The sequence below is a fragment of the Mustela nigripes genome, chromosome 1 (genome assembly GCF_022355385.1).
Source record: "Mustela nigripes isolate SB6536 chromosome 1, MUSNIG.SB6536, whole genome shotgun sequence".
NCBI classification, from domain to species: domain Eukaryota; kingdom Metazoa; phylum Chordata; class Mammalia; order Carnivora; family Mustelidae; genus Mustela; species Mustela nigripes.
The window spans coordinates 52,684,680-52,973,037 of record NC_081557.1 but is presented as its reverse complement, the minus strand read 5'-3'; the positions used below and the strand labels follow the sequence as shown (position 1 = coordinate 52,973,037).

The 288,358-nt window shown below is 39.4% G+C and overlaps 2 protein-coding genes across 5 annotated transcripts in view; both read left to right on the top strand.

Annotated features, from left to right (window-relative positions):
* The first annotated feature begins 82,724 nt into the window (after nt 1-82,724).
* PAK1 (p21 (RAC1) activated kinase 1) lies at nt 82,725-231,414 on the top strand. Of its 4 annotated transcripts, none has more exons than XM_059411533.1 (15): nt 82,725-83,381; nt 162,675-162,882; nt 184,562-184,662; nt 185,164-185,311; nt 188,555-188,592; nt 200,105-200,221; nt 201,624-201,798; nt 203,878-203,941; nt 207,435-207,483; nt 212,821-212,933; nt 216,312-216,429; nt 221,813-221,912; nt 223,889-224,085; nt 227,178-227,315; nt 230,069-231,414. In XM_059411533.1, exons 2-15 carry the CDS (start codon nt 162,693-162,695, stop codon nt 230,153-230,155), a joined length of 1,635 nt encoding a protein of 544 aa, XP_059267516.1. In that variant the 5' UTR covers nt 82,725-83,381; nt 162,675-162,692; the 3' UTR covers nt 230,156-231,414. The 4 variants fall into 4 exon arrangements, with proteins under 4 accessions (XP_059267516.1, XP_059267499.1, XP_059267508.1 ...); XM_059411516.1 differs by having other exon boundaries at nt 162,672-162,882; XM_059411525.1 differs by lacking the exon at nt 82,725-83,381 and adding an exon at nt 146,479-146,677.
* Nucleotides 231,415-242,150: 10,736 nt separating this feature from the next.
* The window catches only part of GDPD4 (glycerophosphodiester phosphodiesterase domain containing 4), a 141,590-nt gene continuing 95,382 nt past the window's right edge, over nt 242,151-288,358 (top strand). The window contains exons 1-4 of the mRNA XM_059399641.1: nt 242,151-242,351; nt 242,618-242,640; nt 274,203-274,296; nt 276,695-276,754. Coding sequence (XP_059255624.1) covers nt 242,151-242,351; nt 242,618-242,640; nt 274,203-274,296; nt 276,695-276,754 — 378 coding nt within the window. The remainder of the gene's footprint in view (nt 242,352-242,617; nt 242,641-274,202; nt 274,297-276,694; nt 276,755-288,358) is intronic.

Sequence of the window (288,358 nt, the reverse complement as noted above, 5' to 3'; positions counted from 1 at the left end):
GGAGGCATAATACTCCATTGTATATATGGACCATGTCTTCTTTATCCATTCATCTGTTGAAGAGCATCTTGGCTCTTTCCACAGTTTGGTGATTGTGGCCATTGCTGCTATGAACATTGGGGTACATATGGCCCTTCTTTTCACTACATCTGTGTCTTTGGGGCAAACTCCCAGTAGTGCAATTGCAAGGTCATAGGGTAGCTCTATTTTTAATTTCTTAAGGAATCTCCACACTGTTTTCCAAAGTGGCTGCACCAACTTGCATTCCCACTACTAGTGTAAGAGGATTCCCCTTTCTCCCCATCCTATCCAACACTTGTTTCCTGTCTTGTTAATTTGGGCCATTCTAACTGGTGTAAGGTGGTATCTCAATGTGGCTTTTTTTTTTTTAAGATTTTATTTATTTATTTGACAGATGGAGATCACAAGTAGGCAGAGAGGCAGGCAGAGAGAGAGGAGGAAGCAGGCTCCCTGCCGAGCAGACAGCTCGATGCGGGGCTTGATCCCAGGACCTGAGATCATGACCCGAGCTGAAGGCAGAGGCTTAACCCACTGAGCCACTCAGACATCCCTCAATGTGGTTTTGATTTGAATCTCCCTGATGGCTAATGATGATGAACATTTTTCCATGTGTCTGTTAGCCGTTTGTATGTCTTCTTTGGACAAGTATCTGCTCATGTCTTCTGCCCATTTTTTGACATGATGATCTGTTTTTTGGATATTGAGTTTGAGGAGTTCTTTATAGATCTTGGATATCAACTCTTTGTAGTGTCATTTGCAAATATCTTCTCCCATTCTGTGGGTTACCTCTTTGTTTTGTTGACTGTTATCTTTACTGTGCAGAAGCTTTTTATCTTGATGAAGTCCCAAAAGTTCATTTTTACTTTTGTTTCCTTTGCCTTTGGAGACATGTCTTGAAAGAAGTTGCTGTGGCTGATGTTGAAGAGGTTACTGCCTACGTTCTCCTCTAGGATTTTGATAGATTCCTGCCTCACATTGAGGTCTTTTATCCATTTGGAGTTTATCTTTGTGTATGGTGTAAGAGAATGGTCGAGTTTCATTCTTCTATACATAGCTGTCCAATTTTCCTAGCACCTTTAAGATCTTGGTTTCTAATTACATTCTTTAATAAAAGGAACCAGGGCTCCTTGGAGAAAAGGCTGATTCAAGGATTTAAATATCCTCAAAGCCATACTTCTATACATAGATAATTGAATAAGGAGGCTGAGCACAGCTCTTTGTTAAGTGTGGACTATGCATATTGATCTCTTTCAAAGAAAGAGTGTGGTAGTGGGAAGATGAGAAAGAGAAATTTTGCAGTGGAGAATCCTGACAAACACTACTTTAGCTAGATGATCAAAGTTAATAACAGCCGTGATGTCATGTTGACAGTGTGTATACCCTCAATAGGGTGTAATGTTAATGGCACTTCTGTGGTTTTTCCTTTCCAAAACACATAGCCCCAATATAATCATGAGAAAAACATCAGAGAAATCCCAACTTAAGGACATTCTACAAAATGTTGTTACTGATACTCCTCAAAACTGCCAAAGTCATAAAAGAGAAGTCTGAGACACTTATAGCCAAGAGGAGCCCAAGGAGATATGATGACTAAATGTAATGTAGTGTTTTGTGGTACCTGGCTGGCTCATTTGGAGAAGCATGTGACTCTTGATCTAGGGGTTGTAAATTAAGAGATTACTTAAATAAGTGCACTTAAAAAATAATAAATGTAGTGTCTTGGATGGGATCTTTGGACGGCTAGAGGACCTTAGATAAAAATTAGGGAAATATGAATAAAATAGTAACATACTAATATTGGTACATTAATTATGACATGTTACATAGTAATGTAAGATGTTAATAGGGAAAACTGTGGGTCATGTAGGAACTCTCTGAACTATGTTGGCAACTTTTCAGTAAATCTATAACTTAAAAAAAAAGATTTTATTTGTTTATTTGAGAGAGAGCATGAGAGTAGTGGGAAGGGACAGAGGCAGAGGAAGAAGCAGACTTCCTGCTGAGCAGGAAGCCCAGTACAGGGCTCCGTCCCAGGACCCTGGGATCATGACCTGAGCCAAGGGCAGACGCTTAATTGACTGAGCCTGCCAGGTCCTCTTATATTTGGATATTAATCTATAAGTAAAATAAAAAATTTACTAAAAATAATATCATATACATAGGATAGGTGTTGCTGTTATTTTTAAATTTAATTTAATTTTTTTTTTTTTTTTACTTAAATTGAAACACCAGTAAACACCAGATTTCAATAAAGCCTAAGTTGGCACTGGTGATTCTAGAAATGATAATGATGTAGGAAAGACGTTAGGGTTCAAAGCCAAGGGCTAAGAAAGAATTCTTGAGACGTCTTTGGTGCAAAACGGTGATTTTATTAAAGCATGGGGATAGGACCCATGGGCAGAAAGAGCAGCACCGGGGTCATGAGGAGTAGCCTATTATAAATATACACTTTCAAATTGGGAGGGGGTTAGGGATAGTGTAGGTCTCCAAGGAATTTTGGAAGCAAGGTTTCCAGAACCTTGAGGGGGCTAGCTATTGTTGGGAAAAGGTCATTTATGACTTCTAATAAAACATTAGTCATAAGACCCTTCAGATGTATATCAGTGGGCCATATGCCTGCGGGATGATTACCAACACTTATCTTTGTGGGGGTGAGTTAGACAGAAAGGAAATTTCCAAAGGAATTTTTATATGTTAAAGTAGATTTACAGGATCCTGGGCGGGGGTGGTGGGGAAAGGTTAGGCTAGGATTATCTTTTGCCCTTAACAAAGTATTAACATCGAGGCATTTGAGTCCCTAGAGGAATGTCACTCTGCCTGTTTCAAGGACTTGTCAATGGGCTGTAGGTAGTAAGGAAATTTAATAATTTTTCTTCTGCCTTTGTTTCCCACATCAACAAGAACTGGTGAAAACCATCAGCACAGGACTTCTATAGCAGTGGGGTAGGCACCTGTGGGCACCAGCAACTGCTGAGTGTTTGGGGCAGCTATCAGAAGCCTTTCTATGTGGAATATAAGGCATAGTGCAGAGAACCATAGGGGAAGGGAGAGAAAACTGAATGGGAAGAAATCAGAGAGGGAGACAAACCATGAGAGATTCTGAACTTTGGGGAAACAAACAGGGTTACAGAAGGGGGCGAGGTGGAAGGATGGAGTAACAGGGTGATGGGTACTAAGGAGGGCATGTGTTGTGATGAGCACTGGGTGTTACATGCAACTAATGAATCGTTGAACACTACATCAAAAACTAATGATGTACTGTATGTTGGCTAATGGAACATAATTAAAAAAGAAGATGAAGCCTATCTGCCCTTTAAGCCTCAACAGAACAGAGGGGTTTCTACTGAGAGGTAGAGCTGGAGCAGGCAGGAAGAAAATGGTGGTGAAGACAACTATTTTGCAAGTATACTTGGGGGTTCACAAAACCATTTAGGAAAAAATAAGGAAGTTTGGCTTTCCTGGGAATGAATGGAAGTAGAGCCAAAAAATTACTGTTTTGCATATTATCGCAGTCTTTTAGTATGAAGGATACTGTTGCCTAAAAATCAGGAGGTCTACAGCACAAGAGGATTTATTGCTAAGGTATCTAAGAACCTCTTTAAAATCTGTTAAATATAAAATGTAAAATATAAAAATACATAAAATATGCACACACATACTCACCCTAAGTGTAATTTAATGACCTGAGTCAAAGAATGTATTTTTTTTAAATATAAAGGTTAAAACTAAGTTAGTACACAGGTGCCAGAAATCCCTTTCATTATATCTAATCTGTTAGAAATATAAACCTCAACCAACTGGTTTTTCAGCTTCCTTTTGTCTTTAATGATGGGACTGGTGGTTTGAACATATGCCTAAATTTCTGCTTTTGAATTTAACTGGACAAACCTGATTCTTATCAGGATTATCAACTCTTTGAATTCTAGTTATGTAGTGCCTCTTTCTGAATTTAACTCCACCTAACTTCCTATTTACTCTTTCCCTTTTTGGGGCTCAACTGGCTCTTTCATCTTTACTCAGCTTCTCTTACAGTGTGCATTATGACTGGCTCTTATATGTTTAAAAAAAAAGCAAGATTTGCATTTTTTTAGTAAGATAATTCATCCTTTATCTCTAGATGTGAACAAAATCCAACTGAATCAATCAAGACAGACCTTAACCCCAGAACAAGACTTGTTCAATGAAGATTATAGACAGTATGACTAATAGGCTTTTATCACCATGGAGTCTCTGTACCTCCAACAAGTATTTATTGAGAATTAGTTAAGTGCCGGCTGGTACACTAGGCACTGCAATGCAGCAATGAATACATACTATCCATTTATTCTTGGTGCTTAAGCTATTGGGAAAAACAGAATGATATAAAAAAATGTTTAAACATTACGCATATTAAGATAGGGAGAATGAGCTGCCATCCCCAACACTGTGGTTTTTAATCTTTTAGGTGGGGAAGTCATAGACTCCTTGCATTTGATCCATATCATAGACCCTTGCCCCAGAAAACAAACATAACCCCCAAATCTTGCCAATAATTTCAAGTTGTTCCTGGGCCATTTGAAGACTTTCCATGAACTCTGGGTTTAGAATTCCTATCCTAAATGATAAACACCAAAATTAGATGAAACCTGAAGAAGCAGAAATCCTAAGGTATATGAAGGTGAAGATAGACTAAGTGCTGAGGAGTAAGAGCAGCAAGAATGAAAAATAAGTTTCCACAGCTTTATGTTAATGTGTTATCTCTAGCTAACATACTTAATGTTTCCTGGAACGATCCACTGTGGAGGACCAAGTACCCAAACAAGTGAACCTTGCCCTCCTACACAAGAACACTTTGAGAAACTACCAACTCCTTCACCTTTGCTCTAGTGCAACATGATGGGTGGAAAGAGGCTTTACAAATTAAAACTAAGCAGGGTAGAGGGGATGAACAGTTACTGGGGTTTTGTGTGTTTGTGCTATTTTATATAGTTATAAAGAATGTCAAGGAAGCCTTTTCTAAAAAGTGATACTTGAGAAAATTGTAGAAGTAGGGGAGCAAACCATGTGGTTTCCTGGGAGAGCCTTTCAGACAAAAGTAGCAGCAAAAGGAAGAAGACCAGAGGGCAGGGCAGAGTGAGTAAAGGGGACGGGGGGAATGGGCTCAGAGACAGAGTTGCACTATGTGTGTCAGGTCCCCAGGGTAGGTGTAAAAGGATCAGGCATGAGGGATAAGCAGAATATGAGGGGACCAGTCTCTGACAGGATCATAGAATGAATGCTGTTAGTAATGGGAAAACTGCTCAGTGAAACCCAATAGGAGATGTTTTGCACTGCTATACCCACAACAGCATAAATGCCGAAGTAAAGGAGTGGTTAACCATACAGGATAATGTAGAGAGACTTACCAAGGCTTGCCTTACCAACCTAAGTGTCTAGGTGTGTAAATGCCGACACCCCCTTTCAGTGTGTGTGAGGGGGCGGGGAGAGGGTGAAGTCAGGAAACAGAAAGAACAATGGGGAAGACACGCAGGGAAGTGGGTGGAGAACAGAAGGCTAGGATATCTTTAGTGAGAAGAGGCCAGAAATAGAGGAAAGGAAAAGGATCAGGAAAGAAGGGAAGGGAATAAGGAGCCAATACTTACCAAATGGCCAGAATTTGCCAGGGTCTTTACATGCATATTTTAACTTGGTTTTAGAGCAACAATATGAGATGGATGTCATTGTCCCCATCTTATAGATAAGAAAATTTCAGGCCCAGAAATTTAGTTGACAAGGTGTCATACTGCTAGTAAATAGTAAGAGAGGCAACTTTATTATTTTATCTTCAGTTTTACCTATTCTCTTATGTCACTGTATGGATTAACTCCTAATATTATATTTGGAGAAACAAATTGATGTTACAGGTAGGAAGACAAAAGAAGTGCAAAGTGGGAGGCAGCGTTAGAATTTTGTTTATTGGGTTCTCCTCACTCTTGGATTACAAACCTGGCCTTACAGAAAATGCCACAAGATGGCAGCATCTTACTTGTTGGTTTGGGAACCACTTATGTTTCATAGACCACTGTTTCAGTATAAAAATATTGAATAAAATGTAATAGGTCAGTTATAACCCATATTAAGAAACTGACCCATCTTGCCCAGAAATACTTGTCGAGAAATAGAGTAAAAGCCCCTAAGTTCACAGAAATACATCTGTTCATAAGCATTAGGATCTTACATTTGCCTCCGGGTAAGCCTGGATAAAAGAATGATTTCCAATGCTGTGTGGGAGTTATGGGCAATAGCAGAAATGTAGCGGTCAAGTTTCCATTCGGGACATCAGAGAGATATGTGTTAAAATTCTAGCTTTGACACTTAGCTACATGGTATTGGGCAAATAAAAATCCTTCTGAACTTTTTTTTTTCCTTTCTTTTCTTTTCTTTTCTTTTCTTTTCTTTCTTTTTTTCTTTTTTAAAAAGATTTTATTTATTTGACGAACAGAGATCTCAAGTAGGTGGAGAGGTAGACAGGGAGAGGAGGAAGCAGGCTCCCCACTGAGCAGAGAGCCTGACTTGGGGCTCAATCCCAGGATCCTGGGATCATGACCTGAGCGGAAGGCAGAGGCTTTAACCCACTGAGCCACCCAGGTGCCCCTGAACTTATTTCTTCAACTGTAAAATTTCTACCCTTTAGGTTTATTGTAAATATTAAATAGCTCACAAAAAGCTCTTAGTGAATGCTTGACATTTACCACTTAATACATAGTATCCATTGATGAAATTGATGTGACTTGAAGTTGGGCTCTTGAGCAAATGGCTAAGAAAGAATTCTTGAGACATTTTTGGTGCAAAAAGGTGGTTCTATTATAGCTCAGGGATAGGACCTATGGGCAGCAAGAGCTGTAAGTGTAAGAGTGAGGGGTGACTGATTATATATTTTATTTATTTATTAGACAGAGATCACAAGTAGGCAGAGAGGCAGGCAGAGAGAGAGGAGGAAGCAGGCTCCCCGCTGAGCAGAGAGCCCGATGCAGGGCTTGATCCCAGGGCCCTGAGATCAGGATCTAAGCCGAAGGAAGAGGCTCTAACCCACTGAGCCCATCCAGGTGCGCCTATATTTTAAGTTTTGTGGAGAGAGGAGAGGTGGAGATGATGTAGGTTTCTAAGGAATTTTTGTATGCCGAAAGCAGGGTCTTACAGGACCTTGAAAATGTAGCTATTGTCAAGTTAAGGTTACTTTTAGGCTTTAATGAAATATAAACATTAAGGCATTAAGGCAGCCGTGAACTCCTTGAGAAATGTCACATTCTTCATGTCTCAGGTATCAGTGGGCTGCATGCTGTAAGGAGATTTAACTTAAACTACATTTTTCTTGCTTTTGTTCTCCTCATTTCCCCCTGCTGAAACATTTGATCCTTAAATATTTAAGGTTGTTGAGGATGGAAGCTTTTATCTTCTGTAACTTCTTTCTCCTAAATAGAGCTGTCCCTACCTATGAGTCAACATTGGTCAGTTAGAGATGTAAGAGTTACAAAAGGCAGAGGTAGGCGAATCTAAGGTAGACAACATCTGTGACTCTCCTTGAGTAGAAAGGATCATCTGTCGATGTGCAGTTATTGTAGTGGTGGAGTCTTGGCACCAAACAAAAAAATCATTGAAGAACACAGCATATTGGAATTAAAACGGCTGCAAGAATGAAAGAGACCCTTAATAGTTGACCATAGTCCTCCCCCCAAGCCAGGAACCTAACCAGCCATATCATTATAAAGCCTAATTTGAGTATTCATATCTTTTAGTAGCCCTGTGACATTTTTATGATAATCTGGGAACTTAGGCACTCGTTATTGGGCATCAATTTATGGGTTTATAAAGTCAATTAATATTTTAGTAGTTTGAGGGTGTGAAAAAGTCTGATTATGTCCTGGCAAATCCATGTCATATTGCTCATATGGCCAAGGAGAAACATCCTGGTTAGTGATAGATTTAGCACAAAACAGGATATAATTATATATTATTTCTGAAATATAAGTATATAGAGCGCCAATTAGTACCTTGTAAAGGGGAAGCCCACCAGGGTAACCCAGATGTACTTGATATGGGCAAAATTCTACATATCAAGCAAGCTGTTTGATTTTGAAGATCAGCTTAATGTGCCCATTGTAAGAAGGAATTGTCAGTTAAGATAGGTGAACAGAGAACAAAAAGAAAATATACAGCCTTCATTGTCATTTGAAGAGGAGTTTGAGATCTTCTACAGGTTCATAGGAGTAAGAAGGCACTTTGGTTTGGTCATGGGTTTCCTGTGAAGGAGGTACAGGTTTTATTTTATATATATGAGTCCAGGAAGAATGCCCTTCTAATTTTACTGCAGTGGGAGTACATAATACGACCTGATATGGACCTTTTCATTTTGGATTTAAGTTCCCCACCATATTTGATTTCCATTTTTTAAAAAATAAACCATGTTTCCAGGACTTACATGGGGTAGACTCTCAGTTATAGTTGAGTCAGGTTTGGGGAGCATGTGATCAGTGTATTTATTAAGTTACTTATGAATTAAATCAGCCTCAAGGGAATAATTTAATAGAGCATTATAATCTTTATCTAATAATAGATACAGTGTAAGAAATGGCTTTCCATCTAATAACGGAAAAGGGCTGGATCTTAGAGGTTGTTTTGGAGCAGTTCTCATTCTGAGGAGTCCTTTTGGTGAGAAAGTAACCCAATTACCTGGGTCTCTAGACTAAGTTTAGTAAGGTATCATTTTAAGATATGATTAGCTTTCTATGCCTTTCCAGAGGATTGTGGATGCCAGGCTGAGTGTAGAAAATATTTAATTTTAAACCCATGCTATTTGTTGAATTATTTGTACAGTAAAAGAAGAGCCATTGTCACTTAAAGAGATTGTGGAAGGCCAAACCTAGGAATAATTTCTCATGACAGAACTTCGATTACTTCCATGGCTTTTTCCATTTTACAAGGAAAGGCCTCGATTCATCCAGTGAAAGTATCAACCAACACTAGAAGGAATTTATAGACTTTGCAAGGAGGCATCTGTGTGAAATCAAGCTGCCAGTCCTCTTCTGTATATGTTCCACACCTTAGGACTCGTTTTAGAAGTGGAGGAGGGCAGATTGCACCTTCCGGATTTACTTATGCACGAACTACAGGATCAGCAGATCTATTTTATTGTAGCTGTTGAATTTACTCCATCAAGTGTATTAAATATATATAAGTAAATATTTTAATTAAATGTTCTAAGGCATTTTTGCCCAAATGAGTAGCCTGGCGTAAACCCTATATTACCTTCCATTGGTTAATTTGGAGTATAAAGATTTTCTCTTGTCATTAACAAACTAGTCCTGTTTATTTTTTAAAATATCCTCATTCCTAGGCTATATGAATTTCTTGGTCTGAATAGAGTAGAGTTATGGACTTTATTGGAATTAAGGTAGCTGTAAGGCTTAATATTTGTTTATTCTGTGCTTCCTGCTTGGCTGCACAGTCTGCCAGATTATTTCCTTTAGATTCTCAAATCATGTCCTTTTGATGTCCTCTGAGGAGGATTACAGCCACCTCCTTAGGTAGGTGTACTGCCTCAAGGAGAGTAATTATTTCAGGCCAATATTTCATTAGGGAATTGTGGCTTGATTATAATCCCTTTTCTTTCCAAATTGCCCTGTGGGCATGTAGTACCAGGAAAGCATATTTGGAGTCAGTATAAATATTAATTTTTGAGACTTTTACCAATTGAAGAGCACAGGTCAATGCTATTAATTCAGCCTTTTTTTTTTTTTTTAAGATTTTATTTATTTATTTGACAGACAGAAATCACAAGTAGGCAGAGAGGCAGGCAGAGAGAGAGGAGGAAGCAGGCTCCCTGCTGAGCAGAGAGCCCGATGTGGGGCTTGATCCCTGGACCGTGGGATCATGACCCAAGCTGAAGGCAGAGGCTTAACCCACTGAGCCACCCAGGTGCCCCTTAATTCAGCCTTTTGAGCAGAAGTATTTATTGGAAGGGCTTTTGCCTCATTGGTCTTAATGAAATTAACTATAGTATATCTGGCTTTTCTTTTTCCCTTATCCATGAAGCTGCTGCCATCAGTAAAGCAATTTTCATTTGCATTTTCAATAGGGGAATATTTTATTTTTATTTATTTATTTATTTATTCATTTATTTATTTTAGAGAGGGAGAGAGAGGGTGGAGGGCAAAGGGAGAGGGAAAATCTTAAGGAGGCTACATACCCAGCGTGGAGCCCAACTCTGGACTTGATCTCACAACCCTGAGATCATGACCTGAGCCAAAATCAAGAGTTAGACACTTAAGTGACAGAGCTACCAGGTGCCCTATTAGGGGAATCTTTTAAATCTGGTTTGCTAGAATAAACAAGGTCAATAATTTCTGAACAGTTATGTTTTAACATAGATGTATCATGTTCAAGTCCAGGCATAAGGGTAGCTGGGTTTGAAGTTTGACAGGTTTAAGTATTATTTCAAGTATATCTAAAAGTATAGCCTGGTATCTAGTAAGTCAGCCTCCCATCATCCATTGGTGGTCTTTAGTCTCTAAGGCAGTTTGAATTTAATGTGGAGTCATTACTGTTAAGGATTGCCCCATAGTAAGTTTTGAAGCCTCTTCTACCAGGAAGGCTATGGCAGCCACTGCTTGAAGACAAGCCAGCCATCCTTGAGTTACATTATCAAGTGACTTTGAAAAACAGCCCTCTGGCCTTGTTTCATTTCCTAACTTTTGGGTAAGAATTCCCAAAGCTTATCCCTGTTTTTCTGCTACATAGAAAGTGAAAGTTTTTTTTCTAAATTTGGTAAAGCCAAAGCCACGGCTGATGAAAGTTTAGTTTTTTAATGTTTGAAAACCTGTCTGCTGGGCTTTAGTCCAGAGCAAAGGTTCTTCATAAGGGCTTTCGATTGAGACATATAATGACTTGGCTAAAAGCCCAAACCCAGGAATCCATAGGCGGCAAAAGCCTGCCATACTTAGGGAAGTATGAAGTTGTTTCTTTGTAGCTGGAGGCCCAAGATCTAATATACCTTTTTCCTGTCAGTAGACAGCATATGGTGTCCTGGTGTTAGTTCCTATCCCAAATATTGTAGTTGTTGTCTAGATACTTGTGCTTTTTTGGGAGACATAGGATACCTTCTGTCTGCCAAGAAATTAAGTTACAGAATTACTATCAGACATTTCTTTTGTGGGACTGCAGATTAAAATGTCATCCGCATATCAAATTATAGTCTCTTGAGGCAAGGATATATCACAGAGGTCTTTGCTAAGTTAAGCCCCAAACAAGTAAGAACTGTCTCTAAGTCCCTGCGACAAGACTGTCCAGGTTATTGGAGCAACCTGTGGGCTTGAAGGTGAGACCCATTCAAAAGCACATAGTGGCCGTGTTTCCTCACTTGGAGGGAAGCAGAAGAAGGCATCCTTGAAATCAAGTACTGTAAACCAGGTGGCATCACCAGGGGCCTGAGTGAGAATAGTGTATGGATTTGGCACTATGGGATGAGTAAGCACCACTGCCTCATTTGTAGCTCTTAAATCTTGTACCATCTATATTCTCCATTTGGCTTTTTTAATGGTAAAATTGGAGTATTGTAAGGTTATTGACAAGGCTGTAAAATACCATGTTGGGCGCCTGGGTGGCTCAGTGGGTTAAGCCGCTGCCTTTGGCTCAGGCCATGATCTCAGGGTCCTAGGATCGAGTCCCGCATCAGGCTCTCTGCTCAGCAGGGAGCCTGCTTCCCTCTCTCTCTCTCTGCCTGCCTCTCCGACTACTTGTGATTTCTCTCTGTCAAATAAATAAATAAAAATCTTAAAAAAAACAAACAAACCATGTTGGGGTGTCTGGGTGGCTCAGTTGGTTAAACGTCTGCCTTTAGCTCAGGTCCTGGGATCAAGCCCTGTGTCAGGCTCCTGGGGTCCTGGGATCAAGCCCTGTGTCAGGCTCCCTCTACCGTTCCCTCCTGCTCATGTTCTCTCAAATAAATAAATAAAATCTTTAAAAAACAAATAAAATACCATGTTTGAGAAAGTTGGCAGTAAGTGTTTGTGACCCGGCCTTTGCCTCAGGTTGTTGTTTTTTTTAAAAAATTTTATTTATTTATTTGACAGAGAGCACAAACAGAGGGAGTGGCAGGCAGAGGAAGAGGGAGAAGCAGGCTCCCTGATGAGCAGAGAGCCCGATGCGGGGCTCGATTCCAGGACCCTAGGATCATGACCTGAGCTGAAGGCAGATGCTTAACCCACTGAGCCACCCAGGCACCACTGCCTCAGGTTTTAAGTAATGAGGTATAGTGGCCCTGTTCTTTAAGGTTACTTTAACTGGCTGGGCTTTAAGAACCTGACCTGGGACATCACAATCCTAGACCTGTGAATTTACTTTCTTCCAGATATTAGAAGAGATATGAGGGTAAGGTTTTAATTCCTAAGATGTTAAAGAGAACAAGCTGTCTTCTTAAGTAAGAACAAACCTGCTTCCTAGTTTATACATTAAGTCTCATCCAGGCAATGGAGTAGGACAGGATGGAAGGACTAGAAAACTTGAGTAACCAATTTACTTTTATATTTACAAGTTAAAGGCGTTGTCTGATGGCACATTTTGTTTCTCCTTCTATGCCAACAATTGTATGCTAGAAAGACAAGTAGGACTGGTGTGCTGACTAAGAACAGAGTAAATGTCTCCAGTATCAGTAAGAAAATTAGGGGCACCTGGGTGGCTCAGTCGGTTAAAGCCTCTGCTTTCGGCTCGGGTCATGATCCCAGAGTCCTGGGATCGAGCCCGCATCGGGCTCCCTGCTCAATAGGGAGTCTGCTTCCTCCTCTCTCTCTGCCTGCCTCTCTGCCTACTTGTGATCTCTGTCTGTCAAATAAATAAATAAAATCTTTAAAAAAATAACTTAAAAAAAAGAAAAAGAAAATTAATAAACTTACCTTCCACATCCAGGGTAACCCAGGGCGCAGCCATGGGTTTTGTTTTTTTTTAATCTTTTTTTATCTTTTTTTTTTAAATTTAAATTCAGTTAATTAACGTATAGTATATTATTAGTTTCAGAGGTAGAGTTTAGGGATTCATCAGTCTTATATAATACCCAGTGCTCATTACATCATGTGCCCTCCTTAATGTCCATCCCCCTGCCTACCTCCCCTCTAGCAACCCTCAGTTTATTTCCTATGATTAATAGTCTCTTAAGGGGTACCTGGGTGGCTCAGTTTAAGCCTCTGCCTTTGGCTCAGGTCATGATTTCAGGGTCCAGGGATCGAGTCCCATATCAGGCTTTCTGCTTAGCAGGGAGCCTGCACCCACCTCCACCTGCCTCTCTGCCTACTTGTGATCTCTGTCTGTCAAATAAATAAACAAAATCTTAAAAAAAAAAGAGTCTCTTATGGTTTGTCTCCCTCTCTGATTTCGTCTTGTTTTATTTTTCCCTTCCCTCCCCTATGATCCTGTTTTGTTTTTTATATTCTTAAATTATCATATGAGTGAGATCATATGATAATTGTCTTTTTCTGACTTATTTCACTTAGCATAATACCCTCTAGTTCTATTCACATCATTCTGAATGGCAAGACCTCATTTTTGCTGGCTGAATAGTATTCCATGGTATGTGGAGATATATATATATATATATATATATATACACACAATGGATAAAGATATCAGATAGAAGTCTGTCTATCTATCTATCTATCTCACATCTTTATCCATTCATCTGTCAATAGACATCTGGGTGGGGTGCAGTCATCTTGATGTCAAATGGAGCCAGATCAGCCTCAGGGCTCTGTCATACCAGATCCTCTGGTTTCTACTCTTAGGTGGGGCGGAGGTGGCAGCGGGGGGAGTGAGTTCCTGCCTTCTTCTTTCTTTGGAGATGAGAACAGTCTCTCTATCAATCTCCCCCTCACCTTTTTTTCCTATAGACAGGACGTGGCCCTGGGGGAGAACCTTTATTCAGACATTCTTTGTTCCAGTGTCTGATCTGGCCATACTGTAGCATCAGGACTTACCTGATTCTTTGTCTGATTCCGTTTTATTTTTTTCTTTGACTCCTGGTTAATCTGGTGTTTTGGGGGATCTATAATAGTGGAGGGATCTATAATAGTGGCAGCTAGTATTTAAGCCTATATCCTACCCTGCAGTTTAGCTCTCTGGTCCTTTTCTTGCTCTAAGCCCACATCTCTGTTATTAAAGACTCCAGGAGCTTCTACCTCTAGTAGGCACTGGTTGGGAGCTTGAGGACCTAAGGCCATTTTAGTCAGTTTTTGGCAGATGTCCAGTGCCTACTGGACATTATAAAATGTGTGTTCAGTGAATTGTGTAAGACTGATGAATCACAGACATGTACCTTTGAAACAAATAATACATTTATTGTTGTTTTTTCAAAAAATGAAAAAAAAAAAAGAAAATGCATGTTTGGTATAGTTGTTCCCTTAGGTAAGGTTGGATTCAGATTTGTATATTTACGGATGGTTTCTGTTAAACGACCCTGAAATGGATTCTCAGAATCTGAAGTTGGATTCTCATCAGCTGCTTCTTCTTCTTTTTTTTTTTTTAAAGAATTTTTATTTATTTATTTGACAGAGAGACATCACAAGTAGGCAGAGAGGCAGGCAGAGAGAGAGAGAGGAGGAAGCAGGCTCTCCGCCGAGCAGAGAGCCCGATGCGGGACTCGATCCCAGGACCCTGAGATCATGACCTGAGCCGAAGGCAGCGGCTTAACCCACTGAGCCACCCAGGCGCCCTCTCATCAGCTTCTTGAGTAACTTCCTGAATTTTATCAAAGTTTACAGGTGTAGAGAATCCATTTTTCATTCCATCTATTAAACAAGTTATCATATGGTGTTGTCTTTCCCTTCCCTGTCTCCTGTCTTGGTAATGCCATGTGGCTTGGTGTTTTTGACACCAGTCTTTCTATAAGATAATGTTACAAATCTCTCATTGCCAGTTTGTCAGCAAACTCTTGAGCCCCTGCCCAGGTATGACTCTTTTCCTCAGAGGTATAACAGTGAGTTAATATGATGCATATATCTTGCCAGGCCAAATCAAACATAACAGATAATTTTTGAAAGGCCTCAATAAATTGAGAAAGGTTTTTGGAATATTGTCCTAATTGTCATTTTCTCTGAACCACCAGATCTGCCATGGAGAACAGGACATGGATCCTAATTGTGCCCATTTCTCTATTAGCAGCCTCCCTAAAAGGATGCAGTCCAAATTTAGGTGGAGGTCCTAGGAGATATGGAGTTCCACTCCTGGTAAATCCAGCTGAGCTGACAGCGGAGAGGTCTTTGGGCTTATGAGGGGGAAGGATAGTAACAGAGCCAGTGTCCTTTTTGTTTGTATCAGCCAGTGAGTGACTCTTCTTGTGGTTCAGTTTTATTAGGATGAATGGACCTATTTAGACAATCGTCATTCAGTGTATCCAGAGGGAGTTTATTAGCTTGACTGGTGGCAAGACACCTCTGCAAGAGGTCCTCAGGTCTGGATCCTGAGTTAGGGCCGTGAAAGCCTGGACATAGGGTACCTCAGTCCATTTGCCCTGTTTCTTGCAGAGATCTAACTGTAGATTGTATTAAAGCTTAATTAACCATCCACGGGCCATTTTCCCTCATCTCCTATAGAGTACTGAGGCCAGGAAATTTTACAAAGGTGTATTTTTTCTTTCTTAGATCTGGTGGTCTGAATTAATTTCAGTGGGATAAAAGGCATCACAAGAGAGAGTCCTTGGGGACTGAAAAAGAAGATGCCATGTTCCTAGAAAAGTAGAGAAGGTCCATTACCAAAATTCCTCCCCAACTCCTGGGTGGTGACCCTTGCAGGATATGTCAGAGGTTCCTGGTATCAAAGCAACTCGAGACGTTCCTTGAATGAAATCGCTATGATTACCACCTGCCGTAAAGACCCTGTAGGAGGGATGCTAGTGTCCCCCCACCCACTTCCCCATCGCATTCTAGAGGGGAAAATGGGTGCTGGCATAGGGATCAAGATATCCTGCCTTGCCTTGCCTTTCTTTACTGTCAGCAAGGGTGCTGACAATATACAATGTGGAAAGGACTGTCTAATCTTTTAACAAATCTCACTGGAAAACTGGATATCCACATGAAAAGAATGAAACTAAATCCTTATCTTGTACCATACACAACAACCAACTCAAAATGGATTAAAGACTTAAACTGTAAGACCTGAAACTGTGAAGCTCCTAGAAGAAAACATGGGGGAAAATTTTCTTGACATTGATTTGTTTTTTTTAAAGATTTTATTTATTCATTTGTCAGAGAGAGAGAGCAGGCTCCCTGCTGGACAAGGAGCCCGATGTGGGACTCGAACCTGGGATCATGACCCGAGCTGAAGGCAGAGGCCTAACCGACTGAGCCGCCCAGGCATCCCGACACTGATTTTTTTTTTTTTTTTTAAGATTTCATTTAGGGGTGCCTGGGTGGCTCAGTTGGTTAAGCATTCTACCTTTAGTTCAGGCCATGATCCTAGGGTCCTGGGATCCAGCCCCCTGTTGGGCTCTGTGCTCAGCAGAGAACCTGCTTCTCCCTCTGTACCCTACCCCCTAATCCCCACTGCTTGGGCTCTCTTTCTATAGATATCAAATAAACAAAAAAACAAATAAATAAATAAAATCTTTTAAAAATATATATTTATTTATTTATTTTTAAATAAAAATAAAAGCTCTGTTTGACAGAGCTGAGCAGAGAGCCTGATCCAGGGCTTGATCCCAGGGCCCTGAGATCATGACCTAAGCCGAAGGCAGAGGTTTAACCCACTGAGCCACCCAGGTGCCCCAAGATTTTATTTAGTGTAGAGAGAGAGGCAGAGGGAGAGAGAGCGTGAATGGGAGGGGTCATTGGAGGAGGGTGAGGGAGAAAGAATCTTGAGTAGATTTCTCCCTGAATGCAGAACTGGATGTGCGGCTCAATCTCAGGACCCTGTAAGTGGGTTGTTTGAGTGAGCCACCCAATTACCTTGACATTGACCTTGATAATTATTTCTGGGATATGACACCAAAAACAGAGGCAACAAAAGTGAACATAGATGAGTGAATTCACATCAAATTAAAGGGGGCTTGTGCACAATAAAGGAAGCAATCGAAAGTGAAAGGCACAGAATGGAACAAGAGAAAATATTTGCAAACCATTCATCTCATAAGGGGTTAATGTCTAAAATACATATGAAACTCCTCCAACTTGATACCAAGAAAAACAAATAGCACAATTAAAAAGTGGTCAAAGGACTTGAAAAGACATTTCTTCAAAGAAGACATACATATGAAAAAGTACTTAACATCACTAATCATTGCATTTCAGGAAAATGCAAATCAAAACCATAATGAGTTAAAATCTCAACACCTGTTAAGATGGCTGTTACAAAAACAAAAGGTAAGTATTGATGAAGATGATGAAAAATTGGAAGCCTTGTACACTGTTGGTGGGACTGTAATTGAATGTAATTGGAAAACAGTATGGAGGTTCCTCAAAAAATTAAAAATAGAACTACCATATGATCCAGCAATTCCACCTTTGGTATATATCCAAAGGAATTGAAATCAAGATCTCAAAAAGATATTTGCACTCCCATGCTCATTGCAGAATTATTCACAATAGCCAGATGTCCATTAGCAGATGAATGGATAAAGAAAATGTGGCATATACATACAATGGAATAGTATTCAGCCTTAAAAAAAGAAGGAAATCAGGGCGCCTGGGTGGCTCAGTGGGTTAAAGCCTGTGCCTTGGGCTCAGGTCATGATCCCAGGGCCCCGCCTTCTCTCAGCAAGAAGCCTGCTTCCTCCTCTCTCTCTCTCTGCCTGCCTGTCTGCCTAACTGTGATCTCTGTCAAATAAATACATTTTTTAAAAATCTTAAAAAAAAAAGAGAAGGAAATCCTATTATTTGTGACAACATGGATGAACTTGGAGGGCATTATAAGTGAAATAAGCCAGTCTCAGAAGGACAAATACTCTGATTCCCCTTTTATGAGGTATCTAAACTAGTCAAATGATTGGAAGCAGAGAACAGAATGTCGGTTACCAGGGGCTGGGGGAGAAGGAAATAGGGAATTGTTGTTCAGAGGGTGTCAAATTTCAATTATGCTAGATGAATAAATTCTGGAGATCTTTTGTACAACATAGTGCATATAGTTAATAGCACAGTATTGTGCATTTAAAAATGTAGAGGTTAGATCTCTACATTGTTGTAGAGGTTAGATCTCCACAGAAATGGGACACCAACTTTTAGATGGATATGTTTATTACCTTGATTGTGGTGATAATGTCTTCATTGTATGCATATGTCCAAATTCATCAAATTGTATGCACTAAATATATAAATAATTACATCTCAATAAAAAAATTTTTTTTTCTGCTCTCTCGATCCTCAATCCCAGAAATTCTGATTTTAGGTGGTCTGGAGTGAGGCATGGTCATTAGAAGTTAAAAAAAATTCTCTAGATGATTCCAGTATGCAGCCAGGGTAAAGAAATACTTATCTAGGGGCGCCTGGGTAGCTCAGTGGTTAAGACACTGCCTTCAGCTCAGGTCATGATCTCAGGGTCCTGGGATCGAGTCCCATATCGGGCTCTCTGCTCAGCGGGGAGCCTGCTTCCCTCTCTCTCTCTCTCTGCCTGCCTCTCTACCTACTTGTGATCTCTCTCTGTCAAATAAATAAATAAAATCCTTAAAAAAAAAAAAGAAGAAAAAAGAAATACTTACCTAGACCAACACCCTCACTGTACAGATGGGAAAGAGAGGCCCTGAGGAAGGAAGTGACTTGTCTGGTAAAATGAGATGAAGAACTCCAACCAAGTTCTCCTGACTTCAACTTGGGTTCTCTCCAGCACATAACACCACCTCAGACTCACTTCCTGTGCTTCCTGACGAACACTGCTGCAAATTGTCTCATGTCGTATTCCTTGAACACACCAGGTCCACCCCTGTGGTATATCCACAGCAATACAAGCTGCCATTGGGGTGCTTATGTGCCAAACAAGAGCAAGCCAAAGTATATGTTATCTCAATCCATATAGCAAGCTTTCAAGGAAGGCATGAGTGTCTTCATTAGAGGAGGAGGAGGCTGACGTTCAGAGACTTCAAGGAATTAGTTGAAGTTGTGACTAGTGAAGAGAAGCCAGGATTTGATAAATGTCCACTGGATGCCAACAAATCTCTTTCACTACACTCACTGCCACCTGTTCCCACCCCACCTTAACTTCCTAGGTAATTTCTCCATCAAGAACCAGCTCTAGTTTCACTCATTCTGCAAAAGCTTTTTCACCCCAGACCACAGAGTTATTTTTATTGATTTAACTTTCCCGACACTCTAATCACCTACATTAGCTATTTGGCAGGGTCTACCTCATATGGTAATTTATTGTGTCATGTGTATGACCTGTTTCCTTCTCCATGAGGTTGAGCCGGAGAGGGATCTACCTGTGTTTCTGCACTGGTCCTGTAGCTGTGTCAAGATACAGTGATTACAGGGTGCCTGGCTGGCTCAGTCGGTAGAGCATGCAACTCTGGATTTTGGAGTTGTGAGTTTGAACCCCACATTGGGTGAAGAGATTACTTAAAATCTTAAAAACAAAAAAGACACAGTGATTGTGATGTCATTAATATTTAGTCTTTTGTGAGACTCCACTGGGAGTATCTGCAGAAGGGAAACACCCGTAGGCCCAAGAGGAGTTGAAAATTTGAACTAAGAATGGAGATTTCCTCAGGCTTGAATTTATAGAAACATTTACAAGTAAGTCTCTAGGTGTCAGTAGAAAGCCAAGTTTTAAGACTGTGAGAGTAGAATGAAATCAAAATCTCAGGCTATAAGGAGTTTTTTTTCTCTCTGTAACCATTAAGCTAAAGCTAGAATTCCCTCTCCAACATAACAACACTGTAGGAACATTCCTCTCAGCCCGGGGGTTGGTAATGAAGAAGCCTCTTCCATGTTTGGACAGCTTTATTGGAATGCTGGCTTACTGGTTTTATGTGAAACTGCCTCCTGGTAGCTTCTACCTACTGTCCAAGGAGATTAAATGGCAACAGCCCATGTGTTGCATCTGGGCCTGGGCATGTGGTAGCCAAGGCAGGTGTTCCACAAAGGTCCACCCTCAGAGCATCAGGGAAGGAGGCAAGTGAGCAAGAGAGCACCTCTGGAAGGGTGCTGTCCTCTCGGACCCAGAGACGGAGAGGGTGACTCTTTCTAGCACAGTCCAAAGACCTGGGAAGTCAGAAAATCCCCTTTTCACTCTGTTCTTTGCTAGGTCTCCCCAATAGCCTGGTCTTTGCTTAGTCAAACCCACTCTCCTCAAAAAATAGGTTTTTCATTTATCAGGCAGTCTGTCAACCAGCCATTTATTAAGCATATATTTACTGGGAGCCTACTGTGTGCCAGGTAATGAGCCTCCTATTAGGCAGTTAATAAGTGGCAAATGGTGTTATTAATAACCTGATGATAACTCAGTCACAGGTAAATCCACTTTTATATGGAGGATTTTTGAAAAGAGAATGGAGAGATAAGAGAACTAGCATTTACTGAATATGAACTGCAAGGTATTAGGTGCTTGCTTTACCTGCTTTATATTGTTGAAGATTTACCACTAGCTTTTGAGATGGGTTACCCACATTTCCATTTTAAAAAGGAGGAAGCTAAGGCTTAGATAGCTTAAGTAACTTTACTAAACAACTACAACTAGTAAGTGGTGGACCTGGAGTCCAGGGATACAGAGCCCCCAACAACAAAACGGCCACACTGTGGGCCCACATGGGAATCCCTAGGACAGCTGAAGCAACATCATGGTCCCTTCCTGTTGCGAGTCTGAGATGAACACTTTTATTTTTTTATTTTTTAGGTACTCTCTATGCCCAATATGGGGTTCAAACTCACAGCCCCGAGATCAAGAGTCACATGCTCTAGGAATGGAGCCAGCCAAGTGCCCCTGAATACTGTTTTATGTTTTTATTTGTTAAGATTCGATTTATTTATTTATTTATTTAATGAAAGAGGAGAAGGCATATACAAGCAGGGGGTAGGGACAGAAGGAGAGGGAGAGAGAGAATCTCAAGCAGAATGACTGAGCATACCCAACCCCGGGCTCAATCTCACAACCTTGAGATCATAACCCAAGCTGAAATCAAGAGTTAGACACTTAACTGACTGAGCCACCCAGGTGCCCCCTAAATACTGTTTTAAATTAAGTTTTCTTGGGCGCCTGGGTGGCTCAGTAGGTTAAGCCACTGCCTTCAGCTCAGGTCATGATCTCAGGGTCCTGGGATCGAGTCCAGCATCAGGCTCTCTGCTCAGCAGGGAGCCTGCTTCCCTCTCTCTCTCTCTGCCAGCCTCTCCATCTACTTGTGATTTCTCTCTGTCAAATAAATAAATAAAATCTTAAAAAAAAATCTTAAAATAAAAAATAAATTAAGTTTTCTTTTTAAGCTTTCAAACCTAAACCCCTCATTTTCTCTGTTGTATTTTTTAAAATTTAAGTTTGCAAAGTGACTGTTTTATTGTTTCCTACAGAAGTAAAATTTCCTGTCAATACTTTTCCATTATAAACTTGAATGCATGACAAAGCATATCGGAAATCAATAGCAGTAATTTGGGTATTCATCGGTTTTCCTCTAGAATTAGTTCTTTGATTATACTTAATTGATAAATTGTTGTGATAATATCAAAGAAAATTTTCAAGAAAATAAAGATTACCCCAAATCTCATATCCTAATACAACTACTTCCATTCTAATTCATATTCATGTGTATATGTGTATTTCAGTTGTAAATACTTAATAAATATAGGCTATTATTGTAATTTCAGATGTTTTATATTTTGATTTTTTTTTCACTCAACCTTATTTAAGAATCATGTTTCTATGAAGCTTTCCTAATGGTCCCATTTAATTGCTGTCTAATGGTCTATCAAATTTCATTATATATTAAGGCCTTTAGAAATGAAGTTCAGGGATTACTGACAAGAAATGCTCTTTCTCCCTTTAATTCATTTTTTAAGCAATCCACTGAAGCATGGCTTTAGCTTTTTTTGTTGTATCCATTCAATGTTTTATAACAGGGGACAGGGAAATATTTTTGTAGTCAGTAGGACATTTTCTTCTTGGTTTTAGACGTTTTGGGTCAAAATCAGATTTGCAATATTGGTATCACAGGATAATGGCCATGAGTTTAATTGGTGTTTGTTTCTTCTCAAGTTCTTCATGTCCTGATCCATGCGCCTGCTGACTGGAGCCCTCATTTGAAGGTTCTGAAAGCCTATTTAAGCTTCTGTGAGTCAGTTAACTCTTCAGGACTTTGCTCTGTGGAACAGGTTGTTCTTAGAAACTGCTTCTAGTTCTTTCCGTGCCTGCTATTTCTGGCAGCAAGCCAAACGATGGAGACCACTATTTGTTCATTTGGTTTTGGTTTGTGTGTGAGTGTATGCGTGTATGTGCATGTGCACAAGTGTGATCTTAATTATATCTTCCTGCAATCCCTTTTCTCTTCTTCAGCTTAAAGGTTGTCAGAAGAGGGACACTGGGATATGATCAAAGGTAGAGTTTTTTCCAGCCTATACTGTAGGGCCTTGATTACCACTAAGGTTTCTGTCTGGCCATGTTCCCAGACCCAGGATAGACAGAGGAGCTACCATAGGCCACTCTTCTGATGGTCCCCAGTGGTCTACAAGTCTTGCTGAGGGGTTGGACCACTCTAGTTATGTTTCTTGAGGATCAATTTTCTCCTGATGTTAGATAAGAGTTTAAATAGAAGAGAAGAAGATGAAACACAAGATATGCTCATGAAATGAGCTCCATCAAAATATAAAAAATATTAAGAAATTGCAAACAAATGATAAAATGCAGAACTCTTTTCTGGGTTGATTCGTGCTGAACACTCCAGCCAGATGGAACTTCAGTGGGTTGTTGATATTTATGGATTTAACATTCAAGGTTGATTGTCCCTGGGTAAAAGACACTCATGTGTCATTTTGCCGAGATCCAAATTTGCATCCTGTGCACTTGGATATGGACTTGAAGAAGCAATCATTTAGTTGGTATGCAGGCCTAGCTGATAGTCCATCTTCCACATCACATGTTGGCTTTTTATCTACATATTCAGTATTATGTATGCATTTTGTGGGGGAAGATGTATGATATAGTGGTTTATGACTATTTGGGGATTCTCAAAGTTTTTAGATATATCACTCAAATCTGTCAAGGTCCATCATTCTATAATTATAGTGTTATTTCCTACCTCTGTGTCTGTTTTTTTACTCTTACAGTCTGCCTATCCTTCCCCCGTGGTAACTATTAAAATTAAGTCTAACAAATGCACTGCCTCTCTCAATGAACTGTTTCCTGATTATTTTCCACTAGCATAATCTCTCCCTCCTTAGATCTTCTTAGAATTTTATTTGTACTCTTAAGTGTTATATGACCTTGTATAATAATGATCTGTGTACTTCATTGTACGTACACCTCTGAGGCCATATCATCTTCAGGGCACATATAAGTCCTACTAGTCTGAGAAGTCTTCCCCCAGCAACTGCTCCACTTCCATAAAGCCCAGGACATTGCCCTCCTTATGACAAAGGCCAATAGATAAAGGCTATTTGTTGTAACCTTTCTGTTGTAGCAAAGCAAATTTGTGGATGACAGTTTTTGCTAGATGTTGCTAGTACTTTTGATAGTGACTTAATAAATTAAACCGGATTGCTGTGTTCTTTCAAAAACCTAACCTAGGGTAATATGTGAACTCAATAGCTGCTCTAATATTAATGTTTAATATCCTTTTCATCTTCTAATTTGACAGTTCTCTACCTGGTTCTGCTCTTTCTCAAATCTAATCACTATTCATGCCTTTACAGTGCCCTCCTTTTTATTCCCTTTCTAATTACATCATGTTGAAATCTCAGAAAAATAGAACACATACTCTAAAGATCCAAGTCCAAATGAAGAGTTGATTTAAATAGTCTTTCTTCTATTCAGTTTACCAATTTAGCATCTGTGTCTTAGCGCAAATTCTCTAGATTATAGCACTTGGGGTCAATATTAAAGTGCTGATTCTTTTGTGTGTGTGTGTGTGTGTGAGGGGGGATAGGTACAAGCTCAGGAATGTAACAGTAAAAAAAGCCAAGCAGTGCAGTAGAAGTGTTAACACTCTGGCACTACTCTCAACAAGCCATGATGAGAAATAGCAGGTGACTTAGGTAGATTCCTTAGAGCCACAGAGGTTCTCTGTTATGGCCATAGGGAGGAATTCCAACCTTGAAATAGTCTGTAGAAGGGGAAAATTAGAAAAATGTGTCTGTCTACCTCACTTCCCTCTCTCATTTCCCATTTGTCAAGCCCCACAGGAAGCTAGCTCTCCTGTCCTTCTGTGTGACTTTTCTTTTCTATTTTTTTTAATAAGATTTTTATTTATTCATTTGAAAGAGAGGGAGAAATCACAGAGGGAGAGGGAGAAGAAGATTCCGTGCTGAGTAGGGAGCCTGACACAGGACCTGATTCCAGGACCCTGAGATCATGACCTGAGCCAAAGTCAGACACTCAGCAGACTGAGCCACCCAGGTGCCCCTGTTGTGTGACTTCTGTGGTTCATTACCTGGCCATTGACACCACCTGCAGAAGCTAGATTTCATGTCCTGTGATATGGCATTTAATCTTATCTGAGAGTGAGGAGAAACCAATATAGATGTGACGGTGTGTATGTCATGCAGGCCTGGGGCTTCCTCTCTGACTCCGGGGGATTCAGCAGAGGCAGCAGCCCAGCAGGTGAATGGTGCCTCTGGAAAGAAGGAAGTAGTCAAGGGGAATAATGTTGTGTGCCAGACACAGCCCACTTCTTCTTTCTCCCATCTCTTAAAATGAGTCATTCTTTGTGCTTCCATTTTCAGCCTTCTTGTATTCTCATGCTCTACACTTAACTGTCTTTTATGCACTGATAATCACCAAGTTGATATTTGCAGCCCATGTCTTTCTGTTCCAGATCCATGTAGATGATGACTTACTAGTCTCTGCCTGGGTGTTCCACTCAGGACATCAAACTCAACAGTCCTCCTAAATATTCCCTCTACCTTTGTCCTTGCCTCCTTCCAATCCATTTCCCAAACTAAACCTGCAGTTATAATTTTAACAGGCAAATCACCATGACCAAAAAGGGCTTAGAAAGTTCAATGGTAAAAGAAAAATTCAATGGTAAAAGTACCTATTTACATACTTCATGGCATCAGTGTAGAATATATGTATTGATCAGTGGTGTCAAGGAGAAAAAACATATGATTATCTTAACAGAATGTTAAAAATTTTATAAAAATCAACATATATTTTTGATTAAAGAAAATCTTAACATGTTAATATGCTAAGGAATATTGCTCTCAAACCAACTGCTAATATTATACTTACCAATAAAACATTAGAAGCATTTCCAATAAAGTTAATAATTTGACTATTGGGCGCCTGGGTCGCTCAGTGGGTTGAAGCCTCTGCTTTCAGTTCAGGTCATGATCCCAGGGTCCTGGGATCAAGTCCCACATTGGGCTCTCTGCTCAGCAGGGAGCCTGCTTCCCTCCTCTCTCTCTCTGTCTACTTGTGAGCTTTCTCTGTCAACTAAATAAATAAAATCTTTTAAAAAAATAATTTGACTATCATTAGCATTAATTTGAGTTTGTTCTGGAAATGCCAATCAATGCAATAATGAGAAAAAGAGATGAGGGAGGTATAAATATTTGATAGGAACAGACAAAATTATTATCTGAAGAATCTATGGTTGCTTGAAAAACTGTTAGAACTAACAAGAGCATTTAGAAAGTTTGGCAATTATGACAAAAATATTTAAAAATTAATATATATCAGCAATAATTAGTTAAGAAAGAAAATAGAAATGAAGAACCCATATAGAAAAGTAATAAAAAAAATCAAAGTGCCTAGTAATAAATATAATGATAAATATGCATATATACAAACCTTACCACAGAATCTATTAGGATATTTGGATAAAAGGTGAGACATTCTACATTACTGTGTTGGAAGATTTAATATCATAAGGATATTAATTTTCCTCAGACCAAGGCTCTAAATATAACAAAACCCCAATAAAAATATCTGGAATTTTTTTTTTTAAAGAATGTGACTAATTTAGTTTGCAAAACTTTTGCACCAGTTTTCAGTGACTCAAAATGCTCTGCCTTTTCCTTAAAAAAGGATTGACATACACCCCTGCTGTGCATCCTTTCTCCCTCAGAAAGTCCTGCCTGTGTTTGCATGACTCCCCAACTCACAGAATCATGCTGTTGAGATGGACATACCGGCTGTAGATCCAAGGGGTAACTCTCAAGTCTTGATGCAAACTTCAGGGTGTCTTGTGTAAGATGCAAAGTAAATGTTTTGAACAAAAACAAAAGAAGAGGGGGTGTCTGGGTGGATCAGTGGGTTGGGATTTTGCCTTCAGCTCAGGTAGTGGTCTCGGGGTCCTGGGATGGATCTCCGTCTTGGGTTCTCTGCTCGGCGGGGAGGCTGCTTCCTCCTCTCTCTCTGCCTGTCTCTCTGCCTACTTGTGATCTCTGTCTGTCAAAGAAATAAATAAAATCTTTAAAAAAACAAACCAAAAACAAAAGAAAACAAGAAAAAAGTAAGAAAGTCAAGCACATTTTTAGAAAGAATATTACCCCAAAAGCCTTTTCCCACTAAATATCAAGACAAACCACCAAGACAGAATAATTAAAACATTAGTAGGTAAAAAGCACAGTTCAGGAATATATCTTAAGGACATAGAAAAATTGAATACATAAAAAAGCCTGTGCTTCCTATCAGTGGGAAGTGTTAAGTATATCACCATGAAAAACAAACCCAAACTCACATAGTGCACAAAGATAAATTCCAGAAGGATTAAGAATTGTAAAGTAAGAAGAAGAAAATACAGCTGAATATCAACAAAACTTTGAAGTAAGAAATGACTTTCTAAACATGAAACTAAGAACAGAGCTCATAAAGGATAATAGATGTGTTTGTATAAAAAGGTGAATCTTCTATACTGCAAAATTCATCATAAACTAAGTTAAAAGGCAAATGATATTGTGGGAAATATCCTTAAGCAAAGGCATATATTCTTAACATTCAAAGACCATCCAAATCAATAAGTGAAAAATGAAACTATACAGTTGACCAGAAAAGGTATTTTACACACACACACACACACACACACACACACACTTAAATGGCTAATAAACATAAAAAAGTTTAACTCCACTATGAGTCAAAGAAATGTGAATTAAAATCACAAAGAAAAAATAAGAATAAATATATGTGTTATTTACAAAGGTTAATAGATTCAGGCACTTTCAAACATTACTGGGTATATCAATTCTCAGAGTTCTTCTAGAGGATATATACAAAAGCCACTAGATATGACTTACTCTTTAGTTTAGCAATGCTACTACTGGGAATGTATAGCAAAGAAGTAATTGAGGACATATATCCATATGTATAATAAGGATATATATTCCCTTAATAATCTTTACTATATAACATGGAACTATCTATAATAATAAAGCATTCGAAACAACCTAAGTGTTCAAAAATAGGGCATGTGTGCAGCCAATTCAAAAGATGTAGAACTGAGTGGCTCAGTCAGTTAAGTGTTGGACTCTTGATTTCAGCTCAGGTTGTGATCTCAGGTCATGTTCTCAGAGTCGTGTGACCCCTGATTTTGACTGCAGAGTCTGCTTCTCTCCCTCTCTTTCTCCCTCTGCCCCTCCTCCTGCTTGTGCACACTCTCTCACACAAATAAATAGATAAATCTTTTAAAAAAAAGATGTAGCAGAATGGAAACAAAAAATATTTAAGTAAAGATGTTGAAAATAAGACAGAATGATGGAAATGCAGACAGTAGGGGGCAAGTTATGAGTTGGACAACCTGCCACTACAGTTCTGATAGGTAGGGACAATTTTGATTTAGCAGAATAGCTTAGAATAGTTTTGCAGCTTGGAACAATGCAAAAGGAGCCTTGGATTGCCTTGTGTAAAAGGGAATAGGAATTGGAAATGAATTAGAGGAGATTGAATGGGAGAAGCGAAAAAGATAGGGAGGGAGGGAAGCCTGAAACTAACGCTGTTGTAGCTCCAGGTGAAGAGACAGCCTATGAGGAGAAGAACGAATGGACTCAGAACGCTCTGAAACTCAGTTTCAAGTTGTTCTCTGAGTTGTGTGTCAATGTAAGCCATCCTCTGTTGCCACCAAATCTTCTTTAAAGTATTTGCTAACATACCACCTTGTTTAGGCCATATTTTGGGGATGAGGGGGTTGGGGAAGTGTAGAAGAGACAATGTGCCCAGGAGGTGAAATGAAGGGTAGGGATCTAGGCAGAAAATTAGAGCTAGAGGTGGCTAAAGGGAGGAGGACACCCCTGCCTCTGTCTCTCAAACACCCCAGAACCTTCAGAGACGTTGGTCGGGACTTGAGTTTCATGCCATTCCTAAGATAGGGGTTTGAGCAGAATTCTTTTATATCTCAAGAGTTGGGGCTACTCCAGAAGGTTGGAGGACCCTGTAAAAGACGGGGAGGATAGGAGTGTGGAAACGCAGAAAAAAAAAAAAGTTGCTTAGAAGGGTCACAAAATACAAATGTTAATACAAAACTGCTTAGAAGAATCACAAAATACAAAATACAAAAGCATAATCTTATGCTAAGATTATGAGTGATATTTACTTTCCTCTTTTGCTCATCTACATTCTGATTCTTCTGTAATGAAACCATATTACTTGTGTAATTTTTAGAAATAAATATGTACTGAGGGGATAGGTAAATCCACAGAAGTAGAAAGCTGACTGGTGGTTGCCAGGGCTGAGGAGAGGGGGAAATCAGGAGTGTCCACTTAATGGGTATGGGTTTCCTTTTTGGGGCAATGAAAATGTTTTAGAGCAAGACCAAAGTAATGGTTGTATAACGTGAATGTGCCAAATGCCACCGCATTGTTCATTTTAAAATGATTAATATTATGTGAATTTGACTTCAAATTATCAAAAAAAATTGATATTTTTCTTCTTTTTTTTAAAAAAGATTTTATTTATTTGAGAGACAGAATGAGAGAGGGAGAGAGAGAGCATGAGGGGGGGAGGGTCGGAGGAAGAAGCAAATCCCTGCTAAGCAGGGAGCCCCATGCAGGACTCAATCCTGGGACTCCAGGATCATAACCTAAGCTGAAGGGAGTCACTTAACCAACTGAGCCACTCAGGCGCCCCTGAAAAAAATATTTTGAGGAAAAATATACAACATAAATTAGATCCTGTCACTCTTCTGCTTAAAATCCTTCAGAGACATCCTAACTCTTCTCATAGGGCAGACGAGGCACTTCATGCCCTGCTCTTGCCCCACCACAGCCTCCCCTCCCTATAAACCTCACTCTCCAGCCATACAAAACCCTGTGCAGTGCTCTGGGTCCTATTCTTTCCTGCTTCCATGCCTTTGTGTGGGTTTTCTTTCCCTGGAATGTCCTTCCCCTAGTACTTTCCACTCATCCTCTAAAACTCAACATCTCCTTTAAGAAGCTTTCCCTGATTCCATAGTTGGGGTGCCTTTCCCTGTACCCCAAGAACCTTTGGGACATTTCTCTATTTTATTGGTGTAGGAGATTGTGAACCCTTGGAGGAGAGTACCTGGTCCTTTCCTCTCTTTAGCCTCAGAACCTGGCGCAGGACAGAAGCTACAATAAATGTGAAATGAGTAAGAGTGGACTTGGGATCACTGACAGAAACCACCTTTATCCTCGGCGTGAAATTGAAAATGACTCCAGGTGGTTAGATGGCTTAATGTGATATTTGTCACAGAGGAATGGGAGATCTTTTTCTTTTTACTTTTTATGAATTATCTAGGAATTGAAGCATAGATAAAAATCTTAAATAACAGGTTAATAAAAATGTCAATCTAAGTAACAAAATGGTCCCACATGAGGCTTAGTAGTTTTCGGAAGTCTCAGGAAAACAAAACTCAGTTACTCATAAAATCTCAAATAAAACACAGTAAAAACTCAATTACTTTTGTAGAAACAGAAACAAACAAACAAAAAATCCGTGATGGGTAGTAGATAAAAGAAGACTTTTTAAAAATAACTTGCCCCAAAACTAAGACATAGGATTGCTATCTTAGGATTTTTGTTAAAAAAATACCTAAGTCTCGGGGTGCCTGGGTGGCTCAGTGGGTTAAAGCCTCTGCCTTTGGCGTGGGTCATGGTCCCGGGGTCCTGGGATAGAGCCCCACATCAGGCTCTCTGCTCGGCTTCCTCCTCTCTCTCTCTGCCTCTCTGCCTACTTGTGATTTCTGTCTGTCAAATAGATAAATAAAATCTTAAAAAAAAAAACAACAACAACCTAAGTCTTAGGGGCACCTGGGTGGCACAGTTGGTTAAGCATCTGACTCTTGGTTTCCACTCAGGTCACAATCTTAGGGTCATGAGATCAAATTCCATGTTGGCTCCGCACTGAGTGTGGAGTTGGCTTGAGATTCTTTCTCATCCTCTTCCTCTACCCCTCCTACTCATGCTCTCTCTCTCTAAAATAAAAATAAATAAATAAATCTTATTTATTTATTTTATTTAAAATAAATTTTAGAAAAAAATCCCTAAGTCTTACAGAATTTTAAGTGACCTTAAGCCCCTAATGAAATAACGGATCTAGGAAAAAACCACTGATGGCTGCTAACACTATTAGGTGGAAGGTCAATGAGGAATTTAATAATCTATGTATGAGGCTGGCACCCTGGAACTCAGAGTTTAGCCTTAGCATTATGAAAAATGGGCCAGCCAGACACTATTGCCTCCTGATAAAGTGCAGTAGGAAGTACACATCACCACTTAAGAAAAATTCTTGCCAAAAGAATTGAACCTGAATTTAATATCTCTAATCACCAGTTTGTGAGAAATAGAAAGGATAGAGAAGCATGTTAAATGATACCATAAAAATGTAAGAAGTCACGTCAAGAAGATAGGAAATTCTACAAGACAAATTATTCCATTTCTGCAATATACCAGTTGTATGAAGAAAAAGGAAGGGAGAAATTATAGATTCAAGGAAACAAAGATTTAAGAGACATGAATTTGCATAACCACAAAAAGATACATCTGAGACAATCTGGGAAAATTTACACAGATTAGGTTTTAATAATATTAAGGAATGATTGTTACCCCCCCTTTCTTTTTTAAAGATTTCATTTATTTATTTGACAGAGAGAGATCACAAGTAGGCAGAGAAGCAGGCAGAGAGAGGAGGAAGCAGGCTCCCTGCCAAGCAGAGAGCCCAATGCAGGACTCGATCCCTCGACCCCGAGATCATGACCTGAGCCAAAGGCAGAAGCTTAACCCACTGAGCCACCCAGGCACCCGATTGTTACGTTTTTGTGTGAAAATGATATCACATCACTGTGGCTTTTTTTTTTTTTTAAGTTCTTATTTTTAGAGATTGAAGTATTTATGGGGAGATGATACGATGTCTTGAATTGGCATTAAAAGGCTTCCTAAAAAGTAAAAAGTATATGTTGGGAATAGATGAAACAATGACACACAGTATTAGTAATTTGTGCCTCTGGATGATAATGAGCACATGGATTCTTTATACTATTCCTTCACCTTTCATGTATTAAAGAAAAAATTTAACATTCAGCAGCCATGTGACAGTAGCCATGTGGCAGTTGTTAATAAGCCCATCTTCTGAACCGGGACTATATCACAAAAATGGCATTGTTGGACCAATGGGAATATTTTGGGTCTTGAAGTCAGAAAGCCCTGGGTTTGAATCCCAGCTCTGCTACTTAGTAGCTTTGTTACCTAGAGCGAGTTACTCACTTCTCAGAATCTGTTTTCTGTAAACAAGGCATAATATGACCAACTTTGCAAAGTTGGAGGAATAAGTAAGATGATATATAAAGTGTCCAGCACTTGCCCAGCTCAGAATAAGCACTTTATAAGAATAATACCAAAACTGATGAAGTAAAAAATGAACTCTCCAATTTCACTCTCCAGAGGAAGGAACCACCATTAACAGTTTGTTGTTGGTTATCTTTCTACGCTTTTCCTTTTTATCTGAAAATATGTAAAAGAACATGCATTCATATACCTATGGTGTGGATTATCACATATTACATATTGTTCCACAATGATCTTTTTCCACTTTTCAATATACAGTATGTCTCTTTTTGTCAGTTCATATGGCTCTGTGTATACATGGGATTCAATAAGTAATGCCATTCATATGCTTTTGCTCCCTGTGAGCATTCCTGTGCGTTAGACTCCTATAACAGAACCTTTAGGTCAAGGGTACCGATACTGTACCCATCTTGATCATATACAAAATGGTCCTATTGTCCCTCCACGAGTTATTGACTTATTTTCACATTAGGACCAATTATCTATATATTTCTAAGTTGTATGCTGAGAGATACTGTCCTTTCTGGTACCACTTATTTCTCAACAGGCACAGAAAATGTTTCAGAGAATAAATGTGTTTGATTAGCAAAAACCAGCCTCATGGAAAATAGTTGGGCTCCATTCTGTTATTTGTTTCTGTGAGAGGATAATGCGCTGCATGCTGTTTTCAAGGCTGAATGCAGCGGTGGATTGGATAAAATAAATGGGAGTCCTAGTTTTCTTTGTGAAAAGCCAGTGAAGATTATGTGAGGCAGGAGCCTGAAAGAAAGCAGGGAATAAAAGCTCCTCTCAAAAGAGGTCCCAGTGGATGGCAGCCATGAAAAGGTGGACGGGTAAAGAAAGAGGAAGGAAATCCTGCTCAATTCCCCAGGAAGTTCAAGTTCTCACTTTTCCCTTCTGTTGTTCTAGTGACTTAGGGAGGACAAGTCTAGAGAAAGATGGTTTTAAGAAGAAAAGAAATCCAAATGAAATCCAACTCAGTCTTACTTATGTAAGAGCACCTGTGATGTGTACAATAGTCCCAGGCAGAACTCCTAAGAAAGATCACTTTGTCAACCACCCTGCTGCTCTGGGGAGGTCAACAATTGTCCTTTGTCTGAGCAGCCCTCCCCTCACCCCACTATGGAATTGCTGGTCCAAACCGCTGTAGTAAGGTTTGGGCAAGAAGAAATTATTCCATTGTCTTTTAGAAATTAGATCAATACGGGTGATGTCATTCATGATTTCCTAGGGTTCTGGCTGTTCCTGGTGTAGGAAATCATGTGCTGCCCCATTGCTGCACATGTTTCTCTAGACCCACAGGCAACACTGGCAAACCTGTGTCAGATGGGAATCTACTTCAGTTCCAAAAATCGTAACTTTTTTTTTTAAGTGAAGTCATATCAATATTTAGTATAGTGATTTCTAAAACAGTGCATGTAAAAACAAACAAATAAACAAATAAATAAGCTCTCTTGGGCTTAGAGAGAGTTTGAAGATCCATGTTATTAATTTAAAAAATATGGATTTGTATTTAGCCTCCAAAGTACTTTTTGTATTTAATTTCTTTTTCAGCCCTGAGTCAGAGTGTGCTGCCCATCACAGACAGGCTGACCATGGGAAATAGCCACTTTGTACATGAGTTTTAACATTGACATCACCTTGATTTTTCTTTGACAAACACCTTTAATTATTTCAACAAGTATTTAATGTGCGAGGTACTGTCCTGGTTGCTAAGGATAAAGTAGAACAAAAAAGAACAAAATAACAAAATTTCTTGCCTTTGTGGGTTTACATCTAGTGGGCAAGCTTCAGTCGTTCATTTGCTCATTTATTCAACAAGTGTTGATTGATTTTCTAATACGACTCAAGCCTTAAGCCACATACTATGCTTAAAAAGGATTCCATCTCTGCCCTCAGGGCATAGTGGGAGAAATAAGACCTGTTCCCATGCTTTCCTTGCTGCTTCCTGTATACAAAGAATATAGAAGAGGGGCACCTCTTTCAGTCTGAGTGGTTTGAAGATGATTTCTCAGAGAACACGACAAGTAAGAGGAGGCTAGAAGAATGAGCTCATGAGGGGAAAAGACTGTTCAGGTAGTGATGAGACAGATGAATAGATCAATGAATGCTGTTGAGTGAATGACTGAAACTCACCCAAGAGAACATCAACTCTGAGAAGCATGTTCTGGGAACTGTAAGTCCTTTCTTGTGGCTGGAGTTGAACATGTGTGGGCTTGAGGGGCAGGAGATGAGGCTTGGGGAAGGAGGCAGGGTCTGGATGTGAGGTAGGCTGGCTAAGGAGATTTTTCCTGATGACAATTAAAAAATTCATGGATTGGCAGGGCGCCTGGTGGCTCAGTGTGTTAAAGCCTGTGCCTTCCTCTCAGGTCATGATCCCAGGGTGCTGGGATGAAGCCCCACATCGGGCTCTCTGCTCAGCAGGGAGCCTGCTTCCCCCTCTCTCTCTGCCTGCCTCTCTGCCTACTTGTGATTTCTGTCTGTCAAATAAATAAATAAAATATTTTTAAAAAAATTCATGGATTGGGATGCCTGGGTGACTCAGTTGAGTGTATGCCTTTGGCTCAGGTGGTGATCCTGGGGTCTTGGGATCTAGCACTGCATCGGGCTCCCTGTTCAGTGGGGAGCCTGCTTCTCCCCCTGCCTGCCGCTCCCCCCCACCTTGTGCTTTCTCTCTCTCTGACAAAATCTTAGAAAAAAAAATTTGTGGATCATTTTATTTATTTTTATTTATTTATTTTTAAAAAGATTTATCTATTTATTTATTTATTTTACAGAGAGAGAGAGAGAGAGAGAGAGAGATCACAAGTAGGCCGAGAGGCAGGCAGAGAGAGAGGAAGGGAAGCAGGCTCCCCTTGAGCAGAGAGCCCGATGCGGGACTCGATCCCAGGACCCTGAGATCATGACCTGAGCCGAAGGCAGCGGCTTAACCCACTGAGCCACCCAGGCGCCCCATTATACAGCAATGTGACATGGTCAGATTGTTTCATTCTTTTTTTAATAAAAGAGTGTTCTTTAAAACTACAAAAATGAGAAATGTTTATATTAGATGAATCTTTAGGGACTTTTTCTGTGAGTGATGATTTCATGATACTATTTCTGTAACTGGTACCCTGCACATCTCTTTCTGCATCCCAGCAGAAGAACCTTTCTCTCTCCTTGGGTTTGACACACAGAAGGCTCTGTTAAGATTTGCTGCTGTGAAATCCCAGGCATGTAGGCAGGGTGCAGCCAACTTAGGTGAGGCCATGATCTGTCCCCAGTGTGCCTCCCTGGGAAACTGGAGCTTCACCACCCATCTGGGAATATTTACCAATTCCTACTGTCATGTCATTGTCACTATATATTTTTTTAATCTTCTTTTAAAATTTTTTACCATTGGAAAGTTCAAATATTAATGTATGGAAGAGTAGAAAGGATAGTATAATACACCCTCCTGTACCCATCACCCAATGTCAACAATAACAACTCATAATCGTCTCATTTATACTCGTCTCTCCCACACCATTGCATTGTTTTGAAGTAAATCCCAAACATCATATCATTTCATGTGTCTCTAAAAGTTAAGAACTTGTTTAAAAACATATCCACAGGGCGCTTGGGTGGCTCAGTGGGTTAAAGCCTCCACCTTTGGCTCAGGTCATGATCACAGGGTTCTGGGATCGAGCCCCGCATCGGACTTTCTGCTCCGCAGGAAGCCTGCTTCCCTTCCTCTCTCTCTGCCTGCCTCTCTGCCTACTTGTGATCTCTGTCAAATAAATAAACAAAATCTTAAAAATAAATCCACAATTATTACAACTAACAAAATAATTATTCTTTTTTAAAAAAATATTTATTTGGGGGCATAGAAGGGGCAGAAGGAGAGGAAGAGGGTCTCAGGCAGACTGCATGCTGAGCACAGAGCCCTTGGGGCTCCATCCCACAACTCTGAGATCATTACTTGAGCTGAAATCAAGAGTCAGACACTTAAATGACTAAGGCACCCAGGTGCCCCCCCGATAATTATTATCATCAAATTTACGGTGTTCAAATTCTAATCTCTCTCTTTTAAGTTGGCTTATTGGAATCATCATCTGCATAAGGTCCACATTTGTAATCAGTGGTGTTTCCTAAGTCTCTCTCAATCAACGGGTTCCTCTTTTCCTTTCTTCCTCCTTCCCTCCTTTCCTTTCTCTTCCTTCCTTCCTCTCTCTTTCTCGTTCTTTCCATTTCTCTCTTTCTTTCACCTTGCTTGTTATTTATTTAACTTTAGGCTCTTAACAGAATGGAAAGTTGGAAAACAACACTTTAAAGGTGTCATGCTTCATATTCACCTTCATTGTTTTTTCTTCTAGCCTGACAATTTTTGAGGTAAAGAGTTGTATCCTATTACCACAAAACATTCTTTGAATTTGTGAAATATGTCTAATATTGCTTAGTTGTTTTTAGCCTGCCAGCTTTATCCAAGCATTGAATGTAGGTGATCTTACACCCAACTGAATTTAAGAAAATATAATGTTAAATGTATTTTTGGAAAGGGAAAAAAATGTTATCTATTTTTTTTTAAAGATTTTTTTTATTTGAGAGACAGAATGAGAGAGAGAGAGAGAGAGCATGAGAGGGGGAAGAGCAGAGGGAGAAAACAGACCCCCTGCTGAGCAGGGAGCCCGATGCCAGGGCTCAATCCCTGAACTCCAGGATCATGACCTGAGGAGAAGGCAGTTGCTCAAGCAACTGAACCACCCCCGTGCCCCAGGGAAAATGTTATCTAAACAGAAAAACAGTGGAAGATATCAACAAGAAAAATATCAATAGAATTAAATATATGCTAAGTTAGAATTTTTTGGTCCACAAACACAACATAGAATGATAAGGGGTGGTGATGGAGGGGGGATAGTTGTCATATATGAGAGATAACAAGTTTGTAGCCTTAATACATGTGACCTGGTCTAGCCTGCCCCTGGGTCCAGATGGGTCCACTCACAAGATTACCCGAAGTTCTGATTCTCTAGATCCCATCTTCTAGATTATCTGAAAGTTATGTTTTTCCCTCAGGATCTCCTGCTGCAATTACTCACTTGAGAAGCATTAAGGGTGAGGGTGAGATTTTTACATTCAGACCCTCTGTTCTATCTGTTGGTCTCAACGTCCTTCTGTCCTGTGGACCCCGGAGCTATACTGCATCTCTGCCGAACTCATCCCTACCACCTCTTCTTCTCCATCGATTAGGAAAACCCCCTCTATTTATGAATGATGATTTTCAAAGGGATTCCCGTGGAACAGCTCCTGAGCCCCTACCAACCTAGTTCTTTTGATTATGCCACAGTCCCTTGTCTCCCAGAATTTACAAGCACTCTTAGGATGAAGGCAGAGAAGTAAAAGGGCAGGTGAGAGGATGGTCAGGCCCCTGTGGTACCTATAACTTACACCCTGACTCCCAGCATCTGCTGAATGAATTATTTCCTGGCTACAAGTGGCAGAAGTTGATCTGATAGATCGAGCAGAGAAGGGCTTATTCAAGAATATTGGGTAGCTTGTAGAATTGTGGAGAAGACTGGAGGAAACAATCTTGGGGTTATGCTTCCAAGAAAATCACCCAGAACTCTGCAGCATACCTGACCTGACTAGGAAACTCTAGCTCTGGCCCATCACCAGTCAGCAACTACCAGCAGTGTGACTGCCACCACCGCTGCCAAAGGCATCAAGCCTCTTCTCCATCAGGACCTCAACCTTAAAGACCAGCAGGCCCCCCAAGCACATGACTCTGCTGTCACCCACACCAGCAAGAGGAGTGCACTCTTTTTTTTTTTTTTTTTTAAAGATTTTATTTATTTATTTGACAGAGAGAGAGAGATCACAAGTAGGCAGAGAGTGGCAGAGAGAGGAAGGGAAGCAGGCTCCCTGCCCAGCAGAGAGCCCGATGTGGGGCTCGATCCCAGGACCCCAGGATCATGACCTGAGCTGAAGGCAGAGGCCTTAACCCACTGAGCCACCCAGGTGCCCCGAGGAGTGCACTCTTCAGTCTTGTCCCCGTCCCACCCCTTTTTTCACAGGAGTCCCACACCAGTGCATCTGACTGGAGGAGCACAAGGCACATACCTATGTCCTTGCTGAGGAATGGGAGGAGAATGATGATTCTTCCTTTTGACTTGGCGGAACACAAAGGGGGAAATCCTGCTAACGTCAAGAGGGTATTCCAAAGGTGCTGGATACCAAAGACCAGGACAAATGTCTACCAGAATGAATGATTTAGGCTAGGTATGACAGGGGTGGTCTCTTTGAGATAGGGTAGTCTTACACCTACTGATTAAAATATGAACTGGGTAGGGGGCTCCTGGGTGGGTCAGTCAGTTAAATGTCTGACTCTTGATTTCTACTTAGGTCATGATCTCAGGGTTGTGAGATAGAAACCCAGGTCGAGCTTTGTGCTGTGTGTGGAGCCTGCCTATGGTCCCCCTAAGAAAAGAACACTTGCACCATATTTGGACAAATTTAAAAAATAAAATCTAATTATGAAAAAATATGGACTGAGTTAAAATATTAAATATTAAAAATATTAAAAATACAAAGTTATTCATGGAGCCATTATTTTTAGTAACAAAAGATTATAACTATTCAGGTGTCCAGTAATAGAAGTTTGATTGAAGAAAACTCATGGTATATCCCTACATACATGGAAAATAATGCAACTGAAAATGAAGGTGGAGGAATGATCTCTAGAATATAAGTAAGTGAAAAAAACAAAATGGAGAATAATATATACAGCAGTTAATACATATAGTAGCTATCTTTTCTGTAAGATATATATATATATATATATATATATATCCATTTACATATGACTCTTCATAGAAATTACCATTTTTGCCGGTAAAATGGTTAATTATTGGCAATTTCATACAATTCAACATAATACAGAGTGGAGGAGACAAGATTGGAAAAGAGATTCTGCAAATACAATTGTTATGTATTTTTTATGCTGGAATCATATAAATGTGTTCTACACATTTAAAACATTAAATTTAGGGTGTCTGGGTGGCTCAGTTGGTTAACCAACCACCTTCGGCTCAGGTCATGATCCCAGAGTCCTGGGATTGAGTCCCACATTGGGCTCCCAGCTCCACGGAGAGCCTGCTTCTCCCTCTGACCTTCTCCCCTCTCCTGCTCTCTCTCTCAAATAAATAAATAAAATCTTTCAAACAAAACAAAATGAAACAAAAATATTAAATTAATTTAAAATGACAATTCCTACAATTTTAAAGCAAACTGAAAACAATGAACCTAACTGTATATCAAATTAATGATGTAGCTCCACAGAGAAGACAATTACTTCAAGTGATTTTAAGTGATATTACAATATAATATATTTGTCCCATGTACATTGTGGTTAAGTATTTTAAGGGCAAAGAAATCTAACACTTTATTCACTAGTTACATTGCTAGTAGAAATCTTTGTGTTAGTATTTTGAAACTATTTTTTATATAGTGTTGCATATAGTAATAAGTAATTATGTTAATGTTAGGAGCCAAGATTTTCAGTGTAAGAGAGAAGAAATGTGAAATCAAAGGCATTAATGTAAATATTAACATGAAATTTGAATCATAAATATAATAGTAGAAATAATAATAGAAATATTAGAATTTGATATTAGAAATATGGTTTTTATTTTTTTCAAAAATATCTCCTGTTTCTGGACTTTTCAGAAGGGCCTAGAAGTATTAAAAACCATGGGCAATGAGCAACCACTAGTGCCTCGATTGTGGTCCTTAAATGACATTTCCCATTTGAAGGATCCAGGATTTCTTGGACGGCTGAGTTCAAGTCTGGGACAGTACCTATACAAGATGAGGCTGGAACATCCTGCTGAGCCAAAAACTATGATGTGATCCAAGACAGGTGGGTTGCATCAGTAGGACTCAAGAGCCCAATGATGGGGTTCCAATTGACCAAGCATGGGATATTTATTGATTGAGATACATAGAATATATAAAAGCTTACCAAGGAGAAGGAAGAGGAGGAGGAGGAGGAGGCGTGCCAAAACAAATTAACAAACTCATTGGATGCCATTGGTGGTAACTAGGTCTCAATCTTACTCTGAAAAATGGCAATTTAAATTAAATGAGTAAACATTATGCTGCCCTTCCAATTCAATCAAACAACTCTCCTGGGGTGACCAAACAACTCTTCTGGGGCTATTTCAGGGTGACCAAACAACTCTCCTGGGGCTATTGATGAGGAAGAGTTCTTCACAGAGATTTCCCAGCTAGTAACAGTGGAAGGAATGACAGAATTAGAAAAATCACCATTTTACCATCCTGATGATATAACTGATTAGGCAGAGGCTAGTAACAGATGAAACATTAGATGAAAAAAGCTTACAGTTGCAGTGGAGAGATCTGGCTGACATCACCTGAATCCACAGATCAGTATTCAGTAAGAGTGAGACAGCCGGACAACATGTGCTTCTTGAGGTGCTCCTTTAGGAAAAGAAGAACCTGAAGCCAATAAAGCTTTTAGAACTAACCTACATTTCACATGAAATAAAGGAGGTAGAGGCTCAGGTTTAAGTGAGACCACCAGAACGTAAATGGATAAATCCAGAATATGAGATATTCTCTAGCACCACTGAACTAGCATAATCAACAAGTCTATGGCATGAAGAAGTAAGAGGTTGGGAGAAGTGAGGAGAGGTTGGGAGTGTTTTAAAACACTCGAAAGACATAACCGTCAAATGCAATGCATGGATCTCATCTGGATCCTGATTCTAACAAACCAATGAAAATGAAGAGATTTCTTAGGTATCAGGGAACTATGAAAATGGTCTAAGAATTAGGAGTGCCTGGGTGGCTCAATCGTGAAGTGTCTGCCTTCTGCTCAGATCATGATCCCAGAGTCCTGGGATAGAGCCCCACATCAGGCTGCCTGCTCAGTGGGAGACGTCTCCCTCTCCCACTCCCCCTGCTCATGTTCTCTCTTTTGCTGTGTCTCTCTCTGTCAAATAAATAAAGAAAATCTTTTAAAAATGGTCTGAGAATTAGGTAATATCAAGGAGCATTTACTGTAGCTAAGTATGTTCCTGGCAGCATAGTTATGTAAGAAAATATTTGTATATATTAAGAAATGCAAAATGAAATACCTAGAGACAAAATAACACGAGGTCTGGTATTTGCTTTTCAATACTGCGCAGGAGAAGGAGAGGGATAGATAAAGGCGATGTGGTCAAATCCTAATGCTGCTGAATTTGGATAATGGGTACTTTTTATACTACTCTTTCTAATTTTGTTTTTTGTGTTTTTGGAAATTTTCCAGAGTACAAAGAATCAATGGAGACAGGCAAAATAGAAATCAATTCAGCCCCATTCTTGTAGATGGAAAGACGAGGAAAAAGTTATTGCAAAACAGACTGACTTGCTGTGCTTGTCATTGTGCACTGGGCAGCGCCGGCACATCTGACATCAGCGATCACACCTTGCATGATGTGACCTTGGTGGAAGGAAGGGCTGCTGGTGGTGTGACAGTTCTTTCTCACATCTCCTTTTTGCGAACACCTGAGGTGGCACCTCAGCAAAGCTGAGCAGAGTACGGAGCAGTTTGCAATGTTCTTTTGCATCCAAAAAAAAAAAAAAGTGAATCACACTTGATCTCTTTGCTGATTCACTGAGGAATAATTTTTGGTCCCGTAAGTACATCTCAAGATTGAAGTGAAACTTGGAAGAACTTAACAAGTTGTTGATTCTGTACAGCTTACCCCTCATCCCCCCTCTTCTGACACTTCCTCTGTGTTTGTCCTGTTTGAGTAAAGGTGCTAGGTGCAGAAAGAAGAAATTTCCTTTTTTAAGATGAAGGATTGTAAGAATTAAGGATGCAATAATAGCCAAGTCTGTGACCACTCTCCATTCCAGAACCCGGGGCTGGTAGAAAGTATCAAATGGATCAGTTTTCTTTCCCACTGGACTCGGCTTCTTGCCACACCACTCCAGTAGCACCATATCGATAAAGTCATTCTTACTCCAAATGTCTTCAGACTGAATTGTAGAGTAAAGCATTTGCCTCGCTGCTTTTTAATTTCTACGGTAGAACAAGAAGAAAAACATCTTGAATAAGAAGCTCAAGGAATTTGGATTAGATTAGATTCAAGGAAGAACTTCATGTGAGGAAGTTGAAATCTGGAACAATTATGCTACTTAGAAAGATTATGATAATCCCCCTAAAAGATCTATTAAAACTGGACTGATTCGGGGCGCCTGGGTGGCTCAGTGGGTTAAAGCCTCTGCCTTTGGTTCGGGTCATGATCCCAGGGTCCTGGGATTGAGCCCTACATCGGGCTCTCTGCTCAGCTGGGACCCTGCGTCCCCTTCTCTCTGTCTCTCTACCTGCTTGTGATCTCTCTCTCTCTGTCAAATAAATAAATAAAATATTAAAAAAAAAAAAACCTGGACTGATTCTTATTGTCTGGAATGGTCAAGAACTAGTGATGCTGACAACCATTTTTGGCCCATGTCAGGGCATCTAGCATTTTTGCCTGCCCAGCAACTCTTTCCCCTCCTCCTTGTAATAGAAAATTCTTTCCTTTGGAGAAATCTATGTTTGGGTAGGGCTGCTTTCCCTTCAACATTTGGTTTTAACTGTGCCTGAAGCAAGATTCAGTCTTGGAGAACTTAAATATGAGCAACAGGGGTGCCTGGCTGGCTCAGTCAGTAGAGTATGCAACTCTTGATCTTGGGGTTGTAAGTTCAAGCCCCATGTTGGGTGTAGCTGTTACTTAAAAATAGAATCTTAAGAAGTAAATAAATATGAGCCATAGTAAATAGCCTTCCTCCCACCCCCCATTCCTGCCCCTTGTTTCGGATGGTTTTAATATAATTTCCAGGGAAAGTCTTTATTAGCATGGCATATGAGATGCTTCAGCTCAATACATTAACATGTATTAAGATGTTGCAGTCATTCTGACATCCTGGAGTTACAGAAAGGAAAGACAACCTTTGTTTCAAAGTGTTTGTAGTTAAAGAGACAGTTATGGTACAATAATAATGTAGTAGATGACCTAGCACTGTTTTAAACATGTTGCGTATACCAACTTATTTAATTCTTACAACAGCTCTTTGAGATAGGTCCTGTTACTTTTTTCATTTTTGAGATAGGGAAAATGAGGTACGGAGAAGTTAAGGAAATTGCCCAAGTTTATCCAGTTTAGGAACAAAAGATCTGGGATTTAAACCAGGGTAGCCTAGCTTTTAGCCACTACATTCTAGAGCCTCATTATCCCTAAGGGTCAGTGCCAGAGCTATTTTGAGAATAGTCAGTACTTATGACTACCATTCATTAAATGCTTCCTATGTGCCCAGCCACATGTTAGGTGCATTTTGGCCTTAACATATGAAGTCTTTTGAAGGATTTGATGCAGCAAAGATTATTTATTGTATAGTTGAGGGAACTGAGGCTCAGAGAAGTTAAGTGACTTGCCCAGATCACACAGCTAAGTGGCAAAGTGTGAATTTGGTCCATTCATCTCTACCTCCAAAGACTTTGCTCTTTCTGTCTTATTTCTCTCGAGGACCTTACCTTCCAGCTTTTCCACTAGAGGTGGAGAGTATCTAGGAGGCTTGTGACTGGCTGTCAGTGACTGGGAAAGGAAATCAATGCTGGGAGTCCTCTAACATCAGAGAGCATGCCATTTTGCTCCCAGCAATACTCTTGCAATTTGTGTATACCTTGCAACCTGACACTCCTGAGAATGTATCTGTGGTGGTGGGGGAGAGATTAAAAAGCTCATGGTAAGTGTTCTTTTAGGAGAATAAAAAGGATGTTATTTATTTGTTTTTGTGGCAGCCGTTCAAATGTTGAAGGAGAAGGAACTTGATTTTGCTTGGCTTCCTGCCCTCAGGCCAAACATGTGAATAAGGCTCTTGGATAAGATCTGTGTCAGGTACCCCAGGATCAAGGGCCCCTTTGATTGGAAGACCAGGCAATAGAAAGCTGTATTCAGGGGGGAGATTTACTATGATCCATAGCAGGCGTCTTTGTCTAGTAAACCTCCCCACCCCAGTATAGGAGAAGTTCTCATGTACTTTCATGGAACCAACTCAGAGGATTAACTTCTGAAAAAGTTGTCAACTAAGGCACACATGTGTACTTCCGCACTCAAACATTTGAGTACTTACCAAGCTTTTTAGATAGATCAACACCACTTACAAGCAAGAGAAATATGGTACGAGGAAGCTAACTGCATCAACAGAGTTAGATCTGTTGATCAGGAATCAATGATGTTTGTTAATGAACTCAATTTTTTCTAGGCACGCATGGTATAATTTAATAAAATGAAGTATAAGCCTGTGAAATATGAGTGTAAAAAGTTGAACTACTATTTCTATGGAAACTAAGACTTGAGAACCCTTTCTCCGCGCCCCCCCCACCCCCTCACCAAATTGCTATTGAATTAGGTGTGAGTAAGACCATGCTCTTTACTGTCTCTATGACTGCCTATTACTGCTAATTAGGTCTTTCCCATCTTTCCCTCCCTCCAGTGCATCCTCCTGGATGACCTTCTAAGAAGCCTTCTCTGATAGCCTAATTGGATCAGTGGGCTACTCGTTAGTGGCAAGTTGCTTAACTTCTCTGAGCCTTAAGAGTCTGGATCGGTGAAATGATTACCCAACTTTGCAGGTCTGTCGTGGAGATTAAGTGGGATGAAGCTTGTAACGTTACCTGGCCCTAACAGGTACTCAACAAATGGAAATAATTGTGATGTGCTTGGTCCTGTGCTGGGGCTACAGAAGGTGGGTGAGAGAGCCCCACCACAAGAAACTGCACTGTCTGCCTGCTTTTGGCTTCACTTGCCCTGTAATGAGCTGACGCAGGTTTTCACAAACGCAAATGGAAACTTTTCTCAATGTTTTTAGACCCTGACACCATTACATCATCCAAGTTCTCAGTTTGGATTTGAATAGGTCATCCTGAAGGCCCAGTGGGCATCTGCACTGAACCTTCCCAGATGGAACTTTCTTATACTTTGTCACAAAATGATTCATCCTGATCCCTAAAAGGGCCATTGGAATAGCTTCAGTTCCCAGAAGCCACATGGAGCAGGCTCTGGAATTTTGTTACGATGAGTTCAAGTCATGGCTCTACCATTTGCCAGACCTCAGAACAGTTACGTGATGACTCTGGTGTCAATTTCTTCATCATCAGAAAAGTGGGAGAAACATTTCTTATTTCATAAGAGGGCAATAAGAAGCAAATGAGATGAACTGTCAGGTGTCCTGCAGAGTACTTGGCATAGAGTCAAAACCTAATCCACGTTAGTTTCCTAGTAGGTAAGTGTAATAGGTAGGAACGTAGTGGGCACACATCTAACATGTGGGCTAAGGAAGTGCAAGCAGATCTTCTTCAATACTTTTTTTGTGCCATTGTCACAAAGACTCTAATCTGGACAGCCTATTGGTCTGACCTTCCACGTGGTCTCTTCCTAGTTTACCAATAGACATGACTAATAATCAAATTCTTATTCTATTACTTAGCTTTCAGGGCTGTCTTGAGTGAGGTAATCAGCCTCTGGGAGCCTCAGTTTCTTTTTTTACAGCATGCAGATACAAGTGCCTACCTTGTAGCAGTGATGAAAGGAACAGAACTAAAGACATGCATTTGGGGTAGTGTGGACACTCACAGGTGCCCAAGGAAATAGCAATAGCAGACATAGCAGGAGTCCCTCTTTCTGAGCTAGAAATGGTCCAATTGATCCAAAAAGTTGACTCAGGCAGGAATTCTCAAAGCAAAATCCCTCCCCATGTCCTACAGTACCACTAAGATCGTCAAACCTGTTCATATCATCCATCACGGTAGCTCCCATCCCCGCTCCTGGGCTTTATGGTCAACATGAGTCACCCACCTCCCCATGCTATAAACACTGCTCCAGACAGAAAGTTTGGTCTGCAGCCTTGCAGGTTTTCCTGCTCACAGAGACCACATCCATGGCCACAAGCTGAAGTCGGAGGAGAAGAGGGCGGGGGCGGCACTCACTGTCACCACAGAAGAGGAAGATGTGGGGAAAATGGGGGAAGATGGAGGGAAATGGCTGGGGACAACTGGAAGGAGGAGGAACCGTGAGGCGGGAGCTGAAGCAGGGACCACTGTCCCTCGTGCTGCCGCCTGGAGTACACTAGCCACCACCTGCAGAATCGGGGTGGCCCCCGAGCATCTGGTTTGGAGTGAGTGCCTTACTTTGGAGGCTTTGGCAAGATCTCTTTCTCCATCTGCCCCTTCACATGTTGGCAGCATTGACTGCCGTAAGGCCCAGAAAATGGGGTGAAGGGATGTGGCATCCTGGAGGGAAACCGTTGTCCCCTTGTCAGTGAGACAAGCAGACCCAGTCTGACCTTGCCTCCATGCTGGGATGGTGGCGCAACACGCCACCATGTTATGCAGATTGCAAATCGCAAACTGGGGATTTAGGGCTCTGTGTTTCTAAGTCAAACTGGAGACGACCTCCACTCTGAACTGGAACCATGCAGTTAACACAAAATTCACCTGCTCGTATTGTAATCAAGCACAGACTTCTGATTTACTTGTTCTTGTGGTTTATAATTAGACCGTGTTGTCAGAAAAAAAAATTGAAAGCAGCTGTGTTTCAGCTATTCAGATCTGTGACTGACCCAGTTTTCAAAAATTAAAAATGTGGCATTGGTATTCATCACATCTTTGTGCCTTGCTCACATTCCTCCCCCCCCCCCCCGCCCCCCCCCCCAGCCCCACCCTTGCTCACATTCCTAAGATGAGCATTGAGAAGTGTTTTCTGAGCTGTGAGTTTATGGAAGACAAAGGGCCTTGTGCCTTAGGACATTGACCAGCCCTAAAGCAAAATTCCAGAGATTATAGCTCTTGCTGAGATTTACCTTTCCTTGCTGAAAGGAAGATTTCTTGGCAAAATAGTCCTTTCCGGAGGGTAACCGTGAAAGCCAGAAGAACCAAAATAATCACGGAGTTGTTTACGCTGGTGTTCTCAATGTTTTTGCCACCACTGCCCTCATGATAGCAGTGAGCTGCTGAGCTGAACCCTCACTCAACTCTCCCATCCCATCCCTGCGTGCAAAGGGCCTGGATGCTAGGATCCTCCCCAAAGCCGTGCAAGACTGTTGATGGCTTAGGGATCCCTGGGTGACTTGGTTAAGTGTCTGCCTTTGTCTCAGGTTGTAATCCCAGGGTCCTGAGATTGAGCTTCACGCCTGGCTCCCTGCTCAGCGGGGAGTCTGCTTCTCTCTCTCCCTCTTCTCCTTACCTCGGAGAAATGGAATGAATGAGGACTATTCCTCTGTGTCTGATGTTTAGGATTTCCAAACAGAATGGCTCTTTCTCCCCTGCTTGTCGTAAAGTGCAGTTCTCAGCCTTCCTACACGGGAGTCTCAGGCAGCTCTCCTGTCCTCTCATTCTCAGGCATGTGTGCACCATCGAAGGTGGCCAGAAAGAGGAGGTGGGTGGGGGGATGGGGTAACCGGGTGATGGGCATTACGGAGGGCATGTGATGGAATGAGCACTGGATGATATATGCAGCTGAAGAATCAATAAGTTCTACCCCTGAAACTAATAATACACTATATGTCGACTAAATTGAATTTAAATGAAAAAAAGTAATGGCCAGACATTTAAGTAAAACATAAAGGACAAGATAAACTAACAGAAAAAGGTAATAACATGAGAGGAAGCTGAGATAACTTAGGGGGAAAACAAACCAAAAAACTGAATAAACACATTTAAAAGGACCATCTAATTAGTATGCTCATAAAATATGTTGCATCCATAAAATGAGAACAGGTTGCTATGAAAAAGAAAAACTCAGCGTGCAAAATAGAGGAGCTCCTAAAGTTGACAAAAATCCTAGCAGTTTGTATGACATCACCTAAAATGATCTGTTAAGCAAAAAGGAACTTTTCTAAATTATCAGCTATAAAGAACAAGTTCTGATCAACCATGGGAACTGAATTATCTCTCTTCTCTCTTTTGCAGATGATATTACAAAATCATTATCCTATGAAGAGGCTATCAAAAAATAAGCAACTAAAGTCATAGGAAAAAAGTATATCGAGGTGATTAACTCAGTGAATTAATCAAAGTTTTGCATTTCTCTACCTGTCAGCTTTTATTTTTTAATTTAAATTTCGTTAGTTAACATAGAGTGTGATGTTGGTTTCTGGAGTAGATTTCAGTGATTCCTGATTTACATACAACACCCAGTGTTCATCACAACAGGTGCTCTTCTCAATACCTATCACCATCTAGCCCATCCCCCTCCCACCTCCCTCCAACAACCTTCAGTTTGTTCTCTTATCATTAAGATTCACTTATGGCTTGTTTCTCTCTCTCCTTTTTCCCTTTTCCCTCTTCCCATATGTTATCTGTTTTCTTTCTTAAATTCCACATACGAGTGAAATCATATGGTATTTGTCTTTCCCTGACTTATTTCACTTAGCATAATACCCTCTAGCTCCATCTATGTCTTTGCAAATGGCAAGATTTCATTCATTTTGATGGCTGAGTAATATGCTATTATCTATGTATTGATCTATCTATCTATCTATCTATCTATACTACGTTCTCTTTATCCATTCATCTGCTGATGGACACTTGGGCTCTCTCCATAATTTGGCTATTGTTGGTAACATTGTTATAAACATCAGGGTGCATGTACCCCTTTGAATCTGTATTTTTGTATCCTTTGGGTAAATAGCTAGTAGTGCAATTGCTGGCTTGTAGGATAGTTCTATTTTTAACTTTTTGAGGAACTTCCTGCTTTTTAAAAATTGTAGTTTCTTTTCTCACTCTAAATAAAAATTTACTGTTATGTATAATTTTGCATTCATAACTTAATGTCCTTTTTCTTAGTGTATGTGTTGCCAACATAAGTACCATATTCTCTTTTCAGGCCCCACAAAACCTGCATGTGCCCCTAGTGGTGGACTACATTGCTTATGGATAGAACCCGGAAGGCAGCAAACCGCAGAAGGATATATGCTATAAAAATTCAATTCAGGTAACTTTCAAACACATGAGTCACACTATTTAATGTTTATAGCTGCACATACCAGTAGTAAAAGAGTGAAGACATATGCTGAAAGATACTCATCTGATTTGTGAGGATAGTGGCCTTGGGGTATAGGGTGTTCTATTTCTTACTGATTTTCTTTTTTTTCTTTTAAATTTTTTATTTATTTGTTTATTTGACAGAGAGAGAGAGATCACAAGTAGGCAGAGAAGCAGAGAGAGAGAGAGGGAAGCAGGCTCCCTGCTGAGCGGAGAGGCCGATGTGGGGCTCGATCCCAGGACCCTGAGTTCATGACCCGAGCTGAAAGCAGTAGCTTAACCCACTGAGCCACCCAGGTGCCCCTCTTACTGATTTTCTGAAGGAAAAATGAAAAAATGTTACTGTATCTGAGTGATGGATACATGGATGTGACATTATTCTCAGTGATTTTCTCATTTCTATTCAAATTGTAGAGTTGTAAAGTCAAATTCCCTCTGAATTTGGAGGGAATGTCAAGAATCTTCCGGAATCTAGTGTTTGTCATCACAAATTTTGTTGTTCAGGTGGCATGCAGGTGACCTGCTTTTCCTCTCTTTATCCCTGTGGTCCTCCTACTTCACAACAACCTGTCTGCTTACAGAAACTGACCCTCATCATGTTAGGCTTTTGTGAACTTTCCAAGCTGAGGACTCCCATTCTTTAGCTCCAAGTACTTCAAGTCTATTAGTCCTCCATCAATTTTATTCTTGCCATTTCTGTTCGTTTTCTGGATCTCATGTTAGTCAGATGGTAGACGTCCTATTTTTGTCTCACATGTTACACAGGTTTCCCCCCCTATTTTATGGAAGATTTCTTTTACCGTCTCATAACCCTTCATTGAATTTTTGGCAATTATATTTTTAACTTTAAGATTTTCTTTTTACTCCTTCATAACATCCTGGTCATCTATGAAGATATTAATAAAATGGTTTTAATTATAACAGTTGTTTCATTTTTGTGTTGTTAGTGGTTGGAGTAGTTTAAACTCATATGCCAATGTGGATTTTTCTATTTCTTAAATATTTGAGAGAGAGACTCCCCAAGCAGACCCTGCGCTGAGTGAGGAGCCCCAAGTGGGGCTCAGTCTCACAACCCTGAGATCATGACCTGAACTGAAATCAGGAGTTGGATGCTTAAGAGTCTGAGCCACCTAGGCACCCCCATTGTGGATTTTTCTGTAAAGAGTCAAAATGTAATGAGAGAGTTTACCTATCATAAAGTTGTCCAAATCTTGCAATATAGATACAAAAACATTTCAGGATTCTAAAATTTATTTTCAAAAACTTGGAAGAGAAGCCTGAACACAAACCAAGTAGAAAAAGTCTATTCAAATGTTGATAAAACTCTAATACAGGGGCACCTGGGTGGCTCAGTGGGTTAAAGCTTCTGCCTTTGGTTCAGGTCATGATCCCAGGGTCCTGGGGTGGAGGCCCGCATCAGGCTCTCTGCTCAGTGGGGAGCCTGTTTCCTCCTCTCTCTCTGCCTGCCTCTCTGCCTACTTGTGATCTCTCTCTGTCAAATAAATAAAATCTTAAAAACAAAACCAAAACCAAAAAACTCTAATACATTATTTTCAACTGAAATTTGGGAAGATGTTTCTAAAGGTTTTGGTAAAATAAGTGAGAAATTAGAGTCCTGATTTGGATGTGTATGCAACTTCATACAAACAGTGTTATGACATATGTTTGGTCTTTGTCTAGTTCCCAGTACAGAGCTCCTAAAACTGTTGGAATTTCCTGAGTGAGAGGAATGCCTCTTGTTTTTCTCTCTGAGCCCCTTTCAACCACACTTTGTTTATGCTAATAAGATGATTCAGAATGAGGCTCCTTAATAGCTTGAGAGTGGGGGCATCACCAAAAAGACCAAATGGAAGATTAGAAGTTGGGAACATTCATCTCCACCTTCTGACTTCCAGCAAAATGAGGGGGACTGGAGATTGGATTATAAAAGCCCTTGAACTACAAGAGTCAGAGAACTTCTGAGTTGGTGAACATGCCTGAGTAGCTCAGTTGGTTAAGCATCTGCCTTTGGCTCTGGTCATGGTCTCAGGTCCTGCAATTGATCCCCAAGCCGGGCTCCCTGTTCAGTGGGGCATCTGCTTCTCCCACTGCCTCTTCCTCTGTTTGTGCTCTTGCTCAAATAAATAAATAAAATCTTTCAAAATAAATTCTATTTTATATAACATCCATCAAAAAAGAAAAAGGAAATACATATTGTGTATACTTCTGAGAAGAGAGAACTTCTATTTTGATTAGCTGCCAGTGAGAACCACATCCACCCCCTTATAATCACACACATCTGATAATGGGAAGAATTGTCCACAGACTAAGTGCAGGATCCATTGTTGTTTCTCCTCCACTGCCCACATACATGTGCTGGGCACCACGGGATGCATTCATATTGAATGTGGATCCTGCTGTCTCTGCACTATTGTCATAATGCTGGTATGCTGCTAGAGCAGGCAGTAAGAATACTCCTGGAACCTGTTCCTGCACCACAACGAGTAATGATACCTATATGTGAAAGTGATTGGGAGCCAATTAGTTGGATAAATGTATCCAACTAAACCAAAACTAAAGTTATCCCCAACTCACCTTGCCTTTTCCAGGGTCTGAAAAATGCCTGTGGCCATTCCATCACCACCCACCACCCGCTATGAGGAGTAGTTGCAGTGGAAAGAAAAAGTGGTCTTAACTGCTTGTGGTGAAATGATTTTGCCTTTGCAAAATTTCAAAAACTTATGGTGAAGCAACCACACAGCCACAGCTCTCCTCTTCCTCTAGGAAGGAAGAGGCCCGTGCAAGTGAAGGGCCAGTGAGCTTCAGCTCCGGGAGTGTTACAGGAAAGAAAATGCAGGCGTTAGAGTCAGATTGCTCTGGTTCCAAGCACAGCTCCAGTACTCATTGCCTGGGGGACCTGAGGTAAGTTACTGGAAAATGGGGGTTAAGATAATAACGATGTCATGGGGGCTATTGTAAGGAGGGCAGGAGGTAATATTTGTAAGGCACTCAGAAGAGTGCCTCACAGAGTGAGCACTTCATTCACTCTGTCTTCTTGGTGGGGGTGTGGGGAGTGTGGGAAGTCAGTCTCGTGGTTTTGAATACTGCCTATATGCTAAAACTGAAAATGTGCGTCTCGGCCTGGTCTACCTCTGAAGGATCTTTAAGAAATGGATAATAATGTCTCTTATTTATCCTTTACTACCTTTTTTGTTGTTGTTGGAGTATAATTGACATATACCATTTTATTAGTTTCAGGTGTACAACAATGATTTGATATTTGTAAATGTTGTGAGATGATTGCCACAAACAAGTCTAGTTAACATCTGTCACCATCCATTGTTACAAAAGTCAATTTTTTTCTTGCAATGACTTTTAAGACTACTCTTTTAGCAATTCCTAAATATGCAATTCAGTATTTTTAAAAAATATTTTATTTATTTGAGAGAGAGAGAGAGTACAAGCAGGGGGAAGGACAGAGAGTAAGAGGGAGAGAGAATCTGAAGCAGACTCCACGCTGAGCTTGGAGCCCAATGAAGGGCTTGATCCCACAACTGTGAGATCATGACCAGTAACAAGCTTGAAAAGGAGAGAGAGAAATCCATTGTCTGAACCTGGGATGGTCTCCTGACAGAAGTTGTGGTCTTTGCCAGAGAGATTTAGATAACACCTGCCATGGAGAGAAACAGCAACCAGAATGGGAATCTACTGATGTAATCATGCACTCACCTCTGTAGATGCAGACCAGGGTGGAGAAGTGTGGGGAGGGGATCTGGAGAGGAAGCAAGAAATCTGGTACACCCCTTACCTAGAAGTTATGCTCTTTTTTTTTTCCGAAGTTTTTAAAAAAGATTTGAGATTTGAGATTTATTGGAGAGAGAGAGAGAGAGAGAGAGAGAGAGAGAAAGCATGAGCAGGGGCAGAAGCAGAGGGAGAAGTAGGCTCCCCACTGAGCAAGGAGCTTGATGCCAGCCTCCATTCCAGGACCCCAGGATCATGACCTGAGCCAAAGGCAAATGTTTGACCAACCAAGCCACCCAGCCGCCCCAAGTTATGCTCTTTAATGCAAGAATCTTGTTTATCTTATTCCTCACTGTGACCTAGCACCAAGAACAGACCTAGTAATAACTAGCATTCACTAACTGGGTTCTTATATCCGGGGCATTTCAATGGGTTTTACAGATCTAGACTCCAACCCATGTACTTTGCTCCGTGACCTTCACTCTTTTTTTTTTTTTAAAGTTTCCCTCAGCTTTATTGAGATATAAGGGGCATATCACATTGTGTAAGCTTAAGGTATACATCTATAAATTGTAAAATGATCATCACCATAGTATTAGCTACCACCTTCATCCTTCCAGTCACATAGTTACTCTTTCTTTTATGTGGTGAAAACATTGGAGATCTAATCTCTTAGTAACATTCAAGTATATGATATAGTATGTATACAAAGAGTTTGTACCCTTTGAGCAATACCTTCCCTCTTTCCCCATCCCCCAACTCCTGGGAATCACCACTATACCCCGCATGACCCCCATTCTTAATCCCTCTATTACAGAGCCTTTATGGAGTTCAGCAAAGTTACTCCCTTCTCATTCAATATCATTTCTCAGATCCAATACTACCCACTTTTTTTCTTTCCTGAAGCTATACCTTTCTTTTAAAACATGCTTATTTGGAGAGTTAACCATTTATCAACTATTTCTAGTGTATAGTGTGTCTTCCCACTAAAAAAGAGTAGGAAGGAAGTTTAAGTTTTGGATTTGGGATGAGGGAATAACAAAGTCCACAAGAGTGTCCAGTTATTAAAGTAGAATAAATTCTCCTCAGATTTTCTAGAAAAGGTATATCTTGGTTGCATGACAGATTGTATAGTCAATCTGCCAAACAGTATTTGTGTATCTGGTGAAATATTGGAGAAGCAATAGGAAAGGGAAGTCCTTGAGAGGAGACCACATAGGAAGAAATAACGATACATACTATTTACTTTGTTCCAGGCATAGCATTATCTCATTTAATTAAAAAAAATTTTTTTTTTACCCTTTGATCAATATTTCCCCCATTTCCCTCAGCCTAAGCCCCTGGCAGCCATCATTTTACTCTCTGTTTCTGAGTTCAGCTTTTATTAAATTCCACACATAAGTGAGATCGTGCAGTATTTCTTTCTCTGTCTGATTTTTTTCACTTCGTGTAATACCCTCAAGGTCCATCCATGTTGCAAATGCAGGATTTCTTCCTTTTTATGGCTGAATTATGTGTGTGTGTGTGTATATATAAAATAATATATATATAAATATATATGTATATATATATAAAATAAATCATATACATTATATATGTATCATGTTTTCTTTTCTATTCATCTATTGACAGACACTTAGGTTATTTCTATATCTTGGCTATTGTGATCAGGGGTGAGGATATCTCTTTAAGACAGTGATTTTATTTCCTTCATCAAAAGTAGGCTTGTTGGATCATATGATAGTTCTATTTTTAATTTTATGAGGAACCTTCATTCTGTTTTCTATTGTAGCTCTACAAATTTATATTCCCATCAACAGTGCCCCAAGGGTTCCCTTTTCTCCACATCTTTTTTTTTTTTTAAAGATTTTATTTATTTATTTGACAGAGAGAGATCACAAGCAGGCAGAGAGGCAGGCAGAGAGAGAGAGGAGGAAGCAGGCTCCCCGCTGAGCAGAGAGCCCGATGTGGGACTCGATCCCAGGACCCTGAGATCATGACCTGAGCTGAAGGCAGTGGCTTAACCCACTGAGCCACCCAGGCGCCCCTCCACATCTTTTTTTTAAAATAAAGATTTTATTTATTTATTTAGAAAGAGTGTGAGGAGGGGGAGGGGCAAAGGGAGAGGAAGAGAGAGAATCTCAAGTGGACTCTGCCCTGAATGCAGAGCCCAATGTTAGGGATCAATTTCATCACCCCAAGATCATGACCTGTACCGAAATCAAGAGTTGGATGCTTAACCGAATGAGTCACGTAGGCACCCCTCTCCACATCTTTGATGACACTGGTTACCTCTTGTGTTTTTTTATTTAATCAATCAATTAATTAATTAATTATTAATTTTAAAGAATTTATTTATTTATTTATTTTTTAATTTTTTATTTCTTTTCAGCGTAACAGTATTCATTGTTTTTGCACCACACCCAGTGCTCCATGCAATCCATGCCCTCTCTAATACCCACCGCCTCTTGTGTTTTTGATAAAAGACCAATTTAATAGATGTATGATGAGATCTCATTGTGGTTTTGATTTGCATTTTCCTGATGTTGAGCATCTTTTCATGTACCTGTTGGGCATTTGTACATCTTCTTTAAAAACATGTCTGTCCAGATTCTCTGCCCATTTTTAAATTGGATTTTTAGCCTTTTTTGCTATTGAATGGTTTGAGTTCCTTATATATTTTAGATATTAACCCCTTATCTGACATATGGCTTGCAAATATTTTCTCCTATCCCATAGGTTGCTTTCTCATTTTGTTGATCATTTCTTCTGCGGCAGAAACTTCTTAAATTTGATGTAGCTTCACTTTGTTCTTGCTTGTATTGCTTGTGCTTTTGATATCATATCTGTAAACTGTTGCCAAGACTAGTCCAAGAGGCAGTCTCCACATGTTTTTCTCTGGGAGTTTTATGGTTTCAGGTCTTAACATTTAAGTCTTTAAGTCCATTTCATGTTGATTTTTTGTGAGTGTTGCAAAGATAGGGGTCCAGTCTCCTTGTTTTATAAGTGTATATTCAGTTTTCTCAACTCCATTTATTAAAAAGACTACTCTTTCCCTATTGAGTATTCTGGGCTTTCTTGCCAAATATTAATTTACTGTATAGTCATGAGTTGTTGTTTTTTTTAAATTTTGGGACTCTTGATCTTATTCCATTGGTCGATGTGTCTGTTTTTATATATTTAATATTTAAAATATCTTTTGTAGTAGTTGCCATTTGCTTCATTTAGACACAAGAAAATTGAGATAGAAGTATCTTGCACAATATCACACAGCTAGGGTGTATTTGAATCATTTTGATTCCAAAATCTGTGCCTTCAGCTCTAGCATATTACCTCCTGGTGTGGTGTGTGGAACTTGTTCCAAAGCCTCAATAAACTTCCCCATTTCTTTTGTTCTCACCTGTTGACACATATAAGAACACAGGTGTACGTATAATTGGATTTGCATTTATTATTTCCATATGTCAGAACGTGTATGTTCATATAACTTTGTGTTATAAACAATGCCTTGTAATATTGACAATAATTCAGTGATTTAATTGCATTTATATGAGAGCGTGTTGCAAATTGTTCGAACAGCGCCACTTCGCAGGCAGCCAGCCACCCCACAGAAGCATCAGTGCAAACACAACATTTAGAGAGATGATACTTACAACAGCTTTGGCAATAAGAGTATGGATGAGTCATGATTGAATCATGATGTACACATGTCTTACAGTCTAGTTGTTAGAAAATGTTAGGACAAAAATGCTGCTGGGGCAAATACGTGTTACTACATGTTCTACAACACTTAACCTTGACAAACAAAAAAGGAGAAGGAAATAATAGTAACTTTACAGAGTAAGAATATTGGTCACTCGAAATCACAACAAATTCAAGACAACACTATAAAGATTGGATATTATGATAACAGAAGTCCGTTACCCAAATTAAGAGCATTCCAGCCATCTGGGTGAGGGAATGAGCAGCTGGAGGTAATCAGGGTTGCAAAGATTGGCCTGGCAGCTAGACTTCTTAGTGGAATACTGAATTTAGAGTCTTTTTTTAAAAAATGGTTTTATTCATTTATTTGACACAGAAAGAGAGAGAGAGCACAAGCAGGGAGAGCAGCAGGCAGAGGGAGAGGGAGAAGCAGGCTCCTCACTGAGCAGGGACCCTGATGTGGGCTCGACCCCAAGACCTTGGGTTCATAATCTGAGCTGAAGGCACATACTGAACCAACTGAGTGACCCAGGCACCCTGAATTTAGAGTCTTTAATAAACCCTGGTAACAGCCCAAATTTAGTTTATGAATATCCCATTTTAGTATTGGTTGATTCACTTAGTAGATTACTAATGAAAATCAAAGTTTATAAAATTATGAGTTTGGGGGTCAGTTTGAGGCCCATCGGTTGATGTTAGCTCATTTTAAAAGAATACCTTACACAGGGGGTGGAAAGCATAGACAGAGCCAGAAAAGGCTGGTCTTAAATCCCCATATTCGAGGTATGAGAATTTAAACAGGATTCTGAGCTGGTCTGAGCTTCAGCGTCTGTGAATCATTCATTGGTCATGGCAGTGTTAGCTGAATATGAAATGTCCAGGAATGTTGCCAGCCAGTTGTTAAACCACGGATGGCTTGATATCAGCCGCAGTGGGAGTATTATACCATAAAAATTGGCAAAGGCTACAAATCGGGGATTTCTCCCCCTCCCCAACCTCCCCTGCCAGAAAACTGGTTTACCAGCACACCACTGTTTCCTTACTCCCTTCCAAAATGTGACCAAATTGTGTGAAAAGGAAATAGTGATTCCTCTATGGCGATTAAATAGTTTTGGTGTTGAACAAAAGCCAGGTGATCAGTAGACATTCATTTTGTAGGGTGGCTATCAGGCACAATCATGTTTAATTTCCATAGTAGCCCTTAGAGATAGAAATTATTATCCTCAAGGATAATTACATTTTTGGAAACACATAAGAACAAAATACTGAAACTCAAAATATGGACAAATCTTACAGGTATTACATTGAGTGAAAGAAGCCAGACACAAAATAATGCATATTGTATTATTCATTTATATGAAATTTAAAAACTGAAAGGAGTGCATGAACTGATGGAAGGTTATAGAAACCAGAATGCTTGTCTCCGGTGGGGAGGGGAGTGGTGAGAAGCTGTGTGAAGGAGACATTTGAGTGAGTGTTGGAGCATTTCTCTCTTGTGATTCAGACGGGGTCACACAGATGCCAACATTCATCCTGAAATACACTTAAGACGATCACAACCTTATAGCAAAGTACTTCTGAGCTTAATAAAAATTTAGTAAAAGGTATGTTGGAGTGTAATTAAAAAGGAAAAGAAGAATTTGAGAAAGTCTATTTTATGAACTGGAGAGCAGCGTTCCAATGTTGGTTGCTCTCATTATCCACCAAGCTTAAAAAACACCGAGCTGCAAAGTCTGAGATGGCGGTTGACATCCCCCTCTTTTCCTAGTTTCTCCCCCTATCTGGCCACTCCTTAGTCCCTCTAGGGATCAGTTGCCTTTTCTTTGCCCAACTTTTTTTTTTTTTTTTTTTTTTTTAAGATTTTATGTATTTATTTGACAGACAGAGATCACAAGTAGGCAGAGAGGCAGGCAGAGAGAGAGAGAGAGAGAAGCAGGTTTCCTGCAGAGCAGAGAACCCGATGCGGGGCTCGATCCCAGGACCCTGAGATCATGACCTGAGCCGAAGGCAGCAGCCCAAACCACTGAGCCACCCAGGCGTCCCTCTTTGCCCAACTTTTAAGTGTTAGTGTCCCCAGAGTTTGTCCTTGTAACTCTCCCTGCTCTATAGGCTGCTGACCATCTCTGTAGTTCCAGCTCCCATCAGGATTTCCTGACCTCTCTAGACCACAGTTCTTTCCTCCTCTAGACCCATACCCTTTCACTCAACAACTAGGTACTGCTGTCTTCTTGTGCCAGGTACTTTTCTGGGACACATCAGTGAATGGAACAGACAAAGGTCTGGGCTTCATGCAGCTTACATGGCTAGACATCTCCCCAGATGTACCTGATACTCAGTCTGTCCCAGATTATCTCATTATCTTCACCCCCTGATTATCTCCATCCCCAAACCTGTTCCTTGCATGTTTCCCGCATCTTCATGACTCCACTCTCATCGTCTCAGGAACCTGGCAGGAAATCCCTGACCCCTCACCATAAATTACCCTTGGCTGACTACTCTGTGTCCTGAATATCTCTTGAAATCTCCCATTTGTCTGTAATTCCATTGCCCTGCCTTTATCTCGTCCTTCTTCATCTGGCTTCCTAGTGGTCTCTCTGCCTCCAGTCTTATTCCTGCTTACCATTTTCCAGATAGCAGCTAGAATGATTATAAAATGCATATCAGAACCAGTTGCTTTCTGCCTAAACCTGCCCAGTGGCCCTGACAGGTGAAAGTCTAAATTCCTTACCTTGTCCTCATGTCCTCAACTGTCAGGTGATGAGCAAGCCTGCTAAAACCTGGGTTAAAATTCCAGCTTCCTAGCATGACATTGGACAATATTTTTTTTTTATCTTCTCCATGCCTTACTTTCCTTTCTATAAAATGGGAATGGTAACAGTGCGAGTCTCACCATTGCTGAGGGGATTAAATCTGTTATTGCATACAAAGCAGTGAGAACAGCATCTGACCCTCTATACTCAAGAAGAGCTGGTTTTCTCATAGGGTTGTTGTATGTTTAAATAAATTAAAATAGCTATGAGGCTCTGCACAGCACCCATCTGTCTTAAATGCTTGTAATGTCATTGCTGGGCTCTCTGTAGCCTCGCCTCTTGCCCCTCTTTACACAAACCTGCCTTAGTCCTGCAGGTTATATCTCTCCCACGCCTCTGGGCCTTGGTACAGGAATTCCTCCCTGCCTATCTTTTTGCTGGCCGTCTTCAATCAATCCTTCATACCTTTGCACTGGCACCAGTTTCTGGCCGCCCTACCTGAGCTAGATTGGTTCCTCCTCCTCTGCTTCTCCCTCGTAGGACCTGTGTATACTTCTATCACAGCTCATTGTAATTGTTTATTTAAAATGTACTGAGAAGCATCCATCAACAGACGAATAGATAAGCAAAATGTGGTCTATACATACAATGGAATATTATCCAGCCTTAAAAAGGAATGAAGGACAGGGGCGCCTGGCTGGCTGAGTTGGTTAAATGTCTGCCTTCAGATCAGGTCATGATCCCAGGACCCTGGGATGGAGCCACACATCTGGCTCTCTGCTCAGCAGGAAGTCTGCTTCTCCTTCTCCTTCTGCCTCTCCCCCGGCTCATGCTCTCGCTCTCAAATAAATAGATGAAATCTTAAAAAAAAAAAAAATGTAATGAAGGACAGCTATTGCTGCATCATGGATGAACCTTGAAAACATTATGCTAAGTAAAATAAGCCAGACAAAAAAGGACAAATATTGTGATTCTGAGCCTATGAAGTACCTGGAGTAGACAAATTCATAGTGACAGAAAGTCAAATACAGGTTGCAGGAGCCGAGGACGGGGAGAATGGATTTGGAGTTTCTGTTTGAGATGATGAAAAAGTCCTGGAGATGGAGGACAGTGACGTTTGTACAACATCATGAATGTACTTAATGCCTGAATTGTACACTTAAAAATGTTTAAAATGGTACAGTCTATGTTCTGTATCTTCTACCACGAAAAAATTGTTTGTTTGTTTGTTTGTTTTTTTTAATGGATAGAGAAGTAAGTTAGCCTCGCTGTTCTAATTTTGGCTGTAAATCCTGGCTTCACCAGGCTATATGAGCCGGTGTAAAGTAAGTAACTTCTTTGAGCTTTGGTTTCTACATCTGTAGAAATAAATATTTTCCTTTCATAAAGTTGTTGGAAATAATGTAGTAGACTACTTGAAGCAGAACCTGGATAAGGGTAAGCAGTTTTCTCTTATTATTATTTAACTGTGATCTCTTTGGGTGTAGGGCCTGTGTCTCTGTCACAATTTTAGCCCAGGTGCTTACCATGGCGGTTGCCCAGGACATGTGTGTGACTTGAATGAATGGCAACGGTCTCCTACTTCAAGCCCCTTCTTCAGCAATTCTTAAGTGTGATCTGAGAGCTGTGGTGGTTCCCAAGACCCAGCAGGGTGTCTGTGAAGTCAAAACTAGTTTCATAATGACACTAAGGTTTTATTTACCTCCATCAGTATCATCTTCACATGAGTGTAGGGAGTATGAAAAGTTCATTGATGTGGTTTCAGATTCCACACTGCGACTAACCTTTAAGATATTCCCACCAGTCAAGTTTTGGTGTAGTATCGAAGAAAAATATCCATTTATCTGAAAAAAAGCAATTAAAATACTCCTCCCTTTCTCAACTACATAGAGGAGGACGGGTTTTCTTCATTTATTCTTCAGCCAGAACATACTGCAACAGGTTAAAATATAGAAGCAGATAGGAGTCTGTGTTCTATTACTCTAGAGAGTAAAGAGATAATAAAAATATAAGCAATGCTGTTCTTTTCACTAAATGTTTTTGAGAAAATATTTTTTAATAAAAATATACTCGAGGATACTGAGCAAAGATTATTTTAAAATAAATAAAATTTTTAAAATTTCTCAGTTTTAATTTCTAATATGATAAATACTGATAGATAGAATCTGTATAGACACTGTTCTTTAGGGTTCTCAATAATTTTTAAGAGTGTAAAGGACCAAAAGTTTGAGGACCACTGTCCAGCCTTGCACTTGGCTCTGCACCATCCCACCTAGGACAGCTGGCTTCCAGCGTGTGCTCTAACACTTCATGGGATGGAGAGGTCACCACCTCTTGGACAGCTGGTTTTATCTTGGGACAACTCTGACAGCTAGAGAGTTCTGGCAGTGAGTCAAAAAAGCTTGCACAGACCGGCTTTAGACCCACCCCGTAGTTTCACACGTCACAGTGTAGAACCCTCTTCCAGGTCTGAAGACATTCACCAACTGCCCTTTGTGGTGGCCTCCACAGGAATCAGCTGGTCCTTTGGGTGACTAACTCGCATATGTGTTTTTCTGAGTCAGCCAGGGATTTGTGGGAGGCGTTGCCAAACCAGATAACTACAGCTGCTTTTCCAGGAACCAGAAGATTATCTCCAGCCCCACACCACATTGGAGAAACTCTCTTTGTTGCTGTTTTTCTCAATAAATTAATTCATTTTCCATTATAAATCACACATGCTCATTAAAGAAAACTTGGAAAAGTAGGGAAAAAAATAGCCTTAAGAAATGAAAATTGGGTTAGGGTTGTCTTGTGCTGGTATCTCTCTTTCAGGCTTGCCTTCAAGGCCATTCTTTTTCAAACAGTCCCTGCAAATAATATGTGTATTGCGCCTCCAGAGATCTCTGGGGTTGACAGGCTGCTTGCCGCATGGTGGACGGGGCAGCTGCTGGTCAGTGAGTGGCCTGGAAGGACAGCTGAGGAGGGACACTCAGAGGGAGCATGAAGCAACCCCCCTTCCCCTGAAAGGAGGGTGATTCTTTTGGTATCTGGATGCATTTTAGACCACATCTCTCCAGGCTATGTGGGATCAGGAGGGACAGAGTACTACAGCAGGGACTGGTAAATTCTTTTCTGCTTTTTTTGGGGGGTGGGGGTAGTAAAATATGAAGTTCTTCCGGAAACGTTACTTCTGAGAATCTATCCTAAGGAAATGATGACAGGTTTAGGTGGCATTATGTGTCTACCATCATTCATAAAATTTGGAAACAAGATAAATGTTTTACAATAAAGGCTTAGTTTTAAAACTATCTCTAAGGGGGCTGGGAGTGTATGGGAAACCTCTGTATCTTTCCCTCAATCTTGCTGTGAAGCTGAGACTGCTAAGAAGAAAAAAAAGAAGCCTTTAAAAAAAAAAAAAAATCCCTATCTGTATGACTGTATATTCTGTGCTGGTTAAAAATAAATGACACTTGCAAAGTCTTTTTTTTTTTTTTTTTAAGACTATTTATTTATTTATTTGACAGACAGAGATTACAAGTAGGCAGAGGCAGGCAGAGACAGAGGAAGCAGGCTCCCTGCTAAGCAAAGAGCCCGATGTGGGGCTCGATCCCAGGACCCTGGGATTATGACCTGAGCTGAAGGGAGAGGCTTTAACCCACTGAGCCACCCAGGCGCCCCCACAAAGTCTTTTTATTTTATTTATTTATTTGACACAGAGAGAGAGATCACAAGTAGGCAGAGCAGCAGGCAGACAGAGGGGGGGGAAGCAGGCTCCCTGCTGAGCAGAGAGCCCTATACGATGCCGGGCTCGATCCCAGGACCCTGAGGTCATGACCCAAGCCAAAGGCAGAGGCTTAACCCACTGAGCCACCCCGGTGCCCCAAAGTGTTTTTTTAATAACACAGGAAAAATCTCCAGAATATTAAGTACCTAGTCTATGACTAGCATATACTTTTAAAGTAATTATCTATTCATTGAAAATTTTAAAAAGCATAATAAAACACTGCACATACAGTACAGTTGTGATTACGTAAATATTTTTATAACAAAGTGAAAGAAATGTTTATCTTCATGGTTAGCACCGATATAGCTCATATGGAGGAAGCTGTCTTTGTGGAAACACCTGGAGAGGCCCAGCAGACACAGATATCAGCAGATGCCGGGCTCCAAGAGGGGAAACTGCTTTACATGAAGCAAAGAGAGGGATTTATTTTATTGTTTGTGAAAAGGGTGAGGAAGAAACAAGGTATTGCTCAGCACCCTTGCAATTGCAAATTGACTCAGCTGAGAAATTTAACTCTGTATGGCTTAAGAGAAAACCCAGGTATCTTTTTAGACATGGTTGGATTCAGGGGCTCAAACTTTGTCATCTATATTTCAATTCTTTCTCCATCTCTTAATTTTGTTTTCTTCTGTTGTGATTCATTCTCAAGCAGGCTCATGTGGTGGCAAAGGTGGGCACCATCATTGCTAGGCTGACCTCTCTTTCTACTGGCTCAGTGATCCCAAAGGGCAAGAGTCCTTCGCTCACCAAGAATTCCCATAAGTCTGTTGCTGAATGGCTGTCTGGCCAGGGAGATGGAATGTGCGGATTATTTGGGCTTGGTCACTTGATGAATCACTGGAATAGGGTGGGGTCCCCCCCTGCTCGTGTCATTTGGAAGTTCTGAAAAGTAATTTCCAGGTTCCTGGCATGAAGCTTCTAAAACCCTTGGAATTTCCTGAGTGATAAAAGTGTCTTTATTATTCATAAGTCCCTTGGATCACTCCTGAGTTTATGCTAGAGAAGCGACTTAAGGTGGGATGCTGGATGGAGGATGAAGACTGGTCACCAGCCAGACCATCCTCTGATTAGAAGGTTGGGACTGTGAGCCAGCCCAGCCTCCAGGGAAGGGAGCGGGGTTGGAGACTGAGTTCAGTCACATGGTTCTGATTTAACCAGTCATGCCTAAACAATGAAACTCCAATACAATTTTGGACACCAAAGCTCAGCAGAGGTTCCTCGTTGGTGAACACATTTGTTTGGGAAGATGAGGTGCTTTCATTCCATGGGGAGAAGGTACAGAAGCTGTGTGTTCAGGTTCCCAGACCTCACCTTGTGTATCTCTTTATTTGGCTGGTCTGATTTGTTGCCCTATAATAAAACTATAATTATAAAACAAAACAAAACTATAATTTTTTTTTTTAAAGATTTTATTTATTTGACAGAGAGAAATCACAAGCAGGCAGAGAGGCAGGCAGAGAGAGAGAGGAGGAAGCAGGCTCCCTGCTGAGCAGAGAGCCCGATGCGGGACTCGATCCCAGGACCCTGAGATCATGACCTGAGCCGAAGGCAGCGGCTTAACCCACTGAGCCACCCAGGCGCCCGAAACAAAACTATAATTTTAAGAATAGTGCTACCCTCAGTTCTGTGAGTCATTCTCATGAATTATAGAACCTGAAAGGGTTTGTGAAAACCCTATAGATTTGTAGCTGGGGTTGGTCAAAAGTATAGGTGGCCTGGGACCACACTTGGTACAGTGTTGGTGGGGATTGGGTCCTTAATCCTGTGGGGTCCACCAATGATCTGGGTGCTTCTGGTTAGAACTGAGTTGCAGTATACCAGATGATGCCAGACAGTTGGGGTTGAAATGGAAGAGGTTTGCAACCTAATCCATACACTACCGAACAGAGGAAGGAGTATAAAGCCAGCCGTCTGGAGGCCAGGTGGCTATGAAAACAGAACATCTTTGGAAAATAACTGACATCTTGAGGAGGGCTTTGGATTTCTATAAGATACGGAATTGGAGACAAGAGGAGTCCAAGTCAATTTTATCTCAGTCCTTTGGAGGAGAAGGGTCCCGAGATGAATCTGAGTTACATTTATTATAGCTGAATCTGAGTCACCTTTATTATAGGAACCTGTGTTCAAAGGTTTTCAATTTCATTAAGTGGTTACAACTAGTTTTTCCAAGGGAGCAGATTTCTTACCCACATTCAGGGCAGAGCTTGCTCTCTTTCACATACTTGTCCTCCAGAGTCCTTCCAGACACCTTCCAGACACTGCCAGATGTAGAAGCAGAGGCTGGATATGTTGGCTGATGTGGGATGGTGGGTTTGCCAGGTGAGTGCAAGAGAAAGTCAAGACGGCAAGACAAACTAGAATGCGACCATTCTTTCTGTAGAATCCAAAAATGCCAGAAGGTCCAGTGCCGTGTGTGTGTGTGTGTGTGTGTGTGTGTGTGTGTGTGTGTAAAACTCAATGTTTGAGCAAGGAGTATGGACCCAGGACCAGTTGCCCTGTAGAGTGGCCCCCTCCACAAAAATATATAAAATAAACTATTGTGTTTTCCTCACTGATTAGCACTGAAAATGGTTGAGTTTTTATTTCCTTTGTCTTTTTTGTTTTAAAATCAAAGTTAATAATAAACTCAGTTTACTTTAAACTTAGTATTTATTATGTGTATCCTGTTTTATTTATATATTTATTGATCTTGATATTTCTGCAGTATAAATATATAATAATAAATAAAATATATGTATATTATATTAACAATTATATTTAATAGTTTATAATTTTATTTATAGTTTATTACTTGAAGTGAACTTATTTATTTATTTCCCTCCCCAAGCTTTTATTTAAAGTCTAGCTAGTTAGCATACAGTGCAATGTTAGTTTCAGGAGTAGAAATCAGTGATTTAACACTTATATACACCACTCAGTGCTTATCATAACAACTGCCCTTCTTAACTCACATCACCCATCTAGCCCATCCCCCTGCCCACCTTCCCTCCAGGAACCCTCAGTTTGTTCTCTATAGTTAAGAGTCTGTTTCCTGGTTTACCTTTCTTCCCATCTCCCACCCCCACGTCATTCATTGTTTTGCTTCTTAAATTCCACATATGAGTGAAATCATATGGTATTTGCCTTTCTTTGACTGACTTATTTCAGTTAGCATAATACCCTCGAGTTCCATCCATGTCCTTGGATATGGCAAGATTTCACCTTTTTTGATGACTGAGTAATATTCCTTTATATTGCTATCTCTGTATATCTATATATCACCCCTTCTTTATCCATATCTATATATCACCTCTTCTTTATCCATTTATCAGCCAATGAACTTTTAGGCTGTTTCCATAATTTGGCTATTATAGATAATGTTGCTATAAATGTGGGGTGTGGGGCGCCTGGGTGGCTCAGTGGGTTAAGTAAGCCTCTGCCTTCGGCTCGGGCCCTGATCTCAGGTTCCTGGGATCGAGCCCCCGCATCGGGCTCTATGCTCAGTGGGGAGCCTGCTTCCTCCTCTCTCTCTCTCTGCCTACTTGTGATTTCTCTCTGTCAAATAAATGAATAAAATATTAAAAAAAAATAAATATGGGGTACATATATCCTTTCAAATCTGTAGTTTTGTATGCTTTGGGTGAATACCTAGTAATGCAGTTGGTAGATCCATAGGGCAGCTCTACTTTTAACTTTTTGAGGAACCTCCATACTGTTTCCTAGAGTGACTGCACCAGTTTGCATTCCCACCAACAGTGTAAGAGGGTTCCTCTTTCTCCATATCCTTGCCAACATCTGTTGTTTCCTATGTTGTTAATTTTTCCCATTCTGACTGATGAGAGGTGATATCTCATTGTAGTTTTGATTTGTATTTCCCTGATGATCAATGATACTGGGTATCTTTTCATCTGTCTTTTGTCCATCTGTATGTCTTCTTTGGAAAAATGTCTATTCATGTCTTCTGCCCATCGTTTTCTTGGATTATTCATTTAGGGGGTGTTCAGTTTTTTAAACTCTTTATTTATTTTGGATATTAATCCTTTATCAGATATGTCATTTGCAAATACTTCTCCTATTCTGTAAGTTTTTAGTTTTGTTGATTGTTTCCTTCACTGTGAAGACGTTTTTTATTTTGATGAGGTCCAATAGTATATTTTTGTTTTTGTTTCCCTTGCTTCAGGAGACATGTCTGGTAAGTTTTCTGTGGCTGACGTCAAATAGGTTACTGCCTCTGTTCTCCTCTAAAGTTTTTATGATTTCAGGTCCAACATTTTAAAATTAATTCTTCCTTCCTTCCTTTCATTTTTTTTAACAAAATATTTATTTATTTGAGAGAGAGAGAGGAGGTGGGGACAGAAAGAGAGGGAGAGAGTGTGGAGCTCAATGTGGTCTCGATCCCAGGCCCCTGAGATTATGACTTAAGCCAAAATCTAACTGAGCCACCCAAGTGCCCCACATTTTTCAATTCTTTAATTCATTTTGAATTTGTTTTTGTGTTTGGTGTAAGGAAGAGGTCCAGTTTCATTCTTCTGCATGTTTTTGTCCAGTTTTCCCAACATTTGTTGAAGAGATTGTCTTTTTTCCATTGGATATCCTTTCCTGCTTTGTCAAAGATTAGTTAACTTGGGGCACCTGTGTGGTTCAGTCAGTTAAGTAGCTGGCTTTTGATTTTGGCTCAGGTCATGATCTCAGAGTCTTGGGATTGAGCCCTGAGTCGGGCTCTATGCTCTGTGGAGAGTCTGCTTGAGATTCTCTCTCTCCTCCTCTTTTTGCCCTGCCCCCCCACTCATGCTCTCTCTCTCTCTCTTTCTAAAATAAGTAAATAAATCTTAAAAATCTTTAAAAAAGATTAGTTTACCATATAGTTGTGGGTCCATTTTGGGGTATTCTATTCTGTTCCATTGATCTGTATGTCTGTTTTTGTGCCAGTATTACACTGTCTTGGTCAATACTGCTTGTAATACAACTTGAAGTCTAGAGCTGTGGTGCCTCCAGGTTTGGTTTTCTTTTTCAGGATTGCTTTGGCTTTTCAGGGACTTTAGTGGTTCCATACAAATTTTAAGATTGTTTGTTCTAGCTCTGTGAAAAATGCTGGTAGTAGTTTAATAAGGATTGCATTAAATATGTAGATTGCTTTAGGTAATATAGACATTTTAAAAGCATTTGTTCTTCCAATCTATGAGTATGGAATGTTTTTCCATTTCTTTGTGTCTTCTTCAATTTCTTTCAGAAGTGTTCTATAGTTTTCAAAGCACAGACAGTTTACCTCTTTGTTTAGATTATTCTTAGGTATCTTATGAATTTTGGTGCAGTTGTAAATGGGATTGATTCCTCGATTTCTCCTTCTGCTGTTTCATTATTGGTGTATAGAAATGCAATAGAAATGTACATTAATTTTGTACCCTGAAACTTTACTGAAATGTGTTTCAGTTTTAGCTATGTTTTGGTCAAGTCTTTTGGGTTTTCTATCATGTCATCTGCAAATAACGAAAGTTTGACTTCTTCCTTGCCAATTTAGATGACTTTTCTTTCTTTTTGTTGTCTGATTGCTGAAGCTAGGACTTCCAAAACTATGTTAAATAACAGTGTTGAGAATGGACATCCCAGTCCTATTCTTGACTTTAGAGGAAAAGCTCTCAGTTTGTCCACATTGAGGATAGTATTAGCTATAGGTTTTTTGTATGTATCTTTTATTATGTTGAGATATGTTCCCTCTAACCCTACTTTGTTGAGGATTTTTGTCATGAATGGATGTTGTACTTTGTTTATAGCCCAGGAATAAATCCCACTTGATTGTGGTGAGTGATTCTTTTCATGTGGTATTGGATTCGTTTGCTAGTATTTTACTGAGATTTTTTGCATCCAAGTTCATCAGAGATATTGGTTTGTCATTCTCTCTCTTTTTTATTTTTATTTTTTATTTTATTTATTTTGTGCTTTATTTATATACTTTATTTAAATTCAATTAGCCAAGATATAGTACCTTATTGGCTTTTGATATAATGTTCAATGATTCATCAGTTCAGTACAACACTTAGTGCTCATCACATCACATGCCCTCCTTAATACCCATCACTTAGTTACCCCATCTCCCTACCACCTCTGTTTCCACAACCCTCAGTTTGCTTCCTGGAGTTAAGAGTCTCATATGGTTTGTCTCCCTCCCTGATTTCTTCCCATTCAGTTCTTCCCCACCCCCCTCCCCACTGCTGACCCCTATTGTCCTCTGCACTATTCCTTATGTTCCACTATGAGTAAAAGCAATCTATACATTCAATGCAATCTTTATCAAAATACCATCAACATTTTTCACAGAGCTGGAACAAACAATTTTAAAATTTGTATGGAGCCAGAAAAGACTCTGAATCACCAGGGGAATGTTGAGAAAGAAAACCAAAGCTGGGGGCATCACAATGCCTGGCTTCAAGCTTTATTATAAAGCTGTGATCAACTCTCTCGTTTAAAAAGATTTTATTTATTTGAGAGTGAGAGCAAGCAAGAGAAAGAGAGAGAGAGCGAGAGAGCAGGAGTAGGGGAGGGGCACAGGGAGAGGGAGAGGCAGACTCCCTGCTGAGCCTGATCCTGGACTCAGGATCCCAAGACCCTGAGATCATGACCAACTAAGCCACCCAGGCACCATTGTTCTTTTTTAGTGGAGTCTTCTTCTAGTTTTGATATCGGGGTAATGTTGGCCTCTCAGAATTAATTTGGAAGTTTTCCTTTCATTTCTATTATTTGGAATAGTTTAAGAAGAATAGGAGAGGAGGTGAATGGGGGGGATGGGATAAATGGGGGATGGGCATTAGGGAGGGCACTTGTGAAGAGTACTGGGTGTTGTATACAAGTGATGAATCACTGAATTCTACTCCTGAAACCAATACTACAGTATATGTTACCTAACTTGAATTTAAATACAATCTTGGAAGACAAAAAAAGAATAGGTATTAACTCTTCTTTAAATGTTTGGGAAAATTCTCCTGGGAAGCCATATGGCCCTAGACTTTTGTTTGTTGGGAGATTTTTGATTACTGATTCCATTTCTTTGCTGGTTATCAGTCTGCTCAAGTTTTCTATTTCTTTCTGTTTTGGTTTTGGTAGTTTATATGTTTCTAGGATTTTATTCATTTCTTCCAGTTTGTCTAATTTTTTGGCATATAATTTTTCATAATATATCCTCATAACTGTATTTCTGTGGTGTTGGTGGTTATTTCTCCTCTCACATTTGTGATTTTATTTATTTGGGTGCTTTCTCTCTTTTTTTCTTTTGATAAGTCTGGCTAGGGGTTTATTGATTTTATCAATTTTTTTCAAAGAACCAACTCCTAGATTCATTGATCTGTTCTATTGGGTTTTTTGTTTTTTGTTTTTAGTTTCTGTATTATTTATTTCTGCCCTAATCTTTATTATTTCCCTTTTTCTGCAGGTTTTAGACTTCATGTATGTATATATACACCACATAACGGCTATATATAGCCATTGTCACAATCAGAATCATAAACATATCCATCACCCCCTAAATTTTCCATGCCCTTTGTAATTGCTCCTTCCCATTCTTTTTCCCATCTTAGGCAACCACCTCTCTGTCATTATAGATTAGTTCTCATTTTCTAGAATTTTCTATCAATGGAATCATATATTGTGTATTTTTTTTTGTCTGACTTCTTTCAGTCAGCGTAATTATGCTGATAATCATTAATTGTTCATTCATTTTTTATTGCTGAGTAGTATTCCATTGGCTGGATACACCTCAGTTTGTCTATCCATTCACTTGTTGATGAACAATTTGATAAGTTTTGACATATGTATATAACTGTGGAGTAATTTCCCTAAACAAGATACCCTTCAGTCCCCAAAATTTGTCTCCAGTTTTGACTATTTCAAGTAAAGCTGCTATGAATATTTATGTAGAAGACTTTCTATGGATATATGCTCTCATATTTCATATATGCTCTCTAGTAAGTGTCTAGGTTAGATGATAAGCTCATTTGGAGGTAGGTTTATATATTTAACTTTTTTTTCAAAGATTATTTATGCGAGAGAGAGAGAGAGAACGCACACGAGTTGGGGGGAGGGGCAGAGAGAGCAGCAGACTGCTCCCTGATGCAGGGTTTGATCTCAGCACCCTGAGTTCATGATCTGAGCTGAAGGCAGATGCTTAACTGACTGAGCCACCAAGATACCTTGTATATATTTAACTTTTAAAGACTCTTACAAACTGTTTTATAAGAAACTGTTTTCCAGTTTAGCATACATTTTACATTACCATTCATTAGTGTATGAGTCCCATCTCTTCAAAATTCTTGTCAACACTTGGTATGTTCAGTCTTTTTAGTATTTTACATTCTAAAAAGTATATAGTATATTTCATCATGGTTTTAACTTGCATTTCTATATTGCTAAAGATAGTTAACATATTTTCATGTACTTTGAACATCTTAGTGTGTTTCATTCTTGCCTCTTTCCTGAGAGAGACATGTATATATAGATACAGATATAGATATATTTCCCCTTTGCTATATGAGAAAAAATGCTTTCCCAAATTTTTGCTCTTTACTGAAATTTCCTATCAGTGGCTAATAATATCCATTACACTTAGGGTAATAACTATGGTTTTTCTAACAGAAAAAAAGCTTCAAACTTGGTGTTAGAGTAATATTGACAGTGAGTTACAGCCTTTAGAGAACTCTAAATTGTGTCATTTTGTGAATAAAAGGTGAAAAGCTCTCAAGCGTCTGAGAATTTAGAATTGCAACATTGATGTTTGCCATTTCCTTATTTTTTGGCAGCTCTGTAAATCAGTGTGATGTGGTGGTAAACTTTGCAGTGAGTTTGGGAACGGCTATGCCTCAAATCAGAGTGATTTGGGTAAAAGCTGAAACATCTATCTCAGTGTTAAGATGGTGGTCTCTGAGAACACAGAGCACATCAGCTAATGCAATCTTATTATATTCTCAGATATTCCAAATACTCATCTTTAAGCAAAATACTCTGTTTGGATTAGACGGCCTCCAAGGGGTGCATTGTGGACATAAATTCGCAGCGTGTAAGAGGTGGCCAATCTTCACTCTCCAGACGAGGACGCTGAGGTCCTGGGAAGTAAACAGATTAGTCCAAGGGCACTTGGTGAGTTAATAGCAGTGAGCACAGTTCAGGAAAGGTGGGCAGTGTTCACTGCCACTATCCTGCCTCTTCTCTGAGTGAGATGAAGAGTAAGTACATCATGAGGCCACCAAGGGTGAGTGCTGAAAGGAGAATTAGAAACCATCTAATGGAATCCCTATGTTGCACAATGAGAAAACGGAGACCTGCGGCAGGGGAATAGCTTGTCCCAGGCCATGCATAGCAAGTGTGTCACAGGACTGAGATTGAAATCTGGGTCTCCTGATGCAGAACTGAGACTATGACCTGGGTTTTCAAGATGCCTGAGTAGATCTGCTGCCTCTCCAGTGAACAAGGGGCCAGAATCCAGGACTATGCACAAATATCCATGGGATTTAGGGTGTTTCCCCATGGAGATAACAGGCATTTGAGTTCTTTTTGTAGCCCCAGTGATGGGTGCCTGACATCATCCATATGCTCTCTACCAGTGACTCTTCCGTGGCAACATAGTTGAGGCTGAAGCTGCAGGGCCAAAAGGCTAAGGATGCTCTCTAAGTCAGGAGACTGTCTCTTTCCCTGCATCAGTCATTTTGCGGTCCATTCCTCCATCCCTCCATCCCTCCTTACAGCCATTCGGCAAAACTTGCTTTGGGAATGTTCCCTGACATCAAGGAGCTCCCTGATTGTTAGGACAGACAGACATGTAAAAAGCTCATTCAGATACAAACTGTAGTAAAGAGATAACTAAAACCTAATCCATCTAGGGTGGAGGAAGGCCGAGAGGGCAGAAAATGCTTTCCAGGGGTGGGATTATGTGTTGAATCTAGGCAGATGAGCAGGAAATATTGAGGGGGGGAACAAAAAAGAGAAAATGCGTGCCAGTATGAGGGAACAGCCCGTGGAAAGATAGCTCTAAAATGCTATGAATAATATGACCATTTATTTAAAAAACATTATGTGTACTTACATGTGTATAGCTATAAAAGGGGTTATGTATTACAATGTACAGTGGTTACTTATGGTGGGTTTAGAAGTGATCTTTTGGAATTTCACTTTTTATTTTCCTCCATTTTTATTATCTTTTTTTTTTTTTAAAGATTTTATTTATTTATTTGGCAGACAGAGATCACAAGTAGCCAGAGAGGCAGGTGGGGTGGGGGGAAGCAGGCTCCCTGCTGAGCAGAGAGCCCGATGCGGGGCTCGATCCCAAGACCTTGAGATCATGACCTGAGCCAAAGGCAGAAGCTTAACCCACTGAGCCACCCAGGTGCCCCATTTTTTTTTTTTTTCTAAAGTAGTGAATGAGTATAAAAATTTTAAACCTTTTTCATAGAAACTGTTCTTCCTTTGTGACTTGGAATTCTCCAAGCTAGTAATGAAGGTTTTTGTTAAGAAAGACTTTCTGAAACTTTATTTCACAAAAGGCTTTCAGAAAAGACTTTCTATTAGATTTCTATACATAAATAAATATCTCCTATAATTTGAACAGGCAGAAAAGTTCAGGAGCAAGTGTTCTGAAACACAGCTATTCCTTGAGACATCCATTTAACAAATAATGTACCATGTATCTCTTTGAAGGTCCACAGATGATTCAGGTAAGGAGATCCCTTTAAACACAGGCAATACAGACAACGGAGATTAAGACAAGGCAGAGAAGGCCAAGGGCAGGGAGAGAGGTTAGCTGCAGCCCTTCTGGGGAGGTGGGAGTCAGAGAGGGAGGGATAAGGGGCTTTCATGGATTCCCACAGCCACTCTTATCCTCATTATTCAAAAGACAGCAAACACTACAACACTCAAAATACGAATTGCAGCCCACTAGCAGGTCATGAAATCAGTTTCAGTGGTTAAGACTAGAAGATTTGGGGCCTTTCCCCTCCGTGTTTATGAAGTTTTAGTTATTTGTTTTTCACTGAGGTATAGTTGATGTATATAACATTGTATTAGTTTCAGGTGTACAACATAATGATTCAATATTTGTGTATATTGTGCAATGATCACCACAATAAGTCTAGTTAACACCCATCACCATACATAGTTACAAAAATTTCTTTTTTTCATGTGATGAGGACTTTTAAGATTTACTGTCTTAGCAACTTTCAAATATATAATATAGTATTATTAATTATATAATATAGTTATTAAATAGTATAACAGTATAATCCTTATATGCATATTACATCCCTCTGACTTCTTTATTTTATAACTGGAAGTTTCTACCTTTGACCCCCTTCACCCATTTTGCCACCTTATTTCCCCTGCATGTGGGTTTTTTTTAGTAAACATTTTCCTTTGAATAATTTCAGATTTACAGATAAACTGCAAAAATACTTTGGGGATTTCCTGCATATTTTTCATTCAAGCTTCCGTGATGTTCACCTTACACATAGCCATTGTACATGAGTCAAAACTTAGAGATTAACATCGGTACAATATTAACTAAACTACAGCTTTTACTTAGATTGTACCTGTTTTCTACTCATGTGCTTTTTCTAATCCAGGATCCAATCCAGGATACTATATTGCATTTAAGAGACTAGTAAAAAGTGAAATTACATAGAATATAATGGAAAATATCGGGTACATTGCACAGGCTAAAGATATATACTGCTGCATGAAACCTGTTTCTATTAATATGTTAGTTGTATTCCTCATTAAAGGTAGCAGTTAAAAAATAGTAGAGACATACTCTTAGAAGATATCTAAGAATTATGCATTCTTGCCATTATGGAAATTAATATTCTAGTGAAAAAAAATCATTTGCATACAAGATTGTGAACTCTAGAGCAAAATCAGATGATGCAAAATAACACAGGACAGTAGATCTAAGAATCAGAGGACAGAGCAAGGTAGAGATCCTTTTGTTCTCCCCATACTGATATACTGAACAACCTCATCCTTTGGAACAGAACAGTACTGGCCCCGACATGTTGCTGAGTTGGATGGAATTCTTGAATCAAGCAGCTGAATGGAATGTATCACAGGATAAAATGCAGCACACACAGGACCTGAGCCTACCACTGCTCTCCTCCAGCCCCTCCCCTAGGCCCAGCTGTGCCCCCAGTGAATGAATTAATGGTCGTGAAAATAATTGGTAAAATGCAATTGGCATATGCACTTGGACTGAGTCACTTTCCCTCTGAACCTCGGTTTCCTCTTTTGTAAAATGGGGACATGACTTGTGCCCTGGCTCCCTCATGGAGCTGTTGAGAGAATCAAGTGGGAAGAGAAGTGTTTCAATTTTTCAGGGCTCCCTAGAACTACAAAAAAGTTATGACTGAAGATATGAATTTTCATTGATGTTATTGTTCATTGGACAATAAACATTTTGAGAACAATGATTATATAATTTATTTTCATAATTTTAGTGCCTAACACTATGCCTGGTCCACAGTAGGCCCTCAAGGCAGACTCACTATATGAAGAGATAAGAGTCTGGGCATACCTTCCCCTCCCTGGACTTGCAGATATTCACACAGTTCCCACCCCATGGCTTGCTCTTCTACCCCCAGGACAGAGTCAAACAGGGTCAAGCTTGACTCTGTCCTGGAGGTGGAAGAGCAAGGTCTGAGCTGGGTCTGAGCATGAACATTTCTACCCTGCCTATTGGAGAGCCTGCTCAGCGGCCACTGAGACTCATTCTGGGTTTAAACGGGGCTCGATCCCAGGACCCCAGGACCATGACCTGAGCTGAAGGCAAAGGTTTTAACCCACTGAGCCACCCAGGTGCCCCTCTTAGTAGTATTCTTAAAAGTAGTATTGCTGGCTCTGAGTGGATACATGCTTTTAATATTATTAGATGCTGCCAAAGTACCTTACTCTTCCACTAGTAGTGTATGAGAGTGTCCACTTCCACACATGATAGGCTTAATCCATCATTTTAGTGTTTGTTGAGTGAATATTCGTAAGCCCATCAAACTGAATGTGGCAGAAATTGTGAATTGGCTCACTCAGTAGCCAGTCCAGCTGTGTTCTCGTATGTCTCCCCAGACTGGAGGTGGGAAAAACAAATCCCTTGTTCCAGACTTGTTTCCAGCTAGTGTCCACAAATCAGATGTACCCTTGCAGGACCTGAGTTTGGGACCGAGTCAAGCGAGGAGAGGAACAAGATACCCGTTTATGCTGGTGTGAACTGCCGCGGAGAGGGCAGCGTTCTGGAGCTAGCAGCCTCAAGAGAGGCTTTCCTAGTGTGCTTGGGTCACAGCTACCCTGCTGTTCCCACCAGTAGGACTTGGGGAGTCACTCCTGAAAGCCCAGCCTGGAGTCTTCACTTCGAGCACTCCCAATGATTCCTCAAGCATTTTCACACTCTAAGATAAGTGTTTTTATGCTTATACCATCTAGGATGGATCCTATGAGCCTGTTTCCTTTACATCTGATTGTTGGACATGGTCAAATTATTAACCTCACTGAGCCCAGCTTCCTGATTTGAAAAAAGGACATAACAATACCTAGCTCTGGCGATGTCCTGAGGGTTAGACGGAACGATGCCTTTCAGTGACTGACTCACTCTGCGTCCAACAAGACTTGTGGGTAATGGATCCTTTTCTCTTCCTTCTTTTTAAGCTAAATCATCCTTGAAGACCCACCTCAAATGTAATCTCCTAATACCCCTGGGGAGGCAGAATTATTGCTGTCTTCTCTGGGTCCCATTATATTTAATTAAATCCTTTTATGGGTCATAAAGTGTTGTATTGTGATTTGCTCATAAATATATTTGTCTTCCCAACTAGCTTTGGAGCTCTTTGAGGGCAAGGGTGTTCATGACCTATCTCTATTTCTAGGGCCTGACCCAGGGCAGAGGATGAGAAGAATATATTGGTTGAATTAATTGTCCCTCATTCTGCCTCACTGAACTCCTCAGTTTCCCACCCTTTGTGGTAACGGTCAACCCTTCACGTCTCCATTGTTATCTTAGACCAGAATCACTGTGCCACAAGAAAGAGGAAGCCTTTTAAGCTAGCTCAAGCAAAGGCGGGTATATCTGTTAAGCTTTAGGTGAAGGAAACAAATGAACTCTAGCTCTTCTAAGTAGAAGAAGATTTAAAGAGACATGAGGTTGTTGCAAAGTTAGGAGAATTGAGTTGTAGGCTGGAATCACTACCAGAACAACACTGCCAAACGGACTTGTGGGTGGAGCTGGCACCTCTCACGCACTGACTGAAAATGACTTAGATAGTTCCTTTGCTCAGGGTCTCACATTGTGTTGGTGGGTTCCCTTATTATCAGAGGCTTCCAAGTCCCCTCAAGGTGTTGGCAGAATTCCTTTCCTTTTACTGTAGAACACATGTGGTATGCTTTTTAAAGGCCAGAAGGAGAGTGAGAGTGAGTCTCCTTGGAGTCTTTTTGTAAAAAACATTTTATTTTTAAGTAATTACTACACCTAACATGGGGCTTGAACTCAAAACCCCAGGATCAAGAGTCGCATGCTCTGCTGGTGGAGCCAACCAGACACTCCTGCTTGGTGTCTTATATACACTCAGAGCATCAAGGAACAGTGCTGGGTAATGACCATAGTAATGACCTCATCTAGTGCTTAGATCCTGGTTTCTAAATACAATTTTTCAATGAAAGGAATCAGAACTCTTTGGAGAAAAGCCTGATTTGAAGGTTTGGGGGTCAAAGACAGTACAAGAAGAACCTAGAACATCTTGGACCAAAAAGCAAAGAAGTGCTCAGAGAATGATGGGGACATGTCAAATGGACACTGAATGATACAACTGTTTTGGAGAACAGTCAAGCAATTCTTCATTTATTTACATCTAAGTAATCTCTACACCCAACTTCAGGCTTAAACTCATGACCCCAAGATTAAGAGTTGAATGTTCTTCCGACTGAGCCAGCCAAGCATGCAACAGTTTAACAAGTCTTATAGAGTTAAATATATGCTTACCTTGCAACCCATCCATTTCACACCCGAGAGATATGAAAACACATATCCACACAAAAATTTGTATATGAATGATCCTAGTAGCTTTATTTATGATAGCCCCAGACTTGAAATGTCCATCAACAGCTGAATGGATAAACAGATCATAGTATATCCATACTCAGCAATAAAAAGAAAATACTGGTTGATACATGAAACAGTATGGATGATCTCAAAAACATTATGCTGAATTAAAAACCAGCACAAAAAAGTACATACTTGTACTTTTGTACAAGCATGTACAGAAGTACTTGATTCCGTTTATATGAAATTCTAGAATAAGCAAAAATTAATTTATAGTAATAGTAAGCAGAACATTGATTGTCATGAGTATAAGGATTGACTAAAATGGGGCACAAGGAAATTTCCTGGGTCAGAAAGGGTGTGGTGGTGGTAATAAGGGATATACATTTGTCATAACTCATCAAGGTAAACACTGAAAATAAGTGTATTTTTATTACATGTAACTTATACCTTGATAAAGTTGATTTTAAAATTGAGCAAAAGGTGGGGTGTCTGGGTGACTCAGTCAGTTAAGTATCTGACTTACATATCAGCTCAGGTCATGATCTTGGGGCTGTGAGATTGAATCCTATGGTCCTATGTCAGGCTCTGCTCTCAGCAGGGAGTCGGCTTGGGATTCTCTTGCTCTCCATCTACCTCTCTCTCCACTTGTGTGCTCTTTGTCTCTCTCTCTCTCTCTCTCAAAACAAATAAAATCTTTATTTTCCAAGATTCTATTTATTTATTTTCCAAGAATTTATTTATTTATTTGACAGAGAGGGAGAGCACAAGCAGGGGGAGTGGCAGGCAAAGGGAGAGGGAGAAGCAAGCACCCACCCCTCTACCCAGGGAGCCCAATGTGGGGCTTGATCCCAGGACTCCAGGATCATGATCAGGAGCCAAAAGATAAATAAAAATTTTTTTTTTAAAGATTTTATTTATTTATTTGAGAGAGAAACAGTGAGAGAGAGCATGAGCTAGGAGAAGGTCAGAGAGTGAAGCAGACTTCCCATGGAGCTGGGAGCCTGATGCGGGACTCGATCCCGGGACTCCGGGATCATGACCTGAGCCGAAGGCAGTCGTCCAACCAACTGAGCCACCCAGGCGTCCCAATTTTTTTTTTTTTTTTTTAAATTGAGCAAAACGGGGTGCCTGGCTGACTCAGTGGGAAGAACGTGTCACTCTTGATCTTGGAGTGGTGAGTTTGAGCCCCACAGTGGTTTAGATTACTAAAAAATAAATAAGTAACCTTAAAAAAATAAGCAAAAGATCTGAACTGTTACTTCACAAAAAAAGATATCCAAATGATCAACAAACTTATCAACAGGTTTCAGCCTCATTAGTAATCAAAAGAATACAAATTAAAATAACACTGCAACATCACTACACACCCATTCGAATGACTAAAATAACAAAGATTGATAGCATCAAGTATTGGTGGGGATGCAGGATAATTGGAACATTCATGCACTGCTGGTGGGAATGGAAATTGATTCAATCATTTTGGAAAATAGATTTGGCATTGTCTTCTAAAGTTGATTTGATAATGTGAACCTATAGATGAAACCTGCTTAGCTTGTCAATAGACATCTCTGGGACTTGACACATTTCCTTAGCCCACCTCTGATTCCAGCCACAACTGTGGTAGATGGTTCCAACTCTCCTCTTGCTGCTCATATGACACCGCAAGTGTATACCTCACATCTTTCCTTATTCTGCCTCAGAATCTTCTCCAGTATCTGTACTTGCTAGACTTGCAAGCACAGCCACAGAGTCCAGGGCAGTCAGCAGCCCTGGGGACAACTATCAACCAAAAGAGATGGAACTGTCTTTCAGGTGGTTTATTCTGGGAGGCATTCTGAATGCTTCTGTGAGGTTCTGGCAGAAGTGAGACCCTCAGTAACACACTCTACATTGGCTTTTGCTTTCCCTTATTTCATTCCTATTTCCTATTCCTATTTCCTATTTCCTAGGGGCACCAGAGTTGCTCAGTTGGGAGAGCATGCAACTCTTAATCTCAGGGTTGTTGAGTTCAAGCACCATGTTGGGCATAGTTTACTTAAAAAAAAAAGTTCATTTAAAAAAAAGCTTTGGAGTACCTGGGTGGCTCAGTTGGTTAAGTGCCTAACTCTTGATTTTGGCTCAGGTCATGGTGTCAGGGTTGTGAGATCAAGCCCCCCACTGGGCTCTGTGCTGGGTGTGTGGCCAGCTTAAGATTCTCTCTCCCTCTTTCTCTGTCCCTCCCCTACTTAAATAAATAAATAAGTAAATAAATACATACATACATAAAACCAAGGAGGAAAAAAGCCTTGAAGAGGGAATTTCAGGGTCAGGTCATCCACCTATCAATTCATGACATGGTATGAACTCCAGAAGACCTCCATGGAAGATTTTTATATTATTTATTTTTTAAATTTTATTTATTTACTTGAGAGAGATAATAAGTCAGATGCTTAACTGACTGAGCCAGCCACCCAGGCACACCCAGTCACCCTTGATTTGACACTGTGTTTTCCTATTGCTGCTATAACAAACTATCACAAATGTTGTGCTTTAAAACAATACACACTCATTATTTTACAGTTCTGTGGTTCAGAAGTCTGAAATAGATGTCACTGGTCTAAAATCAAGGTGTCAGCAGGGCTCTGTTCCTTTCTGGAGGCTCTGAGGAACAATCTATTTTCTTGCCTTGTCCCACTTGTGGAGTTTTATTCTTTAGCTGATAGCTCTCTTCCTTTGTATTCAAGGGGCGAGTAGAGTGCTTCTCACATTGAATTACATCTCATATCTGACCTCTTCTGTAGTTGAATCTACCTCTTCCTCTGTCTTCTGTCTCCTTTTCCCACATCCCTTCCCCCTTTCACTTTTAAGTATCCTTGTGATTACACTGAATTTCCCCCAGATAGTCCAGAATAGCCTCATCTCAAGACCCTTAACCACAAAAATCCCTTTTGTCATGGAAGGTAATATATTTATAAATTCTTGGGATTCGAGTATGAACATCCTTAGGGAGCCATTATTTCACCCACCAGAGACTAAGAAAAACAGTTTAAATTAGAATTAATTTGCAGGATTATGACCTTGGGTTAAATTAACCACCTCAGTTTCCTCATCAATAAAATAGGGGCGATACCAGTAGTCTATCTCACAAAGTTATTGGAGGTTTAAAGGAGGCAGTGCTTAGAACAGTGTCTGGCACACAGTAAGCACATGTAAGCATTTATTAAATACATCTTCATAATATTTATTCTTACTATGTATCAGGCACTGTTCTAGATACTGGGAATAAGGATAGTATTGATAGGAATGTGACTTGCTCTCAAGGAGCTCAGGAAGTTAGATAAACAAATAAAATTACTAGAATGTTCTACATGCCACAAAAGGCATGAAAGCATTGTAGGATTACAACACTGTGAAAGCTCAAGGAAATTTAAGAAATACTAGTTGAATGAATAAACGAACATGACATCTGAGCTGGGCTTTGCAGAATGCAGAAGGTGTTGGCCAATGAGATAAAGATATAAGGGCTCAGAGACATGAAGAAATGTGCTTTCAAAGAACATTAAGTAGCATTTCAGTGTAGCTGGAAGAAAAGATATTCTGCGTGAGAGGAAGCTAGAAAGGCCGATGTAAGCACCAAGGTTGTACGGTGCCAAGTTAACGAGTTTGGACTTCATCCTGAAAGCAACAAAAGCCTTTCAGAGTGTTTAAACAGGGGAAAGCATCATCAGATTTGTGGTTTTAAAAGGCTTCTCTGGTTACCAGCAAGAATGGATTGAATTTGGAGACTAAAAGCTGCCCCAATCATCCAGGTGACGGTTAGTGAACAGTAGGGCAAGGGCTTGAGAAATAATTAGGAAACTCTATACAATTCCCTAAAGTTGGTGACCGACTTGATAAGGGTGTTGGGGGAGCAAGAATGGGGGCTATGTTCCGGTTTCCGGCATAGCGGATTGGGTGATGGGGGGCCATTCACTGAGACCAGGAAGTAACATGAGTAGTAAATTTGGGGGAAATGGTTAATAGGTTGTAGTTTATATTATGGTAAAATAGGCATAGAGAGATGGAGTTAAGAATACACAGATACTACTGATTATGAAGAAATTGTGGCTTAGAAATGTTAAGGTGCTCTCACTAAAGTTAGCGCGCCTGGGGACTGAAGCAAAGCAATCTGATAACAGACCCTTTGTCACTAATGTTGTTTCAGTTCTGGACATATGGAATTTGAGATACAGAGTGGGGTATGCAAGTGATGCTGTCCAGGAGGTATTAGGAAATAGTCTGAGCTCAGGGGAAAGGTTTGGGTTGAACGTAGTCTCGGTAGTCTTCGTGGTAGGAGAAAAATGAGAAAGGAAACCGATTCTATCAGTTCACAATAGTTCAAACATCCATTATCATTTCTGGGTCTCCCGCCTTGTGCCTCTCTCCACAAAGAAATCAGAGTATAACTGTCTGGCTTTGAGGTCACAGGAAATGGGGTAGTTTTCAAATTCAGCTCTTGGCAATGAAAGCTAGTAGATGCAGTGGTGCTTTTCAATCTGAAGAGGACCCCAAGTCCAATGGGTTAGAGGTCTTTTAGGACCCTAGACTACACACACGACTAACACCTCCCAGAAATTGTCCCAAAACCTTCCCCAGAGAAATGCCGCGCAAAGGTGTCTGCAGCCGAAGAGGGTGCAGGGGGAGAAGAGACGCGGGCTCAGTGACCTCATGAGGCAGCCGGGTGATTCCCCAGCCTTTGGCGTCATGCGCCGATGACGTCATCCGAGGCACTCGCCCTCCCCCACGCCTGGGTAGGCCTCCTCACGTGGGTCAGGCAGCCTTCCCCACCCCCTCCCACCTGCGGAGGCGGGGCGGGCCGGGCTCTGCCGGCGCCGCTGCCTCGCGGGGGAGGGGGCGGGAGCCGGTGGGAGAGGCGGTCGGGCCTGGTCCGGCAGCGTACAATAGCTCGGGGGAGGGCGGGTGGAGTAGGCGGCCTGGCCGCGGCTGCAGCTGGAGCCCTAGGTGCCGGCGGCACAGTAGACACCCCCTCTCGGCTTCCTCCACAACGCTCCCTCCCGCGGTGCTCGTCCCTCGCGCCTTCCCGCTGTCTCCCTCACCGGCTTTGCGGTCGGACTTCCCAAACGCTTTCCCCTCAGACGCCTACCCCTCTTTCAAGGGGCCTCGCGCTCTCAAGATCTCCTCAAAGCATTCTGTCTCCCCTCCTCGTTCCCCAGAGGCCCTTTCACATTCTTGCCCCTCACAGCACCCCTTTCTCCCGCGTCGCGTAATTGCCTCCGGCCCCCTTGCCGTGGCTGACCCCCGTCCCCCACCCCGTCCTAAGGGGACTCCCCGGCACTAGCAGGGTGGGGGAGGCGCCGAGTACGCGGCGGCGGCGGCGGCGGGAGGGAGAAAGTGAAGCGGCCCCTCGCGCACACTCGAGCGCTCACTCCCCGGCTCGACCGCCGCCACCGGGGTGGAGGAGGAGGAGGAGCGGAGTCTAGCCGAGCGAGCGCGGAAGGTGAGAGGCGGCCTCCCGCGCGGCCCCCCTGGCGTCGCAGACTGCGGGGCTGGGGCGCGGGGGTGAGGGCGGCGCGGGTGGGGGGGCCTGGGCCCATTCATTCCCAGCTGCTGGGCAGGGTGGGAGGGAGGGGGCACCAGGTAAGGTGAGGCGGGGCGCCGCCGGGCGCGGCTGGCCGCTCTTGGCGGACCAACAAAGGCTCCCTGTGCACTGCCCAGAGAGGCCGGCGGTCTCAGAAGCTGGGGACCCGGGGGGAACCCGGGGGAGGACCGGAGCGGGGGAGGGGCCGGGAGACCCGACAGGTCTGGGGCTGGGAGCCGCCTCCCTTGCGAACTTTGCGGTCTTTCGGCGCTAACCCTGGCGGGCCATCAGGAAACCTAGCAAAGCGGAGTCCGATTCATCCAGCCTGGGGGAAAAAAAAAAAAAAAGAAAAAAACAAAAAACAAAGAAACCCTCCTGTCCAGGCCGGGGGGAATCACCTTTAGGGTTCACCTCCTGGAAAAATACGAGGGGAGGGAGCTTGACTTATGCAGCCCCTCCCCCACCCCGGGAATACCCTAACTTGTGGAGTTAGCAACAGACTAGGAAAGGAGAATGACAGTTACTTTATGTTTAATACTCCGTTTCGAAAGACAGATTATTATGGCCTTTACTGTCTTGACTGTTTCAGCAGCAGACATTGCTGAGGGTATTTTGGAAGAATGCTTTACAAGTTTTGGTATTTGTGTGTGTTGGGAGCAAAGTGCTTCTTGTTAAACTGCTTGGGTAACTGTCTTACAATTTTCCCCCAAAACTGAAAGGTGAAGAAAAGGGTTTGTACTATGGTTACCAATAAAAATTCAAATTCATTAGTCTAGCCCATATTTTAAAACTTGTCCCTGAGAATAACCTTTCATTTTGTCTACTGTGTCTTTGTCAGGAGAAAACAGGAATCAACAGCATATAGATGCCTCATTGGTCTTACCTTGTGACTTCACTTACTTACTTTGTGACCTTGAGCAGGACATTTCCAGCCTTAAAATTCCAGCACTTTTTAAGTCCTAGAAATCAGCAGGTATCTAGCACGTACTCCGCTTTTAAAGAGTCCATTGAGTAATCCTGCCACACGCCTCATCTCCTCCCCCGCTCTCGCAACAAGGTCTTTGCTGGCATCTACCTTCAGACTCCTTTCAGGCAAAACTTACTTCTCAATGGATTTCCCAGAAATCTAGCAGGATTTTTATGGCACTTGTAACATTTTTGTTCCTATTTGGGAAATCCTTTATCAGGTGCATATGAAATCCACCTCACCTCAGCTGGAGACTCTACTTCTCAAAAGGGTTTTGGGAACATGAACCCTGAAGCTTATCTGTATCCTTACCTATATGAGATCATGCGTTTATTGGTAAATTTGCTTACTCAGTCATTCATTTACCCAGTATTACCAGAGTGTGGAGAGCTACTGTTCTGAGTCTCCTGCTAGCGCTATAGGGATTCAGAGTCTATTAAGACATTCTCTGTTTTCAAAGAGCTCAAAGTCTAGTGGGTGAGGTAGACATGTAAACAATGAAGGCCTCCCCTAATCTCTGGGGGGGACTCCAGTTGTACAAGGAGTAGTGTGCAGTAATTGAGGCTGCTGGACCTGTTCTACAAGTCTTGTCCAGGCCAAAGTGAGTCTTGTGGGGAAGGTGGTGACCTACCTCTCATCCATAAGATAGCACTTGACAGAAAGCTTGTTCAGTTCAATTAAATATACATTTATTAAGCACACTTTATGAGGCCCCGGAGGCTTGGAGAAACCAGCGCTTTGTGAAAGAAGGGCCCTATGTATCCTGAGAGATATTTGTAAAATTATACCCAATCACTTCATTTCTCTTTACTTCCCAACTAGTCATTGGCTAAAGATAAATTTTTAAACTTTTTGGAGCACTGGGTGGCTCAGTCGTTAAGTGTCTGCCTTCGGTTTGGGTCATGATCTCAGGGGCCTGGGATTGAACCCTGCATCGGGCTCCCTGCTCAGCTGGAAGCCTGCTTTTCTCTTTCCCACTTTGCCTGCTTGTATTCCCTCTCTCACTGTTGCTATCTGTCAAATCAGTAAATAAAATCTTAAAAAAAAATAAACATTTTAACGTGAATAAGAAGCTCTCGGAGATCAGATTACTGCTTACCTTTGCATCCTCACTTTATATAACTCCTCTGCCATACACTTTCTCATCTCTGCTTTTGTCTGGTGCGGTTCTTCCCTGTTGAAATGCTGCCCCCCCCCCCCCCCCATCTGCCTGTGGAGAAGTGCTTGTTGGACCTCTGGGAAGCTGTCCCTAAGTCACTCCTATTACTTCCATAGAATTGGTTGCTCTTCTGTCCTCTGGCTCAGGTACATACAGTCTCAAAGCTCTCTATAGTACTCTATTGCAATTATTCAATTATTTGCCCCCCCCCCCCATTAACCTGTGAATTTCTTGAGGGCAGGTTCTGTTGGGTTAGAATAGTTAGCTCCAAGTGCAGTCCCGACACCAACAGCATGAACATAATCTGGGAATTTGATAGAATTGCAAATTACTTTTCCCATCCCGGACCTATAGATGAAAAACTGTGGGGTTGGGGCCCCCAAACCTCTGCTTTAACAAGCCCTCCAGGTGATTCTGACACTTGCTAAGGTTTGAAAAACCACAGGGTTAAAAGATCTGTTTTTGATAAGACCAGCTCCTTGCCAGCTCCCTCCCACTCTTTCCTTCTGTGTTTTCTTTCTCTCTCTCTCCCTTCTTTTCCTGCCTGTCAGTCCATCCCATCTATCTGTCATGTATCTTTTGCCAGTAGATTGAAAGCTGCCTGAGAGCATTGTGTCTATTTTGTTTGTTACCATATTCCCAGTGCCTAGAGCAGTAGCATATAGCAGGATCTCAAATATTTGTTGAATGAAAAGTGTAAAAGGATTTAGTCCTATTTGCAGCTAGCTGTTTATAGTGGGGTTTTATTTAAGAATAGTTCTTAGAATGAAGAGGACCCACACTCCAATATGCAAATCCCAGTGGATTCTAACATTTTTGGGGATTTGTTTTAGACTGAGTTTTCTCCTGTTTTACATCTGTCCTGCTCCACCAAAGCCTGCAGTATTTTTCAGCTAGAGTTCTTTGAGTCAAAACCTGAAAACTGCTGTTGAAATATCTTAGACTAGGATTGTTTCTTGGGAATTTGCAAACTGGTTTTGCAAATCTAAATAAGTGCCCTAATGTTTGAGTCTTTTGACTTGAAACTGTCTCTTCCGGATCTTCTGTGGTTTTTGTCTTTCTCTAGTGATACTTAAAGCCATACAAGGGCCTGTTTGACTCCACACAAAGGTTTCTCTTCCTTATGAAGCTCTTAAAATATTTTGTTTCTTTCACTTTCCTATTAGCCCTAAGATTTCATATCCAGTTTTTTCCTTTCCTAACTACCCTTGGAGAGTTTGGCTTCATTTGTTCATTTATTTATAAATACTTCTTGAGTCTTTCTCTACCATGTGCAAGGCCCTATGCTGGGACAGGATGTTCAGGTGTGCATTGGATGCAGTTCAAGTCCTCACGGTGTTAAAGGTATTACAGCATGGTATGGTAAGTGCGGAGATGAAAGGATGAAAGAGAGGGGTACAAAAGTGACCTATACTCATCAAGCTGGAAGAAATTTGTCTTTCTAATTTTTTTCTCAGTTTAGGAATAGTTTATCAAATAAGTATCATTTTGATAAGCAGACCTTTAAAAAATTTTAGTTAAGAGATCAGTAGCTTTGATGGGGAAAATTAAAAGAAAAATCAAGGTGGAATCAATAATTGTTAATTTGAGACAATTCTCAGTTATGTTTTTGCTGATTTTAATGAATTTCTCTTTCCACCTTTTTTATCTTTCTAAACGGTAATTAGAAAGTAGCGAAAAAAACTTTTTTTTTGGAAAGAGAGAATCTTAAAGTTTTCAAAAGCATATATATCATTTCATAGATGTCATTTTAATTTTTTTTTTTTTTTAAGATTTTATTTATTTATTTGTCAGAGAGAGTGAGAGAGCGAGCACAGGCAGAGTGGCAGGCAGAGGCAGAGGGAGAAACAGGCTCCCTGCCGGGCAAGGAGCCCGATGTGGGACTCTATCCCAGGACACTGGATCATAACCTGAGCTGAAGGCAGCCGCTTAACCAACTGAGCCACCCAGGCGTCCCTGTCATTTTAATTCTTAAGGACTAATATAATTTGGGGTGGGAGGAATGGTCAGGGAAACTTAATTTAGTCTCTTTTTACTGTATGATCTTATGGAAATAATTTTATCTCTGTGCCTTTTGTCCAACTATAAGATGGGGTGAGTGACGGTTGCTATGATTGGCTTACAAGTTTATGAAGCAACTAAATAAAATATTGAATATAAAGGAAACTTTGGAAAGTATAATTTGATTTCAGTTGTTAGGTGGTGGTAAACTCTATTGAATATCTGTTATGTACCAGACATTATATGAGTTGTTTTCTCCAGTCTTCAAAATAAGCATGTAAGATGATTACTAGTATCTCTGTTTAATGGATAAGGAGGTTGAAGCTCACACTGACAATGGGAACTTGTTCAAGGTTTTGCTGAAAGTAAGTGGTAGACCCCCATTCCAGTTCATATTCACCTGATACCAGCAATAATGAGTTATGTTCATTAACCAGGCTGCTTTAATTTTTCCGTACCGAGGGTATAGGAATGTTTTGTAAGTATATTGCTATGAGAGTTAAAATAAATTTTTTCTTCGTTTAGTCTACTCTCTTTCTTTGTGCACAGAAAGATTGGTGAGGACAGTTTTACGTGCCTGTACATTTATCCTTCACACAGGAAAAGAATAACATCTCCCTGGTGTTTTTTGTTTAGTCTTCACAACAGCCCTGTGAGATAGGTATTTCCATTTTAGTAATTAGGAGACTGGATTATAGAAGTCTTGGTTTGCTCAAAGGCACATCACTAGCTAATGACTAAATATTGGTTTAAAACTACATTTTTTGAATCTCAATGTAGTACTTCACTTTTGCCACTGTATCATATTGCCTTTTAAACCTTCAAACTAAACTTTGGAGCCCTAGAAGTATCCTTTTAGATTGCTTTCTAATCCCTTTGGCCTTTTCCCCCTAAGAAGATCTTGACAGAAGTCCAGAGTGCGAACTACAAAAAGATAATTGCTGGTAAAACACCAACAGATGGTCATATTATAGACTCACAAGATAACACTTTACCACTGAAGCTGAAAGATCAGACTTTATTTATCCAGTGTTCTGAGTCACTGCTGCCTGAATATTTATTTCCCTTTGCCATCATAAATTTATTATCATTATGTCATGTTTTTCTACTATTGTGTTAAGCTTTATCTTTCATAAGTAATTTCCTCCACCATTCTATCCTTCCAGTCTTTGAGATGGGGAAAATGATCTATGTGCTAGGATCCTCCAGATTATCCCCTCTCTAAGAATTGTGTAATAATAAGTCTAGAAAGAACCAGAAGTTTATTGATCCCTCATTAATATGATTTTGCTTGGTATTAATTCTCTAAAGTTGATCTAAGTCTTAGTTCTAACAAGTCCATTATGTCTGGCTCTTATTCATGGAGTCAGGGTGAGGTAATTTGCATGCAGTATTGGGAAGTTCACTCTTGTGTATAGGACTTTCTTACTTCACTTTTCCACTTCCAGTGATCTCCTCATATTTTGATGATGACACAATATGTGTGGCTTCCACCCTCCTCTGCCAGCCTGTATCTTCAAGGCCTCACTTTCCTTATTCTCTCCTTGATTCTCACAAAGCTGGGATTCATGTCTTTCTCATTTGAACCCTTGTCCCCACGTACTTTCTATGTTGCGGCAATATTGCCTGTCGCTTTCTAGGGAAGGAGACAGATGTAGAAGGGAGACCATTAAGTTTGAAGTTAGGCAAAGACCTATTTGGACACTTATTTAAATACCTATTTCTTAGTTTGAAAATAGAAATAACACCTAACTTACAGAGTTGTGAAGATTCAATTAATAATACGTGTGAAAATGAATATTGTATACCTGAAACCAATATAATGCTGAGTGTTGACAGTACTGGATTTAAAAAATAATATACATGAAAAAGAATTGTAGGATGTTAAGTTATATAGATGTTAGGTAGAATTGTTATAACTTAATGACTTCAATTGTTTTTAGCAGTGATCCATTTGAACTACTTGTGAAGATATTAAAAAAAAAATACTGTTGCCTGGGCTCTAAAGTCTACTTAATCAAAATCTCTTGGAATTTCTATTTTTGAAGGTTTATAGGTGATTCTGGTATACAGCCAAGATTGAGCAGTATTGCTTTACATTATAATATTTTGCATAGAAGTCTTAGGTACCTAGCATATGAAATCTTTTAACAGTCTTTTTTTTTTTTTTTAAAGATTTTATTTATTTATTTGACAGACAGAGATCACAAGTAGGCAGAGAGGCGAGCAGAGAGAGAGAAGGAAGCAGATTCCCCACTGAGAAGAGAGCCCAATGCGGGGCTCAATTCCAGGACCCTGAGATCATGATCTGAGCAGAAGGCAGAAGCCTTAACCCACTGAGCCACCCAGGTGTCCCGCATATGAAATGTTTTAATTGTCATTTAAGTTTCATTTGCTAAACACATATTAAACATGGGGCATTGTCAGGGGCTCTGAAGAAATAGATGAATCATACCTGGTCCCTGCTCTTAGGCTTATAGTTGAGAAACAGACATGTCCATAGACAATTATACTGAGACAAAAATGACACGTGGAGTTACAGGCTCATGCTGTGTAAAGAGAGGAAAGGCATCTACTTCACCTGAAATGGGGGTTGTCTGGCAAGCTTTCTTAAGACAAGTGACAGCTAAGCTGTGTTCTGAAAGGGGAGCACGGTTTAACCAAGCACAGTTGAGGAGGGGTGGGAAGAGAGGAGAGTGGAAGAACCTTCCTGAAAGAGAGCAGGGTGAGGACTGTATGGCTTGAGAGCATGTTTGGGGAACTCTGGGTATTTTGGTACACTTAGAGGATAGGACACAAAGTGGGGAGGGGTAAGAGCAGAGAGGAAGACGAGGCCTAGATGGTGAAGGGCCTCTAGTGTACAAAATATTTTCACTAATATTATCTCACTTTATTCTTTCAACAATTCTGTGGCTTAGTTAGGGCAGATATTGTTTTATCTCCATATTATAGAATAGGAAACAGGTTAATTGAGTTGCCTGAGGCTATATAGCAGCACAGCTATGATTTGTAGGAGGTTCTTTAGACTTTTGACAATACAGAAGAATAAAGGAAAAAAAAACCCAAACCTGCTAATTTTATTGTGGAAATGTAGCCAATAATATCATTTCATGTATTTTTTAATGTTCTTAAAAAATGAATTTGGGTTGGTGATCTCCCTGTTTCCTAGCCACCTGCTTTCCCCAACATCATTGTTCATTGGGGATAAATGAGATCAGGAACAAATCAGCATCATCAGCCTCATCACAACTGACCTTTCACCAAGGACTTTCATGGCACCAAGTACTTTACTTTGATTTTTCCCTCCTCAAAATAATCCTATAAGAGATATTCTGTTTTATACTCATTTTATAGATGAGGAAATTCCTTTTTTAAGATTTATTTATTTATTTGACAGAGAGAGAGAGAGAAATCACAAGTAGGCAGAGAGGCATGCAGAGAGGGGGAAGCAGGCTCCCTGCCGAGCAGAGAGCTGGATGCAGGGCTCATTGCAGGGCTCATTGCAGGGCTTATTGCAGGGCTTATGGCAGGGCTTGATCCCAGGACCCTGAGATCATGATCTGAGCTGAAGGCAGAGAGGCCCAACCCACTGATCCACCCAGGCACCCCTATAGATGAGGAATTTTAGGAGCAGGAAGATCAAGCTGGGATTTGAAGACATTTTTATGATTATTACTGTGTGACCATGGCAAATCACTGAACCACTCTGAGCCTCAGTTTTCCTTAGCTGTTTTATAGATGCATTACATCTAATGCTAACTTCCCCAGCTCAAATATTTTATGATAGTGATTTTTTTACCTTCATACTCCTCCTCTCTGCCTTCACCCTTGTTCTGTAATACACTAGGACATAGTCCATCAGTAACTGTTTTAGTGTGGAAACAGCTCTCAGTGGGCAAGAGGTTGGGGAATGAGTACAGTGGGACCTGATAACAGTGGAGGGACTCTTAGTCCCCTATCACCTGTTGGAGAATTACTATATTTATAACATTTCTTCCATTTAAGATTATTTTTCTATCTGGACTTATCTGATCAGTCTTGTGTCCGAGATTTTTATTTAATATCAGGGTAGATTTTTCTTGATTAATTTAAGGAGTTATCTATATATAATCTGCAAAGTAACTTAAAACAAGAAACCAGGTGAGCAAAGGGAAAAAATTCATGATGATACTATTTGGAAAGTCCAATTTCCTGAGCAGCTTAGAGACAGTTAATATATATTTAGGCTTTACTATTTTCTTTCTTTCTTTTTAAAAGATTTTATTTATTTATTAGACAGATCACAAGTAGGCAGAGAGGCAGGCAGAGAGAGAGAGAGGAGGAAGCAGGCTCTCTGAGGAGCAGACAGCCCGATGCAGGTCTTGATCCCAGGACACTGGGATCATGACCTGAACCGAAGGCAGAGGCTTTAACCTACTGAGCCACCCAGGCACCCCATAGGCTTTACTATTTTCAAAACACTTTCATATATAATCTCATTTAATATAATTCTATCCTTAAGGCAGCATATTTTTATAGATGGAAACATGTTAAGAGCTTGTCTGTAATAACAAGGCCACGAGTTTGGAAATGCATCTTTAATCCATATCCTCTGTCTCCAAATCTAGTTGGCTTCTGATCATTTGGATGTTGCTTTGACCAGGAGCACTTCCTTCATTTTCCTTGACTTCTAAAAAATTCCTTGTTCCTTGGGGCATGGCAAAAGCTATTTACAGCTTGTTCTCTTTCCAAAAATCATGGCTTTTTTTGCTTTGCTTTGTTTTTGTTTTTGTTCTTTATAGAGAGAGAAAATGCATGCCTGTGCATGGGCAAAGGGGTTGGGGGACATGGTGGGGATGGGGGTAGGGAAAGAGAAAATCTTTTTTTTTTTTTTTTTAAAGATTTTATTTATTTACTTGATAGAGAGCACAAGTAGGCAGAGAGGCAGGCAGAGTGGGAGGGAGAAGCAGGCTCCCCGCTGAGCAGAGAGCCCAATGTAGGGATCCATAAAGCAGAAGCTTAACTCACTGAACCACCCAGGTGACCTGGGAGAGAGAGAATCTTAAGCACACTCAGTGTGCTCACTCAGTGCTGCACACTCAGGCTGCACATTCAGTGCCCAGATCTACTTGGGAATCAGGGATCCATATCATGACCCTGAGATCATGACCTGAGCCAAAATCAAGAGTCGGATGCTTCACTGACTGAGTCATGCAGGCGCCCCCAAAATCATGTTTCTAACTATTGCTGCTTGCCAGAGCATTCTCTGAAGTTGACTGTTTTGTAAAGGTCCCAGGCTAGATGGGAATGGCAAAATACACATACTTTCATTTGCATACAAACTCAGTACATCTCTACAGTGCATGTTTATCAATTTCTTGGTTAGTCTATAAATATTTATTGGTTGCTTCCTATGTGCCAAGCATTGTGATTAATAATCAGGGTACAATCATAAACAATATAGAAATGATCCTTTTTCTTGCTTGTCTATAGCTTACATTCCAGAGGGGAATACCAAAAAAAGCATTGAATGTACAAATAAGTAGTTGCAGGTTTTAAGTCCTACAAGGGAGATAAAGGACTAATATAGAGAATTTTGGAATGATGAAAGGGAAGGCCTCGTTGAGGAGATGATGTTTTTAAACTAATAAATGCAAGATGAATAGGTATTGGTCATTCAGAGAATAGGGTGTAGAGCCTGTCATGCAGAGGGAACATTTTAAATGCACAAAGACCCTGAAAGTAGATAAAAGTTTAGAGCTATCATACTCAAGATAGTAACTCCTAGACAATACTAGACATACTACTGAACACTTGAAATGTGGCTGGTTCAAATATAGATGAGCTGTAAGTATAAAATACATACTAGATTTTGAAGGTTTAGTACTGAAAAAAGAATATAATACAACTAATTTTTATGTTTAGTATATATTGAAATATTAACATTTTAGATAAATTGAGTTAAAACAGATTTTCAATTTAATTTCACCTGCTTTTTTTTTTTTTAGCTTTTAAAAATATAGCTACTAGAAAATTTAAGATTACATAAATGGCTCATGTTAATGGCTCATATTATATTTCTGTTAAATAGCTCTGGTTTAGCTCAACATAGGAACTAAAAAAAAAAAAAGTGATTATGGCTGGTGTACATGGAACAAGAGTGAATGATACTTGATAAAGTTGGGGTGGTAGGAAGAAACTTTTCAAAATGTTACCCTATGCAATATCCTGTTTAATTCTGAGAGACTGAGAAGGGATTATTAAATCGATTTTATAGACAGAGACAATTATTGCCTGAGGGCCCTCCCCACCTGTATAGTGCCACACTTTTAGCTTAGTATCTTGAGTGTAGAATGTTCTCTATCACTGTCAGCTGACACAGACAAGTAAACCAATATGGATGGGCAAACTGATTATATCTATAATATCAATGGTATCTTGGTATCTATAATATCTAAGTAGAAATTTTGGTAAAAGATTGAAATTTTCATCACACACACACAAAATCCTTCCTGTAGGTTCACTCCTCTTGAAAATGTTTCATGGTACACTTATTTCAACTTTTTCGTATGTTTAAAAATTATAATAAAGTATTAGGAGGGAAGTATGTACAGAGAGCACTCATATACTCACTCTTTAGATTCTGTAATGTTTTGCTGTATTTGAATATCTATGCATCCCTTAATCCATTCATTAATCTATCTTGTTTTGAAGCCATTCCAAATAAGTTGCAGGCACCAGTGCGCTTCACTCTAAAACACTTAAGCATTTGTATCATTATTTATCTACATAGAATCATACTCTTACCCATTACACTATGGGATTATTTGATTAATGTCTATCTACCCTACCAGAACCTAAGCTCTAGAAAATTATTTCCCTTTAAGACATGGATCCTAAAGAGGATGAGTTTTAATATAGTACCCTTTTCCTTAAAATAAAAATTACCATTTTCTGCTCATAATTGTATTCACAGTTCCTAGCATATAATAGTCACTCAAGAAATATTTTTTGTTTGCAAAAATGAATGTGGAGCCAGCATCAAACTGAGGTCCATATGACTTTACTGAGAGCATTTGTTTGGTTTTTCTCAAGTTCAATAAACATACAAGAATCCTTCCATTGGCTGATGTTGGGAGAGGGAAGGAGAGAAGAAACCTTAATGTTCTCATATTCAGCTACCCAGTACAATTAGCTGATCTGGGTCAAAGTTAGATGCATGCCCTGATGCTACTAGCTAAGGATGTGGGAAATTCTTGAGCTGAACTAGTTGGTTACTGGCTACTTTGCCATTCTGGGTCTTTCTTCATTTCATTTAAGTTGAAGAATTCTATGTTACGAAAAATGGCATTAGATTGGGGTCTTTGTAGGCATATTTATCTTCCAGAGGATCCATTCTTTTTAGTACTATTCAAGGCAACATTTCAAAATTCATAGTTTCCTTTTAGATTATTTGGAGTTTCTTTAAAGTGCTACCTAATTTCAATAAGGCTTAACAATGTTACTAACTTCTGTTAAAAACAACAGGGCTCTGTTTCACAAACTATTTTGTAACACTATTCATAAATTTTAAAGTCAGCCAGATTCTATTACTCTAATGAATAAACACTTTATTGTTTCTTTTTTCTTATGTATAAACATACGTGTTTACATAGTTGTAATCACAATGTAGATCTAAATTGGTTGTTTGCCTTTTTTTCTTGATGTATAAACATTTCTTAGTGCTCCTTTTAAAATTTTAGATGATATTTCATAATTTGCCTAAAACCATTGCATCAATCAGTCAGTTTTCTAGCAGAGAAACAGAAATAGAATTCTTTCTTTGTGGGGAAACCTCAGTTTTGCTCTTGAGGCCATTCAACTGATTGGATGAAACCTACTATTAGATAAGGAGGAATAATCCCCTTTATTTAATGTCAGCTGACTTGTAGATGTTAAATACATCTGTAAGATACCTTCCCAGCAAAACCTAGATTAGTACCTAGATTTAATTAGGTAACTGGGTGCTGTAACCTAGCCAAACTGACACACAACCATCACAGTCATTTGGCTTTCTTTTCCTGTTATAAATCAGACTGTAATTTTATCTGTAACACTACTTTCTCCCTTAAAATTTTTTTTTTTTTTAAGAATAAATTCCATAGGTATGATTACTCTGTCAAGGAATATAAAGACCAAATGTGCTCTTGACAGGATTTGATATTTGCAAACTGAAAATATGACTACAGTCTTTCTTGCAGTGATTTCTTTAGGAGTTAATCTATTCAATTGACTAATTTTCTATTTCCGAGAGCCTGTTGCCCCCACCCCACCCCCCACCCCCCGCCACCATGTTTTTTGGCTCTGGAAATAGCTGTTTAAAAAAAAAAAATTCAGGGTTATCGTCAATTCTCCCTTCCATCTCTGTCATGCTTTCCCCTGGATTTCTTCCTCTCCCGACCCCTAATTGCCCTACTATACTCTGCTTTCCATATCACAGTAAAATAGAAACTTCATATTCCTACTAATGAATCTAAGAATCTACTTGATTTGCACCTGTGTTTGTCTTTGCCTGTTTCTCTTTCAAAGGAAGGCCCACTCCTTCACATGCTTTTAGATTCCTTCCCATGGTCCCATTTCAGAAACCTCATTTCACTGCATCTTTTAGATTTTACTTTCTACTGAGTTATCATAAGCAGCATTCAAATGTTCTATTTAAATAAAAAAATTTTTCACTTCCCTACCAAATAAAAGCTCTCCTGAGATCCCATGTCAGCCTCCAGCTAAATCCTTTCTTTGCTCTTTTGCTCTTCTTCGAAGCCAGTCTTCTTTAAATAATGTTTACAACTTCTGGTTCCAGTTTCTTACCTCCTGTTTACCTGAAAGCTTACTCCAGTCTACTTCTGTCCTCACCACCTCATCACAACCACTCTTACTAAGGCCCATAATGACCTCCATGGTGCCAAATCTATATAAAACAAACAAAGAAAACCCCAAAGCAACCAAAAACCATAGGGGCACATACATACTCAGTAATCCCTTAAGGTCACAAAAATATTCAGTTGCGATTCAAATGTCATACTTTTTCTCGTCTTTAACAGTCTGAAGCAGAATCCAGATAAGGACTACACAGAAAGATTGGTTGATAGGTCTTTTTTGTTTCTTTTAATCTCGAAAATTCCTCTCAATCTTTTTCTCCCCCCTTTCTTTTTTCTTTTTCTTTTTTTTTTTTTTTTTAAGATTTTTTTTTTTTTTTTGACAGAGAGAAATTACAAGTACACTGAGAGGCAGGCAGAGAGAGAGAGAGAAGGAAGCAGGCTCCCTGCTGAGCCGAGAGCCCGATGCGGGACTCAATCCCAGGACCCTGAGATCATGACCTGAGCCGAAGGCAGCGGCTTAACCCACTGAGCCACCCAGGCGCCCCTCTTTTTTTTTTGGTTGAAGAAACCACATTGTTCTGTAGAATTTTCCACTGCCTGGATTTTTGCATTTTCCATTTTTGTTTGACAAGTTCCTTGGTACACGTAAGTTAGTATCTAAAGGCTAATTCAGATTCAGGTTTTTCTTTCTTTTTTTTTTTTTTTGTTTGTTTGTTTGTTTTGCATGACCACTTTCTAGGTATCAGTATGTTCTTTCATCAAGGGACTCTTAATGCTTGGATGTCTTTCTTTTTGTGATGTTAGCAGCCATGGGATTTCTTTTCATTCTCATCTTACTGGACCTCTCTATTTGCCTTTATGGTTACTTCCTTTAAAATATTCTTTTGCCTTCTGGATAACATTTTCTTCATTTGCCTCCTCTGCCTGATCATTCCTCAGTTTATTTTGTTGCCTTTTTCTTTTTAAAAAAGATTTTATTTATTTACTTGGCAGAGAGAGAGTACAAGTAGGCAGAGTGGCAGAAAGAGGAAGAGGGAGAAGCAGGCTCTCCACTGAGCAGGGAGCTCGATGTGGGGCTTGATCCCAGGACTCTGGGATCATGACCTGGGCCGAAGGCAGCTGCTCAACTGACTGAGCCACCCCGGAGCCCTGCTTTTTTCTATCTTGATTTTATTTAGTTTATTTTTAATGTTGGGATTCCTCAAGGGTGAGATCCTCTCCTCTTCTTATACCAGACTCTTTCTACTTCATCTCATTCCTTGTTCTGCCTCTGAATATCATGTATATGGTGGCAACGCCCACATTTTCCCATATGTCTCTAGCCAAATCTCTCTCCTTAGGTCTAGAGCCATATATCCACTTACCCAATTGATATTTCTACTTTGGGGTCTTACATTTCCTACTTAATATGCTCTATAACTTTATTCTTGATCTTTCCCCACAAACTCAGTCCTCCCTGTCTTAGTGGCATCTTTGTTTCCCTGGTTGCTCAGATCACAAAGTTAAAATTCACTCCTGACACCTCCTTATCTCCTATCCTTCATTTGTACTCCACCCCCAATTTATCAATTTTATTTCCTATTTATTTCTTGAATCCATCTACCTCTCTCCATGTCTATTGTCACCTCTCTAATCCATACTCCCACTATCTCTACCCCGGACTACTACAGTAATCTTGTAACTGAACTCTGCTTAAAACCTGTAAATGCTCTTTGTTTTATTTAGGAAAAAATATAAAATCTTTAATGTGATTTGTAAGTTTCTGAGAGGGTCCTTGTTTTTGTTTGTCTAACTTCATCTGGTGCCACTGTCTACTGCACTGGCTGTTGCTTCAGTGTGATTGCCATTTTCCCCCCCTGTTCTGCAAAGTTTGAGAAAATCTTTCTTGCCTCAGGGCCTTCATACCTGTTCTCCCCTAGTATGTTTTTCCCCAATTCTGGCTTCTTAACAAGTCTGGTTTCTCTTTCCCCACTTTTTCTTCTTTTAGAAAACAAGTGTGAGCCCGGCCCACCCCCTGCTGCCATTATTAACCTCTCCTGGTACTTTGTTATTTTCTGTAATGGCATTCATAATGATCTGTAATTCTGTACTTACCCGTTTATTGTATGTCTAGACTTCCAACTTCATGGAATCGAAGATTAAATCTCTTTTGTCTACCACCATACCTCAACACCTAGTACAGTGTGTGGAACATAGTAAGTGTTGTCAATATTTGCTGAATGAATGAGTTCACACTATCAAGGATTAGTAAGTCTTGGCAGTTTTATCCCTGCAATTTTTTCAAATGTGTTTTTATTTTTCTATCTCCTCTGCTTGGTTTTGACCATAATCATCTTTTCTCTAGGCTTTTAACTACTTCATTACTAGTATCCTGGCCACCAGTTTCTGCCCTCTTATTCATTCATTCATTATTCTGCCTAGAATAATTCTGATCCTGTTACTGTTCTGCCCCAAAACAATCGCTATGTTTCCATTACTTGTAAGATAATGTGTAACCTGAGTTGTTTTTCAGGAAACTTTATAATTTGACCTGACCTGCTTTTTTAGCCTTATTTCTCCTGACCCTACTCCAGCTCTCTAAAAAGACTTTCCGTTTCATTCACTTTCATATATCCTATCATTCTGTTCCTTCAGAATATCTAGTATCTAGAATATCTTTTCCCTCTCTGCTATTAAAACTCTTCATTCATGGGGCACCTGGGTGTCTCAGTGGGTTAATGCCTCTGCCTTTGACTCAGGTCATGATCCCAGCATCCTGGGATCCAGCCCCCATATTGGGCTGTCTGCTTGGCAGGGAGCCTGCTCCCCCCCAATCCCCATCTCTCTGCCTGCCTCTCTGCCTACTTGTGATATCTGTCTGTCAAATAAATAAATAAAATCTTTAAAAAACAACAACAATGGGACGTCTGGGTGGCTCAGTTGGTTAAGCCACTGCCTTTGGCTCAGGTCATGATCCCAGGGTCTTGGGATCGAGTCCTGCATTGGGCTCCTTGCTCAGCGGGGAGCCTGCTTCTTTCTCCCCCTCTGCTTGCCACTCTGTTTGCTTGTGTGCATGCTTTCTCTCTCTCTTTCTGACAAATAAATTAAATCTTTTTTTTTTTTAAAGATTTTATTTATTTGACAGAGAGAGAGAAATCATAAGTAGGCAGAGAGGCAGGCAGAGAGAGAGGAGGAAGCAGGCTCCCCGCGGAGCAGAGAGCTGGACATGGGGCTTGATCCCAGGACTCTGGGATCACGACCTGAGCCAAAGGCAGAGGCTTTAACCCACTGAGCCACCCAGGCACCCCAAATAAATTAAATCTTAAACAACAACAACAACAAAAACCCCAAAAAACAACTCTTCATTCATAAATCCAACTTGGATGCCATGTCTTCCATGTTGTCTTCCAGGCCTCATCTACCTATGCATGATTACAAATTCTTGAGGGTGTGCTACACACTGAATGTTTATGTCTTTCCCAAATTTATATGTTAAATCTCAATGCCCAATATGATGACTTGGGGAGGTGGTGTCTCTAGGAGATTAAGTCATGAGGATGGAATCCTTATGAATGGGTTAGTGTTCTCATAAAAGAGACCCTAGAGAGTTCCCTTGCCCCTTTTGCTATACAAGGACACAGTGAGAAGACCGCATCTGTGAGCTAGGAAGAGAGTTCTCACCAGTCATTGAATCTTCTGGTGCTTTGATCTTGAACTGCCTAGCCTCCAGAACTGTAAGAAACAAATTTCTTTTTTTGTGTGTGTGCCACCCAGTCTATGGTATTCTGTTACAGCACCCTTAATGAACTAAAACATTCCTTACTATATACTTAGCATCTTGAGCAGTATGTGGCATGTAGTAGGCTGTCAACAAATCCTTATTAGATGACTGAATAGCAGTTTACTTATCTACTCAATTGTTTATTAAGTTTTTTGGAATGTCCACAGCATTCTTTCCATCCTTTGCACTGTAATTAGAAGTTCATTTGTTATCCATAGGAGCTGATCACTTATAAAGTTAATCCCCATTCAAGCATCCCTCCCTGCTCTCCAATGGACTCTGTCCTCTTCACCCTCTTTCTTAGTAAGTGCCTTTCTAATGGTAGGATAATTAACACCGAACAGTACCGTGCAAATAGATTCAAAAATCGACACTGACCACAAAAAAAAAAAAAAAAAAAGAAAGAAAGAAAGAAAGAAAAAGAAAACACAATTCTGTAAAACATGAAGACTTTTATAAACCTGAAATAAAGCAGTATTAGAGAATGGCTTGAATCACACATGCAAAAATCACTGACAAATGAAGATTAGGCACAGCTAGACCAGTTTAAAATTGAAGGGGAAATAAGCGTGAGTAATGACATAATATGAGATTCAGAGGACAATGATTTGAGTAACAAAGGATTAAAATAGACCCTTGGGAAAGATTGGTGAAGCTCTTGAATATTTTTACAAAATTGATCCACTTATCAACGTATTTTGAAAGCCAAATGTGAAGTGACAGATGTTCTTTGGTTTAAGAATTACCTTATAGGCAATTACAATTTAAAATTTTGTTAAATATTAAGAATTAGAAAATTTTGTTTTACATTTATCTTGATAAATGAAGCTTCAATCAATAATGTTTTGAAAAAACTTACTAGGAAATTTTGTTCTCTTATCAGTTAACTTTTTTTTTGGGTATTAGTTATACTCAGTAAGAATCCTGCTGTATGTACTTGTTTCTCCATTAGATTTAGTTTCCCAAGGTTGGGATTGTGCTTTACTCATTATATTACTATGTGCCTAGCTCAGACTCTGGTACTTAAGAGATATCTAATAAATGCATAGGGGATAGGAAGAAGTAAATAATAATTGAAGGGTTTGGAAAAGCTCCTTGGAAAGGTACTGTTTGGTGCAGAGTGTGTATGGCAGGTGAGTGAATAGGATTTGACTCTTACACTTTGTTAGATCCAAAATGAAAACCTCTTATTCTTTCTTTTGCCGGCTCCTGCCTAGTGTGTACTTCAATATTCACAGCCTGTTCTCTGCCTCAATAGCTCTTGTTCTCATTGTAATTCTTCCTGGAGATTGAGATGGAAATGAGGAAGGCTTTGAGTTGCTGCCTCGGCATCCACATTCATGAGAACTTAGAAATGCAGAGGGACCAAATGCCATGCCTGACCTAGACGGATCCAGGTCAGCCAATCATTGCTTTACTGTCTCTCCCTTTGTTCTCTGTGTCTCCAGTCTCCTATCTGCTGGAGGTGCTACAGCTGTTTATACTGATTAATATAATGCTAATGTGACCCTTAATGAAAGCATTGGAAGCACATGGTCCCAGCTGGTGAATAAAAACCACATCGGGTCAACCTTCAAAGTACCTTTTCTAACAACAATTGGACTAGGCACCTGAATACATTTTTGCATTGTTTTTGAAACTATGGAAACAAGCTGTAAGTGTTTAGGGAATGTAATCCCTTATTTTATGGGATAAGGGGGAAAAAACCCCCCTCAGATATGATAAAGCTCATGCCAAATTAATAATTCCTTACCTCCCATTTTAACAAAGATGTATCTCCTGTAAATGTAATTTCGTCCCTTCTGCATTTTATGCAGCATTTAAAACCTCTACCACGGACCTGACTTTGAATCTTGTGGCCTGCCCCTTCCTGACTGTGATCTGGGGAGAGTTGCTTAACCTCCGTAGTTTCAGTTTCCTTATTTTTAAAATGGTACTAATAATAGTACCTGCTTCACAGGTTTGTTACTGGGATTACACAAGGCAATAATCGTAAAGCACCTAGCAGATTCCGGCATATAACAAGTGTTTAGCAACTTTTGGCTATTATTATTATTACAGCATAAGGAAGCTAAAATGAGCCTAATGACCAGTGCTTTAATTTACAGCCCTGTTCTCGAAAGCTTTGTTCGTATTTCTCCTTGAAGGATCTGGACTTTGTGAAAGCAAAGATTTTGTCTGCTTGCTTCCACATATTCTCAGTACCTAGAGTAATTTTTAGCACATAGTAGTTGCTTAGTAAATATTTAGTGAATTAATAAATTCTCTTAGAGAAAATCTTTGAAAAACACCTACTTTATTTATTTTTTTTTTAATTTAAAGATTTTATTTATTTGGCACAGAGAGAATGAGAGAGAGATTGAATGTGAACAAACGGGGTTGGGGGGAATGAGGAAGGGAGAAGCAGACTCCGCACTGAGAAGGGGGCCAATGCCATGTGGGGCTCAATCCCAGAACTCTAGGATCATGACCTGAGCTGAAGGCAGATGCTTAACTGACTGAGCCACCTAGGCCCCCAAAACACCTACTTTTGGATACTCCAAAGACTTGTATGTTTTTTTCTTTATAATTGTTTGTATGAATTTGCATTTGTCTTTATAGTGTTTGTATTGTGTTCTTGATCTTTTCAGTTATCTGTTTCTCTCTACATTATAAATCTTCGTGGGTAGGAAACTATGATCTCACTATGGGTATTTCCTTGTGGCTCCAAGTACAGCTTTTTTTTTTAAATAGTTATTAAGGATTAGAATTCCTGACAACTGACTCTAAAAATCACTCATATTTAGTACAAATTTATTGAGTAAACACCAGTATATGCTGTGGCACCAATTCCAACTCTAGGAAGTTGTGAATTTATAGGGTCAGTCCTTGGTGGCAAGAGGTGCTTAAATGTCCTTGTGACTGTTGTTCTTTTCTTTCCTTTTTTTTTTTTTTTTAGATTTTATTATTTATTTATTTATTTATTTGACAGACAGAGATCACAAGTAGGCAGAGAGACAGGTGGGGTGGGAGGGGAAGCGGGCTCCCTGCTGAGCAGAGAGCCCAATGCGGGGGGCTCGATCCCAGGACCCTGAGATCAGGGCCCGAGCTGAAGGCAGAGGCTTAACCCACTGAGCCACCCAGGCACCCAACTTATGTCCCTTTCTTAAAACCTATTTACTGGAGTAAATCTTTTACCTTAGCATTCAAGGCCTTCTACGATCTTGCCATATCTAAACTGTAAATCTATTTCCCCCCACTACCAATGAAGATAGCCTAGTTTAAAGATTTTATTTATTTGACAGGGAGAGATCACAAGTAGGCAGAGAAGCAGACAGAGAGAGGAGGGAAGCAGGATCCCCACTGAGCAGAGAGCCGGATGGATAAGGGGCTCCATCCCAGGAGCCTGGGATCATAACCTGAGCCAAAGGCAGAGGCTTTAACCCACTAAGCCACCTAGGCGCCCCGTGAATGTTGTTCTTTACACATGAAATACCCCTCTCCTTCCTTGCCCTGTCTCTGCCAGATGCCATACTGCTCTTTCTTTAAGGCTTAGTCTCCTCTGTCACGTCTATTTACTTCTTTTCTTTTGTGATTAACTCCTTTGTATGTAAATCTCTTTATGGAAGAAGTGGATAGCTTTTGCAAATGGAATGATTTTGAGGAAGGGCATTGCAGACTGCAGAAAGAGTTGCTGCAAAGACAAGGAAGGAAAGGGTCAGCTGTTTTGAGAACATGATAGTAAATAATAAATGTTATCTTTAGTGTAGGGCAGTTTATTGGTCAGGTTTCTTATTAACAGGGGCAAGTAACAGAATCCACTCTAGCAGGTTCAAGGAAAAATGCTTTATTAGAGGGTGCCAGAGAGATTAAAGAGCCTTTGGGAGAATAGAAGAAAAGGACCCAGGCTGTATTTCCAGGAACAAAATCCTCAAAGCGCACTGCAGAACCGAGCTGTCAGAGAAGCCACTTTCTTTTCCATAGTCTTAAAGCTGCAGATGGGAAGCTGTTGCCACAGCCGCTAGATCTAGAATCGTGCTGTCTCTGCGCAGTTTGCTCCAACAAGAGGGATGTTCTGTGTCCAGTCTCTTCACTCATCTAATTTCATTCCAAGTCAGTATCTAGTGTGAGAACATCTGATTAGCAAAACCTAAATCACAATTAGAAGGGAGTCTGGGAAATGTGTATGTGTATATATATTCCCCAAGCTGGCTTTCATCATGATCATAAATTGGCTGATAGGAATAGTTGAGGAGGTAAGTTTTTTTGTTAACTAATGGATAAGAGAGGTATATAGATAGAGACAGAGAAGGGGAAGGGGAAGGAGGGAGAGAGATAGGAAGAGAGGCAGATAGGAAGAGAAAAAGATAGGGATAGGAAAAAGAAGACAAAAAGATAGAGATAGGAAGAGAAAAAGAGATGGACACTGACTTCATTTCCTAAAATGGGAGGAAAAATTCTTTAGACCTGTTGGATCAACTTAGGTCACTTGCCCATCCCTGAACTATGAGAGTTTCAGAGACTACCAGAAACTAATTGGTTAAGCCTGAGTCTTGAACTAATGACTGTCAAAGAGAATGGTTTGAATACTATGGTTTAAATGTAGAATCAAGGGGCGCCTGGGTGGCTCAGGCGCTGTGGCTCAGGTCATGATCCTAGGATCCTGGGATTGGGCTCCTTTGGGCTCCCTGCTTGGTGGGAGGCATGCTTCTCCCTCTACCACTCCCCCTGTTTGTGTTCCCTCTCTTCCTGTGTCTCTGTCAAATAAAATCTTTAAAAAAAAAAAAAAATGTAGAATCAAGACCTACCTCTGGCTGGGATGCCTGGGTGGCTCAGTCAGTTAAGTGTCTGCCTTTGGCCCAGGTCATGATCCCCGGGTTCTGGGAAGGAGCCCCACATCAGGCTCCTTGCTCAGTGGGGAGCCTCCTTCTCCCTCTGCGTGCTGGTCCCCCTTCTTGTGCTCTTTCTCTTCCTCTGACAAATGAATACATAAAATCTTAAGAAAAAGAAAAAGAAAAAAAAAGACCTACCTCTGGAGCTAGGTTTGGCGTCAGCATTATCTTAGGACAGTGGTTTCCAAAGTGTGGTCACTAGGGAACTTGTTGAAAATGCAGATTCCCTGGGCACATACCAGACCCACTGAATAAAAACTCTAGACATGGGGCCCAGGAATCTGTTTTTATACAAGCACTCCAGGTAATCATGACTCTGACAACATGCTAAAATTTGAGAAATGCCTTAGAAACATAAGCTGCTGAGGGATGAATACTGGATAAAAATCAGGGCTCTATTAGGAAGGAGGAAGAAGAGAATGAATGCTGGATAGGCAGCCAGTAGCGTCCATTTCAAAATTGTAAAGGTGGATAGGGGTCTGTAAATGAGGAATCTTGAATGTCTACCTCAAAAGGTTCAGATATCAAACTAGATCATATAGGTATGAAGGACCTGTGCAAGTGAAGGAGATAGATTATAATAGGGATGAGTTAGAAAGCACATTGAACTTGGAGTCAGAGATTGGGTACTTACTTTGGTCTCTGTACTTCTTTGAGCAGCAAACTCCTCTTCTGTAAAACAGGTTGGAAGAATTAAATGAAGGGATATATGTGGAGGTTCATTATTTAGCATATGAATAAATAAATATTTACTGAAAATGCTTGGTCAAAGTAATATGAACTTTATTCTGAGGACAAGGGGAAGTGTGCTCCCTTGGGACTGTCTTTCTTCCTAGGACAGTTCCCTGGTTCTTAGTAATTATTTCAGGTCTCAGGTCCTTGATCATATTTAGATAAGCTCTTATTTATTTATTTATTTATTTATTATTATTATTTTTTAAAGTTTTAAAGTTTTATTTATTTGACATAGAGATAGAGAGTACAAGTAGGCAGAGCAGCAGGCAGAGGAAGAGGGAGAAGCAGGCTTCCTGCTGAGCAGGGAGCCCAATGTGGGGCTCGATCCCAGGACCCCGAGATCATGACCCGAGCCTAAGGCAGCCACTTAACCGACTGAGCCACCCAGGTGCCCTGTTAAGCTCTGATTTAATTTCATGAGCAATGGTTTCTGCCTCTGCACTCTGTTCTTGGGGAATTATGTGAATTATTTACTTCAGCTGTCACAGGCATATAGAGATTTCTTTTTTGCTCTTATAACTAATATGTACTCAGGGTGATGTGACCATATATATTTTATGTTCTGCTTTGGCAGAATAACTGATTCCTTTTTATTTTCTTTTGTGAGGTTAATTTGTAACACTATGGCCTCGTCCTCCCACTTTTTTTTTTATACATTTCACATTTATTAAATATAGGATTTTTATAAATTTCTATTAGGTTACAGTGGAAAATGTGTTCAGAATTGGTTTGGACTCTTTCCTTTACTTTATATAAGAAACTAAGGGAAGTAATTTGTCCAGTCCTGTGCCTGCTTTTTGCCCTCTTCTTACTTTTTGGCATGTTAGAATTTATATATGGGGTTAAATTTCATTTTTCCCCCTACATATTAGTCAAAAATATCTTGTCAATTGTTTATATCGAATGGGATTTAGTTAAAGTCATAAGCCTGGTCTGTTGAAAGCGGAACAGAGCTGATGTCCCAACCTAGGAAGAAGGATTACCTTCTGTGAGTAGAAGTGTTGTGGATCCAGCAGTGGAAAGAAGGGCCAACCATGGACATTACTATTCCCTTCTAGACATAATTGGTATTCTATTTGATGTGCTAGTTATTGGGTGTACCAGTGTTGCATTGTTAGGTGGCTTGTAGTCTTTTCTGTGTTTACATCTAGGATGTTTGAGGAAGGAAGGAAGGAATGAAATTGAATGAACAATTTTTACTCTTATGCTGAGCACTTCTCATCTTATCTATTCTACAAATAATAGCTAATGTTTGTTTCTTTTTTTTTTTAAGATTTTATTTATTTATTTGAGAGGGAAAGCATGAGAGTGAGAGAGTGAGAGAGAGTGGGAGAAGGGCAGAGGGAGAAGCAGACTCCACATAGAGCTGAGAGCTTGATGTGGAACTCGATCCTGGGACTGCAGGATCATGACCTGAGCCAAAGGCAGTCACCCAACCAACTGAGCCACCCAGGCGCCCTAATGTTTGTTTCTTTTAGAAAGTTACTGCTGGGTGGCAAGGCAATCAAAGAAACTTCTCATACACTTGTTGGTACTAATTAAAACCTAGATTAGCAGCTGAAGAGCAACTTAGGTAAGGGTTATCCAACTCGACACCTTCGACACCTTTATTTTATGGATGAGAAAATGGAGCCAACAGAAGAAAAATAACTTAGTCAATATTTTTAAAAACTTTTTTTTTTTCTGACTACAGATTTATTCAACACAAAACAGTCTCCTCCAGCTTTACTGAGGTGGCTGACCATGTCCAGGACCAAATTCACCTCTAAACTGGAATTCAGTTGCTGCCCCTGCCCTAGCCTCAGCTTTCTTGCCAGCACCAAGAGACACAGCACTTTGTCTGTAGGTGTCTCTGTTAGCTTCCCCTGTGTGGGTCTTGCAGGTGGCTCTCCCCTCAGACCTTTAGACTGTGGCCTTTCAGTCTCAAGACTGCTGTGGTGCAGAGTGGCAGGCACAATTTCAGCGGGCAGGTGGAGGTAATCCCAGAGATACTGGATAACCTTGTTGGTAAGTTTCCAGTAGAAATGTCTCTAGGCAATGTATTCCTTTATGTAGCCTCATGATCTGAGAGACAGCATGGCCTTGACAGCATGAAGACCGGGTACATTCTTGTCTGCCAGCTCAGGGTGTTAGGCATGTGGACATCCTTTTTGGCCACTATCACTCCCTCCTTGAAAAGGAGTTCATAAATGACAGAGGGTTCTTCTTGATCATGAACATCTCAGCAGCTGCTATGTATGGGGCTGGGACTGGAAAGGAAAACAACTCACCCAGTGTTATACAATAAGCTAGTTACAGAGTTAGGAATATATCTCGGCACTTCGGACTCTCTGTTAAGTACATTTCCACCACACCCCTCTGCTGGATACAGTGTAGGAGGAAGTGTTGAGTAAAAAGATCTGGGTATGAACCATGGCTCTGCCACTTACTGACTTGTTCCTGAGAAAGTAGTACCACCTCCTCAAGTATGAGTTTCCTCATTTACAAAATGGGATAATACTGATCTTTCTTTTACCTGCATTACAGGGTTATCATTAGGATAAACTGTGAGATGCAGTGGAAAAAAGATTAAAGTGAACATGGCCAATTTGTCTATGGATTTCAGCTTTATCACCTATTGACTGTGTGATTTTTGGGCAGGTCACTCAGTTGCTGTGAATACAGCGTTTCCTTTGCAAAATTGGGACAATATTAACTCCCTTGCAAAGAGCTTTTTTGAGGACAGTAGTGTATGTAAAGCATTCATAATGGTGCCTCATGAGGCTGTGGGTGGGATGGGTAAGGTATGAGCTTTGCGGTTAAGTCAGGTTTCTGTTCTAAACTCTAGTGGCCCATGGTTAGGCTCTTTCTTCTGTCCAGGGAAGGCCCTGTAGAGACGGTAGACATTGAATGTGGTGAATTGATTGAAGAAGAGGTAGAGGAAATTTGGTGGCTGGGAAACTCAGAAAGGAGAATGGAAATGGGAAAAGTAATGCTATTTTTCACCACCGCTGCCTGCAGGCCACCGAGTATCTGTATGTCAGAACGTTTGTGATGAAATCTTTTCTCATAGTGATCTCAGTCTCTGACATAAATGTCGCAAAGTGTTGGGAGTATGTCTAAGTCCTCTGTTGACCCAAATACCTGACCTATAGTAGATATGTGATGTATTTTTATTGAAAGAATGATGACCTCAAATGGAGAAGTACTGTGGCATGTAGGGGTCCTTAAATATGGGGTGGTCCCTAATTTCTTATCCAAGCTCTAATTTGCTGAGATATTTATCATAAATCAGGCTTTTATAGTCTTTAACCTGATAGATTTGTGAGATTTCAGGTCTTGGGTTTTTGAAGCTTTGCTCTACCACCAACTTCCCTTTACTACCTTGGTTAAGCCAGAAAACGATTTCCTTCATTCCTAGTCATTGTGTGGCACCTGCTGGGTTTCTCTTTTTGGTCTTTAATCCTGGGATAGGGTTGTGGTTCTAATGCACAAGAGCTAGAGAACATAAAATCTGCATGATCAGGCAAACAGCATTTCCTCAGAAGTTCCAGAATTATGGGAAAGCTATGGGAAATGCTAATAGGTTCCCTCCTTCTTCCTCCCCCCAAAGAATACTCTCATGTAAGCCATTAACTAATCATGTATATTATAGATCAGACAGTCTCCTGGATGCTTTGAATACATTATTTCACCAAATGCTTAGTAGCCCTTTGAGTTAGGACATCACTTGGTGCCCACCACAGCAGGTGCACCCCTCCATTAACGAAGTAACACATAATTGATGCCTGTGTTGTTCTGCAGCCTTATAATCCCTCTCATTTTAAGCCCCCTCCCTAGTTTCCTCTAAAGTCAGTTGCTTGCTTTAGTTTAATTTTTCTTTATTAGGCTGTTTTTGTGTGGGCAAGCGTTCCCTTTTGAGGTTGATTGAATTGTGTAAAGCCTCAGGAAGTGCGAACTACCTTCCTCAAACCTGGTTGCATCAAAGCCCCATAAAGTCAAGTCCTGCCCCGAAAGAGGAAGAGAGAACCTGGGTTCCTTCACCAGTAGATATGAGTTGTCTTCTTGGAGTTCTCTGGGCTAATTTCACCACTTAATGAAGGGGTATTTCCTTTTAAATTCCAACACTCCACTCTGTATGTGATTAATATCTGTGGGCCATTTTTATGGAGGTGTTTCCATCTACCTTCATACCATGTATGACCCTTGGGTCAGACAAAGTAAATTCAAGCTCTTCTCCATTTTATCATCCTTTATAATGTCAGTGGTGATTTTATTTCTTTTCTTTTTTAGTAAATATTTTCTTCATGAGTTTCTAAGACAACTACCTCTCCTTTGCCTCTCATAGCACTTTCTCTCCACAAAAAATTCCTATGGGTAGGCTCTTTATGCTAATTTTCTTGTTTTGTGTAACTCATTCACTTCTCTCATGTTTTTTCACTGTTGCTCAGATAAGCCATATATACCTCTTTCATGTATCCCTGACTTGTTTCTCAGAGTTTTTTTCTTTTTCGTAATATGTTTATCTTTGCTTGTTGTACTTCTGCTCAACAACCTTGGAGGCCCAGTTAAAATATCTGTCTCTGATACCTTCCCTGACATGTTCCTTCTGTTCTAGACAGAACACCCTTTTTTCCAGTGTTTATGTGATACTTTAGCTATGGTAACATTTATTGTATTGCACTTATTTGTACTGTATTGCACTTGTTTATACTGTATTGTATTGTAATTTTACTTGTTCATCTATCCTTCCTCTCCCTAAACAGTTCCTCAAACAGTCAGCCCTTCCAGTGTTGAAAGTACCCGTCATATAGATGGTCAACAAAAGTTTGCTCAGTGCCCTACTGCTGTGCAAGTTGCCATATATTCTCACTTACTCCTCACAACAGGACTCTTGTATAGTATTAAGCCTATTTTACAGGTGAGGTAATTGAGGCCTGGAGATTAGTGATCTATTTATGATCTCAGATTTGGTAACTCAAAGGACTGTGTTTCAAATCTGTTTGCTGACTTCAAAGCTTGAGCTGTGTTTAGAACTATTCTTCTGACTCCTCATTCAGTATTCTTTCTGTGCATATCAGAAAAACACGAAGTGAGTGTGTGTTTAATGCAGTGATGGATAAGAGTTCAAATGAGAGTAAGGTGCAAATAGTGGTGGCACTCACGTAATTGCTGCGTATTAAGAAATGGTCTGGAGTTGTTAATGCCTTAATCGGTACTGTAGGCAGCCCTATAATTTGACACTTACAAATGGATCTGTTTTAACTGGTTAGCAGATGTAACAACACCTACCTTAGGGCATGTTCTGTTCTAAAAAGGGATAAAAAGCTGCTGCTCTCGCACTATCATGGGTAATGTGGATGAGCTCAGCTTTGACCTGAAACAGTGCTTCTGAAATCTTTGGCTTCCAAGCTTTGTCATATTTTGTCAGGTGCTGTTAACCTACTTTTTCAGAACTGCAGAATCAGACAATTGGAATATGAATTGGAATATGGGGTTCTTACTCCAACTGTTTGAATAGCCTAAGTTCTCACCAGGGAGAGCCTAAACACAAAGAACTTTTATGGAGTTGATAAAGGAGGTCAAATGGTAGACCTTGGGAAACATTTCTGTCTCCTTGTTCTGTGACTATGGGCTATTGAGTTATTCTGTATTTTCTTAAGTTGTCTAATAAAAAATCCATTACAGAAAGGTAACAAAAATGAGAAGACCTGGATTTAAGCTCTTGTTAACCTTATGTGATTTGGGGCAAATGATTTATACTTCCTACACCTATTCTTTTAGATGTTTTATTCCAGTGATTCTTTCTAGGAGATGTGATCATGCAGTCCAAGCACCACACATCTCTGCTGTCCAGGGACCTTGCTATGCTGTAAATTACAGCTTCTTTTGCCTTTCTTTTTTTTAGGTCACAAATCCTCCATTCACTATGTATACTCTAAAAATTTGTTGAGATCTGTCATCTTTTGATGTCTACTATACATTCTCTTCCTTGTTGAGGTTTTTATCTTTATTATCATTTCAGTGTGATTTTAGGTAGGAACATGGGTAAATGTGTTTTTAATCTGCCAAATTTAACTAGAAGCAAACTTCAAAGAAGTTGGAGATAAGGAAAATGAAGTTGCATTTATATCTGGAGTTCCAAAACTTCATGATGGAAGTAAGTGGAAGTTAGAGGCTAGGCCTTCTCAGGAGATGTCTTAGGTTTAGGTTTTTAAAATTTTATTTCATTTTTTTTATTTATTTGATAGAGAGATCACAAGTAGGCAGAGGCAGGCAGAAAGAGGGGGAAACAGGCTCCCACTGAGCAGAGAGCCCGACGAGGGTCTCGATCCCAGGACCCTGAGATTGTCACCCAAGCCAAAGGCAAAGGCTTAACTCACTGAGCCACCCAAGCACCCCTAGATTTAGGTTTTGACTTCATCATCTACTAGGTATAGGACCTTAGACAAATTACCTCCCTAAATCCTCATTTTTGAGATTGGAATTTTAAAAAAACATATATTTATTTTTTTAGGGAAAGAGAAAGATTGCACAAGAGGGAAGGGAGAGGGAGAAAGATGCTCAAGCAGACCTCTGCTGAGTGTGGAGCCTGATGGGGGCTGGATCTCAAGATCATGATCTGAGCTGAAACCAAGAGTTTGACACTTAACCGACTGTACCATCCAGGTGCCCCTGGAATGAATGAATGGATTGGTTAATTAATTAATTAATTAAAAAGATTTTATTTATTTATTTGATAGAGAGAGTGCAGTGAGAGAGGGAACATAAGCAAGGGGAGTGGGAAAGGGAGAATCAGGCTTCTCACTGAGCAGGGAGCCTGATGCAGGACTCCATCCCAGGACTCTGGGATTATGACCTGAGCCAAAGGCAGAGGTTTAGTGACTGAGCCACCCAGGTACCCCTGGAATTTTTTTTTTTTTTTTTTTAAGAGAGGAGATACATCAGAAATTGCACTGAACTAGTAATCAAAACAAGAGTTTGCTTCTGGAAGACTATGGGATCTTGACTAAATCCTTTCCCCTTTTTGAGCCTCAGTTTCCCTCTATAAAATGAGGAACTTGGCCATGGTGATTTCTAAGTTCCTTACTATTCTAAGGAGTATGAAATTTTCCTGATTTCTGAAGAGGGCCTAGGATTCAAACAAACAGGGCTGGGTGTTCTGAAGTCTGTGTGTATCTGTCTACCATACTGACCAGATCATGATACTTTAAAAAAGAATACTTACCATTTACATTGACATGGATGGAACTGGAGGGTGTTATGTTGAGCAAAGTCAGAGAAAGACAATTATATGGTTTCACAGTGCAGAGGATCATGGGGAAAGGGAGGGAAGACTGAAGGGGAAGACATCAGAGAGGGAGAAAATCCATGAGAGACTCTTAACTATAGGAACTAACTGAGGGTTGCTGGAGGGGAGGTTAGTGGAAGAACGGGGTAAATGGGTAAAGAGCACTGGGTGTTACAAGCAACTGACAAATTATAGAACACTATATCTGAAACTAATGAGTACTATATGTTGGAAAATTGAGTTTAAATTTAAAAAAAAAGAGGAATCACAGTATACAAATCCATGGCTCTTAGATAGTACATGGTAAACAGGCAGCCATTTAAAAACATTTCACCCTTTTTCCTTTTTTTCCTGGGATTAAGACTAGCCAGGGTACCTGAGGTCTTAGCATGGGAAAGAACAGCTCTTTGCTTTTTTGGAGCTGTAATTATTGTGTGTCTGCTCTAGTGGGAGAGAAGAATATTAAAGTTATTATAACATTCAGTGATGAATGTATACTAGAGGGATGTACCTAGTATTATCTAAGCAAGGAGCGAGAAGGGAGAAGAGGCAGTGAAGTTTCCGGAGAGGAGGTGACATTCACATTGCAAGAATGAGCTTCTGTTGAGCTTCCACTGAGCTTCACCAATTTGAAAAGGTGTTGAGGTCTTTTTGGAGTTTCTTTCCCCTTTCTCTGGGCTTCAGCACAAACTAGAGAATTCCTTTAGGAAGTCACTAGAGCCTATTTTTGAACTGAAAAGTTTTTTGGAAGTCTGAATGAGTGTTTTTCTGATGCTGGCTTGGACCTCTCTTCACACCAGTGGAGACAAGGTGCTTGGCCAGGCTGTTGTTCTTAGTCTGTTTGAGGTTTGGGTACTGTTATTGGACTTACGTCAGTTAAGCAGAAAATTATGTCTGCTTTTCTGAGAGTTACCTGAGTGGATTTCTGAGATATAACTGTTTGCAATCTCTACTTTCTGTCTTCCCAGGCAACTGTGGGGTCTTTGGGACCTCTTAAAATATCTCAGCATTTAACCTCTTAAAATATCTTGCCAATATATTTTTCCTTTTGGATTAAAAGTTGGCTCTATTTTGACTTGCTACTTTTTGCTTGTTGATTGTTGGGCATCTAAGCTTCTTAGTAAATTCATAGGCTAGAACCGCCTAGCACAGAAAGAGTGAGTGAAACATTTTTATTACATGAGCAACAAATATTATTGTATTTATTTTATGCTACTTGCTGTGCTAAATTCTAGATATATAAAGATAAGTAAGATCCAGTTCCTCTCTTGGAAAGCATAGACTAGTGGCAAAGAAAGAGAAAACAATACTTTAGGAAATATTGATTGAGCATGTAATGTACTCCGAACCATGCATGATAAGCAATAGGAATGAATGATAGACTCTCAGCCCCTGATGTGTGTATACCTAATGAGAGGTGGCATGGAGAGAAGGAGCCCTGTAAGCCCGTAACTAATACAATGGACAAGGGAGAATGTGGCATTTATCATAAAAGAGAGAGTGGGGCGCCTGGCTGTCTCAGTTGGTGGAGCATGTGACTCTTGATCTCAGGGTTGTGTGTTTGAGCCCCACATTGGCTGGAGAGATTATTTAAAAATAAAATCTTAAAAAAAATTAAAAACAACAACAACAACAACAAAGGAGAAATAGTATGTATGCATTTGAGGAAAATACCATGTTATGATTGCATTAAATGTTCTATAAACTTTCTCCCAGTCCCAAACAGTTTAAGATTCTATGATACTGTGAGTTTTTCACTTACAGGTACCAGAAAGTAAATGGTATTATATATACCAAAAACTCATGGAGAAGAATGTTGATTTAAAAATATCCAATTCCAGGGGCACCTGGGTGGCTTTAGTTGGTTAAGTCTGTGACTTCAGCTCAGGTCATGATCCCAGGCTCCTGGGATCAAGCTCCGTGTTGGGCTCCTTGTTTAGTAAGAAATCTGACTCTCCCTCTCCCTCTCCCCCTTTCCCCTGCTTGTGCTTTCACTCTCACTATCAAATAAATAAATAAAATCTTCAAAAAAAAATAGCTACATCCAGTGTAACAGAATTATGGAAGTTGGATAAGTGATTGATTTTCTGGGTGTTAAATTCTAAAACAAGAGTAGTGGTTGTTGAGCATTTTCCAGGAAGTGATCAAGTGAGCAACTTTCCTGAATGCTTTTTCTGAGGTCAGTCTCTCCCTAAGAGTAGTAGATTACAAAGAAAAAGTATAAAATGGTGTTCCTGCCCTCGAGACGCTTTGATTTCATTAGGACAGTAGGTTGTATATGCTAAAAAATTGAGTAGTTCTACCAAATAAATTGGGTGCAAACTTTAAGGTTTAGAGAAAGGCAGATGATTAGTTTCCCTAGACCTCCTGTAACAAAGTACCACAAACTAGTTGATTTAGAACAACAGAAAATTATATTCTTACAGTTCTGGAGGCCACAAGTCCAAAATCAAGGTATTAGCAGGGTCATGCTCCCTTTGAGGTTGTGAGGGAAGGATCTGTTCCACGCCCTTCTCCTAGCTTCCAGTAGCCTCCGCTGTTCCTTGACTTACAGATGAACATCTTCTCCCTGTGTCTTTTCACAGTCGTGTGTGTGTGTGTGTGTGTGTGTGTGTGTGTGTGTGTGTGTCTGAACTTCTTAGTAAGCACAGGCTGAAATAGCCTAGCTGGAATTTGGAAATTTGTTTCCAAATTTTTCTTTCTTATAAGGAGCCAGGTCATATTGCATTAAGGCCCACCCTAATAACTTTATTTTAACTTGATTACCTTTCTAAAGACTTTTTTTTTTTTTTTCAAATAAAATTGCATTCCAGGATACTAAGGTTTAGGACTTTGACATATCTTATTTTGGGAGACACAGTGCAAATCCATAACCATAGGCTTGAGGGTTAAGGAAAGAACTTGGTCAGATAAGAGTTGAATTAGAGAGAAGTGGAGATATTATGAGACAAGTCTATATAATATCCAAACCCTCTTAAGAGGACACTCCAGGTAAATTCATCTTGGTAGAGCCAAGGAGTTCTGAGATCGACAAGCAGGAATATTTAGAGAAATAAGATTATTTCAATTTTCTTCTTAGTCATTTTTGTTCACAGTATACTATTATGGGCAACTTTTTTTTTTTCTATAAGCAATTTTATTAATGCCACATATCCAGTCTTGACCAGTAAGATGTTGATTGCATATTGCATAAAAATTTATTCTTAGGTAACAAAAATAAAATTATTTTAACTTACACAGTCATTTGTAATAATAGAAGATCTTTCTCTTTGTAAATGTGATGAATTTGAAAAAAAAAAAAAAAAAAAAAAAAAGATGGCTTCCCTCAAGGAATTTGACATTAGAAAATGAGGGTGAATCATAACATTTCTTAATCTGTGACTCTTGGTATTAGGGCAGTAATTCTCAAGTATGACCATTCCTAGAAAGCTTAAAATTGTGTTGATATTTAGATTCCACCCAGGCAGGACCAAATAAATTAAATTTGGGGGGTAAAGGTAGGTATGGGGTGTGGGCATCAGTGTTTTTAAAAAGCACTCCAGGTTTGTATACCTGGTTGTGGCACTGGGTTAGAGGAATAAGAAGGAACCTGGATTCTGGTCCTTGCTGTGACCTTTGGACATTCAATAAAACTACTGTGTCTCAGGTACCTCTGATAATAAATCTAGGTGTATTATTTCTGGCATGTACCAGCTGTTTAATAACTCAAAATATATATATATATATATTTTTTTTTTTTTTTTAAAGATTTTTATTTATTTATTTGACAGACAGGGATCACAAGTAGGCAGAGAGGCAGGCAGAGAGAGAGAGGGGGGAAGCAGGCTCCCCGCCGAGCCGAGAGCCCGACGTGGGGCTCGATCCCAGGACCCTGAGATCATGACCTGAGCCGAAGGCAGCGGCTTAACCCACTGAGCCACCCAGGCGCCCCTCAAAATATATTTTTGAGTTTCAACTTTCTCATTTGTAGAATGGAGAGAATTAAAACTACCTTCAAGGTTTGCTGTGACAATCAAATATTTGCAGATACTTAAGAATGCTTTGTAGATTCCAAAGTACTATGCAAATATGAGGGTTTTTAAATTTTTCACTGATAGATAACTTGCCCAAGGTGTTACAACTGCTTGGTGCCATAGACAAGACCAAAATCCACATCTCCTGAATCTTTTTATTTCCCCATTAACTTGAAAGGTGATCTTTCTTTCTTTGTCTTTCATTTTTCAGTTCTTTTAAGTTGTAGCTGAATGTCTTTTGTATTGGATACTTTCAGGCTCCTAGATATAATAAGCAGCATATTGGTTTAGTGGAAAGAACATGATCTTTGGAGCTGCATGGATGTGCATTTCAGTTCTGTCTTCATTACCAACCAAATCACTTTAACCTCTCTCAGTTTCTGTTTCCTTGCATGTTAAATGGAGTATTAAATGAGAAAATAATGTGAAAGCGCTTAGCACTATATTTCGTATGTAATAACAAGCATTGTAATTGTTGCTTTTTGTTATTATGAGGGGCAGTGATAGAGAGAAATACCTTTAATACATTTGGATAAATGTAAAAAAGAAACCATTCCATTTGACTTCACCGAACAGAGTCATCTTTTTGATGGCTGTTGGGAATGTGCTTGGTGGGATACCTTCCAAAGTCTTTATTATAACAACTTTAATTTGTATAGTTTTATACTGTTTTAAAGGTGCTTTTATAAGCTGTTCTCATTTAATCCTCACCATAATCTGCAAGGGAACTATCCCTTTATATTCACTAAGGAAACCACAGCTAAGAGAGATGAAGTGACTTTCAGCTGGTTACCTTATGAGTAAACAGTGGAGACAGTTACTGTTTAAGGGGAAGCCCCAACCCTAGATGCCTTAGGTTTTGTTTCAGCTGGAGTTTTGGTTTCATAATGGGCTTTCGGATGTAAACCCAGAAGCCTTAGTTTCATGGTTGTATTAGTTACATACTTTTGCTTAAATAAATTGCCTGCAAAATTTAGCAGCTTAAAAAATGAACATTTATTATCTTACACAGCTTCTGAGGGTGAGGAATTTTAGAGTGGCCAAGCTGGGTGGTTCTGGCCGAGTGTCTCAGCTGAGATTACAGGGGAGCTGTTGCCCAGGGCTAAAATCATATGGAGGCTCAACTGGGTCTAGTTGGATCCCCTTCCACACCCGCTCATCTGGTTACTGGCCAGCTTCAGTTTTTTGCTGGCTGTTGGCAGGCTGATGACTTCAGTTCTTTGCCACATGGCCTCTCTACTGGCTTCCCCACAATAAGTGATCTGAGAGAGAAAAGAGCAACCCAAACAGAAGCTGTAGTGTCTTTTATAATCTAATTACAGAAATGACATACCAGCACTTCTGTGTTCTTTAGAACCCTTCTACTAGGTGGGAAAGGATGCCCAAAGGTGCAAATATCAGGAGGCAGGGACCATTGGATATTGTCTTGGAGGCTGGCTACTACAGTTTTTGAGAAACTTTGAGGTCCAGGCTGTTCACATCATTTATTAAGGAGTTAACTGTATTCAAAAATTTTAAATTAATTAATTAATTTTTGAGAGAGAGAAAGCACGAGTTGGGGGGGACAGAGGGAAAGAACCCCAAGCAGTCTCTGTGCTGAACACAAAGCCTGACACAGGGCTGGATCTCAGGACTCTGAAATCACGACCTGAGCTGAAACCAAGAGTCAGATGCTCAACCAGCTGTGCCATCCAGGCGCCCCTAAGAAGTTAACTTCATGTAATACACAGGTTTAGATTCTATTCCATGTTCCAGGCATGGTGGATATCAGGAAAATTCCTATATGTCTTTAAGAGATGGTTTCTCAGTACACAGGGAGCAGGGAGTCCTACAGAAGCTTCCTGAGTCTTATCTATTTGCTATCAGTCTTTCTACGTTGGTAGCATAATTCATGCCTGTTCTTATAAATAGACACTTTATTAAGAAGTTGGAGAATATGAGAGGATTTCTTTGCTCTTGAGTGCTACCTGGTGAAATTAACCTTGGAAATCTGAGCATTTTGATTCTTTTACCTATAGAGAAAATTAACTAAAGGAACTATACAAGCCTCTGGCACTTGGAGCTTTTAAAACCCCTTTCACATTCATTTTCATGTGATCATCTCAAAGGAATAGTGTGATAAGATGGGAAATTGACTGCCATTTAAGTCAGTACATCTGAATTTGCATTCCAGCTTTGGCATGAACTGCGTGATCTTGACAAAGTCATGTTCTCCCTCTGGACACCAGTGTCCTTAAGTAAAATAAGGAGTTGTTAAATAGAGTCTCAGGGTTTTGAAGTGCAACTTCACAGTCTGTTGTGGTGAGACTGGGAAGTGGGAAGAGGCTGAGGAAGTGGAGCTTCCCCACCTCCTTTTCAGCCAGAGCAGCACTACATTTATCTGTTTAAATATTGGTGTTTCTGTAAGATTTGATGGGACAAAAAGAGTTTGAGAGATTTTTTAAAAAGCTTGGAAATCAGTGGATTGAGTGATTTCAAAGGACTTCTCCATGTAAAGAAAGGGGTTGGTTTTTCTAATATCTTTGAGCAAGCCATAGCTTGTGTACTATCCTTTCTACATTTCTACAGATAGAACAGCAGAGCAGGGGATCGAGATGTCTCCTAAGCCTAGGTGTTTTTCTCACGCTTTCCTCCTTAGATTTTTCCTTTAAGCCAGCAGAGGGAAAGGTAGGCATTCATAGCTGATGGCTATGTCTCCCATCCTTAAGGTGGCATAGCTTCTTCTGGAATTAGGATCCAGATCTGGAGGAATGAATGAAGGCCTTTCTTGGAGAGGCCGAGGTCATGCAACAGGCTTCCTGGGAGAGGAGGCAACTTCATAAATCAGTAGCAGTTGAGAAGGACTGGTCATATAAGTTGGCCTCTGTCTCATTTGGATTGCTTAGATGGAAACATACTTTCTTGGATTATTATTGGTCCCCAGGCCCATCTATCTTTTGGAGACTAATGGAGAAGGTAGAGGTGGGAGGAATTTCAAATGAATCTTGCTTCTAGCAACTTAGGAGGGTTCTTGGCTTTTGGTGGCATATTTCTCTATTGGCTGTAGACAGCAGATCATTGCCACCTCGTTGAAGTTAATCTTTAGCCCTCTTTACTCTCTGTTCTCTTACTTTTCTAGGTAATATGCTTTTTGGAGTAGAAGCCTGGACATGAATTTAGTGGAAAGAGGACTGGACTTAGAATCTGTAGGTCTAGGTGAAGCTCTGGCTCTCCTACTCACCTTTGTGAACTTGGGCAAGTTTGTTTGTTTGTTTCTTTCTTTCTTTTTAAAAAAGATTTTATTTATTTATTTGACAGAGATCACAAGTAGGCAGAGAGGGGCAGACGGAGAGAGAGAGAAAGAGAGGGGGAAGCAGGCTTCCTGCTGAGCAGAGAGCCTGATGCGGAGCTCTCGATGCCAGGACCCTGAGATCATTACCTGAGCCCAAGGCAGAGTCATTAACCCACTGGCCACCCAGGCACCCCTTGGGCAAGTTTCTTTATCTTTCTCAGTTTATTTCTTCATATATAAAATAGGATTGCTGTGATGATGAAAGGAAGTAAGCATTTCAAGTACTGAATCTGCCATAATACGCGCTCATTATGTATTAAGTATTTACTATTATTTTTGTACTTATGTTTTTGAGAATTTAAGGTAGATGCTAATTAAATGATAAGAATTCAGTTTTATATTAGAGTAACAATATCAGTACCAGAAAAGTCTTATGGATCATCTTATTTATTAATTTTACAATTGGTACATTTTATAATTGGAATTATTCAGGCTCAAAGTGAACCAATGAATGCTCAAGATCAGCCAGTAGAGGCAGCAGGGACTCAGTTTATAATACCTCATTCTCCAGTTACAGGAGTGTCTTCAACTCGTCTGGGTGGCTGGGGCTGGCATAGGTATCCACAGTAGGTTCCTCCTTTTATGCTTTGAGGGCCATTAATCTGTGTGCCCCGAGAAACCAGTGGCCACTTGAGTTTGGATACTGCTGGGTAGAAACAGTCTCATAACATCCTGTTCTGAAAGGTATTTGCTGGTGTGGACCAGGGCCCTCAAAATATACTTAGTGGTTCTTTCCTTGACGATTAAACCCATTCTTTCCTCCTCATAAATTAAAAACAAATCCTGAAAAGAGCAACCAAGTATAGCCATGATGTCTCTGGCTGTGAATGACTTAGTGTACTGGATTCAAAATACAGAAAGTAGGAGGGAAGGAGAATGGAAAAGTGCAGGAAACTTCTTGTGTGTTTTTCCCCTCCAATGTGTGCTAAAGGCTATTCTTTTTGTTGTTGTGTGAAGAGAGAATTGTAGAATTTTAGGACTGGAAGTTCCTTGTAAGGACATCTAACACAGCTTTTACCCCTTGTTTGAATTTCTTCTACAAAGTTCCTACCAAATATTTTTCAATATCCATGGCGTACTTCCATGATGGAGAGCTCTCTATTCCTAGAGACAGTCATTTTCATGGTTTGACCTTTTGGCCCTTCAAACTAAAATCTACTCCTAAGCATCTTCTAGTCACCAGCCTCTCACATGAAGAAACTTAGGTTCTGGTGGATGAGATAGCGCATGTCAAGTCTTTTGGTGTGAATCTTTCATTCCACATCCAGCTAAGGGGATCAGACAAGACAGAGACCCAGGAGCTCAGTTCTAGAGTTTCACATTCATCCTCAGGTCTTTGTGGGTAAGTGGATTTTATTAAAATTATTTATTTTTTTTCGTGGACTTGCTGGATTTATTAGTACTAGAATCACTAGAATTTGTTATTAGAGTTTATTAGAACTAGAAAGAACCTTAGTGATCATATGGCCTATTTCTATCATCTTTTAGATTAATAACTGAGTCCTGGAGAGGTAAAGTCACACATAAATTTAAGACCCTGGTCTCCTGGTAGCCAGTACTGGATGTCATTCCAAAGATAGTTCTTCTAGAGAAACTGTTACCAAACAAAACTTTTTTTTTTTTTTTTTTTTAAGTGCCATGTGGCAGGTGTACCATGAGATTTCTATTAGGAGAGACAGCTTCAGTTAAAAATTTCATAGTTTTCTGTCTAAAAATAACATACTATTTTTCAGTATCACAGGAGAAGGTAAAAGGTTCTATCCACAGATATTTATAAAGCACCTATAGGAGTTCTTGTGCCAAATTCTTTAAAATTTATACTCTAAGACACACTCAGAAATCTTCACTTTTGTGAAGTTTCCTGACTGTTCCCTTCCCCTACCCCCATTTCCTCATGGAAATGTTCTTCATTATGGTTCTCATGCTGCATAGGCACTGTGATGTAGTCAAAAGAATATGGACATTGGACAGGCAGAACTGAGTTGAATTTTGGAGCCAAATAATTCACATAAAGTACTTATTATAGTGCTAGACACACAATAAATGAAATGTTGGCTACTGTTACTGTAATTATTTTTATTGTCAGTAATGTCTTATTTCCCTCTTTAATCCAGGAGCTCTCAAGGGCAGTGTTATTTTCCCAGCTATGTAAATCATAACCCACGGATTGCTGATTTAACATAGTTCATTGGACCAGCATTTTAAAAAAGTCAGAGTATTCCAGAAAAAAGAAATCAGAATACATGTGTACAGAAAAAACAAGGACTATTTTGTGAACACTTGTTTTAATTTTATATTTATAGATTGTGTGTGTGAGCATGTATACTGTGTGTCCATATAAACCATATTCTTACTGTAGGTTGGAGTCAAAACAGTTTGAGAAGTCTTGCCAGCTATTTATATCTTTTATTCACAGGAGCTAGCACAAGGTCTGGAACAAATCTAATGCTCATGTAGTTAAGACAAGACAGCCTGAAATTAATTACTTAATATGTGATATAGACAGTAAATTCAATGTAGTTTCAAAGAAGGGGGAAATTGTCTTGATAAATAGTTTGGTAAATTAGTTGAGAGCTTAGTTTTGATGTCTGAAATGTCTGGGGATAAATTGCTGCTCTGCTACTTATTGGCTAAGGCAATAGGGCAAGTTATTTAACCTCTCTTATCATTGTCTTTGTCTCCAAAATGGGGATAATATGACCTAAGGTTGTAAAGATTAAATGAGATAAAGTTACCATAGTGGCTGACACAAAATGAGTACTTGCTTAATATTTTCTTGGGCTGAAGTGGTCATGGAAGGCTATTTTTGAGGAGACAGGCATTTGTCCTTGAAGTACTGGCAGGAATTAGATGTGGGAATGTTTGAAACATGTCCTGTATGCGGCTGAATACTCTTTTAAAGCCATTGATAGTTCTTTTCCCTCTCATTCTTTTTCCATGTTTTCTTTCACCAAGATACCCATAGTCTTTTTTCTCTTCAAAACCAGTTCCTGGGAAGAAAGTCCAACATAAGCTGTTACAAGTTGCCTGTGGCCCCTCCCTAAGGCTAGTTCATTCCCATAGCCAGGGAAACGGAAATTACTCCAGGTTGTCTGACCCAAGTTATGCTTTCAGGCAGGATGCCTGCCTAACCTTGGGAGAGTGCAGAAAGAGGTGGCTAGAGCAGCTCAGCTTGCCCCTGAAAAAAAAGACTAATAAGAAGAGTTCTTGGCTTCTGGGCCAAAGCCCATACTGCAGCTCAAGGGCAAGTCCTTCTGAAGGTAGGGAACTGGGAGGGTGGGGAGAAAGGTTGTCCCTATCTCTCACTTCTGGTACTAGAAAAGAAACAGATCTAAGCCTGGGAAGGAGGGATGGGGGAGGAAGAGGAAGAACTATAGAAGGATTAGGGAAGGGAAAGAGAAAGTGCTCGCAGGGTTATCTAAGTTCGCCCCATGGAAGGAGCACTAGTCTGCGAGTCAGGATACCTGGGTTCCAGTTCAGGATTTCCTACTGAAATTGTTTTTTGTAAAATACTTGCTCATTTTTGACCTTGGTAAAGAAAGGGGCTCTCTAAAACCTGTTTCAGTCTAAAATGTTTGTAACTGTTTAATAAATTCTAGAAGAGAGATCCGAGTAAAGTACTCTAGCATTTCAGAGGAGGAGGAAGAGAGAGCTGTGTGATTCATTTAGTCTATGTCAGAGTTTCTCTACCTTGACACTTGATATTTTGGAGCAAAGAAATCTATGTTTGGGATTGGGGAATTGTTCTGTGCATTGTAAGGTATTTAGCAGTATTCTTGGCCTTTACCCACTGGATGCCAGTAGCATCTACACCTCCCTCCAGTTGTGACAAACAACAGTGTCTCTAGACATTGCCAAATGTCCCTGGGAGACAAAATCAATCCTGATTGAGAACCAGTGGTTTATATACATGCAAATTGTAGAGAAAGATCAAAGATAAAATTAATAATAATAATAAAATCTTTTTAAAAAAAGATTTATTTATTTATTTTAGAGGGGACAGAGGGCAAGAGGGAGAAAGAAACTTAAGCAGATTCCCCACTGAGTGCAGAGCCCAACACAGGGCTTTTAATCTCACAACTCTGAGATAACAACATGCACAGAAACCAAGAGTTGGATGCTCAACCGCCTGAGCCACCCAGGTGCTTCTCATATTCTTATATAGCACTTACTTTATGCCAGGCATTATTATAAGTCTTCAAATATATTAGCTCATTTAATTTCCATAGTCAAACCTAAAAATTAGGTACTACTGTTATTCCTGTTTTACAAATAAGGAAACTGAGGGGAAAATGTTAAGGGCACTAATAGCAGCTAATGTTTTTATGAGTTGCTATATGTCAGGAACTCTAAGTACCTTATGTATATGTTATCTCATTTAATTCTCCCAATCATTCTGTGAGGTGGGTTCAGATGTTACCACAATTTTACAGATGTGGAAGCTATAGTGAGTGTGCCTAACTCTGTGCTGAGCACTGTGGGCACACTGGAGTAGATTAGCTTCCAGAGAACTTTTTCCTATTTTATCTCCTGACCAATACTGTGAAGTAGATAATACTATCTCCATATTTTAAAGCTGAAGATACTGAGACTCAGGAACAGAAAGGTACAGAAACTGGTGGATCTGGCTGGCCTTTGTTATATGTATGCTTTATGTTTTTGTGGTTGACCCTGATGCTTCCAGCCACAGAAAGTAGCAGGCTGTCAGGTGACATGTGGAAATAATAGTGAGCCCCTGTTTGTGATGGAGAGAGCTGAAATGAGCTCCTTCTGATTTGTAATCTAAAGTTGGTGAGGTGTTCTTTGGCATGTGTGCTCTTCTACCCACTTCTTACTTCTGATTGACATTAGCTGTATATCACAAGTTAGTAATTAGGTTATGATTGACTTGTTTATTTTTTTTGTATCTGACTTCTGTGGAGTTCTGTTCTGTAAGTTCCAGAAATGTTGACTTATGTGTAAACAGACTGCTTTGTTCACCATAATATCTCAGCACAATGCCTTTCATGCAGTAGTTACTTTTATTTGTGCAATTTCTGAATCCGTAGGTATGTAGGAAGGGAACTGAGAGATTTATTCAGACAATTCAGCAATTTGTTAGCAGTTTTGGGACTAGATTCAATTTTTCCTAGCCTCAGGCCTAGAATGCTTTGTAAAACATGTTTCTTGCGATATACCTACCGTATGACTGGGAGGATATGATCTTGCTGTGTGGCCATAGGCAAGTCCTTCAGTTTTCCCTTCTATAAACAAAGGTATTAAATAACGGTTCTTTTCTTCTTTCAATCTTTGTTGCCACCATTGATGTCCTGGTGTGGCCTCCAACGATAGGGTGTAAGTATCTATTAAAAATCTGGGAAGCCTCATTGTCCTTGCCAACCCAGAACTAGGAATCATTATTTCTCCTGAACAGCTACTTTCTATTTCAGTGGTGATATCGTAGTAGGAGTATACTGAGTAAAACAGAAAGTAGGTTTGAATTGCAGGGGAAGAAGGCAGTTGGGGTATGTACTTAGACCCATTCTTTATTCAGGACTTGCTTTTTTACTCCCCATTGTAAATTTTGGGGTCTGTTCATTTTTCCTTTTAGCTTGTGGGGAAAAGCTACAGAGCTACTTAAATTAAATGAGAAAAATGTCCTTCTCTCCTTGTTTCAAATATTTTGATCAGTAAGATTATTTTGGGTAGGGACAAGAGATGTTTACCAAGAGAAAATATGTATCTTAGGAAATCAGCTGTATGCAAAAGTCCTTTTGTGTCTGTTTTCTTACTTCATTTCCCAGCCATGTTGCAAAGGTAGTAATTATTATTATTATTATCTTAATCTTACAAATAAAAAAATGGATGCAGTGAGAAGTCAGGGTCATTCAGGTAATGAGTAGTAGAACCAGGATTTGAACTTAGGTCTGACTCTTAAGACCAGTGGGTGCTCTTGCCATTTTATCAAGTGTGTGTGTGTGTGTGTGTGTGTGTGTGTGTGTGTATGTGCACGTGCGTGTGTGTAACAACTTTATTGATACATAATTAATATACCATAAATTCACCTACTTAAAGTATATATTTCAGTGTATTTTAGTATATAAACGTGGTTGTGTAGTTATCACCCCAGTGCAGTTTTAGAACATTTTGTCTTCCTAAAAGAAACCCTGTGGCCATTAGCAGTTACGTATCATTCATCTCTAGCCTCATCACTCTCGGCCTAGGAAACTGCTAATCTATTTTTCTGTCTCTAGAGATTTGATTTGCCTATTTTGGACATTTCATGTAAATGGGAATCATACAATATGTGGTCTTTTGTATCTTGTTTCTTTCACTCAGTTTGTTTTTAGGTTTATCCATGTCATATTGCTTTTTTTTTGGTATCATTGATCTTTATTGCTAAACTATATTTGGTGATTTTTTTCATCAAATAATATTCCATTGTATGGGTATACCACATTTTATAGATTCTGTCACTTTTGATGGACATTTAGGTTGTTTCTACCTTTTTGCTGCTACTGAGTAATGTTGCTATGAACATTTTTTTTTTGTACAATTTCTATATGGATGTATATTTTCATTTATTTTAAATATATATCTAGGAGTAGAGTTGTTGGATCATATGGTAACTTTGAGGAAATGCCCGATATTTTTCCAAAAGAACATCACCATTTTACATTCCTACAGCATTGTATGATCCTTCCAATTTCTCCACATCCTCAACAAAACTTCATTATCTGTCTTTTTTTTACAGGCATCCTAATGGGTGTGAAATGGTATCTGTGATTTTGATTTGAATTTCCCTAATGACTAATGATGTAGAGCAACTTTTCATGTACTTATTGGCCATTTGTGTATCTTTGGACAAATGTTTATTCAGATACTTTGTCCATTTTTAAATTGGGTTGTCTTTTTTACTATTGTAGATATATCTTGGAAGGCAGCTATGTTTCCTACTGTATGACCGACACTATTATAGGTATACCTTGAAGATACTGTAGGTTTGGTCCCAGACCACTATAATAAAGAAAATTTTCAGTAAAGTGAGTCAAATAAATCTTTTGGTTTTCCAGTGCATATAAAAGTTATGTTTATACTATACTGTATTCTATTAAGTGTGTAGTAGCATTAAGTCTAAAAAAGCAATGTACATAACTTAATTAAAAAATACTTTATTGCAGAGGCATCTGGCTGGCTCAGTCAGAAGAGTACGTGACTCTTAATCTTGAGGTTGTGAGTTTGAGCATCACATTGGGTATAGAGATTACTTAAAAAAATTTAAAAAGGTGAAAAAAAATTATAGGGCACCTGGATGGCTCAGTTGGTTGTGTGTCTGACTCTTGATCTCAACTCAGGTCTTGATCTTTTTTATTTTTTAAACTGGAGATAGAGAGAGAAAGCAGGAGAAGGGGAGGGGCAAAGGGAGAGAGAGAAGCAGACTCCCTGCTGAGCAGGGAACCTCACGTGGGGCTTGATCCCAGGACTCTTGGATCATAATCTGAGTCAAAAGCACATGCTTAACCAACTGAGCCACCCAGGTTCTGCTCAGGTCTTGTTCTTATGGTCACGAGTTCAAGTATCACATGGCGCTCTGTCCTGGGCATGGAGCCTACTTAAAATAAACATTACTAAAAATGCTAACTATCATCTGAGCTTTTAGTGAGTTGTAATCTTTGTGCTGGCGGAGGGTCTTGCCTCAGTGTTGATGGCTGCTGACTCATCAGGGTGGTGATTGCTGAAGGCTGGGGTAGCTGTGGCAATTTCTCAAAATAAGACAATGAATTTTGCTGTATTGATTGACTCTTTTTTCACAAATAATTTCTCTGTAGGATTCAATACTGTTTGACAACATTTTACCCTCAGCAGAACTGCTTTCAAAATTGGTATCAATCCTCTCAAACCCTGCTTCTACTTTATCAACTAAGTTTATGTAGTATTCTAAATCCTTTGCATTATTTCAACAGTCTTCACAGCATCTTCCCCAGGAGTAGATTCTATCTCAAGAAACACCTTCTTTGCTCATCCATTCTAGTTTTATCATGAGGTTGCAGCAATTCAGTCATGTCTTCAGGCTCCACTTCTCATTCAGGTTATCTTGCTATTTCCCCATCTGCAGTTACTCCCTCCACTCAAGTCTTGAACCCCTCACAGTCTATTAGGATTAGAATCAGCTTCTTCCAAACTCCTGTTAATGTTGATATTTTGACATCTTCCCATGAATCATGAATGTTCTTAATGGCATTTAGAATGGTGAATCCTTTCCAGCAGCTTTTCAGGTTTCTTTGTCCAAATTTATCAGAAGAATCACTATCTATGGCAGCCTTATCAGATGTATTTCTTAAATAATAAGACTTGAAAGTCAAAATGACTCCTTGATTTACGTGCTACAGAATGGATATTGTATTGGTGAGCATGAAACATTCATCTCATTGTACATTTTCATCAGAGTTTGTGGGTGACGATGTGCATTGTCAATGAGCAGTTATTTTAAAGATTATATTTATTTGAGAGAGAGAACAAGCATGATTGAGAGCAGGGGCAGGGGGAAAGGCACAGGCAGATTTCTTTGCTGAGCAGAGCCCAACGCAGGGTTACATCCCAGGACTCTGGGATCATGACCCGAGCCAAAGGCAGACACTTCACTGACTGAGCCATCCAAGTGCCCCTGGATGTCTATATTGGACATCTTTTGCTGAGTGTAGCCACCATCATGAATGATCTTAGCTAGATCTCCTGGATAACTTGCTGCAGCTTCTACTTCAGCACTTGCTGTTTCGCCTTGTACTTTTACGTTATGGAGGCAGCTTTTCTCCTTAAATCTCATTAACCAACATCTCCTAGCTTCACACTTTCCTTCTGCAGCTTCCTTACTCTTTCTCAGTCTTCACAGAATTGAAGAGAGTTAGTTCTCTGGGTTAAACTTTTGCTTAAAGCATAGCTATGGCTGGTTTGATCTTCTATCCAGACTACTCAGATTTTCTCCATTATCAGCAATAAGGCTGTTTCACTTTCTTACCATTTGCATGTTCTGGAGCAGCACTTTTGATTTCCTTCAAGGACTTTTCTTTTGCATTCACACCTTGGCTAGCTCTTTGGCACAAGAGGCTTAGCTTTCAGCCCATCTTGGCTTTCAACATGCCTTCCTCACTAAGCTTAGTCATGTGTAGCTTTTGATTAAGAGTGAGAGACATGGAACTTTTTCTTCCATTTGAGCACTTACAGGCCATTGTAGGGTTATTAGTTGAATTAATTTCAATATTGTTGTGTCTTTAGGAATAGGGAGGCCCAAGGAGAGGAAGTCAAATGGGAAAACAGCTAGTTGGTGGAACAGTCATAGCACATACAGCACTTATTGATTAAGTTCACCATCTTGTATGGGTATGGTTTGTGGTACCTCAAAACAATGACAATAGTAACATCAAAGATCACTGATCATAGATCATCAGAATAAATATAATATAATGAAAAAATTTGAGATATTGTGAGAATTATCAAAATGTGACACAGAGACACAAAGTGTGAGCAAATGCTGTTGGAAAAAGACTTGTTCATTGCAGCATTGCCACAGATCTTCAATTTGTAAAAAACACAAGGTCTGTGAGCTGCAGTGAAATGAGGTATGCTTGTATTGGAAGAGTTGTTTATATATTCTTACAGTTCCTTATCAGATATATCATTTAAAGTATTTTCTCCTGTTCTGTGGATTTTCTTTTCACTTTCTTGATGCTATTCCTTGTAGCGGAAATGTTTTTAATTTTGATGTAGTCCAATTTATTTGGTTTTTCTTTTGGTGTTTGGGGTTTTGGTGTCATATCTGACAAACAATTGCCTAGTCCCAGGTCATGAATATCTACACTTACATTTTCTTGTAAGTATTTTGTAGTTCAGCTCTTATATTTAGATGTAGGTACCATTTGGAATTACTTTTTACATATGATATAAGGTAGTAGTCCAACTTCGTACTTTCTCAGATGGTTCAGTTTAGTCTAGCTGTTTCAGTGCCACTTATGAATAGACTGTTCTTTTCCCATTGAATTGTCTTGGCACTCTGTCAGAATCATTTGGCCATAGATATAAGAGTTATATCTCTATTGTGGACTTTCGGTTCTGCTTCATTGATCTATATCTCTGTTTTTATGCTAGTACCACACTGTGTTCATTACTGTAGCTTGGTAGTAATTTTTGAAATTGGGAAGTCTGAGTCTTTCAACTTTGTTCTTCTTTTTCAAGGTTGCAAAATCTTGTACTTCTTTTATTCTTTTTGATGCTATTTTAAGTGTAATTTAAAACAAAATTTCAGCTTTTGGATTGTACATTGCTCATGTACAGAAATATAATTGATTTTTGTATTACTTGTATCCTGCAATCTGGTTGAACTCATTTATTAATTCTAATAGTTATGTGTGCTTGTGTCTGTGTATGTATGGATTCCTCAGGATTTGTCTATACAAGATCATGTCATCTCAAATAGAAATAGTCGTACTTCTTTTCTAATTAGGTTGCTTTTATTTATTTATTTTTCCCTGCTTAATTGTTCTGGCTAGAACCTTCAGTACAATGTTAAATCAAGGTGGCAAAAGCAGATATTCTTGTCATGTTCCTGATTTTGGGGGGAAAGCATTCAATACTTACCACTTTAAGTATGATATTAGATGGGGTTTTGGGTTTTTTTTTTTGTAGATGCCCTTTATCACATTGAGGAAGTGTCCTTCTATTATTGGTTTCTTGACTGTCTTATGAAAATGTGTTGTTAGTGTTTGTAAAATGTTTTTTGTGTGTCAGTAGAGATGACCTTATGACTTTTGTTTTTTTTTTTTTACATTAAACCAACCTTCTGCACCATGGATCATATTGTGTTTCATAAGAAGTACTTTTTGGGCACCAATTGCTTACCAAGCCTGTGGGAGTACATGCATGACTAAGATATTGGGACCATTCACTGTAATTGAGAGACACAAAACACACAGGTTTAAAGTTGAAAACACAGGAATATGATAAAGACAGCATCTTGTGTTGATGTGTGAGAAATAGTTACCAAATGAACTGTACAATGACCTTATTTTCAGGCCACTCAGTGATTATATGGTTGACATATTAGTACTTTTTTTGTCTTCAGAGATGTCCTTTCCCTTCTCCTTGTCTCAGAGTCACCATATGTATATGGGAAAGTTGAACTTAGTGGTATATAAGAGTCCCTCTAGTTATAGTGTGTTGTAAAATTACTTACCTTTTGTGGGGCTTCCTTCATTTAGGTCCTTCTGAAGAGTTTTCTGTTTTGATAAGTTCTGAGTGGTTAGGTATTAGGTGACTTTTTCTGTTTTGGTTCTGAGTGGAAGAAAGATGCTTTGCTTCTTCTTCTTTTTTTTTTTTTTAGTTGGCCTTAATCATATTCCCATTTCAGAGAGATTATTTCTTTTCATATTATTCCACATTCTGGTGAAAGGGAATAATCTGTGAGAAGGGCCATTTCCTTTAGCAGCACAAACTCCACGAGGAGGAAAGGCCACTGGAGAGGGAGTTGGGACCATGTGTTTCAGGCTCAGCTGTACATTTAACTCACTGTTAAAATTGGGCACATGAACTCATTCTATTCTTGTTTTAGTTGCCTCATCTGTCAAATTGAAAAAAGAATACCACTATTATTACATAATCTCTGAGGCTCTTATGGGACTAAATTATATTGTAGATGCATATAAAATTGTGTATACAAATTAGTTATTTGCAAAAGATAGACTTGCAAATAATATAGCAAAAATAATATAAATAAAAAAGGAATGTAAATAATGTAGCAAATAATGCAGATATAAGTAATAATGCAAATATAAATAATAATGCAAATAATAGTAAAATGTTACAAATAATATAGAAAATGTAGCTAAAAGATGGGTACATTTTAAATACCTTTTTTTTTTTTTTAAAGATTTTATTTATTTATTTGACAGAGAGAAATCACAAGTAGATGGAGAGGCAGGCAGAGAGAGAGAGAGAGGGAAGCAGGCTCTCCTCTGAGCAGAGAGCCCGATGCGGGACTCGATCCCAGGACTCTGAGATCATGACCTGAGCCGAAGGCAGCGGCCCAACCCACTGAGTCACCCAGGTGCCCCAAATACCTGCTTTTGATGGCACTTTCGATAGGTGCTTTAACCTTATTTCTCCAACAATTTATAATAAAAACTTTATCCCTATTTGTTAGCTGAGGAAATTCCAGTTCAAAAAGGTTAAATAACCAGGTCAAAGTGGCAGAGTCAGGAATCAAAACTAGATCTAATTCCAGAGTCCATATTCTATTATATTTTGCTGCTGTTGTCTCATTACTATTGGTGTTCAGTTTGGTGAGTTCATAAGATGGTATCTTTAAGACGTCTCCATTGAGAAGTTACTCTTTTCTCCTTAAATAAGCATTTTGTAAAGAGGTACCATGAAACTGTAAATGCCCTTTTCTGTACCAGACTTTCAATATATTTAATTATTTGTGTCTGCATGGACTCATGCCTTCCTATTTTATTCAGTTAGGTAATATGCTATTGCTATTATTATTTATTTTGATTCTCCAGTTCTCCCTGATTTGGCCAGTAGGAGCCCCAATCAAGTTGGCTTCCGTCTACTTTTTACATGTCCTGGCCATTCTTTGACCACTCCTTTGCTTTCTAGTCCAGAAAGATATTCTAGGCTCATCTTGTGCTCTCTCTGCCCCAGCCCTGGAAGAAGCCATTTCACCAATGCATGGATGATCTTCTCGCCTTGCTTGGGCTCTGATTCTCCTTACCAGCCTGCTTCTCGTCCACCCCCTCCCCACTGTAGACCCTCCTCACCCTGCTTGGCCTCTGATCACTATGTTGTGCTACCCTTATCATCGTTTAACTGGGCTATTATAACATATTAGCTTCCTAACAGTCTTACTGCTTCTAATTTTTCCTACCTTTCACACTTCTGCTGGAGTGATCTTTCTAAAATATAGGTCAGGGGCGCCAGGATGGTTCAGTCATTAAGCATCTGCCTTCAGCTTGGGCCATGATTCCAGGGTCCTGGGATCGAGCCCTGCATCTGTCTCCCTGCCTGGTGGGAAATAAAATATAGGTCAAATCATGCCACTGTTCTGCTTAAAAAATTATAATAGTTTCCCTTGCTTGTAGAATACATTTCAGGTTCCTTAGACTGGCATTCGAGATCCTCTAGAATCTACCCAAATGTGCCTTTCCTGCCTTGTTTCTTATTAATTCCTCTCTGTACCCTGCACCCAAACCATGGTCAATGGCCATTTCTTAGATGTGCCCCCATGCATGTACTCTTCCAAGCCTTTGCCTTCTCCTCTACCTGGCTTAGCCAGCTTGTTTCTTTGTTCTGTGATAAAATTCATTGGTGTGTTTTTATGTCTGGTGTAGGTTATCAGAGTCTGATTACAGTACAGTGAAGAGGACATCCATAAAGGGAGGAGGTCACCTGGTGAAGCCCCACTGACTTCCATAATCAAAATCAATCCTTTTTTTCTATTTCTGATCAAGTCTTACTTCATTCTTCCTGTTTTCATGATTAACTCTTATCTGTTGGCCCTCATTCTTTGGCTGTTCCTTGAATGCCCCAACACATGGCATTGCATCTTGTAGGTTCTCAGGAAAGGCTGATAGAACTTGTTGAGGGGATGTTGTTTTCATCCGAAGTCTTTTTACAGGCCCTGCTGAGGTTGAAGAGGCTCTGATTGATGAAAGCATTTAGGCTGTGGTACTGCTGGTCAGATGCCTGCTCTACAGCAGAGTTCTTTCTGAGAAAACTAAATATTCACACTACTCTCCTTTTTTGGTGAATTCCAAATATATCCTTTACAAAAATTTCTCTACACTCTAATCCCAGATAAAAGAATTACTGGCTACATGTATGTAAGTATTTGAGACTGCAAGTAATGGCAGCTACATGACTCTACCAAAATAAAAAACCTTCCCCAGGCTGTATGAAGGACAGTGTAATGACAACATGTGTCTCCTGACAGCCTGTCTACCACTCAGTCTGTCTTTGGAAAGGCATTTAGTCTGAAGTGTCAGAAAAGAAAGGTTTTAAACTTTCTCAGTGATTTACTAATCTGTATTGTTCAGGTGGTGGAAGGGAGAAAAGAAGTATCACAAGTTAGGTTCCTTGCGGGATAGTGGCGAGGCAGGAAGAAAAGGATAGGGGACTGTATTTTCATAGGTTTCACAGTCAAGCCCACTTACTTCAGCTTTCATCACATATTGGTCCTTTCTTGTTCTTTTTTCCCCCCCAAGATTTTATTTATTTGCGAGTGAGAGACAGAGAATGAAAAGGAGCAGGGGGAGGGGCAGAGGGAGAGACAGACTCCCACTGAGCAGGGAGCGGGACTCAGGACTCAATCCGTAGGACTCTTGGATCCTGACCTAAACTGAAGGCAGCCCTAGTCCTCTCTTGTTCTACTTATTCCCTCCTCTAGGCCTTTGTCCAGGCTTTTCTTTCTAAGTTTGAACTGATTTCAAAGCCTAGACTCTTTGCCATGTTTTACAATCATAACAATGAATGGTGGAAAAAAAAAAAAAGGATTGTTCACTTTTGCCTTTCCTATCAGGTTTTTAGGCTAGTTAAAAAAATTTCAAAATTGGGTTTGAAACATTTTCTAACGTACGTGTTCAATTTTTAGCTCATCCTACTAAGGCAGGACACAGGGATTGCAGCCAAGCTTACCTACAAGTCTAATTCTTAGTTTGATTTGGCCAGAGACACAATGGAATGCTCTTAACTCTAGATTATCACTGTTCCATCTGCCTAGTGGTAACCAAAATTAAAGGAGAATAAGAGTTTAGTTTTATAATGTTGGAGAAGCATCATGGGAAGTTCTTTAGGATGTGACAGAACTGACTTCTAATTCCAGCTGTAAAATTTACTAGATTTGCAGTCTTTGGCAATTTAAGTTCTCTGGGCCTCATTTTTCTCATATGTAAAAGGATAATAAAGCCTCTTTTTTTTTTTAAGAGCTATTAAGATAAATATTATTCTTATAGGGCAGATTCTGACTTTGAATTTGTAACTAACAGTGGGAGTCATCACCCTAAATGTTGTCTCTAGCTCAGTATATCTATATTTCACACATCTCAAGCCACTTTGATATCATCTTACGTAATCTTCACAGTATGTTCAGAGAGGGAAAGACAGTAGATTGTTCTCCCTTGAAAAATGAAGGTATTGTTGCTTAGAGAAGTGGCTTGTTCAAGGATCAGGACTTAAGTCTTAATTCAGGACTCTCTTTGTACACTGACCAGTCCTAGGAGAGGACAATATGGTAAAAATTGTCCTGAACTGAAGTCAGGAATATCCTGATTATAGTCTTTGCTAAGAGAATTTGGGAAAATCCTCTCAGTTTCTGTTTTAAAACAAGTATGCTAACTATTCTGCCTAACTCACTTTGATTCATTTATTCAGTAGTTCCTAAGCATTTACTAATGCTGTACACTGCTGGGCCAGGTGCCTTCCCTCAAGCTGCTCCCACTTCACTATGGCGAATAGATCATCTGTATAAGTGAGAAGAGCCATAGCAAGTGTGTGTGTGTGTGTGTGTGTGTGTGTGTGTGTGTGTGATAGAGAGAGAGAAAGAGATGTGTGGTGGGTGGCTCTGATGGTGTAGTGGTCCAGGAGAGATGGCTTGGGACTGGGCTTTGCTTGTGAGGGAGGAGAAGTCTCATAGGATTTTATGTAAGAATTAATTGGACAATGGGTATGATGGTGCTTTGTTGATTATAATGAACTGTATAAATGTTAGAGACTCATATTTTATAGGAGGTGCTTCTTTTCTAATACCTTACTGACCTAGTGCAACACCACAGCTTAATTAATGTGAGAAGGAAGATTTTAGTGGCAAGAAAGGGTGAGAGCTCATAAAAAAATAAGCTGTGTCTAAAGTGTTTTGAGTCTATGAGTTCTTAAAATGGGGATATGCTTATTAAAATGTCTTCTGCTTTGTTAACACAATGAACCTTCAAACTGCTTTTGGGTTTATAAAGAATTTATTTATAATAATCTTTTTTAAAAAGCCACTTGTGTGGCTGTAGTTTTAAATATTTAAGAGTTATATTTAACAAGCACGTATCCTGGGGTATAAATGGGATCAGAGTAAGACAGAGAGCACTTGTGTGGCTGGACCAAAAGATATATATGCTTTTATTTTTTAGATTTGTTTTGATTCAGTAGATATAATTGTTAAGACCTGTCTTCATGGGAGGCTTTGACTGGGTACTGAGGAAACAGAAATGAATGAAACATTCTCTAACCAAAGGGACTTCTGGCTGGAGATAAAAGGTTCCTGCAGTAAATTTTCATGAGGTGCTCTAAGATCCTAAAGGAGGAGAACCTACTCAAGCCTTTGGGCAGGACCACAGCAGAGATGGCAAGTTAGAGATAATACTTGAAGATTAAAAGTTTACCAGGAAACAAAGGGGGATCATGAGAGATAAGACTGTTCCAATCAGGGGTAGCAGCATGAACAAAGGCAGGGAGGCTTAGAGTAGTACGTGCTACCTACAGCAATCAACAAATGAGACAAATTCCTTAGAATTCAAAGTTGGTTTGTTAGAACTGATGACTTGTGTTGTCCTTCACTGGGAGAGATGGTAAGAGTATTTTAGTTGTTAGGATTAGTGACAATATGTAAGGCTGGAGTATTTTTTTAATTTATATTTTTACTCTATCATTTTTTTAAAAAATTAGGGTATAATGACATAGAACTTTAAATTAGTTTCAGGTGTACAACATAATGAGTCTATATTTATATACGTTGTAAAATGTTCACCACTGTAAGTCTAGTTTAACATCTGTCACCATACGTACTTAAAACATTTTTTTTTCCTGGGGTGACTGGGTGGCTCAGTGGGTGAAAGCCTCTGCCTTCAGCTCAGGTCATGATCTCAGGGTCCTGGGATCGAGCCCCACATCAGGCTCTCTGCTCAGCGGGGAGCCTGCTTCCTCCTCTCTCTCTGCCTGCCTCTCTGCCTACATGTGATCTCTGTCTGTCATATAAATAAATCTTTAAAAAAACAAAAACAAAAACACCACTTTTCTTTTCTTTTTTTTCTTGCCGTGAGGACTTTTAAGATTTACTCTCTTGGCAACTTTCAGATATGCAATACACTATTATTAACTATAACCAGCACATTTTACATTATATCCCCAGGACTGATTTATTTTATAGATGGAAGTTTGTGCCTTTTGACTCCCTTTATCTGTATCACCAATTACCCCCAATCCCCAACCTGGCAACCACCAATCTGTTCTATGTATCTATGAGCTGCTTCTTTTTCTTCTTCTCTCTCTCTTTTTTAAAAGATTCCACATATAAATGAGATCATATGTATTTGTCTTTCTCTGTCTGACATTCCACTTAGCATAGTGACCTTGACGTTCATCTGTGTTGTTGCAAAAGGCAAAGTTTCATACTTTTTTAATGGCTAAATAGTATTCTGTTGTGTGTATACATCACATTTTCTTTACCCATTCATTTATCAGTGGACCCTTAGATTGTTTCCATATCTTAGACTATTGTAAATAATGCTTCATTGAATATGGGGGAGGGCACATATTTTTTCAAATAAATGTTTTTACTTTCTTCAAATAAATACCAGAAGTGGAATTGCTCGATTATATAGTAGTTCCATATTCAGTTTTTTGAAGAATGGTCATTTTCCATAGTGGCTATACCAACTTACATGCCTATCAGCAGTACACAAGTGTTCCCTCTTTTCTATATCCCCAGCAACACTTATTTTTTTTTTTTTTGTCTTTCTGATAACAGTCATTCTAACAGTTGTGAGGTGATATCTCATTATAATTTTGATTTGCATTTCCTTCATGATTGGTGATGATAGGCTATATTTTTAAAAAATAATTTATATATGGGAAAAAAGTACAAGCAACAGATAGCTGAAATAAATAGGTTTCATTTGTTTTTACTATAAAGCATTTTGTGTTCTCCAATTTATGAGTCTTTTGGGGGGCAAAGATGCTATCCCCTAAAGGAGACAAAAATGTATCTTAGATAGTTGTTTCTCATACTGCCCTGATTCTGGAACACAGGCAGTGATGTAGTGTTCACCAACACCACTTGGATTTAGGACTTAGTGACATGAAAGAGAAAGTAATGGGGAGCTACCTTTCTGCTTTTGGTGGCAGAGGCAGTAGCAGAGGCAGCCTGCATGTTTGAGTCTCTGGCCCTAAAGTGGTACTGATGCTCGTGGCTCTCAACTGAGGTTGAATTCTTGCCCTGTCAGAAGTGGCGGTGATACCCGTTCTAGCGTCTAATGATCAGAAGTAATGGCAATCATTTCCTCATTGAACTGGGTCATCTGTGTGTTGTGCTTTGTGTTGGACTAAATGTAGAGGTGAGGGGCGCCTGGGTGGCTCAGTGGGTTAAGCCGCTGCCTTCGGCTCAGGTCATGATCTCAGGGTCCTGGGATCGAGTGCCGCATCGGGCTCTCTGCTCAGCAGGGAGCCTGCTTCCTTCTCTCTCTCTCTGCCTGCCTCTCTGCCTACTTGTAATCTCTCTCTGTCAAATAAATAAATAAAATCTTTAAAAAAAAATAAATGTAGAGGTGATAGAAAACGTAGAGTCAAAGATGATTCAAATTTTTGGCTAAGTAACTGAAAGAGTTGAATTGCCATTTACTGAGAGGGGGGCAACTGAAGAAGGAACAAATTTTGGACCTATGAAGTCTGTCAGTGTCTGTAAAGTGTTTTCTGTTGGATTTAAAAATGTGTTGCTGCTGCTGCTGCTGCTTCCTCTTCTTTTTTAAAAAATGCTTTGCTTCTTGAAAGTAAGAAGTAAGTTTCTGCATGTTTGCATCCTTCTTGACTAGCACTGTGTCTGGCATGTAGAACATATTCAGTAAATAGTGAATGAATGATGAGATTATTTGCTGTTTCCTTGAATGACTAGACTGTTTACTCTTTGCTACACAGAGTGCATCCTTTTTCCTCCTTTGTGATTTTTGTGATCTTTTGTTTTTGTGAGTCTCTTAAGGGAATTCCCTACCCCCCTTATCTTCAGTCTCAATACCTCTGTGTATAAAAATTCTACTTCTTCAATACCCAGCCCAAATACTGCCTTCTCTACAAAACTTCCCCCATCTCTGCAGATGTGATTAATGTCTCCCTTCTCTTTACTTTTTTTTTTTTTTTTGGCCTTGTTTGAAACTTCAAATACATTTTGATTTATTTGCTTTGCAACTGCTGCTGAATAGGTTTTGCCCCCTTCTCCATTTCCATCCCTCCATTGCTTTTGTCGTTTCTTGCAGTACTTTTGTAAGCTATTGTTATTTATTTCTTTTATACTTCACCTCATTTCATAGTCATTAATAGGCAACTGGCCCTGCCATTTGATTACAAGAAAGAATGGTGTGTTAGATGACCACTTTATATGCAAAGTCATCATTATTGATTGACTTCCTCTTACATTTAACTGGCAATAGGGGAAAATTGTAATTCTCACAAAATGTATTATTCTTAAGAATTATTTGCAGTTGCAAAATAATAAAATAAAAACAATCTTTTTCAAATCCTATGGGCACTGTAATTACTATATTTAAGCCATTAAGTTGAAAGCTAGAATGTCTTAGCCTTTGTATTCTTAGTCTTTGTATAGTGTTACCAGGGGTTGCAAACTCTTATGCCTGTATAAACCAGGTAAGTAATCTAAAAGGGCCTGGTCAGGTCTAAGGTGACTATACAGACAAAACATCACTGGTCAGGGCCCATGGCTTAGAAGGATAATTTGTGAATTATTATTTTGTAATATACTATATAAATGCAAGGAGTAATTGTACTTAAAACAAGTTAACTGCTAACTTGTGTAAAGTTGGGCAAGTTACTTTATATCTCTAAGATTTAATTTCTTTCTTTGGATAGACAAGTTTTTTAAAGAAGATTTTATTTATTTATTTGAGAAAGAGAGAGAGAGAGCACAAGTAGGCAGAGCAGCAGGCAGAGGGAGAAGCAGGCTCCCCACTGAGCAGGGAGCTTGATGTGGGGCTTGATCCCAGGACCTGGAATCATGACCTGAGCCGAAGGCAGACACTTAACTGACTGAGCCACCCAGGCACCCCTGAATATACGTTTTTTTTTTTCTCTGAAGTCCCTTCTCCCTCATTTGCTTTTGCTTTTTCATTTCTTTAGCTAATAGTTTCTTCTTTGACTATAAATTGGATTGGTTATTAGCCCTCAGTAATAAATCTTCCTTGATTTTTAGCCCTTAGTAATAAATAGAATGCTGGCTTCTCACCTGTATGCCTCATTTTCATGAGTCTTGTGTTTTATCAGAGGGAGCCGAGGTTAGCCAGGCTTCCTGTAGTAGCACCCACCATTGAAAGGGGCTCTCTAGGACTGAGACAGCTAGTCAACTTTCTATAACCAAATCAGCATCTGGTTTTGAGAAAACTGAAATCGAGAATAGACGATGCCCAAACTTGATCTTTCCTGTTGAAGACAACAGTGGTCCTGCCTTATATTGTATGTTAATGTTTTATTGTTTCTTCTACCTTCTTTATTTTGTTTATTCAATTCTCTAGTGTGGGACTTTTAGTTTTATACATGTTAGCTTCCATTGTTAGTGGTGATTTTAGTGGAGACAGACCATTTCTAGGTTGTCTTTAATCCCTGAAGCCTAATGTGGGCAAGTGTACATGGTAGATGTTTGATAATTTTTTAAAGAGATAGCATACTTATTGGATTTGTAGGCGATACAGACTGGAAGGGAAAACTATACTAGATGGCAGAGAGAGAGTGAGCAGAAGAGCTTGCAAAAATGGGTTGAAGCCAGCAAGATGAAATTTAAGGAGGATGACAGAGAAGTTCTACATTTTAAGTTTCAAAGAAATGGCAACATATGAGCAGGCTGGAGGAGACCTCACATGATGCTATTCTTACAAAAATGGTCATTTGGGCTGCCTAAGCTCAATGCCAGCCAAAGACACTGCAGTGGCTAGAAACTAATGCAACTTCAGACTGAATTACTGGAAGTAAGCAGAGTTAGAGAAGGCAATAGTCCAACTATGTTCTGAGGGGGACAGACTGCACTTAGATTGTCATGTTCCTCATAGGGTACCAGGTAGTAAGAGGGTCATGGCAAACATGACCAGGTTTAGTAAAAGGTGCCCCAAGTCACCACTATGCAAAGTAGAGTCTGAATTGTTCTCAATCTACAATGAGGTAAACATAAAAATTGAGAGTGTATAGAAACTTTTATAGCAATTTGACGGAGTAATTGTGTGTCTAATGAATCTAGTAAAAAAGAAAATGAACCTTATCTTGTATGTCCTTTATTTTGCTTGATACTTTTATTTTTTATTTTAATACATTTTATTTTTAGAGCAGTTTTAGGCTTAGAGAAAAATTGACCAGAGAGTACTGAGCTCCCACTCTATTTCATCCTCCCCTTGCATTTTGCCAATTAACAACATCTTGCATTAGTGCGGTACAATTGATGAACCAGTATTGAGACAATATTACTAACTGAAGTCCATAGTTTATATTAGGGTTCACTCCTTGTGTTGTACAGTTCTGCGGGTTTTAACAAATACACAATGATATATATCCACCATTATAGTATTACATGGAATAATTTCATTGCCTTTAAATGCCTTAAAAATGCCCTCTGTTCCACCTCTTCATTACCCCACCCTACTTCTGAACCTGTTGCAACCACAGATATTTTTGCTGCTTCTATAGTTTTGCATTTTCCAGAATATCATACTTTTCAAACTAGCTTTTTACTTGGTATTTTTTCACTTAGGGTTTTTCTGTGTCTTTTTGTGGTTTGGTGGTTCTTTTCTTTTTACTGCTGAATAACTGGCCATTGTATGGATATTTGTTTACTCATTTATCATTGAAGGATATTTTGGTTGTTTATATATTTTGGCAATTATAAATAAGGCTGTAATAAATATTTATGGGTAGGATTTTGTGTGGACATAAATTTTCAGTGCACTTGGATAAATACCTAGGAATGCAATTGCTGGATTATTTGGTAAGCATATATTTGACTTTATAAGAAATTGCTAAACTGTCTCCCAAAGCGGCTGTACTGTTTTGTATTCCCATCAACAGTGAATGAGAATTCTTGTTGCTGTATATACTCACTCACATTTGGTGTTATCAGTGTTTTGTATTTTAGCCATGTTATAGGTATGTAGTTGTACTTCATTATTGTCCCTAACAACATATGGTATTGATTATCTCTTCATATTCTCTATATTTTATTTGGTGAGGTGTCGTTCAGATCTCTTACCTATTTTTTGATTGGGTTGTTTGTTTTCTTGCTGTTGAGATTTAAGAGTTCTTTGTACATTTTAGATACAAGTTCTTTTTTTGTTTGTTTGCTTCAAATTCTTATTTAAATTCTAGTTAGTTAACACATAGTGTAATAGTGGTTTCAGGAGTAGAATTTAGTGATTCATCTCTTACAGATAACAGCCAGTGCTCATCATAACAAGTGCCCTCTTTAAAACCCGTCACCCATTTAGCCCCTCCTCTACCCATCTCCCTCTATCAACCCTCAGGTTGTTCTCTATAGTTAGGAGTCTTTGGGGTCTCCCCCCCCCCCCCGCTTTTTTTTCCTTCCATAAGTTCATTTGTTTTGTTTCTTAAATTCCACATATGAATGGAATCATATGGTATATGTCTTTCTCTAACTTAATTTGCTAAGCATAACATACTCTAGCTCCATCCACATCATTGCAAAGGGCAAGATTTCATTCTTTTTGATGGTTGAGGAACAGTCCATCATGCACACACACGTACACACAGAGTTATACAAACCACATCTTCTTAATCCATTCATTAGTTGATAGACATTTGGGCTCTTACCATAGTTTGGCTATTGTTGATAATGCTGCTATTATCGGCGTGAATCTGTCCCTTCAAATCTGTATTTTTGAATCCTTTGGGTTAAAAATCTAGTAGTACAATTGCTGGGACAGAGGGTAATACTATTTTTAACTTTTTGAGGAACCTCCCTACCATTTTCCAGACTGGCTTCACCAGTTTGCATTCCCACCAGCAGTGTAAGAGGGTTCTCCTTTTTCTGCATCCTTGCCAACATCTGTTATTTGGGTACAAGTTCTTTATCAGATATGTGTTTTGCCAATATTTTCTCAAGTCTATGACTTGTCTTTTCATTCTTTTAATGGTATCTTTTGCAGAACAGAAGTTGTACATTTTAATAAAGTTCAGTTTACCAACTTGTTTTTTTATGGGTCATGATTTTGCTGTTGTATCTGAAAAGTCATAATCAAACTTTAGCTTCTATACATTTTATAGTTTTTTAGTTTACATTTATGTCTGTGATACATCTTGAGTTAATTTTTGTGTAAAGTGAAAAGTCTGTGTCCAGACCAATTTTTTTTTTGCAGTTATTCTGGCACCATTTATTTATTTATTTTTTTAAATATTATTTATTGATTGATTTATTTGACAGACAGAGATCACAAGTAGGCAGAGAGGCAGGCAGAGAGAGAGAGGAGGAAGCAGGTTCCCCGCTAAGCAGAGAGCCCGATGTGGGGCTCGATCCCAGGACCCTGGGATCATGACCTGAGCCAAAGGCAGAGGCTTTAACACACTGAGCCACCCAGGTGCCCCGACTGGCACCATTTATTGAAAAGACTCTTATTTCTTCATTGAATTTACTTTGCTCTTTGTCAAAGATCAGTTGACTATATTTGTGTAGGTCTATTTCAGACTCTCTATTCTGTTTCAATGACCTATTTGTCTTTTCTTTTGCCAATACCATACTGCCTTGCTAACTGTAGCTTTATAATAGGTCTTGAAGTCAGGTAATGTTAGTCCTTTATATAGATGGATATCTATGTAGCTTTAGTTACATCCATAAAGATATTTTCCTATGACATATTTCAGACCAACTGGATCAAAATCTGTGCTAGAACTTCAGTATATATTTTTAAAGTTTCCCAGGTAATTTTGATACAAAGGGAGAGTTGAAAATCATCATACTGAAACTGTAAACTCCTTGAAGGTATGGTCTTGTTCACTGATGTGTCTGTCCCTGGTAGCTTATACAAGATGCTTCAGTAGTTAGTGAATGACCAGGTGACTAATAGAACTGGGAGTATCTATCCTGGAGAAGAGGAAAAAGTTCAGGTGCTTGATAGATTACCATAACATATATCTTAAAGCCTTTAATATTTGTCTTGAAGGACGTTTTCTGATCGCTCCAGAAGGCAGATGGAAGTTTACAGAGAGGCTGGCTGAATGTTAGGAAGCATTGCCCAACAGTGTTATTTCCAAGTGAGCTCTCTGTCTTTATGTGTATTTCAGCAGAATGTGGAAAACCATCTCTAAGGGGTGGGGGATGCTGCATGGGGTGGAAAGTTGGTTAAGATCAGACACTATGATTATTGATGATTACTTTGAAAAACAATGTCCAAGGCAGAGGACTGCTTCTGCCTTTCATCCATGCTGTATAAGTTGAGAGAAGGGTGTGGGGTCAAAAGAAGATCCTAAAACTACTTTGAAGCTGAGTTCTCATAGTGCAGCTGGTCCCAACTCTGTGTTATTGACCGTGTCTCTCTAGAATATGGATGTCTTTGAGAAACTCCCTCCTTCCTCCACTAAATTTGGGACTTCTTATAATTGGACTAGCATGGGTACTCAGGGCCTGGAAAAGGCAAAACATACTTAACAGAAGAGTTCTTTCCATCCTCATTGGAGTTCTTCCCCTACACCCTTCTGCAGTTAAATGATTTGGGCACATAGAATGGAGGTGTGTGGATATCTGGCAGGGGAAATGGATAAAAGCCAAAAAATTTCTCTCTAGCAGCTGGGACAGGGTATGACAATTTTATATAAAGATGACTAACATGGCAGAGAGAAATAAAAGCATAGATTTAGGAGTCAGATCAAAGTTGGGACAACTTGGCCATTTTCCAGTTGTGTGGTCTTGGGAAAGTCACTGTTCTCCTTCACAGATTACATTCTGTCTTTCACTGAGTTCCTGCTGCTGCTGCTTCTGAGCTGTATCTTTAGAATATGCTTGTTTTGTTTTAGCTTATCTTCTAATAATTAGTCTAAATCATTATCTTGTGCCTGGAGTTCCGTAAGAATCTACTAATTTGTTTTCTCGTTTTCCACCATTCTCCCCTTTATTCTCCATTCAGCAGTCAGCGATCCTGTTAAAGATGTAAATTAGGCCTTGTCATTATGCTTAAAATCTTCCAAAGCCTTCTGATTATTAAAACCTAAAACAAAACCCCAACTCCTGGCTCTGACCTGGAAGTTACCTTGCATAATCTGACTCCTGTCATATGTCTCAATAACAGGGTGTAGAGGGGAAGTTGATGGGGGCAGTATTATTTTTTAGGGAGCATTTGGATATGTATGAAGGTGGTTTTTTTGGTTAAATTGTTGAGGGGGCACTAGTGGGATTTAGGGGGTTTGGGCCTGGGTTAGTGAATGTCCTGTAATGTGTTGTTCAGCTCTGGACTCATTACAATGCCTAATTCACAGTATGTGCTTAAGAAATACTTATCGTATGAAACCACATTCTTCCTGGACCTCAGTTTTAACATGTGATTTGGTAGAGAGCCTACTTCATAAGGTTGTGGTGAGAAAGACATAACATTTCGTAAAGCACCTGGTACACAATAGCACTTAGTAAATGGTAGCTGCTGCTGAGCTTTCTTTGCCTAGAAGCAATGTAACTGCCCACCCTGAGTCTTCCCTAGGACATCAGACACCTTCGTTGGTGGGGTAGAGGGGTGCGTACATCTCTTTACCAGAAGGCTAATCTGATCAAATCCTGGGTTTGACCAGAATTGCCCCGGAGTCCAGACACAGCTGCAGAAACTAAGGCATAGAGGGGGTCTGGTTCTCTTCCTTGACTCTGGGGCTCACCCAGGACTCTGACAGGCCCTGGAAAGTCTGGCCCCGTGAGAAATTACCTTCTGCTGGAACCTAGGTGTGGAGGATAGCTGAGAGGGTGGGAAGGTAGTAGTCTCCCCGCCCGCAGAGCTTCTGGGAAAGGAGAAGCGCGGTTTCCTCCCACCTCCTTCCCTCCCTTCTTCCTCCGCCCCTTCAGCTTCGCCAACCCCAAGCTGCGCCTTTGCTGCGTCCTGCGAGGGCGGGAGCGTGCTGCACCGGGAGCGGGAGCTGGGGCGGCTGAGCTGCTGGGAGCCCGGCCCCAGACGAGTAGAGCGGCGCGGGTGGAGCCAGCGCGTTGTGCGGCTAGCTGGGCAGGAGAGGTGCGGCTCTGCGACAAAAACAGTCGCCAGAGATGCCGGGGCCAGCTCCCCCCACCAGGTAATACTGGCCCACCCTGGGGCGCGCCTAGCTGGGCGCTGCTGGGGAGGGGGAGGGGTCTCCGTTGGCTTCCGGGGAGTGGTGCCTCGCATTCTGGCGGATTTAGGGTCTTGCCTTAAAGAGACCCTAAGCAAGAGAAGGGGCTGAGGGCTGAACCCTCAGATGAGCTGGCCTCCTAGGCCAGCACCTGGAAGCAGAGCTCTGGCTAGCGAAGGTTGTGAAGGAGAAGCTGGTTTTGGGGTGAACTGCTGTGTCTCAGGAACCGTTCTCCTTTGCTAACACCGTTGTGCTTGGTGGTTACTGTGATGCTTTCCACTCTGTTTGGCTTAGCTGCAGGCCTGCTGGGACCATGGGGTGTTTTCTCTTGGGTTTTGGGGAGGGGCGTTATATTATAAGTGACCTGTTAAGAGGTGGAGTAAACCAGGACATTGGAGACCTAAGGAAGGGTAGGTATGGTTCAGGCAGCGTCTGTGCACCTCAGTTTCCTTATCTGTGTAGTGAAGAGCTTGACCTTCTGTAAACTGCGTTTTGGAAAGGTGAGCTGGTTAAAGCCCTAGAATGAGCTGCAGAGATGTCCCCCTCAACAATGTGAGAGGCAGGGGAATCTGAGAAGAAGACCTTTGTATCCTCTCCAGCCAGCCTTTTGGATGCCATCTTGCTGGTCTGCTGAGGACCCAGATGCTTAATGGACAAGGCAGAGGTTGAAAATGCTGATTCTTTTGGTGTTGAGTATAGATAGGTTGGGTCTAGGGAGGTGGGGTTGGAAAGAAACAGGTCAAGGCATGTTAATGGTTTTCCTCTGAGCTGGCCAGTTATTTGATACCTGGGTGCAAAACTGTTTTAAACTAGGCTATCTTGGGGTGCCTGGGTGGCTCAGTGGGTTAAAGCCTCTGCCTTTGGCTCAAGTCATGATCCCAGGGTCCTGGGATCGAGCCCCACATCAGGCTCTCTGCTCAGTGGGAAGCCTGCTTCCCTTCTTCTCTCTCTGCCTGCCTCTCTGCCTACTTGTGATCTCTCTCTGTCAAATAAATAAATAAAATCTTTAAACTAGACTATCTTCATTGGCGCCCCCTCCTTACTCAGCCTAGTTAATGACAGACCTTGGGGGCTGTGTAATGTCTTATTACAATTCTTTCCTTGATCATCTGGGACCAAGAAACATGTTAGGCCTGATACTAACCTACCTTGATTATTTTGATCTCCTTCCTCCCCTGAGTTTTTCTGTGATTCTGTCTCTGCCCCCCCCCCCCATTTTTCTTTCTACTTCCTACTCCTGCTCATTTTTCCTTCTTCCCTTACCCATCTTTTCTCCCACCCTCCACTTTCTTCCTTTTTCCTACTCTTTTCATACTTCCCTTTCTTATCCTTTCCCCCCATAGCTAGTTTTTCCTTCCCTCTCTTGGGTCCTTCTCTTCTTGGTTAGGCTTTCTTCTCTCTCTTTTTTTTTTTTTTTTTTTAAAGATTTTATTTATTTATTTGACAGATAGAGATCACAAGTAGGCTGAGAGGCAGGCAGAGAGAGAGAGGAGGAAGCAGGCTCCCTGCCGAGCAGACAGTCCGATGCGGGGGCTCCATCCCAGGACCTTGGGATCATGACCGGAGCCGAAGGCAGAGGCTTTAACCCACTGAGCCACCCCGGTGCCCCTCTTCTCTTTTCCTTATAGAATTGTTGGTTAAGGGTTGCCTGGCTGGCTCAGTCGGTGGAACTTGGGACTCGTGATCTTGGTGTTGCAAGTTTGAGCCCTGTGTTAGGTGTAGAGATTACTTACAAATAAAATCTTAAAAAAGAAATATAGGAAATAGAATTGTTGGTCAAGCTTTCTCATTATTAATAGGTTCGAGGGACCTTTGTTGTGGTGTTTGTGAGGTTCAAACACTGTGTTTCCTCCCTAACTTCCTTACGTTTAGCTTTCATCTACAAATTCTGTCTTCCCCAAGTGCCGGTCTCTTTCCTTACTTCCTCTGTGTCTTGCTTTGGGCCTGCTAATAAGCAATCTTTCTTCCAGGATTTGACCCCCTCTTCCTTTGCAGAGGGGAGGAGGCAGCGGTAGGCAGTAGGGAGTAAGCAAGATGAGAAGTGGAGAGCTTGAAGACTAGAGTGGGAGAAGAGCAAGGTGTCCAGTGGGGCTGGGCAGAGGCCCAGACTGTCTTTTGTGACAAGTGACAGAACAAAAGCTCTATGGCAGCTTTGAGGCATTGCTTACCTGGAGGAAAAGAGGTGACTTGTGAGCCTATGAAAGAAGAGGGGATAGTAGAGATGGGGTAGAGGGAGAGAAGGTGGGGTCCTGGGGGAGAAGAACAGTGATTTTTTGAAGAAGAGGGTGGACTGGGCAAGATAGGTATTATTTGGGTAGAGGTAGGTGTGGTGGGAAAGACTACAGTCTGGAAAAGAGGACCACATAGGTTAATTTCTTTACCTCTGAAGGCTGGCTTTTTGGACTGTTTTGTTTCTATTCAACTAACTTTTCTTGAGTAGCATTCTCAAAGTGGGAGAATGAGAGGGGAGACAGAGATAAGACAAGGTTGCTATTTTCCTGGCACTCACTGTATACATTGTAATGTGGAATGCACATGTATACAAAGAGCTTTGAATATGACATCTGTCATCATCACACATTCTCTGGATCACCTGTTCTGTGTTAGTTATGGTGCCAGGTGCTGGGGATACAAAGATGGAAACTGGACTCAGTTGCTACCCTCTGTTGTGAATCAAGGAGTATAGACATCTGTAAGCTCATGTGTTAATGTATGTGTGATAGAAGCACAAGGGGCTATGATAACACAAGGGGAAACTTTAATCAGCAAGTCAGTGGCTGAGCTGGTGCCTAAATTCAAGTCTTCTCTAAAGGTGGTATCTGTTCTCTTATGCCATGGTCTCTTCTGACCCTGTGAATGCATATAGTATACAGAGAGTTTTCTTACATTTTTCGTCCACATGTGGGTCCGGACTCAAGGTATTACTGAGATGAAAAAAAAGCAGTTCCATGTGGTGGGTCACTGTGCCATGGCCAAACACTCATTACCTTGAAAGGGAAACTGATTTGGTCCCCGTTAATTTCTCCTGGCTCTAGGTCACTTGGGTGAGTTTCCTCTATAAGTCATCGACTCTCTTCCTCCTTTTCCACACCCCTCTATTTTCTTAAATTCAATGTTTAAAATCCAGATGGAGCTAGGCTAGACATTTCACTTTCACTGGCCTCTGTAAAACAGGGATTTAACACCTCATAGGGTTGATGAAGATCAAATGAAATAATGAATGTGTGAAACTAATTTGTAAACTGTGAAGTGCTCTACAGATTTACTGTGGTTGTTCCCGAATGCATTTTCAGCCGTGAAAAATGCTCAGAAGAAATGCCTAGGGGGTGCCTGGGTGGTTCAGTTGGTTAAGTGTTTGCCTTCTCAGGTCATGATCTCAGGATCCTGGGATCAAGCCCTGCACTGGACTCCCAGCTCAGTGGGAAGTCTGCCTCTCCACCTTGCTCTTGCTCACTCGCTCTGTCTCAAATAAATAAAATAAAATAAAAAAGTCTTAAAAAAAAAAAGGAAATGCCTGGGGTTGCTCACTGACTTTTTAAAAACTGAGCCTCAATCCTTAATAATGAAGGAAAAGGAGGGAGTTAGAACAAGGATGATTTAGAGACTGGTAATTGAACGCCATGTTAAAAACCAAGTTCAAAAGATATAGGGATTTCTTTTAGGTCAAACAAATAGTAGGTGGCAAGTATAAAAGATATTATTTTTGGTGGCACCTTGTGATACAGGGTGGGAAAAAAGGAATAAGAAAAGGAAGGAGGGGGAGGGATTTAAAAGCATACTGACCTCAGTTCAGATTTTGTTTCCATAACCTACTAGGTCCTTCGTTTTTTATCTTTTTAAAGTTCATATATAAAATAGAATATATTTACACCTACTTTGAAGAGTTATTTTAAAGCTTAAAAATAATTATATAAAAATTTATCTAGTAGGCACTTAATAGCTATTTTTGCAAAAATAAGCTCTTAAATTATCTTCTAAAGGAAGTCTTCCTTGGCTCCTAGGCTATTAAGGCCCCTCTTTGGGATTCATGAAACACTCATGTTCTTCCTCTCACCACTCACAGTTGTACTTCTTGTGTCATACTGTCATTGTGGTTTATGGATCATCAGTCCCATTAGTATGTGACTTTTTGAGGCTAGAGACAGGGTCTAGTAAATCTTGATGTGTCCTTTTGCTGAGCCCCCTTCGTTGCTAGGTATAGACTGGTAAACACAAAGAACTTAGTTGCTTCTTTGTGAAGCTTACTGTTTATTGCTGGAGACGTATAATAAATAAGCAAAAATATATCATGATAGATGCTGTGAAAACCAAGAGTTTCATTTGTTCATTGTAGGTCTAGGTACTTAGAAGAAATGCAGGCAGAATTGTCTAACAGATGATTATTAGTCTGAAAGAACTTTTGGGCTAAAGGTAAAAACTTGGGTACTGTCAACATATAGATAATAAGTAAAGCTATAGGAATGGATGAAATTATCTAGACAAGAGTATAGCGTATGAGGAAAGGAGGTTCTTAGCCTTGGACATGTCAAGGATAGCTAGGAAGAGTCTGCAAAGGAGATAGGAATACACAGAAAGGTAAAAGGAAAGCCAGGTGAATGCTGCAGAGAGATTAGGTAAGGTGGGGACAGAATAGTAACCATTTGATTTGGCAACATGGAGATGGTTGGTTGTCTTGACAAGACTACTTTTGGTGAAATAGAGGGTGTTACTTAGTGAACCAAAGGGGAGGAAGTGGAGGTAGTGTAAATAGACAATTCTTCTGAAAAGCTTTGCTATGAAGGGAAACAAAGAAATGTGTTTTGAGGAATATGTTGGTGTCAAGGAAGGGGTATATGTGTATGTGTGTCTTTGAATAGGAGACACTATAGCATGTTTATATTCACTCAGTATTTACAGATCAGGCCAAAAATCTAGAGATCATATTCATTTTTTTCCTTTACGCTGTACATCCAGTCTCTAAATAAGCCATTTGGTTCCACCTTCAAAATATCTACCTTTGCTGTACTACAGTATACCTACTGCAGTCCTGTCAAGCTACCACCAGTTCCCACCTCAATTAATGTAATAGTTTTTTAATGGTCTCTTCATTTTTCCTTTGCTCCCCTGCAGTCTGTTTTCTGTAGCCAGAGTGGTCCATTTAAAACATAAATAAGATCACTACTCAGAATTCTTCAGTGTCTTCCCATGCTTGATAAAAGATCCAAATTACTGTGGCCTGTAGAGTCCTATATAGTCTGACCTCTGGCTGCACCTCTAATTTAATTTTTCTGCCATGTTTCTCCTTGTTCACTAAACTTTGGTCTTGTCCTTTTTGCTGCTCTACATGCCCCAAAATATTCTCATCTTGGACATTTGTACTTACTGCTCCCTCTGCTTAAAATGCTTCCACATGTTACGTTGATTAGTTGTCTCATTTCATTCAGTCTTAAGTGTCTTTTCCTTAAAGAAGCCTGTCCTGATCATCTTGTCTTATATATCACCCATCCCTGGCCTCCCCCAAACCAGTCACATGCACTACTCTTTATTTTCATTATGGTCTTGACATTATATATTTGCTTACTTCTTTGTCTGCTTTTCTTACTAGTCCATAAAATCCACGAACACAGGGACATTGTCTTATCCAGCTAGATTAGTACTGGTACATTGTAGGTGCTCAATAAATACATATTGAATGACTGAATAGAATTAAGAAAGAGAGATGGAGAGGGAGTGGGAGAGATTGATTGATAGTTTGGTTGATTAGTATAGCTAAAAGAGATCATTCCAGGTGAGAGGGAGTGCAAGTTGAGGGAGAAGAAGGAATGGCTTTTGATGGGAGTAGGAATACCTCCTTCATTGTAAATGGGTGGTACAGGGGCAGGGAGGCATATGGATCTGTGAGTGGGAAGATGGAGTTCTCCTGCAAGGATTTCTGTTTTCTTACAGAAGGTGAGTTCATCAGCGAAGGTGAAGGGGTGAGTGGGAAGCCTAATTAAATCCCCATTTGAGGCAAGATAATCTTTTGCAGAAAGGTATTCATAATTTTCAAGTGAAAGCAGTCAATTAGGTAACATTCTTTAGGATATTCAGCTGCTTCAGTACAGAGACAGTTGGGGGAGAGTGGGAGTTCAATCCCAAAGCTGGGATTTTGCCAGTTGCATTTTGTAAAGGGAGAGAAGACAAGGTGGTTGATTGTTTTGTTTGTGTGTGTGTGTGTGTTATTGTCATTGTTTTTATTTATCAGATTTGTTTAGATTGATCAAATTTGTTTAAAGTATACATGTACAGTGACAGCCTGTTACAAACTTATTGTCTTACACATTTTACTGAGAATCAGTTAACCATTACTTGTAATTAATATCTTAAGTCTTAGTTCATTGGTCTCTACCCCAGCATTAACAGGCTCCTGTGGTAATACGACTGTGATAGCATAGGGAACTTTCAGCATATTTTTTTTTTTATTGTGGTAAAATATGCATAACATAAAACTTACCATCTTAACTATTTAAGTGTGTGGGTTAGTGGCATTAAATACATTATTAACATTAGTATGCAACCATTAGCACCATTCATCTTATAAGTGTTCATCTTGTAAAACTGAAATTCTGTGCCTACTAAACAATAGCTCCCTATTCTCCTTTCCTACTAGTCCCTGGCAGCCATCATTTTACTTTTTGTCTTTATGATTTTGACTACTCTAAGTACCTCATATCCTCATATTAGTGGAATCATATGGTATTTGTCTTTTTGTGATTGGTTTATTTCACTTAGAATAATGTTCTCAGGGTTCATTCATGTTGTAGCATATTACAAAATTTCTGTCTTTTTCTGAATAATATTTGATTGTATGTGTATATTATATTTTGCTGATCTATTCATCTGTTAAAGAATACTTCTATCGCTTCCACATTTTAGCTGTTGTGAATAATGCTATTATGGGTATCAGTGTGCAAATATATATTTGAGACCCTGTTTTGAATATTTTTGTGTATATGTATCCAGAAGTGGAATTGCTTCATTTAATGGTAATTCTATTTTTAACTTTTTGACAAACTGCTATAATGTTTCCCACAGTGGCTGTACCAACTTACATTCCCACCAGCAATGTGCAGGGTTCCAATTTCTCCACATCCTCACCAACACTTTTTGGTTTCTCTTTTTTAGATAGTTGCCATTCTAATGGTGCAGGGTGTTATCTCATTGTAGTTTTGACTTGAATTTCCCTAATGATTAGTGATTATAAGCATATGTGATTAGTAATTATAAGCACATTAGAACTTCTTTTTATGTGCTTATTGGCCATTCATACTTCTCTGAAGAAGTATCTCTTCAAGTCCTTTGCCCATTTTTGAATTGAGTCGTTTGGTTTTTTGTTGTTGGGTTTTAGAGGATTGATGGCTCGTGATGTTTGAATGATTTTGACGGGCTATAGTTAAGGAAAAAGAGAGGTGAAGATAGGAGGTACTAATGGATAGTGGGTTTGAGCTCAAAATAAAGTATAGGAATTATAGTAGAAGTTCTTGAGCAAGTGAGCGGCATGGATAGAAGGTTGTATTGGAGTATATAGGATTCATTCCAGGTACTGGAGTTAATACACATTTTGGTGATAAGGTTCAGGGTGTGATTATGGGAGTATTGGCCAATTTGGACTAAAGGGCAACAGTTGAAATGGCCAGTGTGTTGGAACAGTCATCATTGTTGGCAGGGTGTAGAGGCCATCTAGAATGATAACTGGGGAGGTACAGAAGAAGACTAATCTAGGAACTAAAGTCTTTGAGTGAGGTGACTAGGAATGGGGTACCGGGCAGCAAGGATAAGGCGTGTGGGAAATCACAGGAAATGTTTGGGCAGAGATTGACTAGAAGGTCAATCCATTCAGGAGACAACTGAGTAGATTCCAGTGTTTCTTGGGTGGTTGAACCAGATGGCCTTATAAGTTCCTTCCAGCTCTCGGATTGTATGGGCCCCACATTTTAGTGATGATTTTCTCACTCCAGGGCATCTATTGGGAAGTCTAATGGTTTGGTAAAATAGATTTAAATTTTCCCCTTAACTGTTAGGAATAGCTTAATTGGGGCTGCAGGTCAGGAATTTCCCAGTACCTTGGTACTGGTACTGGTTCTGCAAGTAACTCTAGTGGCTTTCTGCAAGGGTGGTAGAAGTAAGGAAGATGTGTAGGTATTATTGGGGCAGGGGAGAGGGGGGTGAAGGTACAGGGATAGCTTAAGTCTTGGACCCCAAATCTCTCTGCCTTTTCCATTTCACTTCTCTGGCTCCCACGCTTTCTAATTCCAGATACAGACCTTTGTTCATTTTGTCTCAAATTATAATTAGTGTAGAAAGAGTGTTTTTAAGAGAATCAGAATAATCGGTGTCTCTTCATGGCCTCACTATTTCACTGAGTGATCTTAGGTAAATTTCATACCCCTGTGGGTTTCAGGTTACCAGCTATAAAATAAAGATTTGAGATTGGCTGGTTTTTCAGGATCCTTCTAGCTTCTGGGTTTTTTTTTGTTGTTGTTGTTGTTGTTGTTTTGTTTTGTTTTGTTTTTCTGTAAACCAGGCTGCCTTAGTCAGTGAGCCTTTGCAAGGTACCTAGTGTGTGCCAGGTCTGTGCTGGGTGGGACTTGATGACAGACTCCGTTTTGTCCCTTGTCTTGTTTGTGGTCTGGTGGGTCTGACCAGAAATATAGAAACTGCTGCATAGAAGTATGTATAATTAAATTAAAATGTTGGGGAAAAGACAGAATTAGAGGGGGTTCTGTGAAGATTGCATAGAGAAAGTGAATCAAAGTGGGTCTTGAAGAATGAGGAGGAGTTTGCTTGGCAGACAAGTTGGGACATCTTAGGTGGGGAGAACTGTGTGGGCAAAGGCAGGGGTATGAAAGCATATTGAGCTGGAATGACTAAGTTTAAGGAATAGTAGAGATAAAACTGGAAAGATGAGTGGGGGATAAGAACAGATATTTATTGGACATCTATTTTGTGCCAGGCAACATGCTAGGTGCATATATATGTTCCATGTATATCTATATATATCTCTCTATATATCTATATATTTATATATCTATGCTTTTAAATTCTAGTAATCAGGGTGCCTCGGTGACTCAGTTGATTAAGCATCTGCCTTCAGCTCAGAGCATGATCCGGGGGTCCTTAGATCCACCCCCATGCTCAGCAGGGAGTCTGCCTCTCCTTCTCCCTCCTCCCACTCATGCGCGCTCTCTCTCTTTTCTTTTTCTCTCTCTCAAATAAAATATTAAAAAATAAATTCTTGTAACTCTATAAAGTACAGTCTTATTTGTATTTTACCTGTGGAAGCAGTGTCAGAAATTAAAGTAGCTTTTCCAGCAACCCAGAAACCGCCTCCAGTTTTCCTCCCTGCTACCTCAGCAGTTGCTTTCTTGTTGCTAAACCAGAGCAAGTGGCTGGAGGCTGCATAGCGGGAGTGCCCTGGACGTGTCAGAAGGACATCCCTCAGCGAATTCAAGACTGCAGCATTCCGAGCTCCTGCCAAAGAAAACCTCTTGGCACAATTTAATTAAAGATCAGATTCTCATAACCAGGTGTCAAGGGCATGCAGTACTCCCCAGTTCTGGGTGGAGTGTTGGTCGTGCCAGTGTCAGCTGCTTTGAGTTGTTGACTGACAAATGTGATTAATATGTGGACTAGGTTTTATTTTTTCTTCTTCCTTTCCCTACTTCACCTTAGATAATGGCGTGAGGAGTTATTAGAGGTTATCTAGTCCCTTTGCCGTTAGCGTGAACAGTGACACGTGGTGTAGTAGAAAAAGAGTTGGTCCTGGAGTCACACAGACTTTATTTCACATCCATGCCTCTGCTGGCTCTGGGTGACTGGCAGTGTCTCTGATACTTTGCTTCTTCTGACTTGCTCACTATTTTATCCCCAGCACCTAGCACAGCCTGGCATACAGTAGGTGATGAATAAATATTTGCATGCATGAATGAGAAAACTGACACCAACCAAGCAGATTTCCAAGTTTTCTGTAAATTCCAAAGTGTTTTCTAATGTTAGTGGTTATTAAGCTATCAGTGCCAAATGACGGCTGAAATCCTATTTGTAAAGATAGTTCAGGAGGTCTGTGGGGAAACTTTTTTAGAATTTGAGCAACTCTGTTAAGCAGTTTATAGGACTCTCCAAAACTCCAAGTCCCATTGTGTGAGATGAAGGCATCATAGAGCCCTCAGTGCAGACGGATGGCAGCTGGTCCCCTCCTCCAGGCAACAGCTCTTTTCTCATTGTCATCTCTCCACAGCCTTTTTAAATCAAGTGTCATCTTTTATTTTTAACATGGGACATTCATTGCGTGGATCTAGAACTGCTTAGAAGGGACCATTTTTCTGACTAGTGCTGTAGGTGTTATAGAGCATAAAAGGCTCTCTGATCGTTGTGTCCTACTTTTTTATTTTTGTGTTGCATTCTACCTCACTGTACTTTCACACTTACACTATTCCTGTGGTCTAGGATGCATTTGCCATTATCATTCTCCATCAAAATAGTCTGCTTATTTATTGTTTGTTTTCTTTGGTTCAGGTACTTTACCAATGCCTGTACCTATCTCAGACTAGTTAAATCAGAGCTCAGTACTGGTATTTGCCCTCTACCCCTTTTATTAGGAGAAATTTCAAAAGTACATCAAAGTTTAAAGAATTTTATAGTGAATACCTGTATGTCTACTACCTAGATTGTTCTACCATTAACATTTTCATATATTTGCTTTATTGTATCCACTATAAATTATATATGGACAAGAATATTATACCCATGTTCATCCAATAATCCATCTTACTTTTTAAAAACACATTTCAAAGTAAGTTGTATATATTAGTATACTGCCCCCTAAGTACTTGAGCTGGTGTTTTAAAAAGCTCCTAGGGACTCTAATAGTTCAGGGTCAAAGACCACTAGTCTGACTTATTTATTCTTTAAGCCCCTGCTTTTAACACCACCTCTTCTGTGAAGCCTCACTGATCACCTAAATTCAATACTGTCTTTCCTTTTCATGTCTTCTGACATTTTACCACTTGTACTGCTCTGTAGCACTGTTCACAATGGGCCTGGCACTGTGGTTTTCTAGTCCTATGTATCTTGCTTACTAAACTATGAGAATGTCTAGCATTAGAGCATATTCATTTATTTATCTCTTTGCCCTGGTTTCTACCATGGCACTTTATGAGTAAGTACTCAGTAAAAATTTATTGATTTGAATTGTACTTAAGTGAAGAACCTGCAATGATATTAAAAGGTGTACATAACTTTCACATGGCTGATTTGAAGACCAAGAATTTATTTATGCCTCATGAAAGACATTTAGTAAATATCAACCAAGTCTAGCCAAACATGTTTATATTGTGCTTTTTTTTGGCCACTGGCTGGATTTGACTTACCTAAATCAAGAGTAGCAGAGTTCAGGTCAGAAAAGGTACATACGGGATAGAATTACTTCAGGTATATTTGGAAAATTCTTTGGCAGAGAGTATGAAGACATGGGTTCTAATCCCACCTTTAAACTGCTGTGTTTAAGCAATTTCATTCTGTGTTTACAGAATGAATACCTCAGTATTCCTACCTGTTATATGAGAGGGTCAGATTAGGCGACCTTTAAAAGTTGCTTCTGGCTTTGATGTTATGTATATCTTAAATTCTTTATCTTGGCCCTTTTTATATTAGTGGCTGTGGCATCCGGATGTCATAGAGTGGAAAGGAGTAGCTGCTGCTGTACACAGTCCTTCCCACAGTTCGTGTCTTGTTTCATTCAGTATGTAAAGTACCTTACACATAATGGCTACTTGAAAAACGTTTTCTTTCCCTTCTTTCTGCGCTAGCACTATATTTTTATTCTTTCTCTAGAAAAGGAGACATAAATCACTTCCATTCCTTGGTTGCCTCTTGACCAGTATCTGTCTAGTGACTGTAGAGTGGGAAACACCAAATTGTAGCTCATAGGTTGGGGGACTTTTATTAGAGTCATAACTAGTAAATAGCAGAGCCGGGACCTAAATCCAGATCTCTTGATTTTAGATCCAGTCATCTTTTTATTATATCGCCTTACGGATGGCCTTTCTGAAACCTCACAACGATCCTGCGTTTATTACAGAGCCATTCAGTTGATTCATAATTAATACTTTAGTATAATTAGTTGCGCAAAATTATTAGGCTCCCTGAGCCTCTGGAGCATTGGTAAAATGTAATCAGCGTGTCTTTCCCTCTATTATAGCAGTTTGTTGTCTAGGATGGATAGAGGGGTGTCATCTGAACTATCATTCTAAACGTTGGCTTTGAGCCTCGCTTTATACTGCAGCCCGTCAGAAGGCATTGGCTTGTCATTGTCCCAAATATTTGACCGGCACAGACTGTGAGAAGATTTAAGATGTGTTTGGTCTCCTTATTTAAGAATTGAGTATATTTTTTCCTTTCTCTTCTCAGGATTGATCCTTTGGACTTGTTTTCCTATAAACAAAGTTTAAAATGGCATAGTTTTAAAAATGTGCCAATTATTTTGCTGAATGTAGATTGCAAAATGACCAGTGAGGGGATCTATGAAGTACAAAGATAGTAAAGACTTGTGGAGAAACCACAGGAAGGGACTGTTTGGAGGGCTGCAGGGAAACTGGAAATTAGTATAGAAACATCAAGTCCAAGTAAGTTCAGAGGGAAGGATCGGGTAGGTACAAAATTGTACGGTGTATAGTTGAAGATACAGACAATGTTTAACATTGAGAAAACTTGATTTGAGAAACATTGAGAAAACTCAGTGTTTAACACTGAGAGAACAAGAAGACTTGGGGGATTTTGAAAGATGATTTCAAGTACCTAAAGTTCAGTCTGGGGAAGAAGCAATAGACTTTTCTGAATAGACGTGAGATAGGATTTAGGACTAATAGAAGTAGTGTTTGTTTGCTTATTCATTTATTTGTTTACTTGTTCTTTATTCATTTGTTCAACAAATCTTTATTGATTATTCTGTGCCAGACCTGGTGTTGGGGATTGAGAAATAAGTAAGAGTGAACTTTGTTCTTGAGGAGTTCATAGTCTAAAGCTGGCAGAGAAGAGGGTGTGGGGGGCGAGGCAAATGTATAAACAAATAATTGCTGTGCAGTGTGAAATACATAGAAATTAATGTAAGTGAGAACTTTCTAAATGAAGTGACCAAAGATAGAATAGGCTGACTTTTGAGATCATAGATTTCCTAAAAATGGAAGTTTTCAAGCATAGGCCAGATGACCTTGGGTAGAATATGGTACAGAGGATTCAAGCATTGTATTCCAATAACAGATTCTAGGTTTCAATAATTTGGAATAATTTGAGTATTCTCCAGGCATGGTTGAAGATCTGAGAAATGAAGAAAAGCCTATATCGGAAAGGGTGGTGAACCTCTCTTGGTATAATCTTGGGCTGTAGCCTTGAAGGGGAGCTATATTCAGTGTAGCTTTGGGCTGAAGGACCTAAGAGGCAAGGAAGGGCCTGCTTAATCTGTCAGGTGGCTGTAGGGAGTATAATTTTGGAACCTGCAGTGCAGGGTAGGAAGGTGCACTTGAGGACTCAGTCCATGGAATCCCCTTTGTGGGAGCTGAGGGACTTGAGTTGGGGCTGGGAGAAAAAGCAAAGGCAGACCTGCAAAGTGAAGCCAGAAGAAATGGATAAAAGCACACCACCCAGAGAGTTAATATAGATTAATGATTCTTCTTGCTTACTTAATTTCTTTTGATCAAAAAGAGAAGTAAAGAGCAGATAGAGGTAGAGGTTGGTTTGGTAGGGGTAGGTTAGGATGAATTACAGAAAGGGTGAAGTTTGAATCTGGCCTGAAAGATGAGTAAGATTTTTATTAGTCAGAGGAGGGAGAAATCTTTGACAAGAATCACTGGGGGATCGGAAGAAGGGTAAGAGATTTGGCAAAACAAGAGAACAGAGATTTCCAAGGTATAGTTTGAGTGTAGGCTGTGTCCAGGTATGGTGGCTTAGTTAGTAAGGAACTTTAGTTTTTGTTCTGGGATGTCAGTGATGGATTTTAAAGTAGAGGAGTGCTAATGTAGTGAAAAGAAGGGGCACATGCATCCCGGTGTTCATGGCAGCAACATCCACAGTAGTTAAACTGTGGAAGGAGCCGAAATGTCCTTCAGCAGATGAATAGATAAAGAAGATATGTTTTTTATTTCGTATATTCCATCAGAAAGGATGAATACTTGCCATTTGCATCAACATGGATGGAACTGGAGGGGATGATGCTAAGTGAAACAAGTTAAGCAGAGAAAGACAATTATCGTATGGTTTTGCTCATAGGTGGAACATGAAGAGTAGTGCAGAGGATCATAGGGAAAGGGAGGGAAGACTGAATGGGAAGAAATCAGAGAGGGAGACAAACCATGAGAGACTCTGGACTCTGGGAAACTGAGGGTTACAGAAGGGAGGGGTTTATGGGGATGGGGTAGCTGGGTGATGGGTATTAAGGAGGGCACGTGTTAGGATGAGCACTGGATATTATACACAACTAATGAATCAGTGAACACTACATCAAAAACCAATATGTTGACTAGCTGAACATAATAAAAAATGTAAAAAAAAATAGAGAAGTGCTGTGTTTTAGATCGCTTATGGCATGTAGAGAAAGAATTCAAGGGAGAAATAGATGCAGGGGATCATTTAGTCCTACATTTATTAAAAAATGTAAAAAAGGTTAATAAATTTTGTTCATAGCATTTAAATAATGGACATCTAAAGCAGTGGTATTCGAATCTGGCTGGCACTGGGATCAGTAATTTTTAACATTACAGAATTTTGTCCATAACCTAGTTACACTAAATAAAAATTTAGGGGAATCAGAACAGAACATCTTATTTCTAAAAAGCTCTTGGTGATTATTACATTGGTTTATTTATTTATTTATTTATTAATCAGAAACTTTAGCCTCTAAAGCACCATTGTGTTTACTTGACGGAGCTTATATTCTAAGTAGTCATGGCCAAAGATATAGTTTCCACTGTAACCTGGAAGGATAATGAGAGACTTTATTAATTCTGTAATGTATATGTCTGCCCAACGTCAAGGACACTTACTGATTTAAAGTAATAACATCCGTCTTCATTAAAACTCTTGTTACCATGTGATATCAATTTTTTCCCTTTTTTAAAGATTTTATTCCTTCCCTTTGCCAGAAGTATTGGAGATTGCCAGTAAATGCAACACCATATATGACAGGATGGTTACTGCATTGACTATCATATATTTAGATCAAGGTTAAATTTTAGAGGAAAAAAATACTGGAGAGATGATATAGGCCAAGGGTCAGCAAACTTTTCTTGTAAAGCACTAAATAAATATTTTAGGTTTGTGGGCATATAGTCTCTGTTGCAACTACTCAGCTCTGCCATTGGAATGTGAAAGATGGCATAGACAATATGTAAATGAACGGTTGTGTTCCAGTAAAACTATTAACAAAACCAGCAGCTTTAGGGACTCTTGATATAGTGATACAGTCCATTCTAGAGAGGGAACATGATTTTCCTAAAGTTACAAAATTAGAGGTTGGCAAAGGGTCACTGTGTAGAATGATGTTAGTTTTATTTAATGAATGAATAAATGGAACCCAGGTGGTTAAGGAATTTCTTTAAGGCTAGTGTACTAGTGCTAGTGCTAGTGGCACTGGGATTACTAATTAATTTAGCTGGGCCAAGTTCTGCCTTTCAAACTACATCAAGCTGGTTTTCTGTGCTCTCCAATGTCTTAGGTAGAGAAAAAGAAGAATCTTGTGAATGTTCAGCAGTGCTTGGCACAGAGTAGGTATTACATCTTTGAGTATTGTTGAGTGAGTAAGACGGTAGTAGTTACAATGTGTGGTGGAAAGGTTTGAGCTGCGCCCTCGAGGATGGGTTATATCGTTTGGATTCTTTGAAATTTTTCAATATGTATTTCCTTTTGCATGAAAATAATAAAAGAATTATGTTGTTCTTTCTGATTTCAGTAGCTGCTGGTGGTGGTGACAATGTCAAATAACGGCCTAGACATTCAAGACAAACCCCCAGCCCCTCCAATGAGAAACACCAGCACTATGATTGGAGCTGGAAGCAAAGATGCGGGAACCCTAAACCATGGTTCCAAACCTCTGCCTCCAAACCCAGAGGAGAAGAAAAAGAAGGACCGATTTTACCGATCCATCTTACCTGGAGATAAAAGTACAGTATTTCATTTCTTTCTAACCATTTGTATGCTTAAGACAGTTTTTTTTTCTTTTGGTAGCTTAAAGAGCTGTCCTTTCCTTGACTTAATTTTTCTTTAATACCTTTTTTGCCCTTAAATCCTTCCCTTGTCTTTCTTTCCCAAGGTGACTGAAGTCAGAGAGGAAATAAACTTATTTTTATACTTTATCAACTATTTCTAGCAAAATTCTAAGAAAATAATTGTGCTCTTGCCAGACTTTGTATAATCTGAAGCCATCTATTTACTTTATAAGTTATAAAACTTTTATGAACTCACAGAATATAAGAAATACTGGAGTGTCTTCATTTGGAAATGTTTTTTTCCAAGCTAGTGTCATTTTTGGAATGTCTCCTTTCTGGATTCTTGATTGCCTCTTCTTTATTCATATGTCCTCCTCTCACATCTAGATTTGGAGATTAAGTATCAGTAAGAAAGGCAAGTAGTTGCTGGGAAAAAGAAGCAGGACTCAGCATGAGGTACTAAGAAGAGGTCATACTAGGTGGGCTCATTTTCTTTTTATTGATAAAACTTCTAGAAGAATAAACAGGATTTTAAAGATTTTATTCATTTATTTGAGAGAGAGAGAGAGCATGAGCTGGGGAGAGGGGCAGAAGGAGAGGGAGAAACAGACTCCCATTTAGCAGGGAGCTGGATGCGGGTCTCAATCCCAAGATCTGGAGATCATGACCTGAGCCAAAGGCAGACACTTAATTGATTGAGCCACCCAGATGCCCTGAATAATTAGTCTTTTAACAGTGTATCTGATAAAGTCACTGAAATTGTCTGGACAAGATAGTGAAATAGAGGTTTGGGTGTCTACATTGATAAGTGATTTTTGTTTGACTCCCCAAATTGTTTATTTAAGTGGCTCTTGATGTAAGGTAAATTTCTCCATCATGCTTGCAGGGCTTTTTCTTGTGGTGTGTTGACGAAATTGGCTTTCTTTTTATAAATAGTTATCATGAGCTTCTGATTTAGGTGGACCTGATTCAAATCCTGGATTACTCACTTACCAGCTCTCAGACCTTAGATATGTCAGTTAGCTCCTTTGGCTTTAGTTTCCTATCTGTAGGAAAGATTGGGATTTTCCTATCTCTAAAATTAGAATAATATTCACAGGGTTGTTGTGTGAAGATTATATGCAAATTTCCTAATTAAGTACCTTCCACACAGAAGGCACTTCATATAAGGATGTGTTCTCTTTACTCCTTTACTGAAGCTGGTAGACATAGCTAGTAGACTATATGATAAAATCAGAATTGGGATTCTGAAATAGTAGGCCAAATATAAGAAGCACAATGGCGAATTGCAGAAAGTACCCTATGTTGTAGAAAAATATAACTGCATAGTTATAGATCACTGTAAGATGGTAGATGATAGTATCATTAACCAAATAAGGAACACAGGAAGAGGAACAAGTCAGGAGGATTGGTAGTTGGAGAAAACAGGAAAGCCTTTAAACACATTGCATTTGAGGTGAAAAGGTAATTTTAGACACTTTGCATTTGAGATGCCTTGACATAGAGATGTCTAATAGGCAGTGATATTATAGATAGGAAATAATTGTTGAATAACTGAAATGAGAACTATTGAGAATTTTTACTATTTTGGGCTTGTATCTTTGTGTGTACTTACCCTATCCCCTATTCCACCTTCATAGTGAGCTCTTTCGGGGTCTAGTTAGAAGAGAGATGGGTAAATTGCTTAGTTTTCATTTTTTGGCTAATTCATTTATATAGGAGCTGCCAACTTCCTAGATACAGGGCTATGATCTAGGTGGTGTTACCATGCCTTAGAATTTTCTTCCATATATATAGCAACTTTGTTTCTCTCTCAGTTTAGGTGTGTAAGCTTTTTTTTTTTTTTTTTAAAGATTCCACATATTTATTTGATATATTCCACATATTTATTTGAGAGAGGGAGAGAGATCCCAAGTAGGCAGAGAGGTAGGGGGAGGGGGAAGCAGGGGTCCCCTGCTGAGCAGAATGCCCAGTCCTGGGCTCTATTTTAGGACCATGGGATCATGACCTGAGCTGAAGGCAGAGGCTTAACCCACTGAGCCACCCAGGTGCCCCAGGTGTGTGCTTATTTTTAACACTGTGCTTTATCAACCATAATTCTTGATCTCTGTTAAGTAAGTAGGTGTTTAGCCCAAGTTTCTATATGTAGTAAAGAGGACTCTTGAAAAGTTGAAATTGTTCTTGCTGACTAGGAAGATAAGATTTCCTGCTTTGTAGATACCATCAAAATTAAAAACATTTGTGCTTCGAATTTTACCACCAGGAAAGTAAAAAGATAATCCATAGAATGGGAGAAAATTTTCTTTTTTTAAAATTTCTTTTCAGCATAACAGAATTCATTGTTTTTGCACCGCACCACACCCGGTGTTCCATGCAATATATGCCCTCCTTAATACCTACCACCTGGCTCCCCCAACCTCCCACCCCCCCTCCACTTCAAAACCCTCAGATTATTTTTCAGAGTCCATAGTCTCTCATGGTTCACCTCCCCTTCCAGTTTCCCTCAACTCCCTTCTACTCTCCATCTCCCTATGTCCTCCATGTTATTTGTTATGCTCCACAAATAAGTGAAACCATATGATACTTGACTATCTCTGCTTGACTTATTTCACTCAGCATTATCTCTTCCAGTCCTGTCCATGTTGCTAAAAAAGTTAGGTATTCATCCTTTCTGATGGAGGCATAATATTCCATAGTGTATATGGACCACATCTTCCTTATCCATTTGTCCGTTGAAGGGCATCTTGGTTCTTTCCACAGTTTGGCGACCGTGGCCATTGCTGCTATAAACATTGGGCTACAGATGGCCCTTCTTTTCATTACATTTGTATCTTTGAGGTAAATACCCAGTAGTACAATTGCAGGGTCATAGGGAAGCTCTATTTTTAATTTCTTGAGAAATCTCCACACTGTTCTCCAAAGTGGCTGCACCAACTTGCATTCCCACCAACAGTGTAAGAGGGTTCCCCTTGGGAGAAAATTTTCTTAAATCATATATCTGATAAGGGACTTGTATCATAAATATATAAGGAGCTAATACAACAGAACAATAAAAAAAAAACTCAATTGAAAAATGGCTAAAAGATCTGAATAGACATTTCTCCAAAGAAGACAGACAAATGGCCAATAAGCACATGGGAGAGAGGCTCAAAATCATTAACTGTGAGGGAACTGCAAATCAAAAGCACAGTAAGATATCACTTTATACCCACTAGGATGACTGTAATAAAAAGATAATAACAAATGTTGACAAGGATTTGGAGAAATTGGAACCCTTATACACTGCTGGTGGGAAAGTAAATGTTAAAAACACTTAGAGAAGTCTGGCAGTCTCTTAAAAGATTGAGCATAGAGTTACTATATGACCTAGAAATAGAAACACGTGTCCGTATAATACTTGCACATGTTTATAGCAGCATTATTCATAATAGCCAAAAAGTAGAAATTACCCAGATAGCCATCAACTGATGAATGGGTAAGTAAAATGTGGCACATCCATACAAATAAATATTTTATTTGATAATAAAAGGAAGTGAAGTTCTGATCCATGCCACAGCATGGTTGAACTTTGCAAACATTGTGTTAGTAAAAGAAGTCAGTCACAAAGGACCACATATTATATGATTCCATTTATATGAAATATCTAGGCAAATCCATAGGCAAAAGCAGATGAATCATTGCCCAGGGCTATGGGAAGAGGCAGATGGGATTAGGGGGTATGGAGTTTCTTTTTGGGGTGATAAAATGTAATGACCACAGGGGAAGGGAGGGAAAACTGGATGGGAAGAAATCAGAGAGGGAGACAAATCATGAGAGACTCTGGACTCTGGAAACCAAACTGAGGGTTACAGAAGGAAGGGGGGTTAGGAGGATAGGGTAGCAGGGTGATGGGTATTAACATGGACGTGTATTGGGATGAGCACTAGGTGTTATAGACAACTAATGAATCGTTGAACACTACATCAAAAACTAATGATGTACTATATGCTGGCCAACTGAACATAATTAAAAAAGAGAAGAAAGAAAACTTAAAAAAAAAGAAAAGAAAATGTTCTAAAATTGATTATGGGGATGGTTGCCCAGCTCTGTGAATATATAAAAAGTCACTAAATTGTGCACTATATGGATGAATTGTATCTCAGTGAATTATATCTCAGTAAAACTTGTGTGTGTGTGTTTTGTTTTTTTATTTAAAAGATGATTCCTGTCTAAAATAGCAGGTGGAAGCATAACACTTAGACATCATTGAGAACTAAAAGGATGATCTTACATACTGAATGGAAGGTGGGGGTCTGAATATCTGGGTTGTAGTCTTAGTTCTGTCATAAATTGACTGACAGCTTGGGTCAGTTATTTCTCTGTAGACTTCAGTGTCTTCATCCAAAAAACTAGAGTCAAACCAGTAAACATAGAAGATCTCTCATAGTTTTGAAATCCTAAAATTAAATAAATGAGATTATAAAGATGAAGTTGGATTGGGTTGCATGTGTAGGTAAAAAGAAGCTGGGCCATTGTAAAGTACTTTAATTAATAATAAATCTGTGTGTAGACCCAGAGATTCTATCTGGACACCCTTCACTGAGTGATCCTAGGCCAAATCTGTTCTGAAACTAAATCTCATAGCTCAAGATCTCAAACCAGTTTCTTTGTGAATTCAAAGTATAGATACAGAAAGCAAAGAGTTTTAAAAAGTTCTTGTGAAATAATCTAGTTGTCTCTTTCATCCCTTAGTTATAGATTTTCTGTGCATGCCCTGAGCACAGAGGTTTCATCGGTTTGCTTTAAAGATGGCTATAATTAATGCATGCATCACAATGAGATAAGTGAAGTCCCCCCCCCTTTTGTTAGGAGCCTTTGTTCAGCTTAATTTTATGCTTGTTGATATTATCTTTCAACCAATAAACATTTGTTGACCTTTGCTTTGTGCCTCACTTAGTCCTACAGGATTCAAAGCAGAGTTGGCAGTCTTTGAAGTGGTATGGCCTTACTAAAGTATTTGGCCTAGAAATAGTCTAGAACTGGACTTAGAGAACCAAGATTGAGTCCTATCTCTGACTTTTATTCTGTGATTTCTTTTCCTCTTACCAATTTATTTTAATCTTAGTATTCTCATCTGTGAGGTAGGAATAATTGTAATTCCCGTCACCCTTACCATTAGTAGGCTTTTGCCATTTCACATAGTGAATACAAAACCATTTTCTAAACTGTAAAACACTACAAGTATGAGGTTTTTTTTTAAAAAATGGGAAACTCACTTCTTGTTTAATCTGATGCCCACAAGTCATTTTCAGTTGAGGAGGCTGAGGTTTAAAGAAAATTAAATTGCTTGAGATCACAGCTGGAAAGTGGCAGGGATGAGTGTGGAACTCAGTCTTCCTGCAGTATTTGTTACAGCATACCCAACTATCTCTGTTCATTGTTCTCAACTCAGATTACATATCTGATTCACTCATGGTGCTTTTAAAGAATAACAGATGCTTAGGTCATACCCAGACTTTTGGAGCCAAAATTACCAAAGGGGTAGTTTTAGGTCTCTAAGGAGATTTGGGAAAAGAGAAAGAAGGGTCTTTGTGGCCTGCGGTAGTGGCTGAGATTTGAGCTGGCAATGGTTAGAATGTCTGTGGGCATTACCTAATGCTGACCTTCAGCAGGGCTTCAGTGTGTGCCTGGGGGAATGCGTAAATAAATCAAAGAAGCTGTAGCTGAAGTCCAGGAGTATGTGGTGCTGGGTTGCAGAATTCTATGTGGGAAAGCCTGGTACCTGTGGTTAGGATATGGAGACTTTGGTTTATTCTATTAAGTCATGCAGTATTTAGTTTGGAATCTTCTTCTGGCTTAATTTTCGCAACCAAAGTGGAATTCTCCAGGCTTGGGAAGAGTTTAGCAAAGTTAATTTTAAAACTGGACTACGTCAGTGTTTATCTCTCCCAAGTTTGGAGCATTTTACTGCCTTGAGCTCAGATTAGCTCAGCTGAACCAATGAGAGGTGCTTCTTAAAAATAAATCTTTAAAAAAAATAAGTAAGGCCAATGATTTGTGCTGAACCCCGGATAACTGTACTGCACCATAGGATTTGGCAGTGTCAGCCTGAATTCCCATGCTATCAGAAAGCCAAATGGAGTAGGCCAACATGGGGTTAAAATTAGGATGGGTGAGGTTTTGACCTTCTTTTTCCACTTTATTTCTTCTTGTGGTCTCTAGTTACATGACATCAGAATGATTTTTTCTTCTTTCTTCTTAGCCACAGTTTCTCTGTCTTAGTGAGTGGGTCCAGAAATCTTACTCTGAAACTTTCTTATATTAATGATAACTCATGTTTGTAAAGCTTTTAGCTTATAAAACACGTACATTTTCTTTACCTTAGTTGGTCTTCAAATTAAAAACAATAATAAAAAATAGAAATTATAACAAATAGTAACTACACAATAGTAATAAATAACCATAAAATAGTAATAGCAATAACCAGCTACTATTTGTTGAATGCCTATTAATTACCACACAATATATTAAGGGATTTGATGTTTGTGAAATATACCAGCCCTTGCAGGTACATAAATATTTCACTTAGTAGACAGCAAACTGAGTTTCATAGAGATTAACTAACTTTCCCAAGGTCATCTAGTTAGGGAGTACTGAGTGGGGGACTGACACTCTGAAACCACTGAACAACACTGATACTTAATAGGTCAACAGCTTCCCCAGGGTCACATCTGCATAGTTGTAGAGCATGGAGTCTGAATTTGAATAATTGTCTCTTGCTTCTGGACTGTACTCTCTCATTCTTCTAAGTCCTCAGACACCATATAGTGTTTGAGGGCTTCCATCCGAGAGATGTTAGACTGATGGCTTTAGTGGAATTGATTTGGTTGTTTCTTTTAACATTCAAACTAATTTGCATTTAATAACATCTGTTCTATCACTCACTGGCATGTTCATGTAGTCTGCAATATGGGGAAGGCACGGTACATTCAAAAGAAGCCATGTTGGAGTTCAGGCCCTTAAAATTATCACCATTGCCCCTCCCTAACTTTGTGACCTTTGGTTAAATTGTTTTACCTTTCTTGGCTTTAGTTCTCTTATCTGTAGTATGGGTACACAGTAATACTTACCTCCTAGAATTGCCGGAAGACTAAAGATGTGAAAAATGCTATGCAAACTGCAGCATTTTTTAGAGTTGGTAGAAATTTTGGTGGCTATTGTAACTTGCAGTCATGGTTGAGTTGTTATGACATTTATAAAATAGCAACCCTTAACAGGGTTCTTCCAAAGTAGAATTAAAGAATGATTCTGGCATAGGCTACCTTTCTCTTCCTATGTCTGGGCTTGTATTTCCTGTTGGTTTAGATGGGGATAATGGGAAGAGCAGATTAAGTTATTCTGTGCACTGAGACTAAGCAGGTTTCCCAAGAAGTCTCCAAGAGTTCTCTGTAATATCTGTCAGAAGCAGGGTTCTAAGCTCGGGATATGGGCCTGGATTTCTGGAACAAATAATATATTTGAAACGGAGGCCAAAAAGGTAAGTCTCTTAAAACTCCAGATCTCTTAGATACTCTTCACTTCTTTCTTACTCTAATCCTCTCCCTTTTCCCTTTTTCTCTTCCCCTGTGTTATCTAATTCACTTACATAATGAAGCATTGATACACATATGATATTAGGAGTTGGGCTTGGCAACCAACTATGTGTTCAAGATTTTCTAAGGAAGTAACATTGTAAAATATTCTGTTTGGGGTTTAGTTCCTATTGCAGTGTTCTCAGATATTTGTTAATGTGGCCTTGAGAAACTCTCTGAACTTCTCTGGGTTTTCTCATCTTTAAAATGAAAAAATTGGACTAAATACTCTGTAAAATCATATGTGGCTCATGAGCCAGGTTTCTGTGTGTGTATGTGTGTGTGTGAGAGAGAGAGAGAGAGATTAAATTCTAAATTCTTAATTTAAAACACAAATTTTTCATTTCACAGAAAAAATTATTAAGTGGATTCCACACCCAACATGGGGCTTAAACTCACAGCCTTGAGACCAAGACCTGAGATCAAGGCTCTAATGACTGAGCAACCCAGCTGCCTCCAAATAACAGAAAATTTTTAACCTGAAAGTTAAATGTTTCAACAGAAGTTTAAAAAATTACAAGTTTTAAACTTGTAATTACAAGTTTTAAAATTTATTGGCTATTGACAACTAAAACCCAGTAGAGAACTAACCACTATAACCTTCCCTGAACCTAAAATGAATGTGAACATATTATACCTTCTTAAAAAGGGTTTAATCCTAGTGAAATAAGTCAAGTCAGAGAAAGACAACTATATGATTTCCCTGATATGAGGAAGTAGAGATGCAACATGGGGGGTTAAGGGGGTAGGAGAAGAATAAATGAAACAAGATGGAATTGGGAGGGAGACAAACCATCAGTGACTCTTAATCTCACAAAACAAACTGAGGGTTGCTGAGGGGAGGGGGGTTAGGGGAGGGGGGTGGGGTTATGGACATTGGGGAGGGTATGTGCTATGGTGAGTGCTGTGAAGTGTGTAAACCTGATGATTCACAGACCTGTACCCCTGGGGATAAAAATACATTATATGTTTATAAAAAACAAAACAAAACAAAAACCAAAAAAACCCACAAAGAATAAAAATATATATATATTTAAAAAAAGGGTTTAGTCCTTAAAATAAAAGTATTAAATTGATGACCTGTCTATAAAATATACAATTATTTGATATGGATTACCCACAACTAAAATAATTAGGGTTTAATAAATGAAGGCATGCAATAAACACATATATTTATTTTATTTATGTAAAGGTCTCTGAGAAACAAACTGAGGGTTTTAGAGGGGAGGGGTTGGGAGGATGGGTGAGCCTGGTGGTGGGTATTTAGGAGAGCACATATTGCATGGAGCACTGGGTGTGGTGCATAAACAATGAATCTTGGAATACTACCTCAAAAACTAATGATGTGCTAACATAATAATACAAAAAAGTTTTTTTTTTTTTAAATTTTAAGAAATGGGTAGGCACAATTGTAAATTCATTAAAAGTTAACTGTTAATTGTGAAAAGGGGATGATTCTTTTAATTAGTCCAAAAGTGGTTTTCATAATAAGTCCTAAAATGTAGAATTGATGAAAGATCACTCCTGTATATTTGTATTATCAAGACAAAAAGTAACTTTGCAACAAAGAGCTATGGAATTGATTGCTAGGCATTTACTGGTGCTACTGCAAGAACATTTGGGGACTTGTTTAAAGTTTTTTTCAAATGTTCTAAAGAATTATTTGACTATAACTTAGTATTTAGTGTTTGTTGAAGTCTTACCTTTTGATGAGCCATGGTTCTTGTAGATTCCACCATTGCACTTTTACATCTTTATATAGAAAAATGCACATTTCAGAAGTGTACAATTCAGTGATACATTGACTGCATCTATGTGGCCACTAACATGACCAAAAAAAAAAAAAAAGATCTTGCTAGCCACCTAGAAGCTCAGGCACTAACGTATCTCTCCTTCCCAAAGATTAACTCATAAATGAGTCTATTTTTTAACTTGCTGTATATAGAATCATACAGCATATATTTGCCTTTGTTTAACATTTTAAAACAAGATTTATCTATATTTTTATATGTGGGTTAGCTCATTTTCATTGCTATATAATATTCTCTTAAAGGAATATTTTCCATTGTACTGTTAATGAACATAAACTGTTTCAGCAATAGACTGTTAGGAATGTTTTCTGACCATTCTAGTGCACGTCTTTATACATGTGTTCACACATTTCTGTTGGGTGCATGTACATAGTAAAATTGCTGAATCATGCAGATACTTGTGTTAAACTTTGGTTGATAAATACCAAAAATTCAGAGTTCAAACACATAGTTTTTCAATGTATCTTCCCACCAGTGGTGCATAAGAGTTGCACTTACTTTACTTGTTTTTGTCACCACTTTTATTATCAGTCTTTAATGAGGTTAAGCAGCTTTTCTATTAATTGGCCATTTGGGTATACTTTTTTTTTTAATTTTTAAAAATAGTTTTTATTTTTCTAATTTTTATTTATTTTTTATTTTATTTTTAATTTATTTTCAGCGTAACAGTATTCATTGTTTTTGTACCACACCCAGTGCTCCATGCAATCCGTGCCCTCTCTAATACCCACCACCTGGTTCCCCCAACCTCCCACCCCCTACCACTTCAAACCCCTCAGATTGTTTTTCAGAGTCCATAGTCTCTCATGGTTCACCTCCCCTTACAATTTCCCCCAGCTCCCTTCTCCTAACTCCCCATGTCCTCCATGCTATTTGTTATGCTCCACAAATAAATGAAACCATATGATAATTGACTCTCTCTGCTTGACTTATTTCACTCAGGATAATCTCTTCCAGTCCCATCCATGTTGCTACAGAAGTTGGGTATTCATCCTTTCTGATGGAGACATAATACTCCATAGTGTATATGGACCACATCTTTCTTATCCATTCGTCCGTTGAAGGGCATCTTGGTTCTTTCCACAGTTTGGCAACCGTGGCCTTTGCTGCTATAAACATTGGGCTACAGATGGCCCATCTTTTCACTACATCTGTATCTTTGGGGTATCTTTGGCCCTTCTTTTCACTACATCTGTGTCTTTTTTGTGAAGTGCCTGGTCAAGCCTTTTGCCCATTTAAGAAAAAAAAAATTTTATTGGTTTGCAGGAGTTCTTATTTAGATACAAGCCTTTTGCCAGTTATATATATTGCAGGTATCTTCATTTATGCACTTAATGGTATTTTTGATAGAATTTAATATAGTCAGATTTATTATTTCCTTTCTAATGCTTTCTATTTTATTTTTGGACTCTTTACCTGTTCTAAGTTATGAAGATTTTTCTCCTATTAGAATTTTTCTGTGTTTGTATACACAATCATATTATCTGTAAATTGTGGTAGTTATGTTTCTTCCTTTCTAATCCTTCTCCCTGTGCTTCTTTTTCTTTCCTAGTTTCACTGGCTAATACCTTCAGGATTATGGTAAATAGAAGTGACATCTTTATCTTATTTGTAATCTCAGAGGAAAACCTCTCAGCATTTCACCATTAAGTATGATGTTGGCTCTAGTGTTTTTTGGTTATTAGCTTTTATTGGATTAAGGAAATTCCCGTGTAATCCTAGTTTGCTAAGAGGTTTTAATCACAATGGGATATAAAATTTTAGCAAATGCCTTTTCTGCATTAATTTAATTCTATACATTTTCTCCTTTATTTTAATACAGTAAATTACATTTACTTGGTTAAAAAATTGAGATATGATTCACATACAGTTCACCATCTCAAAGTGTACAGTTCAGTGGTCTTTACTATAGTCACAAGATTGTACAATTATCACACTGCTCTAATTCTAGTACATTTTCATAGCTCTAAAAAGAAACCCTGTACTTTACCACATTTCCTTCTTCTCCGAGCCCCCTGGCAACCACTGATCTACTTTCTGTTTATGGATTTGACTTCTCTGGACATTTTATATAAATGGAGTCACATAATACGTGACCTTTTGGGACTGGCTTCTTTCTTTTTTTAAAGATTTATATATTTATTTATTTGACAGAGAGAGAGAGAGAAAGAACTAGATAGAGATCACAAATAGGCAGAGAGGCAGGCATAGAGAGAGGGAAGCAGGCTCCCTGCTGAGCAAAGAGCCTGATGTGGGGCTTGATCCCAGGACCCTGGATCATGACCTGAGCCACCCAGGCACCCCATGGGACTGGCTTCTTTCATTCAGCATAATGTTTTTAAAGTTCATCCATATGTAGCATGGATCAGGACTTCATTTCTTTTTATAGCTGAATAAACATTTTATTGTATGGATGTACCATATTTTTATTTCGTTTATTCATCTGTTCTTCAGTTGAGGGACGTTTGCTTTTTGACTGTTTTGAATAATGTTGCTATAAACATTCACTTACAAGTTCTTGTGCAGACATAGGTCTTTATCAGATTCTTCTAGACTCATATTTGCTAGCCACCATAAAAAAATATGCTAGGAACAGCAGTCGTCCCAGACAGCCTGATGTTTGTGGCCTTGAGATATGGGCCTACCAGAATCCCGAGTTTGCTTTATTTTCTCCATGGTCTCTCCCCTCAGTCCCAACTTGTTGTACATCTCTAATAAGGGTTATTAAATTTGGTTGACTTGCTGGGCAGGTGGAAAGCTGGGACAAAGATCACTGTTTTCTGAGACTTTGTTTATTCTGTTTCCCTCTGGAATGTCCTTCCCCATTTCTGCCTGACCAACTCCTGTTTATCCTTCATGAGTTTTTTCAGGTATTAACCTTCTCCAGAAAGGTGATTTTCTTTACCCACCTTTATCTGTGTACCTGAACATGGATCAGTGACCTATTTACAGATTGAAGATTTGACCTCAGAAGAAGAAAGAGACTTTTCCAGGGCCATAAAGTTATTTAATGGCAAAGAGAATACTGGATCCATCTTCCTTTGACTCATAGTCCAGAACAGATTTTTTAAAATTCCCTGACTTCAGTCTTCTCAGCAACGAAATGGGGATAAGCCATGCTGTCTGGTTCTTGGAGTTGTTGTAAGGAGCTAGTGAGGCAGTGAATGTGAAGGGCTATACACATGTGAGGGAGGTGATTGTTACTTCCAGGAAGGGGTTTGCCAAGTGCCAGGTGGCTCTGTGACTATATGACTTCTCTGTTCCATCCTGCTTTCCTGCCTCAGGTACCCTGTTTTCTGCTGGTGGTCCCCAGCCAGTGAATACTCAGCCTAAATTGCACAGCACTCGGGACAAATCCTGCCAGCTAGAGTTTTTTTTTTTTTTTTTTTTAAATTTTTATTTATTTATTTGACAGAGATCACAAGTAGGCAGGCAGAGAGAGAGAGAGAGGAGGAAGCAGGCTCCCCGCAGAGCAGAGAGCCCGATGTGGGGCTCGATTCTAGGACCCTGGGATCATGACCCGAGCCGAAGGCAGAGGCTTTAACCCACTGAGCCACCCAGGCGCCCCCAGCTAGAGTTTTTTGGTTTGTTTTGTTTTTCACCCCTGTACTTCCCTTCTCTCTCACTTCAGCCAAGCCCTTCCTCTTCTTATAGTTCAGTTCTGCTCTATGTTAACCTGTTACTTCATTCATTAGTTGCTTCCAGTCAAATCAGTCAGTAGGGATCAGGGGGTATCACAAAGGTAGAAGATTTGATCAGGTGAACTGAGTCTTACCTCCATTTGTTGCTCTCTAATGCAGCTCTGCAAATCGAGTCAGTTTACTTCTCAGGGCTCTTTTTTCAGGGAGTAGAATAACGGTCTCTAAGGTTACTTCCTAATACTTTTGGTGTGTTCTGGAATAACTTATTCTGTGTTGGGTCCTCAGTGGAAGATTTGGAAGTTGAACAATCATAATTACAAGCCATGATTATGCTTCTTAAGAAGCTTACATTTTAAGGAAAGGGGTCTTTAAAATAGCAAGGAACCATACAAGATAGGAAAATGCATGATCGTGTGGCAGATTTATTGTCTTGGGAATTAACAGAGGGAGGAAAGTTCAGGAAGAGAAGTAGGACTTAAACCAGTCTTTAAAAGATGACTGAGAATTTGACAGGGAGATTGGGAGGAAGAGCATTCTAAAGCAAGGAGAACAAAAAGTGAGCAAAAACTTGGAGGTAGGAATATGGCAGGTATATGCAAAGGTTATGGGGCAAAAAGTATCCTATGGGAGCCAGCTTCAGCATTACCCTGTTTTTTCATGTGTTAATTGATTTCATTTCCTTGGGGCTCTTTTCTATAGACTACTCATCCTCTGAGCCATTCTTTTTCTGTGTCTCCATTACTGGAGTTTCTTTTGTATTGACGTCCCATGCCTACAATGGTATATTATATAGTATATTAATAATATAAATTAGAAATAATATATAAAAATAGAAGATATGTAAGTGTAAAATAAAAATCTAAGTAAAACATAAAAATAACATAATTGTTCTTCCATACAATTTTTTTCATTTTATTTTTTTTCAGTGTTCCAAAATTCATTGTTTATGCAGCACACTCAGTGCTCCATGCAATACGTGCCCTCCTTAATAACCCCTACCAGGCTCACCCCCCCGCCAAACCCTCTGTTTGTTTCTCAGAGTCCACAGTCTCTTATGGTTTGTCTACCACTCCGGTTTCCCCCAACTCACTTCTCCTCTCCATCACACAATCTTTTAAGGGACTAGATTAGAGGAAATTTAGGAACAGTAAGCAATCCAAAGTCATGTACCATGTCCCATGCATTCTAGCTATGAATAAGACAGATGGACTTATGTCATTAATGACTGCTTAATTTGGGCCCTGGTAAACTCTTGGCCTTCCCTTTCTAAATGCAGCTGCTTCTGGAAGGGAAATTGCCAAGTGCATAAATAGCTTAAACCCTAGCAGTTGGCACTTTGGCAAATAGTTCTTAGTAAGACGCTGAGAAGAGAAACTTTGTATCAGACTGGGGTTCAAATCTCAGTTCTTACTAGCAATGTGAGCTTGAACAAATTATTATTATTATTATTACTTAGTTTCCTTATCTGTAAAATGACAGTAGTAATAATCTATCTCATAGGATTTTAAGAATTAAGGAAAATAATGTGTGTTATGGTATCTTATATATGGTAAGTTCTTACTCAGTATTATTTCCTTTCCTTATTTTACCAAAGTATGTTTCCTTGACTCAATTTGAAATTCTTTATGGGAGATAACAGTAGAATGTAAAGGGCCTTGGCTTTGAAGCCACACCTTTTGAATTTCAGTCACTTCAATAACTGTAGGCAAGTCTGTGCTTTAATTTCCTAATCTACAAATAAAACTTGCCTCTCGGGATTGTGGTGTTTATATGAGATGATGTGATTGGAGTACCTACTAAAAACTGTGAGGTGCAATGTCAGGAAGAATCTAGCTACAGAGCTTTGAGAGTATTCATCTTTCTGTTTTCATAGACTTATGGATTGTAGAAGCTAGAAGGGTCCTTATAATCATCTAGTCCATTCTCTCCATTTTCAGATGAGAAAGCTGAGAACCTGGACTATGTGGTGTGTAGGGGCAAAACTGGCCTGGATTCTGGACCTTCTCATTCCTCCCCTCATCCTTCCCATCTCCCACCCCCCATTTTGCTGCCTTTCATCAAGATTATCCTGGGTCTTTGGAGGCATTGGGACTTCAGAATTTCTTTTGGCCAGTGTGCTGAGCTCCTACAGAGCAGGGTTTTCAGACAGGACTGAGGTAGCTGGGTAATAAGGATTGTGAAAAGTCAGGTCAGACCTTGTAAAAATGAGACATTTATTCCTGTCCTGGAGGGAATTTCCTGCCTTCAACAGGATTCTTTAGACTCTTGCCAGGTCAAGTTACGTATTTGGTCATTTGTTCCTTTCTTCATTTGCTGTTTTGTGCCAGATGTGTGCTAGCTTTTGGGGATCCATGGTGAATTGGACATGACCACTGCACTTGGGACTCAGTCTGGTTGGAAAGTAAACCTAAAAAATAGGCAGTTACTGTAATGGTGCTGTGGAAACAGAAGAGAGGGTGAAGGAATGCCCAACCATGAGATCAGGGAGGACTTCAGAGAAGAGATGATCTTTAAGCTGACACCCGAAAAGGGTGAATTAAAGGCTGAGGTAACAAGCGAAGGAAAAGGCAAGGCAGAATTTATAAGCAAAGGGTGTAGTTTGAGAAAATGGGAAGAGGTGTGAAAGAGCTCATCATGTTTGGTGACATAACTGGTTCAGTGTAGCTGGTATAGAACATATGGAACATAAATAGCGGGAAGTAAGAAGAGGTACAGAGCATCAGGAACTTAAAAAAATAGAGCAGTTTTAGGTTCACAGCAAAATTGAGGGGATGGTACCCAGTATATCTTGTATAACTGTATACCTCCTGCCCCCACATATGTACAACCTTCCCCACTATTAACATCATATACCATGGTGGTGCATTTTATTAATCAGATTGTTTATCTCTAATTGTTGAGTTTTGAGAGTTCTTCATATATCTTGGATAATAATCCTTTATCAGATATATCTCTTGCAAATATTTTCTTTTTACTTGTGGTTTGTCTTCTCATTCTCTTGATTCTCAAACTTTTGTATGCACGTGAATCATTTGGGATCTCATTAAAATTCAGATTCTAATTCAGTACGTCTGGGCTGGAGCTTGAGATCCTACATTTCTAATGGTCCCCCAAGTTTTGCTGATACTGGTTTGAATAGCAAGGTTGTAGATCACCCTGGCTGCTGTCTGATTGAAGGGGACTGGAATGCAGGTGACTGGTTATTGTTAGAAAGATCCAAGGCCATAGATAACAATGCCTGAAATAGGGTAGTGGCAGTGAAAATGGAGAAGTGGATAAATTTGATCACTATATAGAACAAGAAATTAGTAACCTGGGGACTGAATGGAAGAGCAGTGGGGGAGAGAGAGAAGAGAGCGCATAATCATGAGCAGCAGTAGTCCATTAAGAGGCAGCGCCGTAGAATAGGAAGGCTTTGGGACTGGGAGCCTGAAGACTTTAGTTCTGATTGCAGATCTGCTTCCAACTTGCTTGTGACCTCGTGCAGGTTACTTAACTTCTTGGAACCCCTATTTCTTCTTCTCTCAAACGGGCACCATAACCACTGCCCTGCTCAACACACGGTTGTTTGGAGGCTCCAGTGAAGTAATATATGTGAGAGTGTTTTGTAAGCATTAAAGCATGACTCAGATGAAGGTGATTATTATGAAATGTAATTCTGTTTTAAAGTGCTGTAAGCTGTATTGATACTTTCTTTGCCCTATAGGGATATGTAGTCTGGTAGTGAGGCTCAGACAAGTCGACTGGGAAAGGCAATACAAGTGGATCATATATTTGCAGTCTAGCTCTTCTTGAACACTGGGGCCTTAGCTATGGATTTGGGGGTCTATTTTAGTCCACAGCTGTATTTGAAAGAAATTTTATTTTTTTATTTGAGCATAGTTGACACAAATTACTTTCGTTTTAGGTGCACAACACAGCAATTCAACAAGTCTGTACGTTATGCTGTGTTCACCACAAGTATAGCTATCATCTGACACCATATGGTGCTATTACGATACCATTGACTATATTCCTTATGCTGTGACTTATTCATTCCATAACCAGAAGCCTGTGTCTCCCACTCCCCTTCACCCACCATGTTGCCTGTTCCCCAGCCCCCCGCCAGGCAACCATCAGTTTATTCTTTGTAATTATAGGTTTCATTCTGCTTTTTGTTTGTTTGTGTATTCATTTTTTTAGATTTCACATATTAGTGGAATCATATGGTATCTGTCTTTCCCAGACTGGCTTATTTTACTTAGCATAATATCCTCCAGTCCATAGTGTTGCCACAAATGGTACTGTCTCATCCCATTTTTATGGCGGCAAAGTATTCCTTGTGTGTGTTTGTGTGTGTGTGTTTCCATCTTTCTAATCTATTTGTCTATCAGTGGACACTTAGATTCCTTCCATATCTTGGCTATTGTAATAATGCTAATAAATATAGGGGTGCATGTATCTATGCAGATTAGTGTTTTTGTTTTCTTTGGGTAAATACCCAGTAGTGGGATTACTAGGTCATATGATAATTCTATTTTTAACTTTTTAGGGAACCTCTCTACTGTTTTCCACATTGCTGTTTGTACAATCCACAGTTGTAAATTGTACCAATTTACATTCCTACCAACTGTGTATAATATTCCTTCTCTTCGGGGCGCCTGGGTGGCTCAGTGGGTTAAAGCCTCTGCCTTCGGCTCAGGTCATGATCCCAGTGTCCTGGGAGGAGGAAGCCTGCTTCCTCCTCTCTCTCTCTCTGCCTGCCTCTCTGCCTACTTGTGATCTCTGTCTGTCAAATAAATAAATAAAAATCTTAAAAAAAAAATATTCCTTCTCTTCCAGATCTCCAGCAACACTGGTTATTTCTTGTGTTTTTGATTTTAGCCATTCTGATAGGCGTGAGGTAATATCCCATTGTGGTTTTGACTTGCATTTCCCTGATGATTAGTGATGTTGAGCATTTTTTCATGTCTTTTAGCCATCTGGATGTCTTCTTTGGAAAAATGCCTATTTGCATCCTCTGCCCATTTTTTAAATCAGATTGGTATTTTTTGCAGTTGAGTTGTGTAAGTTCTTGTATGTTTTAGATGTAAACCCCTTATTGGATATATCATTTGCAAATATCTTCTCCTATTCAGTAGGTTACCTTTTTGTTGATGGTTTTCTTTGCACAATAAAGCTTTTTATTCTGATGTAATCCTAATAGTTTATTTTTGCTTTTGTTTTTCTTGCCTTAGGAGACAAGGGAAAATGTTAGAAAAATGTTGCTATGGCCAGTGTCAGAGAAATTGCTGCCTGTGCTTTCTTCTAGGATTTTTGTGTATAGTGTTAGAAGTGGTCTAGTTTCATTCTTTTATGAAAAAATATATCTGTCTGGTCTTCTCAGCACTATTTATTAAAGAGACTGTCTTTTCCCTATTCTTTTTTCTTGCTGCCTTTGTCATCAATTAATTGACTATATACGTATGCATTTATTTCCAGGCTCTCTATTCTGTTCTGTTAATCTATGTGTCTGTTTTTGTGCCAGTACCTTACTGTTTTGATTAATATAATTCAGCCTATACTTTTAATCTGATCTCTAAGGATAGGCTCAGAGATACCTGGCATTCAGCCTTGTCTTACCCCCAGCCAAGTTCTTAGGTACTACAGTGAATTCTTTAATTGTAATATTTTTTTTTTTTAGAGATTTTACTTATTTATTCATTTAAGAGGGAGAGCAAGAGAGCGTGCTAGCGAGCACATGAGCAGGGTGAGGGTCAGAGAAAGAGAGGGAGAGAAGCAGACTGTGCTGAGCACAGGGTCCAACACAGGGCTTTATCTCAGGATCCCAAGATCATGACCTGAGCCAAAGCCAAGAGCTGGACACTTAACTGACTGAGCCACCCAGGTTCCCCTGTGGTGATTTCTCTTAGATGTGAATTATGGGTTTTTTCGGAGCCTTGCTGGTATATGATCCTGAGCATTTCTGGGAGGGAAAATGTCTTGTCATGGAGCCAAGGATTTGGGGCCTTGACTTGACAGTGTGGAACATGACTTCCATAAGGAGAAAACTGGTAGTTTCATCGAGAGATTGGTAGTGGGGAAGACCAGAGACTTAGGGCTCCTGGGCTTTCATTGCTGATTTGCCTTACAGAGGGGTTATTCTGCAACATGGATCAGACTGGAGGAGATTATGCTGAGTGAAATACATCAAGCAGAGAGAGTAAATTATCATATGGTTTCACTTGTGGAGCATAAGGAATAACATGGAGGACATTAGGAGAAGGAAAAGAAAAATGAATTGGGGCAAATTGGAGGGGGAGAAACAATCTGAGGGTTTTGGAAGGGAGGGGGTGGGGGGTTGGGTGAGCTTGGTGATGGGTATTAAGGAGGGCACGTATTGCATGCAGCACTGGGTGTGGTGCATAAACAATGAATCTTGGAACACTGCATCAAAAACTAATGATGTATTGTATGGTGACTAACATAACACATATATATAAATAAATAAATAAAGAGGGGATATTCTGGTTTTGCCTCTTAGGCCCTTGAGCTTAAATGGCCAGTGTCTAATATTTTTAGGATAGACTTGTCGCTGAAACTCAGCAATGATCAAGCAAATTATATTTCCTTACCTATAAAATGCAGATGTTAATATCTATTTTATAGGGCTGTAAGAGTATTTGGTGACATGATGCATGTAAAATTCTTAGCACATGCTTGGCACATGGTAAGAGCTCAATAAATAGTAGGTTTGCAGTTAGCCTCTGAACCCAGTTCCCCCAGGTATGTGTAGGAGTTCCTGGGAGTTCAGACCAGATGGCCTCCTCCCTAGAACATTGAAGGAGGAGGAGCCTTGGCTGGAGAAATAAGGAGGGTTTCTACAGATATTTAAAATCTGGGCTCTGTAGGTCCCCATTTAGGAAGAAAGATTATCTGGCTGAGACTTGGAAGTATTTAAGCCTGTTTCAGTGGGATTGCATTTGCAGATTTCAGCTGAGGTCTAGCTTGATACCAAGACCTTGAAACTCATTTTAGCTGGAAGAGGGTTATGTTTATAGAGCTTCTATAACTAAGTACCATAAACTAGGCGGCTTAAACAACAGAAATTTATTGTTTCAGTTCTGGAGGCTAGGATTCCAAGATCAAGTTGTCTGCAGGGTTGTTTCCTTTTTTTTTTTTTTTTTTTAAGATTTTATTTATTTATTTGAGAGAGAGAGCATTGAGAAGGGGAGGGTCAGAGGGAGAAGCAGACTCCCTGCTGAGCAGAGAGCTTGATGTGGGACTCAATCCCAGGACTCCAGGATCATGACCCGAAGGCAGCTGCTTAACCAACTGAGCCACCCAGGCACCCGGGTTGTTTCCTTTCGAAGGCTATGAAGAAAAATCTGTTCCATGCCTCTTCCTTAGCTTCTGGTGGTTTTTGTGTTTCTAGACTTGAAGAAGCATCACTCTGACATCTTTCTTCATCTTCATATGGTATTCTTACATGCCTCTGTCTCCAAATTTCTTATTTTTATAAGAACACCAGTCTTAACTGGATTAGGGGTCCATCCTGCTCCAGTATGACCTAAACATAACTAATTACATTTGGATCTATTTCCAAATAAGGTCACATTCTGAGCTAGTTGGAGTTAGAACATATGAATTTGGGGGGACATAATTGAACCCCCGACAAGGGTACTTTACTTCAGCACTAAAATTCCTTAAATGTTGAAGTCTTTTTTACCAGGTCAGCAGGACCTTAGTGAACATCTATTTTACTCATGACCCTTGATGGGAGAGGGATGACTACAAATATTTGGTCTGTATAATCCTTTAAGGTCCTAGCTTGGGGAGACAGTGTAGCATAGTGGTTTTGAGCTTAGGCTCTGCGCCAGACTGCCTGGGTTTGTATCTGGATGCTGCCAATTACTAACCATGTGATCTTAAGCAAGTAACTTAATCTCTGTGCTTCCATTTCCTTACCTGCGAAATAAGGAAGATAGTATCTACCCAGACAGGGCTGCCATGAGGCTAAAGTGAATTCATACATGTGAAGAACTAGAACCATTGTCTGGTTAGCATCTGATAAAATATTAATGATTTATATTATTAAAATAACATTTAGATTTAAATTCTCTAAATTGAGAGAACCTAAAAGCAGTCCATAATCAAATACCAAACCAGTAGGATGCAGGTCATAGGAGCTCATATAATGTAGGATGTCAGAGCTTGAAGGATCTTTAGAGACCATTTGCCTGGGCCTTCTCTTTTTTACAGATGGAGAAACCAGGGTTCAGAAAAAGGAAGTGACTCGCCCCAGATCAAATGGCTCATTACTAATCTCTTCTCGGCTTTTACGCTAAGATCAAGTGCAAATGGCTCATTAGTGGTAGAGCTAGGACTTTAAACTCTTTCTTTCCCTCCCTTACTTTAGTTCCACAAAAAATTAAGTTCTTTAATCATGCTTTGAACACCTATTCTAATCCAAATCTGGCATCTGGCTCTGTCAGTACTTATGTGAAGTAGACAGCCCTTAGTCTTCAAAGGAGCCCACAGCTCAACAAAGAGTTAAATAAGCCAAAAAATGTAATGTCCTTGTTTTTTATTTCCTTTCCCATTTGTCTAACAGCAAATAAAAAGAAGGAGAAGGAACGGCCGGAGATTTCTCTTCCTTCAGATTTTGAGCACACGATTCACGTTGGTTTTGATGCTGTCACAGGGGAGTTTACAGTAAGTCCTGGGTCACAGAAAGGCCTTTGATCTTTGAGAGTTCTGACTATGCACTGTTAGATTCATTTCTTTTTCCCCTTAGTATTTCTGATGCCTCTGTCTTTGCCTGAGACCCTCATTACTATCTTCTTACATTCATAAGAGGGACATTTTCTTTGCCTCCAAAACTGTACCTGAGAAGGCATATCTCCATTCCTTAACTAGCCCTCTGTTAAGTGTCTTCTTGGCAGCAGGCTTTGTTTTTGCATGGGGAACTGATCATATAAAGACAAATCATACATGGTTCCTGTTCTGAAGGTGGAATAGCCTAGTGAAAGAGCAAACACCTCAAGAAATGACTAATACAATGAGATAGGTACTATAAAAAAGGCTTGTCTAGTGCTCTGAGGGTATAGAAAAAATGGCTAAACCTGTCTTTAACTGCCAGCAGGTATCAGAGTTTCTCCTTCAGGATCTCCTTTGACTATGCCTTCCTGATAGTGTTGTATGTTTCTCTTATAGGGGATGCCAGAGCAATGGGCTCGCCTCCTTCAGACATCAAATATCACTAAGTCAGAGCAGAAGAAAAACCCGCAGGCTGTTCTGGATGTATTGGAATTTTATAACTCAAAGAAGACTTCCAACAGCCAGAAGTACATGAGCTTTACAGGTATGGGGCTTGAATCCAGAGCAGTCTAGGAAAAAAAAGGGTTTTCATCTGGGTGGAAAAGTTCCACATGCCTTTCGGTGTGGGGTAAGGAAAGAAAGTATTGGAAAGAGTGGGGATGGTACTGTAAGGTGGAATTTTGGAATTTGAGAGCCAAAGTGATGGGTCTTTGCTCTTAGACTACACATTTTTAAAAAGTAACATGACACATATATATTTAGCTTCAAAATGGGAATAATAATTCTTGTCTCAAGAGATTGTAGTGAAGAATAAATGAGCTCATTGATATGAAATTTCTTTTTAGGTTGTAAAACAGCACCATGGAAGTGTAGCTGTCATTAACATTATTAAATTTAATATCATTAAGTTATTTAATAACACATGTGATGTGTATCTTTTAAGTAGATAAGCCCAATTTCTTCCTCAAGGAATTAATTATTATCAGTCAAATGTAAAACAGGCCACTAATAATAAATGTACTTTAGATATACCCTCTCTGTAATAGACTATGTTTTTCAGAGTGCTTTTAATGACAGAATTTGGATTGGAATCCAGGTCTTCTAATTCCCAGATTAGCATCTTTTGAGTTTAATACTTGCCTCTAGTAATTCTGTTTGGACCACCTCTTTCCATAGCAGGGGGATTTTTCTTTTCCAGGATAAGTAACCAGAAGGCCTACGTTTCTAGAAACTTGCCTTTTATAATGTCATCTTAGAATGTTAGAGCAAGATATATCCTCAGTATATACTGCTCCCAGTTCCCCCTTGTTTTGCAGACATTAAAGCCAAAAAAGTCCTTTCTAATGTGGCTAAATTGGTGGCAGAACTGACCTCTTAACTCCAAGTCTGGTGTTATTTTCAGTGTTCATGCTGTCTCTTTCAAAGAGCAGTATTGTTGGAGAAGGTGAGAACCAGGATGAACGAGCTAATTTTGAAGGATGCTTTCCCCAGCAAGTATCTGGCCTGTATCAAAGGGCACAGATGGTGAGGAGGACAAACTGCAGCTTAACTCATGCTGCTGTGGATGGTACCCAGGAGAGGGTCATGCATGTTCCCAGCAGTATTTCCTTCCTCACGTCTGGCCCCGCTGGCTCTGTCTCTTTTCCCATTGAGGAACTGAGTCATTCCAAGGAGGAATTGGGGTTGAGCGGTGCTGGGTGGGAGAGTTTTCTAGTCAGGATGTTAGAGCTTGTGTTTTAAGGCATTTGTCATGAACGTCGGATGAGAAGCTGGCTTCGAAGGCCTCAGCAGCGAAGTCTTTGGAAGAATCTCTGTTTATGTGTACATGTGTGTAGATGTGTACAAGGACCAGATATGTGTATGGAAGCATAGCTCTGTGGGTTTTCATATCTTTGGAATTAAAGTCCATTTAAGTATTTGTGAATTAACCTGTGTATAGATACACACATTAAGATAAATGTGTATATATGATCACCTGTGCAGGCACATATGAATAACACTGTATATGTCTAGAATGTGCAGATATGTGTTCATACAACTCCTTCCATGTGCATAAATTTGTTCACACGTGTGTGTGTGTGTGTGTGTGTGTGTGTACACGCAAGTACAGAATTTTTAGTTTTTTAGAGGTTGAAGTCCAGGGCCAATTCTAAGCAAAATTGTATATTTAGCAACATTTTACTTTTTAAAATTTATTTTGTAAAAAGATGTTATTGGACAGAGAGAAAGTGTGTCACAAGCAGGAGGAGCTGCAGGCAGAGGGAGAGAGAGGCAGAGGGATAGCAAGAAGCAGACTATCCCCATCCCCAGCAGGGAGTCATCTGATGTGGGGCTCTTGCCCAGGACCCTGGTATCTGAACTGAAGGCAGATGCTTAACCAACTGAGCCACCAAGCACCACTGGCACAGTTTTTTTTAATGCCATCTCTCTCCTTTTCCTATTTCCCTTCTTCTCATACTGTTGATTCTGAGACTACCTCAGTTTGTATGCTTGCACATAAATTAATTTCATTGATCCTCATGACGGCCTTGAGGGGTTGGTATGGCAAGGACTATTATCCCCATTTCACAGACTTGGAGAAATTAATTAGGCTTAGAGAAACTGAGTTACTTACTCAGGGTGAATTAACTGATATGTTAGGGAATTATGTTTAAAGTATATCCTGAATTAGTTTCTCCAGGGTACACCTGGCTATTCCCAGGGTTTTTTTTGAAGAATATATTGTCACAGCTTGTGGGTTCATGATTTGTCGTAGGATCAAAGAAGCTGTACCTGACACTTTCTTATATGATGGAATTGGGATCTTGGACATTCTCTGGACTTGGTTCTTGGTGAGGAATATGTTGGATTTGGTAGAATATTTCTCCTCCTTAATTCCACTGGTGTTGAACTGGCTAAGTCAGTTTCTTCTTAGGTCTGTAGGAATTTAAGTATAAAACCAAACATGATATTTGGCTTTTAAACTTAATTTCTTGCTAAGATCTCCATTGAGTCTGTTTCATGTTTTATTAAATATAAAATACCATCAATTATAAGTTGCACCATTATTTTATATACCACTAAAGAAGAAAAAGTTGCCAATTAAACTGTGAAATGCCTTTGATTGTAGGGCACATCTCTCTTCCAGAAATGTTAGTGTAAAAAATTTACATTTCAAAATCAATGAAATGTGATAATTGCCTCATTGAGGAAGCTTGAATCTATTCTTAGAAGTAAGACCCTGCCTTAAGTTAGACTTGACATGATTAATGCTTCTCTTTTTCTAAACCTTAATTTTTCTTTCCCTGTAGGAAATAGACATGGATATAGAAAGATCCTTTTTAAAAGCTGAAGCCACAAGCTGGTCATGATTTGTCATGGATAGCTCAGGACATGAATTCTTTCTCTTTCTAGAGTGCAGGAAATTTCCTTGACCTTTGAGACCTGATGATGTTAGAGTTGGTGATGTGGATACAGTTCTATCATAGTATTTAGAATTAGACCAGGATACAAATGTTGACTCCTGTTTAACCTGTGTACCCTGGGCAAATTACTTAACTTCTCTGAATCTCAGTTTCCAAATCTATAAAAGTAGACATAATAATTGTACTCAGAGCTGTAGTGAGGATTAAAGGAAGTAATGTGTATAATGTGCTTTAGTATGGTGTCAGGCCCATAATACCGTAATAATATTATTTTTATTCTCTGAGTCTGGCAAGGGCTTGATTGGATAGGCTTCCTTAGCTCTCAAGAATGGATTAATTGTGATTATTTACTGACTGGGTCCCTTGTCTTTTTACTTCTGCAGATAAATCAGCTGAGGATTATAATTCTTCTAATACATTGGTAAGTTTTTATTTTCTTCATTCTGATATGGGCAGGTCTGGTGGTTAGGGATCAAGACAGTGTGGTAGATGCATAGCCTGGACTGGGAGACACTCATCTTGGTCACTCCCTGTCCCCCACTTGCCAGCCCTCATAGTTCTTATCTATACAATAAAGGAATTGGACTGAAGAAACAGTAGGTATCTCTTCTAGATTTGATTTTTTTTTAAAGATTTTATTTATTTATTTGACAGAGAGAGATCACAAGTAGGCAGAGAGGCAGGCAGAGAGAGAGAGAGAGAGAGGAGGAAGCAGGCTCCCTGCTGAGCAGAGAGCCCGATGCGGGACTCGATCCCAAGACCCTGAGATCATGACCTGAGCCGAAGGCAGCGGCTTAACCCACTGAGCCACCCAGGCGCCCCTAGATTTGATTTTTTAGTGTTCCAGAAATCCTAACCTTGGAACCAGAACTGACATCTAGACTCAGTTTTTTATTTGTAGCTTTGAAACCTTGGGAAAGCCAATTTGCCTTTCTGAACTTCACTTTTTTCATCAATAAAATGAAGATGATACACTTTCCTTTACCTGGACATGTCTTCAAATACCTGAATTGAGAAGAGAATTCCCTCTTTTTTGTTGGTAGGGTCTACAAAACTGGATTAGGACTAGTTTTTGGAGGGAGCAGATTCGGTTCATTTAAGGTCATCCATTCTGTTCTCTGACACTGTATAGTGAAGCCCTGTCCCTTAAAGGTATATTATAGGAATCACTGATGAATTGGCTGGAAAGTAAAGCTAGGTGACCTCATCCTCAAAACTTTAAAAATAGAACTACCCTGTGATTTTGTAATTCTACTACTGGGTATTTAAAAGAATACCGGAATAGGAATTCAGGATATATGCACCCCTGTGTTTATAGCAGCATTATTTACAATAGCTAAATTATTGGAAGCTGCCCAAGTGCCCATTAATAGGTGAATGGCTAAAGGAGAAATGGTGTGTGTTTGTGTGTGGGAGTGTGTGTATTTGTGTATCTATCTGTATATATATGTTTATATATTTTTATATATAATGGAACATTATGCAGCCAAAAAAAGAATAAAATCTTGCCACTTGCCACAACATGGTGGTGCTAGAGAGTATCATACTAAGTGAAATAAGTCCTACAAAGACGAATACCATATGATTTCACTTGCATGTGGAATTTAAGAAAAAAAGCAAACGAACAAAGGAAAAAAAAAGAGAGAAACTAAGACTTTTAACTATAGAGAACAAATAGATGTTTACCAGAGGGGAGGTGACTCAGGGATGGATGAAGTAGGTGATGGGGATTAAGAAGGGCACTTGTTATGATAGCACTGTGTGATGCATGGAGTTGCTTCATCACTATATTGTACACCTAGAGCTAATAGAATACTGCATGTTACCTAAACTGGAATTAAAAAAGAAAAGAAAAGAAAAAAAAAGCCTAGATGACCACAAAGGTTTCTGCCTCTCTCAACTTACAAATTCCATTTTTCAGAGCAGATAAAGTGGGCTGTTGTTTGAAAGTAAGCTCTGATATGTATAAGAGAATACTATAATTCCTCACACCTGATGCTTTCTCTTGTGCAAAGGTGGTTTTGTCATATTGATTTATTAAATATTTATAGAACCCCCACTCTATGCCAGGTCCTGTATGGAGAAATGACAATATGGAAATGAATCAGACATTGTCCTAACACCTAAGAATCTTCCTGTCTTATAAGCAGCATGAAGGCACAAGCAGTTACAGTACAGCATGCTAAAACTTCATGAAGCCAGGAGCTGTCTGGCTTTTTATTGCTGTATCCAGGGCATCTGGCAAGTAACCACTTACTGAATAAAAGGTTGAATGTATAAGAGAAAACTTCTTGATGGTAGAGTCTGAGTTGAGGAGTTCATTATCTAGGGCAAGAATTGAGACAGGAGGATATTCCAGACAAAGGGAAAATAAATAGCATGTGCAAAGACAAGGAGGTTCACAAGGTATGCTTTTATAGGGAACTGCAAGTGACCTGTTATGATTGGAATGTGAAGTGTGAATGGATGAGAGGCTGGTGATGAGGAGGAATGGTGGCAGGTCAGATCATGTAGAAGTTTTATCTTTATCTTAAAGGTAATGAGAAGCTATTAAAGAATTTTAAACAGGGGAATGGTAAGTTCTAACACAATACTGAGTCACCATCAAAATACTTTAATCCATGCTTCTAGCATTAGGGACTGGTTTACTTTGAGTCATTTACATTCCTATCAATCATAAAAATGTTCACCTGTCCAGGACCTTTGTAACATACTGGTTCCTTTCTTACTCACTATGGCTTTTAATCTTCCCTGGAGTTTAATTAGGTGGGTATTATCCTTGTTTTATTGAAGATAACACTGAAATTGGGAGGGCTTAATGGCAATAGGTATCTGATGTCAGTCTGCATTGCTTTCCCCTGGTTCATTCTTTCATCAAATGGAAGAGATGTAATTAAAGAAAGGGAAAGAATTTTTAAGTGTTAAGATATTTGGGAGTTTCTCCCTATTATTGAACAGTAAATTTTTTTTTTTAAAGATTCTGTATAAACAAAATTTGACAGAGAGATCACAAGTAGGCAGAGAGAGGGGGAAGCAGGCTTCCCACTGAGCCCGATGCAGGACTCGATCCCAGGACCCTGAGATCGTGACCCGAGCTGAAGGCAGCAGCTCAACCCACTGAGCCACCCAGGCGCCCCTGTACAGTAAATTATTGAAGAAGAGGTCTAAACAAAGCTGAGCTGTGCTTTGTGGTTCAGATGTGTTTATGCTTTTACAAGAGTGACAACTATCATTTATTGAGGGACCAATGTGTGCCAGGCACCATGCTAATAACTGTTTGTGGTTGGTATGGTTAGTCCTCACACTTAACTTGTGAAGAAGGTATTACCCATCCCCATTTCACAGGTAGAAAACAGACTTGAAGACTCATAATTAGTGGTGGTGCAGAACCAGATTAAAACTAAGGTGAGTCCCAGTCCAGGATACTTTTCACTGTGGCAGAGGACTGAGAAAGATGTCAGAGAGGTCTTATAAAGGAGACTACAGTAAAGCCATAGCTATGTTGTCCTTTCATGAGGAGGAGGAGCCCTGGGGCTCATGCCATATGGCAGAGAGAATAACACCTGCTTGGTAAAAACCTGGCTTAGTATCTACAATTAAAACCACTGAGTTTGTCAAGGACATTTTATCCCCCAATTCTTAACATTTTTCCCTGTGGTTCAGTATTCTATATTTCCTTACTAGTTTTACCTGAGGGATTATGATTTGCATTGTGATAGCGTATCATTATTTTCCATATTGGTTTCATACAGATCATCCCACTTGATTTGTGAAATAATTGGATGGAATTGTTATTCCTATAACACAGGTTAAGAAATTGAGATTCAGAGATTAAGTGACTTGCTCTCTACCCTTGAATAAATTAGTAGGAGAAACCAGTACAAAATTCTGTTTTCCTGAGCATTCATTTATTCATTCATGCTATAAATATTTACTTAGCACCTTCTTTGTGTCCAGGTGTTGGTGACACAAAAATGAGTATGCACTATCTTAGTCCTTGAGGGAAAATTTAACAACACATGAGAGGGATGTGGGCTGCAAGATAGGTATGAGTAATGTGTGATGGGGGTCATATTTGATAAACTGATTTATTCTGCCTGGTAGTGCAGGGAAGTTTTCAGAGTTGTTGGTCCTAATGATTTGTTCATTTAAAAACCACGATCTTTAAGATTCTTTCTAGCACAAAAATTCTGTTACTTGTGGCTTATTGGTATGAGGTCTGGCTCTCAGATTCTATAGCATTTTAATTCCTGAATTTTCATTTATAAAACAAACAGCTGTTATGTGATAGGTTCTTTTGGTGTTGGAGAGTCAAGGACTGGTAAGGTCTTTGCACTTGATTTCACAATTTAGTGAGGAATCAGAACATGTAAACAGGGATTCATGTTCAATTCATAATTCAGGTAAGCACAGGTAATGATCCAGGCAGATAAAAGGGAAATTCTTTCTGGTCTGAGGTAGCATGAACAAAAGCCAAGTTAAGCATCTATCCTTTCAATCCAAAGACCTAGAACTGTGTGCTGGAGCTAAGGAGATCTATATAGGAGAAGAGCTTCTCCTAAGCTGTAGCTTAGGAGAAGGAGAGGGGACAGTGGAGAAACAGATTCACACATTTTAGTCTAAACTCACATTTTAGAAGATTCCTCTGGAAATTGGGTCAGGGTATTAGAATGAATTCATATATCTGTCTCTCTTGCTATGCCAAATTTCTTAATTTCAGAAAAGATCTATTAAAAAAATACAAAGCAGTGCTCTAAAACAAAAATAGAACATAAATAAGCCATTGTCAGAAATTCACAGGATAGAAAGCAAAGATCAGATTGATGAAAATAGAAGAAGCCATAGCTTAAAGTATGTGAAAGAGAAAACTCCTGTGAAGACAAGAGTAGCTGATAGTCTATATAGTACAAGAAGAAGCAGGAAGGAGTCTTGGATCATCTTCAAGGGTAAATTATTTAAAATTCTGCATTTGAAACAGCAAGGGCAGTCTTCATCTTACAGAGAGCAAAAGGTAGCAGAATTTTGACTCTAAGCTTAAGCTAGGTAATTTCTTTTTTTTTTTTTTTTTTTAAGATTTTATTTATTTATTTGACAGAGAGAGACACAGTGAGAAAGAGAACACAAGCAAGGGGAGTGAGAGGGGGAGAATCAGCCTTCCCGCCAAGCAGGGAGCCTGATGCTGGATCCCAGGACTCTGGGGTCATGACCTGAGCTGAAGGCAGATGTTTAACAACTGAGCCACCAAGGCGCCTTAAGCCAGATAATTTTCTAAAGAAAAGAAACTGCCTACTTGAAGAGAACTTGTGCTGTAGGTATAGGTGCTTGAGAGAGAAGCAGAGCAGAACCTGAGTTAAATACAGATCTCTGCAACAGGTATGAAGAAGGGGAAAAGGAAGAGTAGGTCTGCAGTGGAAGAAAATACATTAAATTCTCTATCCCAAGAGTAAATTTTTCATACTTTGGATAATTGGAAGGAGAAGAATCTCAACCCTACATGTTCTTCTATGCCAACATACTCTAAAGTGATGCCTGCCAACAATCACATGCAGACTCTCTAACTCACATGTAGATTACATCAGACCTCCCATTCAGGAGACAGTGGAGAAACAGATACAACTGCAGAAGAAATCCGTGCTGCTTACATGCACTGATCAACCTAGTTCTTCACTTAGAAGTATGAATGGATAGCCCAGGATCTCTAGATACTGGAAGGAAGGAAAGCATTAAAGAGAAGGATCAGATAAAGAAAGTAAAATTGGACCCAGAGGAAATCGATAATTCAAAGAATTTAAATATATATATATATATATATATATATATAATATGAACATGTGTTATATATATATATATAATTACATATATTATATAACATATTATACAGAGGCTTTATAGATGTTGCAGCCACAAAAACATACTGCTATTAGACCAGAGGATGAAAAAGAGTTCTTAGAAATGAAAAATGTGATTAAGGAAATAAATTCAGAAGGATTAAAAAATGCATGTAAGAATGAATAATATGACACAAAATATAAAAACTGGAAAATTGGGGGAATCAGGGACACAGGGATTTACTTACGGGGAGATTCAAGAAGAATTAGAGAACTGGGGCACTAACATGGAAAAAATAATCAAAGGAAAAATAGAAGAAAATCCCTCAGTTAAAGAAAAGCACAACCCTTCAGATGAAAGGGCAAACCAGTTATCAGATCAGGTAACTGCAGAGACCCAAGGATAAAGAGAAAGAGCTTCAGACATTTCAAAGAAAATATACACTTGATGCTCCTCATTAGCATTAGGGGGCTGAGGAACAGTATCTTCAGAGGTATGAGAAGAATTACTTAGAACCAAGAATTCTGTACCTAATCAAACTAGCATTTAAGAATGCATGAGGTCAGGGCTGCCTTGGGTGGCTCAGTGGGCTAAGCCTCTGCCTTTGGTTCAGGTCATGGTCTCAGGGTCTTGGGATCGAGCCCCACACTGGGCTTTCTGCTCAGCAGAGATAATATATAAATAAACAAACAAACAAACAAATAAATAAAATCTTAAAAAAAAAAGAATGCATGAGGTTAAAATAAAGACATGAAGATACAGTTTAACCACCCATAGATAATCTGACAGGCTAACAGATAATAGCAGTAATTATCTGTTAGCTGAGTTGATGATGATTAAGAATATTCCCTTAAAAATTATTTTTACCAAAAAAAATTACTTTTACCCCAGTATTAGATGAAAACATCAAATAGGATTAGAATCTTTGTAGTTAGTAGTTGTTTTTCTGGGATCTCTTGTAACCACTGTCCTGGCAATTCCTTTGTTGTTTTCTTTGTGTTGTTCCTTCCTCATTTTTGGTTTACTTTTGCAGTTTGGTAGAGCTTATCTTCCAGTCGCTTTGAGAAAGTAAATGGGAAGTCAATATTTTAGTGCCTTCCAAGTCTTGAAATGGAGCATGTCTATTCTGCCCCCAGATTTGATTGATACATTGGCTAAGTCTGGAGTTCTAGATTGAGAATAATTTTCCATCAGTATTTGGAAAATACTGTACTTTGTCATGTAGCATTCAGCATTGGCTATTGAAGTCTGAAGTCATTTTATTCCTGCTTCTTTGTGTCTCGCCTATTTTTTTTCCCTTGAAAAGCTTGTGGCATCTTCTTTGTCAACATTGGTTTGAAATTTCATATTTATATCCTTATATTCATCTATTTATTTTGCAAGGGGCTTTGTGGACTCTTTAAACCTTGGAAATTCAAGCCTTCAGGTCTAGGAAATTTGTTTGACTTAATTCTTTGATGATCTCTTCTGGTTTCTTTGTTTCTTCTTTCTGGAACTCTGCTGTTTAGATTTTGGAGCTCCTGGACAGATTTCCCCATTTTTATTATATTTTCTCTATTTCTCTTGCCTTGATTTTTGTCCTGATTTTTTAAGTTAACATTTAATGTATTATTTGTCCCAGGGGTACAGGTATGTGAATCATGAGGCTTAGACATTTCACAGCACTCACCATAGCACATACCCTCCCCAATGTCCATACCCCAGCCACCCTATACCTACCCTCCACCCGCCAGCAACCCTCAGTTTGTTTTGTGAGATTAAGAGTCTCATGGTTTGTCTCCCTCCCGATCCCATCTTGTTTCACTTTTCCCTTCCCTACCCCCCACAACCTCCCTGCCTTGCCTCTCAATATGACAGTTGTCTTTCTCTGATTGAGTTATTTCACTCAGCATGATACTCTCTAGTTCCATCCGCCTCGTTGCAAATGGAAAGATTTCATTTCTTTTGATGGCTGCATAGTATTCCATTATATATATACACCACATCTTCTTTATCCATTCATCTGTTGATGGATATCTAGGTTCTTTCCATAGTTTGGCTATTGTGGACATTGCTGCTATAAACACTTGGTAGCATATGCCCCTTCTGTCCTGATTTTTTGTTCATGCAACAATGTGTCTAGTTTTTTGCTTAGCATAAGGTTTGCAGGGTTCATCTATGTTGTAACATGTATCAGTACTTCATTCCTTTTTATGTCCTAATAATATTCCGTTGTATTGAGATGCTACATTTTTAGAAAAGAGTTTTAATTTATTCATTTGAGAGAGAGAGAGAGAGAGAGAGAGTAAGAACATGAGTGGGGTGGGTGTAGTTAGAGGGAGAGGGAGAAGCAGACTCCCTGCTAAGGGTCATGACCTGGCCGAAGTCAGATGCTTAACCATCTGAGCCACCCAGGCACCCCTGATATACTACGTTTTTAATCCGTTCAAAAGTTGATGAGCATTGGGTTGTTTCTACTTTTTGACTATCAATAATGCTCATTCATATATGAATTTCGTGTGGCTGTATATTTTCACTTCTCTTGGGTATATACCCAGGAGTGGGATTGCTAGGTCATATGATAACTCTGCATTTAACCTTTTGAGGAACTGCTGGGCTGTTTTCCACAGTGGCTGCACCATTTTACACTTCTACAAGCAGTTTGGAGGGTTCCAATTTCTCTGTTTCTTCCCCCACATCTGTTATTCTGGTTTTTTATTATAGCCATTTTAATGGGCATGAAATGGTATCTCACTGTGGTTTTGATTTACATTTCTCAGTGGGTAATGATGTTGAGCATCTTTTCATGTGTTTATTGGCCATTTGTTTATCTCTTTGGAGAAATGTCTTTCCTGTTGTTGATCTCTAACTTAATTCCATGGTGTCAAAGAATACATATTATGTGTTTTTAATCCTTTTAAATTTATTATGATGTGTTTTGTGACCTTGCATATGGTCTATCCCAAAGAATGATCTATATGTGGTTAAAAAGAATGTGTCTTTTGCAGATTTTGGGTAGAATGTCCTGTATATGTCAGTTAGATTGAATTGATTGATAGTATTGTTCAAGTTTTCTGTAACTTGGCTAATTTTTAATCTTTTTAAGAAGATTTTATTTATTATTTGACAGGAAGAGATCACCAGTAGGCAGAAAGGTGGGCAGAGAGAGAGAGGTAGAGCAGAGAGCCTGATGCGGGGCTTGATCCCAGGACCCTGGGATCATGACCTGAGCTGAAGGCAGAGGCTTTACGCCACTGAGCCACCCAGGGGCCCCAATAATTTGGCTAATTTTTATTCTCATTCTCTTAATTATTGAGATCTCTTTGAGGTCTGTTTCAGCTTTTACTTTCTGCTTAGCTCTTTTGAATCTTAATTATATGCACACAGCTAAGCTTGTAAGACTAGTGTGAGGCCTCTCTTGTGTCTGCTGTGCCTTTAATCAGCCCCAGCCAGAAATTTGTTTGCTCTATCCAGGACTACAGTCTCAGGCTAGCAGATCTGAACAGTTGGCCTCTTTTGCTAACCCCCCTGGGAAGTCACATCCATTGACAGCACCACTATACCTGGGCATTGTCCATTGCTCCAGGTGAAAGTGATTCTGCTTGGGTGATGTCATTAGAGCCTGCCTCATCCTGGAAAAACCCCCACTCTAACAGAGCTGGGTTGGGATGGATGGAAGCAGCTCTGAGCCAGAACATCAGAGGTTCCTACTGCTTTTATCTAGAGTTCAGCAGTTTTTATATCGTGAGTGTTTCTTAGCAACATTAATAGGCCTCGCAGAAGTATTGGGACATACCACACTTGTTTGCATCTCTGGATCTTTGTACTTCTTCCACCTGCTGTGAATATTCTTCTCCCAGAGAGTCCATGGCTTGCTCTCTCAATTCATTCAGGCCACTGCTTATTTGACTTCTCATTAGAGAGCCCTTTTCCATGACTACTCTATTTAAAGTAAAACTTCCCCACTCCTAACCAATTACTACTCTCATATGTAAATCTTATTACTACCTGGCACTTTGGTAATTTATTTCAACTGCATTTTCTTCTAAAATTCAAGCACAGGACCAGGGACTATATCTATTTTGTCCTTTCATAGCCTCAGAACCTAGAGTAGAGCCTGGTACACAGTGAATGAATACATGAGTTGAAGTCACTGGTGTTTTAAAAAGAGATTTGTGGTTATTAGACATAATGATAACTTAATTGATTCCTTTCATCTTTCTAGCTCCTTAGCACTTATTTACAAAGTGTTTTTATGCCCACATCACTTCATTTCATCCTCCAGTGGCCCTTTGAAGTGTCATTATCCCTATCTTATAGATAAGAAACTTGTGACTTAGGGTGGCACAGCTTTGCCCAAGGACACAGGGATAAGAAGTGAAAATCTGGGATAAAATCCTATATCTCTTGATTTTAGTATTGTTAACATTACCACTCAAAGCCATTACCTGTGGAAATAAAAGGTGTTGCAAGGGAAAGTGATGAGATCCCCTTTTCTGCAGAGTTTTAGGAAGTAAACACACCTATTAAACTGTGTTTATAGTATACATTGGGGCCACCTGATGATGAAGAAGCTGCTGAGTAAGTTTGTTCCCATTTTGGGTTTCTAGTTAAATTTTGTTGGGTGGAATAGTGGGGAGAAAAGAAAATAGAGCAGAAAAATAACAAAATACATACTTTGACAGGGAAAGACCTCTATTGGATTTTAGAACTGGAAGTGACTTAAGGTCACCCCTCAAATTATACCACTCTTTTCCTTCCACATTCCTCAAATGATGAAACTCGAGACCAAGGGGATAAATTCTTTCACTGTGGTCACCAAAACTAGCCACTTACATATAGCTGGGCTGTCAGTTTTTAAGTTATGCCCTGCACCAGTGGTCCTATTAGGATCGATGAGATTGCTAGTTTTTTCTTAGTGTGTCAAATGTGGTAAATACCAGTCTTAGTGTGTCAAATGTGGTAAATACCAGTCTCCCACACAGGAGTTCTTGTCTAGTATTCCACTAGGTAAGTTCCTTCATTTAGCTCCTGTCATTCCAACCCCTGATATTCTTCTTTCCAGAGGCCCCAAATGGCAGGCAGGAGGGGAGTTCACCCTCTCCCTGTCTCCCATACCAGACTATGAGCTGCTGTAGGACATGGACCATCTTTTTCATTTTTGTACCTCTGTGTCAACAGTATCATTACACTATTTTACTGAATACAGAATGGGTGCTCTGAAAATATCTAAAGCAGTTGAGTTAGGCCGATATATATTAAAAGATCCCTATTGCCTCTCTGGTCCTGTGCTGTCATCATTTAATCTCTATCAGAAAACTCATGTTTTGGAACTACTCTGTCTCTTGAATAAACAGAAATGGTATGATATTTTTTGCCTGGACCTGCCCTAAAGTCTGCTGCTCTTGGCCCAGGTTTGTTATAGTTTGCATGGAAAAATTAAGTTGCTGAGATTATAGCAGATTCAATTAGCAGTGCTGATAAGGTTCATTCTTGGATAGGGCAAAAGATTAGTGAAATGGATAGCATCCAGGCTGAGGAGAAACTCACAGTGCTGTTGAGGCAAGGAGCTCCTGATCCTCTGTATCTTCAGGTTGAGGCAAGGGTAGCTGATGCCATAATGTGTCTAGTAGGTTTTAGTAAGGAAAGGAAAAGGAGAGGCAAAAGTCTGTCTGGACTCCCATATACCCTATCAGAAAGAAATAAGGAATTATAATGATAAACTTCATAAAAATTCAAGCTTTTGATCCATTTCCCACATTTTGTATTTTATTACCTGTTCAGCGTGGAGAGTGAAATTCATGGAAAAAAACTGTGAGCTTGTCTTTACAATTTGGACTAGGGAAGGCAAATAGAGAATCTGTAAGCTGGCTTCCCAATCTACAACTAGGCTTTGGGTAGGAGAAGGAACTCCCAAGGGACTGAGAGGAAAGTAGTGGCTAAAAGAAGAGAGGGAAGCTGACTGAGTTCCTGGGACTGACTACACAAAGGTGGAGAGTGTGGAGGCTACTGTGGGTTTGAGAAGGGGTGTCAGAATGAGATTTCTTCTGGGGATTGGTGATCCTGGTAGCTTAAGTGTCATGTCAAACTGGACCTGATAAAACTGGCTTTTTTCTGCTGTCCAGAATGTGAAGACAGTGTCTGAGACCCCTGCAGTGCCACCGGTTTCAGAAGATGAAGATGATGATGATGATGCTACCCCACCTCCAGTGATTGCTCCACGCCCAGAGCACACAAAATCTGTGAGTTTGTGGGGATGTGAACAGCTTCGGGATTTATTAGAGCTTGCAGGGGTGGGATGGGTTGGTGCTGAGGTCTAGAGGTTTAATACTCTGGTAGGGGTTCTTGGATTTTGGAGCTGGTGAAATCACGGAACCACCTTGACTGAAAAGTACTTTCTGTATGATTAAAGACAAGAAATGGTATATTTATTTGTTACTGGTTTGCAGATAGTCCTGAAGTGTCCTAGATAATTGGTGTTTATGCTAACTCAGCCCTAGTTTACTTAGCCTGTCCTCCCCAAAACAGGAAGATACACAGAATTAATGTTACTTAGTGCAGGACTAACATAAATTATTCTAGTCTCCTGGGAAGCAACAAATTAGCCTGCTGCAGATCTTTTCTTCCCTGCTAAATGTGTAACATTCTACCTCTTAGAACATCATTGATGATACTGAAAGACCCAAAGGAATTTATAAATACATTAGTGCTATTAATATGCTGGACATCAGGAGTGCATTTTGATGCTGGATATTGGCAGTGATTTTTATTTAACTTCCTCTGAGGTTTTTGCATCTCAGAATAGCCACAGTCCCTCTACCCTTGCTTTGCACAATCTGGTTCCCATGCCTTTTACTTGATTTAGCATCACTGAGCACTGACCTGTCATCAGATGATACTCTATTAATGTTTCTTTGTTTGGACTTTTTATATGATGAGAGCTTTGTAATGAAAGAATGATCTGGGGCTTAAACTCTTTGATAGTACAAAAAAAGGCTGCCTTTGGAGTAGAACATTGAGGGAGGTTTTCAAGCAGACGTTGGTTGACTGGCTATGGGAGATGGTGTGGGCGAATTCAAGGGGCTTAGATAACCTTTTAGGATGAGAATTTACAAACAGTAATCTATGGAATCACCCTTTCTATAGGTCACAAGTCACCTGAACAAAAATGAGCTTCAAAATTGGAGAGTTGTCAAGATACTTCATATTGATATGGCCTTTTTCAGTTTGCAAGCTTGTTCATTTAAAAAATGTTCCCACTAAATCATGAACTTCTCAAAAATAGAGGAAACATAAATGAATTGGTAGTGTTTAACATAGTTCTTGGCAGGTATTAGAAAGGTGGTAAATACTGAGTGACAAATGAATTAATAAATTTGATCTTCCTAAGCATTCCTTTCTAAAAAGACATTGTTATTTCCTAATTTCTGTTGTGTATAGTGAGAACAAGGAAGGCCATTCCACCCACATAGGATGGGCCTGAACACAGTGGAAGAAGAACAGATTTTGTCCTAGGAAAAGGGATGAGTTTATTGAGATTTGTTCTTCTGTGGATCTTCTAACACATACATGTAAAACTGGTTCCCAAGTGTCCCTTATGCTAACAAAAACTGGCCTTGGCAAATTCTTGTACCAACAACACAGGTATATACACGGTCTGTGATAGAACCAATTCCTGTTACTCCAACTCGGGATGCGGCTACATCTCCCATTTCACCTACTGAGAATAATACCACTCCACCAGATGCTCTGACCCGAAATACTGAGAAGCAGAAGAAGAAACCTAAAATGTCTGATGAGGAGATCTTGGAGAAATTACGTAAGCACTTTTCTAAACTTTCCTTCTGTATGTGACTGAATGAGCACAAAGATGGAAAAATATTGCTAAAAGGATCCTGATGCTAGGCTTGGTCTGTGTGACTGCCTGGCTATGCTTGATATCTTGGCCACATAAAGTATACTTCTCACCTTACTCCTGCACCCACCTCCTCTGTCTCAGCAGCCGCAACTGGATATCACGTAGGATGGGAATCGAGGAGAGAGTGGATAGCTCACTTCGAGGGCTAGGCACCCCTCAACCTTAAAAATAAAATAAAATTTTATTTTGATATAAAAATATATATTTTATCTTTTTTATAAAAAATAGCTTTTATGTAGTAAATAGTCTGGAATGTTGTGTTGAGAAAGACTGAGGCCTTGCCCATACCTGGTAGGAAAGATTGCTGTGATTATTGGTGCTTACCATTGGCTTAGGAAAAGACTGGTCTGCCATCTTGGTTGTGAGAAAAGACGGAAGGGAAACTAACATTTTGCAAGCCTGTACTGTGTACCAAATGGCAAGCAAGGTATTTTCTTCACTTTTTCGGTCCCTTTATTGCTCAGATTAACACTGGGAGGACAGACATTATAATCTTCATTTTTTACAGTTAAGGTATTTGATGCTCAGGGATGCTAAATACTCTGTCCAAGGTCACACAGCCAGAAGGTAACAGAGCCTGGGTCAGAGCCCAACTTGTGCTCCTGTAATTGGAGCATGCTGCCTCTTGCTCTCAGGTGGAAACTTCCATTTTGCTTTCTTTAGTAACCAGAAATGGGGTATATTATAGTAGCTTGTTTCTATGTCTCAGTAAACTACAAGACAATTTATATTAGAAAGAGGGACAAGGTTGACCTTTGGGCTTGGAAAAATCATTTATGAGACCTTTCATTTATCCTTTGTACCTACTTACTTCTAAAGGGGATTTGATGTGACTGTTTTGGCCAACTGCACCAACTAGCACTGTTCTCTAAAGCCTAGGTTTCTGGTTCTTTAGCTTAGCAGCTCTCAATTTCTTCCTGATGATTCTTGTTTGATTTTTTAAAAATTTTCACTCTTTTAAAGTTGCACTTGCCCAGAGCCCTTATGAAATGATAAAGTAAGAAAAGCCACTTACCTAACCATCTGTTTACTCCTATATATAGTGTTTTTCTCTGAACCAGATTTGGCATACTTAGAACTTCAAATTGTGAAAAGCAGACTGGCCTGAGAGTTAAGGGCACTTGGGTTGAAGCCCCAGCCCTGCCACTGACTTGGGTCTTAGGCAATTTCCTATTGTTTTCTGGGCCTCCTTTAGCTCATCTTTTAAATAGGGATGTTAATACCTCTCTTATTTATAAATCAAATGAGATAATATATGTGAAAATATCAAATCTTAGTAATTGGTGTTAGGGAGAGCACACTTTACTGGGAGACCAAAAACCAAACTCCTGATCTTAGTTCTGACACCAGTTTGCTGTGTGACCTTGGGGGAAAATATCTTCACTTCTGTGGGCCTCAGTTTCACCATCTCTGGAATACAAGTTTTAAAACCCAACCTCTCTCATACTTCTCTATCTTTGCACTTGAATTACTATGTGCTGTAACCTTTCCAACTTTCTCTCCCTGGCTAACTCCTGCTTATCCTATAAAAATCAGTCCAGATATCACTTACTTTCTGAAGCCTTTCCAGTCTGTATTTTATGCCTCTTTCTGGATTGCAACAATTGTATTTTCATGGAACTTTATGCTTACATGAGACTGAGCTTCTTGAGAGGAGGGACTGTTTTAACTGTGCCTTATCTATCCCTTTATTCTTAGTATTCAACATAGGGCTTGGTACATAGTAAGTGAGCATATTAAATGAGTAAGTGTTTATTGAATGAATGAATTTAAAAATGAATGAATACTGTGAATAAAAACAGTAAGGAGATGAAACTTTTGGTTGGAACTTACAGGTAAAATCTAAGGGCCTGTTAGTATGGCTTTGGGCATTGGAGGTAGTTCTTTAATCCTTCCAGGTACAGGGTTTGGGGGACTATGGGCCTGTTTTGTATCTTGATTTGGGAAAAAAATGATTCATGGTCTCTGTTTCTTTCAAAGGGAGCATAGTGAGTGTGGGCGATCCTAAGAAGAAATATACACGGTTTGAGAAGATTGGACAAGGGTTAGTAGGGGCATTTTCTTTCCCTAGAGAAATGACTTAAAAATTGTGTATGCTGGTATATATCATTTTGCTTTTGTTTTGCCTCTCATAAACCTTGTTCTTTCTCTACCTTGTCCCTGACCCATCTGGAGGTGTTATGTTAGGCTGACTTCAGGTTTGGCAGAATTATGCTTAGTTTGAGAGATGTGCCAGTAGCTGACCATGTTGCTAAAAATAATCATTCAGTGAGAAAACAAAAACCATTTACTTTGATAGCAAAAACCTGCTTCCCAGATTACAGCTCTGCTTTTTCAGATTAACCTGGTTTACCTGGCACTGAGACTTACCAGCACTAATATGAAATGGAAGGCTGAGAACTGCAGACCCCTCTGCTTGTGTAAAGGGACCTGTTTTTCTAGGTGGATACCAGGATTCATGGCTGCTCTCTGATTTCTTCTCTGCATCTTGCATGCTGCCCGCAGTGTATTGAACTTAGCAGATCTTACCTGAGTTCCTGTTTATGTGCTAGACAGTATGAATACAGCTATGAATCGGACACAGACTCTGTCTTCAAAGACCATATTTATGGAAAGAGACTGTCAAACACAAAATTAATATACTATGATAAGTCTTAAAATTGTTTTACCATTGTTTTGAGCAAAAGAAGCCAGATATAAAAGACCAGAAACTGTTTGATTTTGTTTACATGAAGTTCAAGAACAGGCAGAATTAACTTATGCTAATAGAAGTCAGAATAACAGTTGTGTCTGGGAAGGGGATGTGCATTGGGAAGGAGCATAGGAGCTTTTGGGGATGATCTTTGTGGTGAACACATGGGTTTTTAGATATTGAAAAATCATCAAGTTGTACACTTAAGATTTGTGCAGATTACTTTATACCTCTGTATAAAAAAGCAAAATAATGAGATTTCAACAGGCCTACCCAAATAGCTAAAATTAAAAATAGATTAGGGAAAAAAGCATCTCATTTGCAAGAGTGTTAATTTCATGAAAGCATCATTGCTAATGAAGTCTTTGAAGTTTTGTTTCAGTTTTCTTTCTTGTGTGTCTAAGAACATTTGAAAATAAGATTAAATATTGTATTATATAATGACGTATCTGTACAGCATTCTACAGCTTACATCTGTTATTTGCATCTGTTGTTTAATTTAATCCTTGAAATTACCCTGGATCTTATCTTTTCCTGGTCCAACCCTTTTCCTATTAGACATGCTTTTGTGAGTCTGAACTGGTATAAGGTAGTTAACCTTGAAGAGAAATTATTTTCCTTGCCTAAAAATAATCTGGGATGGCATTTCCTTTAGTTATTACATTGAGATATTAAGAATGTAGCAGAAAGATACAGAGGCAACTGTGGGCAAGTTAGATCCCATTTATGGACTTCAGTTTCTTTGTCCATAAATTTAAGAGAGAGGTTGTGGACTCAAGAGTCTTTTCACCTCCAGAACTTCTGACCTTTTTTTCATTCAGATGTGTGGGACCCATAAATAGGCAACATCTGCAAAATGTTTTTTCCGTTGCTTACTTGACAGTTCTTTTAGTGCTAGGGGAGGAATGAAATATTTATTAAGCACCTATTCCATGTTTTTAAAATATAAATGCCAGGATGCCTGGCTGTCTCAGTCAGGAGAGCATGTGAGTCTTAATCTCAGGACAATGAGTTCAAGCCCATGTTGGGCATGGAGCCTACTTAAAAAAAGTTAAATACATGCTACATAAATATGATGGATTGGTACTATCATATTTTTTGCTTGTTTTTTCCCTTTAAGACCTGAAGAGGTTTTTTTTTTTTGTTTTTGTTTTTTTTTTTTGGACCTAGAATTCATATGTCTTTTCAAGGTAGAAATAACCAGTGGGCCTGACTTCTAGACCTCTATAATCATGGAGACATAGTCCCAAAATGTCCAGTCCCCTGGGCCTGGACATATTTGCCCTTTAAGAATGATGCTTCTGGTAGGATGGGGAGGATGGGTGTAGGATGATAGATACCAGCTTTATGACAGAAAATAGCTAAAGATAGAATGATAAGGCAATGGGAAGGTAACTGCCAATATGAATAATCCAATTCTTATAGCCCATATCTTAGGATCACAATTTTCTGGCATGTAGGTAGGCTTACAAATAAAGAATGGTGGTGTGGAAGCTGGTGACCATAATTCCTAGCTTCAAGGCGTACTTAGAGGTGACTTTTCTCCCTAAATTGACCTGACTTCCCTGGATAGGGCTTGCTTGGAATGCATTTTATTAATACATAAAAAAATAAATCTGATGTATAGATTGTATAGTTACAATATTGATATATATCACTCATCTATGAATATACAGCGCTCATGATTATAGGCACAAAGTGAAGTTTTCAGATATGTAGAATGGACATGATTGCTTTCCTAGCATTATTCATAGTATTTCTCTGCCTCCCTTCCTCCTACTCTCTTTCTGTTTGTATGTGTGAGTTTGTATATGTTTGTGTATGTATGTACATTATATGCATGTGTATGTATAGTGAGATTATTTTTACCTTGGAGATGGGGTAAGAATTAGATCAGATTTTCTAGGAGCATATGCGTTTGAAAAAACATTTAATATTTCATGTTTGAAAAAGTAAAAACCTATTTTACAATATAAACTGCAAAATAAAACTCACATAAATGATTGAAAACACTGTTCTAAAGGTTCATAATGTAAAAGCTGGAAAGGCACCATGAGATTATTTTTCTAGTCTTTTAGTTGTTATAATTTTTTAATATGAATTATAAGTGAATATAACACACGTAAGTGTACAACTCAATGAATTTTTAAAAAAATAAACACACCCATGTAACCAGTATCTACATTAAGAAATAGATCATTAGTGTTACCCCAGAAGTCTATATCCCTTCTTAAAATATAAGCTATCCCCCAACTTCATTCTGAAATTTTCCCTTGGACCACTTTCTTCTCACTCCTCACCCCTGGTTGAAAATTATAGGTCTCATCTTACCGAGATTTACAGATGAAGAGTTTGAGGTCATAGGGGGTTAAAGGAGGGGATGATGAGAGAAAAGGACCAATCATCCATCAAGGATGATGGAGTAGAGGAGAGGAACTAAGAGCAGGAAGCTAGCCTATATTGAAGACCTGTTTTATATTCTAGGCACTTGGCTATGTGCTTTATGAACTAATTGATTCAAATTCTCTTATCTCTTATCTTTACAAATGAGGAAAGTAAAGCTCAGAGAAATTAACTTGTTCATATAGCTAGCAGTTACTAGATAGATGCTTCAGTCTGAAACTTAGGTTTTTTGGCCACTAGAGCCTGTATTCTCTTTCTACCTCATACTGTCTCTCACATATGAGAATAGAGTAGGGGGAGGGGTGTTGGGGAGGATTATTTTTGCTGCTATTATTACTAACACTTGCATTGCCAGATTGTATATAGAGCTGCATTTGACAGATGTCACTTCATTTAAGCGCTATGTTTTTTTTTCTCTCTCTCTCTCTCACCTGTCGTTCAGTGCTTCAGGCACTGTGTACACTGCAATGGATGTGGCCACAGGACAGGAGGTGAGTATAAACCACCAACTATTTCTCCTTCACTTCTACTGGGTTGTTAACCTTATTCTTAGCTCAATAGGGATACTTCTGTTTTCTTACTATAGCAGACTAGAACTAAACAGAGTAGTAACATGATGAAACATAGATTTTGGAAAAAGTCTCTGTGGCTACAGTGTGGGGAACAGATTGAAGGAGATAAGCTTGGAGCAGGTGAGTCAGGCGGTTATTGTGTAATTCTAGGTGAGAGATGATGGTTTGAACTAAGGTGGTAGCATAGTATGAATGGAGGGAAGTGGCTGGATTTGAGAGGTACTTAGGTGGATTTGACAGAATTTGGTGAGTGACTGAGTGTGAGGATGACTCACACCTGAGTGATCCTGGTCAAGGAGAAAATAAAAAGGTGGAGTATATGGTTAAAGAATTTGGATACTGCTGAGAGACCCTCTTGTGGAATTGCCTAGTGGACTGTTGTGTATATAAGTTTGGTGTTTGGTAGAGGAATGTGATGTGAAAGAAATTTAACTTTTTTTTTCTTTAAAGATTTATTTATGTATTTATTTATTTAGAGTGAGCAAGTGAGCAGTGGGGAGGGGTGGACGGAGAGGAAGAGAGAGAATCCCAAGCAGACTCCATGCCAAGCATGGAGCCCTGTGCAGGGCTCAATCCCACAACCCTGAGATCATGACCTGAGCTGAAATCAAGAGTTGGACGTTCAATCGACTGAGCCAAACAGGTGCTCCTAGTGTGGAAGAGATTTAAACATGTCTCTTGACTCATAATCCTTCCTTTACTCAGTGCCTAGGATTCCCATTGACATTAAAATCTTCATTTGGAGGCACCTCTTTGTCTCCTTCATTTCATTACTCTGGGAGAGCTCTGACTCTATTGCTAAGACCTGGTGACCCAAGATCTGTAGCAGAAGAAAACCATGAAGGGAATATAGGGTACTGGAGGTTTTCTTGCACTCTACTCTTTGGTTGCAGAGCAGGAGTGTTGGCAGATGTGCTGTGTGTGGATGGGAGCGGCCCAAGGAAGTCCTTAGATCAAAGAATGCCAGGACTCAGAGGTTGTGAGAGAGACCTCCTGTTCCGGTCACAGAGTTGGGCTCGTTGGAGCGAGGCTACTAGGATCTGCTTGTATATGTTTGGTAATTGAAACCCCCTGGTATACTGTAAAAAGCAAGTTTAATAGGATTAGCACATATTTCACCTTGCTCTTATGAGTCATTTATAAGCATCTAGACCAAATATTGAGGCTCTCTGTTGAGGGTAATTATTATGATTAAGGATTTATTCATTGTTTGTTGAGATGAAAATTCAACAACCTAGATGTTTACTGTTACTTATGTAATTTTAGGCAGCTTGTTTGACTTCCCTAAGCCTGAATTTTATTTATTTACAAAATGTGCATATAACATATACCTACCAAAAGTGTTGAAAGAATTCATTAAAGCAGTGCATGTGAAAATACATCATAAACTTTGTGTTAAAGTTACATATTTATCACATACAGAAAATTGCATATTTATTAGTTTTTATATGTTCCACAAAGCAATTGCTGAAGATGAGCCTTATGCCACACTTTGTGCTAAGAACCATATGAAATATTGAGTCCTATGCAGGCACACAGACATTAAAATCATATGTAAGTGTTAGAGGCCGCACTTCCCATTGGATATGTGTGGAAGTCTTATAGTATGGAGAACAGATTGGAGGATGGGAGCCTGCATTAAAGTAATGGTGAGTAAGGAAGGATGGTATCATTGTGCCAGTTTTAAACATGGTGAATTGGAGGCAGAGATAGAAAAGAGGTGGTTATACTGATCCTAAGAAGAACCCTGTGATTAGATTAGATTTCCTTCTTATTGATTAGAAATTTGAGGCTGAGGGAGTTTAGATAACTTTTTCAGGTTTATGCTACAAGCAGTCAGCAAGGACGGGGTTAGAATCTTGATTTTAAAGCCTAAATCTTGCTTTCTGGACTGCAAAGCCACAGCAGAACTAAGAGTAGGTTCTAGGTCCCTTTGTCGTGTTTCTGGCCTGGCCTCAGGGACCCTACAGCTCTTGGTGGAAGACAGTGATGGGCAGTTGCTGGAGGGGCCTGGAGCCTGCATGTATGAGAAGTTGGTCGCAGGAAACAGAAGCTTGACTTCACCATATGCCTGCCTGTGGTTACAAAACTATGAATGGAAGCAAGTCCATTAGTGTGGCTAATGCAGTGCGGTCCAGAAGGCCTCATTTCCTGCCCCAGGGAGTATAAATCTTTAGGGGAGTTGGCGAGATGCTCTCAAGTCTTTGTGAGTGAGTGCTCATTGGAGGTTATCCACCGGGGAAGAGCAGTAGTATTGTCCGTCACATCTAGGAAGCTTAGCATGTTAGTGCCAGGAAGTCTCCCAGTTACACAATTATTCTGCAAGCCCATTTTTAGAGGGAGTGTGCTTAATAGAAAGAATAGACTGGAAGAGACTTTGGAGTCAAATGGACCTGAGGGCGTTGCTTATGATGCTGGGCAATTTTCTTGTATGCCTCAGTTTCCATTCCCTTTCCTGAAAATACAGATAATGATTTTTACTTGGAGGGTTGTTGTTAGCTATTACTGAAGTAACGTTACTGGAGTACCAGACATAGCCCCTGGCACATAAGTAAGCATTGCAAAAACAGTATTGGCGGGAAGGTGGCTGGTTTTTGTTATTGTTCCTGTTGATGTTGTCATTCTTGCTGCTCAGTACCAGATACTCCCCAAATGCAGTTGTTACTACAGTTTGCATTTGCATTTTTGTCTTCCTTTATTATTTGAAATTTTTACTTATATTTGAGTAACACATTGGCCACTATCTCCTATTTAGTTCTCAAAACAATCCTGCAAAGAGGGGAACCAGGATTGGGGTTATTATCCTCAGTGTATTGATGGAGAGACTGAGGCACAGAGAGCTTGTGATTGGTCAAGGTCAGTAAATGATAGACCCAGAGCTTAGGTCCTCAGCACTCAAACCCAGTTCTTTTTCTGTTATAAGAATGCTCTGTGCTAGCCTAAAAGGGACTGAATGGGTGAAGGACATTTAGCCCAGCCCATAGTTAGTGAATATTGAAAAGGACCCCTGGTATCTTGCCACCACTTCTATGTTATCCTCTGCCTGCCAGTCATCTCTCTTGCTGCTTCCAACATTGACCTCTTTGAGATTCATAAGCCCTTTCCTATCCTCTAGGATGGCCAGATGAACTCCAAAGGCACTCCTTTGCCTCCAGATCTTAATATATGTTTTAAGGGTTCAGTTTAGTTCATGTAATAGATCTTTACATCAATGTGTTACTCTTAAGACATTAGAAAAAGCTAATAAACATTATAGAAAGCTAGAGCCAGACCAGAAGCCTTGCCTGATAGGAGACTCCACTCCAAAGCAAATTCTTCTCACTTGGGGTAAGTGATGGAAGTAGTCACAGTGTTTAAAAGAATCATTTCTGTTCTTCCCAATGAACTGGATCTCTGCAGAAGACAGCTTATGCTTAAGAAATAAGAGGCAGGGTTTTTTTTTTCCCCCCATAAAAATAAGTATTCTTCTTCTTCTTCTTCTTTTTTTTTTTACACTTGCTGCTTCTGGAAAGACTGATTTACTTGTTCTTTTAGGTGTTCATGTTCTTTTCTGTTAAGCAGGAAAAAGAAAATATCTCTAGGGAATAAACATTTAGCAAATAGTGTAAGTTCTCCTATGGAATTGAGTAGCCTGTTGCTGGAACTATTTATGGTTTAAAAACAAAGTACTTATCAACCCGCTGAATTCTCTCTTCCTGTCTTCATTTCCACAAACATTTCCACAAATAGTCACTGTGTGTCAGGTCCTGTGCTTGGTACCAGGGATTTTGAGTTTTCAGATGAGCTCTCTAGCTTACAGCTTCTAGAGATACACACTCCAGCTAATCATCCTGAAGGTAGTTTATGTGGTAAGTTCCCTAAGAGAGGTATAAATATGATCTTATGAGGCTTTAAAGAAGAGAAAAAGCCTATCTGGTTTAGAGAATAAGGTTTCTTTTGGCCTGACACAAAGGATAAGTAGCTTTTGAACATGGGAAAAGCATGCAAGGTACTCCAAGTGGAGAGGAGATCAGATCACAGAGTATGTCAAGGAATGCAGTGGGAGGAAAGATCTTGAGAACTTTGAATGTTGGGCTGAGGAGCATTTCTAGGCAAACAGAAGCCATTCATGATTTTTGAGCAGGGGAGAGTGTTATCAAATGTGTACTGTGGGGAAGATTAATCTGGCCATGTGTACACAATAAATTGGCATCAATCTCAAGGGCTCTAATCATGACTTTGCTACTAAATAGCTGTGTATGCAAGCTATTTGCATATCACATTGCATTGTCACATATCCTCTCGGAATCATGATCTCCTTATCTGTCCAAAGGAATCCATAGTAATAGTTATTCCATAGAGTATCTCTGAGGATTAAATAAAGTAAACCTGAGAATACCTTACCTAGTACTTGACACATAGAAGAGATGGATGCAAAAGTGCTCTGGGAATTCATTTATATCTATAGATAAAAAGCCTATGAAGTTCTTTTTGATACATAAATATTAGGGATCTCATCCCCCTTTTCTCTCTCAATGTCAATTCTGACTCATCTTTCCACAGCAAGCTCAGAAATTACTCTCCCCCTTTATGAAGCCTCTCTATCATTGCCAGATAGAAAGAGTTCTTGCTCCGTTTTGTGTTTCTATAGTACTTTGTATGGACTTTTGTTATAGCATACTGCTTTCTTCTTCTTTTTTTCCTCTTTCTCCCTCAATCCCTCTCTCTCTCTTTCTCTTTTCCTTTCTTTCTTACTCAGAGAGAGAGAGAGAGAGAGAACACTTGCAGGGGAGCAGAGGGGCAGAGGGAGAGAAGGAGAGAATCTTAAGCAGGCTCCAAACTCAGTGCGAAACCTGATGCAGGGCTTGATCTCACAACCCTGAGATCATGACCTGAGCCAAAATCCAGAGTCAGACACTTAACAGACTGAGCCACCCAGGTGCCCCCCAGCATACCTGTTTTATATTGTGATTTTTTTAAAGTATTTTTCTCATACAAATATTTTATTAGTAGAGAGTTTGATTGTCAAACTTTGTTGAATATCAGAATCACCTGAAGTGTTTATTAAAACGGGACCTAAAATTTTTTATTTCCAGCAAGTTTCTAAATGATGTTGATGCTGCTGGTCTGGAAACCTCATATTGACTATATTGGCTTATGCAAATTCTGCAAGGGCTAAGACTGTATTTTATTCATCTCTCTCTCCTTCATGTTTAAGATCTTGTACTAAGTTGTTTCTCAGTAAATGTAGAGTGACTGGTTGTACTCTGATTTCAGGTGGCCATTAAGCAGATGAACCTTCAGCAGCAGCCGAAGAAAGAGCTGATTATTAATGAGATCCTGGTCATGAGGGAAAACAAGAACCCAAATATTGTGAACTACTTGGACAGGTATGGACTGATAGGTCCTGTCACAGAGATTGGCCTTTGGAACTGATGGATGGTGGAGCTAGAGGAGGAGGCACCACCAGCACTCTGAAACTGCCTCCATTTGAGAATCTTCTACGATGCTTGGCTCTCTGCCTCCAGCCTTGTATCCTGCTGGACACTTCTGATTGCTGTGTAGTCCTTCTGGGTTAGATGAACCCTGCCACCCTGTAGCTTCTAACACCTGATCCTAGAACTGTCTGTTCTGCCTCAGAGAGGCCCTTAAGCACATCTGCCAGAGTCAGACATGTAGGTCTTTAAATCATTTTAATCCTAGTTCTTTCCTTATCCTGCTCGCCCTCCTGAAAAACTTCCGGTTTGTCTTAGCTCTTAAAATTTGACAGTCAGTAGTTTCATTTGAGATTTGACCAGTATGGAAAAAGTAAGACTTATCTTTTGTTCTAAACTCTACATCACCTAATGATTTCATTCATTGTTTTATTTTTAGGAAGCTTGTTTCATTGTTGACCCATTGTGAGTTTACAGTCAGTTAAAATCTCTGATCCTCCGCCCTTTTTTTTTTTTTTTTTTGCATTAAACTGGTAATGTAGAACTTTTTAGTAACCATCATTAAATCCCATTTTGATTATTTCCATCCATTATTCCAGCTCATGAGTTCTGGTCTTCAACATAATAATAGTGGTTACAGCTAACATTTGTGTTATGCTTTACTTTGCACCAAACACTTTTTGTTGAACACATTGTGAGGTAGAGTTTATTATCTGTATTTTACTGGTGAAGAAACTGAGGTTCATAGAAGTTTATAACTTGTCCAAGGTGAGTAAGCCAATAAGTAGCAAATGAGGGTTTGGGATTTGAATATTCCTAGCACCAACATCCATGCCCTTTCCATCATGTCATGTTCTTTTCTCCTGTACATGAAGAAGAAAGTGAGCTTCTTGCCTATTTCAGAGACATCACAAGTGGAGGTGATACTGGACTAAGTCTTGGAGTCTAATTCCTTTATTATCTATGTTGCATTGCCATCTATATTTCATTCCTGCCAGATTCTACCAGATTTCTTGTTTTGCATCTAAAGCATTGGTAAGCCTCAGTTTCTTTAAAGAGGAAAGGAGTTGGACTTTGACTTTCCCAACACATAATGTTGATAAGTATAGTGAATAAAGCCTTCTTCCTTTCTGGGGGATGATTGTCTCTCCATGATGGGGATCATGACTGACTCTGAAAAATTCTCTGGAAGTTATTATTCACTCTCCCATCTCTTTGAAGAACATATTACATAAAGAATATTGCTTGGATAAACTACTGAAGGCTCTAAGGCTACCAGATTTGGGCTCAGGATAAGGAAAAATGAAAGCTCCTAATAAGGATATGGGCATTAAAAAAAAATGAGTCTCATTAAAAAAAATGAGTCTTCTATCTCTGGAGGTATCTAAACAATAAAATACATGACCATGTTGTTGGAGGAATTTGTGTTCTGGGAATAAGATTAGAAGATTTATAAATTTATCAGTTGAGCCTTTGTTGGTGTTTCCAGAGGCTTGTACTGTGAAAATAAAAGTAAATTGATGCCCTCAAATAACTCCTAGTCTGGCGCGAGGAAAAAGAAAATACCTAGGAGCTCCTGTGATGCTCTGAGGCTTTACCTTGAGAGACTATTTTTGAAGGTACCTTGACACAGTGTAGAGCCATAGAGTTTTTGGGACAATCTGAATCTGGTTGTACATTGTCTTAGCTTTAACAGTGACATGTTAGATCCAGGTAAAGAGGCTCTTCTTTGGGGGCACCTGGGTGGCTCAGTGGGTTAAAGCCTCTGCCTTCTGCTCAGGTCATGATCCCAGGGTGCTGGGATTGAGCCCCTCATCAGGATCTCCATTCTGCAGAGAGCCTGCTTCCTTCTCTCTCTCTGCCTGCCTCTCTGCCTACTTGTGATCTCTATCTGTCAAATAAATAAATAAAATCTTAAAAAAAAAAAAAAAAAGAGGCTCTTCTTTGTCAGTGTCCAGAGGTCTCTTGGACCCTCATATTTCTTCCTCCAATCAGTCCACGCTGACAGATGTCTCCTTAACGGCTTTAAAGAAATTGGGTAAAGAGGACATAATGGGCATTTTTTGTCAGGGAAGAAATAGGCTCATGCCAGTGGAGGGCCTTTTACCCAGTCCTAAATTATCTTTTGGTCCAAGTCCTTATAATCTCTCTCAAAAGAGATATTAACGAACACTCTAATCTGTCATATATATTCTTCCTGGAAATTAAAAAAAACAAGACTTTTAGTTACAAAGAATATAGAATCTACAGAAAGAGTACTAGGTTCAGAATCAAGAGAATAGGATTCAAATCTTACCCTTTGCTGGAGGCCATTTTTTTTTTTTTTAATAGTCTCTCCATCTGCCCAGCAGTAGTCCCAATATCAGGATGACAATAAGATGCCATACCGCACAGTTTAAGCCATTATAGCTCCTTTGTCTGAAGCTAGCAGAAGAGTCTGTAGGGCTCTGGGCTATTCTTCTCTTCGTTTGTCTTACCCTGCAGCTAAAGAAACTGACCAGAGGGCCTAAGTGATTTTTTTTTTCCACACAGTAGTGCTGAGTGATCTAGTCCCTGAGTGATACTAGTGGTTCTAACTCATGTCTCCATAAACTCTGCAGGGGACAGTACTAAATGGCAGCCCTTGGCTTACCAGAAGGGGCTTTGGCTTTGCAGCTTGAATTCATTTCATTCCTAGAATCAGAGATGCTCAAAATGGAGATCATTGCCAGCATAATGACTTTGTGTATAATACTTTATAGCTTTTAAATGGCTTTTATAGCCATTGTTTCATTTAATATTTACAATGAATTATCTTTTATTTTGCTCATTGCTTTACTCAGTAAATATTGGCATCTGTAGTGTTGGACTCTGGGGATAGTCTTGAACAAGACCCAGTATTTGCTCTCATGGAGCTCGGATTTAGTAGAACTCTCAAGGACATTTAGGGACTTTCCCTAATGTTGGAAACATGGATTCCCATCTTTGTCAGATGTTTGGGTGCTCTCTGCCTTGGTGCTTCTAGAGGTGTGAGAATTGTGCCTAATTTTGAGAAACATTACTTTGTGTTGTGATGAAATATAATTGTATTATATCTTCAACCTAGTGAACTTAGTTCTGCCATTCGGGGCTTCACAGAACAGTCTGCTTTGTTTTCTCCAGGAGAATCCTTAAGAGATAATCAAGTTAGTATTTCTGTTCCCCAGATTGCTTCTCCCCAGGATAAAGAACCCTAGACCTTTCCAAAGCTGTTGGAGATGCAGGTTCACTCTGTGTATATGCGTAGCCTTTGAAACCCAGGGCTATGGCTCAATGTACTCTGTTCGTTCTTACACTTTATCTGTACTCCTACAGTTACCTCGTGGGAGATGAGCTGTGGGTTGTCATGGAATACTTGGCTGGAGGTTCTTTGACAGATGTGGTGACAGAAACTTGCATGGATGAAGGCCAGATTGCAGCTGTCTGCCGTGAGGTAAGGCCAGTGGCCAACCAGCCTTGAGCATGAAGTGGCCTTTATATCAATGTCTGTCAAAGTTCTGCTCCTGATGGGATCTCAGCCTGGGCACTGGAGGTGGTAGAAATTATTCTTCTGTTTATCTGTTTTGAAATTTCTATCACTCTGGCCTGTTCTTTAAAGATAACTTTATTCTAGCACTGGGTGTGTTGCATAAACAATGAATTTCGGAACACTGAAAAAAAAAATAAAATTAAAAACAAGATAACTTTATTCTGATGATAAAAGTATATACCCATTGTAGAAAAGTCAGATATTACATGTATATGTAAAGTCACTCAATTTCAGTCTTAAAGGTGACTGCTGTAAATGCTTTGTATTATTTTCCTCTTTATATGGATATATATTTTAATTATAATTTTATTGTACTTTACTATTTTCTTGATGTGCTCTGAAGGAAGTAAAAACAGAGTAAGAAAGTAGTGACAAAGGAGGTACTATTTTAGAGTAGTCAGGGACGGTTTTGCCATAGATTTGAATAAAGATCTGAATATACAAAAAAGTAAGCCATGGAAAAATCTAGGGTAAAATACTTTCAAGCAAAAGAAATAAAAAATGAAACACAAGTAGGTATTTTCTTTTTCTTTTCATTGCTGTTGAATGTCTAAGGTCTGTAATATGCTGGTGTAATGGGGGAAAAAAAAACCCTCTTTACAAAGCCTCTTTGAGAGGCACTGTCCCCAGGGGATAGCCACATTTTTAAAAAGTATTCAATTAAATTCCAGTCAGTTAACATACAGTGTAATATTAGTTTCAGGTGTTCAGTATAGTGATTCAGTATTTCCATACGTCATTCAGTGCTCATCTCAGCAAGTGCATTCCTTAATCCACATCCCCTGTTTAACCCATTATCCCACTCACCTCCCCTCTGGGAGCCATCAGTTCATTCTCTATAGTTAAGAGTCTATTTCATGGTTTGCCTCTCTTATTTTTTCCTCTTAATTGTTTTGTTTCTTAAATTCTACATATGAGTGAAATCATGTGGTATTTGTCTTTCTCTAATTTATTTCGCTTAGCATAATACTGTCTAGTTCAATCCACATCATTGCAAATGGCAAAGTTTCATTATTTTTTATAGCTGAGTAATATTCCATCACACACACACACACACACACACACACACACACACACACTCCACCTCTTCTCTACCCATTCATTAGGTTGTAGACACTTGGGCTCTTTCCATAATTTGGCTGTCATGGATAATGCTGCTAAAAACATCAGGGTGCATGTATCCCTTTGAATTAGTATTTTTGTATTCTTTGGGTAAATATCAAGTAGTGCAATTGCTAGATCGTAGGAACCTTCATACTGTTTTCCAGAGTAGACAGACCAGTTTGCATTCTCACCAACAGTGCAAGAGGGTTTCCCTTTCTCTACATCCTCGCCAATACCTGTTGTTTCTTGCATTGTTGATATTAGCCATTCTGAGAGGGGCGAGTGATATCTCATTGCAGTTTTTATGTGTATTTCCTTTATGATTAGTGATGTTGAACATCTTTTCATGTGTCTGTTGGCCACCTGTATATCTTCTTGGGTAAAATGTGTATTCATGTCTTCTGTCCATGTTTTAATTGGATTGTTTTTTGGCTGTTGTGTTTTATAAGTTCTTTATATATTTTGGATACTATCAGATATGTCATTTGCAAATATCTTCTCCCATTTCATAGGTTCTCTTTTAGTTTTGTTGATTGTTTCCTTCGCTGTGCAGAGCTTCTGATTTTGATGAAGTCCCAGTAGTTTATTTTTGTTTTTGTTTCCCTTGCCTCAGGAGACATGTCTAGTAAGAAGTTGCTATAGCCAATACCAAAGAGGTTACTGCCTGTGTTCTCCTCTAGGATTTTTATGGCTTCATATGTCACGTTTAGGTCTTTCATCCATTTTGAATTTATTATGTATGGTGTAAGAAAGTTGTCCAGTTTCATTCATCTGCATGTTGTCCAGTTTTCTCAACACCATTTTTTGAAGAGACTGTCTTTTTTTCCATTTAATATTATTTCCTGCTTTATTGATGATTAATTGACCATATAGTTGTGGGTTCGTTTCTGGATTTTCTATTCTGTTCCATGATCTGTGTGTCTGGTTTTTGTGCCAGTACCATACCATTTTGATTACTGTGGGCTTGTAATATAACTTGAAACCCAGTATTGTGATGCCTTCAGCTTTGCTTTTCTTTTTCAAGGTTGCTTTGGTTATTTGGACTCTTTTTTGGTTCCATATAAATTTTAGGGTTGTCTATTCTAGCCCTGTGAAAAATGTTGATGTTTTGATAGGGATTGCATTGAATGTGTAGATTGCTTTGGGTAGTACAGACGTTTTATCAGTATTTGTGATTCCAATCCATGAGCATGGAATATCTTTCCACTTCCTTGAGTCATCTTCACTTTCTTTCATCAGTGTATTACAGTTTTCAGAGTACAGATCTTTCATCTCTTGGTTAAGTTTATTCCTAGGTATCTTAGGGATTTTGGTGCATCTATAAATGGGATTCCTTATTTTCTCTTTCTGCTTCTTCATTATTGATATATAGAAATGCAACAGATTTTTGTATGTTGATTTTGTATCCAACAGCTTTACTGAATCCCAGCAACTTTTGATGGGGTCTTTTGGGTTTTCTGTATAGAGTATCATGTCATCTGCAAATAGTGACAATTTGAATTCTTCCTTGCTGATTTATATGCCTTTTATTTCTTTTTGTTATCTGACTGCTGTGTATAGCCATTTTTTTTTTTTTTTTTTTTTTTTAAGTAGGTTCCACTCCCAGCAGGATTCTGAGATCAAAACCTGAGCGGAGATCCAGAGTTAGATGCTCAACCAACTGAGCCACCCAGGCACCCCAGCCATATTTTTATGGCTTTTCTTTAGACCAAGAAGATGAAGGGAATATTCACAGAAGTTGAGGATATTGGGTGTTTTGCTGATAAGAAACTGGAACTTTCCAATAGCCCAATAATAGAAAAGTTTGGGAGTTAGGGAAGGAGTAGAAGATTTGGTTCAGAGTATTATGGGGTTAAGTTTGATAGTATGGTTGGGGTTTGATGATGTAAAATCTGGAGACATTCAGATGAAATAGTATAGTTGTATATTTAATCAATTTAGAAAAAATAAAATCATATGAACTTAATTTCATCCTAGAAAATATGATCACCTTTACATGAAAAATCCTGGGATCTAGAACATACCCACATAGGTTAATGGAATTAACACAGGCCTGGGACTCTTAGGAGCTATGGCTGCTTTCCTTTGCTGTAGTGCTAATACAGTGATTCTCAACTTTTTAAAAAAATTATCTCTCCCCTAAGCAGCCCTTTAACACATTTTTCACTGATCACATTCCCTCTGTGAAGTATTAATACTATAGATATACTGCATATCTCTTTTCTTTATGTACTGTAACCCTTTGGAAAGCCACAAACCACAGTACTATCTAAAATATTTTTCACTCACTCCCTGATCTGATTTTCACTGATTGAGGTTGCTTGCATATGTGTACTTAGGAAAAACAATTTGCCCCAACTTATTTATCTTTAAAATAGGAATTCATGCTATATTCTAAAAGAGATCACCCCCTTAAGAAAATCATTTTATTGAGATACAATTTATATACCATATAATACTATCACCATAATCACCATAATCCAGTTTAGAACACCATAATCATCACCATAATCCAGTTTAGAACATTTTCATCACCCCCAAAAGAACTCCTTACCCATTAGCAGGCACTGCCCCACACACCTCACTTATCAGCCTTCTCAGTCCTGTGCAACCACTCATCTTTTTTCTGTCTCTATAGATTTACTTGCTCTGGACATTTCCAATAAATGGAATCTACAATATATGCATGTTTGTGACTGGCTTCTTTTCCTTAATATAATGTTTTGAAAGTTCATCCATGTTATAGTATATATCAGTACTTCATTCTTTTTATTAACAAATAAGATTGCATTTATTTATCATTCATCAGTTGATGGGCATTTGGGTCATTTCTACTTTTTGGTTATTATGAACAATGCTGTGTACTTGTACAAATTTTTAGTTGGATATCTGTTTTCATTTCTCTTGAGTATATACCTAGGAGTGGAACTTCTGGTCATATAGCAACTCTGTGCTTGTTTGAGAAATAGCCAAACTATTTTACAAAGTGGCTGTACCATTTTATATTCCCACAAACAATGTATGAGGGTTCTAATTTCTCAAAATCTTTTCTTTTTAAATCATATTTTGTGACATCCAGAGGCCAGGATCTCTCCAGCTTCCTAAGGAAAGCAACTCTTATTTTTTCAGGGAAAAGCTGCTTCTGAATATTAGTTTGTTCATAATTTAGCCATTGGAATGTTCTTAAAAAGTGAAGTAATGATTTGAGAACATTTAAATACTGTTTTGCAGTTGGTCTGCATCTTTTGTATTTTTCAGTTGTTATTTTAACTTTGGGTTATGGACTTAAACTAGGAGATTTAGTAGCAAATCTGAGATTATCTTTTCTAATCCCCACATTTTACAAATGGGAAAACCATAGCCTAGAAAGCATAAGTGATTTGTTTAGAATGATGTTGTTAGGTAGTGGAAGAACCAAACATCTTCATTGTTCTATTCAGTCTCTGTTACTCATTCTGCCTGCTAATTATAGATGTTTTCCAAGGTTCTTTTCTTTCTCCTTTTCTATAATATTTGCCAGTTCCAACCATTCTTATAACTTAAAGAAAATCACTTGGTCAAAAATGACTCAAATACTTATCTCAAGTCCAAATCTCTATAGAACTTAAGACTCATATGTTCCATTGTCTACTGAACATTTGTCTGTCAGTGCTTTATAGGTATATAAAATTGAACATACCCAAAACAGTACAAATTATCTCCTCACCAAAAATATTTCTCCTAACTTTACTCTTTCTAATATCACTTCCATGTGTCTCAGATAAGACTCTTTTTTTGTCCCTTTCCTCCAGTTTTATCTTCATAAAATCATTCCATTTTTCCTCTGTAGTTTTGCTTGGGCCTCAGTTTCTTTGTTAAGGATCTAATGTTTGGTAAAACAAAACAAAACAAAGCAAAAAACTCCAAAATACAGTGGAGGAACTCCTGTAAGAAAACTACGGTAAGATGTATTATAATAAGGTATTTTATAAGAAAGGCATAAAGCAGCACCAAGTTAGAAGAATGCTTAGCCAGGAGATAGAAGACTAGGCAGTAGACCTGCCTCCGCCACAGATTTGGAACCAGTTCTTTCATTCACTGGGATCTCACTTTCTTTGTCACAAAATAAAGAGGTTGGATTAGTTGATTTTCTGTAAGTCTTCATAAGTTCTTTCTCTCTCTCTTTGCCCAACCACTTAAATAGTGCCTACAGGCTTTGGAGTTTCTGCATTCCAACCAGGTCATTCACAGAGACATCAAGAGCGACAACATCCTGTTGGGAATGGATGGCTCTGTCAAGCTAAGTGAGTAGGAGTGTTGATACTTTTCTTCCTGATGGGACCCAGTATCCTGGGGGAGGGTAATCATATGATAGTAGCTGCAAGACTCAGCACAGGATCTTACAGTCACACCTTGGCAGGTCCCATTCCAGGCCACTGCAGTAAAACAAACATGGTGATAAAGCAAATCAAATTAATTTGTCCCAGTGCATATAAAAGTTATGTTTATGCTGTACTATAGTCGATTAAGTGTGTAATAGCATTGTGGCTAAAAAAATGTACATATCTTAATTAAAAAATACTTTATCACTAAAAAATGCTAACCATTATCTGAGCTTGCAGTGAGTCATAATCTTTGTGCTTGTGGAGGGTCTTGCCTTAGTGTTGATAGCTGCTGACTCATCAGGTGGTGGTTGCTGGAGACTGGGGCAGCTGCAGTAATTTCTTAAAACAGTAATGAGGTTTGCTACATCAACTGTTTTCCATTTCACAAATGATTTCTCTGTAGCATGCAATGCTATTGGATTGCATTTTACCTACTAGAGAACTGTTTTCAAAATGGGAGTCAGTCCTCTCAAACCCTTCTACTACTTTATCAACTAAGTTTATGTAATATTTTAAATCCTTTGTGTCATTTCAACAGTCTTGACAGCATCTTCACCAGTAGATTCCTTCTCAAGAAACCACTTTCTGTGCTCATTCATGAGAAGCCATTCCTCATCTGTTCAAGTTTTATCATGAGATTACAGCAGTTCAGTCCCATCTTCAGGCTCCACTTGTAATTCTAGTTCTTGTACTATTTTCACCAGGTCTGGAATTAGAACGTACACATTTACCAATTTAAGTTTGCCATCCACTATATGTACAGTTCATGGTGTCCCAAAACAATTACATTAGTAACATCAAAGATCAGTAGTCACAGACCACCATTACAAATATATTAATAATAATGAAAAAGTTAGAAATATTATGAGAATGACCAAAATGTAACACAGAGACATGAAGTGAGTAAATGCTATTGGAAAAATGGCACGGACAGACTTGCTCATCACAGAGTTGCCACAAACCTTCAATTTGTAAAAATCGTAGTATCTGTGATATGTAATAAAGCAGAGTGTAATAAAAGTAGGTATCTCTGTATTTCTTGGGATATTCAGGCTCTTTATATTACTCAGCGCTAGACAGGGTGTCATTTCTTTTTTGTCCATTCAGATATATATGTTTAACCACAAACAATTTACTGAATGCCTCCTATGTGCTACAATGGGCACAAAGATACTTTTGCTAGTCCTCAAGTAGCTCTCAGTCTAGTACTGGAGTCATAAAATACATAACTAGGAAATAGAGTTTAGTGTAATTTCCTAGGTTCATTCATTCAGCAAACTTTTATCAAACTTTTATACTTGGGCCTTCTGGGATTAAAAAAAATGAGTAAGAAGACATAGTCCTTCCTGTCAAAGGTCTCATAATTTAAATAAACTTATAATTGCAATTTAATGTGAATGAACTATAAGCAGAACATTTTGTTCAAAAGTGTAAGGACCAACAGGTATGTTGTAGTCCAGACCAACAGGTATGTTGCATGTGGACAGGCAGCTTTGGGAAGATTGGTGATTAGAGTTTAAGTCAGGGACTCATGCCCAGGAAATAAAGCAAGGACCTAGACTGCCAGATTCTGAGGCATGGGAATGGTTTTTAAGAAGAAAGCAGAAGTAGAGCAAATAATCAAGGCCCAAATGGGAAGCTTTGGACTTTAATGCCTAGTTCTTCTGGTTTGAGGAGTGGTAAGGGGCCAGAGATTTTTGTTCCTCTTGCTACTTTTCAAGGTTAAATAGAGGACAGGGTAAGAGCCAGTCTTGAAGGTAGCAGTCATGTAATTCCAGCTCTAGAGAGACAAGGTATTGCAGTGCCTGAGACCCAGGCGGAGCTTGGGATAGGCATATAGTCAGTACTTGTCAGGTCCATTCCTTCTCTTCTTTTTTTTTTTTTTTTTTTCCTAGCCGATTTCGGGTTCTGTGCACAGATCACCCCAGAGCAGAGCAAACGGAGCACCATGGTGGGAACTCCATACTGGATGGCACCAGAGGTTGTGACGCGGAAGGCCTATGGACCCAAGGTTGACATCTGGTCCCTGGGCATCATGGCCATCGAAATGATTGAAGGGGAGCCCCCATACCTCAATGAAAATCCTCTGAGAGTGAGTGTTACTAATCCCATTTGAAGATGTTTGGGCTGTTGGTCTTTAATCCCAGGAAATGGGACTCGGGCTATTCCCTACAGTTTTCAACCTGGATCTATCTTTTCTGAATGAAACTTGGCACTATTGGGTTTAAAGTATAAATGCTCAAAGGAAAGAGATATTAATAGTCACTCATTCATTCAACATTTTTTTTAGTTCCGATAATATAAAAGAAGCTGTTCTAATGGTGATGAAAAAAATAATATATAGTAACAGAAGGTAAGTGATGTGAGGAAAAGCTGAGTAAGGAGCTTAAGAGAGTAACGGGAGGGAAAAGTGTGCTATTTTATTGATAGTAGAGAAGGAAGTCCTGTCTTTTAAGTTATTTGAGCAGAAATCTGAAGAAAGGAGTAAGCCATGAGATTAATCCGATGCAAGAGTTTCCCAGGCATCAAAGGACTTAATTTGAGAACATACTCCTATCCTGGAGAAAACCAAAGAGGCCAGTGTCCTGAGTGAGTAAGCAGTTTGCAGATGAGCTGATAAGGTCAGAGAACTAACAGGGAGCTGAATCAGGTAAGACCTAGTGACCTTTGTGAGAACCTGGCTTTTATTCTGTAAGAGATTTGAAGCCATTGGAGGATTTTGAGCTGAGGAGTAGTTTGACTTAATTTGCGGTATAAATTGACCATTTTGACTGTTTTTCTGGAAGAAATAAAACAGACTGAAATACTGTTATAATCGTTCGGGTAAGAGTGGTGGTGTGGGGGCGCCTGGGTGGCTCAGTGGGTTAAAGCTTAGGTCATGATCTCAGGGTCCTGGGATCGAGCCCCGCATCAGGCTCTCTGCTCAGCAGAGAACATATAGCTGACATGATGAAATGGATATCAGAGAAAGAGGAATCAACAATGCCTATAAGATTTTGGGCCCTAATTGCTGAAAGATTTCGTTTGCCATTTACTGAGAAGGTTGAAGAGCAGGTAAAATGGGGTAATAGAGCTGGTTTTGAATGTGGCGATTTGAAATGTTCATTAGACATCCAAGTAGAGATACTGAGTAGAGTTGGGCATTTGAGTCTGGATTTCAAGGGTGAGCAGTCAGGACTATAAATGTAAATTTATGAGGAGGTAGTATATAGTTGGCTTATTTAAAGCATTGGAACTAGATGATTGATGCAGTAACTCACCTGGAGAGTAAGGTTTGGGTACTGAGCCCTAGGGTTCTCTCATGCTTACAGGAACTAGCAAAGTAGACCAAGGAGTGACCTTCCTAGTTGGAGGAGAACTGAGAGAAGTGTGTCCTGGAGGCCAAGACAACAAAATGTTTGGAGGAGGATGGACCACTGTGTCAAATGTCACTGATAGATCATATAAGACAAGACTGAGAAGTAAACATTAGATTTGCCAATATGGAAGTTAGTGATGAGCTTGATGATCAATATCAGTGGAGTGATGGTAATGAAATGAATAAGAGTAAATCTACCAGAATGGGAGAAGAAGTTGAAATGGCATGTGAAAGCAATTGTTGTTCTTTAACAAGTTTTGCTCTTAAGGGAACAGAAAAATGGAGCAGGAACCTGAAGTGGAATTGAGGGAGGGTTTTGAGGTTTTTTGTTTTTTTTTTTTAAAGATGATATTATTTTAGCATGTTTGTGTGCTGATAGGAATGATATAGTAGAAAGAAAGAATGTGATCATGAGCAAGAGAGAAGTGACATCTGTAGGAGTGATGTCCTGAAGTAGATGCGAAGAGTTGGATCAAGTATTGAAGGAAAAGTATTAGATTAGGACAATTTGTCCATTTTTTTTTTTAAGATTTTTATTTATTTATTTGACAGAGAGAAATCACAAGCAGGCAGAGAGGCAGGCAGAGAGAGAGAGAGGAGGAAGCAGGCTCCCTGCTGAGCAGAGAGCCCGATGCGGGACTCAATCCCAGGACCCTGAGATCATGACCTGAGCCAAAGGCAGCGGCTTAACCCACTGAGCCACCCCAGGGGCCCCAATTTGTCCATTGTAATGAGAGAGGGAAAGCAGAGTATATGAATACAAGTGCAAGTAGGTTGGTAATTTTGGTCATAGGCAAATAAGAGAATTATTCTGATTGCTTTTATTTCCTCATTTCTCATCCTCCCTTCCAGTGCGGGAATTATGTATGTGTTGTTGTTGATAGGTGGTCATCTCATCTTACCTGGTTACCTCTTGGATAGCCAATTACTGGAAAGTGATTCGGTGTACCAATCTGAAACTGCCCGGACATCCCAGCTTTGCTCTCATTCCACATTCCACACATCTTACCCCGTCTTGCAGTAGCCTTGAAGATGATGATCAGTAGGGTGTGGATGGAGTTAAGACTGGGATTAAAATCAGAGAACATAAACTCATATGAATAGCTTGATCCCAGACATATGTTTCTGGACTTTATCTATGAAATGGGAATGATGATTCTTGCCTAGTCTATTATCCAGATTTATTGTGGTCATTAAATGAGATAGTGTTTGTGTAAATACTTTGTGAATTAAAGTGCTGAGTGCTTGAAAGGACCTTTTTTTTAAACCTGTCCCATAAGATGGTCCATGTTAGGGTACTAGGGGAGGCAACAAGGAAACAAATTGTTGCTTTACAGAACACTTGCTTTTTATATTCCTTTCCTGCTAGAAGAAATCAGTTCTTAGGTAACTAAGGTGAAAGCATCTGGGGTAATTTCCTCCAGCAAATGGGGAGATAGATATTTAACTCATCATCAGGCTAAGTGAATAATAAACCCTTTAGATTTACAATCAAGAATAATAATAAATCCATGGGTCTGGAGCATACTTCATAAGTTATAAAGTGCTTCCCAATATATGGTCTTATTTTTACAGACATGTGTGATAGACACTGTTGTCATCCCTATTTTCTAGATGTGGAATTTAGGAGTTCACTGGCTTGCATGTGATCACATGGCCTTCAAATATTAAATCTGATCCTTAGGTCATATTCTTTCCAGTATACCAAAGCTGCCTCTTTGTGTCCTAGAGGCATAACGCAACTGACCATACTTCAGAGAGCAGATCTGGGCACTAAGCGAGAACTGTAGCTAGAGCCTAAGGTGATTCTTCATTTGTATTGCCAGGCCTTGTACCTCATTGCCACCAATGGGACCCCAGAGCTTCAGAACCCAGAGAAGCTGTCAGCTTTCTTCCGGGACTTTCTGAACCGCTGTCTCGAGATGGATGTGGAGAAGAGAGGTTCAGCTAAAGAGCTGCTGCAGGTAATTTTCCCTATGCAGGGAAGCTCCAAATTCAAGGTATCACTAAACCAGCCTTTTTTGCTTCATTTTTATCTGTGAGGCACTACTGGCTCCTCACCTACAACTTCCCACACTCCATTTATATTCCTAGTTCCTTAACCTCCTTCATCTCTGGACCTTTGTGTTATTCCCTGAAGCTCTTCCTCAGTCTATTAAAACTCTGTACACATTTATAGGCTCAGCTTAAAAATCTTCTTTCTGAGCTCCTGCTGAACTTTGCCTGTACCTTTCATCAGCACCTTTTGTTTTGCTTGAATTAGAGTGAGATTCTGCCAGGTTGTGGGGAAGCCTGGAGTCGGGGGTTTGCCAAGCTTTTTAGACTTCCATCTGCTTAATCCTGAAATTACATAATTATTTCATATGGTTGCAAAAACTGCTTTTAGCAAGCTACCACCTAAGTATCACATTAAACTTGATGGTGGTGAATAATCTGTAGGCATGCACAGTTAGTTACTTCTATATGATGAGGACCGAGAGCAACCGAGCAAGGCAGGGCAGACCTACTGCATTGAAGGTAGTTATGAGCAACCCTGTCTTTCCCACTAGATTATTTATAACATCTATCTTCTTAATTTCTGGGTCTCCTCTTATACCTAGGACCTGACTTAGAAAGGGTATTCAGAAACTTTATTGAATTGAATGAAACTGCCTAAAGTATTTACCTTAATTGAAATGCTATCCTCTAGAACATATTTAGTATCTCTTTGTAACCAGGGTTATGGATTTACATAACCTGGTCTGTTAGATATGAGATTTGGGCTCTGCCAAATATAACCCATTAGTCTGTCAGATCCTTTGGGACTGAAAACCCCTTATAATAGGCAGTACCGTATAGAATCTCTTTGCCTTTCATATGAAATTTGCTCTGGAAACCCTAGACATGGAAAAATGTTCAAATTCTACTTTAAGGCTGTGATTGGCGAAGATATTGTTCATTAGGTACCAAATTATAATTATTGAAAGATTAGTGCCCTCTAGAGTTTTCTTCCTGATACTATAAGTAATAATAAATGCATTACATTGAATCTTTACCATACTGTAGTTACCTAAGTGACTTATATGTTCTTTTCATCAATTCTTTATAATGACCCTGTGATTTATAGGTTCTAGTATTACCATTTTTGTAGGTGAGTGAGTAAGTTTCAAGTGTGTAATGTTTCCATGATTATATAGCTAGTATGTGGTGGACCCAGAGTTTTATCCTATGTCTGTTTGGTATCTTAAATCACAAATCTTCACATGTGTTTCTCCTGTGAGAACACATATATGGATGAAATTACATATGTTGGAATTTGTATCTTCATGATTTAACCAATATCTTTTATTTCTTTCATAGTAACTACTTGTTTTCAGTGCCTTTTTATATCCTATATCTGTCCAAAAAGAAGATGAGGCAACTTCCAGCAACAAATATGTGTATATATGCCTATATGGATGTGCCTGTATCATATACAATATGATTGATAAAAAAGACTTATAAGGATGGCAGAAGGATCAACTATGCTGATCATCTGAGTTAGTTTTGTTTCAACATCAGATCTGGTTCTCAGTTTTCTGGTGGCCAGGACAGAAAAGGAAATGTGATAGTTTCTATATTTCTTATCAAATGGAAAAATGTCACATCCTTGTGGCAGAACCTTTTTACTATTAAATGTAAGAAAAATCATTTTTAGTGAAAAGGCTCTGAGTTATATAAAGAATTGTTTTCTGTAACAGTTTTGGTGAAAATATAGATGCAGTTTTTCTACAGAATGGTCTTCTTCTTTTTTTTTTTTAAAGATTTTATTTATTTATTTGACAGACAGAGATCACAAGTAGGCAGAGAGGCAGGCAGAGGAAGAGAGAAAGGGAAGCAGGCTCCCTGTGGAGCAGAGAGCCCGATGCGGGGCTCGATCCCAGGACGCTGAGATCATGACCTGAGCCGAAGGCAGCAGCTTAACCCACCGAGCCACCCAGGCGCCCCCAGAATGGTCTTCTTTAATAGTGGTGGGTGTGGCCCAAAGTACAGCCCAATGAAAGTGATTTAGGAAAGGACCAAGCTATTGAAAGCTTTACTGGATTCAAAGATAGAAAAATAAATTCCTAGATCAGTGCTCCTGAAATGCAGTATTGCCATATACCATTGGGTCATGATCAGTCAGTACTTTACCCCAGAGATAATTATTATCCTGATTATCTCCATAGTTTAGACTTACCTAATATAAAATGGAATCATACAACATGAAATCTCTTGTGTCTGGCTTTTGTGAGTCAACATAATGTCTGTGGGATTCTTTCTGTTGTCACCGTATCAGTCATTCATTCTTTTAATTGCTGTGTATTTTTCTGTATAGTATTATAAAATATAACATTATTCATTCTTCCATTCTCTTTTTTGGGGTTCTTTTTAGTCATGACTGTTGTAAGTAAAGCTGCTATGAACATTCCTGTGTGTGTCTTTTGGTGGATACACAAACTTAGTTCTCTTGGAAATATACCTATGACTGGAAATGCTGGGATGTAGCATAGAGGTGTGTTTAAGTTGTAGGTAGATACTGCCAAACAGCTTTCCAAAAATGGTTTGTTATCTTTTAAAGATGTTTTTCAACTTGGGGATGATCTGAAGCTTTCCAGGCAGCACCTTGTGCAAATATGGATGCTCTCAATGTCTTATGATGATTACTGAGGAAGAATGGTAAATAGTCATGTGTCTTTTCTCTTTTCTTCCCTTCTAGCATCAGTTCCTGAAAATTGCCAAGCCCCTCTCCAGCCTCACTCCACTGATTGCTGCAGCAAAGGAGGCAACCAAGAACAATCACTAAAACCACGCTTACCCCAGCCTCATTGTGCCAAGACTTCTGTGAAATAAATGCTCATTTTAGAAATTCCAACCCCTGATGCCCTCTCTTCCTTGCCTTGCTCCTCCCATTTCCTGGTCTAGCGCTCTCATGACTTTGATCGTTAAAAACCATGTGTCCAGCATTGATGAGAACTGCAACTGACTAATCAGATGATGGCCATTTCTAAATAAGGAATTTCCTCCCAATTTGTGGTTGTGAGGGTGGTTTATGACCAAGGGCTTATATGAATAAACCCTTGGACTTCTATTTCTATACAGCAAAATCTTCTCCCCATACCCCAATCTCGCACCTGCCAGTCAGTTCTTAACTCTATAAATTTTTGGCTTTATAACATTATTGATTGGTAATCAGTTGAAATTTCTTTAGTGCTTGCTTTTCTGAGGCTGAATTGCCCAAACTCAATTGTACTTGAAAATTGGAACAGTGTGAGGGGTGCTGTGAGGGTGGATAACTTACCAGAGACATGAAATGGCTCATCTTCCTGGACCATGGCTTTGGCGCAGCTGATCTCGATATGGGAGAGAAAGCTAAAATGTTTTTTCTTCTTGTGTGCTTCTAGCTGCTACCTGAGGGGATCTTCACTCAGTAGTGTTCCCCATGCTATTTCTTGTGAAATGGTCTTGGCTATGTAGCAGCTTTTGACTCCCTACATCCCCTAGGCTGCTGCCCCAATTCTGTCTTTGTTTAGAACTTTGAGAGGTTTCCTAGGGCACATGCTGGGTGAGAGCAGTGTAAGAAGTCAGGGAAAAAATTTAGCTGCTTTTAGAACAAAGTTGGGTATCAGCATCTGTCCAGCTGTACCTGTGTGTTGTTTCAAGAATTCCGCCTCTTTCTCCATCTGGAGTAAAGAGCTGAAAGATCTGATGGCCTGAGACTTCGGATCAGAGGGAAGGATCTCCCAACTCTGAAACTACGTGTTAGCTTTGAATGGATTTGGCGACCTGATAAGATACTCTGCCAGCTGTGAGGGGACCCTGTTTTTACAATGCATGGCCGAGCTCTCTGCAAATGGAAATGCTTGCACTGGGTGTTGGGGATGTTTGCTACCTCCTGCTATCTTTGTGGTTTTGGTCCTCCCACTATGATAGGACCCCTGGCCAGCATTGTGGCTTGTCACGTCAGTCCCATTGGCTACCTTGTCATGCTCTGAGGTACCACTGCCTCTTGCAGCACAAGTTTTATTTCCTTCAATAAAAGGAGATGAAAATATTCTACTTGGAGTATGCCTTTCTTCTTTTCCTTTTCACCTTTCTTTTCTAATTTTTCATTTTGAAATGATTTCAGACTTAAGAAAACTTTAAGTTGTAGGTAAATACTGCCAGAAAATATATTTTCTTCCCAAAAGATTTTAGATTAAGCTGCAGTAAGATGCCCTTTTACCACTGTGTACTTCAATGCATATTCTTTTTCTTAACACTCTTAATTATAAACAAAGAGAAAAAGACCTAAAATATTTATATTTATATTTATTTTATAATATATGTTACATATATATTATATTTATATTATAAGGTATTGGCTCAGGCAAGTATGGGAACTGAGAAGCTCCATGATCTACACCAGCAGGTTGGAGGCTGGTGAGGCCAGGGGTGCAGTTCAAAGGCCTGAGAGCCAGAGAGTCATTGGTTGTATAGATGCCAGTCATAGTCTGGTGTGTGAGAACCAGAACACCCTGGGGCAGGAGAAAATTGATGTCCCAGCAACGCACTCCACAGTTTTGTTCTATTCAGGCCTCCAATTAATTTGGTAATGCCCTCCCAAGCAAGGTCACCTGCTTTACTCTCTCCACCAATTCATATGCTAATCTCCTCTGGAAACATTCCACACAAAAACACACCCAGAAATAATGTTTAACCAGATACTGGGCATCATGTCTGAGAATGGCATGGGTGGATATTCTGCTCAGAGTCTCATGAGGCTGAAATCAAGGTATTGGTCAGGGTCTTGAAGTCCTCTTTCAGTCTTACTGGTTGTTGGCAGAATTCATTTCCTTGTGGTTGTAGGACTGAGGTCCTCATTTTCTTTCCAGCTATCAGCCAAGGACTACTCTCAGCAACTAGAAGCTGCCAACAGTTTTCTGCCCACCCCCACCCCTGGCCCTTATGGGCAATTCACAAAACAAAATCTTTGCTTTAAGCCAGATTAAGCCAGAGCACATCTCTCTTTCACTTTGGCAACCAGGTAGAGAAAACTGCTTTTGAAGGGCTCCCGTGATTAGGTCAGGGTTATTTAGATAATCAACTTATCTTAAGGTCAGCTAATTTGGGAACTCTTATCTTAAGGTCCGCTAATTTGGGAATTTAATTACATCTGCAAAACCCCTTCACCACAGTACTTAGATTACTGTTTGCTTGGAAAATGATGAAGTTATATGCACCAAAGTCTGGGCATCTTGGAGGGCTCAACCCATTTGGGCTCCTATAACAAAACACCATAGACTAGGTGGCTTATAAACAAAGAAATTTATTTCCCATGGTTCTAGAGGCTGCGGTGTCCAAAAGCATGGTGTCAGTATGGTCAGGTCCTGGTGAAGGCCCTGTTCCAGGTGGCAGATGGTTAGCCCCTTGCTGTATCCTCATATGGCAGTCAGGATTACGGAGCTCTATGGGCTCTGTTTTCTGAGAGCACTAATCCCATTCATGAAGGCTCCACCCTACAAAGCACCACTGCCCCCATTTGTACCATCACTTTGAGCATTAGGATTTCAATATAAGAATTTGAAGTGGGGGGATACATTCAGGTCATAGCAGAGATCATCTTAGAGTTCTGCCCAGCATATCCTGGAAGGGGCTATCTGCTCTCAGCCATCTGTTCAGGATACTTGAATTAGGGGATGGGAAATAACTTGAGTCGTTTAACTGTAGTGCAGACCTGAACCCAGGTATTCCTTTCCATACCTCCATACTTTTCCTCCTGTCCTGATTCTCTTTGGCAGTTGGGAAGTCTGAACAATACACCGTGTCAAGAGCAGGCAGATACCAACCTGAAGGCACTGCTAGAGTCATGAGGCTGGTTAGTGGTGACCAATTCAACTGAAGTCACACTGATACCTTTATCCTGCATTTGACTGTGTAACTGCCTTGTGGGTACTGTGCAAAGTGTCCTCACCCTTGGGTATAAGCAAATGGCGAACCACGGAGGAAGGAGTTTGGGGACGGAGCTACTCCTGGGTTCCTGTTAAGTTAATTGTGCTGGTTCAGATGTTATAGACATTTTCAAAAGAAGCCTCTTGTAAGAAATAAGGGAATATCCAAAACCATGGGAGATATTTGGAGGAAGTACATCCTATCCTACACTTGGATCCCTTCAAAAGAACCGTCACCCAGCCTATCCCATTCTTCTGGGCATCTCTTAATGACAGTGGGTCCTTTGCTAATCTGTCACAGTGGTGGATCAGTCGTCAGTTGCCAAATTCAGCAAGGGAAGGCTAGAAGCACTTGAGTGCTTTCTAACATGTACCTCCTATGAGTTTCCTATCCTACTCCACTGAATCACATTCCCCCTACCTACCTATAAAACTATCCATAACAGACTCTTGGGTCCAATGACTAGCTCTTTCTCTACTTCCTGGGATGACACAGAATTCTTGGTCATTGGAAAAGTCTTGGGAGTCATCCTATAGATCCTGGTTAGGCCTTATTCAAGCCCTGTAACTATGAATATTGGCCTTAACTCCTGTGTGCACGCATAGTGTGTGTGTGCGCGCACACACACACACACAGCTCTGGACTGGATAATATGTTCTGCCTAGGCTGTTTTCCTGTGGGGTCAAACGGCCTTTGCCCATTTGCGTTCAGTAACCACCTCCTATAACCCTATAACCTAGCTATCCATGTTTCCTGGGCTTCTTAAGCCAGACATTTAAAGGAGAGTTAATACTTACTCTTCTCAAACAGTTCCAAAAGAACAGAAATGGGAGGAAAACTTCCAAACTCATTCTATGAAGCTAGCATTATCTTGATTCCAAAACCAAAGACCCTACTAAAAAGGAAAATTACAGTCCAACATTCTTGATGAACATGGATGTAAAAATTCTCAATAAGATACTAACAAACCGAATCCAATAGTACATTAAAACAATTATTCACCACAACCAAGTGGGATTTATTTCTGGGCTGTAGGGGTGGTTTAATATCCACAAATCAATCAATGTGATATACCCCATTAGTAAAAGATAAGAACCATAAGATCCTATCAGTAGATGCAGAAAAACATTTAACAAAATACAGCATCCATTCTTGATAAAAACCCTCAACAAAGTAGGGATAGATGGAAAATACTTCCACATCATAAATGCCATATATGAAAAACCCACAGCCAATATCATCCTCAGTGGGGGAAAACTGAGCTTTTCTTCTCTAGTCAGGAACCAGAGGTGTCCACTCTCACCACTGTTATTTAACATAGTATTTGAAGTCCAAGACTCAGTGATCAGAAAAACAAAAAGAAATAAAAGGCATCCAAATTGGCAAGGAAGAAGTGACTCTTTCACTATTTGCAGAAAATATGATACTCTATGTAGAAAACATAAAAGGCTCCACCAAAAAACCGTTAGAACCAATACATGAATTCAGCAAAGTTGCAGGATATAAAATAAACATAGATAAATATGTTGTGTTTCTATATACCAATAACAAAGCAGCAGAAAAAAATCAAGGTTTCAGTCCCATTTACAATTGCACCAAAACCCGTAAGATACCTAGGAATAAACCTAACTAAGGAGGTGAAAACTGAAAACTATAGAACACTTATAAAAGACACTGAAGAGAACACAATGAAATGGAAAAACATGCCATGCTCATGGACTGGAAGAACAAACATTGTTCAAATTTCTATACTACCCAAAGCAATCCTCACCTTCAATGCAGTCCCTGCCAAAATATCAACAGCATTTTTCATAGAGCTAGAACAAACAATCCTAAAATTTGTATGGAACCAGAAAATCCCAATTCCAGACTTTAAGCTCTATAACAAAGCTGTAGTGATCAAGACAGTATCGTACTGGCACAAAAATAGACGCATAAACCAATGGAACAGAATAGAAAATCCAGAAATGAACCCACAACTATATAATCAACAAATCTTCAATGAAGCAGGAAAGACTATCCAATGAAAAAAGACAGTCTCTTCAACAAATGGTGGGAAAACTGGATAGCAACATGCAGAAGAATGAAACTGAACCATTTTTTCATACCATACACAAAAATAAATTCAAAATGGATGAAAGACCTAAATGTGACGCAGGAAACCATCAAGATCCTAGAGCACAACATAGGCAGCAACCTCAATAACCTCAGCCACAGCAACTTCTTACTAGACATATCTCCAGAGACAGGGAAATAAAAGCAAAAATGAACTATTGGGACTTTATCAAGATAAAAATCTTCTGCACAGCAAAGGAAACAATCAACAAAACTAAAAGATAATATTCAGAATGGGAGAAGGTATTTGCAAATGATATATCTTATATAGGGTTAGTATTCAAAATCTATAAAGAACTTATCAAACTCAACACCCCCAAAATAAATAATCCAGTTAAGAATGGGCAGAAGACATGAATAGACATTTTCCCAAAGAAGAATGGTAAAAGACACATGAAAAGATGTTCATCATCACTTATCATCAAGGAAATACACAGTGAGATACTACCTCAAACATGTCAGATGATGAAAATTAACACAGGAAACAATGGATGTTGTTACAGAGAAAGGGGAACCGTCTTACACTGTTGGTGGGAATGCAAACTGGTGCAGCCACCTTGGAAAACAGTATGGAGTTTCCTCAAATAGTTAAAAATAGAATTACCCTATGATGCAGCAATTGCCTTACTAGGTATTTACCCAAAGGATACAAAAATACGGATTTGATTCAAAGGAGCACATGCACCCCAATGTTTATAGAAGCATCATCTACAATAGCCAAAATATGGAAAGAGCCCAGATGTCCACGGACTGATGAAGGGATATAGAAGATGTGGTATATATACACAATGGAATATTTTTTAGCCATGAAAAAGAATGAAATCTTGCCATTTGCACTGATATGGACAGAGCTAGAGGGTATTATGCTAAGCTCTTTGTCAGAAAAAGACAAATGCTATATGATTTCACTCATATGTGGAATTCAAGAAACAAAACAGATGGACATATGGGAAGGGGGGAAAAGGAGACAGAAGCAAACCATAAGAGACTCTTAACTATAGAGAACAAACAGAGGGTCGATGGAGGGAGGTGGGCAGGGAATGGGCTAAATGGGTGATGGGTATAAGGAGGGCACTTGTTATGAGGAGCACTGGGTGCTATATGTATGTGACGAATCACTAAATTCTACTCCTGAAATCAATGTTATGATATATGTTAACCAACTAGAATTTAAATAAAAACTGAAATAAAAAAATAATATCTACCTTAAGATTCCAAGCAAACAAAATGATGTATGTAGAGCATTTAATACAATCCCTGACACCCAGCACATTCAGTCCCAGTTTTACACTGTTTGAAATCACCTGGTTTGTCAGGAGACTCTTTTATTGGCACCAAAATGAAGGTTTTATAAAAGAATCCATAACTAGGAATCTGGGTTTGCTTAACCCAATAACTGGTTTCTGGCTATAGAACCAATAGGTCAATCAAACATTGATAAAAACTTGTATCTATTTGAAGCTGCTTCAGGATACCCTGTTTAAAAGTCCAGGGTCCCCCATTTCCCCCCCACCAAATTGCTAAATGGTTAAGTTTAATCCTTAAATTTAATATCTCTTTCAGATTTGTGGTTCAATATTTTTTCATTATAGGTGCATTAAAATAAAAAAATACTAATTTTATGATCTTTTACTAAAGAGGAGATTCATTACTTTAAATAAAAAGGACACTTGTTGGGGCGCCTGGGTGGCTCAGTGGATTAAGCCGCTGCCTTCGGCTCAGGTCATGATCTCAGGGTCCTGGGATAGAGCTCTCTGCTCAGCAGGGAACCTGCTTCCTCCTCTCTCTCTGCCTGCCTCTCTGCCTACATGTGATCTGTCTGTCAAATAAATAAACAAAATCATAAAAAAAAAAAGGACACTTGTTAAAACAGGAGTACCATATGCATTTAGCAAAGATAATGTCCAAGCTTTGGACTTGATACACTGCTGTGCAGTTGACTACAGTCTGGCATCAAGCCCTGGCATGCTGCCAGGAAAGAAATCAGAGGCTGCATTAGACCACCTAGGTGATGTGTAGCCACAGGTTTCACGCTTATCTTTTTCTTTGTGTCAGTTTCATCATTTTGCTGATTTATACAATGAGTATGTAAAAGTACCTTTGTTTACTCATTCTTTAGTCCAAAAAATGAGTGATAAAATTGCTCTAACAAAAATAGGAAAGCTACAAAAAGGCTGGAATAGCGATTGTCCAGACTTTAGCTGTGGGGAAAGTTAAATAACTAGTTTTTTCTATTTTGCTGAGAAACCTAGGTGATCATGTGCCATCCAAGATGTTTAAATGTGTGTGTGCGTGTGTGTGTGTGTGTCTGTGTGTGTTTGAGTGCATGTTTGCAAAATATATGAAGTTGGCTTTATGGACTACAGCAATCTGCAAACTCTCTTACATTGGTTTTAGCAGCAGTGTCTACAAGCCCACAGTGTGACAATAATCACTAGGAAAAAACTATATCTCAGGTCAGCTTATTCCTTATGGAAACTATTGGACCAAGAGCCAATGCTACAGAAGAAAGGTAGAGTTTTGAAAAAATGACAAGCAAACCTTCAGTTTGCAGTTTTGAAAATCTTAATAAACAAAACTGAGGGGCGCCCGGGTGGCTCAGGTCATGATCCCAGGGTCCAGAAATTGAGCCCCGCATCGGGCTTTCTGCTCAGTGGGGAGCCTGCTTCCTCCTCTCTCTATGCCTGCCTCTCTGCCTACTTGTGCTCTTTCTCTCTGTTAAATACACAAGTAAAATCTTAAAAAACAACCCCCCCCCCAAATAAACAAACAAAAAAACCAAAATTGAGAGGCACCTTGGTGGCTCAGTTGGTTATCTGTTTTCAGCTCGGGTCATGATCCTGGGGTCCTGGAATGGAGCCCTGTGTGTAGGACTCGTTGCTCAGTAGGGAGTCTGATTCTCCCTCTCAGTCACTCCTGCTTATGGACTCTCTCTCTTTCTGTGTCAAATAAATAAATAAAATCTTTGGGAAAAAAAAAAAAAAACAAACCAGAATTGAGTTCCTCCAACACAATTTCTTTTGAGTTCATACTTTTTATCTAAGATCCGACAGGGCCATCAGACTTTGAACAATTTTCATTGCAAAAGAACAATTTAACTAGATGAATAATGAGTCTACAAAATTAAATCAGTTCTGTTGGGACAATAAAGCCAGGAAACAATCTCCTCCAGATATGGGCATCTGTGGTTTCTTAAACCATATTGTATCCCTCAGTTTACGTTCATTACTCATCTTTAACTGGTAAATCTGAAGCCCCCACAGAGATTAACTGAATTCTTTTGTTCTTTGAAATAAGAATGTTATAACTTATTTGATAAGTTCATTGGTACTCTTTTTTATACTCTGTTTTGCATGCTTTAGTTTGGTCTCACTTCTGCTTTAAAACCAGTGACAGAATCAGGCCTGTATTTGCTCAAACAACCTTCACAGTTTTGCTCATTCTCTGTTGATAAAAGGAAAAGTTCTCAAGGGGACTGGGTGGCTCAGTCGCTAAGCCTCCACCTTCAGCTCAGGTCATGATCAAGGAGTCCCAGGATCGAGCGCCGCCTCGGGCTCCCTGCTCTGTGGGAAGCCTGCTTCTCCCTCCCCCACTCTTCCTGCTTGTGTTCCCTCTCTCGCTGTGTCTCTCTCTGTCAAATAAATAAATAAAATCTTTAAAAAAGGGGTGCCTGGGTGGCTAAGTGGGTTAAAGCCTCTGCCTTTGGCTCAGGTCATGATCCCAGGGTCCTGGAATCGAGCCCCGCATAGGGTTCTCTGCTCAGCAGGGAGACTGCTTCCTCCTCTCTGCCTACTTGTGATCTCTGTAAAATAAATAAATAAATAAAATCTTTAAAAAAAATCTTTAAGAAAAAGGACTCTAAAGAGGAACTCAGAATGGAGTTTTGGAAAATCTTCATATCACATAAAAAATTGCCTAATCCCTTGACACCTAATCTCAGTGGGTGCCAACCACTTTAGTTGTGCTAGGTCAAGGGTTGAGCTAGGATCCCAGAATGAAACTTAGGAGGAAGAGGGTAAACATTAAAGGATCAAACTACTTTTCCTACTCTACACTAAACCATCCTGATCCAAGCTACCATTCTTTTTTTTGGACAAGCCCTCCCAACTGGTTATTGGAGGTATACTCCGGGGAACTCAGGGAAGTCAGAAAAAAAAAATGAAGCCTGTCTTACTCAGCTTAAAGGTTGTTGGATTTGTAGCTTCTATTTATATAACCAATTGTACCAAGCTTTATAGTAAGCACAGGGAATAAGTGATGAGTTACATATGGCCTCATCTTCAAAACTGGAGGCAGAAATTAAAGCAGAAATTAAAACCTCAGCAAAACAAAACAGGTAATTATAATCAATGCAGCTAATATAGTACTAAGAAGTTAACTTGGACAGACATATAGGACAAGAGAAGGAAGTACTTAACTGAGCCTGGTGGTTGTGATGGTGAAAGGCTTCCTGAGCTGAATCTTACACCAACAGAAAGAGTTAGCCAGTTAAAAGTTTGGGGGGGAGGGGAATGGGAAAGACTGACCATAGGGACAACATGAATAAAGATACATAATGGTGTAGGGCAGTAGCATAAGAGGATTGGGATGTATTTTATGGTGACTAACATAACACCATTAAAAAAATAACAAAAGTTTTGGGTTTGCTGGAGTTTCAATATGAGTAGGGGTGAAGGAGAGTGCAGGGTGGTGGTGGTAAGAAGTTGGAGAGAAAGACAGGATCCAATTTAAGGGGCTTGAGCTTTACCTTAGGAGTGAATTTTAAACATGGTCAGATTTGCATTTTTTAAAAGATCACTAGCTGCTCTTTGAAAGGTAAATTTGGGGCGCGGCTCAGTGGGTTGAGCTTCTGTCTTCAGCTCAGTTCCATGATCCCAGGATCCTGGGATGGAGTTCCACATGGGGCTCCAAGCGCAGTGAGGAGCCTGCTTCTCCCTCTGCCTGCTGCTCCCTCTGCTTTGTGCCTGCGCACTCTCTGTCTGACAAATAAATAAATATATCTTAAAAAAAAATAAAAAAGAAAAAAGTAAATTTTAGGAATGGTAAACTGGAAGTAGTGAGATTCTTTGGGAGCCTACTGCAGTAATTATCTTGATTAACCCTTACCACAGTAGTGCCAAGCAGCTGGTACTTACTGAGATGATTAGGGGCCTAGTGGGCATTGACATAGAGCAAGGGAAAGACTAGCAGAAATGGACAGGAAGTGTGAGGGCACCAGCGGGGAGGGACGCTGCAAAGGAAAGAGAGGAGTCAAGAATGGAGCTTTGGTTTCAGGTCTCGCCATTTAACAATTTGGAGCCACACATGATGTAGCCCGTTTGAAGGAAAGAAGCGTAGGGTATACTGAGTTCAAGGTGTCCAAATAGCGGGACGATTCAGATCACGATGACCAGCAGACAACTGGGTATAATGGTCTAAGAGCTCAAAAGTGAGGTCCGAGTTACAGAAATAACCAGAGGAACCAAAAACTAAACAACTAAGGGCGCCTGGGTGGCTCAGTGGGTTAGGCCTCTACCTTCAGCTCGGGTCATGATCTTGGGGTCATGGAATCGAGCCTTGCGTAGGGCTCTCTGCTCAGCAGGGAGCCTGCTTTCCCGCCCCCCTGCCTGCCTCTCTGCCTACTTGTGATCTCTATCTGTCAAGTAAATAAATAAAATCTTTTAAAAAATTTAACAAATAAAACTAAAATAGACCCATTGCTTGAAGTAGGTTGGGGAGAAAAAGACAAGAAAAAATAATGAGATAATGCATAAATAATTTGGCTACAAAAACGTTAATGCCTGAACTAAATGATTAGCTAGAGCTAAGCTTATGCTGAAATTATTTTTAATCTTTTTTTTTTTTTAAGATTTTATTTATTTGACAAAGATCACAAGTAGGCAGAGAGGCAGGCACAGAGAGAGGGGGAGGCAGGCTCCCTGCCAAGCAGAGAGCCTGATGTGGGGCTTGATCCCAGGACCCTGGAATCATGACCTTAGCCGAAGGCAGAGGCTTTAACCCACTGAGCCACCCAGGCGCCCCTGAAATTATTTTTATAAGTAGCAAAATAAGACAAAAGAGTAGGCCTCTGAGCAATGCTTGGGGGTTGCACCTGACTTCCGCCTCACGGCTGTAGAGAGCACGCCCCTGGCCACGCCCCCTCCACGCGGCCTCCACCGCCTTGTTGAACCAGGCGTCCATTTTGAGAGACGCTAGTCTTCTCCAGTGGGGAGGTCGTGTTTGGGTTTGAGGCTTTGAAGTCGCTGTAAGTAACATGTCCAGCTCTGCGCTTCCCCCTGTAAGCCTCTCCAGGAATAGGAAGCTACATAAATATTATCAAGCTGGCAGCCAGTGAGGCCCTTGGACCCAAGGAGCTCACCAGGTGTGGTCAGCTGGGAGCTGCCTTTAGCCCTGTGCTCTGGGGAGGCAACTGAGGCCAAAGGGCTTCCACTTGGCCCTGTCCCTGTCCCTGTCGGTGGGTGACAGGGGCACAAGCCGGGCAGGCCCAGTGGCTTGGCTGGCGTCCAGGGCTGGCCTGCTGTCGGCTTGTCCGTGAGTCCCTCCTGGTGGGAAGTTCGGCTCTGCTCATTTGTTTCTCCCCTCTCTGCGGTCATGCCCGATGCTGCCTGTGTTCAACGTGTGAAAATGTTGTTTCTTGCCCATTTTCCAAGTTACTCATGGACGGAGCGTAAGTCTTGCTCTACTTTCTTCATCCTGGCAAGCACATCCTAGTGTTTGACTCCAGCACCGGGTGAACGGTGGTGCGCATTGCTGAGATGCGACAGATTTCAGAAGGAATCGGTTTGGGAGGGAAAATCGGGGGTTCAGTGTGGGATATATTAATTTTGAGATGTCTGCGAGAAATCCAAGTGGAGATGTCAGCTGGGTGCTGGACGTTTGGAAGGGAAACAGTGTTTATTGATCTTTCCCTAATTATGATTGAACTCCAAGGATCTGTAGATGTGTGGGAAATTGTGGTAATGATTCTGGTTAAAATACTGCCTTTAGTTCAGTATTCCAGCAGTATACCACCCTTCCTGTCACAAAGTTTTTGTTCTTGGACATACCACTATTTGCAGCTGCTCACACCAAATTCATGTAGTTTCATCACAGTTTCAACAACAGACAATTCGGACTTTTTCTCATTTCCACTGTGATTATTTTCCTTAGACCATGGGTTTTTTATAGTGTGAAATTCCCAAATGTGAATTTTTGTAATTATCGTTTTCTTACTGATTCCTAGCTGAATTGCACCATAATCAGAAAGTACGCTCTTAAGATTTCAATTCTTAGAAGTGTATTAAAACCAGTTGTCTAGTTCAATATATGACTTTTGATAAATGTTCAGTTTGGGAAAGAACATACATTCTACAGTCATTGAGTATAGTGTCCCATAAATGTTAATTAAGATTAGTTTGTTAATCGAGTTGATAAAATCTTCTATATCCTTTTAGACTTTTTTGTCTGCTTATTAGATCATTTATTGAGAGAAGTATGCTAAATCTCCCACCATGTCTGTGAATTTGTCTACTTCTCCTGTAGAAGCCATGTGATTGGGTGCCTGTGAACTGGAAATTATTTATTAGTCATTTTGCATCTTTATGAAATGTCCTTTTTTGTCTTTACTGATTCTTTTTGCCTCAAGCAAAAAGCAAGCGAGGTATTGATCTGCTGGTAACTAGTGAGGTAGATTGTATTATTTGGCTCCAATTCTTACCCTTCCTTTAGTTATGCCTTTTGTGTTCACATTCCTTTTGCCTTATAACTTATAATGCCCTCCTACTGTGAGTTCACTTACTCTGCTTCTGATTTTGACTTGAAGACATCCTTTGCAGCAGAGCCTTGAGATGGATTTGCATATTACAGCTTACCCTCCTGGACAACTGCCACCATCAGGAAAATATACTCTGGCCAACTCAGTTGAGCCATACATGGAACAGAGCCAGGTCACTCCGGTCATACTAGCCAAGGCCAGTCTAGATCAACAGAGTATGAGCAGTAAATGCTTATTGTCACATGTGACTCAGATTTCATCTTTGATTGGTATGTGGTGTTGTCTTGGTAATGGGACACTAATCTTTCCATTATTTTACCTTCTGTAACAACAAACCAAATTCTTGTAAAGAACATATTGTTGGGCTTTGTTATTTTAATCCACTTAGACAATTTTTAATTCTTTTTATTTTTTTAAAACAGACAGAGATCACAAGTAGATAGAGAGGCAGGCAGAGAGAGAGGAGGAAGCAGGCTCCCTGCTGAGCAGAGAGCACAATGCGGGGCTCGATCCCAGCACCCTGGGATCATGCTCTGAGTCAAAGGCAGAGGCTTAACCCACTGAGCCACCCAGGCGCCACATTCAATTCTTTTTAAACATGGAGCATTTAGACTATATTTAAAGGAATTACTGGTATATTTAAGTTTAAATTTGATTTACTACTTGCTTTCTATTCTTCTGTGTTCCTTTTTCACTTTTTTCTTGCTTTTTGATTGAATAATATTTATGATTTCATTTTATTTTCTTTGTTGGCTTATTAGATGCACACCCCTTTTCTCAGAGGTTACTTCGTGGTGTACAGTATATGTCTTTAACTTATCAGAGTCTACTTTTAAGTTATATTATACCACCTCATCATATATCATATGAGAACTGAATTAACAGTACACTTTCATTTTCCTGCTCCTGGCCTTTAAACTCTTGTCAAACCTTTTACTGCTGCAATTGTTACAAGTGGAAATATTCATTGTTATTGCTTTTGCTTCAGTCAATTATCTTCTGAAGTAATTTTATAAATAAGAAAAACATTATTTTATATCCACCCATATATTGAATATTTCTGGTGCCTCATTTCTTTATGTAAATGTGTATTTCCACCTGGTAGCTTTTGCTTTCATATTGGGTGATCTTAACATTTCTTGTAGTGCAAGTCAGCTGGTGATTAATTCTTTTCTAGTTTTGAATATCCAAAAGGTCTTTATTTCACTTTAATTAAAAAAATTTTTTAAAGATTTTATTTATTGGGGGCACCTGGGTGGCTCAGTTGATTAAGCATCTGCTTAATTTCCCCTGTTTGTATGCTCTCTCTCTCTCAGATAAATAAATCAATTTTTTATTAGAGAGTGAATGAGAGAGAGAGAAAACACGAGTGCGGGGAGGGGCGGAGAGGGAGAAGCAGACTCCACGCTGAGCAGGGAAACTGACTCGAGACTCAGTCCCCAGACTCTGGGACCATGACCTGAGCTGAAGGCAGACACTTAACCAACTAAGCCAACCAGGTGCCCTTTCACTTTCATATTTTAACGCTGTTCATTATGAGTGCTGAATTCTAGCTAAATGTGTTTTATTCAGTTCCTTAAAGATGTTGCTCCACTGTCTTTTGGCTTGTATTGTTTTCAACAAATTATTTTTGTTGAAAAAAATGTCAAGAAGTCCTCTTTATTCCACATGTAATACACTTTTCCTCTCTGGCTGGTGGTGAGATTTTCTCTTTACTAGTGTTTTTAAGCATCTTGATTATGATGTGTCTTATAGTTTGCTGTGTGTACTTTTCCTTAGGGTTTGGCGTGCTTCTTGGCTCTGTAGGCTTATAGTTTTCATCATATTTGGAAACATTTTGGTTATTAATTTTTTAGATATTGTGTTTATCCCTTTCTCACCTCCCCCCCCCCCCGCCTTTTAGGGAATCCAGGCATGATTATATTAGACTGCTTATAGTTATTGTGTAGCTCACAGTTGATCTCTTCATTTAAAAAAAAATTCTCAAATTCTCTAATCCTTTCTTTTGTAGTATCTAATCTGCTATTAATCCTTGCAGTGTACTTTTCATCTCAGACACTATGTCTTTCATCTCTAAAAGTTCAGTTTACATATTTTTAAAAAAGATTTTATTCATTTATTTGACAGAGAGAGATTACAAGTAGGCAGAGAGGCAGGCAGAGAGAGAGGAGGAAGCAGGCTCCCTGCAGAGCAGAGAGCCGATGCAGGGCTTGATCCCAGGACCCTGAGACCATGACCTGAGCTGAAGGCAGAGGCCAACCTACTGAGCCACCCAGGTGCCCCCAGTTTACATATTTTAAAAATACCTTCCCTGTCTCTCCTTAACATGTTTATTTTCTTCTACTGTCCTCAACATATTGAATACAGTTGTAAAAATGTTTGGTGTCCTTCCCTGCTAATTATATCACCTGAGACATTTCTGAGTTGTTGATAGTTTTTTCCCTCCATATGGGTGCATTCTCTTTTTTATGTTCCTGGTGATTTTTTTTTTTTTTAAAAAGAACAATCGCATTTATTGATCTAACTTGATAAGTCTAATTTGGCTATACATCAACTAAAGAAGTATGTCTTTTAAAATTAAAATCAGCTTCACTTTCTAATCATGTCTTATAATATCTAAAAAGCAAAGTAACTAACATAAAGCAAGAACTATCAAACCTTCTTGGAGTAAGGAAACACAGGCAGACAGGTGAGCAGATATTTGAATGGTTGGATGGTGGAAACAGAACAATCAACAAAGGAGGAAACAAACTACGCTGGACAGGGAATCATTTTAAATAATGTTGAGGCAAAAAGAAAGAAATAACTAGAAATTTAGTTTAGGAAACAGATATTTTAGGCATTTCTGAAACAATGATCTTTATCTTAACTGGCATTTAAGGTGACAAAGGAATAGTTTATATCTACAAGAAGATAAGAAAAAAACAGCTAGAGAAAGTAAAACTAAATAAATGCATAAAGTAACTCACATTTAATGGATATGGGGGGAAAATAAATTTTAGTGTCAACAGAATAAACAAAACAAAAGTTTACATTATAAAATGTGTTGCAAATTTCTCTTTCTTCTTGGTATATTCATATTATTCATCTATGCTGTCACCATTACCAGCAAATAAGTTAGGTAAGTATCAATTTTGCTCTCATAGCAACTTGTGTATACCTCTGTCATACCTTATTTCACACTAGAACAATTAACTTATTTCTTATCTCTGTAAATCACTGGACTGGAAAATCTTTTTGGATTAAGAGTGGTTTTTTTGGGGGGGGACACCTGGGTAGCTCAGTGGGTTAAAGCCTCTGCCTTCAGCTCAGGTCATGATGGTTCCTCAAAATGTTCCTGGTGATTTTTGATTGGATACTAGGCATTGAGAATTTTGTTTTGTTGGCTACTTCTCTTGTTTTATTGTTTGTTTGGTTTGTTTTTATTCTGATCTTTGTTTCAGAACAGAGCCAGGTTATTTGGAAACATTTTTACTATCTTGCAGATCATTTTTTAAACTTATTTATTTATTTGAGAGAGAGTGAGAGAACAAGCCAGGGGAGGGACAGAGAACCAGTGGGTTCAATGTGGGACTCAATCCCAGGACTCTGGGATCATGACCTGAGCTGAAGGCAGATGCTTAACCGACTGAGCCACCCAGGCACCCTTGAGTCTCATTTTTAAACTTTGTTTGGCTAGGCCATTGTCCCTAGTAGTAGCCTTTAATGTAGGCCTAATTTTTTTCCCCCACTATTGAGGCAATACCCTTCTGAGTATGCTTCTAAGTGCCTATGTATTATAAGGTTTTTCTGCTCTGAAGGAAACACCAACTATTCCCAGCCTTTTGTGAGCTCTAAATGTCTAACCACCTCATTTTGTGTGATTCTTTTTCTAACGTCAATAATTTCTTACTAAGCATGTACTGATTAGTATTCAGCTGGAGATTCGGAAAGACATGGAGGGAGGTACTTTTCCTTCCCTTTTGTCTGCTCAGTTTCTGTCTGCTCAGTTCAGGGATACTGCCAGGATCCACCTACAATCTCACTCCCAGGGCTTCATCCTGGAAACTGTATCCAAATTGCATTTACAATACTCACTTCCTTTGTTTCTTCTCTCTCAAAGGTTGCTGTCCTTCACTGCCTATTGTCCACTGTGTGAAAACCTTTCTTTCATATTTTCCCCAGGTTTTTTAGTTACTTAAGCTGGGAAGGTTACTCCAGTCCCTGTTACTCACATTTTTTGCCAGAATTCTATGTTGACACTATGCACTCTGAACTACAGCACTACCTTTCACAGAAAAACAGAATGGAGCACAACAGAAAGTTTTCAGGGGTAGAGACCACGCCTGGGATCAGGCCCTTTAAGACTTCTTGTTTGTTTATTCTTAAATACTTAGGGGTTTTTGTTTTTGTTTTGTTTTGTTTTTCCCCCTAATTCCACACGAATTTTATCTGAAAGTGTCCTATTAAAGTAGGGTGAGAAAATTCAGTAGTAACAGCTAGATATAGCTCAATATCTCCTTCCCTCCCTCCCTCTTTCATTCTTCCTTCCTTCCTTTCTTTCCTTTTCCTAGTAAGAAAAACCCCTGTCTGCAAATTGGACCATTTCCTTACACCACACACAAAAATAGACTCAAAATGGATGAAGGACCTCAATGTACGAAAGGAATCCATCAAAATCCTTGAGGAGAACACGGGCAGCAACCTCTTCGACCTCTGCTGCAGCAACATCTTCCTAGGAACAATGCAAAAGGCAAGGGAAGCAAGGGAAAAAATGAACTACTGGGATTTCATCAAGATCAAAAGCTTTTGCACAGCAAAGGAAACAGTTAACAAAATCAAAAGACAACTGACAGAATGGGAGAAGATATTTGCAAACGACATATCAGATAAAGGACTAGTGTCCAGAATCTATAAAGAACTTAGCAAACTCAACACCCAAAGAACAAATAATCCAATCAAGAAATGGGCAGAAGACATGAACAGACATTTCTGCAAAGAAGACATCCAGATGGCCAACAGACACATGAAAAAGTGCTCCATATCACTCGGCATCAGGGAAATACAAATCAAAACCACAATGAGATATCACCTCACACCAGTCAGAATGGCTAAAATCAACAAGTCAGGAAATGACAGATGCTGGCGAGGATGCGGAGAAAGGGGAACCCTCCTACACTGTTGGTGGGAATGCAAGCTGGTGCAGCCACTCTGGAAAACAGCATGGAGGTTCCTCAAAATGTTGAAAATAGAACTGCCCTATGACCCAGCAATTGCACTATTGGGTATTTACCCTAAAGATACAAATGTAGTGATCCAAAGGGACACATGCACCCGAATGTTTATAGCAGCAATGTCCACAATAGCCAAACTATGGAAAGAACCTAGATGTCCATCAACAGATGAATGGATCAAGAAGATGTGGTATATATACACAATGGAATACTATGCAGCCACCAAAAGAAATGAAATCTTGCCATTTGCAACAACATGGATGGAACTAGAGCGTATCATGCTTAGCGAAATAAGTCAAGCAGAGAAAGACAACTATCATATGATCTCCCTGATATGAGGAAGTGGTGATGCAACATGGAGGCTTAAGTGGGTAGAAGAATAAATGAAACAAGATGGGATTGGGAGGGAGACAAACCATAAGTGACTCTTAATCTCACAACAAACTGAGGGTTGCCGGGGGGAGGGGGTTTGGGAGAAGGGGGTGGGATTATGGACATTGGGGAGGGTATGTGATTTGGTGAGTGCTGTGAAGTGTGTAAACCTGGTGATTCACAGACCTGTACCCCTGGGGATAAAAATATATGTTTATAAAAAATAAAAAATTAAAAAAAAATAATAAAAAATTTAAAAAAAAAAAAAAATGTAATGTTCAACTTCTTTAAGTGTCCTTAAAGTAAGGGGGAATATCCTTCTTTGTTCTTCTTCCTTTATCCTTGTTGGAATTTAGAATGATAGATACAGCTCAAGCAGCAGCCATTTTGGACCCTGAGAAGGGAGCCCTGTGCTGCTGTGGAACAAAAAGATGGAAGATGTCTGGGTTCTTAATGACATTGTGAAGCCACGTACCACATAATTTTTAAAATATTTTTGTTGGCAAAAGAAAAAACAAACTTGTCTTATTTCAGCCATTGCTATTTTGAAAATTCCATCATTTAAATTGAGGCTAACCCTAACTAATTCCAATGAGAGAGGATCATAAGTGATGGGGCAGGCAGCTATATATCTGAGTCACTTATTAGTCAATGATTATATTTTTCTCATACCTCACCCACGCCTCTTAAGCTCTCAAGTTATTTCAAGAGCACATTGTAGTTGAAAAAACACATTTGTATATATTATCTAATTATAATTTGTATATATTATCTAATACTTTCAGCATTTATTAGTTGCCTAGGGCAGACAGTATGATCCCATTTTAGGGGTAAGAAAACTAAACCTTGAAGGGTGCATGACTGCAGTAAATACTAAACAAGTTAGTGGTAAAGGGGGATGAAGCTCTACTCATCCACTGAATCCAGTGCATTATCCTAGATTAAAAACTTTAAAATCTATCTTTTTTTTATTGAATTTTCTATAGAGCAGTGAGGTAGGAAACTTTTGAAGGAGCTTTTAGATCCTAATAATTTTATTTGTCATTTCAGCAAGAAGGTGCACCATGCTTAAGGGCAACAGGATTGAGCCTGGGAGCCAGAGAAGAGTGAAAAGGCATTATCCATGGATCCTATGTGGCTGCAACCGACAATGCTATATCACCTTGATTACTGGTTGCTACACCTGCGAGTGGCAGGTCAAGCAGGAGAAAGAGTCTTTACCTGGACCCTGCTGCTGCTCTTGGGTATAGAGACATGGGAAAGAGTTGTACCATACTTTCTCAGATGTGGGGAACGTGGGCTGGTCCCTCCCATGAGAGCTCATTAGAGTCTCCAGGACAAGGGCATGGTAGGGCTCTAGTTCTTTGATGAAAAGCCTCCTGAAAAGTTCTGGAGCCAGAGTTAACCTTATAGAAACACATGCTTGTTTTCCTTATCTTCTTTCACTTTCATTTGCTTCTCTCTCTTTTTTTTTAAAAACTACCTCTTTTATGTTATTCATTTACTCATTGATTTACTTTTGTTCTCATTCATTTATTTAGCTTTGAAAAAGTGAAGTTTAGTATAATTAGATGTTTTTGACTAGGAATTACAAGAATGCCTGAATCTTTAATTCTCTCTTCATTGTAAGTTTCCCAAAGAGCTATGTTTATGAGGAAAATAACAGCAAGTGGGAAACAAGGTATTCCTTTATTATTGGTCAGACTAATGCTTGAGTTTCCTTAATGAAAAACTTTAGTAAGACTGAGTGGTAGCATGTGGCCTAGCCTTATTGAGGGCCTCTTACTTTAAACTCTCGGTTATATGTTGGGATTCTCTGGTGGCTGTTTGATATAAAAGACCAAATGATGAGCACACTGAAGGGATAAGAGGAGGGCCATATCCTAAAACTTCATGTACTTATAAACACAGTCCAACCAGGCTCTGAAATTCTGACCAGTTAGATTACTAGTTTCTTATGCCTATGATGGGAAACACAGGAAAGGGAGTAGGTAGAAATGGGAGGTTTTCCTAGATTAGTAGAAGTGTTCTTCTGTCTCCTATATCTTACCTTCCTAGTTGTTCTATCCACCTATAGCTGATAAGGACTAGTATATATACTAGTGACTGGGAATAACAAATGGCTTTGATATGATTCCTGCTCTCAAGCAGTTCATAGTCCCTTGGTGGAAGAGACAAGCACAATACAGTCTTAAAATACTGAGAGTATTTATGTGTGTATGTGTATATGCATACATGCCTCCATGTGCCAAAGGAAGGGTTGAAAATACTTCATATAGAAGGTGAAAGGTGATTAAGAATTGGGTAGGTAAGGATTAGGGGATGGCAGAAGAAATCATTTTGGAGGAGTCAGGTATAAGGTTTACCTTAAGTTGAACAGAGGATACAAATGGCAAAGTGATGGGAAACAAAGCTAGAGAGGGAGATGGGACCAGTGTTATTTGGTTTTAAGAATTTGATCTCTGCCATGTAGGACATAAAGAGTCCCTAAAGATGGTAAGCAGATGTTGCCTGATCTGTGTTTTGGAATGATTATTTGATCGTGTGGAGAATGCATTGGAAGGTATGAAACAGGGAGGGAGACATCTTTGCCTTCAAAGAGAAAGTGATAGTATATAAGGTAAGAGATGTTGGTGGTCTGGATTAGAGTAGTGATGGTAAAGATGGAGAAGAGTGAATTGATTCAACAGAACCTTACTAGAGATGAGGCAGTAAGTTACATGAGAGTTACCATGTACTAAGAGAAGGAAAAGGGAGGCTTTGTGCGCAGGGTGGTATTTGAGTCAGTGTGGTATTATGGAAAAATTCCTGGACTAGAGCCTGTTTGGATACTATATCCCACTCTGCCCTTGGACTGGTTATGTGAGATCTCCCAGCCTCTCTACAGTTAGGGAATTTAACTAGATAATTCCTAAGGTTCCTAGATAATTCTCAAGGCCCCATTTCTGCTGAGGGAAAGGAGTATAGCATATAGGATAAGAATTATCCTTGTGTTTTGGGAAAAGACTGCCTGGATTCAATTTATGGCTTTACCCTTGACTATCTCCAAATTAGAGCTTTACCACTGTGTTACCTTGGGCAAGTAACTTAACATCTGGTGCTTTACATGCCTTATTAGAATAATGGAGGTGGAATAGTAGTACCCATGAATAGGATTTGTTGTGGGGATGGGAGAGGGAGAGGTAATATGTTGAAGACACTTAGAATTGTGCTTGTCACACAATTAACCTCCAATAAATGTTAGCTATTTTATTACTTTTCTTGGAGTGACTGACTTGTGGAAGAGATTTTTCACATACAGAAATATGGGTACAAGGGACTGTGGGTAGAGGGAATGAGGTAGTTAGAAGTCAAGGGACAGAGAAGCACAGTAGTGTGCTTAGGAAAAACAAATTTCCAGTGTTGAAGTAGGGACATGTGAAATGATGGTAAGTAGTAGGGTAGAAAGGAATATTTTGATCAAATTATGAAACATCTTTGTGTCAAGTTAAAGTATTTGAATTTTCTCTTATAAACAGTGAGGAGCCTTTGAAAATGCTTGAGCAAGAATGGTAACAATGAGAATCAAAATAAGGAAATGGATTTATTCATCCATTGGAACACTTACTATTTGCCACAGTGAATTAAGACAATTAAGGCCTCAGCCCTCTTGCAGATTATAATCTAGTGGGACGAATTAGTTAGTAGACAGTAAATGAAGAAAGATTATTTCAGATTGTGATAAGAGCTTTGAAGATAATAAACAGGAAACTGTGTTAGAACCTGGGATGGGAGAGTGGTGGGAGAAGACCTCTTTGAAAAAGTGTCATGGGAACGGTCTCCTAAATGGAGAGGTAGAGTCAGCCATATGTACATCTGGGGCAAAAGTATTCCAGGCAGAGGCACCAGACAGTACAAAGGTTTTGAGGTGGAAGCAAATTCTAGAAACAAAAAGCAGGCCAGTGTGGCTGGCATTTAGAAATGGAGTGTGTAGGATGGGATGAGGTCAGGGATGGACAGGGGTTGACCATGGAGGGCCTTGTTGCCATGGTAGGCAGTTTGATGGTACCTTAGTACAATAGGAAGCTCTGGCAGTGTTTTGAGCAGGGTAATGACATTATTTGATACCTTTTTTTTAAAAGATTTTATTTATTTATTTATTTGATAGAGATCACAAGCAGGCAGAGAGGCAGGCAGAGAAAGAGAGAGGTGGAAGCAGGCTCCCCACTAAACAGAGAGCCCGACATGGGGCTTGATCCCAGCACCCTGGGATCACGACCTGAGTTAAAGGCAGAGGCTTTAACCCATCGAGCCACCCAGGTGCCTCTATCTGATAGATTTTTAAAAGTCCATGTAAGATTTAGTAGAGTGTAAGTTCTGAGTCAAAGATCCTGTGTTCTTCACCCTCCTACACTCAGAAAGTGCATCTTGATAGCTGTAATGTCTCTCATCTTTTTAGAACACAGTTTCTACATTTTTCATTTTATTTCTTTGTTTTTGCTTTTCCCAGTAATGCCATAATTTAGTCAGGGCAGGGATTATTCTGTCCAGTGTCAACTGATTAAATGTAGTGTCCCAAAGAGGCAGAATTCTTTTTCAGGTGATAAGGAAGTGTTAAGATTATAACTCAGATAGCAACCCAAACCTAACATTCCCAGGAAGGATTTGGCAACGTCTGATATGACTGGTTTATGATGTGACTTTCAGTGAAGGGGGTTGTCTTCAGGGCTGTTTGAACACCTCCTCTAGGAAGATATCCTCCACCTTGGTTTTAGGTTCAGAGATCTGGGCAGTGTCCCTGCCACTTCTTGGTTGTGTGACCGTGAGCCAATTACTTTACCTCTCTGAGCTTTGGTTCTTCTGCAAAATAAGGTTAAGAATACCTAATTTATATGGCCATATTGAGAAAGAAATCAAATGAAGATAGTTTATGAAATTTCTAGCATTATATTGGCACAAGGTAGCTACTCAAAAAAAAAAACCAAAAAAAACACAAAAAGCTTTATTCCCTAACCTGTCCCTTGTCCCCCAAATTTGGGTAGGTCAGTGACTAAATGAACCAGTGAGTGATGATTGAATGAATTACTCAATGAATGAGTCAGCAAACGAATGTTTGGTAGATGGAGGGGAGGATGAAAGCAGCAGATGATTGTTAAGAGCCAGCTGCATTTAAGAAACTGTGCTAGAGGGCGCCTGGGTGGCTCAGTGGATTAAGCTGCTGCCTTCTGCTCAGGTCATGATCTCAGGATCCTGGGATTGAGTCCCGCATCGGGATTTCTGCTCAGCAGGGAGTCTGCTTCCCCCTCTCTCTCTCTGTCTACTGTGAACTCTCTCTGTCAAATAAATAAATAAAATCTTTAATAAAAAAAAAAAAAAAGAAAGAAACTGTGCTAGAAAAGAAAAGAAAAAAAAAACTGTGCTAGAGTCATAGGGTAGCTCTATTTTTAATTTCTTAAGGAATCTCCACAGTGTTTTCCAAAGTGGCTCCACCAACTTATATTTCTACCAACACTGTAAGAGGGTTCCCCTTTCTCCACATTCTCTCCAGCACACGTCGTTTACTGTCTTGTTGATTTTGGCCATTCTAACTGAGGTGGTATCTCAATGCTGAGTGAAGTAAGTCAAGCAGAGAAAGTCAATTATCATATGGTTTCACTTACTTGTGGAGCATAAGGAATAACACTGAGGACATTAGGAGAAGGAAAGGAAAAATGAATTGGGGGAAATTGGAGGGGGAGACAAACCGTGAGAGACTGTGGACTCTGAGAAACAAACTGAAGGTTTTAGAGAGAAGGGGGTAGGGGGTTGGCTGAGCCTGGTGGTGGGTATTAAGGAGGGCACATATTGCATGGAGCACTGGGTGTGTTGCATAAATAATGAATCTTGGAACACTGAAAAAATAAAATCAATACAAATAAGTTTTTAAGTAGTAAAAAAAAGAAACTGGAAACTGCTAGATATTGGCAGGATGGAGGTGTGTAACTGAAGTTCCTATTCCTCAGAGAAGAAACTGTCTCACTGAATACAAACAGATAAACATGTAATTGCAGTTAAGTGTAATACATGTTCTAAATAGGCTTATACAAAATTCCATAGGGGTAAAGAGACTACAGTGGTCACTCCAGCCTCCTGAGGATAATGCATGGCATTGCAACTCTGCAGAACTTTGACAAGTGTATATAGACACTGCTGAGGTAACATGGATACATGGAACTAATTTATACTTTTTTCTTTCTCTTCCCAGAGAGAGAAGTTATTTTACCCATTTCTGATTACTTCATTTTTGCTGTCTTTGGTTTTGCTGTTTGTGTGGATAGAAACTTCGAATGAGTACTTTGGCTTTGACTGGTGAGTTTCATGTTTTGTATTTTCATTTCTATAGGGGCTCTTTGGTTTGTGGACCACCTGAATTGTACCTCAGGCTGAAAAGATTGGGTGGCATAAGAGGGAGGATCACAAAATTGGTCTTTCGACAGTGGCTGGGTGAGAGGCCTGACTCTGGCTTGGAGGAAGGATGCTCAGCACCACCACTTGTGATGCTAACCGTCCACATTGAGACTGAATCTCGTGCAGTGGGAAGCTATTCCAATGACTCTCTGAAACCTTGTTCCTCAGTCTTTTTGTCTGGGCTACTGATGCCTACACTTGGTCTTCATGATCTCTGTCCATGAACCCTCATGTCTCTGCCTCACCTCTGGCCTCTGCCTCTTCTGTCCCCAGGGAGCTTCCTAGGACTCTGAACACAGAAATGGGTGTCCTTCTGGGCATCCTTTCCTGGCCAAACTCTTCATCCTGGACTGCTCCCAGCAATTCCAGTTTCTCTGGCCTGATGATTGCAAACTTACCCACTATTTGGTATTTGGCTGAGAAAGGGGTATGTTTGGATATGAGGCTTTTTAAATTTTTTTAATGGAATACAATTAAGCTTTATTATAATAGAAGTAAAATGTGTTTTGTTTTGTTTTGTTTGAAGAGGGGGTGGAGAGAGAGAGAAAATCATAAGCAGGCTCCACACACACACACACACACACACACACACACACAGCCTGGGACTTGATCTCATAACCCTGAAATCATGTCCTGAGCCAAAATCAAGAGTTGAACAGTTAACCGACTGAGCCACCCAGGCACCCCTGGTTTGTTATTTTAAATATAAAAATTTGAAAAATATAAAAATCTGCTTTGTCTTATTCTTGAGTGACAATCACTCGTTGGTATATTTCCCAGCATTTTTTTCTTCACTTGTTTTTATATTATTGCATTTATATCATACAGAACATGTAATTTTGTTTTTCCTTTTCATTTAAGATAGTAAGAAAGATTTTGACAAATTACTAATAACTGAGTATCATTTAAAATGGTTGCAAAATATTTCATGACATGAAGATGCTATAATACACTTAAACACTTATTATTATGCATTATGTTTCCAATTTTTTTGTTTTTATGAAATAGGAGTGCAGAGAAAGCTTTGTATTCTGACATAGGTCTTAGACTAGATTTCCACAAGTAGTGTTATTGAGTCAAGAAGAATAAATATTTGTAGTATTCATTATGCCTGTTGCTGAAGTACTTACTCAAAAGAAGGTAGTGATTTTCATTCATGACAGATATATGAGAGTTTCTGGGTTTTGTTTGTTTGTTTGTTTTAGTGAGAGAGAGAGAGAGAGCGAGCGCACACATGTGTGTGTTTGCCTGAGTGGAGGTGGGGGAGGGGCAAAGGGAGAGGAAAGGGGAGAGAATCTTAAACAGGCTCCACACCCATTGGAGCCAAGTTGGGACTCAGTCTCACGACCCTGAGGTCATGACCTGAGCCTAGATCAAAAGTTGGATGCTCAATCAAGGAGCCCTGAGAGTTTCTATTATAACCTGTGGTTGATAACATTAACCGTTCTTATTTTGAATAATTTTTGTTAATTTTCTAGATAGGATTTGTTTTGTTTTAATTTAATCATTAAGTGCTAAAACTTGCTTAATTCATTTTCTTTTTAGAAATACACACACACACCCCACATATCTTTTATCAATTCATCTACCAGTAGACTCTTAGGTTGTTTCCGTGTCCTGGCTGTTGTAAATAATGCTACAAAGAGTATGGGGGTTACATATCTTTTTGAGTTAATGTTTTCATTTCCTTTGGATAAAAACCCAGACGTGGAATTGCTGAATTGTATGGTAGTTCTATTCTTAATTTTTTTGAGGAAGCTTCATACTGTTACCACAGTGGCTGTGCCAGTTTATATTCCCACCAGCAGTGCACAAGTGTTATCCTTTCTCTATATCCTCACCAACACTTTTTTTAAAAGAGATTTTTATTTGAGAGAGCGAAAGAGAGTGAGCTTGAGCAGGGGGAGGGGCAGAGGGAGAAGCAGTTTCTGAACAAGAAGCCAGATGCAGGGCTTGATACCAGGACCCTGAGGTCATGACCTGAGCCAAAGCAAACGTTTAACTTACTTGAGCCACCCAGGTGCCGCAACACTTTGTATTTAAATTGAGGTTTAATTGACACACAACATTATATTAATTTTAGGTATACAACACATTTGTTTCATGTTTGTTTTCATATATTGCAAAATAATCATCACATAAGCCTAGTTAACATCTGTCACCATACATAGTTGCAAACTTTTTTTCTTATGAGGAGATCTTTTAAAATTTACTCTCTTAGCAACTTTCAGATATACAATACAGTATTATTAATTATAGTTACCATGCTGTGAATTATATCCCCATGACTTATTTATTTTATAACTGGAAATTTGTACCTTTTGACTCCCTGCACATATTTTGCCTTCCTACTGCCCCCTGCCTCTGGCAACCACCAGTCTGTTCTTTGTATATGTGAGCTTGATTTTTGTTTTTTGTTTTGTTTTATTTTTTTAAGATTTCACATATAAATGAGATTATATGCTATCTGTCTTTCTCTGACTTGTTTCACTTAGCATAATACTCTCAGGGCTCATCCATGTTGCACATAGCAAGATTTTATTCTTTTTTATGGCTGAATAATATTCCATTATGTATATATACCACATTTTTCTTTATTAATCCATTGATGGACACTTAGTTTCCATATATTGGCCATTAGGAATAATGCACTGAAGATAGGGATGCATATGTCTTCTTGAATTAGTGTTTTTATTTTCTTTGGATAAATACCTTAAAGTGGAATTGGTAGGTCACATGTTATTTCCATTTTTAATTTTTTGAGGAACTTCCATATTGTTTTCCAGAGTGGGTGCACCAGTTTGGATTCCCACCAACAGTGCACAAAGGTTTCCTTTTTCTCCACATCCTCACGCATTTGTTACCTTGGCTTTTGGTGATAGCCATTCTAACAGGTCTCATTGTGGTTTTGATTTGTGTTTGCTTGATGATTAATGATATTGAACCCCTTTTCATGCATCTGTTGGCCTGAATGTCTTTTGGAAAAATGTCTGCTCAGATCCTCTACCCCTTTTTTAAAATGCATTTTTAATTTATTAATTATTTTTATTAACATACAATGTATTATTTGCCCCAGGGGTACAGGTCTCTGAGTCATCAGGCTTACACACTTCACAGCACTTACATATCTCTGCCTTTTTTTTTTTTTTAAAGATTTTAAAAATTTATTTATTTGAAAGACAGAGATCACAAGCAGGCAGAAAGGCAGGCAGAGAGAGAGGAAGGGAAGCAGGCTCCCGCAGAGCAGAGAGCCCGATGCAGGGCTCGATTCCAGGACCCTGGGATCATGACCTAAGCCGAAGGCAGAGGCTTTACCCGCTGAGCCACCCAGGCGCCCCTCTCTGCCCTTTTTTAACTGGATTGCTTATTTGCTCTTGAATCATAGGAGTTTTTATGTATTTTGAGTATTAGAATATGATTTGCTAATATTTTCTTTCTTTTGGTAGTTTGCCTTTTTTTTTTTAAGATTTTATTTATTTATTTGACATAGAGTGCAATCACAAGTAGGCAAAGAGAGAGGGGAAAGCAAGTCTCCCTGTGGAGCAGAGAGCCCGATGTGGGGCTTGATCCCAGGACCCTGAGATCATGACCTGAGCCAAAGGCATAGGCTTAACCCAGTGAACCACCCAGGTGCCCCAAGAAGTTTGCCTTTTCATTTTGTTGATGGTTTGCTTTGCAGAAGCTTTTTATTTTGATGTAGTCCCACTTGTTTGTTTATAAAATCTTTTAGGCCTGTTTTCATTATGAATTATTTTTATTTTTCTAATTTATTTTTTCAATGTGACTTATTTTTAAAGTTCTTGTGCTTTTATTTATTAAATTTTTATTTATTTTATTTATTAAAAATTATTTTTTTCACTGACTTATTTTTAAAGTTCTTGTGCTTTTTATTTCCCATCTTCTGCCTTCCTCTACCCTACTTGTCCTCTCTCCCATGAATGCCAGTGGGATGTCATGTTTTAGTTTGATTTTCTTGGGCTCTCTCTATTTAAAAAAAAAATTATTTGGAAATGACTGTAGGTTCACAGGAAGTGGAAAAGAAATGTACAGGGAGGTCCTGTGCACTCTTTACCCAGCATCACGCAATATTAGCATCTTGTAAAACTATTGCATGATATTAAAACCAGAAAATTGACATTGGCAAAACCTGTGGATCTTATTCATATTTCACTGGATTGACTTTTAAAAATAGCAAATAACTACATTGATAAGCAACAGTTATGATCACAGTAAAAGTTGAAATTCACCTTGGCTGTGTATTTTGGCATGGGTCTGTGTATGCATTTTTGTGTATTCATGTCTGAACACATACACACATTTGCATATATGTGCGTGTATGAGAGAAAGAAAAAACTCTGGCTCTATCCATATCATGAGACTGTTTTGAGGAACAAATGGCAGAGTCTCATTTAAATACCACTGTTCACAAACTGTAAAATAATAAATAAAAAGTATTTTATTGTAGTAGATGACTATCCTTTTCTCCAGGAAAAATGTTTCAGTAGTGTACACAGTAAGTGAAGCATACTTAACTGTGTAAGAGGGGAGTATGTGTGTGTGTGGGGGGGGGTTAGTATATAGGAGTCTTAGCAAAATCCCATTCAAAGATGTAGAATTACAGAGTCAGGAGGGATCTTGGAGCCAACTGTCCCAATTCTCTACATTGTACACATATTTGAAAATATTCTTTCCAGGTGGTCTTCTAATCTCTGATTAAAACTTCAAGTGGTTTTAACATACTGTTTTGTGTTTCAGTCTTTCCCTACTTAGAGAGCTCTAAGTGTTTACGAACTCTTTATTATAATAAGCTGAAGTCTGCTTTCCCTCCGACTTTTTTTTTAAACTTAATTTCTTTTCAGTGTAACAGAATTCATTGCTTATGCACCACACCCAGTGTTCCATGTAATATGTGCCCTCCATAATAGCACCACCAGGCCCCCCCAACCTCCCACCCCCTGCCCCTTCAATACCCTCAGATTGTTTTTCAGAATCCATAGTCTCTCGTGGTTCATCTCCCCCTCCAATTTCCCTCAACTCCCTTCTCAATTATCATATGGTTTCCCCCTGACTTTTACTCACTGGTCTTGGGTTGGCCATCTGGCACCTCACCCAGTGTAGGACAACTGGAGACAGCCATCTTTCCCCTAAATATTCTCTATCGTAAACAACTCAAGCATTTCACATGTTCATTGTATACAAGAATGTTCATCTCTGGGTGAGCTTATTGTTCTTCACAAGAATGGAATCAGGATTGGAGCACAATGGGGTGTGAACTGGACCAATCTCCTTCTATATGTGTGTACTTGTATTAATAGCCCCTACACTCATATTAACACAGTTCCCCCCATCTTAGCTCATATTCTTCTTTTTTTTCCCTATCCATTGAGGGGTTTTTTTTTTTTTTTTGGTTTGTTGGTTTTATTGATGTGTAGTTGACACACATTAGTTTCATATGATTCGACAGCTCTGTATGCAGTGTTCACCACAAGTATAGCTATCATCGACCACCATACAGTGCTATTGCGATACCATTGACTATATTCCATATGCTGTAACTTTTATGTACCTTATCATGTGCCTGTTGTTCGATATGTCTTTTTTTGGAAAAATGTCTGTTTAGATCCTCTGCCCATTTCTAATTGGATTATTTATTTGCTATTGAATTGTATGAGTTCTTTATGTATATTGGATACTAACCACTTACTCAGGTATATGTTTTGCAAATATTTTGTCCCTTTTGGTAGGTTTCCTTTTCATTTTGTTGATGGTTTCCTTTGCTGGGCAGAAGCTTTTTAGTTTGATGTAGTCCCACTTGTCTGTTTTGTTGCCTTTTTGCTTTTGGTGTCAAATCCAAAAAAACTGTCACTGAGATGGATGTCAAGGAAGTTAAGCTTATGTTTTCTTCAGGAGTTTAATGATTTCAAGTTTTACATTCAAATCTTTAATAATCCATTTTGAGTTGATTTTTATGTATGGTATAGTAGAGTGCTACTGATTCATTCTTTTGCATGTGGCTACCCAGTTTATGGAAGAGACCGCCCTTTCCTCATTGTATATTCTTGGTTTTTGTTTTCTTTGCCATAAATTAATTGACCATGTATATACATGGGCTATTTATTCTGTTCCATTGATCTATGTGTCTGTTTTCAATGCTAGTACCATACTGATTTGATTGCTATGGATTTGTAAACAGTCTGAATTCAGGGAGTGTGATGCTTCCAGCTTTGTACTTTTTCCATATTGCTTTGGCTGTCCAAGGTCTTTTGTAGTTCTATAAAAAAATTAGGATTATTTGTTCCATTTCTGTGAAAAATGCCTTTGGAATTTTGATAGGGATTGAACTGAATCTACAGATGGCTTTGGGGGTGATATGGGAATTTTAATAATATTCTTTAATATTCTTCACGAATGCGACATATCTTTCCATTTATTTGTGTCTTCAGTTTCTTTAATGTATTACCTTTTTCAGTACATAGATCTTTCACCTCCTTGGTTAAATTTATTCCTAGGTATTTTATTGTTATTGATGCTAATGTAAGTGGATTTTTTTTCTTTATTTCTTTTTTAAAAATTTTTTAATTTTTTATTTTTTATAAACATATAATATATTTTTATCCCCAGGGGTACAGGTCTGTGAATCGCCTGGTTTACACACTTCACAGCACTCACCAAAGCACATACCCTCCCCAATGTCCATAACCCCACCCCCCTTCTCCCAACCCCCCGCCCCCCAGAAACCCTCTTTTTTGTGAGATTAAGAGTCACTTATGGTTTGTCTCCCTCTCAATCCCATCTTGTTTCATTTATTCTTCTCCTACCCCCTTAAGCCCCCATGTTGCATCACCACTTCCTCATATCAGGGAGATCATATGATAGTTGTCTTTCTCCGCTTGACTTATTTCGCTAAGCATGATACGCTCTGGTTCCATCCACGTCATCACAAATGGCAAGATTTCATTTATTTTGATGGCTGCATAGTATTCCATTGTGTATATATACCACATCTTCTTAATCCATTCATCTGTTGATGGACATCTAGGTTCTTTCCATAGTTTGGCTATTGTGGACATTGCTGCTATAAACATTCAGGTGCACATGCCCCTTCAGATCACTACATTTGTATCTTTGGGGTAAATACCCAGTAGTGCATTGCTGGGTCATAGGGTAGTTCTATTTTCAACATTTTGAGGAACCTCCAAGTTGTTTTCCAGAGAGGTTGCACCAGCTTGCATTCCCACCAATAGTGTAGGAGGGTTCCCCTTTCTCCGCATCCTCGCCAGCATCTGTCATTTCCTGACTTGTTAATTTTAGCCATTCTGACTGGTGTGAGGTGATATCTCATTGTGGTTTTGATTTGTATTTCCCTGATGCTGAGTGATATGGAGCACTTTTTCATGTGTCTGTTGGCCACCTGGATGTCTTCGCAGACATGTCTGTTCATGTCCTCTGCCCATTTCTTGACTGGATTATTTGTTCTTTGGGTGTTGAGTTTGCTAAGTTCGTTATAGATTTTGGACACTAGCCCTTTATCTGATATGTCATTTGCAAATATCTTCTCCCATTCTGTCAGTTGTATTTAGGTTTTTCCTTTCCTGTGCAAAAGCTTTTGATCTTGATGAAATCCCAGTAGTTCATTTTTGCCCTTGCTTCCCTTGCCTTTGGCGATGTTCCTAGGAAGATGTTGCTGCGGTTGAGGTTGAAGAGGTTGTTGCCTGTGTTCTCCTCAAGGATTTTGATGGAGTCCTTTCTCACATTGAGGTCCTTCATCCATTTTGAGTCTATTTTCATGTGTGGTGTAAGGAAATGGTCCAATTCCATTTTTCTGCATGTGGCTGTCCAATTTTCCCAACACCATTTATTGAAGAGGCTGTCTTTTTTCCATTGGACATTCTTTCCTGCTTTGTCGAAGATTAGTTGACCATAGAGTTGAGGGTCTATTTCTGGGCTCTCTATTCTGTTCCATTGATCTATGTGACTGTTTTTGTGCCAGTACCATGCTGTCTTGTTGATGACAGCTTTGTAATAGAGCTTGAAGTCCGGAATTGTGATGCCACCAACTTTCGCTTTCTTTTTCTATATTCCTTTGGCTATTCGAGGTCTTTTCTGGTTCCGTATAAATTTTAGGATTATTTGTTCCATTTCTTTGAAAAAGATGGATGGTACTTTGATAGGAATTGCATTAAATGTGTAGATTACTTTAGGTAGCATAGACATTTTCACAATATTTATTCTTCCAATCCAGGAGCATGGAACATTTTTCCATTTCTTTGTGTCTTCCTCAATTTCTTTCATGAGTACTTTATAGTTTTCTGAGTATAGATTCTGTGCCTCTTTGGTTAGGTTTATTCCTAGGTATCTTATGGTTTTGGGTGCAATTGTAAATGGGATTGACTCCTTAATTTCTCTTTCTTCTGTCTTGTTGGTGTAGAGAAATGCAACTGATTTCTGTGCATTGATTTTATATCCTGCCACTTTACTGAATTCCTGTACAAGTTCTAGCAGTTTTGGAGTGGAGTCTTTTGGGTTTTCCACATATAGTATCATATCATCTGCGAAGAGTGATAGTTTGACTTCTTCTTTGCTGATTTGGATGCCTTTAATTTCCTTTTGTTGTCTGATTGCTGAGGCTAGGACCTCTAGTACTATGTTGAATAGCATTGGTGATAATGGACATCCCTGCCATGTTCCTGACCTTAGCGGAAAAGCTTTCAGTGTTTCTCCATTGAGAATGATATTTGCGGTGGGTTTTTCATAAATGGCTTTGATAATATTGAGGTATGTGCCCTCTATCCCTACACTTTGAAGAGTTTTGATCAGGAAGGGATGCTGTACTTTGTCAAATGCATTTTCATCATCTATTGAGAGTATCATGTGGTTCTTGTTCTTTCTTTTATTAATGTGTTGTGTCACATTGATTGATTTGCGGATGTTGAACCAACCTTGTAGCCCTGGAATAAATCCCACTTGGTCATGGTGAATAATCCTTTTAATGTATTGTTGAATCCTATTGGCAAGTATTTTGGTGAGAATTTTCGCATCTGTGTTCATCAAGGATATTGGTCTGTAGGTCTCTTTTTTGATGGGATCCTTGTCTGGTTTTGGGATCAAGGTGATGTTGGCCTCATAAAATGAGTTTGGAAGTTTTCCTTCCATTTCTACTTTTTGGAACAGTTTCAGGAGAATAGGAATTAGTTCTTCTTTAAATGTTTGGTAGAATTCCCCAGGAAGCCATCTGGCCCTGGACTTTTTTTGGAGATTTTTAATGACTGTTTCAATCTCCTTACTGGTTATGGGTCTGTTCAGGCTTTCTATTTCTTCCTGGTTCTTGTGATAATTTATATGTTTCTAGGAATATATCCATTTCTTCCAGATTGTCAAATTTGTTGGTGTAGAGTTGCTCATAGTATGTTCTTATAATTGTTTGTATTTCTTTGGTATTAGTTGTGATCTCTCCTCTTCCATTCATGATTTTATTTATTTGGGTCCTTTCTCTTTTCTTTTTGATAAGTTGGGCCAGGGGGTTTATCAATTTTATTAATTCTTTCAAAGAACCAACTCCTAGTTTCGTTGATTTGTTCTATTGTTTTTTTGGTTTCTATTTCATTGATTTCTGCTCTGATCTTTAAGATTTCTCTCCTCCTGCTGGGTTTAGGGTTTCTTTCTTGTTCTTTCTCCAGTTCCTTTAGGTGTAGGGTTAGGTTGTGTACCTGAGACCTTTCTTGTTTCTTGAGAAAGGCTTGTACCGCTATATATTTTCCTCTCAGGACTGCCTTTGTTGTGTCCCACAATTTTGAATCGTTGTGTTTTCATTATCATTTGTTGCCATGATTTTTTTCAATTCTTCTTTAATTTCCTGGTTGACCCATTCATTCTTTAGAAGAATGCTGTTTAGTCTCCATGTATTTGGGTTCTTTCCAAACTTCCTCTTGTGATTGAGTTCTAGCTTCAGAGCACTGTGGTCTGAAAATATGCAGGGAATGATCCCAATCTTTTGATACCGGTTGAGTCCTGATTTAGGACTAGGATGTGATCTATTCTGGAGAATGTTCCATGTGCACTAGAGAAGAATGTGTATTCTGTTGCTTTGGGATGAAATGTTCTGAACATATCTATGATGTCCATCGGGTCCAGTGTGTCATTTAAGGCCTTTATTTCCTTGTTGATCTTTTGCTTGGGTGATCTGTCCATTTCAGTGAGGGGAGTGTTAAAGTACCCTAGTATTATTGTATTATTGTTGATGTGTTTCTTTGATTTTGTTATTAATTGGTTTATATAGTTGGCTGCTCCCATGTTGGGGGCATAGACATTTAAAATTGTTAGATCTTCTGTTGGACAGACCCTTTGAGTATGATATAGTGTCCTTCCTCATCTCTTATTATAGTCTTTGGCTTAAAATCTAATTGATCTGCTATAAGGATGGCCACTCCTGCTTTCTTCTGATGTCCATTAGCATGGTAAATTCTTTTCCATCCCCTCACTTTAAATCTGGAGGTGTCTTCGGGCTTAAAATGTGTTTCTTGTAGGCAACATATAGATGGGTTTTGTTTTTTTATCCATTCTGATACCCTGTGTCTTTTGATTGGGGTATTTAGTCCATTAACATTAGGGGTAACTATTGAGAGATATGAATTTAGTGCCATTGTATTGCCTGTAAGGTGACTGTTACTATATATTGTCTCTGTTCCTTTCTGATCTACCACTTGTAGGCTCTCTCTTTGCTTAGAGGACCCCTTTCTATATTTCTTGTAGAGCTGGTTTGGTGTTTGCAAATTCTTTCAGTTTTTGTTTGTCCTGGAAGCTTTTAATCTCTCCTTCTATTTTCAATGATAGCCTAGCTGGATATAGTATTCTTGGCTGCATGTTTTTCTCATTTAGTGCTCTAAATATATCATGCCAGCTCTTTCTGGCCTGCCAGGTCTCTGTGGATAAGTCAGCTGCCAATCTAATATTTTTACCATTGTATGTTACAGACTTCTTTTCCAGGGCTGCTTTCAGGATTTTCTCTTTCTCACTAAGGCTTGTAAATTTTACTATTAGGTGACAGGGTGTGGGCCTATTCTTATTGATTTTGAGGAGCGTTCTCTGAACCTCCTGAATTTTGATGCTTGTTCCCTTTGCCATATTGGGGAAATTCTCCCCAATAATTCTCTCCAGTATACCTTCTGCTCCCCTCTCTCTTTCTTCTTCTTCTGGAATCCCAATTATTCTAATGTTGTTTCGTCTTATGGTGTCACTTATCTCTCGAATTCTCCCCTCATGGTCCAATAGCTGTTTGTCCCTCTTTTGCTCAGCTTCTTGATTCTCTGTCATTTGGTCTTCTATATTGCTAATTCTTTCTTCTGCCTCATTTATCCTAGCAGCGAGAGCCTCCATTTTTGATTGCACCTCATTAATAGCTTTTTTTTATTTCAACTTGGTTAGATTTTAGTTCTTTTATTTCTCCAGAAAGGGCTTTTATATCTCCTGAGAGGGTTTCTCTAATATCTTCCATGCCTTTGTCGAGCCCAGCTAGAACCTTGAGAATTATCATTCTGAACTCCCAATTTGACATATTACCAATATCTGTATTGATTAGGTCCCTAGCCTTCGGTACTGCCTCTTGTTCTTTTTTTTGTGGTGAGTTTTTCGGCCTTGTCATTTTGTCCAGATAAGAGTATATGCAGGAGCAAGTAAAATATTAAAAGGGTGGCAACAACCCCAGGGAAATATGCTTTAACCAAATCAGAAGAGATCCCAAATCGTGAGGGGGGAGAAAGGGGATATAAAGAGGTCAGAAAGAAAGAAAGAAAAAAAAATGTAAAGAAAGAAAAGAATTTAAAAAAGAAAATGAATAAAGAAAACTGTAAAAAAGAAAATATATATATATATATTAGATAAACTAGTTAAAAAACATTAAAAAAGAAAAGGGTAAAAGTTAAAAAAATTTTTAGCAAAAGAAGAGAAAAAAAATGAAAAAGAAAAAAAATTAAATTAACTGCAAGACTAAAGAATCGTAGGGAGAAAGCCATGAGTTCCGTGCTTTGCTTTCTCCTCCTCTGGAATTCTGCTGCTCTCCTTGGTATTGAAACTGCACTCCTTGGTAGGTGAACTTGGTCTTGGCTGGATTTCTTGTTGATCTTCTGGGGGCAGGGCCTGTTGTAGTGATTCTCAAGTGTCTTTGCCCCAGGTGGAATTGTACCGCCCTTACCAGGGGCCGGGCTGAGTAATCCGCATGGGTTTGCTTTCAGGAGCTTTTGTTCCCTGAGTGCTTTCCGTAGAGTTCCAGAGGACAGGAATACAAATGGCGCCCTCCTGGTCTCCGGCCTGGAGGAGCTGAGAGCCCGGGGCCCCACTCCTCAGTGCGCCCTCAGAGAACAGCGCCCAGCAACTCCCGTCTGCCTGACCTCTGGCCGCTCTCTGAGCTCACCAAGGCTGCGACTGGTTCAAGGTAACCCCGAGCTTTGAGCTCACTGTCGGCTCTGTCTCTGTAGCCGGCTTCCCTGTTCTAATACCTGTAAGCTCTGCGACACTCAGACACCCCCGATCCTTCTGTGACCCTGCGGGACCTGAGGCCATGCTGACCCTGCGTGGGCTTCACCCCGGTTTAGCCTCTGGAGCGATGTCCCTCAGCGGAACAGACTTTTAAAAGTCCTAATTTTGTGCTCCGTTGCTCCGCCACTTGCTGGGAGCCAGCCCCTCCTCCCGGGGTCTATCTTCCTGTCGCTTTGGATTCACTTCACCGCCAGTCCTACCTTTCAGAAAGTGGTTTTTCTGTTTCTAGAATTGCTGTTCTTCTTCTCTTCGATCTGCCGATGGATTTGTAGGTGTTTGCAATCTTTAGGCAAGCTATCGAGCTGATCTGCTAGCTGAAGTAGTCTCAGCCTGCTACTTCTCCGCCATCTTGACTCCTCCCCTCTTCTTTATTTCTTTTTCAAATAATTCATTATTAGTGTACAGTAATGCTATTGATTTTTGAGTGTTGATTTTTGTCTCCTGCAACTTAACTGAATTTCCTAATCAGATATAACTGTTTTTTAGTGGCATCTTTAGGATTTTCTCTATATAAAAATCATGAAACCTGCAAATGGAGACAATCATTTACATTCCAATTCTGATGCCTTTTATTTATTTATTTTTTCTTTCCTGATTGCTCTGGCTAGGACTTTCAATACTACGTTAAATAGGAGTGGTGAGAGTGTGCACCCTGGTCTTATTTTTGATTTTAGAGGAAAAGCATTCAACCTTTCACAGCCTTTCACAGTTGAGTAAGATATTCACTGTAGACTTATCATATGTGTCCTTTATTATGTTGAGGTATAACACCTCTATATTTTATTTGTTGAGAGTTTTTTCTTTCCAAGTTTTTATTTAAATTCCAGTTAACAGTGTGAATTTAGTTTCAGATGTAGAATGTAGTGATTAAACACTTACATACAATATTGATGCTCATCGTAGCAAGTACCCTCCTTAATCCCCATCACCCATTTAACGTTGTCTTCACACCTTCCCTCTGGTAACCATCAATTTGTCCTCGATAGTCAAGAGTCTGTTTCTTGCTTTTTCTCTTGAGAGTTTTTAATCATGAAAAGGTATTTAATTTTGTTAAATGTTCTTTTTTCATCTATAGAGATTATCAAATGATTTTTGTTTTTCATCCTATTAATGTAGTGTATCACATTTATTAGTTTATGTATCTTGAACCATCCTTGCATCATGGGGATGAATCCCACTTGATAGTGGTTTATGATCTTTTTAATGTGGTATTGAATTTGGCTTGCTAATGTTTTGTTGTGAATTTCTGCATTTATATTCATCAGGGATATTGGCCTGTAGTTTTCTTTTCTTTCAATTCTTTTTTTAAAAGATTTTATTTTATTTTATTTAACAGAGAGAGAGATCACAAGTAGGCAGAGAGTCAGGCAGAGAGAGAAGGGGAAGCAGGCTCCCTGCCGAGCAGAGAGCCCGATGCGGGGCTCGATCCCAGGACACTGAGATCATGACCTGAGCCGAAGGCAGCGGCTTAATCCATTGAGCCACCCAGGCGCTTCTAATTCTTTATTTAAATTCTATTTAGTTAACATATACTGTATTATTAGTTTCAAGGGTAGAAATTAGCAATTCACCAATTGCATGTAACAACCAGGGCCTGTAGTTTTCTTGTAGTATCCTTATTTGGCTTTGGTGTCAGGTTAATTTTTTTTTTGTAAAATGAGTTTGGGAGTGTTCTTTCCTCCTCAGTTTCTGGAAGACTTTGAGAAGGATTAGTAATTTTCTAAATATTTGGTAAAATTCACCAGCAAAACAATCTGGCCCCAGGATTTTCTTTGTTGGAAAGTTTTTGATTACTGATTTAGTCTCCTCACTCAGTATCAGTCTGTTTAGATTTTCTATTTCTTCATGATTCATTTTTGGTAGATTGTATGTTTCTAGGAATTTACCTATTTCTTCTAGGTTGTCTAGTTTGTTGGCATATAGTTGGTCATAGAAGTTGCTTATGATCCTTTTTATTTCTGTGGTAATCAGTTGGAGTGTCCACATTTTCATTTGTAATTTTATTTATTTGGGTCCTCTCTTTCTTCCTTGGTCAATCTTGCTACAAGTTTGTTGGATTTGTTTACTTTTTCAAAAGTCAACTTTTAATTTTGTTAATCTTTTCTGATTTTTGCCTGTTCTTTGTTTTACTCATTTACAAAATAAATTGGCCCTTGAATGAAGGGAAGGCCTTGCAGGACCTTGCTACACAACCAAAAGAATATACTGTCAGTCTTCCTCATCGTTTTACCCCCAAAGAATCTCTGTTCATTTACCAAGGTGGTTGTGCATGGGGTTGTACTTTTGGGGGTATTAATGGACATTGGTGCTGAATTGATATGAATTTCTGGAGATTTTAAAAACACCACTGACTTACTAGTCAGAGTAAGGCTTTCAGATGACAGGTAATGGATGGCACTTTGGCTCATGTCCATCTGAACAGTGGGTCTAGTGTGTCCCCAGACCTACTTTGTGGTTATTTCACTAGTTCTGGAATGTATAGTTGGAATAAACATACTCAGCAGCAAGCAGAATTCTCACTAAAACTCCATCATCAAATGGAAGTTGTATATATGAGTGCATTCCCACAGGTTCTAATGCCATAAATAAGTTTCATGGGCAATTTTCCCTTGCTACTATAGCAGATTACTACCAATTGGGTGGCATAAAACAATATGCATTCATTATCTCATAGTTCTGTAGGTCAGAAGTCAGACATACTCAGCTGGGTACTCTGCTTAGGATCTTATAATGCTGAAATCAAGGTGCCAGCTGGCCTGATATTTTATCTGTAGTTCTGAGTGAGAATACACTTAGAGATTTTTTCAAGTTATTGGCACAATCCGTGTATTTCTGGAGTTGTAGGAATGAAGTCCCCTTTCTTTGGCGGTTGTCAGATGGAAGTGTTCTCACCTGCTAGAGGCCAGTGCATTCTTTAGGCCAGTGGCCTTCTCTATCTTCAAAGCTAACAACTGGGTGTCAAGTCCTTCTCACACTGCAAATTTCTCTGAGTTCTTTTTCATCTCCCTTTCTCTTATGTCCTCATCTTCTGATTTTAAGAGTTCATGGAATTACACTGGATTTACCCAGATAAACCAGGTTAATCTCCCTATTTTATTTTATTTTATTTTTTAATTAACATATAATATATTATTGTTTCAGGGCTACTGGTCTGTAAATCACCAGTCTTACACAATTCACAGCACTCACCATAGCACATAGTCTTCCCAGTGTCCATCACCGAGCCACCCCATCCTTCCCTCCCTCCTCCCCTCCAGCAACACTCAGTTTGTTTCCTGAATTAAGAGTCTCTTATGATTTGTCTCCTTCTCTGGTTTCATCTTGTTTCATTTTTCACCTCTCTTCCCCTATGATTCTCTGTCTTGTTTCTCAAATTCTTCATATCAGTGAGATCATATAATTGTCTTTCTCTGATTTACTTACTTCACTTAGCATAATACCTTCTAGTTCCATCCACGTTGTTGTGAATGACAAGATTTTTTTGATTACTCCATAATATTCATATATATTTATATATACACCACATCTTCTTTACCCATTCATCTGTTGATGGATATCTAGGCTCATTCCATAGTTTGGCTGTTGTGGACATTGTTGGTATAAACATTGGGATGCAGTTACCCCTTCAGATCACTACCTTTGTATCTTTGGGGCAAATGCTCAGTAGTGCAGTTTCTGGGTTGCAGGGAAGCTCTATTTTTAACTGTTGGAAGAACCTCGATACCGTATTCCAGGTGGCTGCAACAGCTTGCATTCCCACCAACAATGTAGGAGGGTTCCCCTTTCTTGATATCCTCACCAATATCTGTCGTTTCCTGACTTGCTAATTTCTGACTGGTGTGAGGTGGTCTCTCACTCTGGTTTTGATTTGTATTTCCATGATGCTGAGTGATGTTGAGCACTAATATGCATTGGCGGAAGATGCAAGAAAGCTGCATTGTGCAGCTATGGGAAAGCAGGGATGGGGTCCTGGAAGAGTTCTTTAAGCACCAGTGCAATAAATGTGGATTTAGACAAAGTTGTGTTGACTAGGCTGTCCTAACGGGCTTTCTCTATTGTAGGATAGAGAAAAGGGACACATGATTCTGGTGCTAGGTTTATATAAAACAAATGACCTAGAGCAGAGAGAATGCTGCTTGAAAATATTAAGTTATAAGAAGCCTAAATTGGACAGTCCATGTAGAGTGAGCCTACTGCATATTCATCAGCGACCATATATTCCCAGATTAAAGGAGTGATGACCAAGAAAGACTTGCTTTTTCAATTCCCACTGATGTGTAGTCAGTCACTTAAGCTTACTCTTTTTATTTTATTTTATTTTATTTTATTTATTTATTTGATGCAGAGAGACACAAAGAGAGGGAACACAAGCAGGGGGAATGGGAGAGGGAGAAGTAGGCTTCCAGTTGAGCAGGGAGCCCCATGGGGGCTCTATCCCAGGACCCTGAGATCATGACCTGAACCAAAGGCAGATGCGTAATGACTAAGCCACCCAGGTGCCCCAAGCTTACTCTTTTTCATTCTTCTCACTTGCTTTTGTTATCTGCCCTCTGCCCCAAACCACCACCAAGCGTGAGTGCAGATGAATGGAACAGGAAGAAGTAGAATAGGGAGGGAGGAAAAAAAAAATCACAGCTCTTCCTTTGCCTGAAGTTCATAGCAGGTGGATGAGAACTTCACTTAAGTTTGGTGAGAGAATTTTTTGTTTTTGTTTTTGTTTTTAAAGATTTTATTTATTTATTTGACAGAGAGAGAGATCACAAGCAGGCAGAGAGAGAGAGAGGGAAGCAGGCTCCCCGCTGGGCAGAAAACCCTATGTGGGATCACGACCTGAGCTGAAGACAGAGGTTTAACTCACTGAGCCACCCAGGCACCCCAGTGAGAGAGTTTTGAGCTGAACTAAACTAGTAATAATATTTACATGAGATTGAATATGCAAAATAAGGTTGAAAAGAAGTGGAAAAAAAATCTAATGTGGCTAGAGAAATGATTGGAAAAGATAGAGGCACCATTAAATGGCAAACCTTAGTTTTCCATTCTTACTTGAAAGCAAAGCCTATGTCATTTCTTGTTTAAGCTATTTGATTAATCCTTTGGCTGTATCTAGACTGATAGTAAGTCCATATTTTATTTTCAAGAACTTTGATTGTTTTGATTATCCCTGTGCTTGTATGAAAACATCATATTCTTGGGGCCCCTGCCTGGTTCAGTCAGTAGAACATGTGGCTCTTGATCTTGGGGTTGTAAATTCAGTCCTCATGGTGGATATAGAGATTGCTTAAAAGCTTAAAAAAAAAAAAAAGCAAAAACATATTCTTGTTACATGGATATTAGTCCTTCCTGTATTTCTCTAAAATTCTTAAATATATTTGTTTTGTGATTCTTTTATGATTGCTCTATTGCTCTGTTTTCTTGGATGCAAGTTACTCTATTTGTCAGCTTTATTGGATTCGTTTGTTGATGATTTCTGATTTCTGCTTATAAGCTCACGTTCTACCAAATGCTGTTCCCGGTGTCTTGGTTTGTGATACTTCTCAATATGGTGACTACTTGCCTGTTTCTTTCTTCTGGGTGTGTCTTATAGGCCCTGACCAAAGAGAATTTCCTTTGTTATTTTTAATGTGGTTATATGTTCATTAATCTATATTTTATAGTATTAAAATATAATTTCCCTAGGTTTTATATTGAGAGAAGGTAATTTCTGTTATATGGAAATGAGTCTAAATTATTTGACATGTAATATCTAGACCAAGTATAACACTGTTTCTCTTGGCAAATCATTATCATATCATATCTCTCATAATCTACTTTCAGAACAGAACACATCTGAACGGTTTTTGTGTTTTTTTAAAAAAAGATTTTATTTATTTATTTGACAGATCACAAATGGGCAGAGAGGTAGGCAGAGAGGGAGAAGCAGGCTCCCCACAGAGCAGAGAGCCCAATGCAGGGCTCAATCCCAGGACCCTGAGATCATGACCTGAGCCAAAGGCAGAGGCCTAACCCACTGAGCCACCCAGGTGCCCCTTGAACTGTTTTTAAAAGGCCCAAATCTTTTAGCTCTAGCATAGAGCAATTAATACAATAACTATGGTTACAAGTATGATGGAAAACATATGCAAATGGTCAAAGAAACTGCCAAAATGGAAAGTACCAGTTTTATTAAGGTGGTGAACTTATGGATGACTTTTTCTCTTTTGACTTTCCAGAATTTCTGTATTATTATTTTTTTGAAGAGGACATAATTTTTGAGTATATATTCTAAATAACTTTAAAAAATCCTACCACTAATACAGACCCCTCCCCCCAGTAAAGTACCCAGTTGCCTCTAGGATAAAGTTAAAACTTCTCAACCAAATATCTCCAAAACTTTTCACAGATATGTTCCCAGATTGCTTCTCTTATCTTCTTCCATTTTCTTATGCTTTATTTAGTCCAGTCTTGTTCCCCACCCTTGACACAGACACTACTAATTTCTGCTATGTTTTAAGGATTGAAACACATTTTTGCAGGGTCATTTTTCTAGGTACAGGATACTGGTTCTTTTGGTCCATTGTTTTGCTGAGTTTATTTGGGATCCTGGCTGCCTACAGTACATTGCTGGTGGTGAGTAATATTTCATTGCGGTTGGTGAGTAATGTTTTGCATTTCTCCTACTCTCTTCCTGAGTAGCCTTGTGAGGTGCTCCTGTCTGGGATGGCATCCAGTAGGTGCTGGGAGCCTTCATAACCTAAGATCACTCTTGTCTTAGCAGAGTTGGGGTTTACATCAGCTACTTGAATCTTAGGCACAAAGGATGGATGGAGGAAAGAAAGGCTTGCGCTGTTAGACCATCTGTTTTACAACCTTCCCTTTTAAAGTGTGGCAGAACATCCTTTTTCTAATCTTGTTTCATAACCTATTTTATGGTTTACTCGATGTTGTTACGTTAAATGCTCCAGATTCACATTAGCAGTACCTTTACATATTGAACTACCTCATTTCATATCCTGTCTCCTGAGAATCAGTCTTTCCGAGCCTTATAAATTAGCTAGTTTTTCAAACCTATTCTAAGGTGCAAATGAACATTATTAGTCCTCTAGTTTAGGTGCAGAGTACATTTTAGCAAGTCTTTTGGCAAAGAGTGACCCTGTCTCTATTGCCTGACATAGTAGTATAGTGTGGTATGAGAAATTCAGGCCAAGCAAGAGAAAAGTCTGTAGAAGTGGAAAGCTACGGGAGGATAACTTTCAGGTAATGGGAGTTTTTCAGTGCCCACTTATCTATAGAACGTATATATCTTTATCCGATTTCACAATTCACTGTCCTTACTGATTTCTTTTATGATACAGAAGACCCCAACCCACCAAATCCATTGCCATTTGCATTTTTTCAACAAAATTTATTAATCACTGTATGAGTGATAAGCACTGAGTATACAGTGATCAACAAAACATGCAGTTTCTGTTTTCATGCACAGTACTTCCAAGAGATAGGTATGAGACGTGAAGTTAGTGTCTTAAATCAATGAATTTAGACTCTAGTAGGGCAACTAACTCATAGATAAAAATAACTAACACAGGCAGAACATTGTATTTGTCATTAGAGAGACCTAAAAAAAGTTCTGCATGGGTTCTGAGAAGGAAAAGGTGACTTACAGCCAAGAGGATTAAGTAAGGTTTCTTGGAAGAAGTGACACTGATGTGTGATCTTGAAGGGATGGTGGATTTGGACACGTGTATATGGGGATGGGGGAAGACCATTCCAGGCTGTGGAATATTATGACAAAGGTGCATGACAAAAATTTGGAATGTGACTACATAAGAGGGCAAAGTCAGTTCTGTTAGCATGTAGGGAACACAGCTAAAAAGATGGGCTTGTGACAGATTTTGGAAGGTCTGGAAATAGGGCTAAGATATTTGGCATTAATCAGATTTCTATTTTAGGAAAACCGTCCTGAAAATTGTGGTGTAGAGGGTGGCTATAGGCAGGGAGGGTGGCTAGAAACTTTTTAATGGGGAAAATGCAGATGAAGGATGTGCTCTGGGCAAAACTCTGACCACTGACTTGTACTGCTCTTATACACAGTGAACATGAACTGGTATAGCTAGCTTCTAAGGTGGGAATGAATTCTAGTGTTTCAACAAGGCAGTTTATTATAACTACAACAGACTTTCTACTCTACCCTACTTCTTTTTGGATACATACAGGGACAACAACAGTGCACAAAGAGGAAAACCTTAGTTCTATTTCTATTGTTAGGTTACTTTGTAACCCTGGTCAGTCATATAACCCTTTGAACCTCCATTTCTTTTCTTTCAAATGAGAATGATAATATTTTTTAAAAATGGTATTTTATTGGGCTGGATAAAGAACAAATGAAATCAGATACATAAAATTATTTTGATAAAAAGTTTAAGACCTTTATACATTCCAACTCTCATTAATATCCTGAGCATCTAAGGGTTCTGATTTTGTTTTCCTCTCCATAGTGACTTTTAGACTGGTTAGAGTAGATTCAAATCTAATTAAGATTTATTGACTAAATATCAGGTTAACAACAGTAGTTAAGAGATGTAACAATGGCACTGATTCCTCGAGAAAGAGCTTTTTAATAGCCCTTGGAAGGGCTGGCCTCTGCCTTCTTTCACAAGTGGGTCTAAGTAATACCAGGAATATAGTTCATCATGGGGAAAAGAAATTGGTAGGAACTCAGGAAGTGTATCAGTGTGGTGATTGTTATGAGATTCCAGAGATGAAAATAATTCTTCCTGGGGGTGCCGGTGAATGTTACAAATAGAGGTGACATTTGAACTGCCTTTGAAGAAGCATCAGTGGTGAGGGGAGAGAGAACTTCTCAGGCAGGGGAGCCTCATGGCAGACAACCAGAGGCTGCAAAGTGCAGGCATAGCGAGAAGTGAATGTAGTGCCGGACTGTGAAAGGAATTTTGAGCTACAGAACACTGCTTTGGGGAGTAACTTGTTGATTTCAACATAACCTCCTTTTTCTTCTTTGCTTTTCCAGGTGCTTGCATTTTTGTTGGTTTGGGAAGGGTATGAACCAAACCTGCACTGGTTTCATAAGGTAGGATACTGAACCTTTGTAGGAGACCTTGGGCCATGACTGACTGTGCCTCTCAGGCACTCAGTGTTAAGTAGAGTCATCCTTCTTTCATTGTTCCCCTTAGAAAGAAGAGATCTATTTATATTGCTTTAACTGAAATAATTTAATTTCTAACAGATGTAACTGATTTACTGAAGGGACTGAACTCAAACTTCATTTTTCTTTTTTTCTTCTTTTTTTACCATTTGTTGTTAAACTCGCTCTGTGACTGTTATTCCCCTTTTGCCTAAGTAACATCTTAGGCAAACTCCATTACTTTCTCGGTCTTTTATAGTCATAAGAACATTCTCATTTCCGTCATTGAAAATTTCAGTTCATTGTAATAACAAAATCTTCAACATTATAAGATTTTTCCTCTCCTTTTTTGGACCTGACCCAGGCCTGGAAGCTTGCAGTGATAGAGCATGATGGTCCTTCTAACTCTCTTTTCACCAGAATAGGGCACAGGGGAAAGGGAGTAGGATAAAAGAACACAGTTGCGCAAAGAGGGGCAAGAGGGTCATCTGAGGTTGATGCTTTCAGGACCAGGTAAATTTACAGTTGGCTTTTTATCTGACAGACTTTTTCATTCATTTTTTTTTAAAGATTTGATTTATTTATTTGACAGACAGAGATCACAGGTAGGCAGAGAGGCAGGCAGAGAGGTAGGCAAACAGGCTCCCGGCTGAGCAGAGAGCCCAATGTGGGACTTGATCCAAGGACACTGAGATCATGATCTGAGCCGAAGGAAGGCACTTAACCCACTGAGCCACCCACGTGCCCCCCAACAGGCTTTTTCTAGGTGTATTTTCAGAGACTTCTGCTGAGAACTTTGACTATACCTTTCTTGGTAGAGTCAGTATCTGTCTTCCTATACACCCAGAAATTTCTTGAGGTTTTTTCAACCTTCCCTTATTTTGGAGCCCTTTAAAATGACCCCAGAATGGTGTGTCTCAAGGGATCTGTATTTGTTCCACAGCAAGCAGCATCTGTGCCCCAATATCTGCTAACGTGCAGCTCATTTCCAACATAGCCTCCCTCATTTTGTCCTGCTATGGGCTTGAACAGCTCCAGCCCCAGCCTCTTGCCTTTCTAAAGATTTTTTTTCAGGCATGGTTTGTTACCATATCTTGTTTTTCCCAAACCCAGGAACATATCAAACTCTGAGTGGTCCCCTTAAGTTTTCTCCTATTCAAATGAGATCTATGAACTGAAAATATAAATTTAAAAGTTATTAGAACAGATCAAAATTGAAGTTATAAGATCTTACAGGGAAAGAATATAGATTGAGAAGTGAAAAAATAAGCCTTATTGAGATCACCATCTGTTTTGGAGTTGGGACACCATGATCAGTTAGTCACTACTGAGAGTCATGTGAAATCTAAAGAAGAAGACAAATGAATAGACAAAAAGCAAAATCAGACTGATAAATACAAAGAACAGTTGGTTGCAGGGGAGTAGGGGTGGGGGGTGCTGGGCAAAATGGGTAAAGTGGAGCAGGAGATACAGGCTTCTACTTAGGAAATGACTAAGTCACAGGACTAAAAGATACAGTATAGGGAATATAGTCTGCGGTGTTCCAGTAATGTTGCATGGTGACAGATGGTAGTTACACTTGGGGTGAGCATAGTAACATAGTTGTCGAAAATGAAAATGCTAATTTGAAAAGATAATGAACCCCTGTGTTTATCACAGCATTATTTATGGTAGCTAACATATGGAAGTAGTCTATGTCCATCAGTAGATGAATGGATAAAGAAGATGTGGTATACATACATAATGGAATATTACTCAGCCATAAAAAATGAGATCTTGATATTTACAACAACATGGATGGGCTTAAAGAATATTATGCTCAGTGAAATAAGTCAGAGAAAGACAAATACCATATGATTTCACTTGTATTTAGATTCTAAAAAACAAAGCAAGTAAGCAAACAAAAACCAGAAAAAAACCCTGAAAATACAGAGAACAAACTGGTGGTTGCCAGAGGGGAGGTAGGAGGGAATAAGCCAAAAGAGGGTAATGGAGTGTGGAGTGGAAGTTATAGCTTCCAGTCACAGAATTAATGTTACAGAAATGAAAGGTGGTACAGCATAGGGAATATAGTCAATGGTATTGTAATAGTGTTATATGGATGATAGATGGTAGCTTGAGGTGAGCATATCATAATACATAGATTTACCCAATCATTATGTTATATACCTGAGACTTTTGGAACATTGTGTGCCAACTATATTTCAATGAAAAAAACCCACACCCCACATTTAAAGTCCAAAGAACAGATTGTATCTTAATAGAAGAGGAAGGACATTTTTCTGAGTAACTGCATTTGACAGGTTCACATTTTTCTAAGAGAAAATGTTTTATATGTACTTTCTAATTGCCTGTATCCTTTGAATCATTAATAAAAAGTTTGGTGTTGAGTAGATCATAGAATCCTATGAGATTCATATGAGTCTGATTTGACAATTAAACCCTTATGTTGGGATGCTTCTGTTTTTTCAGTAGGCAACGTAAGATTTCTGCATCTTTGTACATAGGAGAGATTGGCATGTATAGGCATACCTTATGTCACTCTGCTTCAGTTTATTGCAGTTTGCAGATACTTTTCCTTTATTACTGTATACTGTATTGTTTGTTTCAGGGGCACAGATCTGTGATTCATCAGTCTTACACAATTCACAGCACTCCCCATAGCATAGACCCTCCCCAATGTTCATCACACAGCCACTCCATTCCTCCTACCCCCCTCCACTCTAGCAACCCTCAGTTTGTTTCCTGAATTAAGAGTCTTTTATGGTTTGTCTCCCTCTCTGGTTTCATCTTGTTTCATTTTTCTCTCCCTTCCGTTATGATCCTCTGTCTTGTTTCTCAAATTCTTCAGTCAGTGAGATCATATGATAATTTTCTTTCTCTGATTGACTTATTTCACTCAGCAAAATGCCCTCTATTTCCATACACGTCGTTGTAAATAGCAAGATTTCAGTTTTTTGATGTCTGCATAATATTCCATTGTGTGTGTGTGTGTATGTGTGTATATATATATATATATATATATATATATATACCATATCTTCTTTATCCATTCATCTGTTGATGGACATCTAGGCTCTTTCCATAGTTTGGATACTATGGACATTGCTGCTGTAAACATTATGGTGCATATGCCCCTTCAGATCACTGCATTTTTATTTTTAGGGTAAATACCCAGTAGTATGGTTGCTGGGTTATAGGGTTGCTGTATTTTCAACATTTTGAGGAACATCCATACTGTTTTCCAGAGTGACTGCACCATCTTGCATTCCCACCAACAATGTAGGAGGGTTCCCCTTTCTTGACATCCTCACCAACATCTGTCGTTTCCTGACTTGTTAATTTTAGCCATTCTGACTGGTGTGAGATTGTATCTCATTGTGGTTTTGATTTGTTTTTCCCTGATGCTGAGTGATGTTGAGCACTTTTTCATGTGTTTCTTGGCCATTTGGATGTCTTCGTTGCAGAAATATCTGTTCATGTCTTCTGCCCATTTCTTGATTGGATATTTGTTCCTTGGGTATTGAATTTGATAAGTTCTTTACAGATTTTGGATACTACCCCTTTCTCTGCTATGTCATTTGCAAATATCTTCTCCCATCCTGCCAGTTGTCTTTTCGTTTTGTTGACTGTTTCCTTTGCTGCACAAAAGCCTTTGATCTTGATGAAGACCCAGGAGTTCATTTTTGCTTTTGATTCCCTTGCCTCTGGAGATGTGTCTAAGCAAGAAGTTGCTGTGGTTGAGGTCAAAAAGGTTGCTGCCAGTGTTCTCTTCTAGGATTTTGATGGATACCTGCCTTACATTTAGGTCTTTCGTGCATTTTGAGTTTATCTTTGTGTACAGTGGGAGAAAGTTGTCTAGGTTCATTCTCCTACATGTGGGTGTCCAATTTTCCCAACACCATTTGTTGAAGAGACTGTGTTTTTTCCATTGGACGTTCCTCCCTGCCTTGTCGGAAGAGTAGTTGACCATAGAGTTGAGGGTCCATTTCTGGGCTCTCTATTCTGTTCCATTGATCTGTGTGTCTGTTTTTGTGCCAGTATCGTACTGTCTTGATGATTACAGCTTTGTAATAGAGCTTAAAGTCTGGAATGTGATGCCGCTACCTTTAGTTTCTTTTTCAGCATTCCTCTGGCTATTTGGGGACTTTTCTGGTTCCATATAAATTTTAGGATTATTTGTTCCATTTCTTTGGAAACAGTTGATGGTATTTTGATAGGGATTGCATTAAATGTGTAGTAGATTGCTTTCAGTAGCACAGACATTTTCACAATATTTGTTCTTCCAATCCATGAGCATGGAACGTTTTTCCATTTCTTTGTGTCTTCCTCAGTTTCTTTCATGAGTACTCTATATTTTTCTGAGTACAGATTCTTGGCCTCTTTGATTAGGTTTATTCCTAGATGTCTTAAGGTTTTGGGTGCAATTGCGAATGGGATTGACACTTTAATTTCTCTTTCTTCTGTCTTGCTGTATAAAAATACAACTAATTTCTGTGCATTGATTTTATATCCTGACACTTTACTGAATTCCTGTATGAGTTCTAGCAGTGTTGGAGTGGAGTCTTTTGGGTTTTCCACATGAAGTATCATATCATCTACAAAGAGGTTTGACTTCTTCTTTGCGAATTTGGATGATTTTATTTCTTTTTGTTGTCTGATTTCTGAGGCTAGGACTTCTAGTACTATGTTGAATAGCAGTGGTGATAGTGGACATCCCTGCCGCATTCCTAACCTTAGGGGAAAAGCTCTCCGTTTCCCCCACTGAGAATGATTTTTGCTGTGGGTTTTTCATAGATGGCTTTGATGATATTGAGGTGTGTACCCTCTATCCCTACACTGTGCAGAGTTTTGATCAAGAAAGGATGCTGTACTTTGTCAAATGCTTTCTCAGCATCTATTGAGAGTATCGTATGGTTCTTGTTCTTTCTTTCATTAATGAATTGAATCACATTGACTGAATTGCAGATATTGAACCAATGTTGAAGCCCAGGAATAAATCCCACTTGGTTGTGGTGCATAATCCTTTTAAGGTACTATTGGATCCCATTGACTAGTATTTTGATGAGAATTTTTGGATCTATGTTCATCAGGGATATTGGTCTGTAATTGTCTTTTTTGATGGGATCTTTGTCTGGTTTTGGGATCATGGTAATGCTGGCCTCATAAAATGAGTTTGGGAGTTTCCCTTCCATTTCTGTTTTTTTGGAACAGTTTCAGGAGAATAAGTAATAATTCTTCTTTAAATGTTTGGCAGAATTCCTCTGGGAAGCTGTTTGGTGTTGGACTCTTGTTTTTTGGGAGATTTTTGATGACTGCTTCAATCTCTTTACTAATTATGGGTCTGCTCAGGTTTTCTATTTCTTCCTGGTTCAGTTTTGGTAGCTTATACGTCACTAGGAATGCAACCATTTCTTCCAGATGGTCTAACTTGCTGGTGTATAGTTGCTTGTGGTATGTTCTTGTAATTGTTTGTCTTTCTTTGGTGTTGGTTGTGATCTCTCCTATTTCATTCATGATTTTATTAATTTGGGTCCTTTCTCTTTCTCTTTTGGTCTTAAGTCTGGCCAGGGGTTTATCAGTTGTATTAATTCATTCACAGAACCAGCTTCTAGTTCCGTTTCTCTGTTCTACTGTTCTTTTGGTTTCTCATTCACTGATTTCTGCTCTGATGTTTATTCTTTCTCTTCTCCTGCTGGGTTTAGGCTTTCTTTGCTGTTCTTTCTCTAGCTTCCTTAGGTGTTGGGTTAGGTCGTGTATTTGAGACCTTTCTAGTTTCTTGAGAAAGGCTTGTATGGCTATATACATTCCTCTTAGGACCGCTTTTGCTGTATTCCACAGATTTTGAACAGTTGTGTTTTCATGATTTTTTTCAATTCTTCTTTAATTTCCTCATTGACTCATTCATTCTTTAGTAGGATGCTCTTTAGCCTCCATGTATTTGTGTTCTTTCCAACTTTCCTCTTGTGATTGAGTTCTAGTTTCAGAGCATGGTGGTCTGAAAATAAGCAGGGAATGATCCCAGTCTTTTGGTGCTGGTTGAGACCTGATTTGTGACTCAAGATGTGATCTCTTCTGGAGAATGTTCCATGAACACTAGAGAAGAATGTGTATTCTCTTGCTTTTGGTTGGAGTGTTCTGAATGTATCTGTGATGTCCATCTGGTCCAGTGTGTCATTCAAAGCCTTTATGTCCTTGCTGACCTTTTGCTTAGACGATCTGTCCATTTCAGTGAGGAGGGGGGTGTTAACAGGGTCCCCTGTTAATTACTGTATTATTGTCAATGTGTTTCTTTGATTTTGTTATTAGTAGGTTTATATAAGTGGCATATAGGGGCACTTATATAAACATGTTAGGGGCATAGATATTTAAAATTGTTAGATCTTCTTGTCGTATGGACCCTTTAAGTATGACATAGTGTTCTTTCTCAACTCTTCTTATCATATTTGGCTTCAGATCTAATTTTTCTGATAAAAAGATTGCCACCCCAGCTGTCTTTTGATGTCCGTTAGCATGGTAAATGGTTTTCCACCCCCTCCCTCTCAATCTGGAGGTGTCTTTGGATCTAAAATGAGCCTCTTGCAGACAGTGTATTGTTGGCTCTTTTTTTTTTTTTTTTAAATCCATTCTGACACCCTGTGTTTTTTGATTGGGACCTTTAGCCCATTTACATTCAGGGTACCTATTGAGAGATATGAATTTGGTGCTATGGTATTGCCTGTAAGGTGACTGTTAAGTGTATATATATATTGTCTCTGTTCCTTTCTGGTCTGTTACTTTTAGGCTTTCTCTTTGCTTAGAGGATCCCTTTCAATATTTCCTGTAGGGCTGGTTTTGTGTTTGCAAAGTCTTTTAGTTTTTGTTTGTCCTGGAAGCTTTTTCTCTCTCTCCTTCTATTTTCAGTGAGAGCCTCGCTGGATATAGTATTCTTGGCTGCATATTTTTTTCCTTTAGTGCTCTGAATAGATCATGCCAGTCCCTTCTGGCCTGCCATATCTCTGTGGATAGGTCTGCTGCCAATCTAATATTTCTGCCATTGTATGTTACAGTCGTCTTGTCCCAAACTGCTTTCAGGATTTTCTCTTTGTCTGTGAGACTTGTAAGTTTTACTGTTAGATGATGGGGTGTGGACCTATATTTATTGATTTTTGAGGGGGTGTTGTCTGTGCCTCCTGGATTTTTGTTGCCTGTTCCCTCCCCACATGAGTGCTATAATTTGCTCCAGTATACCTTCAGGCCCTCTCTCTCTCTTTCTTCTTCTTCTTCTTGTTCCCAATTATCCTAATATTGTTTTGTCTTCTGGTATCACTTATCTCTTGAATTCTCCCCTCGTGATCCAGTAGTTGTTTATCTCTCCTTGTGTCTGCTTCTTTATTCTCCATCATTTGGTCTTCTATATCACTAATTCTTTCTTCTGCCTCATTTATCCTAGCTGTTAGAGCCTCCATTTTTTAAATTATACCTCATTAATAACTTTTTTTTTAACTTCAACTTGCTTAGAATTTAGTTCATTTCCCCAGAAAGGGATTCTCTGGTATCTTCTGTGCTTTTTTCAAGCCCAGCTAGTATCTTTAGAGCCATCATTCTGAGCTCTGATTCTGACATCCTTCTAATATCTGTGTTGAATCGGTCTCTGGCAGTAAGTACTGACTCTTGTTCTTTTTTTTTTTTTTTTTTTGAGATAAGCTTTTTTGTTTTGTCATTTTGTCCAGAGAAGAATAGGTGAATGAGGGGACAAAATCCTAAAAGGGTAACAATGATCCCAATTGGAACACCAATTTGTGTTCCCCACCAACAGTGTAACACTAAAGGAATCAGAAGAGACCCACAACCAGGAGGAAAAGAAAGGAAAACAAAGAAGATGGTCAGGCTGGTGACTAGAACCAGCCACACACTAGATTTGGGTGTATTTTGGTCTATTGGAAGAAACTGTCTCCCAAAATGTTGAAGAAAGAAAAACTCATATAAGAGTAAATATGAAGAGGGATTGGAATATGACCATAAAGATGCAAATTTTAAAAGATTTTTAAAAAAGGAATTGATAAGTTGTTTGAGAAAGGAAAGAAAAATATTTTTAAAAAAGAGAGAGAATGTTATCAGGCAGTAACTAGAACAAAGCCATACACTAGATTTAGGGTATATTTTCATTTGTTAGAAGAAACTGTATCCCAAAATTTTAAGGAAAGAAAAACTTATATGTATACAAAAAATAAGGTTAATTTAAATGAAGGGATAGACTATGACTCTAAGAATGAAAATTCAAAAAGATTTTCTAGAAAGGTTTTGAGAAGATGGTGGTTAAAATAGGAAAGAGGAAAAATTAAAAGAAAAAGAAAATTTAAAAATTTTAACTTTGAAAGACTAAAGAATCATGGGGGGAAAAACCCTGTGAATTCTATGTGCTATATTCCCTGAGTGTGGGGTTTTGCAGTTCTCATTGACCCATAAGCTTGGTCTTGGCTGGGTGGTCTTGCTGATCTTCTGGGGGAGGGGCCTTTTGCAGTGATTCTCAAATGTCTTTGCCCAAGGTGGAATTACAACATCCTTACCAGGGGCCAGGCTAAGTATTTTTCTCATGTTTGCTCTGGTAGCTTTTGTTTGCTGAGTGCTTTCTGTACAGCTTTGGAGGATGAGAATGAAAATGGCGACCTCCCAATCTCTGGCCTGGAGGAGTCAAGAACTCAGGCCCCACTCCCCAGTGAGCCCTCAGAGAAAGCAGTCAGTCCCTCCTATCTCTCTGGTCTCTGGCCACACTCCGTACTCACCCAGCCTGTGACCGAGCATTTCTGTCTCTGGCACATGACCCCATTTGTTGACTCCAAACCTAGCAGATTCCTGCTGTGTATTCCCAGTGGAGGAAGGGGGTTGGGTCTCCCTGGATCTGGTGGGCCCCTGCTCAAAGAGGCCGACTGTGCTGCAGATCATGAGAGCCCACTTCTTGGTTCCATCTTTGCAGATGGGTTCCTTGATTTGATACCTGGGAGCCCTGCCACACTTGGGAACCCTCAGTCTTTCCATAACCTTGAGGGTCCTGAGGCCACACCATCACACAGAGGGCTTCAGCCCCCACTTAGCCACCAGAGTGACGTCCCTCAGTGGAGCAGACTTCTAAAAGTTCTGATTTTGTGCTTCGCTGCTCTATCCTTTAGTAGCCAGGTGACACAGGCTCTCCCCGCCCCACACAGTCTGTCTTCCCATATATCACCTTGGATTCACTTCTCTGCACATCCTGCCTTTCAGAAAGTGGTCACTTTTGTGTTCATAGAATTGCTGCTCTTAGTTTCCTTGATCTCCTATTGAGTTTATAGGTGTTCAGAATATTTTGATAACTATCTGGCTGAATTCCTGGGTCCAGATGAAATGTAAGTCTCCTACTCCTCTGCTATCTTGCTCCTCCCCAGTACATCATTAGTTTTTGATGTAGTGTTCCATGATTCATTGTTTGTGTATAACACCCAGTGTTCTATGCAATCCGTGCCCTTCTTGATACCCTTCGCCAGGCTCATCCATCCCTCCACTTCCCTTCCTTCTTGTTTCCTGGAGTCCATAGTCTCTCATGGTTCATCTCCCACTCTGGTTTCTCCCCTTTCATTTTTTCCTTCTCCTAGTGTCCTCCATGGTATTCCTTATGTTCCACAACTAAGTGAAATGGTATGATAATTGACTTTCTATGTTCGGCTTATTTCACTTAGCATAATCTCCTCTAGTGCCAAACATGTTGATGCAAAAGTTGGGTATTCATCATTTTGGATGGCTGAGTAATATTCCATTATGTATATGGACCACATCTTCTTTATCCATTTGTCTGTTGAAGGGCATCTCGGCTCTTTCCACATTTTGGCTATTATGGACATTGCTGCTATGAATGTTAGGGTGCATATGGCCCTTCTTTTCACTACATCTGTATCCTTGGGATAAATACCCAGTAGTGCAATTGCCGGGTCATAGGGTACCTCTATTTTTAATTTTTTGAGGAACCTCCAAACTATTTTCCGAAGTGGCTACACCAATTTGTGTTCCCCACCAACAGTGTAAGAGGGATCCCCTTTCTCCACAACTTTTCCAACATTTGTTTTTTCTTACATTGTTGATTTTTGCCATTCTAACTGGTGAAAGATGGTATCTCAATGTGGTTTTGATTTGAATTTCCGTGACGACTAATGATGTTGAAATAATGTTTTCATGTGTCTGCTAGCCATTTGTATGTCTTCTTTGGAGAAGTGTCTGCTCATGTTTTCTGCCCATTTTTTGACTTATCTGTTTTTTGGGTGTTAAGTTTGAGATCTTTATGGACCTTCAATGTTAGCCCTTTGTCTGTAGTGTCATTTGCAAATTTCTTCTCCCATTCTGTGGATTTCCTCTTTATTTTGTTGATTGTTTCCTTTGTGGTGCAGAAGCTTTTTATCTTGATCAAGTCCCAAAAGTTTATTTTTGCTTTTGTTTCCCTTGCTTTTGGAGACGTGTCTTGAAAGAAGTTGCTGTGGCCGATGTCGAAAAGGTTACTGCCTATGTTCTTCTCTAAGATTTTGAAGGATTTCCTTCTCACATTAAAGTCTTTCATCCAATTAGAGTTTATCTTTGTGTATGATATAAGAGAATGGTCCCAGTTTCATTCTTCTGTATATAGTTGTTCAGTTTTCCCAGTTATGAATGAAAGGGGGAGATCACGACTAACACCAAGGAAATAGAAACAATCATCAGAAATTATTATCAACAGCTATATGCCAATAACTTAAGCAACCTAGAAGAAATGGATGCATTCCTAGAAACCTGGAAACTTCCAAGACAAACAGGAAGAAATTAACAACCTGAGTAGACCAGTAACTGGTAAGGAGATTGAAGCAGTGATCAAAAACCTCCCAAAAAACAGAGGTCTGGACCTGATGAATTCCCTAGGGATTTCTACCAAACAGTCAAAGAAGAAATAATACCAGTTCTTCTGAAGCTGTTTCAGAAAATAGAAACAGAAGGAAATCTTCCAGACTCTTTCTCTGAGACCAACATTACCTTGACCCGCAAACCAGGCAAAGACCCCATCAAAATAGAGAATTTCAGATCAAGATCCCTGATGAAGATGGATGCCAAAATTCTCAACAAGATCCTAGATAATAGGATCCAACAGCACATTAAAAGGATTATTCATCACCACCAGGTGGGATATATCCCTGGGATGCAAGGGTGGTTCAACATTTGCAAATCAATGAATGTAATAGAACTCATAAATAAGAGAAGAGAAGAACCACATGGTCTTCTCGATTGATACAGCAAAAGCATCCATTTTGCAAAAGGATGCAAAAGCATCCTTTCCTGATTAAAACTCTTCAAAGTATAGGGATAGAGGGAACATTCCTCAACTTCATAAAATCCATCTGTGAAAAACCCATAGCGAGTTTTGAGATCATTGAGATCAGGAACATGACAAGAATGCCCACTCTTGCCACTATTGTTCAGTATAGTACTAGAAGTCCTAGAAATGGCAATCAGTGTATTCAAATTGGCAAAGAAGTCAATCTCTCTTCACAGATGATATGATACTCTATGTGGAAAACC

Bases quoted from the DNA above. Each gene is read 5' to 3' on its own strand.
- PAK1 (XM_059411533.1), top strand. From the start codon at position 162,693: ATGTCAAATAACGGCCTAGACATTCAAGACAAACCCCCAGCCCCTCCA. The intron at 162,883-184,561 runs GTACAGTATTTC...TTTGTCTAACAG, and splicing joins CATCTTACCTGGAGATAAAA to CAAATAAAAAGAAGGAGAAG. The intron at 224,086-227,177 runs GTGAGTGTTACT...TTGTATTGCCAG, and splicing joins TCAATGAAAATCCTCTGAGA to GCCTTGTACCTCATTGCCAC.